The 288,358-nt window shown below is 35.5% G+C and overlaps 1 protein-coding gene and 1 long non-coding RNA gene across 4 annotated transcripts; one reads left to right on the top strand and one right to left on the bottom strand.

The window, feature by feature from the left end:
- Positions 1-54,169: 54,169 nt before the first annotated feature.
- Positions 54,170-58,926, bottom strand: LOC132485129 (N-alpha-acetyltransferase 10-like). 2 transcript variants are annotated; one of them, XM_060091605.1, is made up of 8 exons: positions 58,738-58,926; positions 58,189-58,287; positions 57,681-57,739; positions 57,238-57,283; positions 57,037-57,152; positions 56,645-56,689; positions 55,286-55,370; positions 54,170-54,652 (listed from the first exon to the last, which is right to left on the bottom strand). In XM_060091605.1, the coding sequence occupies exons 1-8, from the start codon at positions 58,756-58,758 to the stop codon at positions 54,416-54,418; spliced, it is 708 nt and encodes a 235-aa protein (XP_059947588.1). In that variant the 5' UTR covers positions 58,759-58,926; the 3' UTR covers positions 54,170-54,415. The 2 variants fall into 2 exon arrangements, with proteins under 2 accessions (XP_059947588.1, XP_059947587.1); XM_060091604.1 differs by having other exon boundaries at positions 56,645-56,693; positions 57,038-57,152.
- LOC132485130 (uncharacterized) lies at positions 58,719-248,976 on the top strand. Of its 2 annotated transcripts, none has more exons than XR_009531392.1 (4): positions 58,719-58,959; positions 104,377-104,490; positions 194,270-194,442; positions 248,693-248,976. It is a non-coding gene; the product is annotated as an uncharacterized LOC132485130 (long non-coding RNA). The 2 variants fall into 2 exon arrangements; XR_009531393.1 differs by lacking the exon at positions 248,693-248,976 and adding an exon at positions 215,688-215,898.
- The last annotated feature ends 39,382 nt before the right edge of the window (positions 248,977-288,358 follow it).

The raw sequence follows: 288,358 nt of genomic DNA, 5'->3' as shown, positions 1-288,358 counted from the left end.
GCATTTCGTGAGCTATTAAAAGTTTTAAATCTGGCATATTCTTCAAATAGAAACCTCAGAAACAATGAACATGATCATGGTTCTAGTGTGAAAAACTTTAAAATACCTTAAGTATAAAGGATCCATAGGTGCTTTATTTTTAAAATCTTTCATGTTTAAAAATGCTCTCTTAAAATGTAACCCTCTTACACTGTTGGTTGGAATGTAAACCGGTGCAGCCATTATGGAAAACAATGTGGAGGTCCCTCAAAAAACTATAAATAGAGTTGCCATATGATCCAGCAATCCCAATCCTGGGCATACACCCAGACAAAACTATAATTTGGAAAGTACACACACCCCTATGTTCATAGCAGCACTATTTATGATAGCCAAGACATGGAAACAACCTAAATGTCCATCAACAGATGAATGACAAAGAAGATGTGGTGTATACATATACAATGGAATATTACTCAGCCATAACAAATAATGAAATAATGCCATTTGTAACAACATGGATGGATCTAGAGATTATCATACTAAAGTCAGAAAGAGAAAGACAAGTGCAATATGATATCACTTATATGTGGAATTTAAAATACAATGTAAATGAACATATCTATGAAACAGAAACAGACTCACAGTCATAGAGAACAGACTTATGGTTGCCAAGAGGAAGAGGCGTGGGGGAGGGAAGGATTGGGAGTTTGGGATAGGCAGATGTAAAGTAGTACATATAGGATGGGTAAACAACATTGCCCTACTGTATAGCACAGGGAACTATACTGACTATCGTGTGATAAACCAGAATGGAAAAGAATATATATATATATATATATATATATATATATATATATATATATATATATATATGTGTGTGTGTTTGTCACTTTGCTGTACAGTAGATACTAACACAACATTGTAAATCAACTATACTGCAATAAAAATTTTAAAAAAGAATGCTCTCTGTTTTACATGTTAAGAAAATGTACTATGGTTGCATACATTTAAGCTGTAATTCTTTTCTAAGAAAAATTTAGATGCTGCTCCATTGTTATATGGTGTTGGGTGTTGCTGGGGGAAAGCCTACAGATAAATAGCCTGTTGTTTTCTGCTGGTACAACAGGATTTTACTGACTTCATTGAGATACCCTAAATGTAAAGATGTCCAATCAAAATTCAATAGCATGGGATAAAAAATTCTGCTCTTCTTTTTAATAGTAAGTCTTTCAAAACTAGAGAAAAATATAGAGTAATAGAGTAAACACCAATACACACAGGACTAATATTTTACTTTGCAAATAAGTTTCCATATTTACTGCTAGAAAATGTTAAAAATCAATTATTTGTGTTGTTTTTGATGATAGCCATTCTGACAGGTGTGAAGTGATATCTCATTGTGGTTTTGATTTGCATTTCCCTGATGATTAGTGATGTTGAGCATCTTTTCATGTGCCTGTTGGTCATCTGCACTTCTTGTTTGGAAGAATGTCTATTCAGGTCTTCTTCTTATTTTTTAATTGGGTTTGTTTTTCTTTATGTTGAGCTGTATGAGCTGTTTCTATACTTTAGATATTAACCCCTATCAACCATGTGATTTGAAAACATCGTCTCCCATTCAGTACATTGTGTTTTCACTTTGTTGATGTTTCCTTTTGTGTGCAAAAAGTTTTAAGTTTAATTAGGTTCCAATTGTTTCTTTTTTTTTTTTGTTAGGACATGAATGCAAAAAAAAAATATTGCTGCAATTTATGTCAAACAAGGTTCTGCCTATGTTTTCCTCTAGGAGTTTTATAATATCAGTTCTTACATTTAGATCTTTAATCCATTTTTAGTTTATTTCTGTATATGGTGATAGAGAATGTTCTAATTTCATTTTTTTTACATGTAGCTGTCCAGTTTTCCCAGCACCACTTATTAAAGAGACTATATTTTCTCCATTGTATATTCTTGCCTCCTTTGTCATAGATTATTGACCATAAATGTGCAGATTTATTTCTGGTCTCTATTCTATTCCACTGATCTCTATATCTTTCCACTGATCTCTGTATCTGTTCCACTGATCTCTGTATCTGTTTTTGCACCACTATCATACTGTTTTAATTATTTATACCAAAATATTGTGGTATAAAAAGAAATCAACTAATATTAGAAGTCCAGTTGTTGGGCGGACTTTCAAATGGTGGAGGAGTAAGATGTGGAGATCACCTTCCTCCCCACATATACATCAGAAATATATCTCGGGCTTCCCTGGTGGCACAGCGGTTGAGAGTCCATCTGCTGATGCAGGGGATACGGGTTTGTGCCCCAGTCCAGGAAGATCCCATATGCCATGAAGTGGCTGGGCCTGTGAGCCATGGCCGCTGAGCCTGCGCATCTGGAGCCCGTGCTCCACAACGGGAGAGGCCATAACAGTGAGAGGCCCGCGTACCACACACACACACACACACACACACACAAATATATATATATATATATATATATATATATATATGTATCCATGTGGAACAGCACCTACAGAACACCTACTGAATGCTGATAGAAGACCTCAGACTTCCCACAAAGCAAGAAAATCCCCATGTACCTGGGTAGTGCAAAAGAAAAAACAGTGACAAAAGAATAGTGATGGGCCCTGCACCTCTGGGAGGGAGGTGTGAAGGAGGGAAAGTTTCCACACACTAGGAAGCCCCTTCACTGGTGGGGATGGGGGTGGGCAGGGGGCAAGATTTGGAGCCACGGAGGAGAATGCAGCAACACTTGTGCAGAGGGCAAAGCAGAGGTTTTCCCACACAGAGGATCTGTGCTGAGCAGCACTCACCAACCTGAGATGCTTGTCTGCTCACCCACTGGGGGGGGTGGGGGTTGGGAGATGAGGCTTGGGCATCAGAGGTTATATCCCAAGGAGAAGACTGGGGTTGGCTGCCTGAAGAGAGCCTGAAGGGGGCTAGTGCGCCACCACTAGCCGGGAGGGAGTTAGGGAAAAAGTCTGGACCTGAAAAACGGGCAAGAGACCACTGTTTTGGGGTGCATGAGGAGAGGGGATTCCTTCCCCGTGTGCCTGCACAAGGCAGAGCACCACCTAAATAAGCTGCAGGGATGGGCGTGAGACCTGACTATCAGCTCACACCCTAGAGATGGGCATGCAATGCTAATGCTGCTGCCACTACCACCAAGAATCCAGTGTGCAAGCACAGGTCACTACCCGCACCCACCCTGCCCCAGGAGCCTATGCAGCTCACCCCTGCCAGGGTCCTGAGATCGAGGAACAGCTTCCCATGGAGAACACATGGCGTGCCTCAGGCTGTTGCAATGTCATGCTGGCTTCTGCCACTGCAGTCTTTCCCTGAATTTCAATTATGACTCTCATACACCTCCCTCTCCCTGGGCTGAGCAAGCAAGAGACACCTAATCAGCAGCTCCTTTAACCCCCTCCTGTCTGGTTGGGGAACAGACTCCTAAGGGTGACCTACATGCAGAGGAGGGGCCAAAACCAAAGCTGAACCCCAGGAGCTCTGCAAACAAGAGAAATGGAAATTTCTCCCAGCAGCCTCAGGAGCAGAGGATTAAATCCCCACAATCAATTTGATGAACCCAGAATAAGTGGAATGCCTGAATAGACAATGAATGTTCCCAAAATTGAGGTGGTAGCCTCTGGGAGCAACTGTACAGTTGGGTTTGCTGTCTGGGACTGATATGTTTCTAATTTTTATGTTTATCTTAGTTTTTACTGCTTGTTATCATTTGTGAACTTATTTGTTTGGTTGCTCTCTTCTTTTTTTTTAATTTTATTTTGTTTTCCTTTCCTTTATTTTTCTTCCTTTTCTTCTGAGCTGTGTGGCTGACAGGGTCTTGGTATTCCAGCCAGATGTCAGGCCTGAGCCTCCAAGGTATGAGAGCCAAGTCCAGGACACTGGACCACCAGAGACCTCCTGGCCCCATGCAATATCAATCGGCAAGAGCTCTCCCAGAGATCTCTGTCTCAACACTAAGACTCAGCTCCACCCAATGGCCAGCAAGCTCCACGGCTGGTTGACCCATGCCAAACAACTAGCAAGAAAGGAAACAACCTCACCCATTATCAGAGAGTCTGCCTAAAATCATAGGCAGACAGATGAAGGAGCAAGGTAAAACACCATGAGACCAAACATATGAAGATGAAATAGGCAGTCAACCTGAAAAATAATTCAGAGTAATGATAGTAAAGATGATCCAAAATCTTGGAAATAGAACAGAGAAAATATAAGAAATGTTTAACAATGATGTAGAAGAACTAAACAGCAAACAAACAATGATGAACAACACAATAAATGAAATTAAAATTCTCTAGAAGGAATCAATAGCAGAATAACTGAGGCAAAAGAACGGATAAGTGACCTGGAAGATAAAATAGTGGATATAACTACCTCAGAGTAGAATAAAGAAAAAAGAATGAAAAGAATTGACATTCTCAGAGACCTCTGGGACAACATTAAACACATCAACATTCGAATTAGAGGGGTCCCAGAAGAAGAAGAGAAAAAGAAAGGGTTTGATAAAATATTTGAAGAGATTATAGTTGAAAACTTCCCTAACATATGAAAGGAAATAGTCAATCAAGTACAGGAAGAGCAAAGAGTCCCATACAGGATAAATCCAAGGAGAAACACGACAAAACACATATTAATCAAACTATCAAAACTTAAATTCAATGAAAAAAATATTAAAAACAGAATGGAAAAAGCAACAAATAACATACAAGGGAATCCCCATAAGGTTAACAGCTGATCTTTTAGCAGAAACTCCGCAAGCCAGAAGGGAGTGGCAGGACACATTTAAAGTGATGAAAGGGAAAATCTACAACCAAGCTTACTCTACCCAGCAAGGCTCTCATTCAGATTTGATGGAGAAATTAAACCCTTTACAGACAAGCAAAAGTTAAGAGAATTCAGCACTACCAAATCAGCTTTACAACAAATGCTATAGGAACTTCTCTAGTTAGGAAAAACAAGAGAAGGAAAAGATCTACAATAACTAACACAAAACAATTGAGAAAATGGTAATAGGAACATACATAGTGATAATTACATTAAATGTAAATGGATTAAATGCTCAAACCAAAAGACATAGACTGGCTGAATGGATACAACAAGACGCGTATATATGCTTTCTACAAGAGACCCACCCACTTCAGACCTAGCGACACATACAGACTTAAAGTGAGGGGATGGAAAAAGATATTCCATGTAAATGGAAATCAAAAGAAAGCTGGAGTACCAATTCTCATATCAGACAAAATAGACTTTAAAATAAAGACTATTACAGGAGACAAACAAGGATACTACATAATGATTAACAGATCAACCCAAGAAGAAGGTATAACAATTCTAAATATATATGCACCCAACATAGGAGCACCCCTATACAGAAGGCACATGCTAACAGCCATATAAGGAGAGATCAACAGTAACACAATAATACTAGGGGAATTTAACACGCCACTTTCACCAATGGAGGGATCATCCAAAATGAAAATAAATAAGGAAACACAAGCTTTAAATGACACATTAGACAAGATGGACTTAATTGATATTTATAGGACATTCCATCCAAAAACAACAAAATGCAGTTTCCTCTCAAGTGCTCATGGAACGTTCTTCAGGATAGATAATATCTTGGGTCACAAATCAAGCCTTGGTAAATTTAAGAAAATTGAAATTGTATCAAGTGTATTTTCCATCCACAATGCTATGAGACTAGATATCAATTACAGGAAAAAAAACTTAAAAGTACAAATCATGGAGGCTAAACAATACACTATTAATAATTAAGTGATCACTGAAGAAATCAAAGAGGAAATCAAAAAATACCAGCAACGAATGACAATGAAAACATGACGACCCAAAACCTATGGGATGCAGCAAAAGCAGTTCTAAGAGGAAATTTTATAACAATAAAATCCTACCTCAATAGACAAGAAACATCTCAAGTAAACAACCTAACCTTACACCTAAAGCAATTAGAGAAAGAAGAACAAAAAAACCCCAAAGTTAGCAGAAGGAAAGAAATCATAAAAATCAGATCAGAAATAAATGAAAAATAAATGAAGTAAACAGTAGCAAAGATCAATAAAACTAAACGTTTGTTCTTTGAGAAGATAAACAAAATTGATAAACCATTAGCCAGACTCATCAAGAAAAACAGGGAGAAGACTCAAATCAATAGAATTAGAAATTAAAAAGGAGAAGTAACAACTGACACTGTAGAAATACAAAGGATCATGAGAGATTACTGCAAGCAACTATATGCCAAAAATGGACAACCTGGAAGAAATGGACAAACTCTTAGAAAACTACAACCTTCTGAGATGGAACCAGGAAGAAATAGAAAATATAAACAGACCAATAACAACAAGTGAAATTGAGACTGGGATTAAAGATCTTCCAACAAACAAAAGCCCAGAACCAGATGGCTTCAGAGGTGAATTCTATCAAACATTTAGAGAAGAGCTAACACCTATCCTTCTCAAACTCTTCTAAAATAAAGCAGAGGGAGAAACACTCCCAAACTCATTCTACAAGGCCACCATCACCCTGATACCAAAACTAGATGAAGATATCACAAAAAAAGAAAACTACAGACCAATATCACTGATGAACATAGGTGCAAAAATCTTCAACAGAATACTAGAAACAGAATCCATCAACACAGTAAAAGGATCATACACCATGATCAGGTGAGGTTTAACCCAGGAATGTCATGATTCTTCAATATACACAAATCAATAGATGTGATACACCATATTAACAAACTGAAGAATAAAAACCATATCATAATCTCAGTAGATGCAGAAAAAGCTTTTGACAAAATTCGACAACGATTTATGATAAAAACTCTCCAGAAAGTAGGCATAGAGGGAACCTACCTCAACATAATAAAGGCCATATATGACAAACCCACAGTCAATATTGTTCTCAATGGTGAAAAACTGATACCATTTCCTCTAACATCAGGAACACGACAAGGTTGCCCACTCTCAGCACTATTATTGAACATAGTTTTGGAAGTTTTAGCCACAGCAATTAGAGAGGAAAAATAAATAAAAGGAATCCAAATTGGTAAGGAAGTAAAACTGTCACTGTTTGCAGATGACATGATACTCTACATAGAGAAGCCTAAAGATGTTACCAGAAAAATACTAGAGCTAACCAATGAATTTGGTATGGTAGCAGGATGCAAAATTAATGCACAGAAATCTCTTGCATTCCTAAACACTAACAATGAAATATCTGAAAGAGAAATTAAGGAAACATTCCCATTTACCATTGCAACAAAGTGAATAAAATACCTAGAAATAAAACTACCTAAGGAGTCAAAATACCTCTATGCAGAAAACTATAAGACACTGATGAAAGAAATTAAAGATGATACAAACAGATGGAGATATATACCATTTTCTTGGATTGGAAGAATCAACATTGTGAAAATAACTATACTACCGATAGCAGTCTACAGATTCAAAATACCAATGGCATTTTTCACAGAACCAGAACAAAAAATTTCACAATTTGTATGGAAACACAAAACACCCCGACTAGCCAAAACAATTTTGAGAAAGAAAAATACAGCTGGAAGAATCAGTCTCCCTGACTTGAGACTATACTACAAAGCTACAGTAATCAAGACAGTATGGTACTGGCACAGAAACAGAAATATAGATCAATGGAACAGTATAGGAAGCCCAGCAATAAACCCATGAACATATGGTCATCTTATCTTTGATAAAGGAGGCAAGAATATACAATGGAGAAAAGACAGCCTCTTCAATAAGTGGTGCTGGGAAAACTGGACAGCTACATGTAAAAGAATGAAATTAGAACACTCCCTCACAACATACACAAAAATAAATTCAAAATGGATTAGAGACCAAAGACCTAAATTAAAGCCAGACACTATAAAACTCTTAGAGGAAAACATAGGCAGAACACTCTATGACACAAATCACAGCAAGATTGTTTTTGACCCACCTCCTGGAGTAATGGAATTGAAAACAAAAATAAACAAATGGGATCTAATGAAACTTAAAAGCTTTAGCACAACAAAGGAAACCTTAAATAAGACATGAAGACAACCTTCAGAATGGGAGAAAATATTTGCAATGAAGCAATTGATATAGGATTAATCTTCAACATATACAAGCAGCTCATGCAGCTCAATATCAAAAATACAAACCACCCAATCCAAAAATGGATGGAATACCTAAATAGACATTTCTCCTTAGAAGATATACAGATTGCCAATAAACACATGAAAGGATGCTCAACATCACTAATCATTAGAAGAATGCAAATCAAAACCACAATGAGGTATCATCTCACACTGATCAGAGTGGCCATCAACAAAAAATCTACAAACAATAAATGCTGGAGAGGGTGTGGGGAAAACAGAACCCTCTTGCACTGTTGGTGGGAATGTATATTGATACAGCCACTATTGAGAACAGTATGCAGGTTCCTTAAAAAATATATGACCGGGCTTCCCTGGTGGCGCTGTTGTTGAGAGTCTGCCTGCCGATGCAGGGGACATGGGTTCGTGCCCTGGTCCAGGAAGATCCCACATGCCGCGGAGTGGCTGGGCCCATGAGCCATGGCCACTGAGCCTGCGCATCTGGAGCCTGTGCTCTGCAACGGGAGAGGCCCGTGTACCGCAAAATATACATATATATATATATATATATATATATATATATGACCCAGTGATTCCACTACTGGGCATATACCCTGAGAAATCCATAATTCAAAAAGAGACAGTTTGATCTATTAAAATAAAATGCAAAATGGAGTCCAGGCTTGAGAATCCCCTGAGCAGACAAAACCATTTAAACCATGTAAGAAAACTAAATCTAGCTTATTTCATGAACTTAAGAAAAAGTTAATGGGTTATTTCTTGTAAATGCTTCCAGTAATCATAAAAGAAATGTGTCATCTTTCAAAAAATGATATAAGATAGTCAGTTTTAACCAAGCATACACTATCTGGAAACCCCCATTGTAATAATAAGTCATTGTGAAAGTTAAAATTTCCTAATTTTTACTTTAATGTAAAAATGTAACGTTATTCCTCTGAGCTTCCCATCAGTTTTGGGTTTAAATGTCCCAGTTTGTGAACTGTTCTCCCATGCACAATAAACTCTTAATAAATACTATTTTATTGACCTAGTGGTTTTAATTTTGCTGTTTCTAGATTTTTGACTTTTTGTACTGGCATTTGTAACTCATTTATTTTCTTTAGTTTTATGTATTTAAAATAATCACCCTTTTGTCTTTATGTGTCAGGAGTTAGAACAGAGCAAACAGGGTGGGGAGCTTGTTGCTATTTCACAGTGTCTGGGGCCTTGGCTGGGAAGGCTCGAAGAAGTCATGCTCACATCTCCTGGAGGCTTCCTCATTCATATGTCTGGCAGTTGGACTGAATGGTCCAAAGCCTACTACACTCAGCTGGGACTGTCAAACAGAACCCTGGATAAATGTGGCATTTTCTTGTGTCTTTAGCCTCTCACTGTGCTGCAGCTGGGTTCTGAGTGTAGTATCACATAAAGGAGTGATCTTAGAGCAAATGTTCCAAGAGAGCCAGGGAGAAGCTTCACGACTTTTACTGACCAAGATGAAAAGTCACATGTCATCACATTCTCTTCGACATAGGCAATATGGCAAGTTTGGATCCAAGGGAATGAGATTAGGCTTTTTTTCTTAAGGGAAGGGTGACATGTTCTAGAAGAACATGTAAATAAGAGATACTGACATGGCCCTCACTGGAAACTACAACTTCACACAAGCTTTATTATTTTTTTTTTAAATTTATACCATTTAGGACCACCTGAATTGATATGTATTTATTGGTTATATGCTTAATTTATTCCTCTATACAATTAAAACATAAGCTTCATATAAGTAAGGAAGGGTCTGTTATACTAAGGAAAACAAGTAATACTCCTCATTGCTGGTGGTAACTAATTCAGGATCTTTGAGTACTGTACATATAACCAAAAAATCCTGAGTGCAGGAGCCTAATTCTCCACGTCTGTCATTCATTCCAGGCACACGGTGGAGAGGCTTAGCCTAATAAGAGGTTGATTAGTGTAGCTATCACAGGTGTACTTTAACATGTGCATATCAACTATCTGCTGAGTACAGTAACAGAGGAAATCCACGCATACATAAAAGTTTAGCTTTAGTTTTAATTTTGTCTTCATCATTCTTTTGAAAGTACTTTAACTATGATTTATATATACATATATGATATGTGTAATGATCTATATATTTATATGTATATGAATGTTTATACATATATTTGTATGTGGATGTATCAGTGATAGGCATTTTGCTACATGCTCTCTATACAATAGTGAAAAGACAGACTTTGTTGCTGCCAACTTGGAGATTATATTCAAGTGAAGAATATACATATTAAATAGATAATCACAAATATAGCGTTGGAGAAGAGGGCTACCTGGTGTTTTAAGTGAATATAGCAATAAGAAATTATCTATATACTGCTAATTCCATTGTCTTATCTTTAAATTTCACACTGGTCTTAGTAGTAACAACTGACTATAAGCTTTGTGAAACTGTTGAGTGTGTCTATCTTTTTTTTTTTTTTTTTTTTTTTTGCGGTACGCAGGCCTCTCACTGTTGTGGCCTCTCCCATTGCGGAGCACAGGCTCCAGACGCGCAGGCCCAGCAGCCATGGCTCACGGGCCCAGCCACTCCATGGCATGTGGGATCCTCCCGGACTGGGGCACGAACCCGTGTCCCCTGCATCGGCAGGCGAACTCTCAACCACTGTGCCACCAGGGAAGCCCTTGTGTGTCTATCTTATTCTTACTTTTTCTTCAGTAATTAGCATTGTGCCTGGTACACAGACACCTCTCCATTAGTATTTGTTAAATTAAGGACAATATGACTACTTTCTACTTCTCAAAACTCCCTTATTCCTAGGCCTATTTTTAAATTGATAAATTCTATTTTTAGGGTAGTTTTTAGGTAAAGTCTTTAGCAGGAGACAAAATTTCTTTTACAAAGTCTTCTGCAATTGAAATTTGTATATTCCAATGATGTTGAGGTATCCGAAAGGAAAGTAGTATGAAAGCAAAGTAAGATGTTTGTGGAATAAACAGACTGCTGGGCTTTTTTCCACGTTTCAAAAGCAAAAGTTATGTTTTATAATGATCTATCTTTATATTTTGAAATAGTGTAATCACAAAAATATAAAATGTAGAGTTTATGAAATAATAAAATATCAGTATGCTAAATATAATGAAAAATATTATATTATGTTATGTTATATTATATTATATTATGTGACATCTATATCTTAGGTGGACTTTGCCACATCCCCAGATATAGCACCACAAAGCAGTAACCAGTGTACTGAGTTAAGTATTAACTGTTTTTTTACATTTTGAAATAGCTTACTACCATCTATCTCTACATCCATAAGCTGTCAAATTGTGTATATTTGCCTATTAACATTTTAAAAGATATTTTATAAGAATGTATACTGAAACCTAAATACTAATATTCTAAATAATTTTATATAACCTTGTAAAATTAACCAGTGTTTTCAACTTAGATGTGTGATTGTTGAACAAAGATCCCCCTAAACAAACTATGCAGGTATGTTAACTTATATATTGCTGTTCACATTTTTCTCCATGCTTCCATGTAGCTTTATTTCTCTATAATAAAACTCATACTGTTTGACTTCTAGCTGCTTGAGTCCTTGTTGATTGATTCCTCAAAAATTGTCAGTTCCTTGAGCTGCAAAATCATGGTTTATGTAATATTTATATGCATGTAGTTAACAGTTATTAAGCTAATATTAATATGTGCCTAATGCTCTTTTCTATGCTTCATGCATTTTTAAAGCATTTCATTCTGGAGGAAAAAACAAAACAAAACAACCTCTGAGATACTTAATATTTTGTCCACATTTTTCAGGTAAGAAAACTGAGACAGAAAGATGTTATATAACTTGCCTGAGATCAGTTAAATTGGATTCCAACCCAAGGACACTGATCCAAACCCTATGTCACAAGCTCCAAAACTTTCTTGGTTCATAACACTTTTAGTGCACTGCTCCTTTGCTAAAGAAATATCTAAGAATTCCAATTTTTTAGCTCTTAAGTCCAAAAACCTTAACAAGTATTTATGTCTTAACAACTTAGCAGTCATTTGAAATAACAATATACATAACTTGAAAGAAAAAAAAGAATGTTTTCATTTCTGTCTTCAATAACCATCATTATTTACCAATGAGATGTGTGCATTTTAGGGGCACTATATAACTTGGAATCAGATCAGACTCCACCACCCTGATTTTCAGTTGTACCCTGATTTTCATTCAGTATTTGCTTTTTATCATGGCAACTATAAAAACCTAGCTTCACAAGCATGACATCATCGAAAGTGTGTAGCATATCAAATATTAAACTTCTAAACTCCCTCAAGCTATTATTTTGTGCAGTGGCTGACAGATGTTCAGTATCTCTTTGTTTCCCTTGAAACTTTAAAATATGCTGCAGGGCCCCTGTGAGTTGCCTACGGTGCTGTGTCCTGCCTCAGCACACAGCTTGGGAACTGCTACCCTGTGCTCTTCAGTCTGTCATCACCCTGGGCAGAGGCCTAGGACCTAATTCAGCACACATTTTATGAAATCATTCTCATGTGCATGTCAAAAATCTACCATTTCAATGATTCAAAACTGCCATTAATTGTTTAAAAATTCTTTTATCTTAATCTTTCATATTAAAATTAAATTTATTTTTATCTTAAAGAGAATATGAATTTAAACTTTTTTTTAAATTTAAGAACCATGTGGTTTTCAACAATGGCTTGAACTTCATTGAGCCAGTTATTTACACACGGGGGTAATAAGAGCTTTAGTGGATTAAATGAGTCCATGCACTTAAATTGCTTAACCCTCAGTAAAACATATCATAAGAGCACACGTGATATCTTTCTTCCTTTTCATAACTTTTCTCATTTTCCTCCCCCCGCCTTGCAGTTGGCCTAAGTGATTATGTGTAATTCAGGGTAAAATTTTGTCTGGAGATAAAAATCTAGGACCATTTAATAGGTTGAGGTATTCACAGTAAGAAATTTACGTTATGCGCAAGGGTGCTGACAGCTTTTTTCACACAGTAGGCTTCTTAATTGAAATGGGAAAGGAGAGCATGGGAAGAAGAGAGAAAAGCACAAAGAATGGGAACTGGGAGCTCTGGAAATTTACTTTCTTTCATTTGACAAGTATGCCTCAAAAGAGGTCATCGATTACTTATCAAAATACCTGTGCTTTCACACAGCACTTGTTACTAAGTGCTGCTTTTAAACACATTTTTAAGTTGTCCAAACTAAATTTTAGTTACATGGGGTTTAGTACATTGGATTCAAATAAATGCTTTGGTGGATGTAAAATCCCACTAGGAAAAATACATTTCCTTTTAAGTAGAACAAGACCTTGAGGGAAACTGCATAACCAAAGTGGATATTATCAGAACTTGCCTGCCTCCAAGTCTGAATGTTAACAAAAAGCCAATACTTGAACTTCAGTTGCCACCAGTTCAACCCTTTGCTGATCTAGTCAATTTATTTGGCTTTTGTTATGGTCAAGGGTGTAGCATGTAATCACATTGGGAATGGTCAGCATGCAAATATAAATCTAATCAATTATATAGACCCAGTTTTAGTGTATGACCTACACAGAGTACTCTTTTCTGTTCTACTTTTAAGTCTTCATTAGTTTCTTTACCCTGTCAGTGGTAGAATAAGGATTCTTATCTCTTTATTGATATAATATGATTTTAAATGAGATAAAAGACATACTTAGACTTCTAATTAAATTGTTCATTTTATTTATATTTTCAGATAATGTATTTAAATTTCAGTTATCAAAATCAATATTTAATTAATTTTATTTAATTTACTAATAAATTTATTTATTAAAATGCATTACATTTAGAAATTTTAACTTATAAGTTTTCCTTAATGGTACTATTGATTATTATTATTTGGTATAATAGAATCTAGAAATTGCCTTCAAGTGCACAAGTGATGTTATAAACAAGATATAAAAGCCGGTTTAAAATAAACTACTGTAAAATGTGTATGATACTATATGAAATACTAATTGCTGACCCGAGAGTATATCCATGTCTGTATAATGTATTGTAAAATAAACTGTTGAAATAAATTGTTGCCCTAGAAAGTGCTTTTGGATCTTACAAAATAGTTACATTATTGTGGTATTGCTTTAATCAAGAGATTAACAATTTGACTCCATTCGGAGCAAAATATCTTCTAAATAATCATAGTGGACTAAGAGTACTCATATCTCTTTTGATGGGAATTGAACATAACATTTTATTTGAGATTAAAATAATCCCAGAAATGATTGACTTCAGTGTTTTTTTATCAATATGATTTTCCTTTGAAGATTAATAGTTACTTTATAAAAACATAGGATAATTTTTCCCTTTTATGAGTTTGCATCTTATGGATTCTGATAATCTGTGCTAATATGCTCATGTGAATGGTGACTTCATATGTGGTATAGTTTTAACTAGAATTTGAAATTCAGAGAAAATATCAATGGAATGGGAACTTCATTGTCATTTGAGTTACATAAAATTGTATTCAAATACACAGTGAATCATGCTGTTGAATTACAGTCTCTTTATATATGAGTCTACAATAATAGAATATATTATGCCAGGTTGTTCTGTGAAGTAATTAATAACTTAAATAAGAGGTTGTTAAAGGTATTTGTTTCTTCCTATCTAAATGTAAGATATTTGACATTTTACAAATATAACAAAAGCTATACCTTAAACATTGTAAAATATATGTAAATAAAGTGTGGATAATATGTATTAATTACTTGAATTATAGCAACATCAATCTAATATGTCCTGAATTTAAAACTTTAAATTTTAAAATAAATGTAGAATTTCTGGGATTTGAAGACAACTGTACTTAGGACTAATCTCCATGTTTCCTCTAACAGTAATGCTGAGGGGAAAAGGAAACTACATAAAAATCATGGCTTCAGCATAACTTGAAGGCAGAGAGTGCCTGAACTTTAAAATAATGTAAGTAGAGACAGAAAAAAAGAACAAATCACAACATGGGATTTCTCCCAGTCCTGCACTAACCACACCCTACGACAGGGCAAGTGGCAAACAAGACTGACCTAGAAACACTGAATGAAAGAGAGAAGAGATCGAACAGTGGATCCTAAAAATGACCTCAGTTTGTCACCAGGAAGACTAAGTCCCCTGATGTTTCAGTCTGAAATGCAAATTGCATCTGGCAGTTCGATGCATGGACAAAATATGTCCCCAAGGAGGGACTAAGACATTCATATGATTTTAAATACACTTGTTGAAACTCATGGGGAAAAAAAGAAAAGAAAGGAAGGGAAAATGGTCTTTGGCTGTTAGATGCTGGAGGGGGAAGAAGCAAAAGAGAACATTTTAGGGCCTGCACATCCTAAGGGACCTGAAGTTTTAGAGGGCACATTAACTCCTGTCCCATCATCAAAGCAAACAAAACAAAAACAAAAACAAAACATACTAAATAACTGAACTTGCTATACTCAGAGGATAAGAAATCCCAAATTAAGGAGCCTATAAACATCACAATAACACAAACATAAACAAGCAACAAAAAATTAACATCTCTTGCAAAAATCAGAAAACAAAATTCAACACTTTTATACATTGAGTCGAATTTTCCCTAGAAGCACAAGCGTAAAGCAGAAGAAAACATGAAGACACCTCTCCTAGTGTGCTTAAGTATATTTGAGCAAATAATGTTTTAGACTTATAAAAAATTCAACTTAAGAGATTCAAAAACTAAGTATATAAACAGACAGAAAAAATAAGAATAAAGGGAATTCATTAAACTGAAACAAGAAGTGAAAGAATACATCATTTTTCTTAAAAGTAAAGAATATATAATGCAGGTACATAAGAGAAAATAAACTAAAAAATAAATAAAATACATTGAAGAAAGACAGGAAAACAACCAAGGGTGTGAAAACGAATTAGAGAAAGAAAATGGTTCAAGAGAAAGTAGGGGGAGGGGAAAACAGGCAAGAGGAATAACTTTGTGTTTTGGATTTTCTGAAGAAGAAAAATAAAACAGTAGAATATAATTAATATTTAAAATTATAATCTAAGAAGACTTTCAGGGGGAAAATCTGAATTTATATATTAATATGTCCCACTGGGTACCTGGGAAAATTAACCAAAACAATCAACTTCAAGATATAGCCTAATAAAACTATTACATTTTAAAGAAGAAAAAATCCTTAAGTCCCAAAGTGATAAAACTTCTTATAATGAGAAAATGATTGTGCTGTCCTCAGACTTTTCAAAACCCACATATGAACAAAATACATACAAATGTAGCATTTTTTGAAATTCAGTGAAAAAAAGTTGAACCAAATAGCAGTCCTCCCAGTATCTGCAGGGGACTGGTTCCAGGCACAGATAACAAAATCTGAGGATACTCAATTCCCTTATATAGAATGATGTAGTATTTGCATATAACGTCCTCCAGAGTACTTTAAATCATCTCTAGATGGCTTATAATACCTAATACAATGTAAATGTTATGTAATTTCCAGCATGTGACATATTCAAGTTTTGCTTTTTGGAACTTTCTGGAATTTTTTTGGGGGGCAATATTTTTCATTCATGGTTGGTTGAATCCATGGATGTGGAACCCATGAATATGGAGGGCCACCTGTATTTTATGACAAGTCCACCTATCCTTAAGAATCAAGGCTATAGAAAAATTATTTTCTATATATAAAAATGTAGGGAATTCTACTTCTATGCAGACATTTTGAGGAATCTAATATTTGATTTTGCAACTTCTCTTGTGCCTAAAATTATTTCAAAGTTAAACATTGAAAAATAAGAAAATCACTTCAGAAGGATATAATAATAGTTCTATGAACCAATAAACATGATTTGAATATAGAAATTTGTCCAGTGTTAATAATCATATATAAGATTGTTTATCATATAGTGGGAGTCAGATAAGGTGGAGAAGGTAGAAAAAAAGGTTATAAATGCCATGGAAATACTTTGTCATTATTTTATCTGAAAGTTTTGGAATATATCCAAATGCAAATAAAATGTATATTTCAAAGACTATTGTGAACAAACATTTTGGTGTTCTTTGCCTTACTTTAATCAGAAAAGATAATCAAAATTTGATCACACCTATAAGAGAAAATAGGAATAAATGGGATAGAGATATTAAACTGAGATTTATCATTCAGTTACAGCTCTAGAGATATGCACCTGTTTAGCACCTAAATATTAATCTATAGCTATATTTTCATTACCAATTGATAGATATTTCATGGTTATTATTTGTGTATGTAGGCAGATTTTCCTTTTATCCAGTGATACCTGGAGTTCATATAAACTCAAAATTTGATATTTAAGTAAATATGCAGAACATACTTTGCATTGTATTCTTAAATAAGTCTATAACCAACAGAATTACCAAAAATTATCCAGTTTTCAAACTAAAACCTTTTGTGAGCATCTCCCAGTATTACAGTTTTTAAGCCAGCCCTAGCAGCTGAATTTCTGAAATTGGCACTTCTCCAAGTAGCACGCTTCGTGCAAATGAACCCAGATGAAAAGAATTGAAAATAGTATGTCTGGTTAACATTTTTGTAACTGCATAAGCAAACAGCACATGAGATCTTTATCTTTCAAAACATAACTGGTAACTACTGTATCTTTACACAACAATATTAAGATGAGTATTTAGGGGTTACTCTTTAACAACAGAATTTTATTCATGATATTCAAATGATAAATTCATTATTAATCTATCATTAATATAAGAATATGTCAGCAATTTAGTTATTCTTACAACAAACACTTTAAAATCTGTGTTAATATTTAGATAACAGGAATAAAGGAAACAATATCAAGTGCTTGTTTAAAATCCCATCCTTTTGCAAGTTTATTCAGAAATAGTGCTTAGCTAATTACACATTATAACTGAAATAGCCAATGAATGGAATGTGTAATCAGAAAGCAGATTCAAGTTACTGAAAAATCAATTATTATCAAATTTACAAAATAAACTAGTTTTTGAATATGAAATAATATCATCCTTTACATACTAAAATTATGATGCCAAGTATGAATATACTCAATATGAAAATATTTTTTGATTTCATCATGTTACAAACAAAGCTTGCATAAACATGTGGGGAGAATATTACTTGAGGTTTATCCAGGAATGGCAGACATGCAATCTCCCCCTTAATGGAAACCTGTGAATACAGCATTGCATTCACCTCATAGCAATATCTGCTTGTAAATGGAAGAGTAACAAATTTAAAACTGAATTTCAACCATTCTTATTTAAGAACTGTGATGAGAAAAATAGTATGCTTCAGTATTAGTGATTTGTTCCCTTTCTCAGCTTTACTGCAGACAATCTCAGTGCACTGTGCTCAACTGCTTCATGACAAACCTCTCTCTTTATTGCAGCCAGTGTGCAAAAGGCCCTCTTTTGATTTATGCCAGATTCATCAGAATAACAAAGCTAAGGCATATATTTGTAAGTCTATAGCTGAACAGAGATCACCCAAACATTTTACATACTATATTCCCTTTAGATATTTATAACACAATAACATTAACCTTTGATGTAACAGGCTTATTTTCCTGAAACAAGAGTATAGTTCAATTTAATAGTAGAAAATTTACACATTTAGTTACCAAAGTGAAAGAAAACACCTTACCATAAGATACACATAGCTTCTAATTATTCTATATTCATCCTTTGTAAATTGTGTCTCCAAAGAGTTTGAGAACATAGAAAGTTTGTTCCTCAGAGATGGACTAATGCATCTTTTTTTTTTTTATTCTGTCAGCATTGGTGTTATTTATCATTGGACGTTTTTCAACATTTTTCTTAGTTACGATTGTAAAATGTGTACTATGGAAAATGCATGAATTTTCATGCCATGTAGAAATGTATTACCTCTTATTACCTATTTTTCCACAGGCTTGTATGCATATTCTGAGGGCACAAAAAGATTCTTAATATTAGAGTTCAATTATGACATGAATAACTTTGTAGATTTCACTGTGTTTTGTTACTTCAAAACAGTTATTGGTTATTGCTAAATCAACTCAACTGATGAATTGACTAAAAATGTTGGCAAGTTCTCAAACAGTGGTTGGGTATGTTAGGTGTGCTTTAGAATATTTCTAATTGTTTCCAGACTTTGAATTTGAAAAGTAACAGATATAGAGTGTCCTATTTTAATTCTGTCAATGATCAGTATTAAACGAACAACTACCAAAAGATCACTATGGTTTTATTAAGCAAAAAATGTTTTATTAACAAAAATTTAGGAAAAAAAGAATTATAAAGGATAATCATTTCAGTCAAATCACTTTCATATTTATGAAACATCTAAAATAATGTCTTTATTTTTCTCATCTTTCATCAGTGATGAAAATTATTTTTAATAAATAAGAATTATCTCTTCACTTTTTTAACCACTCCTCTAGACTGAACTAAAGTGTCTATACTTCCCAACATTTATTCAGTACCCCAAATTAAAGATTTCAACACTGAAACAGATTTTAGTAATATTTCACCTAGCATGAAAATATACTCAGTGATGAATGTGTTGGCATTTTGACAACATAGCACTTTAAACTTGTGCCTGGTGAAATTATTTTATCCAGTATTTAGACTATTTTCTTCAGCATCATCCTGGAGTACACATTGTCTTGCATAATTACATATTTTCATTATCTCTCTTCTTCTCATAGAATGTAAGCTCTAGTTGAGCAGTGACTGTCTTTTTCGTTGTTGTTTGATTCTACATCCTCAGGGTTGAGAAAAGTACTGGAATGTTGTTTGTATTCATAGATATAGAAATACAATTTTTAAGTGAGTGAGTACTTAAAAATTAGTCATGTCTCACATCATATATCATTTGTTCATTAATTTAAACTTTTAATCTTTATATATGTATTATTAAAAGTAAAGGAGGAATAATTATGAACCTAAAACTGCTCTAAAAGCAAAAAAGTCTTAAGACAAAGTGATGAAAAAAGAAAAACATTTCTGATATAATGTCTGCACATCATAGTTGATACATTTTTCATATCTTTTTATGTGCCAGGTATATTAGAGTACCCATGTGTATAGAACGAGTAGTCAAACAGATTTAACATAGTCCAACATTCAGTGAATGTGCAATCTTTAAACATTAGAAGCAACCCCAAGTAGCTGTCGCTAGAGATGAAATGCATTTATAGTACCCAGGAACTGTCCTGGATTCAATGTTTTTTATCCAACAGAGGGTACATTTCACATAAAATTGAGCGATGAATAAAATAAAACCAACATATATTTTATATCAGAGGGTTAAAGAGAGGTCACAGAATACAGAGGCAGAAGGCAAAAAGAAAAACAGAAAACGTTGATATCTGTATTGCAGTGAGCATTTTAGAGTGTAATTGAAGGAAACAGAGTTTCCTTTACAGTGCAGTTAGTTATGACCATGCACTTCAAGTGATTTGTCAGCCAATAAAAATGAGAGAAGAGTGACATCACGGAAATAGTGTTAAGATATCTGATAAGAAGATAGTCCCTGGTCAGTGACCAACATAGATCAAGCACAAAGTGAGATTCATATGCTAAGAGTAAGAGGAATTCCGTAATGAAAGAAAACAATTATAAAATGGAATTTTTTATTTGTAACTTTCAGAGTTCCCTGGGCAAAATTTGAAGCTAATCCCTCACCTTCAGAGCACAAGCAGAACACAATGAAAGAGGCAGACCACCCCAGATTGGTAGGAGGCAGTTTTAATAAGCCAGGAAACTTATTTATATACAAGCCTTGTTGACAGTAGCCTCAAGACAAGTAAATTTCCAATTTGTTCACCAGAACCTTATAAGTTTTCATAGAGGCCTTAATGGACCTTCAGTCACGTATACCACCCAGAAGGTGGCAACAACATGTTACTCTCTCAAGGCTGTGTCCTTGAAAACTGTTCCCACTGTGGAAATGGTAGACAGAATGTACATTTCAAGACAGGAGAGAGGTGACGACCCTCCTATTGCCCGAGTCCAGCTTAAGGGTCAACCAATGGTCACATCTCTCAGTGACGTCCTCCAACAGGAGCAGAAAGAAATGATTATTTTTCCTTAAAGATGTAAAACTTGTCATTGTCTTCAGTTACGAGAGGAAAAGAAAATCAATGTCAAAACTCTACTGCTGAGTATAAGTAGATAATTTATTAAATTATTTTAGAACAATAAATAAAATAAATAGTATTAGTTCTACATCATGTCCTCAAGGTTTTTTTCAAATAAGTCGGTTATCAATTGCTTGGTACCATGTTTTAAGAAGTAAGACATTTTGGGAATTTGTGTATAGAGTGGTATCTAGCTGGTTTTGTCCTTGCCATCCAGGCTACTCTGCCCTTCATCCGCAGTGTTGTCAGCACACCCCTACTGCACCCTGTGTTCTCACTCCCTTTCTGTTTCTGTGTGGATTTACTAATACATAATCCAAGCAAGACAATTAATAGAGACTTTTTACAGAATATCAGTTCTTATTTCTTTCCCCAAATTTTCTAAATCAGCTTCAAAAGTAACTGCTAAAGATGGTAGAAGATTACTAAAATGAAGTTGATTATAATCGTCAAGCCAAAATAATTGTTTCTATCATGGATACTTAAATGCATGACAGAACAAAATGCAACCTATTTTTGCCCAGAGAGGTTTCAGAATCAGATTAGTCCAAGAAAGGTGACTTTGTTTATTTCAATTATCTTAATTCAATTCTGGGTTTATTGTAATTTAACTCTACTAAGGTTTGATTCATTCTTTTAAACCTAAATAATTGGATTCAGTTTTCTGAATTAGCTAATATTCTCTCAGAATCATAATATTATGAAACTGGCAGATATAAAGAACACAATTTAAAAGATGCCTTAAACAATGCCAGGACACTTTAACCTGCATATATATAATATGTTTATAAATATTGTCAATATTGGCTTGTATCTTATATAAATATACAAAATAAAAGGCACTCTGAAAGAAGGACATAGACAGAGCAGTTACCTATGTTTAAGCACTTTAAATTCCAGTAAACAAAAATTGAAACATCACTAAGTGTCTTCCAATTTGTGTTAAAAGGTAGAAAGTGCAAGAATTACTTGTCCCATTCTAACAGAGTAGAAGTAATACAAATTATAAAATGCTATTTTATGTATATGTATATATATGGATGGATGTGTGTATGTATTATTTATCTTTTTATTTTTACCATCAGAATGCTGAGGACTCATCAAAGAAACCTGCCTAAATAAATATCAAGATGGAATGTGCAGATTCTAGGAAAGAATAGAGATATGGGAGCTTCCATCCCTGTGGCCACTGGACAAGTAAGGAGCAAACACACCACAGAGAAATGTAAGGAGTAAGTCAAACTTTAATGCCCTTCTAATAGATGCACGTGGCCTGCTATGAGGAGTGGGATTCTGAAACACAGCACATCCACATCCAAATGCCGGTTCTTTCCCAGGGCCTTTGGCAGTTGTATGGTTTCAGTGCCCCTCAAGACACTAGCAAGGCAGGAGGGCTTGAAGAAACACACGCCCAGGTGACCAGGCCTTTACCTCTGTGTGCAAGGTCACAGATTGTCCAAGGGTAAGGCAGGGCAGAAAGCTAAGAAAGTTCCCCTGCAGACATGCACCAAAAGCTCCAGGGCCCACAAGGGACTGGGGCAGGCCAGGAGGACAGAAGGGAACCAGTGGATGCTCAAGGGCTTCCCTCCAGGCAGAGGGGTGGAGGCGGAAGTACTGTTGTTTCAGCTGCTGTTTTCCCTAGCCTGTCTGTGTGGATTGTAACACCTAGGTTCTCTAAGCAGGCAAAAAACGAACTCAAAACACCCATCCACACCACTCATCCTCTTTCTCTCATCCTAAAAAAAGAATGTCATTGTAACTCAGAATCCTCCCTTCCGTTTATTATGGTTGACTGCAGTGGTTCTGTGAGTGAACACCCTTGAAACATACTGTAATTATTGCTAGACAGTTTTTATTGTCACTAATGAAGTCAAAGCATCATTTAATAAACATAATATGCCTTAGAGGATGATATCCAGCCCTAGTATAGCAACAAGGTTGGGGATTTTAATAGGCTTTATACAGGCTTCTACAAACCATCCCAAATTTCCTTTAACACAAGTAGTGGAACATAGCTAATTATATATGCAATCCTCAGATGAGTTAATTGGAAATGGGTTTTGATTATTAAGGTTTCACCTATTTTATCTTGTTTAATGAGACCAAAATTGACAACACTAAAACAGATAATTCAGCATCTACTTAAGTTGCTCACTGCACATTTTAAAAAGTCTGCTAGGATTTTGATTAGGATTGCATTAAATTTACAGATTAATGTAGAGAGTATTGACATCTTACATGTACTGATTCTTTTATTTCATGACCATGGTGTGTATATATTTTCATTAATATAGGTGTTCTTTAAATTCACTTAACAATTTTTATAAGAAAGGGTGTATATTTGCACATATACTGTTACATTTATCATTAACCATTTCATTTTCAGTTATTCCTCTAAATGGCATTGCTTTAATTTTATTTTCCAGTTTTTTCCCTATCATAGAGAAACATAGGTAATTTTTTTTTTTTTTTTTTTTTTTCGGTATGCGGGCCTCTCACTGTTGTGGCCTCCCCCGTTGCGGAGCACAGGCTCCGGACGCGCAGGCTCAGCGGCCATGGCTCACGGGCCCAGCCGCTCCGCGGCATATGGGATCCTCCCAGACCGGGGCACGAACCCGTATCCCCTGCATCGGCAGGCGGACTCTCAACCACTTGCGCCACCAGGGAGGCCCCATAGGTAATTTTGTATAATAATGTGGCAGCCTACAACTTTGCTACAATTATTTATTAATTCTGCTTTTTTTATTCTTTAGAATTTCCTACAAAGACAATTATATCATCTTTCTTTCAGATATGTGCATCTTTTGTTTATTTTATTTGCTTATCACACTAGCCAAGATCTTCAGTAAAATATAGAACATAAGTGATGATGGTGAACACTGTCTTTTGCCTGATCTTAGGCAGAATCAAATAATCTTTCAACATTAAGTTCAGTCCTAGCTAAATATATTGAGACTTATTTTATGGAATAACATATGGTCAATCTTGGTGTGATGGTTAATTTTATGTATGAGCATGATTGGCCGTGAGGTGTCCAGGTTACACATTATATCTGAATGTGTCTGCGGGTATTTCCAGGTGAGATTAGCATTTGAATTAGTGGACTCTGTAAAGTAGATTGTCCTCCCTAATGTGAGTGGGCATTAGTCAATCCATTGAGGGCATTAGTAGATTGTCCTCCCTAATGTGAGTAATAATAAAGTAATAAAGTAGATTAAATTAAAGTAACAATAGCACTGCATTTTTCCCACAAATGATGAATTTAAAGGTCTTCTATTTTATGTATTCCATATTAACAGAGAGAATTTGAAAGTAATCCCTATATAAAAAAAGTCTATGTATTTAAAGAAATATGAAGATATCTGCTGTCTCAAACAAAATTGAGGCTTTTATATTGATTTTACTATAATCAACATAAAGTCATTAATATTTAATTTCACTTACACTTTTGTATAAATAAATTAACAAAAAAACTCCTGATAATTCAAAAGTCCTACAAGATAAAATTATATCAGAATTCTCCAATAATTGCAAGTTTAGGGGTTTCATATCATCAAACTTGTTAGTAAGAGTGAAGTCACAACTTACAAATAAATAAAAGAAAAAGAGCATCACTGTCAATCCTAAAGTTATAAATATGCATTTAAATGTCATTATGAAATATCAGCACCCACTTTTTAGAAATTTAGATGGGGTGATAGAACTGTTAGACAAAGACAACTAACCAAAGTTTGTAAAAAATAATGGAAGACCTTGAAATTTCCATATTCATTAAGGAATTTGAATCTATATTTATACAACCTCCATTAAGTACTTCAGGAATCTTATATGATTTCCTGAATGCTTCCAAACGTCAAAGAAAGACAAAATAATCACATATAAATTATTGAAGAGAAGAGTATGAGGGAAAATATCCTAAATCATTTTATGAGGACTCCACATTCTTCATACCAAAGTCTAACTAAGATTTTCAAAGAAAATAAAATTGTTATCCTTATTCAAGAATATTTTAAAATTACAAGAAAATATTAGCAATCAAATTAGTGCTGTAATAGTGAAGCAGAATAGAGAGGCTGAAAATAATCTCACACACATAAAGAAGTTCAATTAATAATAAAAGTTAAAATACATGGCAATGTCTTTTCAATTAATGAGGCTGGAGCAATTGGTTATCTATAAGAAAAAATAAGTTTCCTGACCCCTAAATCATACTGCAGAAACAAAATTTTGTATGAATGTTCATTTGAAATATAAATAGTGAAAAATAAAGCATTTGACTATCTTGATTACTTGAAGTAGGGATAGAAGTCTTAAATAGGACACAAACCTCATAAAGTATTTTCACTACTGGAAGAGAGTGTTAATTTGAACTACTTGTGAATTAAGGAATTTTTGCATCAAAATTTATGATTAGAAGAGTAAAATAGCAAACACTTAGCAAGAATATGACTGTTATTTATATGTACTTGAACGTGTGTGCATGTGTGTATGATATAATAAGGTTTACATCATCTATCTGTTTATCTGAGGAAGAATGACTTACACCTAGTATTTATGAAGAATTCTTACAAACTCTGAGAAAATGACATCCATCAATCCTATAGAAAAAGGGTATGGTTTTTGAACAAGCATTTTGCCACAAAGAAAGATATCAACCCCAAATAACCAAAACAATCTTGGGAAAGAAGAACGGAGCTGGAGGAATCACGCTCCCTGACTTCAAACTATACTACAAGTGTAGAGTAATCAAAACAGTATGGTGCTGGCTCAAAAATAGACATATAGAACAATGGAACAGGATAAAAAGCCCAGAAATAAACCTATGCACTTATGTTCAATTAATCTACAACAAAAAAGGCAAGAATCAATGGAGAAAAGACAGTCCCTTCAATAAATGGTGCTGGGAAAACTGGACAGGTACATGTAAAAGAATGAAATTAGAACATTCTCTAACACCATATACAAAAATAGACTCAAATGGATTAAAGACCTAAATGTAAGACCAGATATTATAAAACTCCTAGACGAAAACATAGGAAGAACACTCTTTGACATAAACTGCAGCAAGATCTTTTCTGATCCACCTCTATAGTAATGAAAATAAAAACAAAATTAAGCAAATGGGACCTAATTAAACTTAAAAGATTTTGCGGGCCTCCCTGGTGGCGCAAGTGGTTGAGAGTCCGCCTGCCGATGCAGGGGATACGGGTTCGTGCCCTGGTCTGGGAGGATCCCATATGCCGCGGAGCGGCTGGGCCCGTGAGCCATGGCCGCTGAGCCTGCACGTCCGGAGCCTGTGCTCCGCAACAGGGGAGGCCACAACAGTGAGAGGCCCGCATACCGCAAAAAAAAAAAAAAAAAAAGATTTTGCACAGCAAAGGAAACCATAAACAATATGAAAAGACAACTTACGAATAGGGAGAAAATATTTGCAAATGATGCTGATGACGAGGGCTTAATTTCCAAAATATACAAACAGTTCATACAGCTCAATATGAAAACAAACAAACAAAAACAACAACAAACAACTCAATCAAAAAATGGGCAGAAAAGCTAAATTTAACAAAGTTGGTTTAAGAATAGCATACTTTAAATAGAAATAATAGGGCTTCCCTGGTGGCGCAGTGGTTGAGAGTCCGCCTGCTGATGCAGGGGACATGGGTTCATGCCCCGGTCTGGGAAGATCCCACATGCCATGGAGCAGCTAGGCCTGTGAGCCATGGCTGCTGAGCCTGCGCGTCCAGAGCCTGTGCTCCGCAACAGAGAGGCCACAACAGTGAGAGGCCCGCGTACCGCAAAAAAAAAAAAAAAAAGGATGTTATAGAGTAAAATAGTCATTGGAAATACTCCCCATACTGTTGTAAAATTCAAAGCAATCCGATAAATTAAAAAATATTGTAGAAAATAACCATAAATGATCATAATTTTAAAACAAATTCTGTAAAGTTACACATTTTTGTGTGTTCACTAAATATAATTAATTTGGAGACTAGTTTTTATTTGAAGAAAAGTTTAGAGGAGCATGACAAATGCTGAGGACCCTAGAACTTTGAAAACCATCAGATGAAATTTCAGGTAAATCTTCATGATTACTGAATTTCATTCATTGTATAATAAAGTTTATAATCAAAGCCTTTAGCACTAACCAAAGTCTTATTTTGATTCAGAGCCCTTTGAAAGCTCTTTATGGGAAATTCCGTGAATGTTGACATTTTTCAGAAAATTTTATTAATGGATCTTCAGGAGTATTGCAAAGAAGCTTTCATAAAGCACTTTGTAAATGGCTACAAGGAAATAGGTACCACTGAGTTTAGCCATGGGGGCCTGACCCCACACAGTCATGAAGTGTTGATCATTTGGCAGGTTGAAAGGTCTACCAATTGTTTGCCAGGTTATAATAACTTGCCCTCTAATTCTTAGATCCTCTGGTCAGAGGGCAAGACTCTTTTTTTTTTTTTCTTTTTACAATTGGGCATAGCATAAACCAAAAATTTCAAGCAGTTATGCTCAATGACATTGTGTAAAAAAATGCTTTTTAAAAGTACCACTTATGATGATCTGAAATATCTCTTCTAATCAGTGGACACTTGATTTTCATTAATCATCCTGTTCCTTCTTAGAGATGACATCTAAGAGAAATGACAGCAGTAGTGAAATCAAAGTAATGATCCAACACAAAGTTTTTAAACAAAACAATAATTCTCAATATGGTGTCTGAAGGATAAAGTAATTGAACAAAAACAAAATATCTGTGGTAATGTCCTCTTTACAGAAAGAGTTAGGTAGTTTTTTAATATATATTTAGACCTTCAGTTCACAACAGTACATTAATCATAATGCTTGGTCCATTACACAGTTTTATCAAGGAATTGTTCAATGTTTTACTTTTTATTTAACAATAAAATAATCAGCACACAAAAACCACCTCATTTTTTCTGGACTAAAAGATGGCCAGACTTATGATTCTATGCTGATTCTGGAATAGTTGCTAATGATTTGGCTGGAAGTTCAGTTTGTTGGAAAGAATAGGTTTGAAAGATTGGTTACAGGAAGATGTGGGAATGAGGTATGTGGGTGGACCTCTTAGAATAGGCTAAATGTTAATATATCCGTGTCCCTTGTAAATGACTAACCAAGGGCCTCATAGCACAGGAGACTGTCAACACTTAGGGGAATAAAGTGACTGATTCTGTGGGAAACTATAGCCTGTCTTCCCAGTTAGGCTGGCATTTCCTCAATATGCCTATGTAAAAAAAAAAAAAAAAAACAAACAAAAACAAAGAAGTAGCCATGGTGACAGAGATTCATGGGATCAAAAACATGTGCTTCTCTTCACCAAAGCTAACTGCCACAACATGTTTAATCTTCCAAAGCAAAGAAAAACACTGAGTGCCTACTCCCAAGGTGGTGGTGGGGGAGGGGGGCAAACAGTCATGTGATGCTTGTTTTATATATTGGAATCCACCTATCATGAAAGGTGCAGAGATTTGTCCTCCATGGAATAGGCATATATTCTGCAAATGGATTTACCTTCTTTGCCCATAATGCTTCTTTAAGGCCACCATCTGTGAATTTATGGGATGTGCTACCCTTCTCCTGGTATTCTAGACAACATTGTTCCCGATGGAATTTTATTTATTTTTACAACAAAATAAATGCTACAGTGGTCTCAGTCTTATGAGATTCACTCGCCTTAAGAAATATCCCATTACCCAGAAGTGGCTGGCCTACTGATGACTCAGTGACAGTACAAGTTGAAAGACAATACACTAAATGAATAGTGCATTATTTTACTAGATCTAATATATGCCTTAAGGAAGAAATTCTATGGTATTACCCCTTCTCCAGCTAGAACACATGACTCCAGGAATCAAGCGGTTGAAGCATGGCTCCTCTCACTAGTCTGTGTAGTACCCTACTTTTAGAAATTCTGCTTTCTCCCTCCACAACGTAAGCATCCCTGGTAAGGCTATATGTGTTCTAAGGGTATAGGGAGATGGCTGGGCTGTTTCTACCAGGGGGAAAAAAAAAAACAATTGCTCCATTAAATTGAAAGTTAAATTTCACACCAGGCCATTTTGAGCTCTTGAGTATATTTTGAACCCACAGTCAAACATATGGGTTGCTCTTGTCAGAAGTAATTTATATATATATATTCATAAAAAGAAACTGGATTGCTGCTACACTAAAGAAATAGGATGGACTATATCTGCAACTGGAGGATTCTCCATGGTTCAGCACCCTTAAATATCCAATAGTAAAAATAATATATAAGTAAACAAACAAACTACAACAATGATCAAAAAAGGCATTTTGACTCTTCAGGAATGAAGATTTAGACCACTTTATCAGAGGAAAAAGAATCCTGACCAGCTGAGGTCATTGCTTAGAAAAAAATGAATATAAAATATGTAGCATGTAGTGTAGAAGTTGTTAATCAAGTGGTACTACATCCTGAAATAACAAATAAGATATTAATTTCATCTGAAGATGTCCTACACTTCTAGGCCATTACCTCTTTTTAAGTTTATTTATTTATTTTTGGCTACATTGGGTCTTCATTGCTGCGTGTGGGCCTTCTCTAGTTGCGGCGAGCAGGGGCTACTCTTCCTTGTGGTGCACGGGCTTCTCATTGAAGTGACTTCTCTTGTTGTGGAGCACGGGCTCTAGGCGCACGGGCTTCAGTAGTTGTGGCTTGTGGGCTATTGAGCGCAGGCTTAGTAGTTGTGGTGCACGGGCTTAGTTGCTCCGTGGCATGTGGGATCTTCCCAGACCAGGTCTCGAACCCACATCCCCTGCATTGGCAAGTGGATTCTTAACCACTGTGCCACCAGGGAAGTCCTAGGCCATTACCTTTTTAGACCTAAAAATGCACCCTACTCCATGGTGCCTAAATCAAATAACCCTAGTATCTACATGTCCAGGCCTCTACTATGGCAATATTCAGAAATTTGTAGTGAAACCATAGTTTTATACCTATTGTTCTTGAATTAGTCCCCCTAAAATATTTCAAAAAATGAAGGAAGGAAGGAAGGCATTATAAATATCACCTATAGTTTCATGGCCAGCCACTGAATTGAGGATTACAATTACTAAGGCCTGTTAGCTACTATACACACACACATGAATCTGTATATTTTTTCTTCCTCCTCAAATATTATTATAATATTCAATTTACTATGTAGACTTTATGTAATAGGGTAACCAGATTGGAATGTGTCTGAATTGGAGGACATAACATAGCTCAGCAACAGACAGTGTGACTCTCACAGATACAGAATCAAGGTTAGGACTTTGTCGTCCTTCATTTAAGGGAGATAAATTTCAGATGTTTATGGAAAGGTGTATATGGATGCTGGGTAGCCAAAGATATGAATTATTTCAGCTATTAAGCTACTGTCTCTCTGATCCAAAATACACGAGTTTGTGCTAAGTTTTGTGATGCTGAGCTGGGATGATAACCACAACTCTGCTTTTTCAGCTCTCTCCTTGTGAGGTTCTGTCAATAAATCACTGGAGTAGGCTGCAGTTTGGATGATGAAGTCATGTTCTCCTGTTTGCTTCCTCTTGGATTCCTATCTATTTTCTGTTCTTCTGAGATTCACCTTCACAATACTTCTTCACCTTGGGAGCTAGTCATTTCCTGTAGCAACAGAGCTTTTTAACACTGGCTCCTTGGCATGCCCTCAATAGACTTGTTTTCCACAGAGGCTCACTGCAGTTAAATTTCACCAACACAACATTACTTTTTTGAGCTTCCAAAATGTTAATAATTCCAAGTTTTAATAATTCTTCTGTTTATTTTCTCTGCCCTTAGTTTGATAGCTGCTAGAAGCTTTGGGGATGCATCAGTGCTCTTTTTTTCTTTTATCAAATTAATAGCCTTAAATCCAGTTAAGCATTCTTTTTATTAAATTCCCTCTGTTAAAATATCTTGAGTGATTTCTATTTCCTAACTGAACTCTGTCCAATAACCATAGCATATCTTTTTTTATTCTTTTTTTTTATTGTTTCCTTTATCCTTGTATTTAAATGCATTTCTTTTAAGGAACTTAGAATTTGGTTTTGGTTATTTATTCAACTTAAAAATCACTTTTGTTTTGAAAATCAAATTTTATTGGAATTGATTTATAATTTTATTATGTTTCATGTCGTGACTGACATATTTTGGTTTAACATCAATTTTCTGGATAAATATTACATGAAAGGTAATGGAAATACAGATGCAGAGAATAGATAGATAAATGATAAATAAATGGATAGATAGATAATAGGGGTAGAGATATGAAAGCATTAGGTAATTATTGTATGAAAACAATTTATTTTATATAAATATATTGTGTTATTTTACCAGCTTGGAAAAAAATCTCAATTTGCTCAAACTTCAATTTCTTCATCAACTTAAGGTAACATTTACTTCAAATGTTGCTGTTTGATTTAAAAGAGATAATGTTTGTAAAGTATATAACAGTGTTCAGAACATACTAAGAAATTTGATAAATATTAGTCCTTTTTTCATTTTTCTATTTTCCCCTCCGTTTTAAATATCATGCATAAAATTACAATTACATGTAAAAAATTAAAAATACTTTTCTATAATCACTAAAAGGTAAACCTTATTCATTTCTTTATCGAGTGCAATAGCATACATCTACACAGGGTAAAAAACACAGATTTTTTTTTTAATCCATGATTTACCTCCCAGATAAACTCTTGTAAGGACATGTATTTATCTCTCTTTATCTGTATAAATAAATAATATTTCTCCATAAAATTTTAAAAATATCAGATGGTATTAAGTACTATAAAATCTATCCCAGAACATGGGAAAGAGAGAGTAAGACAATGGTTGGGACAGGTAGATACCATTTTAGATATTATTTTAAGTAATAAGTTCTAAGAAGTTCTCTCTGATGTAAAAGTTGAGAAGCCACTTGACTGAAGTAAAAAATTTCTCTCTGACTTGTAAACTAAGTGTGGAATATATGTTTGAAGCTGAAAGGAGACTTTTAATTATCCTGCAATACATGATAGGAACATTGACCAACATGGTAATGGTGGACAAAGTGACAAATAGACTGTGGGTTTAGTTTGAAGAGTCCTCAAATTTATTCATGGATTCAGAGACAAAGAGGATTCAAGGACACCTCCAAAGTCTGGTACTGATCAATCAGAAGAATAGAATTGCCATTTAGTGAAATATAGAAGGCAGTGAGAGGAGGAGGGTTAGGATTAAAAGTTAAGTGTGGACGTAATACATTAAAGATGGTTCTGTGAAAGCCAGGTTTGGAGTTATATACGTATATGATTCTGTTATTCAGAGGAGAGGGCTAGATTACTGGAGATATATAAACTTGGAAATTTAACTAATGTAAATGTCATTTAACAAAATGGAATTCAGGAACTGTGTGTAAACATCGAAGTAAAGAAAGGAGCAACAAATTGTATCAAATATCTCAAGTAAAATGAAGGAGAATTATAGACAATAGGTTTTGGAAACAGGGAGGTCAGCTCTGACTAAAGCCAAAGACAGTATTTTTATATGGATAGTAAAATCACCAAGAATCAACTACAAGTAGTGTTGGAGAAGGTGAATAATCCAGGCACCTGTGATATGGATTGAAAGACTATGTTTAAGAAGAAAAATTGCTGTTATTTTAGTAATGTATTTTACTTAAACATTTGTTAAATTCAGCAAGAGGCAGATTTTCAGCTAGAATAGAATTTTCTTACATAAATGTTGTTAATTTACTTTGACAATAGACTAATTCATTATTTTTCTATCTAACACAGTTTCCATTATAGTTGGTCTAAATACTAGTGAATGTTCACAACGTTCTGAAAAGCAGTTTTCTGTATTTGTAGAAGTTTGGAAAGTGAGGCATGTTGTAACCCCTATACTGGAAACATTAAAAAATTCTCTACAAAAAAAACTCACTTATGGTAACTTTAGCCATAATTCTTAAAATTCTCTACACAGTGAACTTCTTTTTTAGCAGACATTTAAAATATAATATAGAATACTGTCTGAAGAACATCTATGTATGAAATACTTCTCCAAAGATATAATCTTGCTGTAATAATAATCTTGGTTCATAGACAGAATAATTATGGCTAACACTAATTATTTCCTCTGGCACATGGAAGAAAGGCAGTGTGCAAATATTGTCTGTCATAGTACTGTTTTATTAGTCCTCCCCTCCATTACTGAGTTGTAATCTGAACTACAGTAGAGGAATTTAAGAAATACAGATTTACAGAGTGTTGGAATAACCTCTGTCAGGAAACTGCATGTGCCATCATAATTAGTTTGCCATTGTGAATTTATAGACCCTCATATAATATTGAAATTTCTCTTATTACCTTAAGAGCTATACTATCTTGAAATTAAACATGTCAAGCAAGAAATTCCCTCTCTAATATAAAGTAAAATTCAGTTTATACATTTTTATTGCATGAGAACTGTGAACACCATAAAGTTAAGATTTATGTATTTGACATAATTGCCCATTAAAGTGAGGTGGAGGCATATTGTTCGTTTTAAGTAAAGAAAAATCACAGAATCCAATTCTGAAATGTATGTTAAAGTGTAATCCATTCCAGTGTATTTCCTAGACATTCGAGCTAATAAAATTTACCCAACTAATCATCCCTTTTACAAAGTTAAAAATCTCTTAACATGGCTCTGCTGGGATTTTTGTTTGTCCTGACAATTATTTCAATATCCTTACGGATTTATTCAATTTGTTTAGAGTGTACTAGATTTAGTATCTATTCATGTTCACTAAGTACTCTTCTAAGTGTTCATATGTTAACTTTTTAATTCTCAGAACAATCCTTTAAGGTAGAGGTTACTCTCATTATGGTCCAGTCTGAAGAGTTGAGTAAACTGAGTCATAGAGCAGTTAAATAATTTATCCAACATAGAATAGTTAGGTCCAAAGCCTGAGTTTGCACCCAGTTGTCTAACTTCAAAACTTGGGCCCATAATGACTACACTAGTGCTGGTTTTATTTATACTTTAACCATAAATTCACAATTAGTCTGTGGTTAGTCATTCATAGATGGAGAAATAAAAATTCATGAAGATGACAGTACTAATTTCACAATAATCTCATGGACAAAATAAAATATATAGAAAGTATATTGAGATAAAAAGATTAAGTTTTTTTTCTAAATAATACTCTCAAAAGCAGGCTTGCATTTTAGCACAGAAAAAGATATTATTCAATAATATTTCTAAATTAACACCTTTACTTCAGTAGAAAGGAGGATTTTATGTATATCTATTTCTAGAGCTCTCTATCTACCTATAAGCCAAATTGCACCACACAATGTCACTGGTTTATAAGCTAAAGAGGTGAGAAATATTTGGAAGAGCTCAGAGAGGAGATTGGAAATAAACATTTTTACATTTCCAACTAGAACTGACTTTTTTTTTACATATTTATTGGAATATAATTGCTTTACAGTGGTGTGTCAGTTTCTGCTTTATAACAAAGTGAATCAGTTATGCAGATACATATATCCCCATATCTCTTCCCTCTTCTGTCTCCCTCCCGCCCACCCTCCCTATCCCACCCATCTCGGTGGTCACAAAACAACGAGATGATTTCCCTGTGCTATTCGGCTGCTTCCCACTAGCTATCTATTTTACATTTGGTACTGTATATATGTCCATGCCACTCTTTCACTTTGTCCCAGCTTACCCTTCCCCCTCTTATATCCTCAATTCCATTCTCTAGTAGGTCTGTGTCTTCATTCCCATCTTGCCCCTATGTTCTTCATGACTTTTTGTTTTTTAAATCATATATCTATCTATCTATATATATATATATGTGTGTGTGTATGTGTGTGTGTGTGTGTGTGTGTGTGTGTGTTAGCATACGGTATTTGTTTTTCTCTTTCTGACTTACTTCACTTTGTATTACAGACTCTAGGTCCATCCACCTCAGTACAAATAACTCAATTCCATTTCTTTTTATGGCTAAGTAATATTCCATTCTGTATATGGGCCACATCTTCTTTATCCATTCATCTGTTGATGGACACTTAGGTTGCTTCCATGTCCTGGCTATTGTAAATAGAGCAGCAATGAACATTGTGGTACATGACTCTTTTTGAATTATGGTTTTCTCAGGGTATATGCCCAGTAGTGGGATTGCTGGGTAATATGGTAGTTCTATTTTTAGTTTTTAAAGGAACCTCCATACTGTTCTCCATATTGGATGTATCAATTTACATTCCCACCAACAGTGAAAGAGGGTTCCCTTTTCTCCACACCCTCTCCAGCATTTATTGTTTGTAGATTTTTTTATGGTGGCCATTCTGACTGATATGAGATGATATCTCATTGTAGTTTTGATTTGCATTTCTCTAATGATTAGTGGTGTTGAGCATTCTTTCCTGTGTTTGTTGGCAACCTGTATATCTTCTTTGGAGAAATATCTATTTAGGCCTTCTGCCCATTTCTGCATTGAATAATTTGTTTCTTTGATATTGAGCTGCATGAGCTGCTTGTAAATTTTGGGGATTAATCCTTTGTCAGTTGCTTCATTTGCAAATATTTTCTCCCATTCTGAGGGTTGTCTTTTCATCTTATTTATGGTGTCCTTTGCTGTGAAAAAGCTTTGAAGTTTCATTAGGTCCCATTTGTTTATTTTAGTTTTTATTTCCATTTCTCTAGGAGATGGTTCAAAAAGGGTCTTGCTGTGATGTCACAGAGTGTTCTGCCTATATTTTCCTCTAAGAGTTTGATACTGTCTGGCCTTACATTTAGGTCTTTAATCGATTTTGAGTTTTTGTGTATCATGTTATGGGGTTTTCTAATTTCATTCTTTTACATGTAGCTGTCCAGTTTTCCCAGCACCACTTATTGAAGATTCTGTCTTTTCTCCACTGTGTATTCTTGCCTACTTTATCAAAGATAAGGTGACCAAATGTGCATGGGTTTATCTCAGGGCTTTCTATCCTGTTCCATTTATCTATATTTCTGTTTTTGTGACAGTACAATACTGTCTTGATTACTGTAGCTTTATAGTATAGTCTGAAGCCAGGGAGCCTGATTCCTCCAGCTCCATTTTTCTTTCTCAAGATTACTTTGGCTATTCGGGGTCTTTTGTGTTTCCATACAAATTATGAAATTCTTTGTTCTAGTTCTGTGAAAAATGGCAGTGGTAGTTTAATAGGGATTACATTGAATCTGTAGATTGCCTTGGGTAGAATAGTCGTTTTCACAATGTTGATTCTTCCAATCCAAGAACATGGTATATCTCCCCATATATTTCTATCATCTTTTTTTTTTTTTTTTTTTTTTTTTGTGGTACATGGGCCTATCACTGTTGTGGCCTCTCCCGTTGCAGAGCACAAGCTCCAGACACACAGGCTCAGCGGCCATGGCTCAGGGGCCCATCTGCTCCGTGGCATGTGAGATCTTCCCGGCCCGGGGCACGAACCAGTGTCCCCTGCATCGGCAGCCGGACTCTCAACCACTGCGCCACCAGGGATGCCCTCTATCATCTTTAATTTCTTCCATCAGTGCCTATAATTTTCTGCATACAGGTGTTTTGTCTCCTTAGGTAGATTTATTCCTAGATATTTTATTCTTTTTGTTGCAGTGGTAAATGGGAGGGTTTTCTTGATTTCACTTTCAGATTTTTCATCATTAGTGTATAGGAATGCAAGAGATTTCTGTACATTAATTTTGAATCCTACTACTTTACCAAATTCAGAGATTAGTTCTAGTAGTTTTCTGGTAGCATCTTTATGATTCTATATGTATAGTATAATGTCATCTGCAAACAGTGACAGGTTTACCTCTTCTTTTCCGATTTGGATTCCTTTTATTTCTTTTTCTTCTTTGATTACTGTGGCTAAAACTTCCAAAACTATGTTGAATAACAGTGCTGAGAGTGGACAACCTTGTATTGTTCCCGATCTTAGTGGAAATGGTTTCAGTTTTTCTCCATTGAGGACGATGTTGGCTGTGGGTTTGTCATATATGGCCCTTATTTTGTTGAGGTAAGTTCCCTCTATGCCTACATTCTGGAGAGTTTTTATCATAAATGGGTGTTGAATTTTGTTGAAAGCTTTCTCTGCATTGATTGAGATGATCATATGTTTTTTTTTTCCTTCAGTTTGTTAATGTGGTGTATCACATTGATTGAATTGTGTATATTGAAGAATCCTTGCATTCGTGGGATAAACCTCACTTGATCATGGTGTACGATTCTTTTAATGTGCTGTTGGATTCTGTTTGCTAGTATTATGTTGAGGATTTTTTCATCTATGTTCATCAGTGATATTGGCCTATCGTTTTCTTTCTTTGTGACATTTTTGTCTGGTTTTGGTATCAGGGTGATGGTGGCCTCATAGAATGAGTTTGGGAGTGTTCCTCCCTCTGCTATATTTTGGAAGAGTTTGAGAAGGATAGGTGTTAGCTCTTCTCTAAATGTTTGGTAGAATTCACTTGTAAAGCCAACTGGTCCTGGGCTTTTGTTTGTTGGAAGATTTTTAATCAAGTTTCTATTCAGTGCTTGTGATTTGTCTGTTCATATTTTCTATTTCTTCCTGGTTCAGTCTCGGAAGGTTGTGCATTTCTAATAATTTGTCCATTTCTTCCAGGTTGTCCATTTTATTGGCATAGAGTTGCTTGTAGTAATTTCTCATGATCTTTTGTATTTCTGCTGTGTCAGTTGTTACTTCTCCTTTTTCATTTCTAATTCTATTGATTTGAGTCTTCTCCCTTTTTTTCTTGATGACTCTGGCTAATTGTGTTTCAATTTTGTTTATCTTCTCAAAGAACCAGCTTTTAGTTTTATTGATCTTTGCTATAGTTTCCTTCATTTCTTTTTCATTTATTTCTGATCTGATCTTTATGATTTCTTTCCTTCTGCTAACTTTGGGGTTTTTTTGTGCTTCTTTCTCTAATTGCTTTAGGTGTAAGGTTAGGTTGTTTATTTGAGATGTTTCTTGTTTCTTGAGGTAGGATTGTATTGCTATTAACTTCCCTCTTAGAACTGCTTTTCCTGCATCCCATAGGCTTTGGGTCATCATGTTTTCATCGTCATTTGTTTCTAGGTATTTTTGATTTCCTCTTTGATTTCTTCAGTGCTCTCTTGGTTATTAAGTAGTGTATTGTTTAGCCTCCATGTGTTTGTATTTTTTACAGATTTTTTTCCTGTAATTGATATCTAGTCTCATAGCCTTGTGGTTGATACAATTTCAATTTTCTTAAATTTACCAAGGCTTGATTTGTGATCCAAGATATGATCTATCCTGGAGAATGTTCCATGAACCCTTGAGAAGAAGGTGTATTCTGTTGGTTTTTGATGGAATGTCCTATAAATATCAGTTAAGTCCATCTTGTTTAATGTATCATTTAAAGCTTGTGTTTCCTTATTTATTTTAATATGGATGATCTGTCAATTGGTGAAAGTGGGTGTTAAAATCCCCTACTATGATTGTTTTACTGTTGATTTCCCCTTTTATGGCTGTTAGTATTTGCCTTATGTATTGAGGTGCTCCTCTGTTGGGTGCATAAGTATTTACAATTGTTATATCTTCTTCTTGGATTGATCCATTGATCATTATGTAGTGTCCTTCTCTGACGCTTGTAATAGACTTTGTTTTAAAGTCTATTTTGTCTGATATGGGAATTGCCACTCCAGCTTCCTTTTGATTTCCATTTGCATGGAATATCTTTTTTCATCCCCTCACTTTCAGTCTGTATGTGTCCCTTGGTCTGAATTGGGTCTCTTGTAGACAGCTTGATAATCTTTCAGTCAATCCTAATTACAAATACATTTTAATAACATTTTTGTGAGAAAGAATATAAATGTAGGGATTGTTTAAAACTGTTAATTACAATATCTGCAAAATCTAAAACAGTGTATTCTGTAGGGTACTAATTTAAAAATTACTTTTACAACATTAATACAGGAAATATTATGTATAAAATTTCATGTCATATCAAAAATTTGGTAGTGTGGCACATGTTTAATCTTGTATTTTGCAGTTTTCCCACTTGGTCTAAACTTATTCTAGACCAAGCTGTTATTTATATGCTGCATCCTATCTCTTATATATTTATTTTTCTTTTAATAATGACGTTTGAAAGCTTACAATGTATTTGACACAAACAGACAAAACTTGGTTTGAATGAAATTACTGTTTGGACATGAATGCCAGGTTTACATTAGAAATAGTAATTATATTAATAATATTCTCGGGCCTCCCTGTTTGCGCAGTGGTTGAGAGTCCGCCTGCCGATGCAGGGGATACGGGTTCATGCCCCAGTCCGGGAGGATCCCATATGCCGCAGAGCGGCTGGGCCCGTGAGCCATGACCGCTGAGCCTGCGCATCCGTAGCCTGTGCTCCGCAACGGGAGAGGCCACAACAGTGAGAGGCCCGCATACCGCAAAAAAAAATAATAATAATAATATTCTCAGTAAATGATATTAATCTGAAATTTAAAATGCTTCAAATTGCATAGCAAGTAAATTAAAATATGATAACAATGGATTTAACTAAGTTTATAATAGCAGAGTGAATGAATTTTACTATGAAGAAGTAGAAATTTAGAAAAGCTTCAGTGACAATGTTTTGAAGAATGTAAATATTTATAATTTCAATCCTGAAAAGTCACTCAAAAAATTACAATGTTTGTGAGTAAATCATTTCTTCACATAGCTTAATTACCTGAAGAAAGGAAAATTATTTTGGTTAATTTATAAATGGGAATAAAAAATGCTTCAAAATTAAGGATAATAGCCTGTTTGTTTATTAACCTGGGGCTATAAATAGAAAGGTTCATTTTATTATAATCTATAATTTTAAACTTGATTATTAATATGCTATTAAAATACTTAATATTTAATGTTTTTTAATAACAAGTTTCTCAGGCCATTTCATTAAAAGTTTTTTTTTAATTATTAAAAAATTAGCCCATAAAAATTTGAAGAACAATGTCTTCCATTAATTCTGTCATTTCTGAAATAATCAATACTGTGTTTAAATTTGTGCTCCAGTTATGCTAGTAGAGAATCCTATGTAGTAGGAAAGCAGGCACCATGGGCTTGAACTGCTCAAATAGCCCTCAGTTACATTAAGATGGGAATGTTCAATGTAGAAAAAAAAAAAACCTTTTTCTTTATTTCTACTGACTTCTTGTGTAAATGGGACCTAAATTATATAGAAATGACATGCTTGCTAGTAGCGTCCTATTCCGGTTGTCATATTTTTAAAGGAAATGGAGAAAATAGTGATGATTCAATGAAAAAAAACCTAAATAATGTGGTACATAGAAGTTGGGCTGTGTGATACATGTTGAAAAAATTGTTCACTAAGGAGAGAAAAAAGTTTAGATGTGACAAGATTGTGATGATTTTCCATGAGAAAAATTTCAGTTGTTTCTCTTTAGAGATATAATTATCAGATATGAGAAAATGGTATTAATATGAGAAGAATTTAATGTGTAACATAAATCAATTAATTGACCAATATGATATAAAAAAATAAATTGACTACAAAGGATATTTTAGAAGCTTCAATTTTTCCTCCCAAGAGCTAAAAAAAAAAAAAAAAAATCCAAAAGAATTTAAGTGTGGAAGGTACTGTAGTGCTGCTAATGCTGGTGTTGCTCTTAATTTAGTTAATTATGGTGATCACTACAATTACTCCTTTCAAACTGACTCTAAAATTAGTGCTTTGTAATAATATATAAGGATGTAATAATAATAATATATGAGGATATATATCTGTTAATTATCTAATAGTGTAAGTCTTTTCTCTATTAAGCTTCAACATAAGTATCTAAATTTCCAAGTGAGTTAATTATGCAGGCAGCAGTGGACCATGGAAAAGAGCCTCAGCATATCTGGTGAACATTTTTAGTCATCCATTGAAGCCACACCCATTTATGCAGAGCCATTCTTCTGTTGAAGTTATGTGACTTCTCACAATTATAGGCATGGGAAGAAATATTAGAAAGTGTTCAGGGCCTCACAAGAGTTCATTCATTTCAATCAAATGATTACTGTTTTCCTTGGAACTACAGCCAATTTAAGTGCTCCTCTAAGCAAAATTGTAAACAACTGACAAATCCAAGTGTATTTGCAAGAAGAATTTTAACTCACAGAAATATTTTTAACTTCATATCAATTTATATTTCATCTTTCCCCTGGGAACACATGGATCTTTTTACTCCTCCTATCTCAGTTGGATTAAATATTTATTTCTCTTGTGAGGTAGCTAAGTTGCACAAAACTTTATTCATTAACATTTAAAATAGCATCTCATGTATTGATGAATTCCTCTTTCAAACATATGTCTGCAGAAACAGATGAAAGGTTGTGATTTATTATTGAACTAATGGTAACCACTGCTGCCCATTTCTAATCAAAGGTATCAGAAATGTATTTTAGATTCTGTGGAAGGATGCCATTTAAAATAAAGGTTATTACTATTAAGAATATTAATTTAAACATGAAAATGAATTATTATATTATTTCTAGTGTTTCCTCTCAACTCACTAACACTCATCACTACCAAAAGTATATTACCCTTCAAAATTCTTTAATAACGTTAGATCTTTTCAAGATATTAGTCCAAGCACAGAAAGTTGTTAGTTAGTTAATCAATGAGAGAGAAGTGAAAATATAAAAACATTGAAAACATGGTGAATATATAAGTCAAACAATAGATAAAATAGAGAAAAAATAGCTCATGTATCCCTTCAAAAAGTGAGATTTTACAACTAGAAGCAACACATGTTAAACCATCTGTATAAATAAGTTTTTTGTTGGGAAAAAGTAATAATCTACTGTAAAGTTTCAGTGTCTTCCTATAAAAATTTATTTTCATATGCACAGGCTTAAAGTTCACTTGTGTTTTGGTTGATCTTGGTGGGCTAGGTAGTTCTGATCAACTTTATAAGGCTCATTTTGGGATCTAGGCTGAAGGAGCACTGTTAGTGGCTATTTGGTGTATGTTGTTCTCACCTTGGATCAACAGAGTTCAGGAGCAAAAATCGATCATGTTAGTCTCCTCATACACACTCACATTCCATTGGCCACAATCAACTCTACTAATATGCCCAGTATCAATGGGACAGAGAATGATACTTTGTCCACAGTTGGAATCACTGAAAAATTTGCACCTCAAAGGAATGGGTGTAATACTGCAAAGAAGAAAAACAAAAGCAGTGATAATCGAATCTAGTACATCAATCCTATCACTATTTTGAAAAGATAGCTTAGAACTAAGCAATTTCTAATTTCTTTTTCATATATTCTTTCCTTAGTTTCAAAATTTATAAACTACATAATTCTGTCTTTTAAAGAAAATGCACTTTAACTAATATGAGACCTAGAAGTCAAATTAATGCCTGTTGTTTTCATTTTTTTTGTAACTTAATCCCCTATCCAGAATTCAACCTGTCAGGGTACTGTAGAATTTTATTTATTGGCTTTAATTAATATTGAATACAAATGTATCTTAAAACCATAGTCACCTTTATGGGAAAAAGTGATAGAAAGTTAAATTAGATTCACAGTAGAATAATCATAAATCTATCTTATACTGAATGTCACAAAAATACATAGTTACATCCACTTTCTATTGGTATTCTTATTCAGCCTGAGATTACCCTATGGAAGTGAAACTATTAAACTTACCACAAATAGAATTATGACTGATTGATTTAAATACAAGTAATATCTAAAATGCCTAATGAGTACCAATATAAATTAAGAACAATAGCTAAAATCCTAAATCGTCCTTGAAATTTTACTGGCAATCTTTAAAACATACATTTATATGTTCAGGAAATTTAGATAATGTAATTGAATGGCTTAAAAGTGAATGTGTATACAAATTCCTTAAATCTTTTAGACAGGTCACTACTGAAATGAAAATGTTTATTTTTTTTTAAGCAAGTGGAGCTAATGGAAAGAGAGCATTGCAAACGAAATTCTTTCCATTTGCAATGATTTACTGGACACAAGAAATTCAAAATCGGCCTTAGCTCTATTAGCTTATTAACTAACCATATAACATATTTCTTTGGAATGAGGAAATTGATCATTTCTGCTCACATATATATTGATCCTCACTGCGAAGAATTCCTCTCCATAATTTTTCAACTTTGTGTGAATAAAGATTTTATTTAAGTATATGCATTTAAATCCTTCTACAGTGAAAGAATGATTTATGTCTTGCTGAACCGTGTGCATAACTGTGGGTAGCTAAAGAAACTATAGGCATGGACAGGTGGGTGTTGTCATGGTTGAATGTCTTGCTCAATAGACTGTAAGAACAAATTAAAAGCTACATTTTACAATTTTAGTTATCACACTGATTTTTCAGGCTGGTAGCTGGCAACCCCCAGAGGAATCAGACACTCTCACATTCATTGTGTTTAAAAGAAAAGTTCCACTTTCAGTAATCCTGGCCCAAAATCCAATGTACCTTACATAAATGCGGTCAGGAAATTATCTGTTAATTTTAAGAATTGACATATAGTCTTTTGAAAACTTCTCAAAAACATTTAAGGCAATTTGTTTCACAATTCACAGTTAGAATGGTACCACTAGTCCTTGGCTATCCCACAAGGTAAAGGTAACCCACAGTCATCATGTACAGGATGAATCCATCACATTTAGAACATTTTCATAGTGGCTAAAATTCAATGTTTGTCATTTACACATATGATTTTCGGCCCCAGGTTATCCAATAAGTTATTAAGTAAAACTGGGAAGGTTATGTTACTTCTTTATCTTTCACTTTTAACTGAAACAGTCCCATTGATAGTAAGTAGAGCTGAGGATGAAGATTAAATATATTGAAATGTGTGAAGACTTTAACATGGTTTCTGGTACGAAGATCATTATTTATTTATTAGCTTAGTTTCACTATTGAGATGTTACTGAGAATTTATCACATACTAAGCTCTGCTCTAAGTTTTGAAAGGTGTATTCTTCAAAGATGTCTTTGCATTAGTTAAAATAATCATCACTGTTTTTCATATGAAATGTGAAGAGAAGTCAATTCCTAAATTCATATGTTGATGTAAAGACACACCACATATTGAACCCAGCAATCTACCTTTAACCCCTAACCTCCATGCCTTCTTGCCTAAAATAAAATATTATTCATTGAAAATATTCATTCAGCAACTATTACACGCTTATTGATATATACTTACCAATTTACCGGTTGAAGTTTATACTTAGATAACCTTCATCATTTGCATACAAGTGACCATTACGTATTTAGAGTAGGCAGTAAATTCTGCATGTTTTTGTGTATTGTTTTCAGTTATTCCAGAAGATATGGATTGGCTTAACATTATAAACTAATAAGATTTTCAATGTAGGTAACAGATTATATGTAGGTAAAGTAAGCAGAAACATACAGAGTGCACTGCTGACAGGAACTCTTTAATCTGACATAGCACCTGCTTTTCCAAATTTTGAAATCTATTATTCTGAATTAAGATTTGTTCAACATTTTTGAAAGAATAATATATCCTTATTTGATTTCACAAAGATTCATTTTTTTAATTTTTAATTCAATGTGTTATAATCCATTAAGATTATTATTCTTTTTGATGTTCAAATTGTCCCAAATTTGGCCAATGTAAGTCCTTTCCAGTTGGTGCCATAGTTCCTCTGTCATGTTCCCATCTGGTATTTTCAAAATATTAACAGGCTAAATTTAAAACTCCATGAAGAAAAATATGATATTTTCCAACATGTTTAATACAGAAAAAAAATTGCCATACGTAGAAAGCAAAACTTAAAAGTAATTGCCCTAGTCGCTACAGATTCTTAATATTGCTGCAATATTGTGAAAACATTATCGATGATGACAATTAGAATAACACAACTTCAAGTTAAGGTTACTCTTGTATTTCACTTTTCTATCGAAAAATATTATTTCCAACAGAGAATCTTGAAATACTCAAGAAATAATATTTCAATATAAGATCTATTTACTTTTCAAAATCACCTAGGCCCACATATGCAGCTGCATTTAGCTGGTGGATATTATGGAGCTGGAGGGTCTAAGGTGACCTCACCCATAAGTATCTTATACCATAAAATATGAAATGTCAGGGATCCAATTTGTTACATCCTCTGTAAGTTCCAGGTCTCCCAGTTTCCTGCAAAACTTGTGGCAATCTGGACAGGTCTTACAAAGGATCTGAGTAATCCCCTATGGTATTTTGTCTTCTACTAGACTCATTCTGTTGCATTTATGCTTTACTGTATTATGTTCTAGTCCAGTCTATTCTATTTTTTTGGGGGGGGGGGTACGCAGGCCTTTCACTGTTGTGGCCTCTCCTGTTGTGGAGCACAGGCTCCGGACGTGCAGGCTCAGCAGCCATGGCTCATGGGCCCAGCTGCTCCACAGCATGTGGGATCTTCCCGGACCAGGGCACGAACCCGTGTCCCCTGCATCGGCAGGTGGACTCTCAACCACTGCGCCACCAAGGAAGCCCTATTCTTTATTAAAAAAAAAATTCTGATGTGCAATCCAGTAACTTGGATGCCAGCCTCACTAACAGGCAACAAAAATCTGTTTAACAAACAGTAATATGAAGGAGGTATTCATCTTTCATATTCTTCTTTAATGAGGTATATACCCTCATTAAAGTTATATGCTACTTTTTAAAAGGCCTGGAGGCGTATGTTTTATAGAAGCACTGAAGGAAAGAACAAAATGAACTAATATCAGGCAATGGTATACTAATTTAACATCATCCTATTTTCACAAGTTCAAGTCGATATTGTAGGAGACATGAAAAAATTGAAGTACTCTTACAGGAGCATTGACTATTCTATTTCATTATGAAACCCCTATGCAAGTCATTATATGATACCTGTACATTATACAGACCTTTTGTTAATACCTTAACATATTGATGACTCTTTTTTTTCCTCCTTGTTGAGAGCCCAACGTTGTACGACCCTGCTCAGATTTCCTCCTAATACCTCCTTACTGAGCATGAATCCCACCATGGGATGCCTTATTGCTCTCCTTCCTTTCATGTAATAACCAGGCTTCTATATTAGAATGTTATTGTGATATGTGGAGAAACTTTGGGTCTGAGGTAACATTTTCTTGGTGCTTTCTTAGTTCTTTGATAATCACCCTTAATGCCTGTTTGTTTGACTCCAAGTGTGTGAAAACCATATTATGTATGCTTTGGAAGACAAGATTTTCCAAAATTATAGATGCTTGCTAATCTAACTCATACGTTTATTCCTCTGCTTGCTTAATTTATTTGTTCATTTTATTGTACATTTTCACACCTCATGTATGACTGCGTATTATAAGAAACATGATTAAGCTACTTATATATATTTTTTTACTCCCTATTGAATAATAGCTACGCATTTTTAAAGGATAATCTACATCTAAAGCAAAGAATATAAGCTGAATAAAATACCAAAGCCTATTACATAAGACTTTTGTGATAGATGGTATCATTTTTGTGGTAGATGTTAAGGGGATTTACTGAGTGAAGGACTTTGAGATAACCATTGATAATATCACCAAAAATAGGAAGAAGCATCAATGTATAAGCAGTGGGAGAAAAAAATTACATAACATTTGTCTTTATATACTTTACATATCTACCTGAAAATATATTTAAAACTGTATGAATTATAAACTTTTATTAATAAGAATCTGTTTAGCTTTTCATAGAAAAAGAGGAGTTCTGAGTCAGCCTACATAGAAAGAAATACTGGAGTGTTGTCTTTCTGGCCTCATTTTCTCCTTAACTACCTTGCTCATACACATGGTGGGAGGTGGCTAGTATAGTGGGTAGGCCTGCTAACAAATTCACATCAATTCTGCTATTAAGCTGGGCCAGTAATGAGGGAAATGTGGGATCTAATTGTCCCTTATTATGCTCATGGGTATGCAAAGAAGTTTGCATGCACACACACATTCATTCTTTGGATGGAGTAAATATATTCATATTTCCTGCAGATTTAACAAAAATTAAGATTTAACTTTCCCACACAGGCTAAAAAGTCTGAATTTGGAGGAAGAATGGACAGAGAAAGAGGAAATATGATATATGAGTGCCATTCTTTGAAATATACTCAAAACTCCTGGATTTTGGATTTTTGGAAACTTATCTCTATTCAGTTGTTTAGAAATCAGAAGGGAAAGAAGGCAGTATTAGCATCCCAAAATTTCAAACTCTGTATTCGGTCTCAAATTACTCTAAGAAAGAAAATTGAAATTGTTGCTTTTGTTTTAGTTTTAGAATTTTATAGTATAAAATTATATATTTATTTTATAAATTATATATTATATAATTATAAATATATAAGTTATATAAATATATATTTATAGTATAGTATAGTAAATACCAATTTTATTGATAGGAAAAAATATTAAAAAGTTTTTACCTCAAATAAAATATATCATCTATCTCTGTGAGTACTAGAAATACCTATGAAACTTATTTTGGTGGGTGGGCTTAAAATTGTATTTAGCATATTATAACTGTAAACTCAGTAAGGAAGTAGACAGCAGTAATTTGCAATTCATCTCTGTGAACAATACAGATGTACAAATTTTAATTATTATAACCTGAATTAATTTAGAACTGAACATGGGTATATCTTATTGCTATAAAGTAATTCATAGAGAAAATTTTATCTGCTATAAAAATAATGGATTGATCTTGTACTTACCACTTGCTTTGCTTTTCCTTTTATAGAAATCAAAGTACATTTGTATGGTGATATTTAATAGTGTTACTTAATTAGTACTTTCACAGTCTGAGAATGCATGAAATTTATTTGATAGCACTGGAGTTGAGAGGACAAGGCTTACTTTGAAAGCAAAAGTGATGTTTAATTTATTTCCCTCCAATATCCTTAGCAGAGTGAATTATAAGATTCACAAGGAAATGAACAACCCAGTTGTTCTTCAAGGACTGGGCAACAAGAAAGAAGGAATAAAATTTCTGCTAATGATACTGTTGACATCATTTTTATATTGTTTGAATAGACATGCACAAATGAATAGATTTACAAATCAACACACATATCTGTACTGCCTTACATTAGGCAGCCAATTCTTTGTGGGTTCACGCACATACACACACACACACACACACACACACACACACGAATCTCCCCATGGATACTGATGAGTAAAATATTCTCCCTTTGAAGTAAGCTTGGGCATATATGAAAAGTGGAACAAGACTACTTAATACACAATGATATAAAAATAGATAAATTAATAAAAATTATATGCATTTAGCAAAAATGAGAGTAAGAGAGAACAAAAAAATATATTTACAGACATAGGCCATACACTAATTATACTCATGACCTTACATTCTTGAACAAGCATGAAATGAGACTCTTAGATAATTGAATCTCTTTTTCCCTCAGTTGGCTTACGATATGCTATGATAATATATTACAGTACCGCTTCCATAATGGAAGCATATAATACTCTAAGCATTATATGCCACATTACATGGCTTCTAAACATAAACTATTTCATATAAATGGTCTGTTATGAATTTTTTTTTCTTTTTTTTTTTTGCGGTACACGGGCCTCTCACTGTTGTGGCCTCTCCCGTTGCGGAGCACAGGCTCCACACGTGCAGGCTCAGCAGCCATGGCTCATGGGCCCAGCTGCTCCACAGCATGTGGGATCCTCCCGGACCGGGACACGAACCCATGTCCCCTGAATCAGCAGGCGGACTCTCAACCACTGCGCCACCAGGAGAGCCCTGCTATGAATTTTTAAGCTGTAAGCAAAACTGTTGCTGGGCTTATTATGAGAGAAATTTTAGGTCTCATGCATGGAGATAATATATGAAACTTTCAAGAATAATTTTGACTTAGTGTGACTTTGGCCAACTAAATGCTGTGGAAACTACAACATGTATTCCATTTTCTCCTCCAAACGTGGAATTAAAAAAAATCAATCAGAAGGAAAGTGAAGATGGATATATATGTTGTGTGTGCATATATACACACACACACATATATACACACACACACCTATATATATGTATATACACATATACATCTATAGAAAATTTCCCAATAGCAAAAAAATAAGAAGAAATAAATTGATAATATAGTATTTGAAACAACGTAAATGAAAACCTCTATGTAACCATATAAAACCTTATGTTTCCTCAATAGTAAGTATGCATTTGGGCTTATTAAAAATTTAACATTGTAAAACTTTAAAAATTATTAATGAAATAGATAATAAATAAACAAATGTTAAAATTAAAGTGTATGTATTGGTAAATATAGAATAAAATAAATAGTAATGGGCATGATTCACAGATATATTTAATAAGGCAAATGTTTTAAGTTGTGAATATTATGCACGCATTATGTTTTCAATTTTGTATAAGTAGAAATAGAGAAACAGACAAAGAGAAATAGACATGATAAGAATCTTACAATGAAGGAAATGAGTGTAAATTTACTAAGAATTAGGAGTCCAGATAGGAGGAAAGAAAGAGAGATTTAGGATTTGCCTAATACAGTTAGCCAGTTGGAACTAGGGAGCTAGATATTGAAATTTTACATAGCAAAGCACAGCACATTATTTTCCAAAACATATACCAACGAGGCAAAAAAGAAAAATCCCACAAAGAACAATCATTGTATTCTCAGTTTATCATGCAATAAGACTAGTAAATAATGAGAAGAAAATGGATGGAGGGGTGTAGGGATACCATTCACTGGCATTTTAGGACAAGAAAAGGAAAAAAAAAAACAGAAAAGGAAAGATTGTGTTCTTGAGCTTCATAACAGGTGTTTTTTCTTTTGTCATTCGCTCTGAGAACCTGGAACAAATCTATTCTAGGAAATGAGCCTTAAGGGACAGTTAATACAAGGTGCAGCAGTAGAAAACATTTCTTCTCATCTTAAACCCTCTCACTTTTTTTTTTTTTTTTTTTTTTTGCAGTACACGAGCCTCTCACTGTTGTGGACTCTCCTGTTGCGGAGCACAGGCTCCGGATGCGCAGGCTCAGGGGCCATGGCTCACGGGCCTAGCTGCTCCGCGGCATGTGGGATCTTCCTGGACCGGGGCACGAACCCGCGTCCCCTGCATTGGCAGGTGGACTCTTAACCACTGCGCCACCAGGGAAGCCCAGAATTTCTACAAATTTTTAACACTGCAAATTTATTAACAGTCTACAAATTTATTAACACATTATGAATTTATTAATGCTTATTTATTTTCTTATTCATAACATTTTTATATAGACTTAACAATATCTGTGAATCATAATATTTGCTGGGCCTATGCACAATGCCGTGTGAGCTTTTAGGTTTGTTTCCCACTTAAAATAAAAATAAACTCTCAAGAGTCTTCCAGTTCATGTGGCACACATGATTACATGAGTTTATCTACTTTCCAACCTGAATTAATTAAAAATAGATACTAAAAAGAAAATCAAATAAGAGGGGGGAATGGCAATGTGCCATAAGTAGGCAAAATATTGGAAGATTTCTTGGAAATAGAAAAAGAATGGAAACTAATTGGTGATAATTAAGCATAAAAAGTTTCAACTTAACAAGTTTAGGAGTTGACTGTAAATGAACAGAACTCTTCTGAAAACTGTAAGAACAGTAAGCTTCACAATGTTGAGAGAGAGTTATAAAATTAGGTCATTGGGCACTTTCCAAAACCATGAGGGTTAGCTAGAGTGGCCATCCAGTCATTTTTTCTCATGAATTTAAAGCCACTTGCTGTAAAAATTCACTTGAGGAGAGAAATGAGAAACAAAAACAAAAACCAGTGACATCTACTTGGTCCCCAGCTCTAACGCCAGCTCCCAAACAAAACATGTTTAAAATAAATCTATGTCCTGCTGACTCAGAGGTCCTTGTATTCATTCTTCCAGTTATTTATTAGTACATATATATATAGAGAGAGAGAGAGAAAGAGAGAGCACTTACTATGTTCAGGGTATTCTTCTAAGATCTTGTATATATCAGCAAGCAAAACAACAACTTTTGCCTTCCTGGAGCTTACATTTAGCATGGAACAACCACAATGAACAAAAAGAAAAACATTCAAATTTACTGTGTGTTAGAAGGTTTTGAGTGGCAAGGACAGAAGAAAAAGCAGTTTTTTAGAAGAGGTTTTGGTGTGAAATAATTGATGGTAGGATGCAATATTAAATGAGGTGGTCAGGTTAGGACTTACGGAGAATTTGAAATATAGAAAAAACATGACGATGACGGAGAGAGCCACACAGATGTGATGGTTATACAATGTTGTGAATGTATTTAATGCTAGTATATTGTATACTTACAAATGGTTAAAGTGAGATTATGTTAGCTATATTTTACAATAGTTTAAAAAATGAGCTATCAAACCACAAAGAGGTCATGGATAAATCTTACATGTATATTGCTAAATTATAGAAACTGGTGTGAAAATGTTACATACTCCATGATCCCAGTAACATGGCATTCTGGAAAAGGCAAAGTATAAAGATGATAAAAAGATCAGTGGTTACTAGGGGTTTGGGGTAGGGAAGAAGAGGGGATTAAACAGATGAACTCAGGGGATTATTTTCAAGGGTGGTGAAACTATTATATATGATACTTTAATTGTAGATACATAAAACTGCATTTTTCCAAAACACTTTACTGTACAAAGAGTGAAACTTAATATATAATTTTTTAAGGTCATTTGGGAGGTTGAGAAAATCCCAGGATGGAACCCAGAATGTGATTTTTAAAAATGTTACAAATGTATAAAACAACCTCAATGAAGTGGGTGGGGAGAAAAGTTGCTGACCTAAGTGATTTTGCAAAGAAGTGGACATTAACGACCAAACAAACTGTACATAAGCAATAAAGTTATATCATAAAGGGTATGTGTTTGAAATGCTGATACTCTATAATGTATGCTGGAATTAAACAATTGAGGGAATGGATGGTGGGTGGTGGGAGCCAAGTTTTTCACAGCTTGAGTGAGAGTTCACAGATAAGCAAGTAGGGGAGGAGAGAGTGGGATGAACTCGTGTCTAACTTAGAACAGATACAGGTGAGTACATGTAGAAATATTTACGGATATATGTGAATGATAAAGTTAGTAAACACCCGTATATTTACTTTATCTGTCAGCCAAGAGGGCCTGGAACAAAAGCATCCCAGTAGCAGTAAGCAAACTTAACTTCAGTTCTTGATGTGTAATATCATTCTGCAATAAAAGGAAGCAGGACTCCATGGACACCTTACTGATTCTAGCACTGGGACAGGAAATATAAAAGATGGGTCTGGGGGCCTCCCTGGTGGCTCAGTGGTTGAGAGTCTGCCTGCCAATGCAGGGGACACGGGTTCGAGCCCTGGTCTGGGAAGATCCCACATACCGCGGAGCAACTAGCCCCGTGAGCCACCATTACTGAGCCTGCGCATCTGGAGCCTGTGCTCCGCAATAAGAGAGGCCGCGATAGTGAGAGGCCCGCGCACCGTGATGAGGAGTGGCCCCCACTTGCCGCAACTAGAGAAAGCCCTCGCACAGAAGCGAAGAGCCAACACAGTCATAAATAAATAAATAAATAAATTAATAAATTAAATTAAAAAAAAAGAAAGAGGGGTCTGGAACATCTTTTAGTACCAGAGTAAGAAATTGCTCTGAAACAAGCAAACAGTCTCAAAGGAACACAGGAGCCAAATGAATGAACTCCCAAAATTCAAAGCTAGAATGACTTGAACAAATAAAGTAGTATTGATTTATAAGCCAAGGTATAAAATAAACATCCGTAAATCTGTAATAAATGATCTAATAAATATATGAAGAGACAAATCTTCCATGCAGAACAATGCCACAGAATTATTATTCATACTCTGCCCTCTGTCTGAAATTAATATAGCTACACTTGTTTTCATGTTCCAACTTTTGTCTCCATTCTTTTTCTGCCTTTTGTGCTTTTAACTGAGCATTTAACATGATTTCATTTTATCTTTGTTTTTAGCGTATGTTGTACTCCTTTCCTAATGTTTTAGGTGTTGCCTTCGAGTTTACAGCGCACATTGAAAACTAATCCAAGTCCACTTTAAAATAACACTATTCTAATTCACAGGTAATGCTAGTACCCTATAATGATAAAAGAATCTTAATTTCACCCTCCCAGCCCTTGTATCCTTGCTGTCATTCATTTCACTTCTACACACACACACACACACATACACACACACAGACGGCATACATAATCAAATACATTGTTGTTATAATTTGAACAAACTGTTATCTATTAGGTCAATTAATTTAAGGAAAATAGAAGTTTTTATATTTTACTATCACTATTCCTTCTCTGATGCTCTTCCTTTTCTTTATGTAGATCAAAGTTCCTAACCTGTATCATTTTTTTCCTTTTGTTAAAAAACTTTTAATGTTTCTCACAAAGCAGTTCTACTGTTCTGTTTAGATATTAGAATTGGAAGATATCAGATCGTATATGGATTTTCAAGTGTGGAGGTGGAATTAACAATCAACCAAGTAGCAACTAACTTATACCATCTGATACCTAATAATTTTCTGCACAAATTTGTTATTTTATTTTGTGACAATATAAAAACTGAAAAATATTATATGTAATATTTGTTTTATATAGTATACCACGTGGCAATTATGCCACACATCAATGATAATAATTATAATTAACATTATTCATTTTAACAGTCAGATAATGCATACAATTCAAAGGATAATGAAGGCAAATCAAACTTTTAAATATTCAGAGTTCTTTGTAAAAACAAAATTGAAAGTGAAGTTATGAACAAAAGTTAAAACAATATTAAGCACAAAGCACTGTTCCCAATGATAGAAACTAGATACTGTTTTTATTGTTGTTGTTTATAAAGAACTAAACAGTACAACGCATTTAGAAGAAGTACTGCATTCATAATACATAATGTCAGTTTTAAGTAAATAAATGCAAAATATTTGCTTTACCCAGAAAGACTTGAAGAATTTAAACAGGTATGGTGTTTTTTTTTTTTTTTTTTTAATTCCCCAAGGCCACTGGGTGAGGTTTACTGTGAAACCTCTCAAGGTGAGGATGGGATGGGCAGGCCAGGGCGGGGAGGGGAGCATGTGCAGGCTCTAGGAGGCTGAGTCAGAGGCCTCTGAGCTGTCCTTGACATCGGTGTTCTCTGTGGTCTCGCTGACCTCACTGAGGTCTTTGCTGTCTCCACCGGTACCCTCCGCAGCCAGGCCCTTTTCCTCACGACAGGCCTCTCCCAAGCTCGGAAGCGAGTTGTCCTTGCCCTCCACCTTGTTCTCGATGGAGCCCAGCACCACGTGCCTGGCCTTCTCCTTCAGCTCCAGGTGCCGCCTCAGCTGCCACCAGGAGCCCGGGGAGAAACGGGAGTAAGGAGACGGCACCTAAGTCTCTAGAGCACGAAGGCCCTCTCCTGCCGCCCGTGCCTTGTCCCTTGCTGGCGGCGGGGGGCAAGATGAGAGGCAGCAGAGCCAGGGCAGGAAAGAGGACTGAGTCCGACTCCCGGGGGGGAGCCCTGGCACTGTCCCCTCTGGGCCTGTTCCCTCTCCTGTAAAGTGGAGGTGCCCACGGCTCCCTCACGAGACTGCTGTGGAGCCCTCTGAATGGCCCTGGCCCCCGAGGAGCCTTGGGCAGAACCCTGACTTCTCTTCAGCCCGGTTTTGTCTGGCCCCTGAGCCCTGGAGCCAGCTGCAGCCGTCCCCAGGCCCCGCGTCTCTCAGCACGTCCAGGGGCCTCCTCCCTCTCCTCTCACAGCAGCCTCTGGGCAGGACGGGCTTCTTCCTCCTCGGAGAATGGAATCTTGGGCCTATGGCCTTCGTTAAAGCCCTGCCAAGGTCCGGCTCTCCGCCTGCCAGCAACGGAAGCTGAGGTGAAGAGGGCCAGGACTTCCGGCGACACAGCCTCCCACTGTCCCAGGCCGCCCCTGCTCGCCTTGCCTGGGGACTGCGGCCCTGGCCCCGCAGGACTCTTACCTCATCGGCCATCTGGGTGAGATCCCGTTTCATCGCATATGCGTCTTCCCCGTCTGCATAGTATTTGGGCTCCACTTCGCTGATCCTGGGGGCAGCAGGTGGAGAGAAGAGGGCAACCCAAATCGGGGGCAATTCTCCTCAGCCTTCTGGCATCATCTGCCAGTGGGGCAGGGTGTCATTGCCCCCCCAAGGGCTCTTTGGGAGACATTTCCAACATGGTCTTCCCTCTGCTTTCTCCAGCAGTAAGTAGCACCCAGCTCCTTTATTTCCCCCCAGCCCTGGCATCCTTCCACTGCCCCTCGTCCCTAACCTGGCCACCAAGGATCTGTATCTGTGGTTTCCTGTGAACTGAAGCCCTGAATTTGGCAGTCCCCTCCCCTCCCCTCCCCGCCCTGCTCCCTGTCACTTCCTGGGCATGCAGGGCTGGCTCATATGCCTAACAATTGGAACCAGGGAGGGGTGCTGTGGCCTCTGTTCTTGGTGGTCGTTACCAGACAGCGTGGCCCCTAGCCCGAGCAGCTCAGAGGCCAAGCCTGTGCTGGGAGATGTGTGTGCAGCCCTGGGCACCCTGCCACTGAAAAGGGAGTCGGTCTGGATGGCCCAGAACGGCCCTGCCAGCCTTAAGACCCTAGAACTGTCCACCACCAGAGGCATTTGCATCCAGGCCAAAGATCCTGCCTCAAATACCCAGCCCGGAGGCCACTTCCCTCCCCAACAGTCCCTCCTCATCCCCCACCAAGCTGAAGCTGACGCTGTCTCAGTGGGCCCTCCACGGACAGCCCACCTCAGCCTCACTTTCCAGCGGCTTTCACCACAATGTACTGGGCAAAGCAGTTCCCTGCTAGGCTCTCTCTGTCCTGTGCTGGGCACACAGAGACTGCCACGTCCCTGAGTGGACCCACCCTCATCCACTAGGACACCCAGGGCTCTAGATCCCTCCGATACCCTTGCCACTGGCCCTTCCTGCGCGGACGTGCTCAGGTTTATCCTTTCTTCTGGTCCCGCTTAGATGCTTCTGGGTGCCTGGTCACTCGGTTCTGCTCCTTGGCTTCTGTTCCTGTCCTGCACCCTTGTCTCTGCTTCCGAACCTCTTCACCGTGATGCCCTTCCAGCATAGCCGCCACCAGCATCAAGCAAGAAACACCAAGCATCCTCCGGAAGCACGACATGCCTCAAGCGGACTGCGGCAGGCGGGTGCTCTTGCCCCCAACAGTGCTGTCCATGGCCCGCTCCCCATCTCAGCTAACCCTAGCCACCCTCACGCCCCTGCCTAGAAGGTAGTTCAGCCCATCTCAGCCACCTGGATAAGCCAGACCTGGGGACCATCCCACTCCATGAGAAAAATCTAGATCTACTCACTGAAAGTTGAGGGTGTTGGAATAGAGGTGCAGGGCGGCCCGGTTACTGCAAGGGAATAAGGCACTGCTGAGCTGTACAGACTAGGCCAGGCAGGGACAGCACGTCCAGGTCCTGTCCCTCCTCCCGGTCCCCCTCCCCACTAAGCCACTTCCCGATCTTCTCCAAAAGCCAAGGCAGCTCAGGATCCACATCGAGGCGGTATCCCCGCTGGTGGTGGTGGGATGAACTGGGAGATGGGGATTGACATACATACACAAATATGTATAAAATAGATAACTGATAAGAACCTGCTGTATAAAAATAAATAGAATAAAATTCAAAAATTCGAAAAACAACCAACAAAACAGACAGTATCCCCCTACCCACCCCCTTCCCTCGGCCCTGGCTTCCACCTCTTCCTGACATGCAGGGAGACGTATTTGGCATTGAAGTTCTCGATCATGGCTCGGGAGGCCTGGTCCATCAGCTTCTGAGCCAGGCCAAGGCGCCGGTGGGAACGCTTCACTGCCTGGTGGGAGAAAGGTGGGACCTCGGGGCGGCTCCAACTAACTTCCGCCCCCGCCCCCACCAGAGCCTGGGTGGGCCCTACGCACCAGCGAGGTGATGTGTCCATGGGGCACGTCGTCCGGGTCCTCTTCCCTAGAGCAAGAAGAAAGGAGAGGGGCTAGGCGTGAACCCCAAAATGTGTCCAGTCCCGGGACGGGGGAGAGCCAGGACTCTCCAAACCCCAGGCAGCAGCCAAAAGACACGTGCAGCGTCAATGGAATACTGTTCAGTGCTAAACAGAAAGGAGCTCTCAAGCCATGAAAAGACATGGGGGGAGACTTCAATGCATATGACTAAGTGAAAGGTGGTCTGAAATGGCTAATGTGAGAGGAAACTGAACTAAAGGAACAGTCTATTAATTAACAAAACAAAACAAAAAAACCCAACCCAACCCAGGCAGCATCCATCAGACGCGTGCGGTGTCGGTGTCCCTCCTCCCCCCACCCCCAGATCAGGCACCAGGCTTGTCCCTGCGTCCCTGGTGACTCACATTTTAGCCAGGACATACCCCACAATCTTCCCATTCTCATCCTCAGCGATGTAAGACAGCTGGGTGACAGGGAGGAAAGAGAAGGCACAAAACAAGTTCCTGTCAGACCTGGAGGCGCCCTTACCGGACACCTGGCCCCAGCGCCTGCCTGTCGCTGTGTGCGTGACAGACAGAAGCCGATCGGGCAGCGAGTTCAGTGACAGCTCCTGACCTCCAGGCCAAGTGGCTTGGTTTTCCCACATCACCCCGTGCCCCCTGTCCTTAACCCAGAAGTGGACAGACGCAGGTGGGAATACTGCCCCTACCTTGGCCCTGTTCTTCGCCCCTTTCAAGGCGCCTCCTATCCATCTCCTGCCACCCCAGCCGGAAACACTCAGGGCCTCATTGACCCATGCGCCCCCCAGACTCTTCACGACCTCGCGCGACCTCGCCGGCTCGTCCCAAGCCATCCCAGGGTGGAATTTCCTTGGCCTGGTTTCCCTCATCCCCAAATTCAACAGCTGCCCACCTGGGGCCAGGAAAGGCCATGGTAGAAATAGTATTTCATCTGGTAGTTCTCGGGCAGGCACAGGAGGTTGCAGTGCTGCATGTTCATCAGGTCCTCCGGCTGCGGGAAAGGAGGGCAGTGGAATGCAGTCAGGCGGGGGGCTGCGCTGACTAAGTATGCCTCGGTCGTGTTAGAACCCTGCTCTGTCTCCTCAGCGACCCCCGCCCCCCAACAGGGCTGCACAGGCCTGGCCCACAGCCGCTGTGCAAAAACTGACTGTTCCAGGAATGAACGTTGAGCTCCAGAAAGCTCCCCGACACCATCCACCGCCAACCCGACATCCGGAAAGAAGGGGTTCGTAGCCCCAGCCCTGAGCCCCTGGCTTCCCCGGCCTCCTCTTCCGGTAGATCCAGCCCCACAGGGACGTAGCCCTCACTTTTCCGCGCCGGGCGGCCGAGGGCGCGCAGGGCGGCTGGCCCGGTGCTCGGCAGGGCCCCTCGGGAGCATGCGCACGCGGCCACGGGCCCCGCTCCCACGCAGCGCGGACAGCCTCCGGCCCCGGCCCCTCACCCTCGCATTGCGGATGTTCATAATGGCGGCGGGGCTTGCGGCTCCCAGCCGGTCGTGAACGCGCAGTCAGCAGCCACCGCACTCTGACGTGCTCTGAAGCGACGCCGGGGCTGCCAGGCCAGGGCTGGGGCTGGGGCTGGAGCGGGAGCGGGGGCTGGGGCTGGAGCTGGAGCTGGGTCCGGAATCGCGGGGACGGCAGCGGAAGAGGCGGCGCGCCAACAGGTATGGGTTTTATGTCTGAGTCATAACTATATAAGAAATCATTTAAATCTGTGGGATAATTAAATTAATACATTGAGAAGTATAGATATACTAAGTCAGCACCAAACACAATCTTATATCTCAGAGTTACAGAAAAGCAATTAGTTTTGCATTTCTTTAGATATAGTCTTACATGACAATGTAGCCAAGGAGAATAACCAAGACACATCAAGGATTATGTTAGATAATCATAATACACAGGCCGCAGAGAAAGTTTTTTTTTCAAATGAAAATAAGTAAGGTATTATACACATAGTTGAAACATGATTCACAGCTACAGAAACTAAATAATTTACCTGAATATATTATCTTTGTCTTTCTCACCAAGTTCAACAACAAATGAGTGAAACACCTCTGGAAAAGTTTTTGTCATGGAACTACTTCTCTAGTGTTAACATGTGAATCAAAAGGAAGTCATTTTTTAAATCTCTATGGAAATGTGTTTTTTTCCCCCAAATGAAAACTATTCATTTTGTCAAGTGATTCACACACACACATATATATATATATATATATATATATATATATATATATATATATATATATATATAAAATGTAGAATAGATTATTGTCAAACTAACCCACAATATGGCAATGAGGATAGTCTTTAATAGTTACAGATAATTTAACATTTGCCTCCTTTATTACCTAAGAAATGCTAGTTCTGTGCATGAGTAGCATTGGCCATATGTGTCTATAATTAATTACAAATTACCTACTCAATTGATGATACCTAGCACAGCTGTTTTTTTTTTTCCTGAAACTAATGTTTAAGCACTGAAATATTCAATTAATTTCTATAGCCGTATGTACATTCCTATTTATGTAATGCACTGTTTAATTACAAATTGAAAATTTATTCCTTGTTAATCATCATAAACATTAATGTTTAATCAATGAAACTTGAAATTTTACACATAAATGCTACAATATCTGTTGTTTACTATAATAGTAGGAAGATTTCATACCTCTTGTTTCTCTTCTTCTAGGGCTTGTAGACTTGTTAGGTACATTAATCAGAGAATGCAGTGAAAACAGAACCAACTTTGAGATCCAATATTTGCCTTGATATACTTCATTATTTTCATTCCCTGAAAAATATGACACTGTGCAGTAGATACGGTTCTGTGAAGCATTTCACAAAAAATAAAACTTCTCTGATTATTATTAACAGAACAACTGAAAAATGTTTTTTGAAAGAAAAGAGGGAGAGAGAGATTGATTGATAGATTCAGTAAGGTTGAATTAGATCCAAGATGGAAAACAGGTACATGCAGAAGGATAGCACTAGAAACACCTAGAAGAAATACTTTACAAATCAATATGGTGAGCTTCTAGTAGAACCCCCAAAGAAACAAATAGGAACATCTTCCCCTGCCAACAGTATGTGGGCTTTCAAAGTGGAAGGCAAGTATGTACTGACAAAAAAAGTACATATTTCTTAATAGACATATTTTATATCAATATATTTTATATCTTCCAGAAAATGTACACCAATGAGTCCAACACATATCACTTCAAGTAATTAAAGTGCTTTTTGTCTTAAACATGATATACAATTTCATAATACAGGGCAAATTGTATTTTATACACTTTTACTACAAATCAAATATGTAGAAAAAAATATTTTTATTGGTATATTTAGATTTTTAAGGAATTAAACTAGTACTTACAATTAAATTACACACACATATATATACATACATATAGGCACATATAAATATATGTGGATCAAGTAACTAATCAATACTGTGAGAACTAAATATATCCTGACTAATCAGTACCATGAGAACTAAATATATCATGACAGCATATATGATCGCATGCTATAATGGTATATTATAGAAACTCTTCTTGACTAAGGAAACTATTATTCAAAAATGTGATCTGGGGCTTCCCTGGTGGTGCAGTGTTTGAGTGTCCGCCTGCCGATGCAGGGGACACGGGTTCATGCCCCGGTCCGGGAAGATCGCACATGCCGCGGAGTGGCTGGGCCCGTGAGCCATGGCCGCTGAGCCTGCGCATCTGGAGCCTGTGCTCCACAACGGGAGAGGCCACAAAAGTGAGAGGCCCGCGTACCACAAAAAAAAAAAAAAAAAAAAAAATGTGATCTGATATCTAAATGTCCAAAATATAGAGATTTTTTATAAATCATTAGATCTGAATCAGTGGTCCTTATTGTATGTATTTGAATATAAAATACAGAAACAAAATTCTATGTATCATTTTACATTTTATTGATTTTTCTTTATAATACTTGATTATGGCATGAATGGGTTCATCTCATATTGCAGAATTAGAAGAGTCACTTTTATAATGAAAAGTCACATTGTACAGATAATACTGCATATAGAAATGAATTTATAAGCATAAAATACCCAATATATTGCTATAAATTTTAAATGGCTTCCAGATAATATCTCGGATTTAGATTAAATTTATTTCATAAATGCTCAACAGTAATCACTTCAAACCTAATTATTTCATAAAATGAATGAAGTCTCTTGAAATAAATTTATTTGGGTAAATGGGGGAATTTCAAAAGAAAGAAGTTGAGCAATTAAAGCACAGAAATGTAGTTGCATGAATAACCTCTCTTTAAAAAAATTAAAAATCAGCATTCATATAATATGTCATCTTTTAAAATTCAGTGTTTATGTACTTTCACTGTTAGATGTACATATTTAGAATAAAATAAATACTAAGACAGTGATTATTTTAAATGATTTATAGGTATCATTATATTACATACACTTGTTTTAATTTTATCATCTTATAGAATGTTTTATTATCTAATTACTCAGATGAGAAACAGATGCTCAGTGATATTATGAGTTGGCTAATTTAGTAAACAGCAGATATCAAAATAAGAACAAAAGTCTTAAACCAAAACTTTTGTCTTATTTTCTCCTTTAAACTGTTTCTTGTGTTAGAGATTTATGGCTCAAATTTCTCTTAAAATGACAAGCTCACTACAAAAATAAATTCTATCATTATTTTAGTAGGGATTTTTAAATTTTGTTTATATGAAGAACTAGACATCACACAGTTATTTGGACAGGAGAATAAAATAAGTATCAAAAGAAATAGAGAACCAATAAGGAACAGACACTATCAAAGATGATAAGGGAAGGGGAAAATAATTTGACAGACATAGAATGATAAATATAATACAGTACAGAGTGGTAAAATATGTGAACACAAAGAAATTAGCAACACATAGATTATTACCAATTTTGAAAGAGCAGTTCAAAATGTGAAAATGGAGGCCAGAATACTGTGGGTTGAAAATCAAATAGTGATAAATTAAACTAAATCTACAGGTATACCTACAAGTTTCCTAAGGTACCAGGTAAATCTAAGAGAAAGGGAAAGAGGCATGACAAAAGAGTGATTAATACTGTGCCTGTGAAATTAAATTTGCTTTTGCTTGAGGGACAGAGAGACAAATTAAAAGAAAAAACAAAGATAAAATACTCAAAGTATATAAGGTTTCAATAAATGAAGAAATACATTAGAGGGGAAAAAAGAAATTTCAGAAAAGAGAAATTTGAAAACCAAGAGAGAAAATATTAAAAATAGCTGAAATAATGTGGTTCTAAGTAATGACAATAAACTTGAGTCATTTTTAGAACTGAAATATGAAGAGAATACTGAGGTATAAAGGTAAGAATATTGGAAATGACCTTGTTAAGGATACATGAGGGGTTATCATTATCATAAAGTCATTTTTTTAAACTTAGGATCCATACCTGGTAAACGCAGGACATAAAATAGCAAACAACAATAAATCATGTGGATTGGGGGGACCTTCAAATGGTGGAGAAGTAAGATGTGGTGATCACCTTCCTCCCCACAAACACATCAAAAATACATCTACGTGTGGAACTACTACAGAACACCTACTGAACGCTGGCAGAAGACCTCAGATTTCCCAAAAGGACCAGAAGCCTGAAGGCAACCTACACACAGAGGTGGGGCCAAAACCAGAGCTGAACCCCAGGAGCTGTGTGAACAAAGAAGAGAAAGGGAAATTTCTCTGTGCAATCTCAGGAGCAGCAGATTAAATTCCCACAGTCACCTTGAGGTATGCTGCATCTGTGGAATACATGAACAGACAATGAATCAACCCAATATTAAGGCAGTGGATGTTGAGAGCAACTGTAGACTGTGGTTTCTTGTCTGTGACTGACTTCTTTCTGATTTTTATGTTTATCGTAGGAGAGATTTTAGCACTTGTTATCACTGGTAGATCTGTTTACTGGTTTGGTTGCTCTTTTCTTTTTTTTCAATTACTTTTAAACTTTCTTATTTTAATAATTAAAAAAATATTCTAATTATTTTATGTTTTATATTTAATTTTTTTTCTTTCTTTTTTCTCCCTTTCCTTCTGAGTCATGTGGCTGACAGGGTCTTGGTGCTCCACCTGGTGCCAGGCATAAGCCTCTGAGGTGGGAAAGGCAAATTCAGGACATTGGACCACCAGAGACCTCCTGGCCCCACATAATATCAGTCGGCAAGAGCTCTCCCAGAGATCTCCATCTCAGTGCTAAGACCCAGCTCCACCCAATGGCCAGCAAGTCCAGTGCTGGAGGCCCCATGCCAAACAACTAGCAAGACAGGAACACAACCCCACCCATTAGCAGAGAGGCTGCCTAAAATCATACTAAGTTCACAAACACCCCAAAACATACCACCAGATGCAGTCCTGCCCACCAGAAAGACAAGATCCAGACTCATCCACCAGAACACAGGCACCATTCCTCTCCATCAGGAAGCCTACACAACCCACTGAACAAACATTAGCCACTGGGGGCAGACAACAAAAACAAAGGGAACTACGAACCTGCAGCCTGTGAAAAGGAGACCCCAAAAGCAGTAAGTTAAGCAAAATGAGAAGACCGAGAAACACACAGAAGATGAAAGAGCAAGGTAAAAATGTACCAGACCAAACAAATGAAGAGGAAATAAGGAGTCTTCCTGAAAAAGAATTCAGAGAAATGATAATAAAGATAATACAAAATCTTGTAACTAGAATGGAGAAAACACAAGAAACGTTTAACAAAGACCTAGAAGAAGTAAAGAACAAACAGACAATGATGAACAACACAATAAATGAAATTTAAAATTCTCTAGAAAGAATCAATAGCAGAATAACTGAGGCAGAAGAACGGATAAGTGACCTGGAAGATAAAATAGTGGAAATAACTACCACAGAACAGAATAAAAAAGAAAGAATGAAAAAAATGGAGGACAGTCTCAGAGACCTCCGAGACAGTATTAAGTGCACCAACATTCGATTTATAGGGGTCCCAGAAGGACAAGAGAAAAAGAAAGGGTGTGAGAAAATATTAGAAGCGATTATAGTTGAAAACTTCCTTAACATGGGAAAGGAAATAGTCAGTAAGGTCCAGGAAGCACAAAGAGTCCCATACAGGATAAATCCAAGGAGAAACACACCAAGACACATATTAATCTAACTATGAAAAATTAAAAGCAAAGAAAAAATATTAAAAGCATCAAGGGAAAAACAAAATATAACATACAAGGGAATCCCCAGAAGTTTAACAACTGATCTTTCAGCAGAAACTTTGCAAGCCAGAAGGGAGTGGCTGGACATATTTAAAGTTCTGACAGGGAAGAACCTACAACCAGCATTACCTACCCAGCAATGATCTCATTTAGATTCGATGGAGAAATTAAAACCTTTACAGACAAGCAAAATTAAAGAGAATTCAGTACTACCAAACCAGCCAAGAAATGCTAAAGGAACTTCTCTAGGCAGGAAACACGAGAAGGAAAAGACCTACAAAAACAAACACAAAACAATTAAGAAAATGGTAATAGGAACATACATATTAATAATTACCTTAAATATATATTGATTAAATGCTCCAACCAAAAGACAGACTGGCTGAATGGATACAAAAACAAGACCTGTATATATGCTGTCTACAAGAGACCATTTCAGACCTAGGGACACATGCAGGCTAAAAGTGAGGGGATAGAAAAAGATATTCCATGCTAATGGAATTCAAAACAAAGCTGGAGTAACAGTTCTCATGTCATAAAAAATAGACTTTAAAATGCAGACTATTACAAGAGTCAGAGAAGGAAACTGCATAATGATCAAGGGTTCAATCCTAGAAGAAGATATAACAATTGTAAATATTTATGCACCCAACATAGGAGCACCTCAATACATAAGGCAAATGCTAACAGCCATAAAAGGGGAAATTGACAGTTACACAGTCATAGTAGGGGACTTTTAACACCCCAATTTCACCAATAGACAGGTCATCCAAAATGAAAATAAATAAGGAAAAACAAGCTTTAAATGATACATTAAACAAGATGAAACTAATTGATATTTACTTACATTCCATTGATATTTACATTCCATTCCAAAACAACAGAATACACTTTCTTCTCAAGTGCTCATGGAACATTCTCCAGGATAGATCATATCATGGCTCACAAATTAGGTCTTGGTGAACTTAATAAAACTGAAATCCTATCAAGTGTCTCTTGCAATCACAACGCTATGAGACTAGATATCAATTACAGGAAAAAAACTGTAAAAAATACAAACACATGGAGGCTAAACAATATGCTAATAAATAACCAAGAGATCACTAAAGAAATCAGAGGATATCAAAAAAATACCTAGAAAGAAATGACAATGTAAACACGACGACCCAAAACCTATGGGATGCAGCAAAAACAGCTCTAAGTGGGAAGTTTATAGCAATAGAATCCTATCTCAAGAAACAAGAGAAATCTCAAGTAAACAACCTAACCGTACACCTAAAGCAATTAGACAAATAGAACAAAAAAATCCCAAAGTTAGCAGAAGGAAAGAAATCATAAAGATCAGATTATAAATAAATGAAAAAGAAATGAAGAAAACTGTAGGAAAGATCAATGAAACTAAAAGCTGGTTCTGTGAGAAGATAAATAGAATTGATAAACCACTAGGGAGACTCATCAAGGAAAAAAGGGAGAGGACTCAAATCAACAGAATTAGAAATGAAAAAGGAGAAGTAACAACTGACACTGCAGAAATACAAAGGATCATGAGAGATTACTACAAGCAACTATATGCCAATAAAAGGGACAACCTGGAAGAAATGGACAAATTCTTATAAAAGCACAACCTTCCGAGACTGAACCAGGAAGAAATAGAAAATATGAACAGACCAATCACAAGCACTGAAAATGTAACTGTGATTAAAAATCTTCCAACAAACAAAAGCCCAGTACCAGATGGCTTCACAGGTGACTTCTATCAAAGATATAGAGAAGAGCTAACATCTATCCTCTCAAACTCTTCTAAAAGAGCAGAGTGAGGAACACTCCCAAGCTCATTCTACAAGCCGCCATCACCCTGATACCAAAACCACACAAAGATGTCACAAAAAATGAAAACTACAGACCAATACCACTGATGAACATAGCTGAAGAAATCCACAACAAAATAGTAGCAAACAGAATCCAGCAGCACATTAAAAGGATCCTACAACATGGTTTACTGGAGTTTATCCCAGGAATGCAAGGATCCTTCAATATATGCAAATCAATCAATGTGATACACCATATTAACAAACTGAAGGATAAGAACCATGTGATAATCTCAATAGATGCAGAGAAAGCTTTCAACAAAATTCAACACCTATTTATGATAAAAAACACTTCAGAAAGTAGGCATAGAGGGAACTAACCTAATTATAATAAAGGCCATATATGACAAACCCACTGCCAACATCATTCTCAATGGGGAAAAACTGAAACCATTTCCTCTAAGATCAGGAACAAGATAAGGAAGCCCACTCTCACCACTATTATTCAACATAGTTTTGGAAGATTTAGCCACAACAATCAGAGAAGAAAAAGAAATAAGAGGAATCCAAATCAGAAAAGAAAAAGTAAAGTTGTCACTGTTTGCAGATGACATGATACTATATATAGAGAATCCTAAAGATGCTACCAGAAAAAAACTAGAGCTAATCAAGGAATTTGGTAAAGTAGCAGGATACAAAATTAATTCACAGAAATCTCTTGCATTCCTATACACTAACGATGAAAAATTTGAAAGAGAAATTAAGGAAACACTCCTGTTTACCATTGCAGTAAACCTACCTAAGGAGACAAAAGACCCATATGCAGAAAACTATAAGACACTGATGAAAGGAATTAAAGATGATACAAACAGTTGGAGAGATATACTATGTTCTTAGACTGTAAGAATCAACATTGTGAAAATGACTCTACTACCCAAAGCAATCTACAGATTCAGTGCAATCCCTTTCAAACCAGCAATGGCATTTTTCACAAAACCAGAAGAAAACATTTCACAAATTGTATGGAAACACAAAACACCCCGAATAGCCAAAGCAATCTTGAGAAAGAAAAACGGAGCTGGATGAATCATGTTCCCTGACTTCAGACTATACTAAAAAGCTACAGGAATCAAGACAGTATGGTAATGGCACAAAAACAGAAATATAGGTCAATGGAACAGAATAGAAAGCCCAGAGAAAAACCCATGCACATATGGTCACCTAATCTTTGATAAATGAGGCAAGAATATACAATGGAGAAAAGACAGTCTCTTCAATAAGTGCTTCTGGGAAAACTGGACAGCTACATATAAAAGAATGAAATTAGAACACTCCCTAGCACCATACACAAAAATAAACTCAAAATGGAGTAAAGACCTAAATATAAGGCCAGTCACTATAAAACTCTTAGAGGAAAACATAGGAAGAACACTGTTTGACATAAATCACAGCAAGATCCTTTTTGACCCACCTCCTAGAGAAATGGAAATAAAAACAAAAATAAACAAATAGGACCTAATGAAACTTAAAAGCTTTTGCACAACAAAGGAAACCATTAGCAAGATCAAAAGACAGCCCTCAGATTGTGGGAAAATATTTGAAAATGTAGCCACTGACAAAAGATTAATATCCAAATTATTCAAGCAGCTCATTCAGCTCAACACCAAAAAAACAAACAATCCAACCCAAAAATGGGCAGAAGATCTATATAAACATGTCTCAAAAAAATATATACAAAATGCCAACAAACACATGACAGGATGCCCAACATCACTAATCATTAGAGAAATGCAAATCAAAACTATAATGAGGTATCACCTCACCCTGGTCAGAATGGCCATCATTAAAAGAATGCTGGAGAGGTTGTGGAGAAAAGGGAACCCTCTTGCACTGTTGGTGGCAATGTAAATTGATACAATCACTATGGAGAACAGTATGGAGGTTCCTTAAAATACTAAAAATAGAACTACCATATGACCCAGAAATCCCACTACTGGGCATATACCCTGAGGAAACCATAATTCAAAAAGAATCATGTACCACGATGTTCATTGCAGCACTATTTATCATAGCCAGGACATGGAAAAAACCTAGGTTCCATCAACAGATGAATGGATAAAGAAGATGTGGCACATATATAAAATGGAATATTACTCAGCCATAAAAAAACGAAATTGAATTATTTGTAGCGAGGTGGATGGACCTACAGTCTGTCCTACAGAGTGAACTAAGTCAGAAAGAGAAAAACAAATATTGTATGCTAACACCTATATATGGAATCTAAAAGTCAAACAAAAAATGGTCATGAAGAACCTAGGGGCAAGATGGGAATAAAGATGCAGACCTACTAGAAAATGGACTTGAAGATATGAGGAGGGGGAAGGGTAAGCTGGGACAAAGTGAGAGAGTGTCATGGACATATATACACTACCAAATGTAAAATAGATAGCTAGTGGGAAGTAGCCGCATAGCACAGGGAGATCAGCTCGGTGCTTTGTGACCACATAGAGGGGTAGGATAGGGAGGGTGGGAGGGAGGGAGACGCAAGAGGGAGGAGATATGGGGACACATGTATATGTATATGATTCACTTTGTTATAAAGCAGAAACTAACACACCATTGTAAAGCAATTATACTCCAATAAAAATGTTAAAAAAGAAAAGATTATACTGCACAACACAGGGAATATAGCCAGTATTCTATAACAACTAGAAATGGAGTACAAGCAATACAAATTGTGAATCACTCTATTATACACCTGGAACTTATATAATAGTACAGTGAGAAAATCAATTATGTTAATAGAAATAATTTGAAAAAAATAACAGTAAATCATGTGGTATTGAAATAATAGATTTTTGACATTGAGGTAATAAAATGACAGTGATACAGGATGCTATACCACATATAATTCTGAGAAGCAAGTATTTTATGTACATGTAGAGATACAATAGTCTGCAATCCATGGAATACAGGTAGATTAGCCTTAATTCTGTCTTCTTCAGAGATGTGTTAGCTGTTTTAAAATTAGCACCTTTCCTCTCACAGGCCTATAAAAACCTCAAGTATCATTTTAGACAAGAAAAACATACCATTCAATTAAGGTGCTGAAATTACCTCTAGCATTATAGAGCACAAAATGTAAAAAGAATGGATGGAAATATGAAATGAAGGTTGGATGGGGGAAATAAAGCATATATCAGGGCTTCCTTGGTGGTGCAGTGGTTGAGCATCCGCCTGCTCATGCAGGGGACACGGGTTCATGCTCCGGTCCAGGAATATCCCACATGCCACAGATTGGCTGGGCCCATGAGCCATGGCCTCTGTGCCTGCACGTCCAGAGCCTGTGCTCCACAACGGGAGGCCACAGTGTTGAGAGGCCCACGTACTGCAAAATAAAATAAAATAAAATAAATCCTATATCAAAAAGAGATTAAAATATGGAAAATATTTGGCAAGAAATGAGGTTCTATTGAGGTGATGATGGAGAATTGTAGAAATGTGAGCAATGGTGCTTTTACCTGGTTTGATTTAGTGATGATTCCCGTAATGAAAGTAAATGGTACACAGTCTTATTTTTAGGTACTTCTTTAATCCATTCTGAGTTTATTTTTATATATGGTGTTAGAGAATGCTCTAATTTCATTATTTTACATGTAGCCATCCAGTTTTCCTAGCACCACTTATTGAAGTGACTGTCTTTTCTCCATTGTATATTCTTGCCTCCTTTGTTGTAGATTAATTGACCATAGGTGTGTGGGTTTATCTCTGGGCTTTCTATCCTGTTCCATTGATCTATATTTCTGTTTTTGTGCCAGTACAATACTGTTTTGATTACTGTAGCTTTGTAGTATAGTCTGAAGTCAGGGAACCTGATTCCTTCAGCTCCATTTTTTTTTTCTCAAGATTGCTTTGGTTATTCATGGGCTTTTGTGTTTCCATACCAATTTAAATATTTTTGTTCTAGTTCTGTGAAAAATGCCATTGGTAATTTGATAGGGATTGCACTGAATCTGTAGATTGCCTTGGGTAGTATAGTCATTTTGACAATATAGATTCTTCCAATCCAAGAACATGATATATCTTTCCATCTGTTTGTGTCATCTTCAGTTTCTTTCATCAGTTTCTTATAGTTTTTGGAGTATAAGTCTTTTGCCTCCTTAGGTAGATTTATTCCTAGGTATTTTATTCTTTTTGATGCTATGGTAAATGCGATTAATTTCTCTTTCTGATCTTTAGTTGTTAGTGAAAACATAAGAGCACTCTTTCACATAAATCACAGCAATATCTTTATGGACCTGTCTTGGGGAGGAATGAATGGAAATAAAAACAAAAATAAACAAATGGGACCTAATTAAACTTAAAAGCTTTTGCACAGCAAAGGAAACCATAAATAAAATGAAAAGACCACCTACAGAACAGGAGAAAATATTTGCAAATGATGCGACCAACAGGGGATCAATCTCCAAAATACACAGACAGCTCATACAGCTCAATAGCAAAAACACAAACAACCCAATAAAAAAATGAGCAGAAGGGCCTCCCTGGTGGCGCAAGTGGTTGGGAGTCCGCCTGCCGATGCAGGGGATGCGGGTTCGTGCCCCGGTCTGGGAGGATCCCGTGTGCCGCGGAGCGGCTGGGCCCATGAGCCATGGCCGCTGGGCCTGCGCGTCCGGAGCCTGCGCGTCCGGAGCCTGTGCTCCGCGGCAGGGGAGGCCACAGCAGTGAGAGGCCCGCATACCGAAAAAAAAAAAAAAAAAAAAAAAAAATGAGCAGAAGATCTAAAATAGACCTTTCTCCCAAGAAGACATACAGATGGCCAAAAGGCACTTGAAAAAATGCTCAACATCACTAATTATTAGAAAAACATAAAACTACAATGAGATATCACCTCACACCAGTCAGAATGGACATCATTAAAAAAGTCTACAAGTAATAAATGCTGGAGAGGGTGTGGATAAAAGGGAATCCTCCTAACTCTGTTGGTGGGAATGCAAATTTGTACAGCCATTATGGAGTTCAGAATGGAGGTTCCTTAAAAAACAAAAAATAAAGCTACCACATGGTCCTGCAATCTCACTCCTGGGCATATACCAGGAAAAAAAAATCATAATTTGAAAAGATACATGCACCCTAATATTCAATGCAACACTATTTACAAAAGCCAAGACATGAAAGCAACCTAAGTGGCCATCGATAGAGGAATGTATAAAGAAGATGTGGTATATTTATACAATGGAATATTGCAATGGAGTATTATCCATAAAAAAATAATGAAATAATGCCATTTGCAGCAGTATGGATGGACCTAGAGATTATCATGCTAAGTGAAGTTAGCCAGACAGAGAAAGATATATATGATATGATATCGCTTATATGTGGAAATGAAAAAAATATGATACAAATGAACTTATATACAAAACAGAAATAGACCCACAGATATAGATAACAAGCTTATGGTTACCAAAAGGGAAAGGGGGGGATAAATTAGTAGTTTGGTATTAACATATACACACTACTATTTATAAAGTAGATAACCAAGAAGGACCTATTGTATAGCACAGAAACTATATTTAGTATTTTGTAATAAACTATAAGGGAAAATAATCTGAAAATAATAGATAAGTATATATGTATAACTGAATCACTTTGTGATATACCTGAAATTAACACAACATTGTAAATCAACTATACTTCAGTAAAGGAAGGAAGGAAAGAAAGAAAGAAAGAAAGAAAGAAAGAAAGAAAGAAAGAAAGAGAAAGAGAGAAAAGGAAGGAAGGAAGGAAGAAACTAAATGGTATATGGAGTACTGACTGTGATCACTAATGTGTTAATGCTGATTGGTTGCACATCTAAGAAGCTTAGAGGGGGTTAAGAGGTTTCAGCATAGGTCCATATAACTATAAGAGAAATTGAATTCTGTGTCAAACATCTACAGTCATTGAAAACTTTAGTGACTGAGATTAAAAAAATTAAAAGAGAGAAAGCTACTCCAGGCAGAATTAATATCAAATATGGCAGAATGCACTTTGCAGAACAAAAGAGTTGTTAAGTCAAAGACATAATATTAGAAACTGTCAAACCTGAAATACAAAAAAAAGGAGAATTTAATGAAAGGAGGAGGAGGAGACAGAGACATAATTGAGCTATGAGACAAATTCAAGTGAACTAATATATGTTATTTGAGATAGTGAAGGAGAAGAGAGAAATGAGAGAATAGGAAAAAATACATTTGAAGAAGAAAATGGCTGAATTTTGTCCACATATACTGAACGCTATAAATTCATTATTTCAAAAAGCTCATTGAATTTCAAGCACAAGAAGTATAAAGAAAATAATAAATTATAATCAAATTGATCAAAACCAGGGGCAAACAAAAATTTTAAAAGCAGATAGAGGAAAAAAGACATATTGAGTAGAAAGAGAGGTAAGAATAAGAGCAGATTTTATTTTAGAAAAAAATAAAAGAAGACAGTGAAACAATATTTAAAGTTCTAGGGGAAAAAAAATCAAACTAGGATTATGGACCCAGTGAAAATTTCTTTCAAAAATTCAGCTGAAATATAGACAATTTCGAACATAAAAAGCTAAAATAATTCATCACTAGCAGATATGCACTACATGAAAAACTAAAGAAAGTTCTTCATGTAAAAGTAATAATTACAGCAGATGTATCAAATGTAAATATGGATCAAATTGATGAAATTAGAGCACAAAAATGATAATTACATGAAAAAAATATAAGATTTTTTCTGATTAAAATTTCAATTTTATAACTCAGATAATAATGCCTAAACAAAATAATAATGATGTACTTTGAAGTTTATAACACATGAAAAAGTAAAATATATGACAACAATAGAACAAAATAACAGGTTGGAAAAATAGAAGTATATTATTGTGAGTTTTTTTGTAATATCCAGGAAGCTATATAATACCACATGAAGGAGAACGTAGTGAGTTAAGTTTGCATACTATAAATCCTAAAATCATCACTAAAATAAACAGTACAAGAGTTATAGAATTATAATAGCCAAAGCAAGGAGACAGAATGGAATCATAAAAAAAATAATAAATAAAAGCTAATTTAGTTCAGAAGAAGGCATAAAATGTAAAAGAAACTTCATGGCTTACCAGAGCAAACACAGACTAGTAGAAGTCACTGCAGCTACTGATAGGAGGGGAAAACCTTAACTGTAATTGACAACTTGATGAAGATTCACTGTGGACAACTGTGAGTGTTAAAAAAAAAATGCCAGACGGACCCAGTCATATGGCAACCTCTCACAACATTGTGAGATTTACCTCCAAGAGCTCAACCATGTCCTCAGAGTCAACATTAGAGAAAAATCCCCTTGTGCTTCTAGCACATGAAGGGGGAAATAAAGCTTTTTCAGTAGGCCAGAGTACTCTGTTCTTAACAAGGTCTGCCCTAGGAGAAACTAATTAACCAGAGATTAATTTACTGGAATACTATAGGAGCCTATCTCACCTGGGAAAAGGAAGATACCCAACTCTAGTCAGCTCTAGCCATCCTCTTCTACCTAAGTGGAGAAAAAATGAGAAACATGGAAATTTCACAGTCCAGAGGCATAGGCTCACTGCAAGCAGACTTAATCATATGCTTCCTCTCACCCCACACCACATAACTAAAGGTCTATGTACAACAGCTATTTTTACCCAGTACATCATGTCTGGCTAATTTACAAAGAATAGTTTACAAAGAATAATTTACAAGAATTATTTACAAGAATAATTTACAAAGTGTACTAAAAGACAAAACCAACCAACCAACCAAACAAACAAAAAATATGTGTGCAATTTGAAGAGACACAGCACACATCAGAACCAGACATAGGAGGAATGTTGGCATTATCAGATCAGGAATTTAATACAACTGTGATTAATATGCTATGTGTCCTAATAGATAAAGTAGACAGCATGCAAGACAGACAAGGAATGCAAGCATGGAGAAGGAATCCTGGGAAAGTTCCAAAGAGAAATACTAGAAATAAAAAACACTAGAACAGAAATAATTACTTTGATGGGCATATTAGCACACTAAACACAGCTGAAAAATAATCTCTGAGCTTATGGATGTTTCAATGGAAAACTCTAAAACTGAAAAGCAAACAGACCAAAGCCTGAAAAAATGTGGGGGAGAACAGATTATCCAAGGAATGTGGGATAATTACAGAAGTTCTAACAAATGCATAATGGGAATACCAGAGGAGAAGAAAAGGCAAAAGGAACAGAAAAAATATTTGAAGCAATAATGAATGAGAATTTTCTGAAATTAATGTCAGACACCAAACTACAAATCCATGAAGCTCAGAGAACACCAAGCTGGATAAAGGTAAAAAGAAAAATAAAAATTGAAAAATACACCTAGGCATATCATTTTCAAAATACAGAAAATCAAAAATAAAGAAATAATTCTGAAAGAATCCAGAGTGAAGAAAAAAACGAAACAAAACGAAAAATGAAGCAGCTTATCTATAGATGAGCAACAATAAGAATCACTTCTGACTTCTTGGAAACCATGCAAGACTAATGTGAGTGAAGTGAAATATTTGAAATATTGATAAAACAAGCAAAAAACTATCAACCTAGAACTCTGTATCCTGCAAAATTATCTTTGAGGGGAAACACTTTCCCAGACAAACACAAATTGAGGGAATTTTTGGCCAGTAAACCTGTTTAGCAAGAAATGTTAAAAGAAGTTCTTTAGAGAGAAGGAAAATGAGCTAGGTCAGAAACTCAGCCAAACATAAAGAAATGAAGAGCATAGAAAATATGAGTGAAGGTAAAAAGAAAACTTTTTTTCTTAATTTAATAGATAAGTGTAATTAATTTCTTAGGTAAGTTTGTTCAAAATAATAATAGCAACAATACAACTGATTATGTATGCTTATTAATAGATGAGATATATATCCTTATGTATAAGTGAAATGAATGGCAGTAATGATAAAATGGATGAGAGGAAGGACTTAGGATTTATACTGTTATTGAAAGGTACTTACAGTACTCATGAAGAGGTATAGTGTTATTCTAAAGTAGCCTTGGGTTAGTTGTAAACATATATTGCAAATCCTAAAATAACCACTAAAAAAGTAAAAAAAAAATTAAAAAGTATAACTAATATACTAAGAAAGGAAAGAAAGGGAAGTCATATAATAAACTCAATTAAAAACAAAATAGGCAGAAAAAGAAAGTTTACAAAAATAGGAACAAAGAAGAAGGGCAACCTTGTAACAGATATAGTAAATATTCAACCAACTCTATCAATAATCACTGTGAATATCAATGATTTAAGTGCATGAAATAAAGAGAGATTGCCACAGTGAATCAAAAAAGATCCACCTACCTGTTGTCTACAAGAAACCCACTTTAAATATAAAGACAAATAGGTTATGGGTATTAAGATAGAGAAATATGTACCATGTTAACACTAATTAAAAGAACTTAGAAGTAGCTATATTAATTTCAGAGCAGACTTCAATGTAAAGAAGGTTATCATGGATAAAGAAGAACATTACATAACAGTAAAGGGTTAATTCTCTAAGAAGACATAATGATTCTTGATGTGTATGAGCCTAAGAATGGAGCATCAAAATACGTGAGGCAAAATCTGATAGAATTGCAAGGAAACATAGATCACTCTACTATTTTTTTTTTTTTGTGGTACGCGGGCCTCTCACCATCGCGGCCTCTCCTGCTGCGGAGCACAGGCTCCAGACACGCAGGCTCAGCGGCCATGGTTCATGGGCCCAGCCTCTCCACGGCATGTGGGATCTTCCCAGACCGGGGCACGAACCCGTGTCCCCTGCATTGGCAGGCAGACTCTCAACCACTGCGCCACCAGGGAAGCCCCACTCTACTATTTATAGTTGGAGATTTCAACCTCCCTCTGTCAGAAAGGTTCAGATCCAGCAGGCAGAAAATCAGTAAGGACACATTTGAACTCAACACCACCACCAATCAACTGGATAGAATTGTCATCTATAGACAGCAGCCGAATAAACATTCTTCTCAAGCTCACATGGAATATTCACCAAGATAGACCACTTGGGACTTCCCTGGTGGAGCAGTGGTTAAGAATCCCCCTACCAACGCAGGGGACACAGATTTGATCCCTGGTCCAGGAAGATCCCACATGCTGTGGAGCAACCAATCCCATGCACCACAACTACTGAGCCTGGGCTCTGAAGCCTGTGAGCCACAACTACTGAAGCCCACATGCTACAACTACTGAAGCCCATGTGCCTAGAGCCTGTGCTCCCCAACAGGAGAAGCCACCACAATGAGAAGCCCACACACTGCAACGAAGAGTAGCCCCACTTGCCACAGCTAGAGAAAGTCCATGTGCAGCAACAAAGACTCGATACAGCCAAAAATAAATAAATAAATAAAATATTTTTTGAAAATTTAAAAATTAAAAAAAAAAGAAAAAAGACCATTTTCCAGACCAATGTTACTGAATTCAGCTTTGGCTGCTCACTGCTGGAAAGCCAATAGCCAATAGTTGAGATACAAATGTTGATTGGAAGGGAAAACTTGCTTTATTAAGGAGGTCAGCAAACTGGGGAGAAGCTGGACTCATGTCTAAAAACCAACTCCAAAGATTCTACTTGACCATGAAAGTTTTTAAAGGGAAAATCATTTGGGGAGGGGTTCAGGGTCTTCATTATCTTCTAATGTGTGCAGACTTTCTTCTGATTGATTGATAATGAGGTAACAGGGCAGCATTCCAGCAATCTTGTGCTTAGCCTGAAGTTACCAGTCTCCACCTAGGGGGGGGCCTTAGCTCCTACAGAAGAACTCAGAGATACTGTTATATGTGTGTGTGTGTGTGTGTGTGTGTGTGTATTTCCTTGAGGAGGAACCAGGACCCCGCACCATTGCTGCACTATTGTTTCTTCACTGGTCCTTTGTTTCTGCATTCCCTCCCTTCCCTGATAAGCAACTGTTTGATTCTGCCCTTTGGAACTCAGGTAAGGTCAAGGAAGCTGAATGAAGCCTATTTCCTACAAGCAAGAAGGCACACAAAGAGGATTTGTACCTGGGAGGGGGCCCCACAGAGTCCTGCTCCACTGCAACAAATTAACAAATTTAAATGATAGATAGCATACAATGCCTTTCTCAGACCACAATGGAATTAAACTAGAAATCAATAACAGAAAGATAAGTAGAAAATCCCCAAATACTTGGAGATTAAACAACACACTTCTAAGTATGGGTCAAAGAAGAAATGGGTCAAAGAAGATATCTCAAGAGAAATTTAAAAAATATTTAGAAATATGTGGAAGTGAAAGCACAACTTTTTCAAAATTAGTGTAATACAGTGAAAGCAGTGCCTAGAGAGACATTTATACCATTGAATGCATATATTAGAAAAGAAGAAATATCTAAGATCAATAATCAAGTTTCCATGTTAGGAAACTAGGAAATGAAAAGTATATTGAATCTAAAGTAAGCAGAATAAATGAAATAATAATTAGAACAGAAATCAATGAAATTGAAAACAGGAAATTAATAGAGAAAAAACTGTCACTACTCCACATGTGGCTATTTTTTATCAAGGGGATTCCCTCTGCAAATTAAGGGGAAGAAAACAACAAGACTATAACACATCTTATTATACCATACATTCAGATGTGGAAGCTACACAACAGTTCATTCAATTGGCTCAAATGGACTCACACAAAATCTCACATAAGTTTTTCCTTCTCTCTGTGAACCATGTCCAAACTCAATGAATGGAATCTTAGATCCCCACTCTCTCCTCCACAGGACAGTTTAGAATGGTGACTTGATTGCTTATATCCAATGGAGCTATAAAAGCTTGATTACCACCCTTCCCTGAGTTTCCTCAGCATATTGTAATTGATGTATATGACCTTAGGTCTGTTTTGAGGATGGGGAAACTTTAGCCACATCTCTTACCATCTTTTATCTTTCTCCTTAAAGCATGCACAGTCAATGTGAAAAGGAAGGGAGCTAAGCAATACAGGCTTCACCTACTAGTAAGCAAAGCTTTGGGTTTACAGTCTCTGGAGGTTAGCAACATGGATCAACAAATGAACTTCTAATGTTTTTTGTCCTTACAAAACTCTGTTTACCCATTGTGGGCACAATTTATTTGCAAGTTGGGTACTCCTTGGCAAAGCACTATGGACACGTTGCATTTCTACTAACATCTTACCCTCTTCTCATCTGAAAAAAAGATGGAACAACAACCAAAGCACCAATCAATCCAACCTCTAATCATAAGCCTCTAAAAACCCATTAATAGTAGGAAAGTAGGAGACCCTTATCCCCACAGCCCCAGCCAACACTTAGGCAAACATATGCCCTACTTGTACTGGTACTACAGGACAAAAGCCCGTCCTTTATATCCTCTCAACTGGTCCATGTGGGGCTTGTCCATTCCATTTCTGAAAGTTATGTCTCAGCATGCTATCCTCATCATCAAAATCTATCAAAACTGTGAGGGATTTTTACCCTTTTTGTAAACTATGAAGTCATCTAGTCACAGTTTTATACATATTGGCAGAAGACAGGAGACCACTATGTCACAGACAAAAGATATTATTACAACACAACAAGCAAAATGAGCTTCATGTTCACATAGGTGTTCCTTGAAAGAGTGTTGCACATGTGGTTTGTGTCACAGATGATGAACCTCACACTTAAGGAACTTGAATCTTTTTATTCAGCTGTAAGCAAACCTGCTTAACCTTCACTCTGGAGACTGACATTATTATTTTGGACATGAAAAGAAATCTGTTCTCTACCTGAGAGGAAGTCAAAACCTCTGTATTTCAAGGATGTTAACTATACAAACATCCATGACAAGAGAGTCTGGAACAAAAGGTTTCTCAAACCAGAAACTTCTATAGTCTATACAAGATGAAAATCTATGATGTTTACATCTGTGTACACTTCTGTATAGGTTATCAAGTTTATTGTTTTAATTATAAAATACTATTTTGATTTTATTATCTAAAATTTAATTCATTTCTGTATAAGTTGTAGTCACGCACATAAATATATACATATATACACATACTATTTATATTTTATATGTGTGTGTATATATATATAGATATAGATATAGATATAGATATAGATATAGATAGGGTTGGCCAAAAAGTTCACTCGGGTTTCTTAGTTATGGACAAACCTGAACGAAATTTTTGGCCAGCCTATATATATATATATATATATATATATATATATATATATATATATAAATATAATATATATATAATGATATGAACCAACTATTTTTTCTGTGAATATAGGTGTTCTGCATATTTTTGTGATGTTCAAAATTAATTACAACTAAATAAATATAGAAATAAATGTTTTACAAATAGTCTGTTTTATTTTTTTCTTTAAAAGCTCCACTATCCTTTTTACATTACACCTATATAAAACTGGGCTAGTAATTTTAGATAGCAGTTGGGTAATTTATTCATTTACACACTCTGGCTCTATAAACAAATATTCCACTCCAGGGATTATTGATTATTAAAAATCCTATAGGAGAATTACCTTGTAAAATAATTATAATATTTAAGGAAAAATAACATCATCAGCTACATTTGATATTATATATTGTTATGTTTGAAAATTTAGACACAAGAAATTTAAGAAATAATATGTTTTAAAGTAGTATATTATATGCTCAATTTGTTGAGTGACAGCATATCATACCTGAATTTCAACTTTTCCTTAAAGTTTCTATTATATTGTGACATATAATTTTACCTGAGTTTTTAAATCATCATGGTTGGAGTTATTGTGAAAGATAATGAAAAGATTTAAAGGACACGAGTTGCACCTTCACTTACGGAACTCAAAAAATCAATTATGAAGGAAAATATACAGTAGTACCCCCTTATCTGCAGCTTTGCTTTCCATGATTTCAGTTACCTGTGGTCAACCATGGTCCAAAAATATTAAATGGAAAATTCCAGAAACAACCAATTTTTAAGTTTTAAACTGTGTTCACCTTTCTAAGAAGCATGATGAAATCTTGCATTGTCCCACTCTGTTCTCCCTGGGACATGAATCGTCCCTTTGTCCTGTGTATCCTGCCCATTAGTCACTTAGCAGCTGACTTGGTTATCAGATCAGCTGTCATGGTGTCACAGCGCCTGGGTTCATGTAACCCTTATTTTACTTAATGACCCCAAATGCAAGAGTAGTGATGCTGGCTAGTGCTTAGTTAAGATGAAAAAGCATTAAATTTGCACAGTAAGATCTTTTGAGAGAGAGAGAGACCACATTCACATAACTTTTATTACATTATATTGCTATAATTGATCTATTTTATTATTAGTTATTACACTGTTGCTAGTCTCTTACTGGGCCTAATTTATAAATTAAACTTTATCATGAGTATGTATGTATAGGAAAAAGCAATAGTATAGATAGGGTTCAGTACTATCCCTGGTTTTAGGCATCCGCTTGGAACATATTTCCTGCAAATAAGGGGGGGACCACTGTACGTAAATAATTAACAATTATGAGAAGCAGAAAGTCAGGTGTTTTATGAGTGCCTTTGTGTGTGCTGTGTGGCTCAAATGAGAAAATAATCATTCAGCATTGTCTTTCTATTATCTTTTGCATTTTTTCCTTAAATATTCCTCCTATTTTTACCCTAAATTTATTTTAAAGACATTTTACTAAAGTTGTTGAACTTGATGAAGAAAATATGTACAAGGTGTATCCCCCTGCTCATATGGTTTTAAGCAATTTTCCTTTTTCTTAAACAGAAATGCTGCAAGCATTTTAAAATTTACATAAAATTGACATCTGGTAAAAATAAAAGTCCTTTTATTTCGACTAACAGCTGTTCAAATATATACTTCAAATTCAGTCATAAATGTATTCAAGGTATAGTAATATGTGTTAAAATGGCATTATGAGTCTGCAATACATCCTAATTCAAAAGGTTCTTATTTAAGTGTTCATTTTTATAAAGAGAAACATGACAGACTGAATCAAATATCTAACTATAGCCTTTATATCCAGTAGGTGGCTTTCTACATGATAAAAAAAACATTTTAAAAAGGGAATCAAACATGTTATTAGGTCTAAGATACTTGGAGGCTTGAAGAACATTAATACTATGAAATATTCATTTTCCTTTATCCGTCCTTCAAAAGTTCAGGCCTCTTTTTCCTTTAATTCTATAGTAAGTGTGTTGTGCCTTTATCTGAGCCCTCATCACACAGTACTGGGACACTTTGTCACCACTATGTTATGTATTCATAGAGGATATGCTTACACTCCATATGCACTGTCTTATTTTTTTCTTTGTACTCTAGTGCTAAGCACTTTGATGCAACAATGATATAGTGTTGTTTATTCTTCCTTTTATTTTTTCTAATCTACTTCTATTGAGTTAAGCAAGCAGAAGTTTCAAGTCTTGCTGAAGCTTCAAAAAGTTAAAGATTGGGTCCTTTGTAAAAATCTAGTTTATTTGAAGGTTGTAAAACTGTCTTATTTTTTCTTTTAGAAGAAATATATAGTGGGTTTTTTATATATCTAAAATCTACCTGCTATTATTATCTTGTATGGTAGGGATTGTGAGAAAAGGGTGTGATTAATTTTCTTTTATTCATATATTTTTCATATGTTTTTCCGTTCCATTTGATTAAAGACTTTTTCTTCTCTTTCCCATAGAATTGCCTTGGCACCTATTGTTGAAAATCAGTTTATGTCATTCTATTTCCAAACTTGGGTGTTCATCTTTCTGTATTCTTTCTTCTGTATGAATGATCGTTTTGTCTATATTTATGTCAATTCAGCACTGTATTAATTATTGTAGCCTTTCAAGACCATTTTACAGTCAGTTAGTGTGAATCCATTACTTTTGTTCTTTTTCACTTTTGTTTTGACAATTGTAAGCCCTCTGCATCACCATATAATACAAGAATCAACTTGCCGATACCTTTTTTTAAAATATCTGCTGAGATTTTGATTGGGTTTGCATTAAAACTCTATAACAATGTAATATGGAGAATATATTAACTATTGTTCTAAGTCTCTGAGGTTTTGGGTTGTCATTATGACAACATACATTAGATTAAACTGAAAAATATAAATCTTAACACAAAGAGTTTCCTTCAAATATGACTTCTTGTAATACAATTTAAAATAGAAGTCCCAGTCATTTTCCACTTCAGAACTCTTTACAAATTTTAGCACATACCATTAGTTAAAAATATCTTAAAATATATTTTCATGTAAACTATATATCTCCATACTAGAATATAAGTGACATGGGAACAGCTTGTTATTGGGTGTACACCAGTTTCTAGAATACAGCCTAATGAAAATAGACACTCAAATATTTGTTCACATAACAACCAGTGGCATCCTAAACTCATTCTTAGTTTGGATAGATTGAGTAATCAATTATATTAAAGCCTTGGGGGAATGAATAATAGGAAAGAAAGCACTCTCTCTTTAACTGGAGATCAATGGTATATACATCTGTAATCTTTTTTTAAAATCATTAATTTATTTTTATTGGAGTAGAGTTGATTTACAATGTTGTGTTAGTTTCAGGTGTACAGCAAAGTGATTCAGTTATACATACATGTATATCTATTTTTTTCAGATTTTTTCCCTTATAGGTTATTACAAAATATTGAGTATAGTTTCCTGTGCTGTGCTGTAGGTCCTTGTTGGTTATCTATTTTATATACAGTAGTATGTAATCATTTAAATGAGAGAAAGAGAGAGAAATGTATGCCAACTGAGCATTAATTCATCAAATATTTTGTTACCAACATGTGCAATTTATTAAATAAAAATTGATTACATGCCCAACAAATTTACTTACAATCAAATACAGAAATAAGTGATTCATATATATATGTATGATAATACTATAAATCAGAATGGCAAGTGTCATAGAAATAATTCCAAGTAAAATCAGAGCTGAAATAAAAGTCAACAATGTTTAATATAACCTCCCATCCCCAGCTGAGCCTTGAGACAACTACAATCCCACCTGACACTTAGATAATACCCTCCTTGGAGATTCTGAACCTCAAATACCCAGCATAGCCACCCCTGGATTCCTGACTCAGAAACCGTGAGATAGTAAATGTTTGTTGTTTTAAGCCACTAAAGTTGGGGTGACGTGTTGTGTAGCAATTGAAAACCAATATAATAATTGTATAGAGAAGTTTAAAATTATACAATAATAGAGTTTTTTGCTGATTAATGGCTTTATGGATGATATTTTCTTCACTTAGTTGTTCTTGTTTTTCCCTAAAATTAAACTAATTATCTGAATAATAGAAATTATGTTAAAAATAAAATTGTTTTGTTATTATAATCAAACATAAACACATTTTGCAATATTATTGTAATTCCAATGAAATTTTTTCTTCATGCCATCTTCACTTTTGAAAGTCTATGCTCTCAATGAACAAGACATGTAAACAACAGAAAATAAATTACAAAATATAAATATGAAGCCTATTAATATAACTGCCTTACCCTTCAAAATAACGAGGTACTAAGACCCTTTGGCAGAAATATAAATGATATGAATCCCGGAAATTGTTGTTATATATTTAATACATTAAATTTATATATTTGAAAGTTATTAAACATTACTGTATTACTGAAAAATTACTTATGAACTTACTTGAGAAAAAACAATCTGCTTTACCAGTAATCAAGAATGACTTCTCATTCTTGATATATAACAGTGTGATAACCTTACACTAGCAGAAAAGAGTGACAATGGTAGATATATATATTAAAAAATAATTATAAAAATATTTTCTTTGGCACATTGTCAGCTAATACTATCTGTCTACTCTGTCTAATTTATAGATTTAACTTTTTTCTGTAGTTTCCTTTTTGTGTGGTAATATGAGAAAAATACACAGAAATACTCACATTAAATGTTCTTGTATTGGTATTATAAATGTATTCATGAAAGGTTTTTTTTTTTAAACCATTGTGATACCGTATTCTTCAACATAACACCATTTTATTTTATTAGACAACATACACATTCTGAATAACTTTTTTTTTCTTTATGAAACATTTATGTTGTCTTCCTTGATTTTCATCTTACAGTCACTTGTTCCATATACTGGAATTTGCTATTGCCTCTTCAGTTGTTCTTTGAGCAACACTTGTGACCAGTTTGATCACTTTCCCAAAGGTTTTTCACCCTATCACAGAACCTCCATTCTGTTGTCAGTGACTCTGGGAAAGGACACATTTTATTCCAGTATGACCCTACGCTTATTGCAGCCTTTAGTAACAATAATTACTTTGAGAGTATATACATTACAAAATAAGAGTTTCAGATTCAAAATCTCAATCCCATCCCATTGTTTTTCTCACCTCTCAACAAAATATCATCTAAATTTCTGTAGAAAATATTTGCTCTTTTAAATTGCATCTGTGATTTGAACCGATGCAATTTTAATGAACTTTGATATTATAATAAACCGCTGGTCAGTATAAATTTAAAAGTGTGCCTAATCACAGTCAGCCTGAAATAGAATGGCTGAAAAGTATTCTACAGTACATGTGAACATTAAAAAATCAATTTGAAACAAGAGGAGAGGGAAAATATAAATGATAAATGAGGATTCTGTACATTACCATGTGGCTAAATGAAGAGATTTCATACTTGGTTGTTACCACTATAAATATGAAAATGCCATTTTGGAGGGATATATCCTACCACTTTAAGAGAAAGTGATATACCATGAGATAGTCTGGGTTAATGCAAAGGTTAGATAACATGAAGGACTTTGCTATTGGAGATAAAAATATTGGGGAAAGTGAGCTGCACTATTAATATGAAGGTACTCTATGATTTAAAGGAATAAAAATAGCAAGTCTACTTATATGCAGTGATAGTAACTATAGGGTCATCATCAAATACATTTTAATGGAAAATTATTTGCTTTATTTATTTGTCACAACTTTTTAAGAAAAAGAAGAAAATAATTTTCCATGACTAAGTATAAACTGACACCAGGTCCCCTGTAACCTTCATGTTGAATGAGGCAGAAACACAGCAGCACAGCACTTAAATGGTTCACTGAGGAGATGCATTCTATTTATCACTGTTATTTCTCTAAAATAACCTAACTTACTCACTGCAGAGAAAATCCCTAATCAATTTATAACTGCCTTGTTGTAGAAGAGTACTTGCTACATGAGCAGCAGGTATAGAAATAAAAGGAAAAAAATATAATTCTTATAATACTTTACAGGAAAGAATATGCAACATGTAACACTCTTTATGTTGCATTCATAGTTGTGAAAAATTACTCTTTCAATTTGTTTGTGATAATCAGAGTGTGTCTACATATGATAGAACTAATACATTTAGAATTCTTTGTGATTTGATGACATGATTCTAGTTATCTAACTAGCTCTCTCCTGCACACCCATTGATAAGTTTTTAAAAAGATAAAATTAAATTTTAAATCAGTTTTAGTACTATAAAGTGATATTTTATATTAGATGTAAGTTAGTTCATGATATATATTATATATTATATAATAATTTAGTTTGGACCATATTAGAAGAAATCAACAACTTTCACTTTGAAACGACTTTTCTAAATGTAGCTGAACAGAGGAAAATCCGGCGTTAAATTGTGGAAAAATTTGAGAGGCTATTAATTGAACTTCCTTTTGACTTTTTTTTTTTTTTTTCTTGCGGTACGCGGACCTCTCACTGCTGTGGCCTCTCCCGTTGCGGAGCACAGATTCCGGACGTGCAGGCTCAGCAGCCATGGCTCACGGGCCCAGCCGCTCCGTGGCATGTGGGATCTTCCCAGACCGGGGCACGAACCCGTGTCCCCTGCATCGGCAGGTGGACTCTCAACCACTGTGCCACCAGGGAAGCCCCCTTTTGACTTTTAAATAAATGAAATACATGAAATTTAGAACTCTGGGTTTCGACACCTATAGATGAAAGCTTTTAGAGTAGCTGAAAATCTGTGTAGCCAATATTATTATTTAAGAAGAATAAACACAGATTTAACCAGTTTCTTTCATGAGTTACAATAAATAAATTATGTTTATTATCAGAATTAAACAGTAATTTTAACTTATTCCTAAGTAGTAAGTGTTCAAACTGAATTTATTTTCTGAAATTAAAAAGTAGTTTCTGCTTTGGTAATTATTTGAAGCTTTGAAATTTTATTACATAATATAAACTATAACCTATAAAAATTTAAAATTAAGAGCAGTGTTACTCAAAAAGGACAAACAATATATTTAAAAATGAGATGGGTTTAAAATAATTCACCTGAACCAATAAATTCTCTATTTTTCATGGATTGCATTTCAACAGTTTCAACAGTATTTAAAACTGTACTAAAACTACAGTATGTGACAAAGTTATGACCCATAAGATGCTTAAGCTCAGACTTTAATTATTTAAAACACACAAAAAGAGACCGAATATCCAAATAAGTTTCATATACGCACCTATAAACTGTGAGTAATTCATAAAGTGTGTTGTAATAATTATATTAATGCAGGGCATACTAACCATGATATAAAATAATATAACTTATGAAGCACAGTGATTCATGATGCTAGAAGTAAATTTTATATATATTTATATATCAGATTTTAGCCAGCCTAATAACCTACATTGCATTTTGCAGATGCTATTTACCAACATCTCTGAATGTAACACAATGCTACATGTTTAGTATTCTAAAGATAAAAGTTAGGTTTACAAAATAAGTAATAATCCCAAATTATATTAGTGATACCTGAAATACAGCTTGAATTTAAAAATGAGTTATGATATATAATATTTAAATTCATTTTATTTTCTTTTAAAAAGATAGAAATATATTCTGAGCATACATATCCTCTTCATTAATTAAATACCAGTATTGAGTATCTTTCTGTTTTGTAAACTCTAATAAATTCTTGCTTTTATTTACTTGCCACAAGTTGTTCAGAGATACCCCAAACATAGTAACATGCAACTTAAGACACTCTAAGACAACCTTTTTCTGAGACAATATTCTTATCTTTGTTTATTCTGTATTCTTTAGATTTTACAGGAGTTTACATTTCTAAAAGAGCAGTTTATTGTCTCATTAGGGAAAGCATAATAGCTTTCTAATGGTTCCTCCTGTTTTTCGCTTTTGTCATCCTACAATCATTTCTGAAATGTGACTACTTCAGTGAGGTCCACACTCCTCGGGGAGGCACACATACACAGATTCCTCATTACCCTCCACACACTTGCTCACAATGCTCTAGTAACATTCACTCAGCTTGCATTCCTTCAACAGGGGCTGTTTGTACTCCCTGTTGCATCTGCATGAAACAGTCTTTCCGAAATCTTCACAAGGGTGCTTGCTTCTCCGCACTTGATCTCAACTCGTATGATCACAGGAGAGGCCTCTCCTGACTCCCATTTGAAAGTAGGCCCCTCAACTCAGACTCCTCATTACCCTTTTTCACATTAGTGTGACTAACTTTTCCTCATAGAATTTGTCACTACGTGAAATAATTGATTTAAGGATGAGTTCTCTACCTCCCTCAGAATAGAAGAATAATGAACAAGTGAATTGTTTACTGTGTGTCCCCACAAGTGACTGTCCCTGGCATATAGAAAGCACTCAGTAAATATTTTTGACCAAGTGAAGGAAAATGAATATGAGAAAGGAGAATTAGACTTGGAATTCATTCTGTGTACATATTAGCTCTGTGAATAAGAAGCCAAAGAAAATAATTTAGTCTTGCTTGATTTCCCTTTGCTCCCTTTTAAAATGAGAGTGGTTTTAAGTTAAGTAAACTTGAAAATCCCTTTTATAAAATTGTCAATTGATAAGCCATGTATGTGTATTCCTCTAAAAGTTTAATACTAGACAGACAATTTTGGGTGAGTAAGAATGCTATTAGTCAAAGTAGAGACATACGTCATTCTTTCTGTAGAAGGTGGTTAGATGACATAAAAGGAGTATAAAATATTATTATGAAAAAGGCAAATGATTATATCATATCTAAGGCAGGTATGCAGTGCTCACTCTGACAGTTTTTTAACAAAAATGTACTACTTGAGAAATGTTTCATAGATAATTGTTTTAAGTAATAGACACTAAATAATCTATAGTGTTCCTTTACAGATGTGAGGTTTTAATTTAAATAAGTGAACTTACTGAACAGGTCGATTAAAATCATCCTTTAGTTGTATTAACTATCTCTACCCCTTTCACCCATCATTCAGTCAAATCTTCATTCATTTTTGGTTGAATTAGAAAGAAAATTTGTACTTTTAGGACATCTTTTAAAGGGTCATAGGTATGATTTTAAACAGAAAGAGTAAAGCATTATTAGAACATGTAAAAGAGAGCAAGGGAGTTCTCCAAAGTTTTCCTCTTTAAAAACTTGATTACAAATGATGAGTTTATACCCTCATGGACATTCCAAGTTTACAGCTTCTGACATTTATAATCTGTGGTTATGCGTATTACTCTCTTCATCAAAAGAACAAGTTGTAATACAACTGGGTGAGACTGGGGCCAACATATACACACATGGTGTAGCCTTCCTTGCTTGTCTATTTTTGTCTCTTTCTATATCACCCCTCATTTTGGGCCTTCTTTTAATTTCTCAGCTGAACCCTATTTTATTTTTTCTAGGCACAGATAATTACAACTGTCCTCTCTTTTGGAAGGCTTTGTACCTCCTGCTCTCCCTCCCCACAAGGCATTTACACCCAGTAAGCTATTGTCCTCATCCAAGTACTGGTTCAAATGTTTCACTTCTTCTGGAAAGTCTTCCTGTACTCTTGCCCCCTCCACACTAGCTCAGGTTACTTCAGTCATGAACTTCAGTGCAGTGTACACTCTCCCTTCATAGCGTTTCACACAAATTTCTCAAGGTGATGAGTTGATTATTATTGGTCTCCTTGAGTAGGGTACAAACAATGTAAATAGAAGAGAGCCTGTGACACAGTTTTTCACTTATTCCCCAAATGAAATTATGTGGCTGGTACATAGTAGGCATGCGATAAATATTTAGGAAATGTTTGACTAAATTAATAAATATGTAAATGACATCAGTCGCCCTCTATGTGCAACTATTTTCTAAGCATTATATACAAGTCTTTTAAACAAATTCTGTTTGCATACCTTCTCCTTTCTAAAATTCTGTTTCTACAAAAATATTGTCTAAGTGATTAACCAGGATGGAACTATAAATTGTACTTGATTACATTTTCTCCCTTAATTTTCACAGCTAATTGGTATCCAAATTCTGCTAATTCCTCTACTTCATGTGGTTTGATATTACTACCCAATTTCATCCTTATTTACACATACTTTAGTTCCTTCATACATACCTTAGTTAGGGCAGTAATAATTTATTTCCTCAATTTATTCAACATGCTCCACAATATGGCATTTGCAATTTAATCCTTTTGATATTTAGGTCTGGGAGCAACATTTTTTCTCTTCTTTAAAATCAAGTTCCAGCTTTGGCTGAGAAAGAGAGGTTTAGATGGTAGTGACTTGAAGAATATTTAATATCTTTATATAATCTTTGGTCATCTGAGTCCACTGTTAGGAAATAGATGAAAAGAATGGTCTTGAATTTCTCTTCCCTGACTTGTCCATCCCCCCTCTCCCAGTGGAGTATGCTAAGGGCATTAATCTGCCTTCATTTTGCAAGAGGAATAGTCCTAGGACACAGAGAAAGTGGAGATGAGGAAAACCAGATGTTTAAGTCAACTCATTGAGTACTTCCAGTAGGTTACAGGAGAACTGAGCCAGCAGAAGCCTACTCTTGTATAAAACAAAATTACATAAAAGCAATATGCAAAGTAAGTTTGCCACATCATTATTGCACAAAGTCCTTAAAATTGCAGCAAGATACTTACAAAATTTACTGAAATTTGAGTTAAAAATCTTTGAATCTTTAGAACTTGAACCTCATGTATAAGGTAGTAGCAATTATAAGAGTAAAATCCTGCTTACTATTCATTCGACAAACAATAAGATTTAATTACTGTTTAATTAATTATATTATTTATTCTACTAAATAATATGTTAATAAAGAAAATGTTTCCTTTGTTTTTTGTTTCACCAACACTCCTTAAAATGACACCTTATATACAGGTTCTCACTAAAATGGCATAGAGTTTGCATTTAGAGTAAGATTGAATTTGAATCCACTCTACTCTAAAACTCTTTTTAACTTCTTGGAAAATTTATGGATTATGACTTGCTGCAGATATTACTCATCTCACAATTGGCAACTAAGACTTTAAAGTATGATCTATAATTATAGATATGTATATTCCCCTATTGACACGCCCAAAGATAAAAATATTTTTTTATAAATACACACACATACATGCAGCAAAATAATATAAAGGCATTTCTTTTATGCTTAATTTGTAAATATTTTATATGTAAAGTTCATTTGTTTGTCTAATTAACATGATGGTTAATCCTTTACTCCAAATCAACCAGCATATCTTCAGTGGAGGGTGGTGCCTTTCTGACAGCTGGGTCATAACTTAGGGCACAGGTCTTTGGCCCTTCTCTACCACATCCATTTTTTTTTCTCATGGAAGCTTATTTATTTATAAAATATTACCACACCTACATCTCTACACCAGTATACTTTTCTGATTGAAAAATCAAACGTAGAAGAAAATTAATTATTGAAGCCAAGGATACAGGTGCTTTTCTCACATCCTCATAGCCCATTTAAAGGTTGCAACTGAAGAATATTGTGAATTATCACACTCCAGGAATCCTAAAGCTACTTGCAAGTTAGAGAAACATTCCTTAATTTCTCTAAGACCATGCCATAAATACTTTGAATTAGTGCATTTTTTATAAAATTAATTAAAGACTGACTTAGATTTTGTATTCTGAGTTCAATAGAATGAAGGTATTTCATATTAATAACTTTATAATTTGTATCATAATACTTTTATGTGAAAATATCTACTCAAAAATGCAGTTTTTAATGTCTTTGCAGCATGTATTTTCCCAGTAGATTTTTTTTATTCACTTCAGATTTCAGTAGTCAAATGGAATGCTTGTTATGTTTCTTGTGTCGTCTTGTAGCTTTTAATTCTTTATTTATAAGCGGTCCATGGAAAGTAGAAAGCCACTCATTAAAATTAAGGGTCATTACTCTCCATTGAATTTTGTCAGGTGCATGATGTGTCAGTGAGAATGATTTCTGTTTCTTGTCAATGCAAATTTGAAAAGCTGAACTATAAATGGGGAAAAAAGAGAATATCTCTTGGATAAAAATCAAAAAGAGCAATTCTTCTTTTATTTAGATTAATGAAGAATGACAACAAATAACACACATAGGTAGTCACTAAACCCAGCCTCCCAACACATTTCATCATATTGAATAACTAGTTTGAAGGTGGCGTCTTTTATTTTAACCAACACTGTAATAAGAGATAGAAAAAATATTAACAAATATTTATAGAAAAGTTGTCATGAGCAAGAAGAAACCATAAATTAATTATAATAAACACTTGGTTCCAAAAGACCTTCCTTCTCCTCATTTCTTTAGCATTGTGCCCAAAACATTTAGAGCGATACTTGGCTCATAGCATAGCACAATAAATATGTATCATTGTTGTTTAACTACCTGTTTATTATGAGTGACTTTCTGAAATATAAAATATGTTTTCCTGAATACAAACATAATTTATATTACAACATGAAAAGGAGAATAAACAAAGTTATTTCCCTGCCGTCTCCACTTCCTCTTCTTTTCTTCCCACTCACTCTCATGTATTTGATATTTATTATTTTCTTTATTTTTTCTCAAATATTACAAGCATCTACCTTTTAAAAATATTAGTCCACTATATATAATATTCATAATCTGATCATTCTGTTTATTAATGTATTTTGGTGAGTGTTTCTTATAAAAGAGATTCAGGATAATCTCCTCATAGTCTGTAAAGATCTTTTCCTTTATAAGGTAACATTTACAGATTCCAGTGGTTATGAACTAATATCTTCAAGTGGCCATTCATAAACTCACTACATACAGTTTAATCATGAATAAAACAGAAAAATCCCAATTCGGGAACAGTTTAATCATGAGTAAAACAGACAAATCCCAATTCGGGAACATTGTACCAGTAATCTACTAGTCTTCCAGGTTATCAAAAACAAGAAAAGTCTGAGAATTTTCACAAACAAGAGGAGACTAAGAACACATGACTATTAAATATTATGAGATGTGGTATCCTGATTGGGATCCTAGAGCAACAACAACGGAAAGAAAAAGAAAACAACGAAGGAAAGGGCCTCCCTGGTGACGCAGTGGTTGAGAGTCTGCCTGCCGATGCAGGGTACATGGGTTTGTGCCCCGGTCCAGGAAGATCCCACATGCCGCGGAGCGGCTGGGCCCGTGAGCCATGGCTGCTGAGCCTGCGCATCTGGAGCCTGTGCTCCGCAATGGGAGAGGCCACAGTGGTGAGAGGTCCACGTACGGCAAAAAACAAAAAAAACAAAAAACAAAAAATCAAAAAAGAAAACGAAGGAAAAGCGGAGGAAAGTATAGACTTTAGTTAATAGTAATGTAGCAATATTGTTTCATTAATTATGGGTATTTACCATAATTTAAATAATTATAAGGTGCAAACTGGGTGTTGGTTATGCAGGAATTATCCATACTATCTTTGCAATAATTCCATAAATCTAAACCTGTGCCAAAAAGTTATATTAAAATAAAGTTTTAAAAAAAGTAAGTATCCTCGTTAGCAAGTATCTTGTCAATTGCTTGCAGGCAGGACTGCTACTAAACAGTGTGGAACACTAGCATGTTTTAGATGCCCTGTTTCCCTCTTGCCTTCTGCCCACTGCAACTGCCCCTCAGGTATGACAGCAGGAATTGTGACTATTACAGTCTCACATAGCCTTGTACCCAGAGGTGAAGCATAATGATTAATGACATAGAAAAGAAAAGAAAGTAGCTTAGAGGACAAGTTTTCTCCAATTGAATTACTGGACAATGAAAAATGGAGATATAAGTGCATTTGTCTTTTGCCATCAATATAGGTTGCATGATCCTTGTAATATAGAAGTTATAAATATGATACATAGAATAAAATCAACACATTTAAATGTAAAACTCTTGGTTGCATAATAGTGATGATGTATTGCACATATGTCATAAACTAGGAATGGGTATTGTAGTTTATTTTTCTTAATGTTATTATGGAAGTAGACATCCTAAGTAAAATTTTTTCAAGGGTTATGAAGGATTGAGATATTTTTCCCTACCCACAACCTAGCAAGTTAGCTTTCTACAATACCATGAATGCTGACAGAAGACATGGGACTCTTAGGTCAGAAACAGATGACTTTATTATTCACTGTCATAGCAGTAGATGCAGTGTCAGCATTCCTACTAGTTCCTCAGGCTCCATTTCTCTGAAGGAGACATGAAAAGTATCAAATGATACCTGTACACATGGTGAAGAGAATTTCAGGAGAGAAATACCGAGTTTAGGGAACATGAATATTTTATAATGAACTGTGTATTCTTCAGGATTCTCTGGAGAAACATAACCAATAAGAGATTACATACACACACATATGTATGGAGAGAGAGAGAGAGGGAGAGAGAGAGAGGAGAGAGGTTTATGATTTATTATAATGAATTGGATCACGTGATTATGGAGTTAAGCTAGAGAACCAGGAGAGCCGATGGTGCAGTTCCAGTCTGCAAGCAGGCAGGCTCAAGATCCAAGAAGAGCCAAGGTTTCAGTTCAAGTCTAAAGACAGGAAAACACCGATGTCCCAGTTTGAAGGCTTCCAAACCAGAGGAATTCACTCTTAATTTTAGAAGTTAGTCTTTTTGCTCTAATCAGGCCTTCAACTGATTGGATGAGGGTAGTTGACATTAAGGAGGGCAATCAGCTGATTGAAATGTTGATCTCACCCACAAACATACTCACAGACACATCCAGAATAATTTTGACCAAATAAATACCTTGGCACCCTGTGGCCCAGTCAAGTTGACACATAAAATTAACCATCCATAGGCTGTTAGCCTGTCTGAATTTTGCTCCTAAAGAAACATTATGTTTATTTGTTTTGACAGTAAACAAACCTGCTACTTGCTCTATTGGGAGACATTATATCTATCTTTCAAGGCTGTTCACTGTGAAAACATCTTTGAAATGACAGTTCAGACCAAAGGTGGACACTGATTCTGCTCACAAGACATGCAGAAGCACAAAAGACCATGGAGAATTGTTTACCAACAATTTGAGGGCCTTTTGTCTCCATACCTAACATGGAATATTTTTTTTAAATGTGTTTTCACATCTTTAATGGACTGCTTTTAGAGTTTGACATGATGAGCCTTGAATTACAAACTTATATAGCTAGGAAAGATAGTGTAAAACGCTACCCAAATTACATAGGCAAGTAATAATGAAAGTTGCAAAAGTTTGAAAACTTGTCAGTAATTCTGTATATAAATGACTATGGCACCATAGAGAAGTGATTTGCTAGATCATTGCAGAACTTAATTTTGCAACCCAATTTTAAGTAAAATGTTTCCATAGTGCACTATAAATATACTTCATCTTCTCTATTTGTATATGGCTTCAAAAGAGTATCCAGTTAATGTTACATAAATGTTCCATGTCTCACTTGCATCATATAAAAAAGAAATTATGTCATGAAATTCCATGTGGATGAATATGGCCATTTCTCCAAGTTACCTGAAAAATAAAAACAGAATAAAGTGATATGCCTCCTTCTGATGATGCCCAAATTAAAAATATTGAAGACCATCTTTTAAGGAATACAGGTTTTGCTACCCTCTCTCAATAGCTATTAAAAGGTCTGATAGCACATTCACATTAGAGGAAAATACTTGTTTGGGTTTATATGAAGGCTTAATTTAGGGAAAATGGAATATAAATTCTGATTTTCAACTTCATATTTAATTTTCATATCTACAATATGGTGTCCTGCCCAACCATTAAGATGTTTTATTTCCATATAAATATATTCTCCAATATTATTGGAAATAAAACTAAATATGCTAACTATAATGAAGCATACTTTTTATTACCCATTCTCAATATTTTTAAAAACTCACACAGTTAAGATGTAGAATATTATCAACACGTTTGAAGTGTTCTATGCAGACATCTCCAATTTTATTTCTTCCCATACATTGATTAACCACTACCACTTGCTTTCTTTTTTAATATAAATGTTCTATATTGCATGAAATCATAGTAAAATATGGTTTGTACATTTAAAACATTCTATGATGAGCCTAATACTATATGTAGACAAAAAATATACAAAGCAAGTATATTGCAACTTATATTCTTAGGCCACCATTATATTTTAGATATTTTTTTGTTAGTGTAAAAAGCTGTAGTATTTACATTCATTCTTATTGTTACATAGTAATCTACTTTAAACATACAACTCAACATATGAATTCATTCTTCCATTAATGGACATTTGATCAGGTTCTATTATTTGTCATAATAAACAGTACCCCAAGAACACTCTTTATGCATATTAATGCACATTAGCAGTTATTTCTCTAGGGCTTATGCCAAAGATACACATTACAGGAATTATTTACATGTGTCTTCAATTTTACAAGATAATTTAAAATTGTTCTCCAGGATGGTTATAACAATTTCCTGTCAGGGAATACTTTCCATGTTTCCACATTCTTTCTAATATCTAGAATTATCTGGTGACTTTTTATCTTTAGCCAATCTGTTAAATGTCATCTTTTCTTATTTGTCATTCAGTTTTAGTCTTCTTCATCCAAAAAAGTGTTAGCCTATTAGAATGGCCAAAATCCAAAACACTGAAAATACCAAATGATGGTGGAAGTATGGAACAACAACTCTCATACATTGCTGGTGGGAATACAAAATGGTACAGCCATCCTGGAAGATAGTTTGGCAGTTTCTGACAAAACTAAACATACTCTTACTATAGGGCCCATCAATCATGCTTCTTGTTATTTACCCAAAATGAGATGGAAGCATATATCCATGTAAAAACCTGTACATGGATGTTTATAGCAGCTTTATTCATAATTGCCAAAACTCGGAATCCACCAAGATGTCCTTCAGTAGGCGAATGGATAAACTGTGGTACATCAAGACAATGAATAATATCCAGTGCTAAAAAGAAATGAGCTACCAAGCCATAAAAAGGCATGGGAGAACCTTAAATGCATATTACTAAGTGAAGGAAATCAATCTGAAACTGCTACATACAGTATGATTTCAACTATATGACATTTTAGAAAGTGCAAAACTATGAAGACAGTAAAAAGATCAGTGATTGTCAGGTGTCAGGAAGGGGGAGAGATAACAGGCAGAGCACAGAGGATTTTTTAAGTAGTGAAAATATTCTGTATAATATTTTAATGATGGATATATATGTAATTATACATTTGTCCAAACCCACAGAATGTACAACAACAAGAGTGAACTCTAAAGTAAACATGGACTTTGGTGATTATGATGTGTAAGTGTAGGTTCATCATTTGTAAAAAAATGCACCTTTCTGGTGAGTGACATTTATAATGGGGAGGCTATGCAAGTATGGGGCAGAAGGTATATGGGAAATCTCTATACCTCCATCTCAGTTCTGTTGTAAATCTAAAAGTGTTCTAAAACAATGTGTTAGTTTAAAAAATAATAATTGTTAGTTATTTCTTTTTTTAAAATTAGTTTCTGCTTTATAACAAAGTGAATCAGTCATACATATACATCTGTTCCCACATCCCTTCCCTCATGCATCTCCCTCCCTCCCACCCTCCCCATCCCACCCCTCCAGGTGGTCACAAAGCACTGAGCTGATCTCCCTGTGCTCTGCGGCTGCTTCCCACTAGCTATCTACCTTACGTTTGGTAGTGTATATATGTCCATGCCTCTCTTTCGCTTTGTCACAGCTTACCCTTCCCCCTCCCCATATCCTCAAGTAAATTCTCAAGTAGGTCTGTGTCTTTATTCCCGTTTTACCCCTAGGTTCTTCATGACATTTTTTTTTAATTCCATATATATGTGTTAGCATACGGTATTTGTCTTTCTCTTTCTGACTTACTTCACTCTGTATGACAGAATCTAGGTCTATCCACCTCATTACAAATAGCTCAGTTTCGTTTCTTTTTATGGCTGAGTAATATTCCATTGTATATATGTGCCACATCTTCTTTATCCATTCATCCGATGATGGACACTTAGGTTGTTTCCATCTCCGGGCTATTGTGAATAGAGCTGCAATGAACATTTTGGTACATGTCTCTTTTTGAATTATGGTTTTCTCAGGGTATATGCCTAGTAGTGGGATTGTTGGGTCATATGGTAGTTCTATTTTCAAAATGGATTAAAGACCTAAATGTAAGGCCAGAAACTATCAAACTCTTAGAGGAAAACATAGAACACTCTATGACATAAATCACAGCAAGATCCTTTTGGACCCACCTCCTAGAGAAATGGAAATAAAAACAAAGATAAGCAAATGGGACCTAATGAAACTTCAAAGCTTTTGCACAGCAAAGGAAACCATAAACAAGACCAAAAGACAACCCTCAGAATGGGAGATAATATTTGCAAATGAAGCAACTGACAAAGGATTAATCTCCAAAATTTATAAGCAGCTCATGCAGCTCAATAGCAAAAAAACAAACAACCCAACCCAAAAATGGGCAGAAGACTTAAATTGGCATTTCTCTAAAGAAGATATACAGACTGCCAACAAACACATGAAAGAATGCTTAACATCATTAATCATTAGAGAAATGCAAATCAAAACTACAATGAGATATCATCTCACACCAGTCTGAATGGCCATCATCAAGAAATCTAGAAACAATAAATGCTGGAGAGGGTGTGGAGAAAAGGGAACACTCTTGCACTGCTGGTGGGAATGTGAATTGGTATAGCCACTATGGAGAACAGTATGGAGGTTCCTTAAAAAATTAAAAATGTTAGTTATTTCTTAAACAACTCTCTGAGGCGTATATGATGTTTCTATTATAACAGGAGGTCTTTCCTTCCTTAGAATGCTGTATGAAGATTTTAAACATTTATTTATTAAACATATGATACTAGTATTATAGATGCATCAATGTATATGTATTTCAGTCACTTTCATTCAGAGTAATTACTCCATTCCTCATGATTTAGATTTAAATCTTATAACTGTAACTCATAAAAATTACATAACAAATTCAAATGCACCTCTCTTACCTGATTATTTTCTCATATACCATTCCAATGTTTTCCACTCATAGTCTACTCTTGTCACTAGTCTATACAAGGTCTCCCTCTTGTTTTATTTTTCATCTTCAATCCTATTCTTACTCTTATCCTCCCAATATTCACTCAACTTTTCTGATATCTTTTGAATTTGACAGTATCCTTGTAAAATATATATTTAAAAAGTTAACATTATATTCTAATATTGAGTCTACTAGCTAATCATCTGTTTCTAAATATTCTCTCAATCCTACATTGTTTTCTTTTCTTTTTTTGTGACCCACCTCTGTGATTTGCTAAATCCTTTAGCAAAATGTGCTGCAATAAAATAATCTTAAATTTAACCTCATGAGAATTTCTCTCAGGTATATACTAGGGGTTAATATATCTGGATCAAATGGTAAAAACATACTTTGTCCTATTAGCATGAATGAAGCATCAACAAACCTTCTCTTTATACAATAAATATTCATGGAGTGCCTTACTATGTTCCAAGCATGGTTCCTGGTGCTAGGAATACTTTTGGAACAAATATTATTATTTTTTAAAAGTAGATTCTAAAAAACAAAATGAACGAATATAACAAAAGAGAAATAGACTCACAGATATAGAGAACAAAATACTGGTTACCAATGGGGAGAGGGGATGGGGGAGGGGCAAGACTGTGGTACAGGTACAAACTACTATGTATAAAATAAATAAGTTACAAAGATATAGTGAACAGTACAGGTATATAGCCAATAAAAAGAAAAACAAAGAAACAGAAACCTACCTTAGAATGGCCACATATTATTTAGTGCATATAAACATTAATCATAACTAAGATTCAGTGTTGATTATAACGTTTATGAGCTATAGAAAGTAAAAAAGAATGTTTGGAAATTCCGTAATACTAGAAGGGTGGTCAGGTGACCTTTCATATGGTTTTAGGAAAGAATTTCATGCAGATATCTGGAGGAGGAACAGTCCTGGCAGATGGAACAGACATTTCAAAAGCCCTGTGTTGGAAGGATCACTATATGTTCAAAGGACAGTAGAAGGTCAATATAGCTGGAGCAGAGTGAGCCAGTGTAGAGCAGTGAGAGGTGAAATAGGAAAATATCAGAGAAGGTGGCAGAATGTGTAGTGCCTCACAGTCTTTTACCCTCAAAGAAATGGAGAGTCACTAGAGGATTCTGAACTGAGAAGTTACATAATCTGATTTATGAGTTAGCAGCTTCAATATGGCTGCTCTGTTGAGAATGTGATGTAAAATGGGAAGACTGGAAATAGGAGAGCACATCATGAGGCCAATTCAGTAATACAAGGATAAACTGATTGTAGTCTGAGCAAGGGTGGTATTAGTGGATGATGCAAATAACTGTATTCTTGAATGTGTTTTGAAATTTGATCTGAGAATCTCAACAGATGTAATGTGGGGTGTCAAAAAAATATTACTCCAATATTTTTGGCCACAACAACTGGATAGCAGTAGTTGATATGGGGGAAGACCAAGGAGAGTGCATATTTGGTCTGGGGAAGTGTGAGGGTTGAAGAAGAGAAGTTAACTGTTGGATGTGTTAATTTTGAGATACCTATTAGTCGTGCGCATCAAGATCTAAAATTATAAGTTGAGTATATGTATCCTAATTTCAGGAAAAAGATCTTTGCAGAAGATATAAATTTATGAGTCCACAGCACAGAGAGAGTATTTAAAGTCAAAGTACTGGTCCAATGATTGAGCACTGAGGTAATATCAAATGAAGAACATGTTGAGTTTACCAGCAAACAGGATAGCCAGTGAGATAGTGAGATCAAAAGAAAACCAAGAGTGTGAGTTGTCCAAAGACAAGTAAAGGTAGTTTATCCAGAAGAAAGAAATGAAAAAATGTTATAAAGACTGCTGACAGCATAAAAAATATGCTAAGAATTTTCCCCTGGAATAAGCAATGTGCAGATCAGCAGAGCATATGGATTTTCATTGCCCCAAATGCAAACATATCTTGGACAATCTGATCTCTCAAAATTAGCTTATGTTGTTTATAACCACAATCTCACATTATTAATGAGTTTGATAATTTCTTCATAACTTTGTAAGATATTTTCCCTTTTTGTAAGTATGAGGCTGAACTTACATAGAGCTGACCACTGTAGATATAGCTGGAATCAGTGTTAAGCCAAATGGATGTGACTATAGTGTGCCAAAAGAAACAGCTATGGTCCCCTTCTGCTATATTTACCCCCCTTTAAATTCACATTGTCACTGGGTCCTTAAGAAATTAGTTAGCTGGAATCTCTAGAAATAACTTCATAAAAGAAGTTTACTGGAACAAAGTTTTTGCCTCATAAAAGTTAGATGGATATGGGCAGGTAATAATCAAGTACATATGTATATAATATTTCAACCTGGTGGTAGATGAGAATAAGTATTCTGATGAACAAGCAACAAGTATAGGGATTAAAAAAATACTGGTGGTATTTGTGTGGATGGTGGCAAGGTTTTGTAATTCTAGCCCTTTAATTAAACTGATCTATTTAATGCTAGAGATTTGACTTACTATTCTCTCAGTCCCCAGGTCTAGAACATTACTTATGGAAATTTTAATAATTGTGTATCACATAAAAGTTTATAATGAAATTTGGGATTATGGAAAAAACAAGTCATCAGTACTTTTTTTTTTTTTTTTAAACCTTGTTTATTTATTTATTTATTTTTATTTTACAAATTTAATCAGTTATACATATACATATGTTCCCATATCCCCTCCCTTTTGCGTCTCCCTCCCACCCTCCCTATCCCACCCCTCCAGGCGGTCACAAAGAACCGAGCTGATCTCCCTGTGCTATGCGGCTGCTTCCCACTAGATATCTACCTTACGTTTGGTAGTGTATATATGTCCATGCCGCTCTTTCACTTTGTCACAGCTTACCCTTCCCCCTCCCCATATCCTCAAGTCCATGCTCTAGTAGGTCTGTGTCTTTATTCCTGTCTTACCCCTATGTTCTTGATGACATTTTTTCTTAAATTCCATATATATGTGTCAGCATACAGTATTTGTCTTTCTCTTTCTGACTTACTTCACTCTGTATGACAGACTCTACGTCCATCCACCTCATTACAAATAGCTCAATTTCATTTCTTTTTATGGCTGAGTAATATTCCATTGTATATATGTGCCACATCTTCTTTATCCGTTCATCCGATGATGGACACTTAGGTTGTTTCCATCTCCGGGCTATTGTGAATAGAGCTGCAATGAACATTTTGGTACATGTCTCTTTTTGAATTATGGTTTTCTCAGGGTATATGCCTAGTAGTGGGATTGTTGGGTCATATGGTAGTTCTATTTTCAAAATGGATTAAAGACCTAAATGTAAGGCCAGAAACTATCAAACTCTTAGAGGAAAACATAGAACACTCTATGACATAAATCACAGCAAGATCCTTTTGGACCCACCTCCTAGAGAAATGGAAATAAAAACAAAGATAAGCAAATGGGACCTAATGAAACTTCAAAGCTTTTGCACAGCAAAGGAAACCATAAACAAGACCAAAAGACAACCCTCAGAATGGGAGAAAATATTTGCAAATGAAGCAACTGACAAAGGATTAATCTCCAAAATTTATAAGCAGCTCATGCAGCTCAATAGCAAAAAAACAAACAACCCAATCCAAAAATGGGCAGAAGACCTAAATAGACATTTCTCCACAAAAGATATACAGACAGCCAACAAACACATGAAAGGATGCTCAACATCTTTACTTATTAGAGAAATGCAAATCAAAACTACAATGAGATATCATCTCACACCAGTCAGAATGGCCATCATCAAAAAATCTAGAAACAATAAATGCTGGAGAGGGTGTGGAAAAAAGGGAACATCAGTACTTTTTGAAGGAGGTGTATTTAAATTCTGCAAATGAGTAGAGACATTTTCATTTTTAGTTTAGAAAATTTATGTATATAATTTTTGCAAGGAAAAGAAGCAGAAAATGCACTATATTTACACTTGATCATATGTTAGCATAGCTGAAAATATGTAAATAGAATGAGTTGACTGCATATATTAGTACTCAACCTCTTCTTTTGATTCCACTTTCATTTCATCATAAAACAGAGGAGCTTTTGAGAAGTGAAAGATCTCTGCTTGCTCTTGGTTACATACTTGCATCATTGATGAGGCACTTAGTATTACAAAGCACCTGCATATTTGTGAAATGTTTTGCTGTACAGTTTGAGATAGACTATAAGAATATGTGCACGTGTTTATGGCCACAGATAACAAGATGCAATAATGATAAAAAGTACAATTCAGTGAATTAATATTAGTGATCCGCCAGCAGGATTTCATATAGATGATATCAGGCATCCTGCCAATACAGATGACAGCATCTAGAAATCAGCTACAGAACAATGATTAACAGTTTATTTAATACCTGAAGTGTTTTCAGTAGCACTTTGGGAGGGTACTGTTGCCGGGGAACAATAAGGCAGCTATCATCTAGATAACCTTGGGGAAATAATGGCTTGCACTACATATGTAAATCTCTCTCACATCGATGAGTTGTTTTTAGCACAGCTAAGGTACTGTCACTTTTTAAAGAAATGAAGGATTTTCTCTTATCAATTTTATAAGGGAAATCACTCCCCTGCAATAAATAATAATTTACCTTTAGTGACTGATAAAGAAGCAAAATTTCAGTTTTGTCATTTATGTCAAAGTCAAATAAAATAACAAAAAACGCAAAGCCCAGGTATAGCACCAAAGCTAAGCAGTAGATGAAGTATGGCAGTCTGAGCAGTAGATCATACAGTACATGTGTGCATACACACTGGCTTCAGCTCATCAGTTAACAGACAGCATCATTGATTATTCTGACTAACGGAAGTAGGTTAAACTATAGTTGACCAATTCCCATGGAGAAATATGTAGTATATGAGCACAAGCAGAGGACTGAAGCAAACCTAAGGTTAAAAAATAAAAAATCAGTCCCTGTGATCTGCCTCAAAATTCACTTATCTGCCTTATCTCATACAACCATTTTGCACGGCTAGCCCCTAGTATTTGCAAATTATTCTCTGCATTTTAACTTTGACACCACTTTGGATGCTGATATTAATTTTGAATAATGATCTTTTATAGCAAATTATGTTTTTGCTTTTTAGAGTGTTTCCACCTTTCATCTTCTCTGGTTTATTATTACAAATGATTAGACTACCAAAATCCGAAATTAGATATACAGGAATCCCTCATTTGGGGGGCTTGCTTTATGCCACTTTGCTTTTACAAAAGACCTGCATTAATAACTGTTTTCGCTAACAAAAGCAATCCAAAGAGGATTTTCGCTCTTATGAGAAAAGGCAAAAAGTGAAAATTGTGTTCAGGGTTCGCAGAGAACAGTTATAGAGGCAGTGCTAACCCCGAGCTGTGAGAGTGGCACCAGCAAACTCCTTTCTGGGGAACTATACTCAGCATCTCAGTGTTAAGACACCATAAATTTGAACTGTGTCTGTGGGCATCTGTGCTTTATCTCAGTTTCTTTTGGGGAACCATTAGCAAGACGTGTCCTAAGGTAATTCTTTGCTTTAAGCCATTTCAGCTTACAAAAGGTTTTCATAGAAATATTTTCAATTAATGAGGGAAACCTATATTTACTTTTCATATAAAAAACTATATATGCATTTATGTATTTTATACTATATGTTTATATATTGAACTTCTATGAATTAGTCTTTTCTCCTTTTGCTCTCGCAATGCTAGCTTTTGCGGAAACAGGCTCCACATATGAAGTGTGACTAACCTCAGACCACCAAGCTGTGAGAAGTCCAGGCCCCATGAAGAGGTCATGAAATATGACTCCCCATGGATAGAGAGGTGAGTCAGGGGGACACCAAGGTTCCAGCAGGTGAGTGAAGAAGCCACTTTGGATGTGGAATCTGTAGCTCCAACCACCCCAGAAGATGACAGGTAAATCAGAAATGAATGACCCCAAATCCCTTCCTAAGTTCCTGATATATTGTGAACAAAATTAAATGGTCATTTTAATCTACTGTTTTTGGAAGGTTTATTATGCAGCAACAGATAAATAAAACATTTTTCATCTGATATAATGATCACACACTTCAGTCTGTCGAAGGTTTCCCTGTGTTCACTTTCTATTTTACTCAAGGACTGAGGTCACTTTCTTTCACAGTGTCTCATCAAAATTTAAGCCCTAGATATGTACAAAGATGCTGACAAGTCTTGGGCCTGTAATAAAAATAAAAAAATAACATCTTTTGATCCCACTCAACACATATAATAGAGACTGAATTAAATGCTTTACTCTCCAGGCATTTAAATTAAGAGGCCAATCTATAAGGGTGTGGTAGCCATAAACCTATATATTCTCCCTTTACCCTCCTACTCATCTTCACTCAAACCATAGGTCCCAACTTTGGCTGCTCTGGAGACCCTGGCATTGTTAGAGGCCTTAAATCATTCAATCTTAAACCCTTTCCTGGGGAACTACTAAGTAAATTGTTGACAGACTACGTACTGTATGTAAAAGTTTTGAAAAGCTCTGACTCAAATGGTCCAAAGACACCTCTCTTCAGCATGTTCTAAACTGCAAAGACCACCTTTTTTTTCTAAATCTGCTTACAATTTTCTGATTTTTGTCATATCTATAAACTAAGTAAGCTAGGAATTACTCCTTTACCTCCTGTTGTCTTGTCTTTATTATTCTGTAACTATCACATTTATCATCAATTTCTGTCTGTTTTTCTCCTTACTACTTCCTTAATGCATTTTTTTCTTCTCCATTTCCACCGTCACTGAATTTATTCTAGTACACATCTTTTTAAATACAGATCATTAAATTAGATTTATATCTGTTCTTCAATAATTTTATATCATTGCCTAGATACTTGCAGCTATATTAATAATACAATGTATTATGTTGTATGTAGGTTTATAAGCCACTAATATTTCTCCCTAATGTAGAGAGTTCAGACTTCATTAAAACAAATAAACAACATATGCTAGAATAACATCTAAAAATATTACTATTGTTTATGGTAACACCTACATTCCTTAAAATAATTTACTAGGCCTTTTATAATATTTTCTTAGGTTTTTTTTTTTTTTTTACCCTGTCTCACATGTAATCACTCTTCCGTTTGAGTTGTTTCCTCAAATCAAAGGGAATAGTGAGTTCTTTCTTTTACCAAGTTCATTCACAACTTCAGACCTTTGCATATTAACTTCTCTTGGCCTGAAGAACCCCTCATTCTCTCCAAGGCCAGTTTTGATTTTGTAAGATTTCTTCACTCTCAATTTAGCTCTCATTTTATCAAGAAAACTGATTCTGGTTCTCTGCATTTGTTTGGTGCTCATCCAATGTATTATCCACTCTAAGTAATCACAAAAAATATGGAGTGACTGCTTATTTTTTAGTGTATCTATGGCATCTAGCTTGTGTGATAAATATTCAAGAAATATTTGCTAAAGCACATAATGATTAAGTTAATTTACTACCATCTTGGTTAATAAAATGATTAATGTTCCAATACATTAATTAATTAATCTACTAATCAATACTTGGAAAGTGTCTGACTTCCTTAAACATGGCAATATATTTTTTTTTTGGTAACTCTTAGAGTACAGGATAAATCTTTAAAATTTAAGGGATTTGGATACTTTTATTGTAAAAACACTCCTTTAGGGCTGGAGAAATTAAATCACTTGCCTAAGGCCAGATAGCCAGTTAAAAGCAAACTGTATCACATTCCAGGGAGATTTCTCCACTCAATAACATTAGTATTTCTGCTTATAGAAAGTGCATTACTTTTGTCTTGTTGCATAACAAATTACTACAACCTTAATATCTTAAAGCAGTATATAGGTATTATCAAACAATTTCCGTGATCCTCTGCTCTGGATCTAACAGGGCTGTATTCAAGATGTCAGTTGTGCTTGGGTATCATCTTAGGTTAGAGATCTTCTTTCAAGATCACATAGTTGGCAGAATTCAGTACCTTGCAGCTGTGGAACTCCTGGTGACTTGTCCTTCAAGGACAGCAGGAGATCATCTCTGTGGCTTCCAGTCTCTCCGTTTTAAAGAGCTCAACTGATTAGGTCATGGCTACTAGGTCTGATATCCCTGTTGTACTTAACTTGTACTTAACTGATTAGGGACCTTAATTTTATCTTCAAAATTCCTTTGCCATATAAGATAACATAATCATGGAAGTGATTGCCCGTCATGTTCTCAAGACCTATCTATACTCCAGGGGATTATACTAGGGCATGGATCCTCAGGGTCATTTTAGAATCTTCCCTACCATAAAGAGATATTGTTTCCTTTTGCACATTTTGCATAAACATTTTGTTAATATTATCAATTTTATTTAAATGAAAAAAATAGAATCTTGATGTTAAAATTGACTAACTTTTGAGTTACCTATTCCCAGTGGCATTTCCCTCCTCTTACGCTGACAACCACTGTCATAAATTTGATAAGTATACACAACAAATTTATTTATGAAAAAATAATATGTAATAATATTGTGTAGAATTAACTTGAAAAGTATGCAAAAATTATCATTTACTCTGTTGCTTTTCAAATAGCCTTTTAAAAAATGTTTTGGGACAGACTCTGTTTTATCTAAAGTTTAAAAATTACATATGAAACACTCAATTTCATTATTTGCAGTATAAGAGTCTTCCATACTATTAGTTATATTTAACTGCTTAATCTCTAATATCTGAGAAAAATGATAAAATTTCTCTGACATATCTGAAAATTTGTATCCTCATGATATTTTGCTGAGTTTTTCTTACTTTATATTGAGGCTTTGGCATTTAGTATGAGGTGTACATATATTCATGATTTCTACATTTTAAAAAAGTATTTTTTCTTTTTTTTTTCTTTCTTTTTTTTTTTTTTTTGCGGTATGCGGGCCTCTCACTGTTGTGGCCTCTCCCGTTGCGGAGCACAGGCTCCGGATGCGCAGGCCCAGCGGCCATGGCTCACGGGCCCAGCCGCTCCGCGGCATATGGGATCCTCCCAGACCGGGGCACGAACCCGTATCCCCTGCATCGGCAGGCGGACTCTCAACCACTGCGCCACCAGGGAGGCCCAAAAAAGTATTTTTTAATAAATATGAAATATGTATTTTATAAATGTCCAGTTGATACTCATTATTCATGGATTCTGTAATTACAAGTTTCTCTACATGTGAAAGTGTATTTGTAAACCCGAAGTGAATACTCATGGCACTTTTGTAGTTATTCACAGACATGCATGAGAATAGTGAAAATTTGAGTTACCTGACCTCCACATTCCCAACTGAGGATGAAAAAGATGATGCTTTGGATTCTTGTTTCAGCCTCATACAGAGATAACCAGGGAATAGAGGTGGTGGGAGACAGGCAATGGAGTGCAAGAAGCTCCATCTCTGGGGCAAGTTGGACTGGGTTTAAATCTTAAGTCTGTCACCTTTTATTGGGAAGGCCTCAGGCAAGTGACTTAACACTTGTGAACATCATTTTCTCTTTCATAAAATAAAGAAAATAGAAAATACCAAGATTTTTTTTTTAAGTTGTAAGATTACAGTCTAAGTGAGATTGGTACATATATATACATGTATGAATATTTACACACAATATTCACCTACCTTAGGACAAATGACTCAGTATAACTTAATTCAGTCTTCCTGGCAACTTTATATAACTACTGAGAATAACAAAAATCAACTGTATATTCTTATCTATTGCTTTTATGATACTATCATATTTTTCTTTAATATTAATTTTGCTCCACTGATCTTTTTTGCTTAATGTTTTCCTATTATCACTAAATGAGAAAAGATCAATGTAAGGGATGGCTTTATTTCAATAATTCTCATCTTCTCACAGTACATAAAAAAGGCTCTGGGGCTTCCCTGGTGGCGCAGTGGTTGGGAGTCTGCCTGCTGATGCAGGGGACATGGGTTCGTGCCCCGGTCCAGGAGGATCCCACGTGCCGTGGAGCGGCTGGACCCGTGAGCCATGGCCACTGAGCCTGCGGATACAGAGCCTGTGCTCCGCAACGGGAGAGGCCTCAACAGTGAGAGGCCCGTGTATCGCAAAAAAAAAAAAAAAAAAAAAAAAGGCTCTGAAAGGAGCCGATAGGAGACATGATTCTTCATTCAGGCAAATATAAGTTTTCTATATTTACTTGAACAAACCATTGTAATCTTTCAGAAGGTCTATGCACAACATGTGATTAACAAGAACAGTAATTTTTGCAGGTAGCTTTTTCAAACAAGGGAAAATTAAATTTTTTCAACCATCTTCCATATAGCTCCAGGAGAAAAGCTACCACACAAGTCCTGTGGGCCAGTTTTAAGGAATTTTCTTAGACTAAGAATGAAAATAGTATCATTTCTTTTATCCACAACGCACTCTGAAAGTAGCTCTAAGCATTTAATATGTGCAAAAAATTGGGGGTTAAATCATACTTCAGATCTTTCCTTAAGGTTTGTTAAACACCTTTCTTGAATAACTGTTCTGTTTTTGTAATAATATGTTTCTTGTAAACAACACATAGATGCATTTATCATTTTAAGGTCAAAATACATGCATTTATATTTATTGTGATTGCTGATTTTTTGAATAATTTCTCCATGATTTTTTTTGACAATGGTTAATATTTTCTACTTCTTTATTTTGTTTTAATTTTTGTGTTTGTCCTATCTTGGTGAAAGTTTTCTGGCCTTTTTCTGCTTCTATCAAGTTCAAAATTGTATTACACTCCTACTTTAAAAAAATGCTACTATATTTTTTAATGTTTATGAATTTAATAAATTAGCTTGCATTTTCTCCCATGGGGAGTGGTGTGGAAGTGTGCAAGATGGATTTAATAGTATGTTTTGTATTTTTCACAAGTAATGTAATATTATTTATACTTCATAAAAAATATTAAACATATAAAATATGAAAACTTGTAATGACAATGACACCAAGAAAATGGATAAAAAGACTAGATTTACCTTTTTCCCTGGATGACATATTATAAATTGAAGCAGCCCTAAATTTTACAAGTGACAGAGATGAAGAGTGTGATTTAGTTTCTTATCACTTCAGTGCCTTTAATGATAGTCTACAAGTATTGATGTCTTTCCATTGACTTGTACAGACATTAACAATTGCTTTCAGAGTCAGAAACTGGTTGGAACTTATTGGGTTGTTTTTTCATCTTGTAGTGCTATTTTCAGTTTTAGTAGCTTATGCAGTTATTTGTGTCAACTCTTAACAGTTTTTTTTTTCTGATCTTGTTCATAACAGAATTTTATGTCTCTCCAATAAATCACTAAAGTTATTGAATCTTGAATTATATGGAATGATTTATAGGGAAGTGACACAATGCAGAAATTTCATCATTTATTTTATTAAGTAAATCTGAATATAGTTCAATATAATTCTTATTAAAAAGGGTAAAGCCAATTATTTGGGGAAAATAGGTTGTTAGTAGTACAAGATTGTAAAATAAGAAAAATATTTTCAACTTTCTACAATTGTTCTAAGCCCTATTCCCTAAATAACTCTCCAGTAGCTTCTAATTTGGGGATTTAACTGGGTTAAAATATTGAAAATCATATGCTCTACAGTTATCTTTATGAAAAATCTACTTATAAGTATGTAAATTCTGTAATATAAATTTTGGAGGGTAATTTTTAAATGTTTTATTTAAAATTCAACGTTTTACTCTTCTTGGCATGCTTTTGTATAAAAACTAAGCAGTCTCCCATTCTTACCCATGCATTATTTGAACCTGAAATCACTTTCATATATTTCATTGGTCACTACTGTGCCACAATTTAAATAATTTGTAGCTTCAGATAACCTTAAATTTAACAATTATATTAGGAATTATTTATTTTCTTGCCTCTTGAAAACTTTAATTTGCATATGGTATTCATTATAGTAATGGAAATGCAACATACAATGATTACGCTTGACTGATCTCTTAGTGAAATGTTAAACTTTTGTCCTTAATATTCTTATCCTAATAAAATATTCTCTGTGTTTCAATGAGATATATTGATAAAAAATATCATTATGTCTTTGTAATCTAGAAGAGCCCCCTATTACTTCTCCCATCTCCTGTTATCAGGAATAAAATGATCTCAGCCAAGTCTTCTCACTTGCCAGCCTTAAATGTAAATACTTATATTTCATAAAAGTTGCTTTTAATCAAGTCATGTTTATTTGAATAGGGTTCAAATTAAATATTAATTTGTGATATGTCAAAAATATTTGAAAATTAATGTGAATACATGAGTGTCATGCCACTATTAGCAAAGCATTTATTAAGTACCTAATGTTGTGCTATGCTTCATCCCAATGCTTAATATGGAGAATATTCTGTAACAACTTATGGTATTTCCATGAATTATCATATTATTCTGTTTTCCTGTTATTTTCCCAATATGCACATGCAATTTCTAATGTGATTATTTCTACAACTGAATAAGTAACAGATGATTATTTACTCTAGTCTTTGAGGAAGATATTTGACCATGCCATATCATTTGGCATTAGTTTTGTTAAACAGCAATTAGCATCAAGCTGCAAAGAGCAAAAAGCTTTATTTGGGGTATTAGGAGTTATAATTAGGGAGACACAGGTTCTGATAAAACTGAAAGTGTTCAGGTAAGAGAAAGGATCGGGGCTTATAAAGGCAAAAGCCACAGGGTTGTTAAAGTTTTCTTGTAAGAATGATGATTGACTCTGATGCAAAAAGAGAAATATTTGTCCTTAAGGAATAGACTGTCATGAATTATTTAGGGTAAGGGTACAAAAATATCTTGAGTTTCTGGAACATTGTGCAGATGTTCTGGATGACTATGTTAAGATAATAAGTGGTCAGAAGTTCAGATTCTGTCTGGGCTGAGATGTGCATGAGTCCCACTTCCTCAATGGCCTCCCAGGCCCATTTTAGAGGGCGCTCTTAGCAACACTGATTCCATTTTTTTTTTACACTAACTCCATTTTGATTTTCATTTCCCAGTTTAACAAGTGTGAACACTACAAAACCATTATAAACTCTTCTAACATGATTAACTTGATAAATCAGGCTGCTTTAGAAGATGTTCTTCAAAATATATGTTATTAAAAACTCAAAACCAGTGAGACCACTATTACTTCAGATAGTGTTTCAGAGTGGTAAGGGATTGAATTTAAATTATGAAACTAGAAGTCTTTTTAATATATATGCAGTCTTGTGATGTCTTTTTTGTTCATATTTCTCTTGGCTTGATATGTCTCCAACTGAGTTACTACACAGTACACCAATAAAGTGATTAGATTTTATGAGGATGATGGTATATTACTCCAAAGATAAAGGAAAAAATTAGAGCCTTTCACTTAAAACAGGAAACATCTATCCAAACTGTAGAGCATTACTCCAGCCTCTCCTTCCACGACATTGATTCACTGTCATGTTGTTCTTCCATTCAACACAACTGGAGAAGAGATCAGTGTGTTTGAAATTAGGTTGTCACAGGTGGTAGGATTAATCCTAATCTCAGCTATGGTTAAGAATCAAATTTTGATCTTTAAAATTTCTATACGAGACTTGTTTTTTAGCTGTTTAAAATTATGTTAAAAAGCATAACATAAAATTTATCCTCTTACCCAGTTTTTAAGTGTATAATTTACTAGTCTTAGCTACTATATTCACATTGTTATGCAACAGAGCTTGCAAAACCAAAACTCTATACACATTGAACAACAACTTCCCTCCTCCCTCCCCCAGGCCCTGGAAACCACAGTTCTACTTTTTATTTGTATGGCTTTGATTACTTTAGATATATTGCAGCATTATGCACAATATCCAAGAGATGGAAGCAACCCAAATATCCCTAGAAGATGAATGGTGCTGGGAAGGAAGGAGTTTTTCTCTACCCTTTTAGGTTCTTCTGGCTGGTCTATGAATTAAGTTGACATGAGACACAAAAGCAGAAGAAAATCAAACAAAAGTTTAATAATATATATATATATATATGTATATATATATATATATATATATATATATATACATATATATATATATGGGAGAGACCCAGGAAACTGAGTAACTCAACAAAATGGCTGAAAACTTCACTTTAAACATCATCTTCAGCTAAAGACAAAAGAAAATGTTGGGGGTAACAGTTTGGGACTTCATAGGGGGAAGAAGGCAATTCACATGAAGATGGAAAAACAAATGCCAAACAATTATTTTTTAAACTGTACTTTCTATTTCTATTTAGTATTGAGAAAAATAAACCTATTATGTTTTTCCTTGAAAAGTCTCTTATGAAACAATAAAAATAAGCAAATCAGCAAATGTTTAGGAGCTTAGCTCCTAGACCTTTAACCCAGTGCTGCAGCTGTTATAAAGAGATGGAAAAGAATAAGAAACAGAAACCTCAATTAAATAGAAGTGGGAGACCAGAAGGGGGAGTGCTCATGCCCTGTGAGGGTAGCAGAGCCCATGAGAAAGAAGAAATACTCTTCTTTCCTTGCAACGGCTCAGCCAGTGAAAAACCATGGACTCTATTTATTATGGTCCTCCCAACTTCCTTTTCCTCTCATAAAAAATGTTTTCTTTCCCTTGCCATGTGGGAACTGACACATGGCTCACCACAGTTGCAGTCCCTGAATTACAATTCTCTGCTGATCCCAGATAAACCCATCTTTGCTGAAAAAATACCTAGCAGTATATTTCTTTCATGTCAACAGAGGCATTCTAAGAAAAGCAGACACTTGGAATTCTTTTACATTCTTAAATTCTTCCACTTAAAACCTATAGACATGTTTCTCTCTTTAGATACAAACTCCAAGCAGGTACCCACGCAAACACCACTACCTCTGAAACTCCGACACAAAGAGGCACACCAAAAGCAAACAATCCCTTGGACATCAGTTTGTCTTCAACATTCTCCTCTGCCATTATTTGATTTGTCTTTCAGCTATCCTATTTCAAAACTTTGAGCTCCAATTTTGCCAACATTATTGACCATAAGGACAACCTATGTGAATCAAAACCGCTTCATGGGCTTCCCTGGTGGTGCTAGTGGTTAAGAATCCACCTGCCAATGCAGGGGACACAGGTTCAAGCCCTGGTCCGGGAAGATCCCACATGCCACGGAGCAACTAAGCCCATGCGTCACAACTGCTGACGCCCGCGTGCCTAGAGACCATGCTCTGCAACAAGAGAAGCCACCGCCATGAGAAACCACCGTACCACAACAAAAAGTAGCCCCCGCTCGCCACAACTAAAGAAAGCCCATACTCAGCTACAAAGATCCAACACAGCCAAAAATAAATAAATTTTAAAAATAAAATAAATAAATTAAAAACAACAACAAAAAACCCCATTTCATGTCTGTAGTATGCCCAGAAAAGCAGTATACCTACTGTGGGCTATTACTGTTCACAATTAAAACATAAACATAAAAGAACAGTGAGTCATTCATGAGTTTGAACTTTTGCTGACAGCAGTAGTCTCCATGTCAGTGTGCTGAATGCATCCTCAAAATACTTTATAGAGGTATCATTTATAATTTTAGACAAGCTTCCCAAACTGACTTTGCCCCCTCTACCAAGACATGATCCTCGCATTTACATCAGAGATATTCTATTCCTTAACACAGATAGATTGATAAGAATTCTTTTTTCCTGTTAATGAAACTATAACTATGATGACAGTAAATGTAATTTTAAATAGGTCACTGGACAAACAAAGATAAACTGCTTATAATTAATATTCATTTTGGAATTAAGCTGAAAAAAGTAAAACAAGTGATATAAAGAGATAATTGTTTAATTCCATAGAAATAGTCATATTTTTGTGAGAGCACACAAATACATTTGTGTGGTGAGAGCACACAAATACAACCTTTCCCAGCAGCCTCAGAAAATTCACTGTCCTACAAAATGTCTTCTCCTTGGAGGCATGTTAAATAAAAGAAAGCATGATTAACAGGATTAGAATATTTACTTTGTAAATTACTGAGATATTAATAATCTGTAGAACATGTTGCTATGAAGAATGCAGTTATACAATTAGAGCTTTCTTTCCAAATTTTAATGATTGTCCTATTAATTACTGCATAGATGCTGGAATGCTAGGTACAACATTTAATTTTGGTTCAGCACCATTTTATGAGGGCCAAAGAAAAGGGTATCATTTTTGTAGTTTTTTTTTTTTTTTTGGGGGGGGTACGCGGGCCTCTCACTGTTGTGGCCTCTCCCGTTGCGGAGCACAGGCTCCGGACGTGCAGGCTCAGCGGCCATGTCTCACGGGCCCAGCCGCTCCGCGGCATGTGGGATCTTCCCGGACCAGGGTATGAACCCGTGTCCCCTGAATCGGCAGGCGGACTCTCAACCACTGCGCAACCAGGGAAGCCCGTTTGTAGGGTTTTAATGTAAATATAAATCACCTTATTTAATGTGGTTTATCCTGTGTAGTTCCCAGAAGAAGATAATTTCCAAGTTCAAAAGCAACATAAGCCTGGTAAGCCTCACACAATGTCTGCACCTTCAGTTTCTGAAATATAGTTTCACTCAAAATATTTTAGAATTAATATTACTATTATTTATACTTTTAGTCCTGTAGAAAGTAGTATTAATAACTATTCATGCAACCTTGATTCTTGTAATGGAGTGATAGTTATCCCTCAGTATTCTACATATCCTTACTTCCTAAATTTATCCAAACCTGGAGTTTTAGGTGGTCACACGTTGCCCAGAATAAACAGTACATTTTCCAACCTCCTTTGAAGCCAAGCATTCCTAAGTGTCCCATTTCTATCCACTAGATATAAAATGAAGTGTCATATGGCAGCTTCCAGGAATATTTCTTAAGAGACAACCAATCATATGTGCCTCACACTTCTTTTTCATGCTGAGACTTGGAATGCATATACAGCTGCAGCCTCATCCTGAATTATATGACAAAGACCACCTAGAAAAAGCAGAAACCTGGGGACATTTCAGTCCTTCAGGACTATGGAGCAGAACTGCCATAACAGCCCTAGAGATCTTGCCTCTGTTTCTCTACACACACACACACACAAAAGCAATTTTCAGGTATAAAAAAAAATCCTGTTACTTTGATATCTGCTTCTCATGGGCCAGCCTAATTCCAAATGATGAAGTTATTTAAATGCTTCTGATCTAGCTTAAACATTTAAAAAATGTACTTATTTCTTCACATGGAAGATAGTACAAGGAAGATAATGCATGAAAAAGTGTGCAGCAAAATGTACAAATTAATTTAAAAAATCAGGAGTTTATATAATGGCATAGAATCTTTCATAGACCCTTTTTAAAACTAAGAGTGCTTTCATTGTCTAGAGAGTGATGCTGAATGGAACCAACGTATATTTATTAGTAAAGACATTTGTGTGGAACGTCGTATAGGAAGCAACAGAATTCAGTTATCAGTACACTGGCTTTCCTGCTAGAATACAGAGCAAGTACTTGATTTTCCCAATGGAGGAAATTATATAATAAGCAAGCTTGTGAGGGAAGTTACCGGCATTATCCCTTGATATACAGTAACTTCTCCAATGTATTGATACAAATACGTGTTGATTTCACAGCTACATCTGGGCTGGTGAACCTTGTTTAAAGAAAAGGAAAAAATAAAAGACATTCAACTGTGGATATTTGTGTGACAGCAAACGATCTTCAGCTTCAATTGAACACAAGATTCCTCTCTGCTTCCCTAGTGGTCTGAATACCATACCTAAGTCCACTTAGAAGAATGAGTTTACCATTAGTCCTTCTTTGACAAGAGTTCCTCTTCCCCTAGGCTTGAATTCCAAGCAGCATCCCAAGGTTGGTTACTGACCAGATGAAGAGGAACAAATGAACCGTGGGGTCCAGAAAATCACAAGGTGGTCTGGAATAAATTGGTCCATTTAAGAAGTATGACGGTAGTTGGTTCAGTTAACAAAATTAACTTGCTCTTTAATTAGGAAGGAAGATAAATTGCCTGTTTGAAATAAATGAATGAGATAATAAACTTGTCTAGAGATGCTAAGTGACAGATAAAGAAATATCAGGTAATTTCTAGAGTTTGTTAGATAGCTGAGTCTTGTACTCATATATATATGAGTAAACTTTCTGCTTATTCTCCAAACCAAACTGCAGAATAATAACTGATTTTTACAAGAAAATTTACAAGTGAGGTTTGGAAGACTTCCATAACAAATAATAAATATATACTTTGATTCATATAGGGTCGTTCCTTATGTCATAGAATCATCTCTAGGAATTCATGAAGCAGTGAAGGAAAGTGATTTGTGAGAACCCATGGTTTCTTGGCTTTATTGGTGTCAAATAGCACCAAAAGTTCATCACAATTTTTAATCTATTGTATAGGCTTATGAATCAGAGGGACTGTGATGACGGTTGGAATTGGGTTTTTTTTTGGCCATACTGCACTGCATGTGGGATCTTAGTTCCCCAACCAGGTATTGAACCTGGGCCCTTGGCAGTGAGAGCGTGGGGTCCTAACCACTGGACCTCCAGGGAATTCCCTGGAATTTTAAAAATAGACTCAATGCAAAGAAGAGAGAAGGAGCCTATTTTTAACTGAGATGGAGACTTCTTCCCTGTTTTGTTTTAACCTTCTCAGATAACTTGAATTTCTGGTGCAACATACTTCTTGTGAACTTCAGAGAGAAAAATTTTCCTAGAACCCGGAAAACCTCACCTCAGACTTTTTTTTATTCCTTACAAGTTTGGAAATAGAATAGTAAAATTAAAAAGTGTCTGAGGAAATTTTTAACCTTTAGGTAGTTAGTAGCTACAAAAATGCCTCCCTACCTGTTTCCTTAGTTTTGAACAAAATTTGGCTTATTTTGTTCCTTAATCTGACTTTCATTTGGGCTCCAGGAAACGATAAGCTTCTGCAGATACAGTCAGGTCAGGGAGAGGAGAAAAATAAATGTATTGTTAATGTGTATCTACGGTTAACTTGCTGTGGTGAAGATTAATTAATACTCAGAGAATCAAAAGCAAAGGGGAAGCAAGATTTTGTCAAGAAACATATGGCAAAAAGCATGTGAAATCCATGGAGTCTCAAAAGATAGCATCCTGGGAATTATCCTCAGCAACAGAGTCGAGCTAAAGAAAGCTTCATTGTTTCACTAAACATGCATTTAGTAAAAGGCATATTTTTAAAGTCAGGGTTTCTCAACCTTGGTGTCACTGACATTTGAGTCAAATATATGTATATATTTTTGTAGGGGCTGCTGTGTGCATTGTAGGATTTTTAGCCACATTGCTGGTCTCTACCTGCCAGATACCAGTATCCCCCGCCCCCATCCCCTTGTGGTAGAGAGAAGGAAAAAAATGACTTTAGACATTTCCAAATGTCCCTTTGGAGGTTAAATCTCCCCGGATAAGAACAACTGGTAAAAATAATATTTATTTATTATTATTATTAAAAATAAATTAATTTATTTATTTTTGGCAGCTTTGGGTCTTCGTGCTGCACGCGGGCTTTTCTCTAGTTGCATCGAGCGGGGGCTACTCTTCGTTGTGGTGCACGGGCTTCTCATTGCAGTGGCTTCTCTTGTTGTGGAGCACGGGCTCTAGGTGTGCGGGCTTCAGTAGTTGTGGTGCCCGAGGCATGTGGGATCTTCCCAGACCAGGGCTCGAACCCGTGTCCCCTGCATTGGCAGGCGGATGCTTAACCACTGCACCACCAGGGAAGTCCCAATATCTATTATTTTTTAATTGGGCTTCTTCATGTATAGAGTAATAATTGGTTAGCCTTGGGTTTCTGAAAGTATGGAAAAAAGCACTTTGTAGCACAATTGATCAAACTTTTTAACTTTTAACCTTTTATGGAAATATAATATGCATACAGAAAAGAGTACATATCCTTAATGTACAGTTCTGATGATTTTTAACACACTGAACGTATCCCCAACACTGGCATCAAAATCAAGGAACAGACATAACAAACAACAAAGACTTGCCTCTTGCCTCTTTCCACACACTACCTTACAAAGGTAAACCCCTTCCTGCCTTCTAACAGCCCAGATTGATTTTGCCTGCCTTGGTACTTTGTATAAATGAAATCACATGGTCAGTAGTCTTTCACATCTGTTTTTTTTTTTTTTCCTCAATATTGTTATTATGAGATTCATCCACATTGTTTCAGGTGGTTGTAGATTATTTTCATTAAGGTTTGTGTCACATTCAGACAATAAAGCTTGACTCATCTATGCACTGTAAATAAACATTTAAGTAGTGTTATTTATTTATTTAATTTATTTATTAAGAATAAAGTTTCTGTAGATAATTTGGTACAGTGTGTGTGTGTGTGTGTGTGTGTGTGTGTGTACCTGTGTGAAAAAATATATATATATACTTTTTTTTTTTTTCTGTACAGTATATGTATGCCCAGGAATAGGATTGCTGGGGGTTGGGGGTGGAGGGTAGGACAGCAACTTGTTTTTCCATATCTATATCTAATCTACCCAATACCATATATTAAAAGACCTTCCTTTCCCTACTGTAATAGAATTTTTTTTTGTTATAAGTTGGGTAACCATGCATATATTGATCTATTTATGAACTTTAATTCAGTTTGATGTTTGATATTTTAGTCCTTGTGCTTTGTTTTTCTTTAAGACTGCTTTGTCTATTTTTTACTGCTTAAAATACCAAAGGAGTTTTAGAATCAGCTTGTCATTTTGTGAAAGCTAAGTCATTTAATTTTGGCCTTTTCTTCTAATGCAAGCATTTATGGCTATACATTAACATCTTTAGTTTTAGTTCATAAATTTTTCCATAAATATCTTCACTATCATTGGCTTCAAAAATATTTTCTAATTATTATTTTAATCTTTCAGCCCATGGTTTATTTTAAAATGTGTATTTTTGAATACAGGCATTGTGCCAGCAACCCTGGAAAATTCACTTATAGATTCTAACTTTTGTCTTTTAGAGTCTTTTGCATTACACAGTCATACAGTCTGTGAATAATGACAGTTACTCTTTTCCAGTTCTTACACCTTTCTTTCTTTTTTTCTTTTCTTTTTTTTTTTTTTTTTGTGCTTATCACAATGACAAGACCTTGATTCTCTTAGGCAGCAATAGGGTCTGATCATCTCAATCCTATCAGGTATGAAGCTGGTTTCGAACGGGTTGCATCCTTAGTAAAAATCTGTTGCTGAACCGAAACTTGGGTCTGGTTGCCCACACTCAGTAAAGCCGGTCTACTGACACCGGGTTGTGGTGAAGGAATGTGCAGCGTTTACTGTAAGGTGCCCTACAATGAGTCTGGGACAGCTGATGCTCAAAAAGCCCAAACTCCCTGATGGTTTTCAGCAAAGCATTTTCAAAGGCAAGGCAAGGGAGGGGAGTCCTGGGGTATGTGATCAGCTTGTGCACAATTCTCTGATTGGTTGATGGTGAGGTAAAGTAAAAAGGCGATAAGTTGTTGCAAATATTTCCTGCTTCCCAACAGACTCTGGAGGAATGCGTTAATTTCTTTCCTTTGGTGGAGGTTTTAGCATCTGCAAAACAACCTGGAAATCTGCATCAAATACTATCAATATTATCTAGGTACTCAGAGAGGAACTAAAGCAGAGGAAATGGGGAGGGGTCTGTCACAGGCAGGATCTTGTCCGGTAACAAATCCAGCTACTCTGGTTTGCTCTGTTCTCGCCAGGATGCCACCTTCCAAGACTTTTTACTGATTACAAATTATCCTTCACCTGAAGTGAAGGGAGATCCAGCTCTACCCTTTAGAATTCCCAAGCCATGCCCATTCCCATTTATCCACTTCCTACCACACGCCGCTGTAAAATCTAAATATCTGACATGAGACCCAGCAATGAGCTTGCAGTAAAGCACCGCTCTTCAGAAAGTCTTTGTGTTCTCAACACCTAATGACTGTGGGAAATTTTATTCTTCCCTTTTGAAGCACTCGCCCCTCTTCAGCATCCTCTGAGCTCCAGAACTCAGGAAATTACCATTGGTAATCCTGGCTGTAGGTATGAAAGTCCTCCAATTTTTAGTTTTCTTCCAGCCCTGCTGAACACTTAACAGATTTGTTGGTTTCTCTCTCCCCTGCCAATGGACTTCTGCCTTAGTTCAGCCTTATCTTCAGCTTCTGCCCAGATTTGACCAATGTCCCCAGTTCGGGAAAAACTAGCTAGCAACAGTCAGGTCTATCCAGAAAAGTTTGTGGTTTTAGTTCAGCTAGTCCCCATTACTTCTAAGGACCTTTGTTAAGTCCCAAAATATATTGCTTGTAAAGTGTATGACATTTTTTCCCTAGTTTTTTCAATAAATCATCGGTTTCCAACTACCTACTGTATCCTACTTAGTAGTAGAGATCTCCCAATAATTTTTTTATTAATCATTTTTAATTAAAGAGAAAGTCACATAAAATAAAATTAACCTTTATAAAGGATACAATTCAGTGGTATTTGGTATATTCAGAATGTAGGGCAACACCTCTATCAAGTTCCAAAATATTTTTATCACCCTAAAAGAAAACCCCCTACTCCTTAAGTCAATCCTACTTTTCCCCTCCACACTGCCTCTGGTAACTACCAGTCTACTCTCTGTCTTTATGGATTTACCCATTCTGTATATTTGATTTAAATAAGATCCTACAATAAGTGACCCTTTGTGTCTGGCTGATCTCACTTAGCACAAAGCTTTCAAGGTGTATTCATCTTATAACACGTATTAGAGCTTCATTCCTTATGGATGCTGAATTCCATTTTATGTATCTGTCACATTTTGTTTATCCATTCTTCTGTTGATGGACGTTTAGGATGTTACCACCTTTTGGCTAATGTAAATTGTGCTGCTATAAACATTTGTGTATGAGTATTTGTTTGAAGACTTGTTTTCAATTCTTTTGTGTTTATATCTAGGAGTGGAGTGGCTGGGTCACATGAAAATCCTTTGTTTAACTTTGTGGAGTTGACAAATTTTTGTTTGACATTTAAAGGAGATAGTTGATTTAAGGTCTTTGTCTAGTAAGTCTATTGTCTATGCTTCCTTAAGGAAAATTTCTGTTCATTTCTAATGTTAATGAGCCATAATTTTTGTTTCTTCACATGTTTTCTATATAGTTTGTTGTTGAAAAGTATACATTTAAATATTATAGTGTGCTAACACTAGAAATCAGATTCTTTCCCCTCTTCAGTGTTTTGTTTTGATTTGGTTTTTCGCTTGCTTGCTTGCTTGCTCTGGGATGTAGCTGTTTGATTGTTTAGTAACTTTTATTAACAATTTTTAAAGACCGTATTATTTGTCAGATATGTTCTCTGAAGTCTGTTCCTTTAGATTATGATCAACTAGTGTTTGGATAGAGATTTTCTTGAATGTATGGAACAAAAAATAAAAATGGATAAATATAAGCTCTCAGTCTTTGCAGTCTGGCTCTGTTTTGGGCACTTTCTCAATACTTAGACAAGGCATCTACAAATCTGCCTCAGCTTTTATTTCCTGTTGCTATCAGCCTAAAGATCACCCGTAGGTTAAAAATAAAGAAAGAATCGGGGTCTTCTTTCTCAGTTCTTGGTTTGTTTTTGTCTGTTTTTGTTTGCTGTTTTATTATTTGAACATTCATCCTTTCCTGGGCTGTGTAAGCCTTTCTGTGTTCCTAGTATACAGGGGTGCCCTGTAATGCCCTTAATTCTCCAAAAATTCTCTTTTCCCAGGTTTTCCTCACAGGCTGTCAGCATATTTATTGTTTGCCTCAGTTGTAATCTTTGCCCCAGGCAGCAGCAAATTATTCTTTGGCCTTTCTCTTTTTTGAAGAATGCCCTGTACATAGCTACTTTTCTACCCTGAGAGACTTCCATGTTAGGGGAAACAAATGCAAGCTCCTTGCTTCAGCCCTTTAGGCAGTACCCAGACTGGACAAAATAGGCAGATTCAGTTCTCAGAGAGCATGGTCTTCTCTGCTCCCTCCAGAACCAGAGGACCAGGTCCCACACAGGAAAACACAGGCTGCTGTCTTCAAGATTGCTACTGAACCAGGGAGTAAGATGGAAACAAAAGTAAAAATGCTGCAAAGCTTTTCTATGATTTTTAAATCAACTGATTCTTGATTCAATGCTTGTTTGGTTACTATACATCTTTGACTATTTTCCAAAGTTAGTTCTGATAACATTTGCTCTTTTTTAAAATTTGTTTTTGTTTTTGTTTGGTGGGGGTATCTTACCTGTGGTGGAGAAAACTCTTGGAGCTACCACTCTGCCATTTTCACTAACATCACTAAAACACTCCCTACTCTTTTTCCCCAAAGTTAAAAGCCTTTACCTTGGAGAGCTCCCATTAACTTCTCTTGAAATACTGCCCATAGCTGACATGCAGCACCAGAAATACTCTAGCTCTCTCTCTTATTCTTTTCAGAATTCTCTTACAAGTTTTAAATGGTTAGTATATCTCCTCTCAATCACCTTGGATACACTGGTTGTGTATACTGGACTGAATGACTTAGACTCTGAAATTATATGGAATTATATATTTGGAAATGTGTATTCACACATATATAGTCACACACATATATACATACATGGAAATTATATATATATATATATATATATATATATATGTATATATGTAACTGTCAAGAGCAAAGAGATATGGAACAAGCTCTATTACCAACTATGTTTTGAAACTTTTTCAAATGCTATTTTTAGTTGTCCTATTTACTATTTGGAACTTCAGAAAACTGGGACATAAGAAGGTTTAATTTATAGCATCTTCAGCAGTTCCATCCAACTTTCTGTAGTATGTGAGTTCTTGAAGGAACTTTGAATGTCAAAGCTATAGTAGCCAAAGAAGGAATCGAGAGTCACTCCTTCTTTCTTCCTTCAGGGGAAGTGACTGAGTTCACTCTGCTGAGTCTAGGAAGAAACAAAATTAAAGATGTAAAATTTTGTATTTCAGTTTATTTTGGATTTGACCAAAATGGAAGAAAATTTCACATTGACTTAGATATCTCTATGAGAAGTTTAACAAAGAGGAAATTTACATTTAATCTGGGATGTAGTTCAATGTATTATCTGGGCTTTGCTATGATACAGGGGTCTCTACAAATCTTTCTTAATATGTTCTACTATGAGTGGGTAGATTGTTCAATGTGCCAGTGTATAAGTAAAGAAAGAGAAGAAAACTTCTCGCATTATCAATAGACACCAAATTCAGTGTATGCATGTCTATTATAGTGATATCTGCCCCAAAACTCTTGTATAAACCAACTTTTTAGAAAAGAAAGAATGTAAAAAATATCTGTAATTAAATTAGTAGTTTTTTTCATGGTATACAAATGCAAACCTAAAATTTTAGAAAAAATAATGAATTATCATTACAAGTTCAGTATTCAAAAGGTAGCAGTTATATTTTAGAGCTTAATGTTGGAGTGTGAAAAAATAAATTACTTCAGGTATGTCAGCTTCTAGATTGCTCTGTGGTCACTATAATGCAAATATACCATAATAAATGGAAATTTACTTTCACCTGATTTAGTGGATAAGAAAACAAAATTTGTCTAGCTTTGCCCACACAGAGCCACTAATTCATAAGCTTCATTTTCTTTCTAATAATAATCAAGATTTAAAGACCTAAATCTTCTTCAGCTTTTGACTTATACTGATCATAATGCTGAGAATGTGCCTTGAAGCAATCCCACAGCCTGTGTTCAAAGCAGATAAATATACCTCCCAAATTTTTCAGAAGCAGATTTAAGATTGTTGCAATCATACTGTAGAAATATAAAAATATGGCCTTAAAGTTCTTTGACACTCTTCATTTTGTGAAGAGTGAGTAATTTATGTCCTTTATCATGAGTCTAAGCCTCTATGACTACTTGGCTAATATTTGCTAAAATTCACCAGTGAAACCATCTGGGCTGGCCTTATGTTTTTGTTGTTCTTTTCTTGGGAGAGGGAGCACTTATGTTTGGGGGAACATTTTAATTTCAAATTAACTTTCTTTCCTTGATGTAAGTCTATTTAGACTTTCTTTTTTTTTTCTTGAATTAGCTTTAGTAATTTCTGTCTTTCTCAGATTTTGGGTTGATCAGAGAGTATTTGATTGTAAGCCAATAAAAGCCTGCTCCTGCTTCATTAGAGCTTCACTCAGGGGTGGACCTGAAAGTTAAAGGAGAGAAGAAATTCTCTAAATAAGCAAAACTTTAGTCATTCATTTTATGTGGAAAGAAGCAGACCAATAAAAGAATATATACAGAATCATGTACTGTTGTAAATGGCTTAGCAAGTTTGTCAAGGATATCTGAGGAATACACATGTCAGTGGATCTATGGGAATGGGTATTCTATATGATCTTTGTAGTATATCATAATGCCCAACAAAAGGCATGCACCATTGACAATGGACTGAACAACAACATGGACAGAAAGACATCAGACTTTTGACATCAGACAGCCTCTGTCATTTGCCACTCTAGTGCTGGAATAATGGGTGCATAATTGGAGTACCCAGTATGGCAGAATGGAGACTATGAATAGACCCAAAGACATAGTCTCCAACTAACCAAGGCAGACCTCATTGCTTCTGCAAGCACAAAATTTCAATACAGAACCCTTGATATGGCACCATGCATAAAGAGTCCACCTGGCCTCTTGGTGACAAGTTAATTACAATGGGGTCCTCTCACATTAGAAGAGGAAGCAATTCTTCTTGACTAAAATATAACCTTATTCCAGGTATATTTCCTGCCTGTAGGGCCTCAGTCAGCACCATTATTGGAGGATTTACAGACTGATATGAGATTAGCATTGCCTCAGAACCCACTTTAGAGCAAAGCAGTGTATCAGTGTGCTGTTTACTATGGAATCTATTGGTCTCGTTTCACACAGACACACACACAACACTCAGAAACTGGTGAAAGAGAGAAATGTAAATGTAACAGCTAATGGAAGATATAACTAATGTGCCAATTTGGAGATGATACCCTGCCAGGGTAGAGCACTATCCTCCAGGAGGCAATTATTCCATAAATCAACAACCCTTATATGATACTGTGGTACCCAAAACTAAAATTATGAATTTGAGAATGGAGGGTCGGAAGTAGCATTGAACCTGCTTACTCTTACTTTCAGTGACCAAATTAGGGGATTTTGGCTGATTTCTCTTTTTTAGCTTTAGAAATCTGTGTTTCCTAAGGAAGAAGCCTTTCTCCACATTACGCAGCGAGTCCCTTTAAACTTTAAACTAAAATCAAGTAAAGGTGTTACTATCTCAGCAGGAGTAGTTGATCTTGATCATGAGAAAAAGGTTGGAATGCTGTTATGACATGAGGAAAGAAAACAGCATGCTTGACACCCATGCCTGGCACCACCTGTGTACCTCCTCTGGGTATCCCTTACCCAATTTTGATGTCAAAGGCACAAATACAGGAGGTTGAAAGGGGCATGATGACTAGCATCTTGGATTCCACAGGGAAATGCTTTTGGGTCAACACACCCCTTAAGTCCCTAAAACAATGAAGATGCTTGTTAAAAGTGAGGGAAATCTAGAATTGGTGAAAAATAGAAGAAAATTGATTTGATGTGCAGCTTCAAGACCAGCTACACATGTGGGCTTAAAGTTTATCCCACAAAATTTATTGTTGCAATTTATCCCAGAAAACATGACCAACACAAATCTTAGGAGAAGAGTTTCCAGTTTATTATACAAAGTATGTGGAGCTGAAAAGAGCAAAAGGTGGATTGTAATGACTGTCCACCCTAGTGTGTTATCAAAATTTACCCTTTAGTCCTAAAATCTCATTCACTTAGGCACTAAGTGTTTTTGTGACAGACAACATTCTACTGAGTCTCATTCTATGAAGTTGTCCTCAGCTGCCTTACCCCTCTCCCCCAAAAACCCACTTCTTCCCCGAGGCACTCAGCATCAAATGACTTGGTGTGAAGGTGGAAATGCCTGATCTCCTACCTCAAAGCAGGAATATTCTGAAGGGTCATCCAAACAGAACTACCTGTGGGATTGGCCAAGGCCTCCATTGAGACCACATCACAGTTCAAATCTTCCCTTTGCCCAATCCACTTTCTTCATATATCTCTTTAGGTGTCAGTGCTCAACCAAATTCTTAGGTTCACACTTCTGACTCCAAGTCTGTTTCCTAGGAAATTCTATGTAATATATGGACAAGATGAGTTTGCACCTAGAAAAAAAAACTTACCCAAATATGACCCTGTTCCAAGCAATTCAGCAGGAGATAGCAATTGACCATTTTCTCTAATTTTGTACCAGATAGAGCATTGGTATATTCCAATGAAAATAATCAATTTAGGCATCATAATATGAGAAACTATAGGGTTAATTATTTCAAAATAAGAGGTTCAATAACTGTGAGTCCATTACCTTTATTCTAGTTTGAAGTGTAACTCAATGATGATGTTGGTCACATGAGGAAACTGGGAAAGAGTAATTAGAAGGTGCTCATTTTCACTGCCACTACTAGAAGAAAATAGGAAAAGTCATATATTAGTGGTTTCTGCCTTATGGAAAAGTGACACACATTTCTGAGGGGAATCTAAGTGCAAAAACTGTGAAAATAATTTAAGAAAAAGAAACACTTTTGGAAGTATGAGTTACCAAAAATATTTTAAAACACAGTACAAAAAATATGCATTTCTTTCAACTTATTAAATAGCACCTTACTGTCTTATAAAGTGCACTAGGCTTCTCCATCTATCTAATGCTTTTAGGTGGCCCATTTCTTGCAAAAAGAAAAAAATAAAAATAAATTAGAGCATCCAATTCAAGTTTTCTTACTTAAAATAATTCTCCCCGTCAATTTTAAGGGATTATTATAGTCAGAAAATATTAATCAAAAATTGTTAACTTGCTAAAATTATAGACAACTATATCTCTCTTTTAGTCTTGTTTGATAACTAAGTATAAAAGTTCTGAAAACCATTTGCTAGTTGTGGCTTAATGCTATTGTTTTCCTTAACTGCAAAGTTTACAGATTGTGCTTTATTTTTAAAAACTACACAATATTGACAATATACTTACTGAATTCATGAATATTGGAACCCAAAGCATTCAGTTAGCTTTTAGTGAAAAATAGGTTCCACAGATGTGATACAGAAAATGCAACTCCAGTTTCCCGGTGGAAAAAACCTTGAGATAATTAGGGTTGGATTATGGAGGCCTGAGATAATGATGGTGGAACTGGCATTGCAGGAGATGATGCCTGAACCTCACGTCCCTTGGCTGCAGAGCACAGATTGGATGCCTGCTGGCCAGAGTCCAGGAGGTCAGAATCAGCCAGCTGTGTCTTTAGCCAGCCGTGTTGAGTGGTATCCATTTCCCCAAGCACAAAGGACAACGAAAGGTTAGGAAGTCTTATCTTTTCAACTGAAATACATGTGGACATTTCCCCAGTAGACTCTGCCTTCCTCTAGATGTTAAAGCTTAGGGCAAGCAGATGGCGATTCTATTAAATAGCTTGCTTTAGAGAATCCATTCTTTTGCAAAAAATCACAAACTAAAATCTTAGAAATAGACAACATGTTCTAGGTTACTGTTATTTTATTTTTTTTATTTTTATTTTTTTGTTTGTTTGTTTTTTTTGCGGTACGCGGGCCTCTCACTGCTGTGGCCTCTCCCGTTGCGGAGCACAGGCTCCGGACGCGCAGGCCCAGCGGCCATGGCTCACGGGCCCAGCCGCTCCGCGGCATGTGGGATCCTCCCGGACCGGGGCGCGAACCCGTGTCCCCTGCATCGGCAGGCGGACTCTCAACCACTGCGCCACCAGGGAAGCCCTACTGTTATTTTAAATGATGCATAACTTGGGCATGTTTTGTGTCAAAACATTTTTTTAAAAATAAAACCATATATTATGCAGTCTTCTTGAAAATAATTTAGAAGCACTATTTCTGATGAGTATGATAATTGAATAAGAACAACTAAATTAGCAGATTGCATTGAAATAGATTTCCTTTCAGGCAGGTATCCTAAGATGGTCAGAGAGAAGCCCTAGTTTATTATTTAATGGTTATTAAAACATTTAATGGGTCACGGAAATAGTAGCCAAAGGTTCTTAACACCTATAGTCCTAGAGTATAGTAAAAGTAGTAGATTTAGTGAGAGAGGGTGTTGGACTGCAAAGCAGTAATGTATTTGCATCCAAGGCTGCAGCTGATCACAGGGACTCTAGAATATGGATGGTCCTTCAGAATCATCCTGCTTGGAGGCAAATGTGCTGAGCCTCTATAGCTTCTCATCCTTCAGTCACTGGATATGGACAGTTGCCTAGAAATGAGCAAGATGTTGGACAGGGCAGCTCTCTGGTGCTGAGCAAGTTTCCTAGAGAGGATTTCATCTGAGAACTGTCAGTTATCAATATTCCCAATATGAAGTTCTAGTAATTTCCTTTATACAACCCAGCATCCACCTTGCCAGCTTCAACAAAATTTAAAATACAAAATAAAAGATTAAGTACCATTTGCCTTTTTAGACATGCATCATAAAAAGTTTGAAACAACCATTAGAAATTTTATAATTTAAAAAACTACTTGCTGTTTGATTTTTGTTGTTGTTGTTGTTGTTTAATTTGCTATGAGAATTCATTTAATATAATGGGTGAGAACAAAATAATTGCCCATTTTTTGATGCATTTTCTTCAATACTAAAAGTCTACTTACTGTTACATTGTAGAATATGATAATCTAGTTACTCATCTGTTTGTAATTTACAGATATATTGACTTTTCAACAACTCTAAATTCTCTAGGGTGAATGGAGTATAACCCCAACTTAGAGTAGAGGCTAGGAAATTAGATAAGAAAATTTCTTGAACAATTTAAATATATAGGTAATTAACTCATGATGTCATTTCTAATATTAGTAATAAAAGATATATATTCAGGAGATTTTTTTGGATAGAATTGACTGGAAGGTGTAAGAAAGGAAAAAAAACTACATTTGAAATTTTTGGCGTGGGTGCCTGGGTATGTTGCGATTTTTCTAACTGAAACATACTGGGGGAAAAGAGAAGGGTTTGGGCATTTCAGCTGGAATAGTATGGCAGGCTAGGGACTTCCTTGGAGGTCCAGTGGTTAAGACTCTATACTTCCAATGCATGGGGCCAGGTTCAGTCCCTGGTTGGGGAACTAAGATCCCACATACTGCGTGGCTGAAAAAAAACATATAGAAGTCTCTTTGAAATACAAGCAGAAGAGTATATAACAAGATGGAAATCGGTATTAGAAATATATCTTGAGGTATAATAGTGGAATCTATGAGAGCAAATACTCAACAAGGAGAAAATACACTATGTGAAAAGATTGCTCTCCAGAGGCGTGTTTGACATTTCATGGCTGGTGAAAGAAAAGATAAACAATTTAAAAATGCACATGAGAAGTAATAACAAAGAAAATTGGACCGATATGCAGTCAGAGAGTTACAATTAGATTGGAAATAGTTTTGGGAAAACCAAGAGAGTAGGAATTTATATAAGGTAGAGTTTATCAGTGGTATCAAATAATATGGTAAACTCAAGAAGAATCTTTACCAGAAAAAAAAAAGGGTTTGAATGTTCAGATTACAAATACAGTCATCCCAACTATGCAGGTTCATTCTGAAAGTGGTAGTGCTGATCTGATGAAAAAAGTTAAAGTGAAATATGTCTAAAGCATATTTTAATATCTCCTACAAGGTAGGCAGAATTCAAAAAGTGCCCCCCCAAAATTTTTCACCATAATTCCTGAGAATGATAATTTAATGAATATCATATTCATGAATATGTTACTTTGCATGACCACAGGGACTTGGCAAATGTAATAAAGTTTATAGTCAGTTGACCTTACAATTGGAGTAATTACTCAGGCCCAATGTAATCACATTAGCTTTTTAAAAGTAGAGTATTTTCTCCAGCAGGTAGCAGAAGAGGAATGAGAGATTTAAAGTGTGAGACAGACTAAACACACAGATGCTGGCTTTGGAGATAGAGTGGGAGATGTGAGAAGCACTGTGGGAATCCTCTGTTGGCTGATGTCCAAAAGGAAAAGTGGAACCTCAGACCAACAGCTAAGTAGAACTGGATTCTGCTATCGACCTGAATGAGCCTGGGAGTGGATTCCATTTCAGACCCTCTTGATAAAAGTTTAGGCTGCTCAAACCTTGATTTTGGCTTTATGATGCCCTGAATATAGAGCCTAGTTGAGCCCACCTAGACTTCAGACTTACAGAAACTAGCTAATAAATTGGTACTTTTTAAAGCATCGAATTTGTGATAATTTGTTTTGCAATGGAAAATTAATACACCCTGCAAACTTATAGAACAAAACTATCCTAAATTTGTGAATAGCATCCCAACCAAAACAAAACATTATTTCTCCAGACATAGACATAGGTGATTCTCAGCCATGAATAATGAACTTGTTCCTGATGAGACCCAGATATGTATTTATTAAAGTCAGCACAGGCGTAATTTAGGGTTAGAATGTATCACATTTAGAACTATTGCTTCAGATGAGCATTTGTATTTATATGGGCTTATACTCATCTACATTCAAAGTCTAAATTCTCATACATTTCTCATATTCAAGACTGGTGTAATCCTTACTCCTGGAACTTAATCTGCATTTACTTCTGATCCTTGTTATTTTCTGTTATATATTATACCAACTCATTTAAGTGGAATTCTGAATTTGAATTTAAATTCCAGTTTCAACAGTGTTAACCATATATACTTGAAGTTAGTGTTTGGTATCCTCACTGCATATCAGTTTGCTTTTATTTAATGAAGAAAATAGTGTATGATGCAAATGGTTGTTGATTCAAATAAATGTGGCAATATATCTGCGATCACTCAACCTAGCATCTAACACTTAAAGTATGTGAAAATTATTAGTGAAATCTGAATCTTGCCAAAGATAACTGTGTTGATTTAGTCATTTCTGATTCCTCCACAGCAGTCACCAGACTTTGTTGTTCAAATTTAAGTTCAAGGATTTTTTTTAAAGTTTTTTTTCTCTCAACATGTTTGATAAAAATAATGTTCTTATAAAATCTTCATATAACAGAAAGTAGCCTAGTATATAAAAATGCAAAATTTTAAAGATATATCCACTTAATAATTTCTTACATATTTTAAAATATAAGCTGTTTGAAATTTGTGGAAAGAAAGTCAACAACAAAACATGTTTGGATTCTGGATGAAGAAAAATAACTATAAATGACTTTTGTGATAAATCATTGAAATTTGAACATGGAGCACAAACTGGATAACAGTACTTTACATTGTATTTCCTCATTTTAATAGCAATAACATAGATATGTCAGAGAATAATATTGTTCTTAAGTTGAGCACCATGACGTATTTAGGGATAAAGAGGCATGATATCTCCAACTTAATCTCAAATGGTTCAAGAAAAAAAAGTTGCACACTAACACACATAACTGGATAAACAGAGAGAAAAACAAAAAGAAGGAAAGAGGGAGAGAGAATGAGAAAGAGAGTGGAAGGTAAATCAGGTGGGACAAAATATAAACAATTAGTGTATTTAGGAAAAGGGTCTCTAGGAGATTCGTACTAATCTTGCAACTTTTCTGTTGGAATCATACTAAAATATTATAAAAAAAAAGAATGAAATAATGCCATTTGCAACAAAATTGTTGGACCTAGAGATTATCATACTTAGTGAAGTAAGCCAGACAAAGACAAATATTTTATGATATATATTTGGAACCAAAAAAAAAAAACTAATGCAAATGAATTTATATACAAAACAGAAACAGACGCACAGACATAGAAAACAAACATCGTTACTAAAGGGGAAAGGGGGGAGAGAGATAAATTAGGAGTTTGAGATTAACATATACACACTCCTATATATAAAATAGATAATCAACAAGGACCTAGTGTATAGGACAGGGAACTATACTCAACATTTTATAATAACCTATAAGGGAAAAGAATCTGAAAAAAAAGGTATATATGGATGTATAACTGAATCACTTTACTGTACACCTGAAACTAACACAACATTGTAAATCAACTATACTTCAATAAATAAATTATTTTAATTAGTTTAAAAAAGAAATATAAAAGAATGAGACATTTCATGAAAAAATATGGTAGTATGCAACAGATACATAACTTACTAATATATAATGAATGATATGAAATTCTAAAAGTCATTATCATAAACATTTAAGTAGTAAAATGTTATGCATATGATGATTAATACAAAATATAAAAAGTTCAAATACCAAAGACATCTGTTACAATATACAATTATGTGATAATAAAATATACTTTTATGTGAAAATGTAATAAGACTCAAAATCTCATAGTGTTTTATTCATGCCTTACAATTCGCCATCATTTGGGATGTATAATTACTTGATGGGATAACTAATAAACTAGAAGGCAACATGGGATCCTCTTCTCTACTAGTCACTTTGGAGAAGCCATTTTAATGGTTCTGGGACCTGAGTCAGCCAGCAAATAGAGTCTTCAGGTCACTAATGTAATAGAAAACTAGTCAGCTAAGTTACTTTACATGAAATTCATGTGCCACTTAACAATATTTGTCATATTTGGTTATTATAGACCTATAGCCTTAATTCTCAACACAGAGTTTTCAATACTGTATGTATTTGCAAAGAATATAACTTAGAACTGTCTACTGTCAACTATTGTAAAGTTTCTAGGGATTGAGAATTGAGAAAGAGGAAGATGAGAATTACTTGCAAAATATGAATTATATTTCTTTTGAAGATATTTTATTTTATAATTGGATTACATCAAAATAGAAGTACACCATTACACATCTCTTTGGACACCCGCTCATCAGCATGTGCTTTCAATTTGCATTGTTATAGCTATATGAAAATGGTCTTGGACATTAGGGCATTTTAGTGTTTTTAGGAAGCCTTTTGCATGGAAATATACTAATCAAAATTTGTAAATAACAGGTTTATTTTTTATTTTTTTATTTTTTTGCGGTACACGGGCCTCTCACTGCTGTGACCTCTCCCATTGCGGAGCACAGGCTCCGGACGCACAGGCTCAGCGACCATGGCTCATGGTCCCAGCCGCTCCACGGCATGTGGGATCCTCCCGGACTGGGGCACGAACCCGTGTCCACTGCATCGGCAGGCGGTCTCTAAACCACTGCGCCACCAGGGAAGCCCACAGTTTTATTTTTTATTATTTCTTTGGTTAGTCACCAGACTGTTCAGTTTTAATTTTACCACATGCTTTCATTAAGAGGGTAGAAGGGGCTTCCCTAGTGGAGCAGTGGTTGGGAATCCTCCTGCCAATGCAGGGGACAAGGGTTCAAACCCTGCTCCAGGATGATACCACATGCTGTGGAGCAACTGAGCCTGTGTGCTACAACTACTGAGCCTGCGCTGTAGAGCCTGTGAGCCACGACTACTGAGCCCACGTGCCACAACTATGGAAGCCTGCGTGCCTAGAGCCTGTGCTCCACAACAAGAGAAGCCACCACAATGAGAAGCCCACGCACCACCATGAAGAGTAACCCCTGCTCACTACAACTAGAGAAAACCGCGTGCATCAACAAAGACCCAATGCAGCCGAAAATAAATTAAAATTTTTAAAAAAGAGGGTAGAAATTTTAAATGTTTATTGCTATATGCAAGTGAATGTCTGTTTTCTTTTCACTCATTTAAAAATTTTCCTTCCTTTTTTCTATTTTATACTACATTGACTTCATGTATTTTTGTAAGTTGTTTAAACTCCATTTTATAAAGAGATAGAGTGTAACAGAAATAAAGTCTACCACTACTTGTCTCAGTATACACCAAAAAGCCAGATTGCCATATTTCATCAGCAGTACACCTTTTCAGAATGAATATATGTCCTTAAAGATCACGCAGCCACCTCCCTTATGGAAGCATCGAGTTTTCTTAAATCCTGTTTCTGTACACATAATACCTGTTATCATTTAGCTCTGGACAGCAGAAGTTAGGGTATGAGTATTAAACATAACCTAAAACATTTATGGACAAATAGCACATCACTGCATAATCACTTTTTATTGTAATCTTTGTCTCTTTCGAATCTACAATCAAATACATTTCATATTACTCACCTACTTACAGTTGGGAACTGCCTCCTTTTCTCAGGAGCCAAAATGCATGCTAACTTTAAATTTCATCATCCTCCCCAGCAGAAAGGAAAACATAGGTGTATAAAAGCACTGTTACATGCTTCTTAGTGGAATAGCAATAGGTCAAACAAGAATGAGTTCTAGCTCTCTGAAACTAGTGGAAGACTCATTTGGTCCTATGTTTGAAGAGGTTTGTTGTAATCATAAGTAGGTGTGACTCTAATTGTCTTTGTATTTAGAGCACTGATATGAAGCAAAACATTAGCCCCATTTTCTATGCCAAGATTCTTGATAAACTGGCTATAAAATGTTTTTATTTCATGATAAATACGTGTTTTATGTTGAAAGTATTGACCTAGAGATGGTTGTCTAGAATGGATTCCATTAGTTGTGGGATAGAATACTAGGTTCCAGTCTATTTTTTCTGAACTCCGTGGGACTTTAAAATTTTATAAAAGTATAAGTACTTTAATATCATAAATTAAATTACTGTCTACAATTCTGCCAATTTGTCTCAAAATTAAACAACTTTAGTATATCTACCATGCCATTACTGTCCTTTAATGCACAATTTTATATCATATAATACAACAATAAAACAAAAACGTGTTCTGGTTAAGATTTTAAACACCATTAGAATCCTCATTCTTTAGAACAAGATGAATGTTTAGCAGCACGCTTGTTTCCTTCTTGAGAGAGTGGAGTTGTGTTACTGCTCTTCATTTTAAGTGACAGGCACTTTATAGGATGTAACACCATTTTGAGAACGCTGTTGTCATTTTACTCTGCACATTCAGGTTGCATAACTGCTAACTTTAATGATGCAGTATTTCCTTTGTAAAATTGTCTTTTATACTAGATGGACTGGTCATTAATTTCACTGTAAAGACATAACTTGCACATTTAAATGTATTTTTCAACTAACCTATTTGTGTGAGCATAACAGATGGTAGCTCCTGAAAGAAGGCAAGATAGTAAAAACCCTACCCGAGTTCCATAATTTCTTTGATTACTCTCCCTTACATAAAATCCAGGTTTAAAGTGTTATTTCATTGTTATGCCAGTATTGTAGTTATTTTGTATACAAATACATCCATGGCATATGAAGGTTACATTGGTGAAGCAATTACACCAGATTGCACAGTAATTTGTTAACGCTCTATTACTTTTGCATGCAAATAGCTAAAATGAAGAGCCTGAAATTCAGTCATTTTAGCTGTAAATCTCCAATTTAATTTACTCTTTTAAAAGTTTGCTCTTCTACATTTTACTACAAATATTTCTAAGTTTCTTTTATTTCTCTATCTCAGTTTCAATTCAGTATTCCTGAACACACTGGTTCATGAGTGTACAATAAAAGACATTGTTTTATGTTTCCCAGCAAGCCCAAAAGGTTGAAAATATCCTTGTGTTTTCTGCAAATGCTACACATGCATGTATTTAAATGAAATCTTCAATATATACTGGAGCAAAAATTTAAAAATAGCAAATGCATGATAAAGATCTAACAAGTATAAGTTAACCAAATGTAATATCTACCAAAGAAAGTATATTCTGGGGAAAATAAATTTGAATTGTAAGATTCAAGGAGTTTACTATAAGAGTACCATCCATTTTTCTCGTGTGTATTTCCTTTACAAGCAAAGTGAATGGGGAGCATGTTATTTACTTAACACTGTTTGGAAACAATTGATCCTCATTATAAGTTCAATATTTATTTAGATGCCTTTCAACACATTGGAAAAACATATAACCAAAATAGTCCCCATCAAGTCAAGGGGAAAAGAACATACCTATATTTTCATCAGAGAAATGCTTATCGGCAATTTCAAGGATGCACATTTAACAGCAGTTTAATCATGCTGAGTACTTAGTTTCTTAACTCACTGGATCATATCAAATTGCATTGCCAAGGAACATATCTGAACACAAAGTAGTAATACTAAAGAAACAGTGATCCTTTCTTATGGATCAAGAAAAAGATATTTTAGTTATTAAGAAAGAACTTGTATGATTATTCCTTTTAAGTAAAGCCCTTGGTAATGTAAATGTATTTCTGAGAAGTGGAAAGGCAGAGTTTGAAACATAGTGATGAAACATAATCATCATACCCTTTGTTGCCCTTGGCTCTTGGCTTTCTGCCCCCACCTGATAAAATAATAAGTAGGCTATTTATTTTTAAGTAAGCATCCTACTTATTATTTTATTGTGGTTTCCCTAAGCTATGGATGACTGGAAGCCGACTGATGTTGCTAAGAATTATCTCAACATTGCATGAAGCAGAGTTCTAGTTAAATCATGGAACCCAAGCAGACATTGACTCTACCACCAGCACAAAGTGGGAAATACAGCATTCATCACCACAATAAAGTATATATTTATCCAGAAATACTATCAGTCATGGCAGGTGGTACAGAGATACAGAGTGCTTAGGTAGAGAAGGGAAGCCATGTTGTCCTCATAGCAGAGTGAAAACACACAGAAGTAGATGTCCAGAATATGGAACAAAAGAAATGTGGTTTGGATACACATAAAGACTTCTTTTACTTATGCTCTCTCTAACTTATCACCAGTTTCTTACCAGCCTCTTTGTAAAATGTAGTTTATTGCAAGAACCCATGTTTCACAATTTTTAACTATTTAGAGAAAATGTATTTTTAAGTTTTTGTTTTCCTTTTTTCAAAAATTCCGAGGTACTCTCATTAATTCATCCAGTTAAGAAGAAAGATTTTGAACACCCCAGTCCTCCACACTTTTGGCCTCATATCCATAACAACCACCAAAAAGAAAGAATGTAAAAGTAAATGACCTACTAGTACACAACCTATCTAATGGTGGATATGAAACGTGGCAAAAGCAGGCTCCTTCTTGCCTCAACTGAGCAGTTTTGAAATGACACCAGCTCTGGAATTTCCCCCTGGATGAATGTTTCTAGCAAATAGGAATTGGACACTGTAAGAGAAGAAATAGGTAGCTATGGATGCTGACTGTGTTAATTGGGCAGAGATGAAACTCAGGGTCTTGCTTCTGGCTACAGTTAAGGCTTTGCTCTTCAATCTCTTCACATGCCTAGATTCCCAAAAGAACGTTTAATCTATGCATCTTTTTTGCTATTTTAAGGCATCATTTTCCATTTAAAAACATCCTTAAATGCCACCATACTGTTACAGACCATTTAATGAAAGCCTCTCAGCTTTCACCAACTTGATCAAAGTTCTTCCAGCTTCCACTCACTCTCTAGTTCTAATGCCAGCCTTACATGTGGAGTTTTTCTTACATAATGATACTCTCATTCCTAAAATCTGTCTTAGTTATTGCTGCATGAAAAATTACCCCAACATTTGGAAGCTTAGAAAATAAATACTGATTCCTCCCAGTTTCTATGAATCAGAAATTCAGGAGTGGCTTAGCAGGATGGTTCTGACTTAGGGTCTCACAAAGTTGCAGCCAAGATGTCAACCAGGGCTGCAGGTGTCTGAAGGCTCGACTGCAGCTGAAGAAACTGCTTCTAAGATGATTCACACACATCACGATTGGCTGGGGGCCACAGTCCTTTGTTGGCTGTTTGTAGGAGGACTCACTTTCTCACCTCATGGGGCTGCCCATTGGACTGCTTGAGTGTCCTCATGATATAGCAGCTGACTTTTTTCCAGAAAGAGTTGTCTGAGAGACAGAGAGAATGAGAGAGCGAGCTAGAAAATACTCTTTATGACTTGGCCTCAGCAGTGATATGCTATCACTTCTGTGCTCTGTTGGTCACACAGACTGACCCAGATACAATATGTGAGGAGATTACACAAGGCATGAAGACCGAGAGGTGGGAATTATACAGGGCCATCTTGCAGGTTTGCTGCCAAAAGCTCCTTAATGTTTTATCCCCTAGGAAAAAGTGTGGACCTTTATGGATTCTTGCTTTTTCTATAATACTAGTACTTTCTTTTTTATTGAACTATAGTTGATCTACAATGTTGCATTATTTTCAGGTGTACAGCAAAGTGATTCAGTTATACATACATATATATCTATTTTTTTCAGATTCTTTTCCCTTATACGTTATTACAAAATATTGAGTATAGTTCCCCGTGCTATACAGTAGGTCCTTGTTGGTTATCTATTTTATATATAGCAGTGTGTATCTGTTAATCAAACGTATGATACTGCATACTTTTAGTTAGTTAATATATTACTATAAAGTTCTTCTTCCTTTCCCTTATTAAATGTCATTAAGTCTCCAATTCCTAATTATTTTCTGCAGATCAAAAAATAATTCTTGGAGAGGAAGGGGCTTTCTTAAGATTTAATCATATAAATAAAAGTCTGGATTTATTACATTTCAGAACTGATTGGTTACTCAGCTACTGGCTGGATTTACCCACTTTTTCCTTACTGAAATGTAGTCCTTAGAAACTATGAAAATTTTTTGTGTTGTTGTTGTTTAGACTCTTGGTCTTACTTCCTTCCATATTATAGCTAGTCATGTTCTCCCTTTCTCAGAACTGTCTCTAGAATCTATTACTCATTGCCTCTCCCTACTGCTGTAGTCAAACAACATCATTTACCACCTAGACTATGCCAATAGCCTTCTATCTAATCTCCCATATCTACACTTTATTCTTCTTCCTGTGGTCAGGTTATTTTTGATGTTGTTTTGATGTTGTTTTGTTTTCTTTTAACATGTTGTATAATATTGCTTCTCTGATCATTATCCCACAGGCTTTCCTTATGATGATTTTTGATGGCTTAACTGTCCATACATGATTCTCCTCCACACACACACACACACACACACACACACACACACACACACACACACCATGTTACATTCTTTTTTCATGGAGCATTTTCTACTTCATCATTTTGCTCCAGCTATCCCAGCCTTTATGTTATTTCTCTACACCCTTAAAGTACTCCTGATTTGGGGTTCTCTAGCTACTACTGCTGCCTGGACTCATTTCCACCTGAATGTGTCACTCCATCCTATATTTATGTCTGTGTCCAACATGACATTAACGGAGTGGCCTCCCCTAACCATGCTATCTTAAGTAGCACTGAATCTTCTCATCATCTCCACCTACCCAGAATTATTATTCTTCCTAATCCATTTGGCTACCAGACACATTGTATACTTATTTTCTGATTAAGTTACTTTGGTTCCTTAATAGAAGCTATGCTCTGTAAAAGCAGGGACAGTTGTGGACTTTCTATTCTCAGCAGCAGGAATAGTGCCTATAATACCCAAGTCTCGGCTTAGCCTCCAATGAAGCGTCCATCATTATTATCCAATGTCAGTGATAGTTTTCATTCAAATTGAAAATAAAGTGAAGGGAAAGTCTGAAGTCAGGGTGTACTTTTCTGAACCATACATGTTACTCCACACCCCAGTTATTTAAAAGGTAAATAAAACCAAATACATGAAAAGAACAGAAAACAATCTGCTATTAGGAATGGATTTCTATTTAAATATGTGTTATACTATGTAGCACCATGTGTAGTTTGGCACCTGCAATACATTTTATTTATTAAGGCTCTAAAGCCAACCGTAAATAGTTAGATTATTTTTTTGACATCTTATTGGAGTATAATTGCTTTACAATTGTGTGTTAGTTTCTGCCGTATAACAAATTGAATCAGCTATACATATACCTATATCTCCATACCCCTTCCCTCTTGCATCTCCCTCCCACCCTCCCTATCCCACCCCTCTAGTTGGTCACAAACCACTGAGTTGATCTCCCTGTGCTATGCGGCTGCTTCCCACTAGCTATCTATTTTACATTTCGTAGGGTATATATGTCCATGCCACTCTCTCACTTCAGTCCAGCTTACCCTTCCCTCTTCTCATGTCCTCAAATCAATTCTCTATGCCTGCGTCTGTATTCCTGTCCTGCTCCTAGGCTCTTCAGAATCTTTTTTTTTTCTTTTTAGATTCCATATATATGTGTTAGCATATGGTATTTGTTTTTTTTTCTTTCTGATTACTTCACGCTGTATAACAGACTCTAGATCCATCTACCTCACTACAAATAACTCAATTTAATTTACTTTTATGACTAATATTGCATTGTATATATGTGCCACATCTTCTTTATCCATTCATCTGTCAATGGACACTTACGTTGCTTCCATGTCCTGGCTATTGTAAATAGTGCTGAAGTGAGTATTGTGGTACATGACTCTTTTTAAATTATGGCTTTCTCAGGGTATATGCCCAGTAGTGGGATTGCTGGGTGGTATGGTAGTTCTATTTTTACTTTTTTAAGGAACATCCATACTGTTCTCCATAGTGGCTGTATCAATTTATATTGGCACCAACAGTGCAAGAGGGTTCCCTTTTCTCCACACCCTCTCCAGCATTTGTTATTTGTAGATTTTTTGATGATGGCCATTTTGAGAGGTGTGAGGTGATACCTCATTGTACTTTTGATTTGCATTTCCCTAATGATTAGTGATCTTGAGCATCCTTTCATGTGTTTGTTGGCAATCTGTATATCTTCTTTGTAGATATGTCTACTTAGGTTATCTGCCCAATTTTGGATTGGGTTGTTTGTTTTTTTAATATTGACCTGCTAGTGAATTTTGAAGATTAATCCTTTGTCAGTTGCTTCACTTGCAAATCTTTTCTCCCATTTTGAGGGTTGTCTTTTCATCTTGTTTATGGTTACCTTTGCTGTGCAAAAGCTTTTTTTTTTTTTTTTGCATTACGCGGGCCTCTCACTGTTGTGGCCTCTCCCGTTGTGGAGCACAGGCTCCGGACGCACAGGCTCAGCGGCCATGGCTCACGGGCCCAGCTGCTCCGCAGCATGTGGGATCCTCCCAGACTGGGGCACGAACCCGTGCCCCCTGCATCGGTAGGCAGACTCTCAACCACTGCGCCACCAGGGAAGCCCTGTGCAAAAGCTTTTAAGGTTCATTAGGTCCATTTGTTTATTTTAGTTTTTCTTTCCATTTCTCTAGGAGGTGGGTCAAAAAGCATCTTGCTGTAATTTATGTCTTGCTGTGTTCTGCCTATGTATTCCTCTAAGAGTTGGATAGTGTCTGGCCTTACATTTAGGTCTTTAATCCATTTTGAGTTTATTTTTGTGTATGGTGTTAGGGAGTGCTCTAATTTCATCCATGTAGCTGTCCAGTTTTCCCAGCAGGACTTATTGAAGAGGCTGTCTTTTCTCCATTGTATATTCTTGCCTCCTTTATCAAAAATATGGTGACCATATGAACGTGGGTTTATCTCTGGGTTTTCTATCCTGTTCCATTGATCTCTATTTCTGTTTTTGTGCCAGTACCATACTGTCTTGATTACTGTAGCTTTGTAGTATAGTCTGAAGTCAGGCAGACTAATTCTTCCAGCTCCGTTTTTCTTTCTCAAGATTGCTTTGGCTATTCGGGGTCTTTTGTGTTTCCATACAAATTGTGCAATTTTTTGTTCTAGTCCTGTGAAAAAAGCCATTGGTAGTTTGATAGGGAATGCATTGAATCTGTAGATTCCTTTGGGTAGTATAGTCATTTTCACTATGTTGATTCTTCTTATCCAAGAACATGGTATATCTCTCCAACTCTTTGTATCATCTTCAATTTCTTTCATCAGTGTCTAATAGTTTTGTGCATACTGGTCTTTTGTCTCCTTAGGTAGGTTTATTCTTAGTTATTTTATTCTTTTTGTTGCAATGGTAAATGGGAGTGTTTCTTTAATTTCTCTTTCAGATTTTTCATCATTAGTGTATAGGAATGCAAAAGATTTTGTGCATTAATTTTGTATCCTGCTACTTTACCAAATGCATTGATTAGCTCTAGTAGTTTCTGGTAGTATCTTTAGGATTCTCTATGTATAGTATCATGTCATCTGAAAACAGTGACAGCTTTACTTCTTCTTTTCTGATTTGGATTCCTTTTATTTATTCTTCTTCTCTGACTGCTGTGGCTAAAACTTCCAACACTATGGTGAATAATAGTGGTGAGAGTGGACAACCTTGTCTTGTTCCTGATCTTAGAGGAAATTGTTTCAGTTTTTCACCATTGAGAATGATGTTGGCTGTGGGTTTGTCATATATGGCCTTTATTTTGTTGAGGTTAGCTCCCTCTATGCCTACTTTCTGGAGGGTTTTTATCATAAATATGTGTGGAATGTTGTCACAAGCTTTTCTGCATCTGTTGAGGTTATCATATGATTTTTCTCCTTCAATATGTTAATATGGTTTATCACATTGATTGATTTGTGTATATTGAAGAATCCTTGAATTCCTGGGATAAACCCCACTTGATCATGGTGTATGATCCTTTTAATGTGCTTTTGGATTCTGTTTGCTAGTATTTTGTTGAGGATTTTTGCATCTATGTTCAACAGTGATATTGGCTTGTAGTTTTCTATCTTTGTTACATCTTCATCTGGTTTTGGTATCAGGGTGATGGTGGCCTCGTGGAATGACTTTGGGAGTGTTCCTCCCTCTGCTATATTTTGTAAGACTTTGAAAAGGATAGGTGTTAGCTCTTCTCTCAATGTTTGATAGAATTCACCTGTGAAGCCATCTGGTCCTGGGCTTTTGTTTGTAGGAAGGTTTTTAACTATGGTCTCAACTTCAGTGCTTGTGATTGGTCTGTTTTTATTTTTTATTGTTTCCTGTTTCAGTCTCAGGAGGTTGTGCTTTTCTAAGAATTTGTCTGTTTCTTCCAGGTTGTCCATTTTATTGGCATATATTTTCTTGTAATAATCTCTCAAGATCCTTTGTATTTCTGCAGTATCAGTTGTTACTTCTTCTTTTTCATTTCTAATTCTACACTTTTGAGTCTTCTCCCCTTTTTCCTTGATGAGTCTGGCTAATGGTTTATCAATTTTGTTTATCTTCTCAAAGAACCAACTTTTAGTTTTATTGATCTTTGCTATTGTTTTCTTCATTTCTTTTTCATTTATTTCTGATCTGATCTATATGATTTCTTTCCTTCTATTAACTTAGGGGATTTTTGTTCTTCATTCTCTAATTGCTTTAGGTGTAAAGTTAGGCTGTTTATTTGAGATGTTTCTTGTTTCTTGAGGTAGGATTGTATTGCTATATATTTCCCTCTTAGGACTGCTTTTGCTGCATCCCATAGGTTTTGGGTCATCATGTTTTCATTGTCATTTGTTTCTAGGCAATTTTTGATTTCCTCTCTGATCTCTTCAGTGACCTCTTCTTTATTTAGTAGCATATTATTTTGCCTCCATGTGTTTGTATTTTTTATGGATATTTTCTTGTAATTGATATGTAGTCTCATAGCATTGTGGTCAAAAAATACTTGATACAATTTCAATTTTCTTAAATTAACCAAGGCTTGATTTGTTATCCAAGATATGATCTATCCTGGAGAATATTCCTTGAGCACTTGAGAAGAAAGTGTATTCTGTTGTTTTTGGATGGAATGTCGTATAAATATCAATTAAGTCCATCTATCATTTAAAGCTGGTGTTTGCTTATTTATTTATAATTTGGATGATCTGTCCATTGGTGATAGTGGGGTGTTAAATTCCTCTACAATGATTGTGTTGCTGTTGATTTCCCCTTTTATGTCTGTTAACATTTGCCTTATGTATTGACATGCTCCTATGTTGGGTGCATAAATGTTTACAATTATTATACCTTCGTCTTCGATTAATCACTTCGATTAATGTAGTGTCCTTCTTTGTCTCTTATAATAGTCTTTATTTTAAAGCCTCTCTTGTCTGATATGAAAATTGCTACTCCAGCTTTCTTTTGATTTCCATTTGCATGGAATATCTTTTTCTATCCCCTCACTTTCAGTCTGTATGTGTCCCTAAGCCTGAACTGTGTCTCTTGCAGATAACATATATACAGGTCTTGTTTTTGTATCCATTCAGCCAGTCTATGTCTTTTGGTTGGAGCATTTAATCCATTTACATTTAAGGTAGTTATCAATATGTATGTTCCTATTACCATTTTCCTAATTGTTATATGTTTGTTATTGTAGGTGTTTTCCTTCTTTTCTGTGTCCTGCCTAGAGAATTTCCTTTAGCATTTGTTGTAAAGCTGGTTTGGTGGTGCTGATTTCTCTTACCTTTTGCTTGTCTGTAAGGGTTTAATTTCTCTGTTGAATCTAAATGAGATCCTTTCTGGGTAGAGTAATCTTTGTTGTAGTTTCTTCCCTTTCATGACATTCAATATGTCCTGCCACTCCCTTCTGGCTTGCAGGGTTTCTGCTGAAAGATCAGCTCTTAACCTTATGGGGATTCCTTTTTATGTTATTTGTTGTTTATCCCTTGATGTTTTCAATATTTTTTCTTTGTATTTAATTTTTAATAGTTTGATTAAAATGTGTCTTGGCATGTTTCTCCTTGGATTCATCCTGTATGGGACTCTCTGCGCTTCCTGTACTTGATTGACTATTTTCTTTCCCATATTAAGGAAGTTTTCAACTATGATCTCTTCAAATGTTTTCTCAGTCCCTTCCTTTTTCTCTTCCTCTTCTGGGGCCCCCATATTTCAAATGTTGGTGAATTTGATGTTGTCCCAGAGGTCTCTGAGACTGTCCTCAATTCTTTTCATTCTTCTTTATTCTGCTCTGTGTTAGTTATTTCCACTATTTTATCTTTCAGGTCTCTTATCTGTTCTTTTGCCTCAGTTATTCTCCTACTGATTCCTTCTAGAGATTTCTAATTTCATTTATTTTGTGGTTCATCATTGTTTGTTTGCTCTTTAGTTCTTCTAGTTCCTTGTTAAACATTTCTTGTATTTTCTCCATTCTATTTCCAAGATTTTGTATCATCTTTACTATCATTACTCTGAATTCTTTTCCAATTTCCTCTTCATTTGTTTAGTCTGGTGGGTTTTTACTTTGTTCCTTCATCTGCTGTGTTTCTCTGTCTTTTCATTTTGCTTAACTTACTGTGTTTGGCATCTCCTTTTCACAGGCTGCATGCTTGTAGTTCCCACTGTTTTTGGTGTCTGACCCTAGTGGGTAAGGTTGTTTAGTGGGTTGTTTAGGCTTCCTGGTGGAGGCGACTAGTGCCTGTGTTCTGGTGGATGAGGATGGACCTTATCTTTCTGGTGGGCAGAACCACGTCTGGTGGTGTGTTTTGGGGTGCCTGTGACCTTGTTATGATTTTAGGCAGGCTCTCTGCTAATGGGTGGGGTTGTATTCCTGTCTTTCTACTTGTTTACATACGGTGTCCAGCACTGTAGCTTGCTGGTCATTGAGTGGAGCGGGATCTTTGATTTGAGGAGGAGATCTCTGGGAGAGCTTTCGCCATTTGATATTACATGGAGCTGGGGGGTCTCTCGTGGACCAATGCCCTGAATTTGGCTTTTCCACCTCAGAGACACAGGCCTGACACCTGCCCAGAGCATGAAGACCCTGTCAACCACATGGCTCAGAAGAAAAGGGAGAAAAACAGAAAGAAAGAAAGAGAAAATAAATTAAAATAAAATAAAATAGTTATTAAAATTAAAAAAAAATATTAAAAATTAAAAAGTAATAAAAAATGAAAGAAGAGAGCAACCAAACCAAAAAACAAATCCACTAGTTATAACAAGCACTAAAATCTATACAAAACAAAAACCAAAAAACAGACAGAATGCTAGGACAAACAGTAAAACAAAGTTATACAGACAAAATCACACAAAGAATCACACACATACATACTCACAAAAAGAGAAAAAGGAAAAATAATATATATACATAAAAAAGGAAGAAAGCAACCAAATCAATAAACAAACCTACCAATGATAATAAAATGTAAATAGTAAACTAAGATAAACATAAAACCAGAAATAAATTAGATGCAGAAAGCAAACTCCAAGTCTACAGTTGCTCCCAAAGTCCATCACTTAATCTTTGAGATGATTCATTGTCTATTCAGGTATTCCAGAGATGCAGGGTACATTAAGTTGATTGTGGAGATTCAATCCTCTGCTCCTGAGGCTGCTGGGAGAGATTTCCCTTTCTCTTCTTCGTTCTCACAGCTCCTGGGGTTCAGCTTTGGATTTGGCCCCGCCTCTGTGTGTAGGTCACCTGAGGGCATCTGTTCTTCACTCAGATGGGACAGGGTTAAAGTAGCAGCTGATTAGGGGGCTCTGGCTCACTCAGGCTGGGTGGGGGGAGGTAAGGGTATGGAATGTGGGGCAAGCCTGCGGTGGCAGAGGCCAAGAAGTCATTGCAACAGCCTGAGGTGTGCCGTTTGTTCTTCCAGGGAAGTTATCCCTGGATCATGGGACCCTGGCAGTGGCAGACTGAACAAGATCCCAGGAGGGGAAGTGTGGATAGTGACCTGTGTTTGCACACAAGCTTCTTGGTGGCTGCAACAGCAGCCTTAGCATTGCATGCCCATCTCTGGTGTCCATGCTGAGAACCGTGGCTCGTGCCCATCTCTGAAGCTCGTTTAGATGGTGCTCTGAATCCCCTCTCCTAGAGCACCCTGAAACAATGGTCTCTTGCCTCTTAGGCAGGTGCAGACATTTTTCCGGACACCCTCCTGTCTAGTTGTGGTGCATTAACCCCCTTCAGGCTGCGTTCACACAGCCAACCCCAGTCTTTCCCCAGGCGTCTGAACTTGGAAACCTGAGCCTCAGCTCCCAGACCCCACCTGCCTCAGCGGGTGAGCAAACAAGGTTCTCAGGCTGGTGAGTGCTGGTCGGCACCAATCCTTTGTGCGGGAATCTCTCCGCTGTTCCCTCTGCACCCCTGTTGCTGTGCTCTCCTCTTTGGCTCCGAAGATCCCCCCCTGCCCACCCACCATCTCCAGCAGTGAAGGGGCTTCCTAGTGTGTGGAAACTTTTCTTCCTTCACAGGTACCTCCCAGAGATGCATGTCCCATCCTTATTCTTTTTTCTGTGTTTTTCTTTTTCTCTTTTGCCCTGCCCAGGTATGTGGGGAGTTTCGTGCCTTTTGGGAAGTCTGAGGTCCTCTGCCAGCATTCAGTAAATGTTCTATAGGAGTTGTTCCACATGTAGATGTATTTCTGATGTATATGTGGGGAGGAAGTTGATCTACACATCTTACTCCTCTGCCATCTTGAAGGTCTCCATTTGTAGATTTTTTCTTGATGGCCATTCTGAGCAGTGTGAGGTGATACCTCATTGTAATTTTGATTTGTATTTCTCTAATGATTAGTGATGTTGAGAATCCATTCATGTGTTTGTTGGCAATCTGTATATCTTCTTTGCAGAAGTGTCTATTTAGGTCTTCAGCCTATTTTTGGATTGGATTGTTTGTTTTTTTGATATTGAGCTGCATGAGCTGCTTGTAAATTTTGGAGATTAATCCCTTGTCAGTTGCTTCATTTGCAAGTATTTTCTCCCATTCTGAGGGTTGTCTTTTCATCTTGTTTATGTTTTCCTTTGTTCTGCAAAAGCTTTTAAGTTTCATTCAGTCTGATTTTTTTTATTTTAGTTTTTATTTCCATTTCTCTAAGAGGTGGGTCAAAAGGGATCTTGCTGTGATTTGTGTCATAGAGTGTTCTGCCTATGTTTTCCTCTAAGAGTTTTATAGTGTTTGACCTTACATTTAGGTCTTTAATCCATTTTGAGTTTATTTTTCTGTATGGTGTTAGGGAGTGTTCTAATTTCATTCTTTTACATGTAGCTGTCCAGTTTTCCCAGCAGAACTTATTGAAGAGGCTGTCTTTTCTCCATTGTATATTCTTGTCTCCTTTATCAAAAATAAGGTGTCCAAGGCTCCCCTGGTGGTGCAGTAGTTGATAGTCCACCTGCCAATACAGGGGACATGGGTTTGTGCCCTGGTATCTGAAGATCCCATATGCCACGGAGTGGCTGGGTCCATGAGCCAGGGCCGCTGAGCCTTCACATCCTGAGCCTGTGCTCCGCAGTGGGAGAGGCCACAACAGTGAGAATGATGTTGGCTCTGGGTTTGTCATATATATATGGCCTTTATTATGTTGTGGTAAGTTCCCTCTATGCCTAGTTTTTTTTTGGGGGGTGGTTATCATAAATGCCCGTTGAATTTTGTCAAAAGCTTTTTCTGCATCTATTGAGATGATCATATGGTTTTTCTCCTTCAATTTGTTAATATGGTTTATCACATTGATTGATTTGCATATGTTGATGCATTCTTGCATTAGAAATGAGTCAGATATAATGTTAAATTTCACAAAGAATCTTTTGTCCAAGTGTTTGTCTCTGACAAATTCTATTATATCTCCCCTTTTTTCTGAAGTTGGACTTTTTTGTGGTTGAATTTTTTAACTTAATTTTGCATTTATGTCACTTACCCATGTAATATTTGGTTCCTATAAATACAAAATCTGGTAACCATGTAACATCCTGCTCTAGGCTGAAATAGACAAGAGACTTCTGAGAACTACTAGCTGTAATTTTATATCTTTCTACTTTAACTTTTGATTTATGTTTAATGTGCTTCTAAATATTTCAACGTGTTCTTCTCCCTAGAGTTCTGTTTGATCAGCTAAACATTTAGATTCAGTCAAATCCTCATGACAAGGGCCTACCTAGACAGGCATCCCTATTATCTCCAGTTAAATATTTAACCATTGAAGCAATCTTTATTTCTCAACATTTATTATTTATGAGTCTTTGTTTTCATGAGTTCTACTCTCATAGAACATGCTTGCATTGAAGGTAAGACTGAGTCAGAATCATCTCAATCAAAAATGTACATGGCACATGAAAAACTCTGAGTAAATATTTGATGTCAGTGTATTCAATGGGTTAATGAGGAATAGCTCTTGACTTTAATTGGTTTACTGGCCAGTAGGATATATAAACATATGCAATAATTTCATTTAAATATTTATGTAATATTTATGGCAAAATATAAAAATCCTCTAATAGCGATGTCTGCCAGATCCCTAGCACTCATCAGAGATTATGTCTCGTTTTCAAGAACAGATTGTAGTTAGTAGCTGAGAAAATACATAATATACATAATAGAATATGAAATATAGCATTTATTTTCAGGCAACTATGAATAGATAACCTCTCAAGACTTTTTTAACTCAATAAATAATTCATTTATTAAATGATATTATCCAGCACTTAACAGGTACTGACTGATGGAAAAAATCAGTGATCATTTAAGCCTGATTGTATTTCCTTGGTTACCAATAAGTTGGAATATGTATTGGGAGAAAGTGTCATAGTACACGCAAGATGCTAGATTAACATAGTAATCATGACAATAATAATAACAATAACGTGAAGCTGAGAATTTCAAGTTTCTGCAAAGATGTTGAATTGCCAGCCTGCAGTCTCCCTCAAGTAAGATCAACTCTTAAACACAGAGCATCCAGGATTCTGGGAGACAACTACAAAAACTGTTAGAAAACAGTGCTGGGAACTTGTGTGCTTTGCTGACCAGGGAGGTGGTTGATTCTAGCTGGAGCAGAAGGCAGCAAGAAGAATTCTTAGAAGTCAAATTAGAATAAAAGAAACCATCTCCCTGGGAAAATTAGTGTCTACCCCCTGATTGCATAAGTCAGAAGCATCAGCAAAATCTCTTATTCCAGATAAGTAAGTTAGAAATCTTGGTCTGTTCAAGAGTTGCAGAAAACAGTTGAGTCATCGACTGAATATCCTCCAGTATTACACCCCATGCACTTTCCCTTTCCAATCCAAAAGAATAATTTGGGAGCTTACTGCCCAAACCTACTTCTCCTGGGGAAATGAAAGAATGGTCTGACTTTGTGGAGTATTTGCTGGAATTTTAACAAACAAAACTGAGTTAATGTTTCTTCATCCTTCACACAGTCATGTATTAAAATAAGACATCTGAGGAGGGAAACTAATTTAAAATGAACTTACAAAAAAGACAGCAAGAATAACAAAAAGTAAAAGGGAAAACCTTGATTGCAAATGCCACTAGATGTAGAAGTGTTAGAACAGAGGGGTTGATAATGAAATAAAGAAAATATTTTACGAATGTGACACAAGAAAAGGAAATACTTTTACAAGTGGACTTATTTAGATATGAAAATACAACCATTGAATTTTTATAAAGATAACACAAATAGTAAAACATACATCTGAAGAATAAATTATGAGTTGTGTTATGGGCTGAATTGTGCCCCACACCCACAAAATCATTTATTAAATGATCATTTATTAAACGATATTGAAGGCCTAACCCCTGGTACCTCAGAATATGACTGCATTTGGAGATTGAACCTTTAAAGAGGTGATTAAGTTAAAATGAGGTCTTTTGGTGAGACATAATCCAATCTGACTTATGTCACTATTAGAAGAGGAAATTTAGTCACACAAAGAGATGCAAAGTGTGCACCCACAGAGGAAAGACCATGTGGGGATATTGAGAGAAAGCAGCCATCTGCAAGCCAGGGACAAACAAACAAAACTTGGGGGCACTTTGTCTTGACTTCTAAGCTCCAGAACTATGAGAAATAAATTTCTGTTGATTAAGCTCTCCTGTCTGTGGTATTTGTTATGGCAGCCCCAGAAAACTGATACAGGTTGGAAGAACAAATGTTAGCACTTTAAAGAGGATGCACAAAAGGATCAATAAATTTAAAAACTAGACAAATAAATATCATTTTAATTAGAATAGACACAGAAAGATCAATAACTGCATAAAAAATAATCAGACTTAAAGAAAAATAATAGTGAAGTGGAAAATTTTAAAGAAACAATAGAGATTAATTTCCTAGAAATAAACAAGGACCCATAGAATTCCAAAATTGGGAAAGAAGGGAAAGTTCTGACCAAGAAGTATTTTAGTGAAATATAAGACTATCAAAGACAATGAGAAAATTCTAAAAGCTACCAAGAGAAGCTCTCATGACTTAGAAGTGGGAATATCAACATCATTACACATCAGTAAAAACTGAAGACAAAGCAATGCATATACTTTTTTAAGAATTGTGTATGCTGAGGAGAAAAATAAGGTTGAGAGACTGTATCTAGCACATATTTTGACTTCTTATATATTTTCATAATTCAAATATTTTTGTATTGGTACAATAAAGACTTCAAAAGCAGAAGTTGAATATATGAAATCTTGGTTAATATATGAGAGGTCAGTGGAAAATAAATAGACCTTTTAAACTAATGATGCTGGAGAAGTTGGTTATACACTTTCAAAAAATAAGAATAGATTTTTAAAATTCACCCCTTCTCACATACACAAATTAAAGATTAAAATGCATTTGTCAACATTAAAACTCTTCAATTGCAAAAGAAAAATTTCATCACCCAGTTTTAAATGTGTTTCTTTTAAAAAAACACAAAAAATTATAATAATACATTTGATCATGTTAACATTTTATAAAAACATGCCCTGAAAAGACAAGTCCCAGAATGAGTGAAAATAAGTGTAAATTGGCATATATCTACATTGGAATTGATTTTGTCTTGTTTATTCAAGTTGAATATATGTAAGGCTGAATCATATAAGCTTCTAAATGTTGTAGGTTAATAAATGGTCAAATATTGTCAGTTTCCCAAGTTTTAAACATATGTGTTTTATGTTATGAAGTTTTCTTCCCCAGGTACTTGCCATTGAAGAATCTTTATATGTGTGTACCCACTAGAATCCATGCACAAAAATTTTAAATAGTATTCTTTTTAAATAAAAAGCTAGTAATAACGCAAGTATGCATCAAAAATATAATAGAAAAATGCACTGTGATGCATTCATTCAATGAAGGACATAAATCAAGAAAATAGGTGAACTACAATTTCTTATAATGAATGAATTGCAAAAATATGGTATTTAATGAAAAAAAAAATATCCACTGGAGAATATAAACATATGACTCTACTGGGGACAATACTAGACAAAATAGACAAACTTAAGCAACACATTTTTACAGGTTTGCAATTTTGTTGTAAGAATATAAAGATATGCAAGAGAATTGTTAACATGAAAGTGATTTTCTGTAGGAAACAGGGTATAGCCAGGGATACAAACTAGGAAGAATTTTCAAAGGACTTTAGTGGTTCTATTTTAAGCTGAGTAGTAGGAAAATAATGCACTCTCTTTTGTGTATGTGTATATCACATTTAAAAATATTTAAATAAACATGGTTAGCAAGAATTGTTTGTTATTTCAGGAAGAAGAAACAGTGCTTTTGGAAGCCATGGATTTTTTAATGACATGAAACAAGTCAATTGAGAAGGTATTAAATCATATAAGACCTTCTGGACAAAAATACAGAGCTTACAGAACTTAGATTTTAGCCGAATCATAGAGGAGAGCAAGAAGCCAATTTAGAAGTTTTGTTTGTTTTTTAAATATTTTAGATGTCACTCTGGCTGCTGTGTGGAAAAATACTTTTTTTTTTTTTTTTGCCAGTGTAAATAGTGGAGAAGGAAAGACCAATGTGGAAACTCTTACAGTAATCCATATGACAGATGTTGGCTTAGACTCATGTGATTGTCACAAAGCTGGAGAGAGATAGACAGCTTTGAGATATATGTAAGAGTTATAATTCATAGGAATTTATGATTAATTGGATTTAGTGGTTTAATAGAGGTTAGTGTTAAATGATGTTTCTATGTCTTCAGATTGAGTGACTGGAGGAAGGATAATTTATTAATGTAGAGAACATAATAGGACAAATTGAATTGTGGATGGGATGAGATCACTGTTTCGTTTTGGACATGTTATTTTGGGCATATTATGTCATGTATGGTTACTGGCATGTTGTGTTCTGTGAACCAGCTAAATGGAAGAGTTAAGTAATCAGTTTGAAATATGTATCTGGAGAGCAGAAGAGAAAGTATAGCCTATAACAGTGAACCATCAACAAGAAGGGGTGCGTGAAATACTGGGAATGAATGAGACCACCTAGAGAGATGATATAGAAGCAAGAAAGAGGCCAAAGTCTGAGACCCTAATACTTAGGTAAGAGGTAGTAGAGGAGTTCTAAACTCCTTTAAAGAGAATGAGAAGGAAAGACCTAAGACATAAAAGAAAAAATACGAAATCAAAGTATCAGAGAAGCCAGGAGAAAAGTTGTTTATTATTTTTTAAAGCAAAATCTTCTCTGACAAATGCTATAGTAAAGTTGAGGAAGATGGTGACTAATAAGTATCTATTAAATTTAGCAAATTAAGATTACAGGATATAAGGAAATTTTCAACTTAGTGATGCAGTCATTGTGGAGAGTACTAAAGAATGAAAGATAATGAGGGAGAGTTGATGGTGTGTGAAGTTAGCCCTAGAAGACCTTTGGGTATTGAAACCCAGCTGGAAATCTTGGCAACTTCTTATCCAGATGTAAAATAGAAACTTAGGTTTTCTTTTCATTTTTGAATAGTTTTTCTCCTAAATCCGAACTTTTCAGGATAACATGGAGCCAAGGATCGTTAAAATTGATGTTTCCTCTGATTTATTTAGGTAGCTTATTTCCTTAAATAAAAGAATACCTAAAATATCCTCCTCCTCCTCATGTTCCTCTCCAAGATGGCAAGTGAAAATAAGGTTTCAGGAATTCTCTGGTGGTCCAGTGGTTAGGACCCTGTGCTTTCACTGCTGAGGATGTGGGTTCAATCACTGGTTGGGGAACTAAGATCCCACAAGCCACATGACGTGACCAAAATTTTTTTTTAATTAAAAAAAAGAAAGAAAATAAGGGCTTGTGTGACAGTGGGGTAGTGGTGATGGTTGCATGTTCTTCTGGTTGTGGAAAAAGGAACCCTGGATCACTGTGGGCATCATTTTTCTATCCTCTGGGTCCATCTTGATGATGTCACATGACAGCCTGGATTCTCGACACTGTTAACATTTCTATCTGAAGTCTGCAGCTGGGAACTCACAATTGAACTCTGATCAATGAAGTATGAGACAAGCATGTCAGCTATGGATGACAGAATTGGGACAAACGTAGTAAAATTTGTGGATGCTGGATAATTAATAAAATAATCACGGAAATTAGAGATTAATTAATTTTCTGCCAACACTTGATTCATGGTTTGAAAAGCCAAACAAAACTCAAGGTTTCTCCATACAAGCCCATCATTTGGTCAGTTTCTCTGTCAATAGGGACAAATGCCACTACATTTTCTCATGTGATGATAATGTTTACTGAGTCTCATTACACACAAATGTAATATGCTTATCTTTTACATATTCATTCATTTATCCTTCTGCACATTTACTAAAAGATTTTGGATTTCTAATATTGCTGAGCCCCATACTAACAATTTATGTTTGAGAAATGAATGACAGTATCCCTCTTCTAAAAAAAGTAACTGTAAGAACAAAACCCAAAGATCCTACATGATTAAAAATTGAATTGAATGGTAATTAAGAGAACGATTTTGTTTTTATTTTACACTTTGCTAATAGAATAAACAAAAAATGCTCTGGAAATAACTAATACTATATGTCACTACCTGACACTCTCTGATACTACCTGATAATTTAATGGCTTAGGAATTTGAAGCATTATGGATTGGTGCATATTTAATTAATCTGTTCATTTACCCTCCACCTGGGAAAGTAAATAGTACTTAGTCAGTCACAGGAAGTCACTGCTAAACCAACTGATAGACAAAGATCCACATAGACACACACATATACTGCTTCCCAAAGCTTGGCATCTGTTAAAAACTCATTTGGAATAAGTAATTTCACCTTGCAGGGGCTCATAATCTCCAATTCTAAGAAGCAGTTTCTGCCTATTTAGCCAAATATATGGAGGAAAAAAGTACTAGAGGGGGATGAAGCACTACTTCTAATGTTTTAGCATATCTAATCCCACCTTATTAAACAAGATCCATCAATCCCTTATTAGATTACTACTGCTGCTGTAACTAAGTACCACAAGCTGAATGGCTCAATGCAGCAGAAAGTTATTGTTCCACAGTTCTGGAGGCAAAAAGTACAAAATCAAGGTATCAATAGGCATGCTTCCTGTAAACTCTGTAGGGGAGAATGCTTCTTTGCTACTTCCTAGTTGATAGTGGTTCCCAGGCAATCTTTGGCACTCCTTGACTTGTTAGCTATAGAACTTCAACCTGAGCATCTATTGTCACATGACATTTCCCCTGTCTTCCTATGTGTTTTCCTCTTTCTGTAAGGACACCAATCATATTGGGTAAGGGCCCACCCTAATGACCACACTTAAACTTGATTACTTCTGTGAAGACCCTATTTTCAAATAAGGTAACATTTTGAGGTGTTAGGGGTTAGAATATCAACATATCTTTTTGAGTAACGCAATTCAGCCTGTAACAATGCTTCTCTCCTTAGACGTGAAAGGAACTAAGGGGAGTGATTGAGAGGCTAAAGATGGGAATAGATCTGTTATCTCTTCCTGAGGGACAGACTTGTAGCTGGAGAGAAAAGTCCTTTACTCACTGGTAATTTCTCTTCCTCTCATTAATCATTGAAGACTGAAAGGCATGAAACATATATAGTGAGAGGCATATATGTGTATAAAGGTAAACATATATATTATAGATATATATATATAAGATATATATTATTATATATTACATATAATATAATGTATAATATACAGGCATACCTCAAAGATAATGTGGGTTCAGTTCCAGAACATTGCAATGAAATATCTCAATAAAACAATCCCAACAATTTTTTTGATTTCCCAGTGCATATAAAAATTATGTTCACACTATACTGTAGTCTATTAAGTGTGCAGTAGCATATGTCTAAAAAATCCAAAGTACACACTTTAATTAAAATTTACTTTATCGCTAAAAGAACACTAAACATCTCTGTGCTTTCAGAGTCATAGTAGTAACATCAAGAAACACTGATCACAGGTCACCATAGCAAATATAATAAAAGTGAAAAAGTTTGAAATATTGTGAGAATTACCAAAATGTGATACATAGGCATGAAATGAGCAAATGCTGTTGGAAAAATGGCACCAATAGACTTGCTTGATGCAGAGTTGCCACAAGCCTTCAATTTGTGAAAACACAATATCTATGAAGCACAATAAAGTAAAGCATAACAAAACAATGTATGCCTATATAATGAATAATATAATATATTTAAATTATTATTATGTAGAAGTTATATAATAGGTTTATACAAAATTTATACATATGTATATATAATATATAAAAGTTATATGAGGTATATTTAAAAGTTGTATGAGGTATATATAACACAATATGTGTATATATATATATCATATATATGTGTATATGTACTATATGAAAAAAGGCAGTGTTTGAGTCAAACAATGTTTCTAGATATAGAAACTTTTCAAATCTGGAAGTCACTTTTCTATTTTTCCACTTGGAAATTATCTCTATCTTACCACATCATTAGCCATGGAACCAACACTTCAATCGAAAGATAATCGTTTTTAAAATAAAACATGTGGTATTTTTACCTCCCTAGGTCTGGGGAAAATGGCCATGGTCAGTGCCTTGGGGACTTAGCTACAAAACCTTATTACTTTTTCTCTCTGATCAAAAGAGGGAGCCATCAATTCTTCTAAAACTGTTTCTGTCAGTAGCTGGCTTTAAGGATGTTTATTACTTAATCTAGAGGTTTGTAGTTATCAAATAGGAATACTTGCAGAGATACAGTAGCTAGGAAATCATTGGAATATATAACTAAGTTAACTGGCCTTATAAATTACTTTTCTAAATACTTGAATTCTTTAATTTACAGAAGAAATTGACGTTTAGCTGCAGGGTGTCATGTCAGCTTCCATGACATTTTCTCCACCTGTATTTGAAAATAACCAGCAAAATGTGAAACTTTTTTTTAAAGATTTCAGTGAATAAGTTTAAAACATCTTGTAATAAAAGTTTATGCAAGTCATGTAGTATATTAACTTATTATAATAAAATGTGAAATATATTTCAGAGATAGTACCATTAAAAATTATAGTTATATTTATCTTTGAATGCAATGCAAATGAAAGAAATTAGTCCCGTTTTTTTTTAGTTGAAAATATATGTGAAACCTCTAAAATTCCTAGCTTGATTTTCTTGGTCCAGAGAAGCTCCTTATACTCTGACACAAGGGAGGACATATTAAAAAGATCCTTTCTTGGAAGCCTTACTATATACAGGACTATTCTTGCTATAGATATGCTACAAGGTACTAAGTTTGCTGGCTTCTGGAAAAGTGAAAACATGAAACACTTTGTATGATACCATTCTATTTGCTTCTTTAATAACGTAAAACATACAGTATTTATAGCTAGACATTCTATTTGTGGTTATCAAGTCAACTCTCCAATTTTACAGATGAGTCAACTGAAAAAGATGTTTACTTTTTTTCTCTAAGTGGATTGTAAAATGCATAAACCAAAGGATACACTTTAGATGTTTGATAGAATGATTGTTGAACTAGAAATTAAGTATAATAAAAAATACATTATACAGTAAACTATGAGAGTTTTACACTTTCATTTCACTGTGAGATCCCCAAAGGACATTCTTATTCACTTCTAATTTCCAGACTCACTGCAGTATCATTTCTGAGATTTCTTCCATTGTTTATGAAGTGATTGATTAAACTGTCAGAAGACCTTCCAGACCTTCTATAAGCACAGGTTCATACATAAATTAGGTAAAATCATTTTGCAATCATTTCAGATTTGAAGTGTGACAATAGTAGTAAGAGTGTCCATATTTACCCCATACATGCTTTTCCCTATTATTAACATCTTACGTTAGCATGGTACACTTGTCACAATTAATGAACGACTACAGATATTGTATTATTAACTGAAGTCTGTGCTTTATTCAGGTTTCCCACCTAATGTTTCTTTTTCTTCCAGTATCCTATCCAGGATACCATATTACATTTAGTCTTTATTAGGCTCCTCTTAGCTGTCACAGTTTCTCAGGCTTTCCTTGTTTATTATAATGTTGATACTTTTGAGGAGTACTGTATTAGTCTGCTAAGGTCGTCATAACAAAATACCATATATTAGATAGTTTAAATAACAGAAAGTTATTTTCCCACAGTTTCAGAAGCTGAAAATATGAGGTCAGGGTGCCAACATGTTCAGATCCTGATGAGGGCTTGTAGACAGCTGCCTTCTCACTGTGTCCTCACATGCTGGGGGAGAGAATATCTTCCTCTTCTTCTAAGGCCACAATCCTATGAGACCAGGGCCCCATCCTTATGACCTCATTTACCTTAGTTACCTCTCAAAAACCCTATCTCCAGAAAAAAATCACATTTGTGGTTAGGGCTTCAAAATATGAATGTTGGCAGAACACAATTCAGTCTATAGCAAGTAATGATAAGTTATTCTGTATAATGTCTCTCAATTGGGATTTATTTGGTGTTTTCCTCATTATTAGATTGGGGTATGTGTTTTGGGACAAAGAACACAAGGTGAAGGGCTGCTTTTGTTACATTTGTCAGTGGTACCTGCTATGGACATATTTACCAATGTTGATAGTACCTTGTCACCTGGCTGAGGTAGTGTTTGTCAAGTTTCTTCACTGTAAACTTACTCATTTTTTACCATTTCTATACTCCCCCCTTTGAAAGGAAATCATTATAAGTAGCCCACACTTAAGGTGTGGGGAGTTATGTTCCATCTCCTTAAAGGTAAAGTATCCACAAAAATTATTTGTAATTCTTCTGTGTGGAAGGTTAGTCAGTTCTTCTCTATTTATTTATTCAATCATTTACTTATCTCAGTATGGATTCATATATATTTATTTCATAACGGGTTATAATTCAATACCACTTTATCATAAATTGTTGCTCAAATTATTACAGTTTTAGCTCCAGTGTCTCTTGACAGATCCCTGTAGTTTATGTGTGTGTGTTTGCACTTGAGCATTTTCTTATTTTCTGGCACTACAGGACGCTCTAGGCTCATTCTGTATTTTCATTGCCCTAGTACTAGAACCCACCATTTCCCCAAGGAGACCTGATTCCTTTTATTAAAGAATGATATTAAAAATCAAGATCTGGATATGAGTTGAGTCTCTTAAATTTTAATGTGAACTTTACAAATTAGAATTGTTAGCTCAGTTGATCATATTGTGTGTTGAAAGAATTTTTTAAACTCATTTAGTTTAAATAACTACTTTGTCACATTTTAATATTTTATTAAAAAATATTTCCTTCTCAGTTTACTTCAAACCAATATTTGCTCTACATAAGAAAAAAGCTATCAGAATAGAATATGCATATCTTTGAAAACACTTAGTTTGAAAGCCTACCATTTGATATAAAGCATTTGGAAAAAAATTATCAGAAGCTTTCCGTTTCAGTTTCAAAATACAAAGACTTGGAAGCTGTCACTCCTATTCTTACAATAAGAAAAAAGCTAGAGAAAGTTAAACTTAACAACTATTTTTGGACCCAACAGAGAACTGAGGTTATAGGTCAAACTGCCACCCCAAAATCTGGAGACAGGTGCATCCAGGGAGTCACACCAAGATCTGCTTACCTGAGGCATCAGCCACTGGAACCATAAGCTGGTAGGACTACTTAAAAGAGTGATTTGGGCAATTAACTGATAATTTTGATAAATTACTTGAGGATGAGTGTAGACTTATAAAAATGGGAAACCCGTGAGAGACTCAGGCTTTTCCTCCAGGAATCCCACCAGATTCTCTCAGTGAGGAAGCAAAGATCCCGGAACTACCTACTCCTTCACATCTTACAGGGGGAGGAAAAGAGCGATCTTTTTGAAACATATCTAGAGCATTTTCTATGACAAAAAACCTACAGTTAAAAGGAAAAGAAACTACCAGAGCCTTATCCCAACTTGGAGGAGGATGTTCCCCCCACCCCCACAAGCATCCTCCAGGCTTCCTGTCTCACCCAACAGGGAAAAAAGGTCAACAGGAGTCAGAATTTCAAAAAAATACTTTTGGAACACTGGCAAAACATTGTGAAGGTCACAGGCCCGAGGCACAAGCCCAGTTTCCTTTCCCAAATCCCTTCATGTTACTGTAATCGACTCATCTTCTTAATAATACTACTCATTCAGTAAGGAGTGTTTATCTCCCTCAGTCATCATTCCCATCTTTAAACCTGTTATCAGTTCTGCCTCACAATTTCATGTCTTTTCAAGCTTCCCAATGCATGATCATAGCTTGGATCAGAAACAGAACTACATCCAAAATCATAGATAAAAATGATATATTCTTTAACAACAAATAGTCATTTTTATTTCTTGCTTTCACAAGAATTCAGCAACTCAACAATTATTCCAATGGAGACAACAGCTTCCTTCATTTTCTGTGACATTTTAACAACTTTATTTTGAAATACAATGCATTTAAAGAAAGGTGTTTATAAGAACAAAATGCAGAATAACAAATTTGTACAAAATAAATCACCCCCAGGCCAAGAAGTATAAGATATCTAATATCCCCAAAGACCCTGCACGTCTCTTCCTATTCACAAAGAATTCTTTCTCTCTGCTCTCCCATTCTCTCTCTTTCTCTAAGTATATATACTTTCCCTAAATTATATATATATATTGCATACACTTTCTCTATATATCAGTATTGTATCCACCTTTGCTATTACTATTTACTCCTCTACTTTCTCTCTGTTGAATGTCTTTTTCTCTTTACATTCCCTGTGATGTGCAATTTTACATGTCAACTTGACTGGGCCACCAGGTGCCCAGATATTTGGTCAAACATTATTCTGGTTGTGTCTGTATCTGTGAGGATGTTTCTGGATGAGATTAACATTTGAATTAGTAGACTGAGTAAAACAGATTGCCCTCCCTAGTGTGGATGGCCCTCATCCAATCAACTGAAGCCCTGAGTAGAACAAAAATGCTGATCCTTCCCCAAGTATGAGGGAACGCCTTCTGCCCTATTGGCTTGAGCTGGGCCATTGGCCTTTTTCTTCCTTCGCAGTTGAACTGAAGCATCTGCACTTGTTGGGTCATACGTGAGCCTTCTGGCTTTAGGACGGGAACTTAAACCATCAGCTCTCCTGAGTCTCCAGCTTGCCAACTGCAGATCTTGGGACTGCTCATCCCTCATAATCAGGAATAAGAACAAATTCCCTGTAATAAAGCTATCATTGATGCTGTATAATCATCTTATACCAGATGTCAAATCAAAAAGGCAAGCACAGCTATGTAAACGTAGGTTTATAACTGTTTTGTTTTGCATCCACTAACATTTCATTGGCCAAAGCAATCACTTGGCTAAATCCAAAGTCTAGGTCATGCCAAGGGGGTGTGGATGTTAAGTATTAATATGGTGAAGTGAAAAATTAGAAAAACAATTCAATCAACATCTGTATGTGTACATATAAACAGGGAAACTCCATACTAGAAAGTTAGCCAGTTATGTCAGAAGTGTGCAAATTGGAGGAGAATATAGGGATACCATTCTCTCATTAATCAATTTCATCTTGACATCCTCTCCTTTCCAATTGAAAATACTCTTTTCAAAGAAAATTATCTCAGTGTTTTAATATTCAAAGAATTCCTTTCAATTAGTATCTTCTTTGATCTATCTGCAGAATTTCATATAATTTCAAACATTCTTCCTTGAAACTCTCAGAAAATATTTTTCCTCCTGATTTTTTCACTTATTTGTCTCATCTCTCCTGAAATGGTTTCACTTTTTTTTCTGATATTTAAATAAATGTAGAGTACCTTAAGTTGCAACCCTAGTGCAATAATTTTCATCCATACATTTTCCTTGAATTATTTCATTTATTATTGAATGTAATTATTACAAATAGCCAACTATTACAGTGCAGTTCAGACCTCACTTATCAGATCTAGATATGTATTTAACCAATCATATAGTCCAAAGGTGGATATAATCATCCTTGTCTCTTCAGTTTTACTACTTGTGGTTCTTTCTTTTGCTCATATAAGCACCAAACATACTAGTCTTCTTTAAGTTGTTTCAAAACACCAAGACCTGTCCAACTACAGTCTTTGTGTATGTGTTGTTTTCACTACCAAGGGTGTCTTTACCTACAATCTTGACATATTTATCTTGTTCTTATTCTTCCAGTCTACACTAAAATTTCAACCCATTAATAAAACTTCTTTCACCACCAAATCAAAAGAGAAATTCCTCAACCCTCCACTACTAGTTTTACCTTGTCTAATATTCTGTTTCTTTGGTTTCTTAGCACTCTTCCCACAATGAAATTATACATCCATTTGTTCCTTTATTTATTTATACCCTTTCTCTTCCAGTAGCTGAAAGTTCCATGAAGAAGTTGTCCTCATAGACATAACTGACTGTTGCACCAATCAATGCATGATAGTTAGGGAATTATCTAAAATCTTAAAAACTATCAATATTTGCTGAATGCATTCATCAGTATTGTTATTTTACCTTCAGTATTTTTATGGTTATGTAAAATATCAGAAGTTAAAAAATCTAATCATTTTAAAATTGAAATCATACTAATAGTGGATTTCCAAATGTTAAAGGAAGCACTCTCAGTGCAATTCATTTGTTTTGTGATTGAAATAAGCACAGTTATTGAACCTACCCAAGTATTATAAATATAGTTTCCTAATTCAACAAAAAACAGAGATTTTAGTTGCCTTACATACCATTTGTATAGTATAGATATCTTTGATCTAAGGTGCTAATAAAAAAATAAAGGATCTTTATAATGGCTAGATTACTCAGAATATTTTTATTTATGTAATCATCTAGAGATAATGGGCAAGAGTTATGTAGTATCAAAAATATGGCACTCAAAACATTCTAATCTGCATTTAAACACAAGCACCATCAGTTCCTACCTCTATAAACTTGAACAAGTTACCTAAAGATTTTGATCCTAGTTCATGCAAGCATCAGAATCAAAATGGTAATAAAATATATAAACATTGAAAAGAAATAGTGAGAATTGTAGCTACATTTCTTGATAAACATAGAGCCTGATGTATAACAGGGTTTATTTGTTTTGCTTTGCTTTGTTTTATTTTCATTTTTTAACATTTTACTTTTCTATTACTATGAACATTACTCTTCTCATTTTCAATTCTAAACAGCAATCTTTTGTGTTAGTTTTATCATTAAGCAAGTGAAACAGAAAATAAGTGTAATAAGTTTTACACATAATTAGCTAAAGTCTTATTAATTAAATTTTGATTTTTTTTATGCCTGGTAATAGTACTTATTAGATATCACTGTTACTTATTTTTAAATGAGTTTAATGTTTACTGTTAAGGTACTTAAGATTAGTTGAGTGTTTCAATTCATTACTGCCATTTTGTTTTGCACACTGAAAGAAATACTTAGCAAAGCTGAGCACACTACTCACTTTTATAATTTAGTAACTGCACATAATATAATGCATTTAATACTAATGATCTAGACACTATATATTTTTAAATATCAAGGATTCATGGACATATACTTCAATATATAAGTTGTATTATCATCTACCTATCTGAATAGGCAATTCACTAATGTGAGCATTGTGAATATTCTTTGGAACTGTGTCTTATATAATTTGAAATCTCAAATATTTGGAGTACCTATTTGGCAGACAGTATCAGATGTATTAGATTGACAGAGAACCAAAACTAACGCAAATTACTAATGAAGTTGATTTACTTATTCTTCTTCATTCTGAACTCCTTAAATATACAGACTTAGACATTCTGTTACAGGCAGCTTTAGAAATCCATGGGCTCTCCAAATAAAGGGCTACTCTGATGAAACTCAGGTGGAGAGGAGGAAGCCAGAATATGTATTATCTATAGCAGATGGCTCTAGAATAGTGAGAAGAATGAAAATGCCAAGCCATTCGACTAAGACTCACCAACTGGGAATTCATTCCTCCTTGGGAAGGACTAAGAGATGGGAAAGAGACCGGAGAAATTTTTTTTCTTAACATCTTTATTGGAGTATAATTGCTTTACAATGGTGTGTTAGTTTCTGCTTTATAACAAAGTGAATCAGTTATACACATACTTATATCCCCATATCTCTTCCCTCTTGCATCTCCTTCCTTCCCAACCTCCCTATCCCACCCCTCTAGGTGGTCACAAAGCACCAAGCTGATCTCCCTGTGCTATGCGGCTGCTTCCTACTAGCGATCTATTTTACATTTGGTAGTGTATATAAGTCCATGCCACTCTCTCACTTCATCCCAGCTTACCCTTCCCCCTCCCCGTGATCTCAAGTCCATTCTCTAGTATGTCTGCATCTTTATTCCCATTTTGCCCCTAGGTTCTTCATGACCATTTCTTTTCTTTTTTTTCTTTTTAGATTACATATATATGTGTTAACGTACGGTATTTGTTTTTCTCTTTCTGACTTACTTCACTCTATATGACAGACTCTAGGTCCATCCACCTCACTACAAATAACTCATTTCGTTTCTTTTTATGGCTGAGTAATATTCCATTGTGTATAAGTGCCACATCTTCTTTATCCATTCATCTGTCGATGGACATATATGTTGCCTCAATGTCCTGGCTATTGTAAACACAGCTGCAATGAACATTGTGGTGCATGACTCTTTTTGAATTATGGTTTTCTCAGGGTATATGCCCAGGAGTGGGATTGCTGGGTCCTATGGTAGTTCTATTTTTAGTTTTTTAAGGAACCTCCATACTGTTCTCCATAGTGGCTGTATCAATTTACCTTCCCACCAACAGTGCAAGAGGGTTCCCTTTCTCCACACCCTCTCCAGTATTTATTGTTTGTAGATTTTTTGATGATGGCCATTCTGACGGGTATGAGATGATATCTCATTGTAGTTTTGATTTGCATTTCTCTAATGATTAATGATGTTGAGCATTCTTTCATGTGTTGGTTGGCAATCTGTATCTCTTCTTTGGAGAAATGTCTATTTAGGTCTTCTGCCCATTTTTAGATTGGGTTATTTGTTTTTGATATTGAGCTGCATGAGCTGCTTGTAAATTTTGGAGATTAATCCTTTGTCAGTTGTTTCATTGGCAAATATTTTCTACCATTCTGAGGGTTGTCTTTTTGTCTTGTATATGGTTTCATTTGCTGTGCAAAAGCCTTTAAGTTTCATTAGGTGCCATTTGTTTATTTTTGTTTATATTTCCATTTCTCTAAGTGGTGCGTCAAAAAGGATCTTGCTGTGATTTATGTCATGGACTGTTCTGCCTATGTTTTCCTCGAAGAGTTTAATAGTTTCTGACCTTACATTTCGGTCTTTAATCCATTTTGAGTTTATTTTTGTGTATGGTGTTAGGGAGTGTTCTAATTTCATTCTTTTACAAGTAGCTGTCCAGTTTTGCCAGCACCACTTATTGAAAAGGCTGTCTTTTCTCCACTGTATATTCTTGCATCCATTATCAAAGATAAGGTGACCATATGTGCATGGGTTAATCTCTGGGCTTTCTAGGCTGTTCCATTGATCTTTATTTCTGTCTTTGTGCCAGTACCATACTGTTTTGATTACTGTAGCTTTGTAGTATCATCTGAAGTCAGGGAGCCTGATTCCTCAATCTCCGTTTTTCTTTCTCAAGATTGCTTTCACTATTCGGGATCTTTTGTGTTACCATACAACTTGTGAAATTTTTTGTTCTAGTTCTGTGAAAAATGACATTGGTAGTTTGAAAGGGATTGCAATGAATCTGTAGATTGCTTTGGGTAGTAGAGTTATTTTCACAATGTTGATGCTTCCAATCCAAGGACGTGGTATATATCTCCATCTATTTGTATCATCTTTAATTTCTTTCATCAGTGTCATAATTTTCTACATACAGGTCTTTTGTCTCCTTAGGTAGGTTTATTCCTAGATATTTTATTCTTTTTGTTGCAATGGTAAATGGGAGTGTTTTCTTAATTTCTCTTTCAGATTCTTCATCATTCGTGTATAAGAATGCAAGAGATTTCTGTGCATTAATTTTGTATCCTGCTACTTTACCAAATTCATTGATTAGCTCTAACGGTTTTCTGGTAGCATCTTTAGGATTCTCTATGTACTGTATCATGTCATCTGCAAACAGTGACAGCTTTCCCTCTTCTTTTCCGGTTTGGATTCCTTTTATTTCTTTTCCTTCTCTGATTGCTGTGGATGAAACTTCCAAAACTATGTTGAATAAGAGTGGTGATAGTGGGCAACCTTGTCTTGTTCCTGATTTAGTGCAAATGGTTTCAGTTTTTCACCATTGAGAACGATGTTGGCTGTGGGTTTCTCATATATGGCATTTATTATGTTGAAGTAAGTTTGCTCTATGCCTACTTTCTGGAGAGTTTTATCATAAATTGGTGTTGAATTTTGTCGAAAGCTTTCTCTGCATCTATTGAGTTGATCATATGGTTTTTCTTCAATTTGTTAATATAGTGTATCACATTGATTGATTTGCATATATTGAAGAATCCTTGCATTCCTGGGATAAACCCCATTTGATTATGGTGTATGATCCTTTTAATATGTTGTTGGATTCTGTTTGCTAGTATTTTGTTGAGGATTTTTGTATCTGTGTTCCTCAGTGACATTGGCCTGTAGTTTTCTTTCTTTGTGGCATCTTGTCTGGTTTTGGTATCAGGGTAATTGTGGCCTCGTAGAATGAGTTTGGCAGTGTTCCTCGCTCTGCTGTATTTTGTAAGTGTTTGAGAAGGATAGGTGTTAGCTCTTCTCTAAATGTTTGATCAAATTCACCTGTGAAGCCTCTGGTCCTGGGCTTTTGTTTGTTGGAAGATTTTTCATCACAGTTTCAATTTCAGTGCTTGTGATTTGTCTTTTCATATTTTCTATGTCTTCCTGGTTCAGTCTCGGAAGGTTGTGCATTTCTAAGAATTTGTCCATTTCTTCCACGTTGTCCATTTTATTGGCATGTAGTTGTTTTAGTAATCGCTCATGATCTTTTGTATTTCTGCAGTGTCAGGTTTTACTTTTTCGTTTTCATTTCTAATTCTATTGATTTGAGTCTTCTCCATTGTTTTCTTGCTGAGTTTGGCTAATGGTTTATCAATTTCATTTATTTTCTCAAAGAAGCATTATTTTCATTTTGGAGGATCTGTCCATTGGTGAAAGTGGGGTGTTAAAGTCCTCTACTATGTTTGTGTTACTGTTGATTTCCCCTTTTATGGCTGTTAGTATTTGCCTTATGTATTGGGGTTCTCTTGTGTTGGGTGCATAAATATTTACAATTGTTATATGTTCTTCTTGGATTGATTCCTTGATCATTAGGTCGTGTCCTTCTTTGTCTCTTGTAATAGTCTTTGTTTTAATGTCTGTTTTTCCTGATATGAGAATTGCTACTCCAGCTTTCTTTTGATTTCCTTTTGCATGTAATATCTTTTTCCATCCCCTCACTTTCAGTCTGTATGTGTCCTGAGGTCTGAAGTGTGTCTCTTATAGACAGCATATACATGGGTCTTGTTTTTGTATCCATTCAGGCAGTCTATGTTTTTTGATTAGAACATTTAATCCACTTACATTTAAGGTAATTATCAATATGTATGTTCCTATTACAATTTACTCAGTTTTTTTGGGTTTGTTATTGTAGGTCTTTTCCTTCTCTTGTGTTTTCTGCCTAGAGAAGTCCCTTTAGCATTTGTTGTAAAGCTGGTTTTGTGATGCTGAGTTCTCTTAGCTTTTGCTCGTCTGTAAAGGTTTTAATTTCTGCATCTAATCTGAATGAGATTCTTGCTGGGTAGAGTAATCTTGGTTGTAGGTTTTCCCCCTTCATTACTTTAAATATGTCCTGCCACTCCCTTATGGCTTGCAGAGGTTCTGCTGAAAGATCAGCTGTTAACCTCATGGGGATTCCCTTATGTCTTAGTTGTTGTTTTTCCCTTGCTGCTTTTAATATTTTTTCTCTGTATTTAATTTTTGATTGTTTGATTAATATGTGCCTTGGAGTGTTTCTCCTTGGATTTATCCTGAAGAAAAATCTATCCTGGGACTCTCTGTGCTTCCGGGACTTGATTGATTATTTCCTTTCCCATATTCAGGAAGTTTTCAACTATAATCTCTTCAAATATTTTCTCAGTCCCTTTCTTTTTCTCTTTTTCTGGGACCCCTATAATTCGAATGTTGGTGCATTTAATGTTGTACCAGAGGTCTCTGAGAGTGTCCTCAATTCTTTTCATTTTTATTCTTTATTCTGCTCTGCAGTAGTTATTTCCATTATTTTATCTTCCAGGTCACTTATCCTCTTTTTTTGCCTCAGTTATTCTGCTATTGATCCCTTCTATAGAATTTTAAATTTCATTTATTGTGTTTTTCATCACTGTTTGTTTGCTCTTTAGTTCCTCTAAGTCCTTGTTAAACGTTTTATATATTTTCTCCATTCTATTTCTAAGATTTTGGATCATCTTTACTACCATTATTCTGAATTGTTTTTCAGGTAGACTGCCTATTTCCTCTTAATTTGTTAAGTCTGGTGGGTTTTTACCTTGTTCCTTCATCTGCTGTGTGTTTCTTTGTCTTCTCATTTTGCTTAACTTCTTCTGTTTGGGGGTCTCCTTTTTGCAGGCTGCATGTTTGTAGTTCTCACTATTTTTGGTGTCTGCCCCCAGTGGCTAAAGTTGCTTCAGAGGGTTGTGTAGGCTTCCTGGTGGAGGGGACTAGTGCCTGTGATCTGGTGGATGAGGCTGGATCTTTTCTTTCTCTTGGGCAGGTCCATGTCTGGTGGTGTGTTTTGGGGTGTCTGTGACCTTATTATGATCTTAGGCAGCCTCTCTGCTAATGGGAGGGGTTGTGTTCCTGTCTTGCTGGTTGTTTGGTAAAGGTGTCCAGCACTGGATCTTGCTGGTCGTTGAGTGAAGCTGGGTCTTGGCATTGAGATGGATATCTCTGGGAGATTTTCACCATTTGATATTATGTGGAGCTGGGAGTTCTCTTGTGGACCAGTGTCCTGAACTTGGTTCTCCCACCTCAGAAGCTCAGTCCTGATGCCTGGAGCACCAAGAGCCTGTCATCACATGGCTTAGAATAAAAGGGAGGAAAAAAGAAAGAAAGAAGAAGGTAAAATAAAATAAATTTATTAAAATAAAAAAGAATTATTAAAAATAAATTTTAAAAAAGTAATAAAAAAGAAAGTAAGAATGAAGAGCACAACCAAACCAAAAAACAAATCTACCTGTGACAATAAGTGCTAAAAACTATACTAAAAAAACAAAACAAAACAAAACAAAAAACGGACAGACAAAACCCTAGGATAAATGGTAAAAACAAAGTTATACCAACAAAATCACACACAGGAACATATACATACACACTCACAAAAAAAAAAAAGGGAAAAAAATATGTATATCGTTGCTCCCAAAGTCCACCTCCTCAATTTGGGATGATTTGTTGCCTCTTCAGGTATTCTACAGATGCAGGGTACATCAAGCTGATTGTGGAGGTTTTATCCTCTGATCCTGAGGCGGCTGTTTGAGATTTCCCTTTCTCTTCTTTGTTCTCACAGCTCCTGGAGACAAGCCTCTCAGGCTGGTGACTGCTGGTCGGCACCCGTCCTTCTTGCGGTAATCTTTCTGCTTTGACCTCCGCACCCCTGTTCTTGCACTCTCCTCCACAGCTCTGAAGCTTCCCCCCTCCACCACCCACAGTCTCCGCCTATGAATGGGCTTCTAGTGTGTGGAAACCTTTCGTCCTTCACAGCTCCCTCCCACTGGTGCAGGTCCTGTCCCTATCCTTTTTTCTCTGTTTATTCTTTTTTCTTTTTCCCTACCCAGGTACGTGGGGGAGTTTCTTGCCTTTTGCGAGGTCTGAGGTCTTCTGCCAGCATTCAGTAGGTGTTCTGTAGGAGTTGTTCCACATGTAGATGTATTTCTGATGTATCTGTGGGGAGGAAGGTGATCTCCACATCCTACTCTTCCCCCATCTTGAAGCTCCTCGAGACCAGAAACTTTTAAAGACAAACCTCTGTATAGAAATCAGAAAACTGTATTTTTTAAAATGTCCCTCTCTCATCTCCAAAGCAATTATTACTGTACTCTGCAATGTGTCAGGTAATTTATGCTGTGTTCATTTCATATACTATGAACAACAAATTAAAAAGGTAAGAGAACTTGCTCAAAGTTTTACAACAAAGAGAGAATCAAGACACAGATAAACAAGCAGGAAAATACTGGTTTGAGTGGAAGATTCACATACAGCCTTGTATCCAGACTATCCTGACTAATAAAACACAAATACTTAAGCCCTGGCTACTTGGAAGATGGCCCAATTTATATAAATCTCTACAAAGGTATCAATGATTCCTCCCATCAGGGAATGAAACAAAATTTTGCTTTTTGGAATTGCTATTATAATATAAGTATGTGTGGGTGTGCTTGCATATATAATAGGTCCAATTTACTAGTTATATCTAGTATGCCCAATTTGCTAGATTAGGAATACATGGCTATATCAATATGTAAATTTTTCTGTGACTGGTACAAAAAGTGAAACTCATATGCGACTTGTCCCTTTACAGTTCCTAGCAATTCTACATCTTCTACTGCATAACTATACAGTGGGATGCTAAATGAGGTTTGCTCTATTAGTAAAATGTTGAAGCTTAGCAAATAAGCTTTCTCGGGATTTCACAATCCTACAGCTTGTTAAATTAATGATGTTAAATTAGTGAAAAAGCATATTTGTTGCAGATAACCTACTATCTTGGGAAAAGAACACATACCAGGTTTTACAAATTGGAATCTGATTTTTAAAAAATAAGAATATCCTCCTAAGGAACTTATCTTGACTTATTCATTAAGTATTTGTTGGAAAATAGATTCAAATATTCTTACAATCTTCAGATTTTGTCAGTCAACAGATGTTCACAATATTTTCCCTTACTTACTAACACAGGTGAGCAGACATGGTCCAAGACGTCCCACACAGAGTCTTAGCAGTCATAATTTTGATTTTCTTTAAGAGCCCTGCTTTCCCAGAGACTAGTTTTCATGCTAAGCCTAATTTGCATGGTTTTATAAATAAAAAAAATTCTTGCTTTATTAAAAAAGGTCTTATTAAAGAGGGAGGAAACATCTCCACACATAAAACTAAAACAGAAGTATTTAGCACAATAAGAAATAGTACTCATATTCAGTTATTAACTATTTTGCTAGTGTATTCTAGGCAAAAGCATCCTCTGTGGAACCAGTTGTTTTACATCTTGTACAAAATACCTCTTTCTTGTTATCTATTATTTTTAATACTTATGAACAAACTAGCCTCCATAATCTAGAGGTGTGTAGAGAAATACATTGTCCTCAGTTGTTCAGATTTGTCTCTGTTTATCAACCTCAAAACAATATACATAATTGTGTCTTCTGGAGTACTTCTGAAAATTTATTTGGAGCTTTTAATGATTTCTGCAGAGTGACTTTATTATAACATTGTAATATTTCTTTTTAAAATGCTCATAATTTAGACTTTTGTTTGACCCAAACTATATTGTTTTAAGAAAAGAAACAATGCTTGAAAAACAAAATTCTTTCCATATGTTTAATGTAAGATTAGTTGGTCTTTAATGTTAAAAATGTAAAAAGACCCATACATACAATATTAAATATGAATACTTTAGTACATAATCACTTGAGGCATATTTGGAGTATATTAACCACAACACTAAAAAAAAAACAAAAACAAAAAAATTTGAAACATGTAGTAAACTTTGAATGAAAAATGTAATTGAGACTCATGTTGGTCATAACAAAATTAAGATATTTAATTACTATTATTACTATTTTTTTTTGCTGTACACAGGCCTCTCACTGTTGTGGCCTCTCCCGTTGTGGAGCACAGGCTCCGGACGCACAGGCTCAGAAGCCATGGCTCACGGGCCCAGCTGCTCTGTGGCATGTGGGATCTTCCCAGACCGGGGCACGAACCCGTGTCCCCTGCATCGGCAGGCGGACTCTCAACCACTGCGCCACCAGGGATGCCCATATTTAATTCTTAATATGAAAAATATTTTACTTTTTAAGGCAGGTTAAATTGGTTAGAATATCATTTAGTACTTGGGGAACTAGAAATAAAAACATTTATATTTTAGCAGACTAGAAACTTTTTTTTCAAAAATTGTTGAAGTGCCAACATTAAAATAGTGATTAATTAATAGCTCCTTGAACTATCTCTTTACCCTTAATATATATTAGCTTATGGCAGTGAGCTTTTAGATAAGGACCACGTGAAGGTCTTAAGAACTTTTGAAAAGAAAACAATCATTAAAATTTCCCAGAGGCTTTCAATGTAAGCAAAATATCATTTTTGACGATTCCTAATGATGAATATATTAGTCCACTTTGGTTTGTTTTTATATTGGTGGTGGTGGTTGTGGTGTTGAGTCAGAAATAATTATCATAGGATTTATTACAATATAAATATAATAAATATTTCAGTTATTAACTAGTTCTTCTCACTGCTAGTCTGTCCCTCAATTTATAACTCACATAAATTTGATTGGAATACTATTCACAATTTTGTATAATCTGAAAAAATAAATTTAATTCAGATTTCTGGAGACATTTTGTTTTCTATTCTTTAGATTTATAAACATAACATATCAATTTTGAGGCTTATTTCCTTAACTTTATTTATGGGTGGATCCATTATATAGTGATAAAAAATAATAATGCTTACTCACAAAATACTCATTATCTAGGGAAATACATAGATTACTAAAATTACAATTTTTAAAAGTGGTAAGCTGTAAAGAGAAGACTTTGAGTACAGATGTTGCAGCTATTCTGAGGGCCTTCGTGTTCTGTACTGCACATAATTATAAATGTGTCAAATCAAAGCTCAGAAATTTCCTAATGCAAAGTTCAGTTCCTTTTCTTATCTCTGCTATTTCAAAAATAGGGGCAGATACATTGTTGTACTCTGTTTTGTCTGCACCCTTAAATTCCTGTTGTTAGTCACTTTAATGACACACACTTAGCATTAAGTGTATTTAAATATTTGTTTCTATTAATTTAATGCAAACGCTCAATGGCCTAAAGATCTTAGGGATTTTATATTTAACCTTAAAGAATTTTTAAAATATTATTTTTACTGTAAAACCAATTCATTTCATATAATCTGCTTAAAAACCTTAAAAATTTAAAGTATAAAATGTTCTTTGGTCATTCTTTTTTTTAAGAATATAGGCATTATCAATTTTGGTGTAATTTAAATAAGAATATTTGTTATCTTTTCCCAGTGAGAATGATTTTGAATTACAATTATTTGCAAATTTCTATACATATTTTACTCAAATCTAATAATATACACATACACACACAAACATGACGGGAAAGCTCGCAGTTTGGAAGCATACTCCATCTCATGGAAAACATTACATACAATTTCCACCTTTACCTAAGAATTCTAATTTTCATTTTAGGAACAAGATAAAGCTTATGGCCCCTAAGTCTTTTATCTGCAAAGTGCACTATCTAAACATTTTAATTTTTAATTATTTTATTTAGTTTTAATTTCAGAGCTTTTCAGCTAACAGTTGAGCTCCGATTTATATCTTAGTTCCAAGCCCTAGGCTTCCAGCTAAGCCAAATCTATTTATGCTAATGATCTCCAACAGCTGCTCTCTGCATTATCTGAGGCTTCTGGGAGGTCTTCCAAGGGAACTCCAAATAGAGCATATTGCAGTGATCTCGTCTGGAGTGCTGAAAATAATGTCCCACCTGCAATGATTTCTGTGCCACAGAAGACTTGCCATAGCTGTACAGTACTCTAAATCGAGAGAGGGAGAGAATTCTCTTTGTTTCCAAAAGTTTATTCATCCTATTCTTCCTCCCTTTGTGTATTCCTCAGTTTATTAATGATAATGCAAACTTGTTGTCTGTTAATGCAACAACCCCAGCGCCACCACCAGGGGTCCCATTCCCTTTCCATATTCTACCTTCTGCCTTTTATTACCTCCTGTGATGTGAGCAGTAGCCCACGGAAAGAACTGGAGTGAACCATACAATATCTTTGCTATTAATGAGCTTAAAAAGCACAGCCCATGGAAATACACTAGTTCTGCAGGAGAAAAAAGAGTGGAGACTTTAACACCCATCATTCAAATGATGGATGGACATTCTGAGCTCTATCTGTGAGACACATGAACAGTCAGAGCTGAAGAGGGTTGTTGGGAGGGGCTGCATCAATGAAACCACCACTCATGACTAATGGCTGCGGTGCCATCCTTTATCGGTATTAACGGTGCTTAAAATGCATTCTTGAGCATACACATATGCTTACACTTTAAAGGGAGATGAAAGCATTCACCGTCCCTAGATATTTTTTAACCAAAGGATTAGTGCAAGTGACTTTGGTAGTTCAGCTTCATAACTTTTCTAATAAAAACTGAAAAAAAGTTTTGTTACAGTTTGACAAATGATTCTATCTGCAGAAAACCCTTGGAACCATGACCATTTTTTACATAGAGATGTGCCAAAATACTTGAAAATAATTTAGGCAGCTGACAGACTATTTTATTTGCTAGTTTAAGACATGGCCTTTAGCCATTTGCTTCCCCTTCATCCATTTGAATGATGTAGCCAGGAAATTACTGTTACAATGATACAGAATTCCATCTAAAGGGTATTTAAAAAAAAACAAAACAAAAACAAAAAGAAAGGTCATGGTGACTTATTCAGTACATAATCTGAAGGATGCGAGACATATCCTTTAGACAGCTTAATATTTTCAAAATACATTTATTTGATGAGAGTTTTTCAGGTTTGAATTGATTTTCAGTATATTTTTGAAGACCAGTTTTAGAAAGCTGAGTTTTTTTACAGGATAAAAGCCAACAGACCAGTATCTCTGTGGTTTATATGAGTAAATGACAGCTTATGAAGGAAATAAAGTGGGTAAAATGTTAATATATGTACCAGAGTTCGGCTCTACCAGTGTTTTCAAAATGGACCTACAAGGATGATCTTAAATTCACATGCAGGTAGGCTTTTAACCAGTTTTACAGTTCTCAATATCCATTTCTATTTATTCTGCATGTTGCATTTTGAAGAAAGCAATATTATTTGCTTAGTGATAAATTCTCTGAACTGTATAAAATGCCTTGACTTGTTACAATAGGGACTTAGAAAAGTGTGGCATAGGGTTTTTATACAACTATAAGCATGATGTCAAGGTTTTGAACACGTGAGTCAGGAAGATAAGTCCTCAGCTTCATTAAGTTGATAACATTTGGGAAGGGCAAGGGAGAGCCCAAGATAATAAGCAGCTACAAATGTAGAGCAGATTAGTTCTTACACTCGAACTTAAACTTTTGATAATCCCATCTTGACAAGCCACAGGGATGTGTCAAAAAATAATCAAACATTCCACAAGGTGTTTCTGGACATGAATGTAAATATAAAGAGGTGGACATGATTTTAAACTTTAAACCATGTCTTTATAGGATTAGTCATAATTGTTAAATGTATTTGACATCTGACTTTCTCACTGTTGTGGCCTCTCCCTTTGCGGAACACAGGCTCATTGGCCATGGCTCATGGGCCTAGCCGCTCTGCGGCATGTGGGATCTTCCCGGACCGGGGCACAAACCCGTGTCCCCTGCATCAGCAGTCAGACTCTTAACCACTGCGCCACCAGGGAAGCCCGACATCTGACTTTTATACTCTTAGTTCTGCCTACCAGTCTTCTACAAAGCACTTAATGTCCAAATTGTCAGTTCCATGGTCTTTTATAATCTCATCTCTATCACTCCCCTTTATTACTGGTCCACATTCTTCCTTGATTTATTTCTGAATCTCCTTCTATCTTTTTAAAAATTATTTATTTATTTATTTATTTGGTTGCACCAGGTCTTTGTTGTGGCAGGCAGGCTTATTAGTTGCGGCACACGGGCTCCTTAGTTGTGTCATACATACTCTTAGTTGTGGAATGCATGTGGGATTCAGTTCCCCAACCAGATATTGAACCCAGGCCCCCTGCACTGGGAGCGTGGAGTCTCATCCACTGCACCACCAGGGAAGTGCCTGAGTCTCCTTCTATCTTTATGGTTACTTTTAGTTGGCTTATCTAACTTTATACTCACTAATCCAGGCTGGCTCTCATTCTCTGCTACCTTCTGAGTGTGCAAATATACTCCCACAGTTGCAGCTAACAAAAATCTATAGGGTGTGACTCCATTGAAGACTTTCTCCTGGACACCAGGTATGTTATTTTCAGTTGTGGACAACTCATCCGATTGGGAACATCCAAAAAAAAAAAGTTCTCACCAACTCATAAATACAATGTACAGTATTTATAAAGGAGTTCTTTAAAGACACCGTTTCATGATAATATCTGTCTTTTTGAGTAGATGGTAAATTCTTTGAAAAGACAGAGATTATGTCTCTTTTGCTCACCATTTTTTTTCTTCATTTTAGCACGCTCCTCTACTGGGTCACAACTTTGCAGCACCCCTTCTTTCATTCCAGCAAATGACAAAGCCACCCCTTCACAGAGGTCTGGGTCCTTAAATGTCCTTCTATGCTTCTAGGGTCTCTAAGCCCTTATCTCATCCATTGTGGCCCAAGCCACAGGGGAGGTTGTTGATGCTTCCAGGAATAACAACAAGTGTCATACCTCCATATCCTCACTTCCTTTTTGCTCAGGCCTCCAGAACCTTTTTTTTTTTTTAACCAAATTCCTAGCATTAAATTGCCTCTTCAAGAATAATTGTAGTTCTAGTTTTCAGACTTGACCCTGGGGTGCTACAAATGTGTTACCAGTATAATTTCTCACTGTGTGCCTTCCTATTACAATACATTCTCTTAGTAGAGACTTTGATATAGCAAAGTTTTTAATCATAATGCAGACAGTTTATCTATTCTTTCAATAATAGTAGGATTTTTGTGCATATTTAAGAAAGCTTTTCTGACCCCAAAGCCCAAAGTCAGAGATATAATCTCCGGCATTGACTCTAGATAATATATTTCCTTAACATCTAATTTTTACGTGCAATTCAACTGATTTTATTTGGGGAGGAAGGCTTTTTTTTCACAACATGAATACAATGATTCAGAACAATTTTTTGAAAATACTCTTCTTTCCCCATTGTCTTTTAAGGCAACTCTGTCATAAGGAACTATTTCTAGAGGCATGGTTTGTTTCTGAAGTCTTCATTATGTTCCCTTAGTCACTGTTTCCATCCTTGTGCTAAAGCCTTACTGTCTCAGTTAGTGTAGTTGCATCCAGTAACATGCTCTCACCCTATTTTGCAGAAAGGCAATGATGAGCCATGATCTTTTTGTATAAATACGAAAGTATTTCAGTTTATCTAAAAATGATGCTGGGATTACATTGACTTTATAGATCAATTTTGAGAAACTTGACATTTTTATGGTATGTAAAGAAATGAATTTTGATCTTCTGGTGTTTGAACCACCAGTCTTTTGTTTCATTGATTTCCCTTTGTTTTCCTATCTTCAATTCCACAGATTGTTTTTGTTTTATTAGTTTCTGCTTTATAACAAAGTGAATCAGTCATACATATACATCTGTTCCCACATCCCTTCCCTCATGCATCTCCCTCCCTCCCACCCTCCCCATCCCACCCCTCCAGGCGGTCACAAAGCACGGAGCTGATCTCCCTGTGCTCTGTGGCTGCTTCCCACTATCTATCTACCTTAAAATTGGTAGTGTATATATGTCCATGCCTCTCTTTTGCTTTGTCACAGCTTACCCTTCCCCCTCCCCATATCCTCAAGTCCATTCTCAAGTAGGTCTGTGTCTTTATTCCCGTTTTACACCTAGGTTCTTCATGACATTTTTTTAATTCCATATATATGTGTTAGCATACAGTATTTGTCTTTCTCTTTCTGACTTACTTCATTCTGTATGACAGACTCTAGGTCTATCCACCTCATTACAAATAGCTCAGTTTCATTTCTTTTTATGGCTGAGTAATATTCCATTGTATATATGTGCCACATCTTCTTTATCCATTCATCCGATGATGGACACTTAGGTTGTATTCATCTCCGGGCCACTGTGAATAGAGCTGCAATGAATATTTTGGTACATGTCTCTTTTTGAATTATGGTTTTCTCAGGGTATATGCCTAGTAGTGGGATTGCTGGGTCATATGGTAGTTCTATTTATAGTTTTTTAAAGAACCTCCATACTGTTCTCCATAGTGGCTATACCAATTCACATTCCCACCAGCAGTGCAAGAGTGTTCCCTTTTCTCCACACCCTCTCCAGCATTTATTGTTTCTAGATTTCTTGATGATGGCCATTCTGACTGGTGTGAGATGATATCTCATTGTAGTTTTGATTTGCATTTCTCTAATGATTAATGATGTTGAGCATTCTTTCATGTGTTTGTTGACAGTCTGTATATCTTATTTGCAGAAATGCCTATTTTAGTCTTCTGCCCATTTTTGGATTGGGTTGTTTGTTTTTTTGCTATTGAGTTGCATGAGCTGTTTATAAATTTTGGAGATTAATCCTTTGTCAGTTACTTCATTTGCAAATATTTTCTCACATTCTGAGGGTTGTCTTTTGGTCTTGTTTATGGTTTCCTTTGCTGTAATAAAAGTTTTGTAATAAAAGTTTCATTAGGTCCCATTTGTTTATTTTTGTTTTTCTTTCCATTTCTCTAGGAGGTGGGTCCAAAAGGATCTTGCTGTGATTTATGTCCTAGAGTTTTCTGCCTATGTTTTCCTCTAAGAGTTTGATAGTTTCTGGCCTTACATTTCGGTCTTTAATCCATTTTGAGCTTATTTTTGTGTATGGTGTTAGGGAATGATCTAATCTCATACTTTTACATGTCCCTGTCCAGTTTTCCCAGCACCACTTATTGAAGAGGCTGTCCTTTCTCCATTGTACATTCCTGCCTCCTTTGTCAAAGATAAGTTGACCATATGTGCGTGGGTTTATCTCTGGGCTTTCTATCCTGTTCCATTGATCTATCTTTCTGTTTTTGTGCCAGTACCACACTGTCTTGATTACTGTAGCTTTGTAGTATAGTATAGTCTGAAGTCAGGGAGCCTGATTCCTCCAGCTCCATTTTTCGTTCTCAAGATTGCTTTGGCTATTCAGGGTCTTTTGTTTTTCCAAACAAATTTTGAAATTTTTTGTTCTAGTTCTGTGAAAAATGCCAGTGGTAGTTTGATAGGGATTGCATTGAATCTGTAGATTGCTTTGGGTAGTAGAGTCATTTTCACAATATTGATTCTTCCAATCCAGGAGCATGGTATATCTCTCCATCTCTTTGTATCCTCTTTAATTTCTTTCATCAGTGTCTTGTAATTTTTTGCATACAGGTCTTTTGTCTCCTTAGGTAGGTTTATTCCTAGATATTTTATTCTTTTTGTTGCAATGGTAAATGGGAGTGTTTTCTTGATTTCATTTTCAGATTTTTCATCATTAGTGTACAGGAATGCCAGAGATTTCTGTTCATTAATTTTGCACCCTGCTACTTTACCAAATTCATTGATTAGCTCTAGTAGTTTTCTGGTAGCATCTTTAGGATTCTCTATGTATTGTATCATATCATCTACAAACAGTGACAGCTTTACTTCTTCTTTTCCAATTTGGATTCCTTTTATTTCCTTTTCTTCTCTGATTGCTGTGGCTAAACCTTCCAAAACTAGGTTGAATAAGAGTGGTAAGAGTGGGCAAACTTGTCTTGTTCCTGATCTTAGTGGAAATGGTTTCAGTTTTTCACCATTGAGGACAATGTTGGCTGTGGCTTTGTCATATACTGCCTTTATTATGTTGAGGAAAGTTCTGTCTATGCCTACTTTCTGCAGGGTTTTTATCATAAATGGGTGTTTAATTTTGTCAAAAGCTTTCTCTGCATCTATTGAGATGATCACATGGTTTTTCTCCTTCAACTTGTTAATATGGTGTATCACATTGATTGATTTGCATATATTGAAGAATCCTTGCATTCCTGGAATAAACCCCACTTGATCATGGTGTATGATCCTTTTAATGTGCTGTTGGATTCTGTTTGCTAGTATTTTGTTGAGGATTTTTGCATCTATGTTCATCAGTGATATTGGCCTGTAGTTTTCTTTCTTTGTGACACCCTTGCCTGGTTTTGGTATCAAGGTGATGGTGGCCTCATGGAATGAATTTGGGAATGTTCCTACCTCTGGTATATTTTGGAAGAGCTTGAGAAGCATAGGTGTTAGCTCTTCTCTAAATGTTTTATAGAACTCGCCTGTGGTGCCATTTGGTCCTGGGCTTTTGTTTGTCAGAAGATTTTTAATCACAGTTTCAATTTCAGTGCTTGTGATTGGTCTATTCATATTTTCTCTTTCCTCCTGATTCAGACTTGGCAGGTTGTGCATTTCTAAGAATTTGTCCATTTCTTCCAGGTTGTCCATTTTATTGGCATAGAGTTGCTTGTAGTAATCTCTCATGATCTTTTGTATTTCTGCAATGTCATTTGTTACTTCTCCTTTTTCATTACTAATTCTATTGATTTGAGTCTTCTCCCTTTTTTTCTTGATGAGTCTGACGAATGGTTTGTCAATTATTTTTATCTTCTCAAAGAACCAGCTTTTAGTTTTATTGATCTTTGCTATCATTTCCTTTATTTCTTTTTAATTTATTTCTGATCTGATCTTTATGGTTTCTTTCCTTCTGCTAACTTTGGGGGTTTTTTGTTTTTCTTTCTCTAATTGCTTTAGGTTCAGGGTCAGGTTGTTTACTCGAGATGTTTCCTGTTTCTTAAGTTGGATTGTATTGCTATAAACTTCCCCCTTAGAACTGCTTTCGCTGCGTCCCATAGGTTTTGGGTCGTCGTGTCTCCATTGTCATTTGTTTCTAGGTATTTTTTTATTTCCTCTTTGATTTCTTCAGTGATCACTTCGTTATTGAGTAGTGTATTGGTTAGCCTCCATGTGTTTGTATTTTTTACAGATCTTTTCCTGTAATTGATGTCTAGTCTCATAGCATTGTGGTCAGAAAAGATACTTGATACAATTTCAATTTTCTTAAATTTACCAAGGCTTGATTTGTGACCCAAGATATGATCTATCCTGGAGAATGTTCCATGAGCACTTGAGAAAAATGTGTATTCTGTTGTTTTTGGATGGAATGTCCTATAAATATCAATTAAGTCCATCTTGTTTAATGTATCATTTAAAGCTTGTGTTTCCTTATTTATTTACATTTTGGATGATCTGTCCATTGGTGAAAGTGGGGTGTTAAAGTCCCCTACTATGAATGTGTTACTGTTGATTTCCCCTTTTATGGCTGTTAGTATTTGCCTTATGTATTGAGGTGCTCCTATGTTGGGTGCATAAATATTTACAATTGTTATATCTTCTTCTTGGATCAATCCCTTTATCATTATGTAGTGCTCTTTTTGTCTCTTCTAATAGTCTTTATTTTAAAGTCTATTTTGTCTGATATAAGAATTGCTACTTCAGCTTTCTTTTGATTTCCATTTGCATGGAATATCTTTTTCCATCCCCTTCCTTTCAGTCTGTATGTGTCTCTAGGTCTGAAGTGGGTCTCTTGTAGACAGCATATTTATGGGTCTTGTTTTTGTATCCATTCAGCCACTCTGTGTCTTTTGGTGGGAGCATTTAGTCCATTTACATTTAAGGTAATTATTGATATGTATGTTCCTATTCCCATTTCCTTAATTGCTTTGGGTTCATTATTGTAGGTATATTTCTTCTGTTGTGTTTCTTGCCTAGAGAAGTTCCTTTAGTATTTTTTGTTAAGCTGGTTTGGTGGTGCTGAACTCTCTCAGCTTTTGCTTGTCTGTAAAGGTTTTAAATTCTCCATCAAATCTGAATGAGATGCTTGCTGGGTAGAGTAATCTTGGTTGCAGGTTTCTCTCCTTCATCACTTTAATTATGTCCTGCCACTCCCTTCTGGCTTGTAGAGTTTCTGCTGAGAGATCAGCTGTTAACCTGATGGGGATTCCCTTGTGTGTTATTTGTTATTTTTCCCTTGCTGCTTTTAATATGATTTCTTTGTGTTTAAATTTTGACAGTTTGATTAATATGTGTCTTGGCGTATTTCTCCTTTCATTTATTCTGTATGCAAATCTCTGTGCCTCCTGGACTTGATTAACTATTTCCTTTCCCATATTAGGGAAGTTTTCAACTATAATCTCTTCAAATATTTTCTCAGTCCCTTTCTTTTTCTCTTCTTCTTCTGGAACCCCTAAAATTCGAATGTTGGTGCATTTAATGTTGTCCCAGAGGTCTCTGAGACTGTCCTCTGTTCTTTTCATTCTTTTTTCTTTATTTTGCTCTGCAGCAGTTATTTCCACTATTTTATCTTCCACCTCACTTATCCGTTTTTCTGCCTCAGTTATTCTGCTATTGATCCCATCTAGAGCATTTTTCATTTCATTTATTGTGTTTTTAATCGATGCTTGATTCATCTTTAGTTCTTCTAGGTCCTTGTTAACTGTTTCTTGCATTTTGTCTATTCTTTTTCCAAGATTTTGATTCTTGGAAATAGAATCTTGGATCATCTTTACTATCATTATTCTGAATTCTTTTTCAGGTAGACTGCCTATTACCTCTTCATTTGTTAGGTCTGGTAGGTTTTTATCTTGCTCCTTCACCTGCTGTGTGTTTTTCTGTCTTCTCATTTTGCTTATGTTACTGTGTTTGGGGTCTGCTTTTTGCAGGCTGCAGATTCGTAGTTCCCGTTGTTTTTGATGTCTGTCCCCAGTGGCTAAGGTTGTTTCAGTAGGTTGTGTAGGCTTCCTGGTGGGGGGGACTAGTGCCTGTGTTCTGGTGGTTGAGGCTCGATCTTGTCTTTCTGGTGGACAGGTCCACGTCTGGTGGTGTGTTTTGGGGTGCCTGTGGCCTTATTATATTTTTAGGCAGCCTCTCTGCTAATGGGTGGGGTTGTGTTCCTGCCTTGCTAGTTGCTTGGCATAGGGTGACCAGCACTGTAGCTTGCTGGTCGTTGACTGAAGCTGGGTGCTGGTGTTGAGATGGAGATCTCTGGGAGATTTTCACTGCTTGATATTATGTGGAGCTGGGAGGTCTCTTGTGGACCCGTGTCCTGAAGTTGGCTCTCCCACTTCAGAGGCACAGCACTGACTCCTGGCTGCAGCACCAAGAGCCTTTCATCTACCCGGCTCAGAATAAAAGTGAGAAAAAGTAGAAAGAAATAATTAGTAGAAGAAAGAAAGAGAGAGAGAAAGAAAGGAAGAAGGAAAGGAAGGAAGGGATGACGGAAGGAGGAAAGAAAGAAAGGAGGGAGGGAGGGAGGAAGGATGGAAAGAAAGAAAGGAGGGAGGAAGGGAGGGAGGAAAGAAAAAGAAAGAGTGAATGGAAGAAGGGAGGGAGGGAGGGAGGAAGGAAAGAAAGAAAGAAAGACAGGAGGGAGGGAGGAAGGAAAGAAAAAGAAAGAGTGAAAGGAAGAAGGGTGGGAGGGAGGGAGGAAGGAAAGAAAGAGAGAAAGAAGGAAAGGAGGGGCGGAGGGAGGGAGGGAGGAAGGGAAGGGAGGAAAAAAAGAAAGAGCAGGTAAAGTAAAATGGAATAAAGTATAAAATATAGTAGCGTTATTAAAATTAAAAAGTAATTATTGAAAAAAAACGGACAGACAGAACCCTGGGACATATGGTGGAAGCAAAGCTATACAGAGAAAATCTCACACAGAAGCATACACATACACATTCACAGAAAGAGAGCAGGGGGAAAAATCGAAAATCTTGCTCTCAAAGACCACCTCCTCAATTTGGGATAATTCGTTGTAAAAAGAGGAAAAGGGGGAAAAGCCTGAAATCTTGTCCTCAAAATCCACTTCCTCAATTTGGGATGATTCGCTGTCCATTCATGCACTCCACAGACACAGGGCACATCAAGTGGACTGTGGAGCTTTAATCCGCTGCCTCCGAGGCTGCACAGAGAGATTTCCCTGTCTCTTCTCTGCTCTCACAGCTCCCGGGTCTCAGCCTTGGACCTGGCCCCGCCTCTGCGCGTAGGTCGCCGGAGGGCGTCCGTTCTTCGCTCAGACAGGACAGGTTTGAAGGAGCCGCTGATTCGGGGGCTCTGGCTCACTCAGGCAGAGGGGAGGGAGGGGCGCGCAGTGTGGGGCGGGCCTGCGGCGGCAGAGGCCGGCGTGATGTTGCACCAGTCTGAGGCGCTCCGTGCGCTTTCCCGGGAAAGCTGTTCCTGGGTCCCGGGACCCCGGCAGTGGCGGGGTGCACAGGCTCCCTGGAAGGCGGGGTGGACAGTGACCTGCGCTCGCACACAGGCCTTGTGGCGGCGGCAGCAGCAGCCCCAGCGTCTCACGCCCGTCTCCGGGGTCCGCGGCGCGCCCGTCTCTGGTGTTTCTTTAAGCAGCTCTCTTAATGCCCTCTCCTCGCGCACCAGGAAACAAAAAGGAAGAAAAAGTCCCTTGCCTCTTCGGCAGCTCCAGACTTTTTCCCTGGACTCCCTCCGGGCTAGCCGTGGTGCACTAACCCCTTCAGGCTCTCTTCCTGCCGCCAGCCCCAGTCCTCTCCCTGCGCTCCAACTGAAAGCCGATACCCGAGCCTCAGCTCCCAGCCCCGCCCGCCCCCGCGGCCGAGCAGACAAGCCTCTCGGGCTGGTGTGTGCCTGAGGGCACCGATCCTCTGTGCCGGAATCTCTCAGCTTTGCCCTCCACACCCCTGTTGCTGTGCTCTCCTCAGCTACTCCGAAGCTTTCCCCCTCCGCCACCTGCTGTCTCCGCCCGTGAAGGGGCTTCCACTGATTGTTGTTTTAATTTTTTTCTTCTTTTTTTCTTCTTGCTTTTGGTTTAAATTATGCTTCCTTCACTAATCGCTGAATTTGGAAGCTTAGTTTACTGATTATGGACCTTTATTCTTCTTAAATGTATGCATTTAGTGGCATAAAATTTCCTCTAGGCAGTTTTTGCTGCATCCCTAAAATTTTAAGAAGCTTTATTTTTACTTTAATTTTGTTCAAAATACATTTTAATATTCCTTAAATATATTGTTAACTCATGGGCTACTACTTAGAAGTATGTCTTGTGATTTTAAATATTTTCAAACTTTCTATCTTTATATTATTACTATACAGTTTGATTCCATGTGGTCCAAGAATGTTATGGGTTACATTGGGTCTCCCTCCCAAAAAGTATGTTAAAGATCTAACCCTCAGTAACTCAGGAAATGGGTTGTATTTAATGTTTTTGTACTTATATCTACCAGCAACTTCAAGCTCTGTAGCATCCTTGTATTTTGTCTCCTCTTTTGATTTGGAGACTTCCTATGTATTCCTCCTCAGTGAGTTTGCTGCTGGAGATAAAGACATGTGGATTTTAAACCTGTGTGAATAACCTTAAAGGCATTGGAAACAATGATTTTTATGATTATATTTGCGTTTTAAAAAGATCACTGATGTAAAAAATAACTCAACTAGGGTAGATTTATCTTATACTGGGGCTTAAAAATTGGAAGCATTTGCTAGAACAATACATTTTTAAAGGCAAATCCAATATTCACTGGCCTGCTTCACCTCAAAATATAAACCCACAAGGCAAATTTTTGGAGAAGTGTAAAGGAAAAAAAAATGTGATGGGGAAGAAAAATAAACCTCAGTATTAGACCAAGACCATAAACCTGCATTTATGTCAGGAAGAAAAGGAACAAGGTAAGCTTTTATGACATTAACAATTCTCATGGACCCACAATGAGTAGGCAAAAAATCAGAGTGAAATTAAAAATCTAAACCCAGTCTAGAATTCAATGTAGTGAAAAACATTATTTCTGAAGTTGCTGAAAGATAATTGCTTAAGGACTTGGAGATTTAAAACTGAAGCTTATTTATCTTTACTGGACCCCTGAAAACTTTGAATTTGGGAGCAACAATAAGGGGTTGCTCAAGGTCAGAAATTGATTAAGAGAGATCCTCCCATTGGGAGGAATTAGTCACAAATAATCATAACAGCAAAATCTGTAATCCGGCAAGGAATGTAGAAAATCAAGATGAATAGGTGGAAGAATGGTATTGTGGATGATGCCCACCACAAACATTGCTTGGAGAGTTTATCATTTCAAATGTGGAGCATATAATTTGAAAGTGTGAGAAGAGAGGTTGTCCTTAGGCAGCACAGTCTTAATTCAACCTTGAACATCTAGAAAGGCAATGGTACCAAGAGAATGGGCACCAAGTTTACATTATATCTAGTAGATATCAAGAGAGGCTTTTTCTTTAGCACCAGGATGCAGGATTTAACTCCCAGCTATTAGAAAGGTGATTTGCTTAAGTTAATTTCTCATTGCCTTAGTTTATTCATACGCATAATATTGGGGAAAATAATACTGAACTCAACAAGATTGTCTTGAAGATGAATTTACTTACTATGATAACATCTCATACAATGTAAGTGTTCAATAAATGCCACCAATCACTATAATGTGAGAAGCACAGAGAAGCAAAGATGGGCAAGTATTCGCCAACATTAGTGCTTCCCTTTCCCAGTTAGGCTCTGTCACTAAGAAAAAGTTGCCCACCTACAGAGTAGAAAATATTTTCCGGCCTTTCATGGCATCTAGAAGGGGGCATATGAGTACAAATGGTAAAAACAGGTAAAAAGTGAATGCTCCTTCTACACCATCATATTTGGTTTTTGCTTATGATGCTGAGGTTCCATGTTGTGGTAGAGCTACAAGATATAAGGAAGGAGTCTTATTCCCCAAATCACTATGCAGAAAGTCACCTGTGAATTAGAAACCACCATGCTGGACTATAATTTGATGAAAAATAACCCTCTATTGAATTAATTCACTGAAATGTTGGGTTGGTTACAGCAACCAGTGTTACCCTAATTAGTTGAAAAGGTCCTCTTATTTACTTTATAAAGGACTTTTGCCTGAGGAATTTTAAAAGCGCAAGTTGAGAAAAAAAATAATAGAGTGGCCTAACTCCTCACAAAGTTGTAAAAAATCCTCACCCTTGTGCTCCTTTTGCTGTATTTGTTTTATTTTTATTAGTCTATTTCCTTTCCTTGAACAATATTGTCTGTATGCTCTAGTGAAAGTTGAGCAAAAGCAATGTGGATCTAAGTTACAACATGTGTGACATTCTAGAGGGTACAGCTTTATCTTGTGAAATGATATTGATAAAGGGCATTGTTACCTTGGTTTTAAAGTACCATGGTGGTAGTTCTGGGATTTGTTTGTTCTTTCTAAATGTTATGACTATCAGGCTTGTCTGTGATATTCTTGTTTATCCTATCAACAGTCCAAAAATGTGGAAACAGTATTACATATGAGAGATTTGAGTTGATATATATGAGATCGTATAGGTATGAAGGAAATTCATCAGTTCCTGGGCAGAATTAGAAGTGAAGGAGAGGACTGTTTTTTTTTTAAAATTTCTCTTTTGTAACTTTAATATATCTGAAACCAAGAGGGGGATTTCATTCTTTGTTTTGTTTTTCTTTTCTTTAGGAAACAGTTTTTATTAGAGGGATTTTTAATTCCTTCCCAAGACTTTACTTTCCTTCAAGGAATGAAATACTGAAAAAGAGAGCAGTTCCATATTGTTGTATTTCATATTTTGTGGAATTTTATGTTTCTAGAATTGCATTGTTCTCATTAAACTATTTTCTATATCTGTGACTACATATATAGGCAGGCATCAGAGTTAAACCAAAAGCCAAACTTTATTTGGGACCCAGAGTGGAACTGGGAAGGAGAGTTGTCTCTTATTGCTTTATAATAAATTTCTCTGAAACATAGAAGCTTAAACAACATATTATTTCACATAATCATTAAACATTAGGAATGCTGGTGTACTTACATGGGGGTTCTGTCTTAAGTCTCTCTTGAGACTTATCTACAAAGTGACACACTGACCATCAGACAAGGGTGTGAATACCAGAAGCCAGGAATAATTGGAGGCACTCTTTTTTTTTTTAATTGAAGTATAGTTGATGTACAATATTGTATCATTTTCTGGTGTACAGCAAAATGATTCAGTTATATATATATATATATTTTTTCATATTCTTTTACATTATAGTTTATTACAGTATATTGAATATAGTTCCCTGTGCTATACAGTAGGACCTTATTGTTTATCTATTTTATATATAGAAGTTTGTATCACTTAATCCGAAACTCCTAATTTATCTCTCCCCCAACCTCCCTTTTCCTTTGGTAACCATAAGTTTGTTTTCGATGTCTGTGAGTCTGTTTCTGTTTCATAAATAAGTTCATTGGTGTCATATTTTAGATTCCAACATATAAGCAATATCATATGGTATTTGACTTTTTATGTCTGTGAATCTGTTTCTGTTTCATAAATAAGTTCATTCGTGTCATATTTTAGATTCCACATATAAGCAATATCATATGGTACTTGTCTTTCTCTTTCTGACTTACTTCACTTAGTATGATAATCTCTGTGGTCTATCCATGTTGCTGCAAATGGCATTATTTGGTCTCTTGTGAACTTTTAATTAAGATGTCACTCAGGGCTACAGATAGCTGAATGTTTGACAGGGAGGGAGATTCTGCTTTCAAAGTCACTCACATGATTGTTGACAAAATGCCTTAATTCTTCACCACACAAGGGACTTAATGGGATTACTCATTCCATGGATGCTGGCTTCAACACAAGGAGAGGGATTATGGAGAGAAAGAGGGAGAAAGTGAGAAAGGGGGAGAAAGAGAAAGACAGAGAGAGAGAGAGAGAATGAAGCTGCAGTTTGTTGTGTAATTTAATTTTAGAAGGGACATACAATTATTCCTATTGTATTCTATTGATTCAATGGACTACACCTAGTACAATTTGGTAAGGCCATACAGAAGGGTGTAAATACCAGAAAACAGGACCCATTGAGGGGATTTTGGAGGTTGACTTCTACAGGTAGACACTCTGATTTGTATGGGAAACATTTTTCAAGACAGTTTAATTAATATCTTACCTACTCACATTTCAGAAACTTCTGAATATAACATGGAATAATTATTTTAAAGAAATAATGTTGGGAGCATTTTACCCATATCATGTCCCGAAGTTATTTAGAAACACAGTTGACCCTTGACAGCTTGGGGGTTTGGACCACCAACCCTCCACACAGTCAAAAATCCAAGTATAACTTATAGTCCACTCATTGTATCCTCGGTTCCTCTTCACGCGAGGTTCCTCTGTATCCCCAGGCCCACTTCTGCATATCGTGTAGTACTTTGTATTTACAAATTAAAAAAAAAATCTGTGGATAAGTGAACCCTCGAAGTTCAAACGCATGTTTTTCAAGGGTCAACTGCACTGGGTCAATTGCAATAAAATAAAATAAAATATTCTAGGGTTACCTAAGCAGGAGAGAGAGATAGAAATCCTTTCTTTCCATGCATATACCCCTCTAACTCATCCCACTTTTTTCCAGGAAAGAGAATCACATAATTTTTTAAAATAATTTTATTGTGTTAAAAAACTTACAATTTTAACCATTTTAAGTGTAGAGTTCAGTAGGTTCAGTATAGTTACCTTGTTGTGAAAGATCTTCTAAACTTTACATCTGGAAAAACTGAAACTCTACAACCATTAAACAACTATCCCCTTTTTTCCCTCCCTCCTATACCTCGGTAACAATTGTTCCATTTTCTATGTCTATGAATTTGACTACTCTAGATATCTCATATAAGTGAAATCACATAGTATTTGTTCTTTGGTGACTTTCTTTTTTCACTTAGAATAATGTCCCCAAGGTTGACATCTTTTAGAATGAGACAAGTTTTCCTTCCTTTTTAAGGCTGCTTGATATTCCATTGTGTGTATACCACATTCTGTTTATCCATTTACTTGTTAATGAACATTTAAGTTGCTTCTGTCTCTTGGCTGTTGTGAATAATACTTCCATGAACATGGATGTTGATTTTTTTTTTTTTTTTTTTTTTTTTGCGGTATGCGGGCCTCTCACTGTTGGGGCCTCTCCCGTTGCGGAACACAGGCTCCGGATGCGCAGGCTCAGCGGCCATGACTCACGGGCCAAGCCGCTCCACGGCATGTGGGATCTTCCCGGACCAGGGCACGAACCCGTGTCCCCTGCATCGGCAGGCAGACGTTCAACCACTGCGCCATCACGGAAGCCTGGATGTTGATATTTTTAAAGTCAGGTTAAGTTTTAGTGTGCTTCTTTTTCCTTAATAAATAATCAAAATTTCAGTAACTCTCAAGGAAATATTATATATAATTCATTCATTTAAGTTTCTTGATTTTTCTCTTGTTTTGGCAAATTATTGACTTTATTCCAGAAATGTAGCCCTTATGGATATTTACTTAGAAGTTATTTTCCTTCAGATACAGTAAAACTCAATTTTAACTTCTAGATATGACATATTTGTTTAACTATCTATTTGATTTCAGAGTAAAACCTAAATCCTTGTTAGTTACACTTTAATTGGAATTCTTGGAAGTCAGACTTCCTAATATCTTACTAACAGACTAAGATATATATGAGAGCTTGTCAGAATTTCATTAAGACCTTTGCTTTCTAAGATGTCAGTCACTAAATAATGTTCGTGATAAGTAAATTGACATCATCTTTTTTTGGCTATTCAGTTCATTATACTTCCTGAAACACCATTTCCACTTGGCCTTTTTGACAATACACTCTTCCAATCTTCTTTCTACTTTGAGACTATCTTTTTGAGTATTAAACATCCTTCTATTTTCCAACAAATGCTGAGATTCAAAGGGTTTCTTCTTAGATTTTCCCATATCATCACTGTGTGTGTGTTTTATTCCTTGTTATATTATTTCCGCCTACTGCCTCAATATCTACCAAAAGAAACTTCACAAACTTATATATTTCACCTTGATAACCCCAACTTCCTCTCTGGGCTCCAAATGTATGGCTTCAGTTTTCTTTATCTGTGGTATTTCAAAGGAGAATAAGCCAAAACATTAGAGCTCACAAATGTGGCTGAGTAACAGAAAAAATTCAGTGCCTGGTAGAATAGATATTTAATGAGCTGCAACATACATGTATACAAAATATGTAGTGAGCACACAAGTCTGTGTTCCTATATCTGTCAGATATCTCACTTCATGGGGATGCCAATATTACTAAACTTCAAGAAGTAACCATAGTCCCCCACTTGAATATATTATGTCTTATACTTTGTACTGTTTTTTAAGTTCTTTGAGAGTAAACATAAGTAAAGGCATCTTAGAAAAGTATTTAAGTCCTCTCACCTATCTTAGCTTAGCACTACTGAGGAGCATGGGAAGTTAAGGGTAAGACGAACAGAGAAAATAATACAAAAATTGACTAGGGCAAGGATTATTTAAAATATCCACTGCAGCTTAAGCCAGGGAAAGCTATATGGCATTTAAGAGTGTATATAGAATTATTTCCTACTCAGTTAAGACTTTTTATAACATAATTTAGTGGTCACAGCTAGGGATATTAATTAAAGGTAAATGGTGAGTTAAAAAACATTAACCTAAGAGTCAAAAGAATGATGTTTAAATAATTGTTCAATTAATTGAACAAGACAGGACTGTGCACAGGTAGATAGATAACTTAATCTCTCTGAAGCTCACTTTCATTATCATGAAATTTGAAATAAAATTCAATAAGTTGGATTCAGAGGATTATATGTTATTAAGTGTATAAATTAACAGACATGCTTTAATTATATGCATATAAGTTAATCACTGTTTCAGAACATTTGGCATATTGCTAAAGAAAAAATTAAACATTCATCTGTGACTTGACATCATTTTGGTTGCTTGCACATAAATAAAGATACCCCTATTTTTTTATCAAAAATGGGAGAAATTTGGTATTAAATATCAATTTTATTTTCTCAAAACATTTCTTCTAATTTGGAAATAAAAATTATTTTAGAGGAACAATCTTCTTTCTCTTAATGTATTTTATCACTATTTATGAATTATGCTTTCTAGCTCTAAAACAATAAAAACATATTGAGGATTTTGTAAAATAGTTAATGTAATTTATGTTAAATTTTTTTAAACTCTAGTAACAGTGTTTTCTTTATTTAATTATAAATTGTTTAATCCTTATATTTCTTCTAAAAGTTAGGTAATGGGGAAAATCAAATAGTATTCTTTTGTCACTTCTATTTTTTAAGCTTACATGCAGGTATTTTATATTTTTATTAGATCTTTGCCAAAATTTTAGATTACACACAGTAATCAGAGACTGATTGACTCTTTAAAGCTGAATTAGCTTCCAAAAGAAAATCTAAATTGGTCCAATATTTAGATTGATTTTACTATTTCTGACTGATTGTGACTTTTTTGACCAACTGCATTAAATGATTAATTGCATATATTAAAAAACCCTGGACTGAGTATAACCCTGGGTATTTTTCTGGTAATTTCTTCTTTGACTCTTATGCCTCTGAAAAAGTGGAAAATATAAAGCAATCTTCTTTTTCTGTTCTCTCAAGGATATTTAATTCTTATGAATTTTTATATTCTATTTTTAAATTTTTATTTTATTTATTTTTTATACAGTAGGTTCTCATTAGTTATCTATTTTATACATATTAGTGTATATATGTCAACCCCAATATCCCAATTCATCACACCACCACCACCACCACTCCCCGCTTTCCCCCCTTGGTGTCTATACATTTGTTCTCTACATCCGTGTCTCTATTTCTGCCTTGCAAACCGGTTCATAAAGGGTATTTATTTCATATACAACTTGCCTTTTGAAAAGTAATTATGTTAACATAATTTCTTCATGGGTTACATTCTTGTTTGACAGGTGACTTTTTTGAAAAGTTATCCATACCCAACATTGTCAACTCACATTATTTTATTCCTTTGAATGTGCACAATGAGTTATGAACACAATGGTATTTGTTCTGGTGAGAGGGAATAAATTATGTACTCAACTGTATACCATACAGGTACATATTTCCTTTGAATTTAGCTAGACTTGGGCAGGTGGGTAAAGAGACTAATGCTCTTCTCTTAGTGTGACATTTATCAACCACCACAGTGGCTCAAACCAATTTTGTTCTCTCTTCATGTCCCAGGGGTCCCAATATAGATTTTCATTTTGCCAGCTGGAAGGAGTCTGAAAACTCTACCTGATGCTGGTCTTGATCAGCTGCTTCTCTTCATTGACTGAACAAGTAGTCATTTTACTGCCACGAATATAGAGAGCCGACCTATCTTAAGTGTGACCCTGTAATTCATTTACTCTTTGTGTTACACTAAGCTGTCCTGTTGAAGGACAACAGAAGGTGCCTGGGTTAAATGGTGAGACATCTGGGCCACTGGCCACAATTTCAAATGAAATCCACAGTTTGTGCATGAAGATAAAATATATATGGGGTTTCTCTTAAGCAGAGTCTGCAGCAGATCACACATACACACACATACACAAAATTTTTAGAATTCTGGTATATATTTTATACCTACCCCAAGCTGTGGCTTCCATTTGAAAGTGTGACCAGTTACCCACACCTCTCATTATTTAACACAGGCCATTTCTGATTTCTCTCAACCAGATAGCTTAATGTAAAACAAGGAGCAAATTATTACAGGATCACTCTTAGGATAGGTTGCCTCTTCACCTTAGTGGAGAGTGAGTGAGTGAGTGTGTGTGAGTGTGTGTGTATAGTTGTCTTCAGAATTCTACTTAAGAGTAGTCCAATATATATTTAGTGGTTAGCATTAAGGTATAGAATTATGTGTGTGTTTATTGCTTTCTTGCTTATTTGTTTTTTAAAGTCATTTATTACTATTTATTTAAAGTAAGACTATGTCCAGTTAATTACCTGATGGACATAAGTCCCTTTTGGTAAACTTATCACTACTTTATTATTATTATTATTTTTTGTGGCACACAGGCCTCTCACTGTTGTGGCCTTTCCCATTGCGGAGCACAGGCTTCAGACACACAGGCTCAGTGGCCATGGCTTATGGACCCAGCCGCTCCGCGGCATGTGGGATCTTCCTGGACCGGGGCGCGAACCCGTGTCCCCTGCATCGGCAGGCGGACTCTCAACCACTACACCACCAGGTAAGCCCTATCACTACTTTAAATGTAAGTATATTCAACTAATGCTATCAAACAAATACTTTCTTAGGAACCATTTTGTTCCTATTAACATGCCAGATCATGAGAATACAAAGATGCATAAAAACACCATGCTTATTTGAAAAAAGAATCTAAATTGCTCTTTAAACAACACTGAAGGCACAGATGTGCTGAGCAATAGGGAGAAATCAAGGCAATTATACTTATTTTGGTGATCACTTTACATTTTTAAATTAAAATAATTTATTTCAAAATGTAAAGGGCCACCATTTAAAACTTCACTCCTGTAAAGATGTCTCTATTTAATATTTTCCTAAAATATATATATATTTTTAGTTATATATCACTACATAGTAAACATGCCCAAAACTTGATGGCGTACAACAGGAATCATTTTAATGTGTTCACAAACTCGGACAGGAATTCAGAAAGGACCTTAGGAGATGGCTTTCCTGGGTTCCATGACATCTGGGACTTCAAGTGGGAAAAGAGAAAGATGTAGAGGGCAGGAGGTGTTGGAGCTGGTGAATCCATGTCCATCTTGACTTCTCCCATTCATTTGTCAGGTTTCTGGATTTGACACATCTGTGTTTATGTTCCACTGAAGCACATAAATATGACAAAGCCAGGAGGTTCGGGTTATAACAGGATGACTGTATCCCATGAGGGAATGAAGTAAAGACATCTCTGAGGGGGAGCATTCCATGAGACTGGGTCAGAAGCTGCTTGGGCTTCCATGGCATAGCCTCAGAAGGCACATAGCATCACTTATGCCATATTTTATTAATGGGGCACTCATAAGCCATTCACTCTCTGTAGGATACATATTAAATAATTTGGTATTGGATTTAAAACCACTCAAGGACTAAATTTGACAATGCCTTTGCATATGGAAGCATATTTCACTTCACTTTATTTATTAAGGTGTGCTGTCATTTGAATGATATATATTCATTATAGGCTTCAAGGTAGATAATATATTGCCAGTGAATAAGGTAAAGAGAAAAATGTATTAACCAAACCATCAAAATAAAACAGTTTTTAAAGTGTGTAGAAAAAATTGTAATGATTTAAAGCATGTTTAACTTTGACTGACACCTATGAGTTCTGTTACAATTCTATGTTAATAGATTAACTCATTGAATTCTTAAAGTACATTTTAGAAAAATGAAGGCTGCAATTTTTAATATGTCATAAATGGTATAACTAGGTAAATTCTCAACCTCCTTGTCAGAGTCTGATATAGTATTTCCCAACATGTGTCTCTTTCTTGTGGGGATGAGTCACAATAAATGTATTCCATTAACAGCTCCTTTTAAAATCATATATTCTTAACTTCTTAATCTGCTATCCCTGCCCACTGTGGAAAATCACTCGGTGTATTAGAAGAGTAAAAATTAATTTAGAAAATATTTAGGCTGAAAGTGACAGAAGAATATGACCACCCTGAAGGAAAACAATAAGCTTTGTTTTTCTGTTTCATATTATAGCAGGTGCAGAGGTATAGCAGGTGCAGGCATATCTGGGTTACTGATATCAGTTCAGAATCAACAAAGTCAGGACACTGTGTGGCTATGTCTCTGATTTTCTCAGTTTCCCACTGAGTTCAAAACATGCTTACATAACTGCAAGTGTCCTGCTTTCCTAGGAGAGTTAAAGGCAGGATGCAGGAGCCAATGAAGGTGAACCTTAGTCTTACATTCCGTTCTTATCAGAAGAGTCTAATCTTTCTTAAAGCCAGTTTTTATGTGCTCTGTATTGACTAGAAGAGGGTCACACTGTCACCCCTATGTGCAAAGGTCAGGCAAAGGGATATTTGGCTTTTCTGGCCTCTGTAATAGAAGATAAGGTGCAATAGTGTGTTATAATCGTAGTGGGCAGGACAATGTGCTCCCCCACCAAGTTGCCAATGTCCTAATCCCCAGAATCTATGAACATGGCAAAAAGGCACTATAGATGTGATAAGGATTTTCTGATGGAAGATTATCCTGCAATAGCTGAGTAGTCACATCGCTCCTTATAAGTGAAAGAGTCAGGAAAGAAAATTAATGTCAGAGGAATGTGATGAGATGGACTCAACTGACCGTTGTTGGCTTTGAAGATGGAGGGAGGGGCCAGGTGCCAAGGAATGCAGTTGGCCTGTGTCAGTGGAAAAGGCAAGGGAATGGATTCTCCCCTAGAGCCCCCAGAAAGAAAGCAGTGCTGCCTACACCTTGACTTTAGCCCAGTGAAACTCACTTTGGACTTCTGACCTCCAGCACTGTAAAATAATCAGTTTGGGTTGTTTTAAGCCACTACATTTACAGTAATTTTTTTACATCATCAATAGAAAATTAATACAATAATTCTATAGTAAGAGAATAGATTGACCCTCTGTTTCACAATCTTATTTTACTGTATGACATATTTTATACCTAAATTTATTAAACTCTTTTATTAAGACCTTTTCTCTAGAATATATATTTTCATAAAGTTGGTGATGATAGTTACAAATTGGTAATAAAATACCACCAATGCATAAATATCACTTTGCTTCACAGTTTCAAATTTTCTCACAAAATAATAATATACCAAGACAGTTGTAGGTTTTAATTTAAGATTTTTTTCATTATTTCCTTTAAAATATTATATGATTTTTTTACCATGTGAATGTATTAGTTTGTTTTATTTTACTGAGGTATAGTTTATTTACAATATTATATGTTTCAGGTATACAACTATCAGGTTAAACATACTTTTAACTTTAGATATACAGTATCAGGTATATAGTGATTCACCATTTTTAAAGGTTATAATCCATTATATTTATTATGAAACAGTTGTTACTTCAAGTTTTTCTAAAATGAGAAACCATAAGTGAATGAATAAAATATAAAAATAAGAATAATTAACCATAAAATTCTAGCATAATCATCATAGCAATGAGCTATCATTAGGTATAAAGGTGATGCTACTACACCAACACCATTTATTACATATTTTGAACGATTTTTAATAATGGCATTTAGTAGGGTTTGAACAGAATACTACATAGTCACTTATTCATCTCTCATCTTTATAATTAATAAGAAATAGGCAAAGAAATCAGTTCAAAATATCAGTTTTATTATGACAAAATCGGATTCCAGGGAGTGACCATGATGATCCTCTTTGAATTCCCTCAATATATATATATTTTTTAGCTTTTCAGTTTATCTTAAACAATAAAATTACACTTCCAAATGTCAACAGTTATTGTGATGGCAACATTTTACAACATTTTACTGTATTATCACAGTCAATAATTTGCAAAACCAAACAAAAAAATAGAACAAGACTCTCCAAAATTTCAATATGGCTTTTATACTAGCACTAAAACACTGTATTTGTGGCTAAAACACTACAACTAAATAGAATAGAGAGACTATGTCATGTTATTATAATAACTATTTCAACATGAAAGAATAAAACACAATGAAGAATACACCCTTGTTTGGTGCTAGTGACATAACAATTTTCAGTCTTAAAGATAAAATAAAATGCATAATTTGAACCAGATGTTGAAATGGTTCAGGGTTAGCATCTAAGGGCAAGTACTTCAGAAAATACATAGAAAGGTAACCATGCATTTGCTACAGGGAGTACTCTATGCAAGGGTCTTTACATTGCACTTTACTTGATGACTCAAAATGAAAATGTGTTCTGCTCCCCATCATGTATTTTTTTTTTTAAATCTCACAGGAGAAACAACTCATCAGAGTTCTATAGTCAGATTTCTGGCATTATCATTACTGGCTATGGGATCTTGGGAAACATAACTCTCAGAACCTTGGAGTACCCATGTGTAAAATGAGAATGAAAATAGTTAAATTTATCGCATAGGTTTATTGTCTTTTACTTATTTTTTTTATTGGAGTAAAGTTGCTTTACAAGTTGTGTTAGTTTCTGCTGTACAGTGAAGTGAATCAGCTATACATATACCTATATCCACTTCCTCTTGGACCTCCCTCCCACCCCACTCCAACCCCACTCATCTAGGTCATCACAGAGCACTGAGCTAAGCTCCCTGTGCTATACAGCAGGTTCCCACTAGCTGTCTATTTTACACATGGTATTTATGTCAAACCCAATCTCCCAATTAGTCTCACCCTCCTCTTACTCCCCTGCATCCACATGTCTGTTTTCTAAGTCTACGTCCCTATTCCTGCCCTACAAATAGGTTCATCTGTACCATTTTTCTAGATTGCACATATATGCGTTAATATACAATATTTGTTTTTCTATTTCTGGCTTACTTCACGCTGTATGACAGACTCTAGGTCCATACACATCTCTACAAATGACCCAATTTTCTTTCCTTTCTATGGCTGAGTAACATTCCATTGTATATATGTACCACGTCTTCTTTTTCCATTCATCTATCATTGGACATTTAGGTTGTTTCTATGTCCTGGCTATTGTAAATAGTACTGCAATAAACATTGGAGCACATGTGTCCTTTGAATTATGGTTTTCTCTGGGTATATGCCCAGTAGTGCGATTGCTGGGTCGTATGGTAGTTCTATTTTTAGCTTTATAAGGAACCTCCATACTGTTCTCCATAGAGGCTGTATCAATTTACATTCTCACCTACAATGCAAGAGGGTTCCCCTTTCTCCACACCCTCTCCAGCATTTATTGTTTGTAGATTTTTTGAAGAGGGCCATTCTGACCGGTGTGAGGTGATACCGCATTGTAGTTTTGATTTGCATTTCTCTAATGATTAGTGATGTTGAGCATCTTTTCATGTGCCTCTTGGCCATCTGTATGTCTTCTTTGGTGAAATGTCTGTTTAGGTCTTCTGCCCATTTTTTATTTTTTAATATCTCAATCTCAATGGAACAAATTCACATTTTCAAAACACATGTTATAGCAGAAGTGATTCTATAATCTATTCCCTGCCACAGGAGTCAGGCAGTGTCCCAGGTCCAACCTGACTTTTTTTTTTTTTTTTTTTTTCCGATACGCGGGCCTCTCACTGTTGTGGCCTCTCCCGTTGTGGAGCACAGGCTCCGGATGCGCAGGCTCAGCAGCCATGGCTCACGGGCCCAGCCGCTCCGCGGCATGTGGGATCTTCCTGGACCGGGACACGAACCTGTGTCCCCTGCATTGGCAGGCGGACTCCCAACCACCGCGCCACCAGGGAAGCCCCTGCCCATTTTTTTAATTGGGTTGTTTGTTTTTTTGATATTGAGCTCCATGAGCTGTTTTTATGTTTTGGAGATTAATCCTTTGTCCATTGCTTCATTTGCAAACATTTTCTCCCATTCTGAGGGTTGCCTTTTCATCTTGCTTATGGTTTGCTGTGCAAAATGTACTCCCTCAATATTAAACTTGCTTACTTAGTCACACAGAGAGAGAGAAATCATAGACCTCCTCAGTCTAGTAAAGTGACAAAGTGGTGGTGAGCAAACCAGAAGTCTCCACCTTGTGAACAAACACTAGAGATGGAGCAAGAGAATCTCAGCCAGGGATGCTTGGTTCCTTCTCCCCAATGCAGAAATGATTAAGGCTCACAAAGCGGTTGGAATTTAGCAGTTTACAGAAATAGGAATAACTATCATATTCTAGGATTTAGATAATGATTTGAATACACTATCATCCTAAAGTTTAGAAACATCATAACTTCTATAGTTGAAGTAAAAGGATTATACATTGAATGGTTACCTCTTATTGAGGGTTAAATCATATCATAAAAGTTATACTAGATGAAGGCAATTAGGGGAAAAAAGGAAAAAGTTATAAGGGACTAAGGAAGATCTTTACTGGAATAAAGGCCAAAAGCAAACCTGAAAATAAATTAAACATTTTTTGTGGCATTAAATGGTGGTGCTTGCCCAGGTTAATCCAAAAGAGGAACGCTATTTAAATAACCTTGCAATATAAGCAGACTCTACCTTTTATTACTTCACATTTCAAAAGTTTTATTTTGCTATTTTGTTTATTAGAATCTTCCAGTTTTTCATCTATATCCTTGTATGTATCACAAATGTCTGAGGGAAGGAAAGCACCAGTACGTTTGAATTTCATCTTATAAAGACTCTTTAAGACATAATTTCTAGGGTTGCATTAGATGCATTGGACATTTGTCAATGCTGAAAAAGCCTATGAATGGTAATATTACCCTTTTCATATTCTGCTCATATGTATTGTGATAAAATTGTCATGATTTAAAAAAGTGCATGCAAAAATAATACAGAGAAGGGATCATGGCTACAGTAGGGATGTTTATTACAGTTTTTTTTCCCCCGTTATGTTCTCTACCCTGTTTTCTCCCTTACTTAATCATTTAAAAACAAACAAAAACTTTAAAAGTGTATAACAGACAATTTTGGAGTTCATTGAGACTTTATTAAAGTTACTGGCAGACCTTAGTCTGAGACAATTTGAAAAGAAATACACTCAAAGCTATATATAGTACTTAAGAAAAGCACAGAAAGTCCTTCAAAATATTTTACTGAATTTAACTCCAAATCAGTACGTACTAACTAAAGGTCTAAATAGGCATTCAGAATTATTCTGGACTTTCTTCATAAAGATCTTCAATTTTATGCTGACTTCCAGCTATTAAATTTCATTTCATTTTTCTACTCAGAATTCTAAAATTAATAAAATCATAAGTGAAACATTTATACAGTGTTACATCCAAACTTTGATCATACAGTTTAGTATAATTAAATTTTTCCTTGAAAAGATAAATTAAAAATCATTGATAACTTGAAGTTGTTTGATCACCTCAGATATTAAAACAAATATATACTAACTTTGGTAGTGTTTTAGGCAAGGTGATAAAAGGAAAATAAATGGACGAGGGTGTATTCTCACTTTACTGCCTGCAAATACAACATGGAAAATTACACATAAAGTGTACATACCACTTGTTTCTATATTGAAATTTTATCTTATTTTCGTAGGTAGTAGAATTATTTTACTTGAAAAAAAGAAGCTACAGAGGCACACACACGTGCACACATACATAAACGTATGCATTTATATAATGTGAACAGTTAGAGGATATTAAGGCATAATGACATCTGGTTTCATCAGTCATTTTGTAAACATGATGCAAAATATGTTGAGATAGAATGAAGCTATATTATTTATCTGGGATTTTTTTTTCCTTGCAGATACAAACACACAATAAAAACAGCACTGCTCAATTAGCATAAAAGCACATTGAATTTTTTTCTGTTTGTTTTGCTTGAGGGGGCAAAACAACAGAGAGTTGTTTTCTTCTTCCTGCTGTATTTCTATCAAACACATTTTTAATTCTCGTAAGTCAGAAATAATTTACAATGACAGCTCTCTGTGCTCCCTTAAGGAAATATATTAGCCACCACATAGTGGTTTAAGTGTACAATTAGTCTTTTTCTCACCCTTTCCATGTTATACTTCCCGGTGGGTGGTCTTTAAACATGCAAGTAGTCATTTCAAGGACACTGAATGCACCCAAGTTTGGCTCTTCTACTGGAGTCAAAGATTCATTATTTTCAGTCGTGTTTGGCTTTAGATGAGGTGGTTTGAAATCAGTCTGAAAGTTTTAATTTTTCAGTGAATCACTCTCCACAGAATGACAAAGTCTGATAAATGATAAACTACTTGGAAGAAAGGATGCTGCTAAATTAACATTCTAATCACTCAGAAGAAGCAGCAGGACAGTAACAGAGATTTTCTTTTTCTTAATTCTATCAGATTAGATAATGGAAAAAAAATTAAAAGACATAAATTTACTTTAATATAAAAATAAAGCCTGGTTACTTTTTAATAGCAAGTGATGCACTTTATCTGATTACTCCTGCAATATAATAAGGTTACTGGGGAAATACTGTATTATTGTAATAAGCCACAATACTGATTAATTATAGTGTGTAGACCTAAAACAAATAGATTGCCAGTTATTTCTCCAGCAAAGATGGGTTTATTTGGGATAAATATTTGCAATTTGGGGTCTGCAATCATGGAGAGCTACGTGCAAGTCCTTGAAGGCCGGGGAAGGAGAATGCTTTTATAGAGGGGAAAAGGAAGTTGAGAGGACTATAGTAAACAAACAATCCATGGCTTTTCATTGGCTGAATTGTTGCCAGGAGCAAGAAGGGTCTTTCTTCTTCCTGTTGGACTCTGTTATGGCCTCAGGGCATGAGAGCTCCCCATCTGGTCTCCCAGCTCTATTTAATTGATGTTTCTGCTTATTAATTTTTTTACAAGTGAAAAGAAAAAAAAAGACTGTATCTATTACATCCAGGGCTATTTTAGTACTTAATTAACACCCACAATTATAAGACAATGATTCAAGTACTGGAATTGAAGCCCTCTATGTTAAAGCCTTTCTCAATTCTTAGGTTATTCAGTTCTCAGTCCCAGGTGTCTCCAAATCCAAGTGGCCCATGGAGGTGCTGACCCAAAGTGAGTATCAGCATCAATTCAACAAAAGCAAGCTGTCTTTAGGAAAATTCTGCTTAAGAAAAATTGAAATTGTCCCATGTCATGTGTGCAATTCTTCTCAGAAGTTATTGACTCCTCTCTTTACACATCTAAGAGTATTTAGTGTTTAAGCTACATATAAACAAGAAAGATATGAAAGCAATGAGTCCAATCTCATTCTCCCTTCTCCTCAAAAAACTTTATTAAATCATACCCAACTAAAGGAAAAATTCTTTATTATCATTAAGGATGAGAATTAATTACAAGTACAGGTATCAACGGTAGCACAAGGGAAAGGTTAAAGCAATCCATCTCCCCAAAATAACTATATCAATAAGAAGATGATTCAGAAAATACTTTAAAAGGGCAAAAAGTGTCAGCTTTTTTTGCTAAGTTGATATTTGTTGACTATAACTGTGGTGTTACTTTTGCCTTCAGCCATGTTCCAGTAATAACTATATATATACATATATATATATTTTTTTGCTGATTTACAAACAAATTTACTATTGTGTGAATATTAATTTAATAGCGTTTACACATATTATTTGGTACTTTGGCATTAATATATTACATAGCAAATCGAGAATACTATAAATATAATTTTCAACCTAAAATTATATCTTTCAAACTAATTACTATGAAATTAATAAAAAAGTTTGTTCTGTTGATTAAATGAATTAGATTTTTTTTTGTCATTTGACATGCTGTTTTGCATTGAGCCATAATGTAATACAATTTTTTAAAATATTTAAGCATTGCCAAAAAATCCGGCTGTACTACTTATAACTTCTGTTTCTCTTTTCACATGATTACCCAATAATGTGGCTTTTTACTCTCATCGTGCCTCATTTTATTCATCTATAATGTGGGGATATTAATGATAACTGCTTCACAAGATAGGCACATTGAATTTGTAATTTTTCTTGCATTAAATGTTTTGCTTTTTACATAGTAAGAATTTAAGTACTCTTAATATTAGTGTTAGTATCAGCAAAAATCTGGTTCATCTATTTAACACTGGACTTACTTGATTTTGCGTAGCCATGGAAGATGCTTCTGGAGCTCAACAGAATCTTCTCAGTTTCCAATTGGCCATGCAGGATTTTATATACTTGACAATCTTCTCTGACCAAGGCATGTCAGAGACAGGTTCTTTCCAAGCCATAACATCAAGTGCATTCCATATACATCCACATACAACATAGTTCTTCATACGTTTTAGCTTTCCCATATTGTTCTAAAAATGCCCAGTTTCTATGAGAATTCAAATCTGGGAATATGCATTAAGACCTCTGTTGTGAACCCTAAATAGAATTCAGGGGGTTAGCTACTTTCTGAAACTTTTGACAGCTTTGCTTTTAATATTATTGTTATTTTATTTCTGGCTAACTTACAAAAATTAAATGCAGAAATTACCACAAATGGCTCAATACTTATAGAGTGAACACACCATTGTAACTACAGAGTGCATCAAAAATTAGACTAGTATTGGGATCTCAGAAAGCAACATTCATTCTCTTCCCAAATTTCTACATCTAACTCCACCCCAAAGATAACCAGTGTGCTGAACTTCAAACGCATACATTAGTTTTCCACTGTTTTAACCACGTACAAGTGAAATTGCACCATATGCATTGCTTAGTGTCTGCTTTCTTTCACTTTGTTTTATGTGTGTGAAAGTTATTGGTATTGTTGTGAGTAGTAATAGTGAGTTCATTTTCATTGCTGCATAGAATTTTGTTTTATGCATATACCATATTTATTCTACATTTGATGGAAATGTTATTGTTCCAGTTTTGACGATTGTGAATAATTATGCTATGAACAATCATATGTGTATCTGTTTGTGACATATATATATACATATATTTTGGGGAATACATCTAAGATGAAATTGCTTGATCATTGGATATGCATATGTTGAACTTTAGCAGGTACTTTTAAATATTTTTCTAAGGTGGTTCTTGAATTTTCACTTCTAATAACAGTTCATCCTTGCCAAACTGGTATTAAGTCTTTTTTCTTCTCCTTCATTAAAAAAAAATTCTACTAGGTTTATTGTAATACATTTTCATAGATTTATTGGCCATCTGGACATCTTTTGAAAGATACTTGTTGGAGTTTTTGCTATTTCTTCTATTATTTATCCAAATTTTTCTTAGTGATTTGCAGGATATCTTTATATAGTTGAGATAAGACCCCCTTTGTCTGTTTTATCTATTCATGTTCTACTTCTTTATGACAACAGAAGTTGACTTTACTTGCAAATATTTAGTTGAGGATGACTCCATATTCAAGGCTACTTTAATCCAAACCAGTATTGAAAGGATTTGAACCCTGGGCTTCAGAGACAGTCAGGTTGTTCTAGTTGTGCTTCACCCTTTCCCAAATGTATAATCTTTTTTTTATTTCCCACAGAAAGTCTGGGGTTCTTACCAAAGCCCTTCCAGCAGTATAAAAGTTGGGGGAGAGTGAGATAGAAAGAGGAAAAACCAACAACACATTTACTATTTAACTAAGAGGAGACCATCCTTACCTGGGAGCATGCATTCTCTCAGTCTTTCTGAAGTGTAGGGAAAAGGAGGTGAGGATGAAGATAGTGTCAGAAATCATTTTTAGTTGATTTTTGAGGTCTTTACAACATTCAGCACCAGATGCTTGTATTCTTTTACTCCTCTTTACTACCAGCCCTTTGTTCAGGGGCCTTTATGATAAAAGACAAAACATAGGCTGCAGATGACCCCAAGAGTCAAAATCATATCACAGGTAAGTTTCAAGGGACAGAAGTTAGTTGCTGGAGTCAGCTGATTGGATAAGAAAAAAATAGCACTGCAACCTGAAACAGTATCCACATTGAAAATTACCACTGGGCGTCTAGAGAGGAGGGCAAAAAGTCCCACAGTGTGAGAGAATAATTCCTCATGTGATGTGTCATCCTCTGTGGCAAGGCGCTTCACCTGAGTCACAAGTCTGGTGTACGGTGGTGGAGTCTGCATCGGAAACAGAGTCCTTGCTATGATGGATGTGTTTCTCTGTCCTCCAGGATGATAGATCTAGTCATCAAGAGTGACATCTGGGTAGATAGGTCAGGTTCCAAGAGCAACTTGATCCTAGTCAGTTTTATTTCAGAAAGGACCTTTTGGTAGGCATCTACATGAATGACACAGACTGTTCAATCAATAGCAACAATTTGTTTCCAGTCTGCAGCTCTTAAGAGGGGAATGTTTAATTGGTCAATCTATAGTTTTCCAAATGATAGAATAACAGGGAACTTGGGTGATACCCAAGTGTAAGTGGAACTATAACAAGTTTTGCCAAATGGCGCAGCATTGACCAGGACTAGGAGAATGACCTTAAGTTCTGCTGACTGAACAGTGCACCTAAATCAATTGTTGGCTCTGTATAGCTGGTGTTGAAGTTGAATAGTGCAACAGTCTCACAGATAACCTTGGGTTTCAGCTAAGTTAAACCACCAGTGAACCAGGCCCAGGCATTTAAGGGAACCTCTGTAAATCAAGAGCTTTAATGAACCGGTGGTTTTTATTCATGTAGTGCAGTGAAGATAAAAGTTTCTCCCAAAGAGATAGCTGCCACTTTTTCATGTAAATGTAAATATCCACTGAGGAAACTTTTTTTTAAAGGGGCAGTGTAGGAGTTAGTGGCTATGTCCAATAGGTGGCCTGTTGCACTGGGGAGGGTCTCTCAGTACTCCAGCAGCCATTAGGAAGTTAAATAGAGCTGTGATTCATCTCTCTTTTCCTGGGTTACTTACTACATTGTTCCCATCTGACCACTGGGGAGGGAACAGGTTGAAGGTGGTGGGGAGCTAGTGTGGTATTTCACTCGCACCTCTCTAATAGCGGCAGACCCTGAATGGGAGCATCTTCTCTAATTCTTATGTCATAAGGATGTACAGATACACAGCACATCAATGCTACTGGTGTATTCAGCAGAGGACATCAGAACAGCAATATATTGAATTTGCTCTAGGTCCCCCCACCCACAAAGTCACTTTCTTTTCCCTTCTCCACTGTGCCCTTAACCTAATTTCCCTCAGTTGAATTTGAGTGTCCTCTTCCCTCCTGAAACCTGCTTGGATGGTGACTTTGGTACTTGTACCCAAGAAAGCTATAACAATTTCCGTTTTTCCTCTTGAAGTTCACCAGCATACCTGGATGGCCTTCCATCTCTTTTTGGAGCAAGGAGAGCTCGTTCACACTCCAATCATCTTTCTCCTTGAAGCAACTGAGATTGGGTTAGGGAAGAATGGAGGGCTCAGGGCATGCAGAGTCAGAGAGGGGATCCACGCTAACAGGCATGGCACACTTCCTGTCAGGTTTTATTGGCGTGTATACCACTTACATCTTAACCAAATGAACTTCTAAAGTTTTTGATTGACTCAAAGCTCTTTATTGAATACTAATAGCTTTCAATATTTATTTTAATTTTGGAGACTCCTGGGTCAGCAACCACAGTTATCTTGCCTTTTGGTTTGGGTCACTGAGCTTGCTAACCCAGTGTCACAATATCAAGCTTTCCTCTGTCTACACAGAGAACAGTACACGAAACCACAGACACCATCTGGGCCACACATTTAAATCACATCTCTCACTGCTAAGTCCCTCCACATCAATTCAACTCTTATTCATTAATAGGTATCACAGTGGGTAACCCAACCTCCTCCTCAACCCCTACACCTTCCACTGAATGGAGAGCATCCACGAACAGAGCTCAGAAAACATCTCATAGCCCTGAGCCCACTCCTTAGGGCTGTCGTACATCTCTTACTGGAAGCCACGCCTCTGTCACAATCCCATCCTCACTGACAAAGTCAATGTCATAGATCTGAGATCTTTCCTGTCTTCAAGCTAACGGTTTAGCCTGACACAGCTTCATGGACGCTGGCATGAGTCTCAAGAAGTTAAGGACAGAGGCAAAGACCTTTATCACTCATGGCACACCAAGCATCATGAAACTGAGGCGTATTGGCCTCAGTTTCCCTTGCTCCCCCCCAAACCCCGAGTCCCATGGTAGAGATCCAGATAGGCCCGTGTAAATGCCTGCGTACACACTGGGTTGCAGTCAATGAGAGAAACCCAGAGTCTTAGGCAGTCTGAATTCTTTTTTAATTTTTAAGTATTTTTCATGGAAGTATAATTGAGAACAACATTATATTAGTTTCTGGTGTACAACGTAATGATTTGACATTTGTATACATTGCCAAATGGTCACCACAATAATTCTAGCTACCACCTGTCACCATACAGAGTTACAAAAATTTTTTTTCTGTGATGAGAAATTTTAAGATTTGCTTTCTTAACAACTTTCACATTTTCAATACAATGTTACTGACTATAGTCACCACTTTGTACATTACATCCCCATAACTTATTTATTTTATAACTGGAAGTTTGTACCTCTTGATTCAATCCCTTTACTCATTTTGTCCACCTCCCCAACGCCCCTCCCATCTAGCAACCATCAATCTGAATCTACTAGTTCTGTTTTGTTTACTTGTTTGAATCCTTTATAATGGGTAGTAAGTGTACCTGTTCTTTGCTCCAGGTAGAGACCTAACCTTTACCATAATGGACAGTAAACACACCTGCCCTTTGCTCCAAAGGGAGTCATTAGCTTTGTCTTCCAAAACTGATTGCTCTAAAAACAACCTTGAAAAAAGTAGTTTAGAGCGAAGGTAAGACTCTGCTCACACAACATACAAAAATGCAAGACATTTAATAGACATTCGTCTCCCGAAGACCAATATAGAGAAGTATCAACATATAGTCAGGAATAAAAGGAAAAATAGTCTTATCCAAAATGCTAATTTTTCTGGTATTAAAAATTGTTCATTAATAGGAGTACTACATGTCTTGTAATAGTATATGTAGATGTTTCTTTTTAACTTTCAAGTTTTCTATATTGGTGTTTTGTTGTTGTTGTTGTTGTTATTTTTGTGGTATGCGGGCCTCTCACCATTGAAGCCTCTCCCATTGTGGAGCACACGCTCCGGACACGCAGGCTCAGAGGCCATGGCTCACGGGCCCAGCCGCTCCGTGGCATGTGGGATCTTCCTGGACCGGGGCACAAACCCGCATCCCCTGCATCAGCAGGCGGACTCTCAACCACTGCGCCACCAGGGAAGCCCTATACTGGTGTTTTTATTCTATGGTAGATTTGATCTATATTTTATAGATGGACATTTTTTTAATTCTATGTATTCTTTATCTATTTTTACTTGTATCAAAAATGCATATGTATGTATATATATACATATATGAGTTTTTAAAGTACTTCTATTTTAAAGTATGGGTACATTTTTGGCAAAAATATACACTTTAAAAGTGTATAATTCAGAATATATTTGAGTTATTTGTTTATTGTGCTATAGACTTGCTTTGAAGTTTCATTTTAAAAATACAGGAAGTGGGAAGCAGCCGCATAACACAGGAAGATTAGCTCAGTGCTGTGTGACCACCTAGAGGGGTGGGATAGGGAGGGAGGAAGACGCAAGAGGGAAGAGATATGGGAACATATGTATATGTATAACTCATTCACTTTGTTCTAAAGCAGAAACTAACACACCTTTGTAAAGCAATTATACTCCAATAAAGATGTTAAAAAAATGCAAAAAAAAATACAGGAAGTCATTTGTTAGTGACATAGATACATAAAATTTATTTGTATTTTTTAAAAAAGGTAAATATTGGTAAAGAAAATGTGGTGTATAACTATGTGCTTTCTCCATGTAGATTTGACATCTGTAAAATTTAAACTAAAATTTTATATTAGCCATGTGACAAAAAATTCAGTTATAAGTGCATTTTAGCACCTTGGTTTGATAAAATAGGTATGGAAACACATGGAAATAGGCTCAATATTAAAGAAAATAATTTACCAACCATAAAGTTTGTGTTTAAAAACTTTACGGCTTTGTGTTTATATTTCCAAAAATATAGTATTGGACAGCTAGTAAACTGTATATCTCCCTTTCAGGAGTTACATACTTAATCTGGCTCAGAGAAAGTTCTACTTTTGGCCATCTTTGACCATCTGGTACAAGATATTCTTATTTGCCATTTCAACAGTTTAATGTATGAAAATGGCTTATTCATCAAATACTTTTTCTCTTAATTACAAATATGCTATACAGTTTATAGGGAAATGAAAAAGCAAGGCTTATAAATGAATGAGTCAGTTTGTGTAATAAAATAACAAATTCATAATAAAGTAAATATTATAGAGATTGTTGACTGAATGAGATCTAGGTGTAACTACACTCACTTCCCACTAGTGTCACACCTGCTTAGAGAATAAATTGCATTATTTTATGCTACATTAAAATGGCATTTTCTAGATGATATTTTACATTTCTGATAGGCAGTAGTGAATGCCTTGGTGCACTCAGCAACATTCTGTTTTCTGCGGTGAACATTTCTATTAGTGACAATTCATCCATAATTTCATTTCAACAAAAAGGCAATGCCATCCAGGACACGGGTGTATACACCCTCTTTTTCTAAACCAGAGTAATAAGGCATTTTAGCATTGTTAATAACTTCTAAATTCAGGCAGATGGAACTTCAATTTAACGCTTCATCTGAATGTCACCGCCTACAAACATTATTACTGAATAAAATCTGTGTTTTGAAGAAAGAGCACAATTTTCTATCTTATAATTTTAAATTACATTATTTAAAAAAAAATGAGGTTATTGGCATCTTCTATTATGTTTATTTCTGTTAGAAAGATATTGATCCCATATATTTCTTTTTTTTTTTTTTTTTTTTTTTTTTTTGCAGTATGCGGGCCTCTCACTGTTGTGGCCTCCCCCGTTGCGGAGCACAGGCTCCGGACGCGCAGGCTCAGCGGCCATGGCTCACGGGCCCAGCCGCTCCGCGGCATATGGGATCCTCCCAGACCGGGGCACGAACCCGTATCCCCTGCATCGGCAGGCGGACTCTCAACCACTTGCGCCACCAGGGAGGCCCCGATCCCATATATTTCTTATGTGGTAATTTTTCCTTTCCTATTTTATTAATGACTGAATATTAGTATTTTTTAGATAATAATATTTTTAGATAATAATATTAGAATATTATTCACATCCTTGGAATTATAACTACCTAATGGTTTCATTAGATATAATTTGTCAGATTTTTAGCATAAGTAATTTATGTGAGTATCATATTTTCTTATTAAAAATTATGCTTATTATTTCTGGGGAAAAAGTCTGTAGCACTCATTAAAAATGCTTGCCCAGGGGACTTCCTTGGAGGTCCAGTAGTTAAGACTTCATCTTCCAATGTAGGGGGTACTGATTCCATCTCTGGTCAGGGAGCTAAGATTCCACATGCCTCGTGGCCAAAAGACCAAAACATAAAAAACAAAAGCAATGTTGTAACAAATGCAACAAAGTCTTTAAAAATGGTCCACATTAAAAAAATCTTAACAACAACAACAAAAAAGAATGCTATGCCCAGATCCAGAAATGGATAACACGACTCTTCCTTGTTCACATAGTTCTTGGCTCATTTTAAATCTTCCATAAAAGTTTTATTAACAAATATATGAGTATATACATTTTTATTGGAGATTCAAAATTTTGATAAAAATTGGCATTAAAAAAATACATCAGGCTTCCCTGGTGGCACAGTGGTTGAGAGTCCGCCTGCCAATGCAAGGGACACGGGTTCGTGCCCCAGTTGGGGAAGATCCCACATGCCGCGGAGTGGCTGGGCCCGTGAGCCATGCCCACTGAGGCTGCACGTCCGGAGGCTGTGCTCTTCAATGGGAGAGGCCACGACAGTGAGAGGCCTGCATACGGCAAAAAAAAAAAAAAAAAAAAAAAAAAAAAAAATCAATTTTAAGAAATTCGTATAGTTTGTAAAAACATAAAATTATGGGTTATTATTTTTAAAATGACTTATCTACATAGAAAAGGAAGAAGGAAGAGGGTAAAATTAAAAGAACATGAATCTGAATCAGTGCAAAGAAGCCCCTTATAATATTTAGGATAGCCCTCACTTTTTTCCTCATTTAGCATATTTTAATGAACCAATAAAATGTTTAGAAAAGTGATTCATTCAATTAGCAAAACCATTTATTGGTTAGCAGGGATTTAATTTCTGCCCTAGTTGGGGAATGTATTTGAAGCATAGTTATTGGTAAATCAGATTATTTTCAAGGCTTCCCATTCCTTTTTAAAGTAATGACAGTGTGATATTATTGAAGTAATATGTCCAGCCAATTAAATATTTCAGTGAGAAAATAATGCTACAATAACAAAGTGATTTATTTAAGAAAATATGCTACTAACAGGAGCAAACAAATTGCATTAATATGCACCAAGGCATGTAGAACACTGCTGGGTAGCAAATTAAATGAAGAAATCAAGTGCCTCAGTAAGACCAATTCTTATTTGGAAAGTTGAATACACACCACTCAGCTTTATCTATGCTGTTTTTAAACACATCTTTAGGAAGCTTGTCTATTGAATTGAGTATTTAACTTTGAGGAATAACAAATTTATTATTGCATTAGATGTAAAACTCCTTATTTAAAAGACTCAATCTATTAACTATCTTAATCTTCGATAAGGAATGAAATATATAATGTCAATAATTTCAAAGTTTTAAGTTCTATTTCACATTCAGTCTCACATACAAAACTGCTTCTCATGTTAAACATGCAAGCAAATGAAACTAGGATCCATTCTCTAATTTCGCCCCACCCACTCACCATAGTACTTAAGTTGTGCTAATTAAAACTAAATTGAACAAAACACAACAGAACTAAACAGAAGCTTGGCTAGGAAAATCTGCATAGAATTTGGATGTATTTAACCATGAAGACAGGTCTCAGCAGTTCAAGTGAACTAAGATATCCGTCGCTGGGTAAGTCATGCCTACCAGTATTTATTCTAATAAGAGATGACATATTAAGCAATATGAATCAAAGGCTAAGGAAATGAAATAAATACTGTAGTATTCTCCAGGACTCTATAAACATAAAAATAATCCTGGTTAATAATAATAAAAAAAATAGGCCCTGAGATGGCTGGATTTCTAGGTTCTCTTCTCAGTTAGTATCAGTTTAGGAATACAAAATCGAGCAAAAATATATCCACTATCAGTGTATTCAGTCTTTAGATATTGGGACCCTACTTTAGGAAGAACTGACAGAAGGAAATTTGCATGATGCAAGAGCAGTTCTTGTCCATTCTATTTCTAAAATGTGTTTCTAATTTATCCATGTTTCTACTATACTCACTACAGTTAACATGAACCAAGCTCTGATTATCACTCATTGAATTGATTTCTAAACAGATGTCACTATTTAGACTCTTGTCCTTCTCCCGTCCCTTCTGACATAGCAGTAAGGGGGATTGCTGTAAAATGTAAACATGATCCTGTCATAGTCCCCAGTTAAAATCCTCCATCGAGTTCTAATTAGATATAAAATCATGCTGAAAATTTTTACCATTATTTTCATATGCTGCAAAAATGAAAGTTAACCTACAGAAATGATAATATCAATTTGTTAATTTTAAGAAAATTTAATATTTTTTGATAGCACTCAGCTTGGGTTAAGTCATGCTGAAGTAACAATGGCTGCAAAATTCTCAGTGGTTTATAACCATGCATTTCACTTTCTAACAGACATCACATGTTCGTTATAAATTGAATTCAGGTCTTTTTCAATTCTGGGATCCAGCTAAAGAGGCATTTTTATCTGTACTCATATAATGGCACTGGGTGCAAATGGCATTGAAATCTACTATTTGAAATCACCTAAATACTAATCTTTATATTTAAAAATAATACTTCTTAGGTATACACTTATCTTTAGATTACACAGCTTGAAGTGCCCTCAACTAATTCTATTTTATTCAGAAATCTATAAGCTGAATTATTATGTACAGGGGAGTAGGGACAATCTTATCCACAGTTGTATGTTCAGCGCATAAATGTGTTTTATCCATAGTGGGTCATTTATAAATATTTGTTGAATGAATAATCATATTTGAATTAATCTAAATGTTACCTTAAGATTTTGATGTCCATCTCTGTCTGTCTTGCTTCACTGAGTATGAAAATCTCTACGTCCATCCATGTTGCTGCAAATGGCATTATTTTATTGTTTTTTTATGGCTGAGTCATATTCCATTGTATATATGTACCACATCTTCCTTATCTATTCCTCTGTGGATGGACATTTAGGTTGCTTCCATGTACTGGCTATTGTAAATAGTGCTGCAATGAACACTGGGGCTCATGCATCTTTTCAAATTATGGTTTTCTTCAGATATATGCCCAGGAGTGGGGTTGCTGGATGATATGGTAGCTCTGTTTTTTTTTTTTTTTTTAAGGAACCTGCATACTGTTCTCCATAGTGGCTGTACCAATTTACATTCCCACAGTTCTGACAGGTGTGAGGTGATACCTCATTGTAGTTTTGATTTGCATTTCTCTAATAATTAGTGATATTGATCATCTTTTCATATGCTTTTGGCCATCTGTATGTCTTCTTTAGAGAAATGTCTATTTAGATCTTCTGCCCATTTTTTGATTGGATTGTTTGGTTTTTCTTGATATTGAGCTGCATGAGCTCTTTCTAGATTTTGGAGATTAATCCCTTGTCAGTTGTTTCGTTTGCAAATATTTTCTCCCATTCTGAGGGTCGGCTTTTTATTTTGTTTATGGTTTCCTTTGCTGTGCAAAAGCTTATATATGAAATCTAAAAAATATGGTACAAATGAACTTATCTACAAAACAGAAATAGGGTTACAGATGTGGAAAATAAATGTACGGTTATGAGGGTAAGGGGGGAAGGGATAAATTGGAAGATTGGGATTGACATATATGCACTACTATTTATAAAATAGATAACTAATAAGGACCTACTGTATAGCACAGGGAACTCTTCTAAATACTCTGTAATGACCTATATGGGAAATGAATCTTAAAATGATCAGATATATGTATATGTGTAACAGATTCATTTTGCTGTACACCTGAAACTAGCATAATATTGTAAATCAACTATACTCTAATTAAAAATTTAAAAAAAAATTAAATATTTTTTGATGTCCAGATAAGGCAGACCAGATAAACCATCTTACTATAAGCAATTTTAACTCATTGCTCTCTGATTTTCTTGCATGGTTTTGGGAGAATCTGCTATGTGGCTCTTTATCATTTGGGAGAGCTTACAAATTACAAAATTTAGTTGAATATTCATAATGGAATCTTCTTCAACAGAGATCTTCTAATATTTTGTGAACATGTATACAATTATAGAAATAACCATATTTACTTTCTATATACATTTTTGTTTATAAATCATACACATGGAATAATAAACCAATCAATGATGTAAATTTTATATCACACAAAATATAATATAAAATAGTGAAATAATAAGAATAGAAATGTGCCCTAACAGTTTCTCCCAACTGGAAACATCTGTCCCATCATATCAGGAGATTCTGGGAGATGCTGGAAAGTCTAATGCTCCAGAACATGAGAGGAGAATAAACCACGTTGTTTAGAGTCAACATTGAGAATCTCAATTTAGGACAATTTTTATTACTTTCTTTAGGATAAGATTCACAGTATGTTAAGCCAATGCGAACAAATAAGATTGATTTGTCCTTAGATTTGTCAAGTATTTTAAAACCTTCACTTTCATCTCCATCAATCTCATTCCTTAGTATATGATTCATGTTTTACAGATATTCATTCAAAAATGTGAAAACGTTAATCTCTCCTTATGTTTTTCAGTGAGTTACAAGGATGTCCTCTGATGACTGAGTGAAATGACACAGAAAAAAACCCAGTCAGTGTTACTATGTGCTCTCATTAGAATTCATGGATCTCTTTCCCACTATAAGTTTTTCTTCTGGCTATACACATAGGATATGCTATTTTGTAATGCACTATGTAGGATATTTTCTTACTGGAAAATTTTTGAAAGGTTACATTCTGGTGACTCACTGAGTGGAAAAGTGTTATTTGTTTTGCTCAGTCTGGATTTTGTACAGGAAATAATACTTCCCTATTTTCTTACTCAAGACACATAAAGTTGTTACATTGGATTTTTACCTACAAAGTGTTGTGATGGCTCTATTATTGTTTATATAGAAAAGATGACTTTTACAGATGAATACATATTATTTTTATGTTTTATTCTATCTAGCACCCAGGATAAGTGTATTATATAAACTCAGAGTATAGTTGAATGTCACATTGTATATTCTATAGGATGGCAAATGCCCATTGAAATTTAGATGTCTAGTGCCAACATAAATCCTCAGTCATTAGGGGAATGAATTTTTGGCAATAAATCTTAGAATTTGGTGCAAACTGTGTATATGACAGGGGAGTTTTGAAGAGTGAACAGGGAAAAGTGAGTTGGAACAGAGTGATTGGTGTGAATTCAGTAGGATTTGGCATCATACAAGCATTGCTTACTTCATGTTCTGGAGAAGGGCAGGTGGGGTCTGAAATAAAAAGAGAGAGCTAAGCAAATAAAGACAAAAGTATTGACAACACAAAGGTCACTGCTTAATAGTAGCTACTTATCCAAAAACTTTTGCACTGAATAAAGAATTATTTATCAAAACCATATTGTGTTTCAGGCTATTTGGATACAGTAATTAAAAAAATAAAATATGATCCTTTCTTTAAGGGATTTACACTGTAATGCCAGGTACAGAAAAGTTAACTGGTGATCTTCCTCCATGTTAGATGCATTTTCAGAGTGTTATATGATAAGAGGCCCTCTAACCAACCTGGAGAAGATGCCATACAACTGAGTCCTGAAACCCAAGCCAAAGCTAGCTCAAGGAAGAGCTGGCAAGAGCATTTTCAGGCAGTGGGAGGACAGTGCATAAAGGCTGAGATTCAGGAGAAACTGGGCTATAGTGTTTTAATGTTGAGGGTTACACACTCTAGTGATAAAACAATACAGTTGTAAAAAGTATAAAGTAAGAAAATGCAAAGTAAAAAAGTCTGAATAGTGATTACTCTTGGAGAGAGAAAAGAATTGTGATTGCAAAGAGGCATTTGAAGGCATCTGGCTTGGTTGTCAAGGATCTATCTTCAGACTAGATTTTTAAATTTTATACTGCATTATTAATAAGCTATTAATTTGTTTTATGTGGTTGTCTTATTGGTATTAAAATTATAAAAAAATAAAGAAAATAAATAATTCAGGAATTCTACTTCTGCCTATGATAGAATAATATGTGCTGGTCTTATGTCTCTCTGTAAATTCCTACAGAATTGAAAGAAATATATAAAATTACTGTTTTCAGATATTGGGATATAGGCATCATGAGACTGTAATTCCTGAGAGAAGGAAGACAACAAGTTTAGCTCTAGATTGCTTCAGGTTTCTGCATGAAAGTAGTTTCCAGACCATTAAGAAGGAAGAAGAAGCACAAGTAGAACAGCAATCTTGCTGAGCTGAGGAGAATAATATGTGAGTTTGCTAAGGTTCAGGTAGCTAGAATATGAGGACTAGAATATCAGAGAACAGTAAGTTGAGTAAGAATGACATCCAGAAATTTGCTGACTACTAAACAGGGCTCAGAAATATTTGTTGAAACCAGAGTGATTAAGATAAGATCCCAGGAGAGTCATATCTTATCTGTAGTGCTAAATTTAGCTCTAGGAAAAAAAGTTACTTTAGAACTGCCCTAAAAATGCTTAAAAGCAATCCTTGAAAGAATTAGGCTCATCTATAATTATCTTAAATACTTGCCAAAAAAAATTTCAACACTTCTTTAAGGAAAAGAAACAAAATTCACTCTCAACAATATAACCTCTTTGTTTTCAGCATATAATAAAAAAATTAAGACATGCAAAGACCAAAATAATAAATAAATAAAAATAACTAAATAAAAACTGGAAACATAATCATGAGAATATCATTAATATGAAGGAACAACAGCACAAAGAATAAGGAAATTAAAATATTTTTAAAATATTTCTTATAGGTGAAGTGTTAAAATCTGATTTGTAAGGAGACTATGATAAATTAAAAATACATATCATAAAGCCCAAGTAACTGTTATAAAAGACCCAAGGAGTATATATCAAAAGCCAACATAGGAGATACAATGGCTCAATTCATTTTAAAAAAAAGTATAAATAAATAAAATTGATAAACCTATAATAGACCAAGCAAGGAAGAAATGAACATAGGTCATAACTATAGGTCCTAAAAACATTGAAAAGACAAAAGATATTATGGGCAAATTTATGCCAACATAATGTACAGACATGTTAATGACACAGGTCACCCAAACTGACACAAAAAGAAATAAAAAATCTGAGTATACCCATATTTATCAAATAATTGAATATGCATGCCCTGATGTCTTTTCTGGTGAAGTCTATGAAGTATTCTAAGAACCAATAAACACTTATTCTTTACAAATTCTTTCATAAAAATATATTCGATATATATATATATATATATATATATATATATATATATATATATATATATATGCAATTCTGGGGATAGCATAACACTGCAGTAAAAATTAGAGAGGTTTTTTTTTAAAGCAAAACCACAGATAAACATCACTGATTACTACAGATGTAAAAGTCTTAAAATACTAGATAAATTAAATCCAGCATATATGTATATGTTTCTGGATTTTATATATTATAATAATATAATATTGTATATATATGAGATATTAAATATTCATGATATTAGCATGCAAGATATCTATTGAGGAAAACAGCCCACCAGGGCTACAAAAGAAGGGAAAACGGGTAGGCAGACAAATTCTCAAGACAGTGGGCAGTCTATTAAAAATGAGACAGAGGGGAGAATTGGATAGGAAGAACTTCAGACTACGGTACAGTTCTTACAAACTCTTAATGAAGTTGGTAGGAATTTCCAGAGCAAGAGTTGTACGTGAAATGAAGGCTACATCTTGTAGTAACAGTCGCCTTCTGTGCTAATTAATGAGCTTGTAGCAGCCCAGGGTAAGCATGGCATCAGCATTCAAGGAAGGGCCAGCTGAGACTGTTAATTGACCAAGCTCTCTGAGGCAGTTCTTCTTGAAGGAGATTTGAGTAGTGTATTTCCAAGTTTGCCAAAATAAACAACTGTGGTTTATCCTAAGAAGATAAAGTTGGCTGAACATTTAAAAATTATTTAATGAATTTCATTGTATTAACTGAAGAAAGAAGAAAATCCATATTATTCCCTCAAAATAAGTCTTAAATTTTTAAATAAAATTAACCATTAAATTAAAAAATGACTCTCGGAAACCTAGGAATAGAAGATAAATTTCTAAAAATGGATGAATGGTATCTATCTCTAAGGCCATATTTAACAGTAAAAAAAGAATATTTTTCACCTAAAATCAACAGCAGTGCAAAGATACCCTCATCGCTTTAAACAATATTACCTAGGTCTTAGCAAGTGCAAGAAAGCAACACATAGAAAAAAATACGTTAGAAATGAAATAATAAATTTTCTGTCTTCACATAATTGTACATATAAAACATAGGAAATCTAAAAAAGGTACTAGAACACACAATTTTATTTAACAAGTCCACAAAATAACAGGTCAATATACCAAAATCTACTGTAGTTTGTAAACAATAGCCATGAACAAATAGAAAATAAAAGTAAAAATCAATGTCATTGACAGTCATCCAGAAACATGAACTATAAGGAATAATGTTAACAAAATTTATGCAAGTACTGTATACAGAAAACTAAGAAGCATTACTGAGAGAAATTAAAGATGACCTAAAGAAGTGGAGAGATATACATTTTTGAGGATTACAAGCCTTAATAATGTTAAGATATCAATTTTTTTCAAATCTATTTACATAGATTCAATGCAATTTTAAGCAAAACTTCAGCAGAGTTTTTCATTGAAGAAATTGACACTGATTCCAAAATTTATAGTTAAATGTAAAGGATATAAGATACCTAAACAATTTTCAAAAAGAACAAATTTGGAAGACTTACATGCTTGAGATTAAAACTTTCTGTTATGCTACAGTAATCTAAACAAAGTAGTATTTCTGTAAGAATAGACATAAAGATCAATGGTGTGGAATACAGAGACCATAAATGTAGACATATTGAAAAAATCATTGGAAAAAATGAGAAAGGTCTCCATGTAAAAGCAAATTAGAAAAAACTTTATGACCTCTGGTTAGGAAAATCTTTTCTAGCTAGGACACAAAAGCATTAAGCATTCAAAAATATGATACGATTTATCTAATCTTATTACTCCTTTGTTGTAAGGCACCTTCTAAAGAAAAGAAGAGTAAGCCTCAAATGGAGACAAAATAGTTGGCATACATTATTAGACAAAGGACTTGGGTAAACGATTTATAAGACTTCCTCAACTTCGATGAATGTCAACACTCAAATAATTAAAAAGGACAAATATTTGAACACATATTTCCCCCCATAAAGATATATGGATGTTCCATAATCACATGAAAAGACACAACATTAATAATCATAGGGAAAATGCAAATTAAAACCACAATGAAATACCATACATAAATCAACTACTAAGATGGCTAAAATCAGGACTTGCCAAATATTGGTGAGAATCTGCAGCACCATAATCTCTCAGACATTGCTGGTCAGAATGTAAATTTTTTTGCCAGTTTCATATAAACTTAAATAAGCATTGCCCATAAGATGAAGTAATTTAACTTCTAGGTACTTAACCAAGAGAAAATTAAACTGATAAACAGAGAATGACTTATACATATGTTTAATGTTCATAGTAATTTTATTTATAAAACATTCAAAACCAGAAAAAGTACAATTATCTGTCAAGTTATTGAATAAACATTGTGATATATACATATGAATACTACTTGGTAATGTGAAAGATTGAGCTGCTAATAAGCATGACAGCAAAGATGAATCTCAAAAATAGCCTCCTGAGTAAAACAAGGCAGTATAACCCTAAGATTTTACTTATATGAAATTTTAGAACAAGCAGGACTAATCTTTAATCAGAGAAAGCAGAGCAGTGTTTGCATTAAGGCTGAAGTATAGAATATGAGGGATGAGGATAATTGGAAAGAAAACTTTATGGGGCTATAGATATGCTTTATAATCATTATTAACATGGTATTTCCAAGGTTATATGTTTTTATACTTCACCAAAGTGTACACCTAAAATGTGGGTATTTTATACGGAAATTATACCAAATAGTATTTTTTAATTAAAAATACAAGGTAATAGAATTTTATTTTTTGTGGTCTAATCTTGCAAATGTAAAATCAGAAGTTTGTTGTGTTGTGTTTTGGACTTGTGTACACAGTAATGCATTAGTTTGTATACTATTAAAACTGAAAAATATTAAAAAAAAATCTATCTCTAAAATTCATTATGAAGCCCTAACTTCAATATAAAGTTAAGTAAATAAACCAAGTTCTCATTTCATTTCAGTAGGTAATATTCTATTACTGTTACATAGATAAAATAGGATTTTCTCTAAAGTAACTTGAGCTTATTAAGTAAAGATAAAATATGTTGTAATATTTATAAAAATATTCATGATGTATTAACTGGTTAATAATTTTTTTTAGTTTTCTGCTCTATTTCTTGGTTCGATAAAACATTAACTCTTTAAATAAAATTATTATATTTATCAATGAGTAGTATTGTAAATAATATTATCAAGTTGAAACAATAGAAATACCAAAATACAAATTAAAATTAAAACAGCTTCTGTGAGTGTCATGTTAATTCATCCATTTGGAATTCAAAATCTATTTAGACAAATAATTTACATGCTTCTGTGAATAAACAACAATTTAACTAGGTCATCTATCAGAAAAGAGAGAAAACATTTGTATTTGCACAGCAAAAGGAACACTAGATTTCATCTCAAGTTCAGTGAAGCTGTATGAAAATCTCAGTTGAATGGTAAAAAACATAATAAGAAATGCTTATAGGCTCAAACAACAGTTATCAGAAAAATGAAACAAAAACAAACTCCACAATTTTAATGTGGCAAGAATCGGGAAAGCCTACAAAGTAAAAAAACTATTTTGTAGTGAGAATAAAAATGTGAAGGTGATTTTGAAATATCCAATTGTAATAAAAGCACATGAACAATAATTAACTGGATTGGGGATGAGGACAAGATAGTTCTTTGGATAAATAGTATTGGATTAACAATCCAAAGAGAGATTTTCTTTATAGATGATATCTTAATACTAAGTTTTAAAGTTCTCTCTCTCGCTCTCTTTTTATTGTGGTAAAAACCACATAATATGAAATCTACCCTCTTAACAAATCCTAAGTGGACATTACAGTATTGTTAACTCTAAGCACAGCGTTTTACGGCTGATCTCTATTTATCCATCTTGCATGAATAAAGCATATACGCATTTTGTAACAACTCCACATTTCTCCCTCCCCACACCCTTGGTAACGACCATTCCACTTTTGAGTTTGACCACTTTGAATATCTCATAGATGTGGAATCATGCAGTATCTTTCTGTGATTGTCTTATTTCACTTAACTATTTCCCCAAATTTCATCCATGTTGTAGCACATGACAGGATTTCCTTCTCTTTATGGCTGAATAATATTGCACTGTATATACCACATTTTCTTTATCATTTATACATCCATGGACATTCAGGTTGATTCCACCTCTTACTTACTGTGAATAATGCTGCAATAAACATGGGAGTGCAAATACCCTCTTCAAGATTCTGATTTCAGTTATTTTAGATAAACACAGAGAAATAGGATTGCTGGGTCATATGGTACCTGTATTTTTAATATTTTAGGAACCTTCATACTGTTTTCCATCATGGCTGTACCAGTTGACATTTCCACCAACAGGGTACAATAGTTCCAATTAATCCATATCCTCACCAATACCTTATGTCTTTTGTTTTTTGATAAGGGCCCTCTTAACAGGCATGAAGAGATATCTTGTGTTTTACATTTGCATTTCCCTGATGACTAGTGATGTGGGGCATCTTTTCATCTATCTTTTGGTCATTTTTATACAGTCTTTGGAGAAATGTCTATTCAAGTCCTTTGCCCATATTTGATTTTTTTTAAAGCTCTACAATAATTCTGTTCAACTTCCAACAGCATTTAACAATTTTATAAAAGACAAGACTTTGTTTAGCATGTGGGGAACACAATAAAACACATTGGAATATTATAATAAATTTAACAGCAGTCTACAACTGTAAATCAGCATATTAGTGATGAACTAATAATGTTTTAAAACATTAAACTTACTAACTAATCCATCAAGAATTGTCCATTCTATGTATCTATTAACCTCCAAATATGTCATTGAGTTATATTTCCTTTCACAACTCTCTAATTCTGATTAAGTAAATAATATTATTGTAAAAGAAATATAATTTGTCATCTTTCATCTTCAGCAATGTCAAGAATAGAATTTATTAAATTACAGAGAAAATAAATAAAACTAATAATTTCTTACTATAAAGTTAAGGTCAATTGATCCTAACTATGAAAGATTCATCTATGATTTATTTCTGCCTTAGAGATATTTTGTAGAAAAAGTTTTAGGTATATCATATGAAATAATGTAACCTGATAGTAAATAGATAGATCCTAGATACTTAATTATATTTGTATTAAATTTCAGCTTATATTTTTTCTAAAAAATCAGTTTGGTCCCTTTTGTAATTTTGAAAAATCTAAATTAATTTCAACAAATACACTATATCTTAAAGGACCCTAAATTTCACCAAAGGAAACTGCTCTATTTTAGTATATTTCTTTCCAATCATTTGTGTATACTTTATACACAATTATTCACAGTTTTCAATCCTGATTTTGGAATATAACTTTATATAGTGAATATTTGCTTTATGAAAAATATTTTATAAGTAGTCTGAATGTTTTTCCAGTTTGCTATATATTTTGTTGTAAGGCTTCACTGTAATGTCACATTTCTCTTACCATTAAGATTTAATTAATTCATGTTTTGTTTTTGATATTGATGTTATATGTAAAACAAATATTAGAAACATATTTTTTAATGTATGCTTATTTTCCTTGGAAAAATCCTAAAATTAAATATTAAACAAAATAATCATACTAATTTTAAACATGATATAGATTGAAATACATATAACCAAAAAGATCATATCAATTACTCTCTCATAACTATGTGATCGTACTTTATTTCTCTCTATGCATGTATCTATCTAGTGATATATATCTAGTATTATAAACTAGTATTATATAAATTACTATATAATCGTGTAGTATTTCACATATTGATATCAGTATGTAGTGTTTTACTACCTTACTAATTTAATATTATACTAAGCATTGCTCACATATTATTCTTTGTATTAAATAATAATATATAGTTACTGCAAGGTTCATTATTATATAGTTGCAGACTTTGTATTTACCTAATATCCAACTATAGGGTATTTAGGCTAATTGTTTGAACCTTGGAATTTTACTTTAATGAAACTACTGACTCAACTCTGTGTATTTCTCATTTCCTTAATAATGAATGGCATTGATTGCTCAGTTGATATGATCATTTTAATCTAAAGATTTAATACAGCTTTTCATAATATGCTTTATATATTTTCACTTTTTCCTCTAGGAAGAGTGACTGTTTCTGCATATATAAACATATTTAGTATTGCATTAAAATGTGTTACCAGTTTACCAATTTGATGGAAAAATGCATAAATTGGGTGAATGTGCTTTTTTCTTTGCATACTAGTCTTCTTAATATTTCTCTGTTCAGAAATTATTACAAATACTTTTTATTCTTTCTAAATACTCAGTTGTTCTGTTCCTTATTTTTATTTTTTGCCTATTAAACTTTGTTGAATTTCTCCTCCAGTATAATTTCTGGTTTTATTTGTTCCAAGTGATTGTTGATATACAGTTGTGTATAATTTTTACTAAGTTAAATGAATTGACCATTTCTCTTGTCATCTATTTTGTTTTGCATGCTAAGCTCAATCTTATCCATCCCACATTTAATTTATTTTGGACCCTTGTCAGTGCTTCTCAATATTTTCAGCTGATATATTGGTAATAATGTAAGAAACTAAGTGTTTTCTCTGGGAACTCTGGGAATGGAGATTCTAGAAGTACTAGTAAATGGCTGGCATCTGAAAGAATATTTTATTAAAGTTTCTTTACCCCTTAAAAAATATGCGTGCATCTGGCATGGTGCTCCATCCTTGATTCTTACTTTTTAAATTTAAATTATTATTCAAGTGCCTTTTTAAAGAGTGAATTGGCAGTTCTTTTCCAGATTCTTCATGATTGCAGGTAGTTATATTACATGGCTAAAGAAATTACAGAATTAGTGCAAGCTCTTTTTCATTATTTTTGTCAACATTTCCTGGGCTTTTTATAAAAACATTTATTCCAAGTGAAGTTAATTTGATTGGCAGTTTCAAAAATTAATTTTTAACATGATTTTTGTTCAAATTTGTTAAAAGATATTGATTGGGGAGAACTTACATGTTTTATTTTGGGTTTTCCATATAAGAACCTGAAATATGCTTACATTTTATTTTATTTTATATGTTTTTATTATTTTATTCATAGAAGTCCTACACATTTCTTTTTAGATTAATCCCATAAACCTATAAAAATATAGCTCTTTCCTTCTGTTGTTTTGTTTCTATTGTTAAAAAAAAAGCTAATTTTTAACCTATTATATATATATATATATTTTTTCTTTTTCTTTTTCTTTTTTTTTCGGTACGCTGGCCCCTCACTGTTGTGGCCTCTCCCATTGCAGAGCACAGGCTCCGGATGTGCAGGCCCAGCGGCCATGGCTCATGGGCCCAGCCGCTCCATGGCATGTGGGATCTTCCCGGACCGGGGCACGAACCCGTGTCCCCTGCATCGGCAGGCGAACTCTCAACCACTGCGCCACCAGGGAAGCCCCTATTTTATATTTTAATATTATAATTACCAGCTTTAGTAATTTATTCAGATCTGTATCATTTTCCCCCTGATACCTTACTTTTATTTATTTTGGAGACAGTGACTTTGAGATTTTATATTGATGATTTTACTACTTGAATTTTTTAAACTATTTAAAACTTTTTTAACATCTTTAAGCATTTTATCAAGCACCTATTTCCTTGATTGGTAATATGTTGGTTTAACTAAACATTCTGTCATTATATCTTTTTTGTTTATTTTTCTGTCTATCTTTTTGTAAGTGATGCATTTACCTTTTATAAGATTAAAAGAAATTTTTCTCCCTTTATGGGCTGAATTATCATCACCTCTGACCCTGTCCTTTTTATTCTCCTCTTTCTTCTCTTAACTTCTCAGTTCCTTGGGAGGAAAAAAGCAATAAAGTAGTTCACACAACCAAAACCAAATTAGTCTTCAGAGTAGATCCAATATAAACACATCAAACACATCTTTATCAGAAGGGCACATGCGATAGAAAAACAAATGCACATTTCCTGCATGTGAATGATAGAATGTTCTACCCAGGATTGACCCACTATCCCATGGGAAGGTTACAGGAATATTATCTCAAATATGGAATCATGAGCGAGATGGATAGAGATCTGGCATGCACTGAGGCAGAGGAAGATAAGGTATAGAGGTCTCCAGCTTTTCACTGGATTTGGAAACTAAGAGCAGAATCTCTGCTTTGCTTTAAGTCTGAAGAATGTGGCAACCTCTGGTCATTGACTAGGGAAGCTCAGCTACCAGTTTCAAGGATGATAAATAAAGAGACTTTCCAAATTCCACTGGATTAAACCGACTGAATTCCATACCACCCATGTGGAGTATTGCTTTCATCCCCCCACCTCAGCACCCTCATTGCTTGAAATTTCTAAGATGATGATAACAACATCCTTTGCCAGAGACAAAACTTTCCAAGATCCAGTCCGTGAATTCTCAGTTAAAAAAAGACTTGAAAGCAAGTTTTAGAATCAAGGGTTGAACCAGTGTTAGCAGGGAAGGTGAGTCTCATTCAAGGTGGCTCATTCCTTCTTGGTGTATTCCAGGACTCAGAAGGGAACTCCAGAGGCACTTCTGGAGTCATGTCCTTCTTGTAAGATGCATAGTATGGCAGGAGCATAGATAATAGAAATGTTGTCTTTGTTTTCCAAAGTCCTGTAAGAAAAAGAAGCTTTGAGGTCAAGCTGATCTGTCATCCCCTTGTCATGCACGTTTGCATTCTTCGCATGGCACCCATGGAAATAAAGGTCTCAAATGGAATGGATTTTTTCCTGTTATTGGTGATTAAGAAGATGCCCAAAATGTGATGACGTACCGCAGCCAAGCGTGCGAATGTCTTCCCCATGAAGTTTACTTTTGTTTTCCCTGTGAAGTCCAGGTGAACTCTTGCCTTGCTGTGATAGAAACAGTTGCCGATAGGATGTGGTCTACTTTAGCAATCAAAGAGTAGTGTATCTGTGAGGCTTGACTGAAAAACAATTTTTTGTCCATGTTTCTGGCACTTGTGTTGCGGCCTTGGTTCTTTGACCAACATAATGGTTTATTATAAAGTATATAACTCAGGAACAGCCAAATGGAAGGGGTGCATAAGGGTAGGCACTGGAGAAAGGACCGGAGTTCAGTGTCCTCTGCAGGCACACTGCCTGCCTGCCCAGCACCTTGAGGTGTTCATCAACCCAGAAACTCTCCTTATTGAACCTTTTAGATCTGACTTTAATGCTCTCTGGTGTTTTGTGTTAAATATTTACTTAGTTTTCAGTAATTTATTCAATTTATTTCTCCTTGGTCTTCTGTCTTCCTCTTCTTATATAATGTGATTAAATCATTTTTATTCATTTTATGGGCAAAATCTGAGAGAGGTTTCCACTTTCTACAATTTCCAATTGTTAAGTTTAGTCTCATTTTCTACTTTATATCCAATGTCAGTTCTTCCCATATATTTAATTTTTCTATAAAACTGTAACTTTTCTATTTTCATTAGATTTTAATTTTAAAAAAGTCATATAGAACATTCAGTATTATCCTCTGAATAATCACATTGTAGCTAATCACTGTGTAATTGATTGGTTAAGTTATTCTAGGCACTGAAATAAGCACATTCTGAAATCTCAGTGGGTTCACCAAGTAAAGATTTTATTTCTTACTCTGTTACAGTCCAGTGCAGGTCAGTAGTAGAAGAAGTAAGAAAATTACTGCTCAGCGTAATAATTCAGGAGCCTAAAATTCTTCCATCCGAAGGCCTTGCTATGTTCTAGGGCACCATTTCCCACTACAAGATATTGGCTGATGAGCAAGAACAGGAGGGAAAAGATACACCTGCTTCTTAACTCCCTTGAACTTGAATAACCCATGTTACTCCTACAGATATTTTAATGGTGTGAACACTTCACATGTCACCACCCAGATACAAGGGAGTTGAAACATGTTTTCTAGTCAAGTCCGAGCAAATAGAGAAAAAATGATTTTGTAAGAATTCTCTCTCCATTACATACTGCTGCATGTTAATATTTGTGTTGTTTGTCTCTCTGCCAATAATGCTATTTTACCTGTTCTCAGTATGTGAGAATATAAAAAGAATAGATGCACTTTTTAGGTAACTGAAGTATTTATGCCAATGTACTCTTTGTGAACAATTCTTATTAGTTTCAATGATGAAATTAACAGATAAATCACCACACTCTATATGGTAGTAAAGGTATAATGGATGCAAAGTTACTGTTGGATAGCAGACAGAAATATCCTAATATTGGAATTTTTTAAAATTACAGTAAATAATTATCACTCACATTATAATAATGTCTGTAATTAGTTATCAGTACTAGTTTTGTTTAATTTTACTTTTTTTTGCATTTTCTAAAATGTCAATTCTGTAGTAGCATATGTTCAATTGCAACTTCCAGACACTTGTGAGTTACACACACTTGAGGAAATTCCTTTCCTGACCAGTTAATCACTACAATAGAGCTGTTGGAAAGAGCTGTACTTAGTAACATTAGCCAATGTCACAAACAGCAAAGTGTTTAATGGTTAAGACAAAGAAATTTATTTTTCTGGCACATAATGTTTAAAATAGTTTTACTATCCTCCTAGTGGTGATTCAGAAATTAAGGATCTTTTTATTCTGGGGCTCTGCCATCTTCAACACATATCTTGGAAATTCACTATCCACATCTACTAAACTGACAGAAGGGTATATAGTAAAGTAATTAATTCAGGAAGGTTTGATGGCCAAGGCCTGCAAGTTATGCATGTATTTTCTATACATTTGTGATTGACTGTATCAGACACATGGCTATATTTAATGTCAAGTATGGGAAATGTATTGCATAATGTATCATTGAGAAAAAATAAAACTGGCTTTGGTGAGCAACTAACAATATCTCTTTCCAGATTTTAAATCCATCTATCCTTAAAGAAAAATTTTACCTATAAATGGACTTTAATTGAGTATAAGTTCTAGAATAAAACAATACCAAAAACAATAGAGGAAAATGCTAAACTACAAGACATACATGCAGATTATGTATGATGGATTAACAAATAGCAGATTTGTAATCCAGAGGAATAAATGGTAGAGACCAATAAAATGATGTATTGGGTTGGCCCTAAAGTCATTCGGGTTTTCCCATTACATCTTAACGGAAAAACCTGAATGAAATTTTTGACCAAACCAGTATTTAAAGATAGGAAGGTAAAGGCTTGTCCAACAGGAAATCTAAAGACAACTAAGCTCAAATTCTCAAGTAAAGGTGAAATAAAGATATTTAAGATATATTAAAGACAAAAGCAAAGATATTTTATGGCCTTCAGTTCCTCCCAGACAGAATGATTAAACATGTACTTCACCAAAAGGAAAAATACGAGAAAGAAATGTGAGTAAATGATTTAGTAAGTCCAAATGGTAATTAACTGCCAAAATAGTTGAATAAGTGATGCATGTATTTTGAGACTTTATAAGTCCTATGCTTGTTTAATTTAAGGAGAAATTACAACAAATATAAGTTAACTCAAACTAATATGTAAAATAATTTTCCCTATATTATTTGATTTTGACAAATACTGCCTATATTTTTATTTGGTTTTACACATACAGATTTTCTTCCTAGTCAGTACATAATAACTGAGGATGCTGAGAAATTGTAGAAGTATATTCCTTAGAACATATAGTATGCTGTATACTCTACATACATTTTGAAAATATTAGTTGCAAATTCCATTTCCAAACATATCTGTTATAGTTTAAGAGTGCAGGTATATCTTTACTCCAGCATTATTGTACCAAAACAGGTGAGAATATTCCAAATGAACTTCAACTTACATTCTCCATATGGATAGATGTCCCTCAACTAATTTCTTCAGCCTCCTAAATATATAGTATACTGAAGAAAAAAAAAATCTTGACAGTTACTGCTGAAGGTTTTGTCAATCATATTTAAAAATTCACACTAACAAAATCCTCTCTTCATGACAAAATAAAATAAAATAATTCTCAGAAATTGTTTTTTTAACAGATGATTATCTGACTTAACATTCATCTTGGATTGAAGAAAACCTAACCTAAATTCCAATAACTTTGCTGTCTATATTTTAAATAGATACATTATTGCCTTTATCAGTTACCATAGACTTGGCCTTTATATGTCATTTTGGCAATTTACATTGAAATAATTAAAACCTCCATCGAAGGCCACATACACGACAGTAAAAAAAAAAAAAAAATCGGGCCATATCTACAACATTTTGCTTGGAATTCTCCTTAGCTATGTATCCAAGTTCATTGCTTACAAGTTCTGCTTTCCACCCAACAGTAGAAACCAATTCAGCCTAGTTGTTTGTCACTTTTTAATAAGGATCTCCTTTCCTCAAGTTTCCAATAATATGTTTCTCATTTTCTTCTGAGATCTCAGCAGAAGCACACTTAATTTTCCACCAACATTCTGTTCATGGTGATATATATTTTTTTCTCTAAGGTAACAGTAGCATTTTCTACCATGTTCCTCATAACACATAAGCCCTCGACAATATCACCTTTAGCATCCATATTTCTACCAACTGACTTTTCAAAGCAATCTAGTCTATTTATATCAAATGCCTCCAAGTTTGTCCAGCCTCTATTCATTGCTCAATTACAAAGTTATTTCCACATTTTGAGGCATTTGTTACAGCAGCACCACACATTCAGTACCAAATTCTGCCTCAGGTTCCTAGGACTGCTATAACAAAATACCACAATCTGTGTGACCTAAAATAAAATGAATTTATTCACTCACATTTCTGGAGGCTGTAAGTCCAAAATTAAGATCTTAGCCATTCCATGCTCCTTCTCAAGAATCTAGGGAAGAATCTTTGCTGGTCCTAGCTTCTGGTCACTCCTGGCGTTCCTTGGCTTGTGGTAACATAGCTCCAATCTCTGTCCCCTTCTTCAAATTGTCTTCTCTATGTGTCATTTTTTGTACTTTTATCTTCTTGTGAGGACACCAGTCATTGGATTTAGGGTCCATCTTAAATCCAAGCTGATTTTGTCTCAAAATCCTTAACTAATTACATCTGCAAAGAATTCATTTCCAAGTAAAGTCACATTCTGAAGTTCTGGGTGAACATGAATTTGGCGGGAGCACTATTCAACCTACTATAAAATTATGGAAATTTATTTCATGGAAACAATCTGGGAAATTACTTGTTTCAAAATGTCATATTAAATTTAAAGCAACATAATTAATTTTCCATCCTCACTCATATGAATTTTCTCCAGTAAGTGTGGCTAATCTTACTCTAACCAATCTTAATTCTGATCCATATCAAACTTATTTTTAGTCTTTTTTCTATGACATTAACTTTCTTACAGAATAGATGACCTTGCTTTACAACACTAAATATTAAGACCTAACCCTTCACAGAGAAAGCACTGCCAGGAATGTGTCCACCTTTCTACGTGGACAAAGCAGGCATTAAACTGCAATGAAACACACTTATCAAAAAAGTATGTCCCTCATGTTTCTCTATGCTGTTGCTTCAGCCCATTAACCTGAAATGAGATGCCAAGAGTTCTTTGGGCTTGAAAACAAAGATATAAATAATTTGTAAAAGCCAGGCACTGCCTGTACACTGCTTGCAATGTATCCTCCTTTACTTTTCTAGACTTGAGTAGTTTAGGAAATGACCCCATTTAATTTCCTCAAGTTTTGCGTAAAAGGAAAAAAACATGGATCATATTTCCAGTGATCACAAAGAAGACAAGGGCATCTTAACTTCCTTAGTTGCTTTCAATAAGATGGAACATGAGGGCTTCGCTGGTGGCACAGTGGTTGAGAGTCCGCCTACCAATGCAGGGGACACGGGTTCGTGCCCCGGTCTGGGAAGATCCCACATGCCGTGGAGCAGCTGAGCCCATGAGCCATGGCCGCTGGGCCTGCACGTCTGGAGCCTGTGCTCTGCAACGGGAGAGGCCACAACAGTGAGAGGCCTGTGTACCGCCAAAAAAAAAAAAAAAAAAAAAAAAAAGGAACATGAATGAAAAATTAATGATAATTAAAATGATTGAAGTGTATGCTGGCATGCCTTTTCACAACTATCAGGAATGTGAAAATTTGCAATTAGAATTGCTCTCTAGAAGGATGTCATTATTACTGAGGGCATACATGTATGGGGTAATTTTCAGCTGCTCTGTTAAGTTTGTTATGTTGGCATCTGTCTTTAATGTGTAATTATAACTCCAGATTGGAAGATTTCAGATCAACTTAAAAACCTTTTTGTTTCCTAATATTGCTGTACTATATGCAAAATTTGGCATCTTTTTATTTGCTAAATTTTTATATTCATTATTAGAAAAAATTTCCTGCAATAAAAACTTCTGAATATCTTATTTTCCATAGGCATTTCCAAATAATTTTTCTCTTTATAGGGTGATTTGGTTTTGTCAATGTTCCATGGGGCAGTAGAAATAATATAGTAAGCTATTATTTTTTCTTTCATATCATATGGGTACTAACCTTCAATATTCTTTCTCATCAAGACTTTATTGTCTGTTTTAAGCAGGTTCTCAAAGTGTCCCTAAAAGCCATGCTCTTTGTAGTTTTCTAAAACCATAAGCCATGTCTTTTATCTCATTCATCTTTGACATATTGGTCTAGTCTATTGAATTTATTATCAAATAATACAAATGTACAGGGATAAACATCCCAACATATTCAAGCAGAGTAAAGTGATAGTTTGATTATTAGAAGTGGTCCAGTGAATAAAGATAAATTACTATTTTGTTTAATTAAAAAAGAAAAAAAACAATGTAAGATCAAAGGTCTCCAAAATTAGTTATCAAAAGTATGACAAAAATGAGTATGCTTGTATACTCTCAAAGGTTCTTGCCATATGATACTTATTGATTATAAAGAGAAAAACATAACTTTACAGTTGCAAAACCTGTCCTACATCAACTTAACCAAGCATACAAAGTAAACATAACTAGTAATGACTCATATTGACATCATCTCTCTGTTGAAATGGTTTATCAAAAAAGGGTACACCATTATTTCTGCTGTATTCTTACTAAAAATACATAACATAACCAGGAGAAAACATTTTGCAAAATACTTGACCAATACTCTTCAAAAGACATAAGGTTATGAAAAGCAAAGAAACAATAAGGGACTGTGTTGGAAGTCTCTAAGGAGACGTAACTAAATGCTTTATTTGATCCTGAAGCAGATACTGAGGGAGAAAAGGAAATTCACTGGAGAGTTAAATTAATATTGGTAGATTAGCTATTAGTATTGTATTAATTTAATTTCCAAGTGTTGATAATTGGTTGTATAACATGTTAAACTTGGAAGAAATTGGATAAAGAATATATGGAAATTCTTTGTAATATTTTTGCCTCTTTTGTAAATCTGAATTTATTTCAAAATAAAAATTTAAACAAATAAATGAGGATTGATGACATGAAAACTAGTGACAGACGTTAGACTATTTAAATACAACTGATGATACTGGCAAAAACAAAATTATAGTCCATTTTCCTTGCTAAAACCATTATTTAAAAATGCAAAACCAGTTTCTCATTTTCCATGGGGGATTATGGCACCCACAGTAAAGTAGTAATAAGGATTAGCCCAACAATTTAAGAAATCTGAAGTGCAGTTTTAAAATGCATCTGTAATATTTATGTATCTTTCTGGTTGTACTGAATGAGATGCTGGAACAAGTAAACAATAAAACATGTCTGATGAGAGCTTTGAAGAAAATCAAGATTCAGTTAAAAAAAAAGAAAGAAAGAATATGGTGACTAAGCTAAAGTAACAAGATCTGCCAGAATTAGTATGACTATTATTCAAAATAAAAATGAAAAGAATAAACAAGAATATGTGATTCCTCTCAGAGATGTAAAGACAATCTTAGCTTCAAAATCCACCCAGCAAAAGACAGATGCCAGAGGGAAGTGACAGGACAGTTTGGCTTGTGTGAACAGATGACATCAAAATCTGATGCTGACTGAAAGTGATCCGGAAGTTCCAGAAGCAGACTTAGAAATGAAGGTGTGATTGCAATGACCAATGAAAGCAACAGCACTAGAAAAGAATAAACTAAATTTTGCATAATTTCTAAATGAAGATGTAACTTATGAGGAGAGATGTTGGAAATGGTCTCCTGGTTAAAATATTTTTTTAAAATTATGTTCAGATGTTCAGTTATTTGATTTAACAAAATTATTCTATTCTCCCTCATATAAATATATATTTATATATATGTAAGAGAAAGAATGTTTATATAATATTAGTTTATATTATATATAATATATAAAGGATATATATATATTTTGCAGTCAAGTAAATGTATTAATATAATAACTTTTATATTAAAGATAAGGAAAAAACTACACAGTTCATCTTAAAGAACTAATTTTATTTCTGAAAGGCATTCCAACAAGAAGCAGGAATTAAGTTTTCTCCTCTAAAACAGGGAAACAATTATCTGGGGAGTGGTGGGGAACTCTTTTATCAAAGGTCTATAAAATATCCACATTTGTATTCTGGCTATGTATTTTGCTTGGCTTCAAATTAAGAAATCCTGTGACAATTTGTTTTTTTATAAATAAATATTTTACAATAAATTATATTTTTAGTGATATAGGAAGTTTAAACAAAGTCAACCTTAAAATATTGGAAGGTCAGTCTATCAAACAAAATAATTTAATTATTTTACTTAAATACAAAGTGTATAGCTTCTTTGAACTAGTGAAAGCTAATCTGGCCAACATTTTGCTTTTTTTTCGCTTTCAATTTCTATTTTCCTTTCAAATGTTATTATATAAAGTAACTGAAAATATGTTTGAAAATATGTATATATTTATGCATATGGTTTATTTTATTCAATAACTGTATGTGCAACTCAAATGTAATCTTTAACTTATTTTAAACTTTCTTCTGATCCCAAGAGATTCATAGGCTACTATCTGACCTAAACAAGGTTTATATATATATTTTCTCTAAGTTAGTGGATATTTAGTGTTTTAAATTTAAGTTCTATTGCTTGACGTGAAGCTTTAAACTCTGAAACAACTCTCTTTTAAAGAAAATATTCTCTCATTTATTAATCAAATCTACTTATTCTTCTCCTTTTTGTTTTTCCTTGTACTTGAAATAACTTTTCTTTTCTAAACATCTACATAGTTATATGAGCCACACAGACAATCGCTATGCAAAACTTTTTCATGTTGTAAGTGGAGAAGCAGAAGAAACAAGCAATGTGATAATTCATTTTATTATAGTCCATATAATCTGATATGCATTTTAAAAAATTTCTCTCTGGGCTTCACTGATGGCACAGTGGTTGAGAGTCCACCTGCCAATGCAGGAGACATGTGTTCATGCCCCGGTCCGGGAAGATCCCACATGCCACAGAGTGGCTGGGCCCGTTAGCCGTGGCCACTGAGCCTGCATGTCCAGAGCCTGTGCTCTGCAATGGGAGAGGCCACAACAGGGAGAGGCCACAACAGTCAGAGGCCTGTGTATCGCAAAAAAAAAAAAAAAAAAATTCTCTCCACAGTTTCTAAAATTTATAAATTATAGTAGAATAATAAATTAAAATATACCATATAAATATTAAAACTATAATTTTTTATAATGCATAAAATAATAATTAAATTAAAAAATCTGTGCCTCAGCACATTTTACTCCTGAATTTTATGGCCAGAGACAACCACAGATAATAATTAGCTACATAAACTTCTACTTGATTTTTTCATGTATCAATAAATCTATCTGCAAACAAGTAACACTACACACACATAAACATACATACATACAGAATTATAATAATAACATAATCATATTCTTCATATGGTTCTGAGGCTTTATATCCCACTGAGCAGTATATGATGGTTACATTTCAGAACCCTAAACATATATACACCTAATGCTTTCAAACTTTTTCATATTGTAACAAATAATTATTCTGCATTTTACTCAACCATTACACTACTAATATGAATTTTAGTTTTTTTCCAAGTGTTTACAGTTATAAACAAAACTGATGTATTCCAGATGTGTCTATTTTTTTTATTTACATAGAATGTATATCTAAAATATGTTTGTTAAGTGAGAGAATATGTGCTTATTTGATATGAAATGATATTGTTATATTCTACTCCAAAAGTTTTTAAACTCCTCCCCCCAATCAGCTATTTATGAGAGTGGCTGTTTATCATCCATGTCATCAAGGTCTAGCAATTATCAGACTTTATGATGTTTGCAATTCTGATAGAACAATACTATCTTAATTTATATTTCTCTGATTATGGTAACTTAGAGCATCCTTCTTATAAGTTTATTTGCCATGTGTGTTTCTTCTATTGCAAACTGGCTTTTCATAATCTATCTTGGACTTTTCTTGCTAATATTTATTAGCTCTTTATATAGTCAAGTTCATTAATTTTGTCTTCAAAATTATTCTCAATTTTTTCTCACAGACACTAGTATTTCATTTTGAAAAATGTCTTTCATTATACAGTAGATTATAAAACAAGTTTTTAAATGTTTTATGTTATCAAAAATGTCGACTTTATTGCCCACTATCTTAATCCAACACACAAACAAAAGAATTATTATGCTTTTGAAAATGACTTTGGGATATTGTCTTCCTCTTTGTTTCAAAATATCATCCTTTTCTTACAAAAAGTACATGGAGAAAGTTGAAGTGCAAAAAAAGGTCTAAATGTGGCCATGCTAACAGGCGATATACATGCTATAAACATATTTGGTTAGAGGCAACAAACTGTATCTTCAAAATTCCTGCCACATACATAATCGTGTAATATGCACATATTCTCTCACCTAAAATAATTTAAAAATATATATTCTATATAAATAACGAAAAATTAAATGCATATGGAATACAGTAAAATTTTGTTTACAACTGTAAACAACTAAAATGGGTGTAAATCTTGTAGATTTATTTGTTTACAAGATAAAAATGAAAATTTACAAGTCAGTTGAAAGAGAATCATTATCTACATCTTTCCACTGACCAAGATAATAAACCAGGCAAGGTTTATAAACACCCCTTCTCCCAGGCTGGAAATTCTTGTGGAGTGGTACTTTCCTGTCAATATTTTTATATTCATCTTTTTAGGACTTTTAGTTTAATTGGTCTGTTTTTTCAATACCTTTTCTTTTATTTCATGAATTCCTCTTTGATTCAATTTTCACATTTTATTTTATTTTTCTGGAGTTTGTCCTATAACAGTTCTTTCAGAGATTCATATTTGGTAAATTTGAATCCTTATTTCTCTCTACATATATTATCTTTTTATTCACAGGTTATAGTTACCTTTATTACATGAGATGTTCAGCTATTACCAAAAGGGGTCAGCAGGATACTATTACCTACAATGGGCCTCCTTGTCTTCAGTTAACCTATAGTTCCTGCATAACAAAGGGATTAATAGATATATGACAAACTTAATTGCTGATGGAAATGAATTAAACATTATTACTGCATTAAAATTAAGACATCTACCCCAAAGGTTTTTTTTTACTAGGTCTTTACCTGAAAATAAATTTCAGAAAATACATTTTCATGTCAAACATACACTATATTCATCACAGAGAAGATATCAATTTGTGTGGGAGGCCACGGCAGGAGTGCCCCCCAGGAAAACTCTTGTCAAAAATAAGAGAAAGCAAAAAAAAAAAAAAATCTTTAGGGCTTCCCTGGTGGTGCAGTGGTTGAGAGTCCGCCTGCTGATGCAGGGGACACGAGTTCTTGCCCCGGTCCAGGAAGAGCCCGCATGCCACGGAGCGGCTGGGCCCATGAGCCATGGCCACTGAGCCTGTGTGTCCAGAGCCTGTGCTCCGCAACGGGAGGGGCCACAACAGTGAGAGGCCCGCATACCAAAAAATAAAAATAAATTAAAAAAATAAGAGAAAGTCCCTGATATCTTCTGGCACATTCTGCAGTGACCAAATGCCCATTATGTGAAGAGTAATGGTGAAAAGAATTACATAGAGACAGAGGTATTTTTCTAGGCTAATTGGGAAGTGACAGTGATTTAGTGGACGACTCATCCTCACTGTGGAATTTCAGAGACTTCACCTGAGACTTTCCCAGATCTAGGGAAATAAGTTATTTCAGGAGAATGGTACTGGCTCTACTTAACTGTATCCATGGCAAATGAAGTATTTTCCAGATACATGTTGGGGGAAGATTTTGTGGGTGGCTGTTGCTGTGCAATTATCAAAATTTCATTACACAGTCTCCAGGACTGCACCCACAAAGGCTCCCACAAGGGAAAACACACCCCTCTTCACCCTCCTACTTTCTAGCTCTCCTCCTGTGCATTCTCTCCATCTGTTGATTCCATGTGTTACTCTTTTGGCTCTAGCATAATTTGGCCAAACATCACAATATTGGTTCCTCATCTTGTCTCTGAGAACATTCTACCTGTCAGTTTATATACTTCCTTTTTTGTTTTTTCCTCTTTGATCCTGGCAATCATTTCTAGTGTGTTATTTCTAATTAGTTATCTTTCTTACAACCTGTTGCACCTTCATGGATGCAGTGCTCTTTAGTATGCTTCTAAAGATATAATTTATTAAAGACAAGCACACAGTTGATGTTTCCTTTAATCTTAGTTCTGTTGGAGCATGAAGGGAGAATTACTGCTTCTCTTTTAAGGTGATTGCTTACTTACAGATTTGTGGTTTTATATTTATCACCGAGTTTGACATTGCTCAACTTAGTGTCTGTTTTCTGTAGAGGTTTGCCATGTGCACATGAGGAATATGAGCATGACAAATTGTTCTTTTGAAGCAGGTAGACTATTTTTCTTGCTAGTTTCCAGCCATTTAAAGCCCCAGACTCCCTCTTTATCTCAAAATTTTATATTGGTTTCTCAAGAATAGGGCATGTATTTTGTGGTTTCTGGGGATCTAGCAATAATAATAGGGTCTAAAATGAGAGCAAATAGTACATGACATATACACACTACAATATATAAAATAGATAACTAATAAGGACCTACTGTATAGCACAGGGAACTCAATGCTCTGTAATGACCTATATGGGGAAAGAATCTAAAAAAGAGTGGATATATGTATATGTATAACTCATTCACTTTGCTATACAACAGAAACTAACACAACATTGTAAATCAACTGTACTCCAATAAAGATTTAAAATAAATAAAATAAAATAAAAGGCCAAGTAACCTTGATGCTCCATGTTCAATGGCCCAGATAAATACTGACAGTTGCCTGTGGACACCCTCCTCATCCTATATCCACTATTCTGAAGCTGTGTGCATTCTGGACCTGACCCTTCCTTTCTCTCTTTCCTCTGCTGTACATGATGTACAGAGTGGTTTCCTCCACAGATCTGACTGTATTGTTTTCTAATGCTCTACAAGTTGCCATATACTGAGCAATTTTAGGGGCTTAAAAAATATCCATTTATCATCTCTCAATTCTCTAGTTCAGAAGTCTCCGTAGGTTTGACTGGGTGCTCAGTTTAAGGTCTCACAGGGCTAAAGCAATGTGTTGGCTAGGTCATGTTCTTTCTAAAGGCTCTGGGTAAGAATCAGCTTCCAAACTCATTCAGGTGGTTGGCAGAATGAGTTTCTGTGAGATTTAGGACTGAGGCTCCCATTGCCTCATAGGAGATCAGTAGTGGTCAGCTTTGAGAGATCACCCATATTCATTGAATTGACCCTGTCCATCTTCAAATCCAGCAGTGGTACTTGGAAACTCTCTTGTGCTTCAAATCTCTCTGACATTGTCTTCTGCCCCCATCTGGAGAAAATTATTGTTTTTAAGGGCTCAGGTTATTACAATGAGCCTACCTAGAATATCTTCCTACTTTATGACTGGCTATGCCATATAACATAAAAACATAATCATGGGAATAATATCACATACACAGGTTCTGGGGATTAGGATGGGAAATCTCCGAGTGACCAATTTAGCAATTTGACCTACCACGTTAACCCACTGTGTTTTCTGACTTCCAAAGATTCTTTATATACTGATTTACCCACAGAAGCAATTTACGATTTTTGGCATTGATATGGATACATTTCTGGACAAACCTATCTGTATGTGTATCTACTTATTGATTGAGCAATCAATAGATATATGTGGGTGTGCTTATAAATATTTATATTATGATGATTTCTAAATATTTGAGGTAGGAAGGAAAATCTAAATAATCATTCATTTATTCAAAATCTTTTTAAATACTACATTATTGAAGGGTCCAGGGATATGAGGGTCAAGGAGACAGGTGGAGTGTTTTTGTTTTTGTTTTTGTTTTTAATGGATCTTAACTTTTTTCTTTTTTTTTTCGTGTGGGCCTCTCACTGTTGTGACCTCTCCCATTGTGGAGCACAGGCTCTGGACGAGCAGGCTCAGCAGCCATGGCTCACGGGTCTAGCTGCTCCACAGCATGGGGGATCTTCCCAGGCCAGGGCACAAACCCATGTCCCCGCATCGGCAGGCGGAGTCTGAACCACTGCTCCACCAGGGAAGCCCTGGATCTTAACTTTTATAGGGATAGACATATAGTACACAAATAAGTGCAAAAATTGTTTTTTTCTTCATCCCATTAGTGTGGGAGGGATTCTCACCATATGGTTATGGGGATGGCCAAAGACTAGGTAGATGAGAAGGAACCACAGCCGTTTGTTAGTCACAGGTACAACCACATAATACCACTTGCTACTTACAGAAAACCACAGAGGCTGTGCTCAGGAACAGAGTGAGCAACAGATCACTGCAAGCTGGATTGGTAGTATAATGAAGGTGGTATGCCCCCTGGTTTCTGGGAGGATGTGATTGACTTTTTTGTATAATTCTGCAGTCTGGTGGGGAAGTAAAACCCACTACTCAGTCTTCAGCAAACACGGTTCCTGGTATCCTAGACAACAAGTGTTGTCCTTGGAAGCAGAATGGGGAAAAGAACTTGCAGTTAGGTCATTCAAAGCCCTCCTGGTTTTACCAGATGTGAAAGCAGCACATATATTGAACCTTAATTTCATGCCTTACACCACAACAATTCATGGTACACCCTTTTGGTTTTTTTTTTTTTTTTGGCTACATGGGATCTTAGTTCCCTGACCAGGGATCAAACCCAGGCCCCCTGAATTGGAAATATGGAGTCCTAACCACTGGACCACCAGGGATTTCCTTTTTTTTTTTTTTAAAATTCTTAGCAGTTAGTTTAAATCATTAGATGGGCTACTACTCAACTAGGAAGTTACAGGCAATAGATGGTAAGGGAAGGCTTCATTGCTGAGAGGACATATAAGCTGAGATCTGAATGATAAGGAGCAGAGATAGTGACGTGAAGGTCAGGTCAGGGAAGGTACATTTTAAGGAAAAAGTAGATCTAACGTGGAAATGGAAGCTGTAAGGCAGAATCAAAACCACAACGAGGGGCTTCCCTGGTGGCGCAGTGGTTGGGAGTCCGCCTGCAGACGCAGGGGACACAGGTCCGTGTCCTGGTCAGGGAAGATCCCACATGCCCCGGAGTGGCTGGGCCCGTGAGCCATGGCCGCTGAGCCTGCGCATCCAGAGCCTGTGCTCCACAACAGGAGAGGCCACAACAGTGAGAAGCCCACGTACCGCAAAACAAAAACAAACAAACAAAAAAAAAAACCCACAATGAGATATCACCTCACACTGGTCAGAATGACCATCATCAAAAATTCTACAAACAATAAATGCTGGAGAGGGTGTGGAGGGAAGAGAACTCTGTTGCACTGTTGGTAGGAATGTAAATTCATACAGCCACCATGGAGAACAGTATGGAGGTTCCATAAAAACTAAAAATAGAACTACCATATGATCCAGCAATCTCACTACTGGGCATATACCCTGAGAAAATCATAATTCAAAAAGAGACATGTACCCTAATGTTCATTGCAACACTATTTATAATAGCCAGGACATGGAAGCAACCTAAGTGTCCATCGGCAGATGAATGGAAAAGAAGATATGGCACATATATACAATGGAATATTACTCAGCCATAAAAAGAAATGAAATTGAGTTATTTGTAGTGAGGTGGATGGACCTAGAGTCTGTCATATGGAGTGAAGTAAGTCAGAAAGAGAAAAACAAATACTGTATACTAACACATATATATGGAATCTAAAAAAAATCATTCTGATGAAATAAGGGGCAGGACAGGAATAAAGATGCAGATGTAGAGAATGGACTTGAGGACACAGGGGTTAGGAGGAAAGGTAAGCTGGGACGACATGAGAGAGTGGAATGGACATATATACACTATGAAATGTAAAACAGATAGCTAGTGGGAAGCAGCCACATCACACAGGGAGATCAGCTTGATGCTCTGTGATCACCTAGAGGGGTGGGATAGGGAGGGTGGGAGGGAGATGCAAGAGGGAGGGGGTATAGGGACATATGTATGTATATGTATATAGCTGATTCACTTTGTTATACAGCAGAAACTAACACACCATTGTAAAGCAATTTTACTCCAATAAAGATGTAAAAAAAAGAAAAAACTAAGAAAGTTCTCTTGAGAAGGAATAGGATGAATTTCAGTGAGACTGTAATATCACAATGACTGAGGGAGTGAGGAAAGGTGAACTAGAGAAGTAAATGATTTTTACGTTCATGCGGGAATTTTTAAACAGAGACAAGGAGCCATTGGCTTGTTATTCAGTGCGTGTTTGGAAATTATTAGAGTTTTAAACAAAGGAGTGCTATCTGGATGATTAAAATTAGAAGTGGATGAGAAGGGCCAGAAACAGTGTAGTTAGAGAAGAGAAGGCACTTAATACCAAGTCTAACGAAGGCATTCTAGCCAAGGAGGGACCAGCAAAGCAAAATGTGCCCCACCTGCCACAGAGACACAAACTTTAAATGACTTTTTTTGGCATTCAAATATGAAATATCATATGGTATTATTTATATCATATGCTCAGTAACAAAATTATTATATTGGCTGAAAAGAGGATACCAATACTGAATAACTTTAAAATTCATAGAAATTTAATATACTTATTGTCAATGCTGAAAAATTGGATACTTTTAAATATTTTAATACATCTTTTTTTTTTTTTTTTGCGGCATGTGGGATCTTCCCGGACCGGGGCATGAACCCGTGTCCCCTGCATCGGCAGGCGGACTCTCAACCACTGCGCTACCAGGGAAGCCCTAAATACATTTTTAATGGGTAGAATCTTTGTATATTTTTGTTAGTTATTGTCATAACATTTTGTTACAACCTTCCAAAACTTTAGAAGATATGTACAAATAATTAACACACACACACACACACACACACACACAAGTACCATAGAGCTGATGTTTACCTATTATTTCACAATTTCCCCTGCTCTTTTTACAGGCTATTTTAAGCAATTATTTTCTAAATATTGCATCTTCTCTGCTATGATTCTGATAGGCTATTTAGGAATTGCATTTATAAAGTAGTATAATACTAATATAAGGCTACTGTCCTCTTCCTTTTCTTTAAAAAAACAATAAATATAATCAAACTAATTTGATCATGGATTTAAAAAAGTGCAACAGTAAATCTACTTTATTGAAAAGTTACCAAAAGCCACATAGCTGATAAGTAATTGAAGCCATATTTGAAAAGCTATTTGAAATTCTTGCCACCTTAGTAAAATAAGAATATTATGAAAATTGAGGAAGGCCAGGAAATAGCAATCTGCTTGAAAATATTATCTCTTCAAAATGTTGAGGTAATTATGTTTATAGTCCTAGTAATAGCAAATTATGTGAATACCTCAGTGAATGTGGCAGAATGGCAAGACGAATAATCAATAAAAGTTTGTGAATATAACTTTGAAAGAATAAAAAGCATATTATAACAATTTAAATTCAAAACTTAAGACAATTGTCTCACACTTCAGTGTGCACAGGGATTTTTTTTTTAAAGAGTTTTCTTTTTTAAAAAAAAAGATTATTTATTTATTTTTGGCTGTGTTGGGTCTTCGTTTCTGTGCGAGGGCTTTCTCCAGTTGCAGTGAGCGGAGGCCACTCTTCATCGCGGTGCACGGGCCTCTCACTGTCACGGCCTCTCCCGTTGTGGACCACAGGCTCCAGACACGCAGGCTCAGTAGTTGTGGCTCACGGGCTTAGTTGCTCCGCGGCATGTGGGATCTTCCCAGACCAGGGCTCGAACCTGTGTTCCCTGCATTGGCAGGCAGATTCTTAACCACTGCGCCACCAGGGAAGCCCTGCACTGGGATTTTTAAGGATGGTGCTTTATATATTTTGGAGATTAATCCTTTGTCAGTTGCTTCATTTGCAAATATTTTCTCCCATTCTGAGGGTTGTCTTTTGGTCTTGTTTATGGTTTCCTTTGCTGTGCAAAAGCTTTTCAGTTTCATTAGGTCCCATTTGTTTATCTTTATTTTTATTTCCATTTCTCTAGGAGGTGGGTCCAAAAGGATCTTGCTGTGATTTATGTCATAGAGTGTTCTACCTATGTTTTCCTCTAAGAGTTTGATAGTTTCTGGCCTTACATTTAAGTCTTTAATCCATTTTGAGCTTATTTTTGTGTATGGTGTTAGGGAATGATCTAATCTCATACTTTTACATGTCCCTGTCCAGTTTTCCCAGCACCACTTATTGAAGAGGCTGTCCTTTCTCCACTGTACATTCCTGCCTCCTTTATCAAAGATAAGTTGGCGATATGTGCGTGGGTTTATCTCTGGGCTTTCTATCCTGATCCACTGATCTATCTTTCTGTTTTTATGCCAGTACCACACTGTCTTAATTACTGTAGCTTTGTAGTATAGTCTGAAGTCAGGGAGCCTGATTCCTCCAGCTCCTTTTTTCGTTCTCAAGATTGCTTTGGCTATTCGGGGTCTTTTGTTTTTCCAAACAAATTTTGAAATTTTTTGTTCTAGTTCTGTGAAAAATGCCAGTGGTAGTTTGATAGGGATTGCATTGAATCTGTAGATTGCTTTGGGTAGTAGAGTCATTTTCACAATATTGATTCTTCCAATCCAGGAGCATGGTATATCTCTCCATCTGTTTGTATCATCTTTAATTTCTTTCATCAGTGTCTTATAATTTTCTGCATACAGGTCTTTTGACTCCTTAGGTAGGTTTATTCCTAGATATTTTATTCTTTTTGTTGCAATGGTAAATGGGAGTGTTTTCTTGATTTCATTTTCAGATTTTTCATCATTAGTGTACAGGAATGCCTGAGCTATTTGTAATGAGGTGGATAGACCTAGAGTCTGTCATACAGAGTGAAGTAAGTCAGAAAGAGAAAGACAAATACCGTATGCTAACACATATATATGGAATATAAGAAAAAAAATGTCATGAAGAACCTAGGGGTAAAACGGGAATAAAGACACAGACCTACTTGAGAATGGACTTGAGGATATGGGGAGGGGGAAGGGTAAGCTTTGACAAAGCGAAAGAGAGGCATGGACATATATACACTACCAAACGTAGGCTAGATAGACAGTGGGAAGCAGCTGCAGAGCACAGGGAGATCAGCTCGGTGCTTTGTGACTGCCTGGAGGGGAGGGATAGGGAGGGTGGGAGGGAGGGAGATGCATGAGGGAGGGGATGTGGGAACAGATGTATATGTATGACTGATTCACTTTGTTATAAAGCAGAAACTAATAAAAAATAAAATAATAAAAAAAAAGGATGGTGCTTTAAAATGCAGCAAAAGAAAATGCATTCTTCAAAGATTCTGATTTATACGTTCTAGAATGGGGTCCAAGAAACCTTATTATAAAATTACGTGTCTCACATAAACAGTAGAGGCTTCTGATCAATGATTTATAAAGCTAGTAGGAAGGTTAAAAAAAAAACACTCTAGAAGAGAGCACCATGGACCACTTTTGTTAAACACTGACCTAAGATATTCAAAGAAAATATCCTTATATTGAATACGGTTCAAATACAAACAAAACTAAAACATTTCCAAATCCTCACTAGCAAAAGTGGAAATCTGCTAATTATTATATTATTGACCATGAATAGATATGATAGTAGTGCTATTAGTTATGTATGAAAATATAAGGATTTATAGATTATTAAACATTTTTCCTCTGCAAAAAAAAAAAAAAAAAGGAAAGGAAATTGTAGAGAGAGGATGGTAAGTCTCATACATGAATTATAAATTACCTATTAGAGAAATAATAGTTCAGTTGATAAAGGACAGAGGATATCGAAGTCTTGGGAGAGAGAGAGAGAGATTAGAATTGCAAAGCACACGCAGAGAAACACACTCATTTTCAAGGGAACTAGGAACTACTCAGTTGGTGGCAAGAAGGATAAATGAAGATAAAATACTCAGCTATACATTCACCACAGCTGCATACTGCCAACTTCAGTTGGAGGACATCTGCTTATAATGCATTTTAAAACTTTTTGTAGCTTATATCATGAAATTATTGAAACCACATTGTTGTTGTTTGTTGCTGCTGGTGGTGGTGGTGACTGTGATGATATTACGGTTATATTATCATTTTGACCAAAGTGTCTGAAGGAAAGTACATTATCCTATTTAGAATTATACTCTTCTGGAAAGATCCCATCCTCATTTCTAGTTTTTTTTTTTTTCCCCACCACATATTACCTATATGTGGATTCACATATTTTTCTTTTTATATGAATAAATTGTTCAGATTATCTGACAAAAGTATATAATACTGATTAGCCAACATAACTTGATTGAGTTGTAGTTCTCACCATACTTCCTACTGATTGTTGAACAACACACTGTACAGACAGTAGGCTCTTTGTATTCTTCACTGCCTTTCACCTCTCATGCAATGCAGGACTGAGAACTATTCTTAATGTCATTTGTGTGGTTTTCCTGAGGGTCTTAATACAGCTAACTTATACAAGCTTATTCACAGACAATGCTTCAACTTGATATAAATAGTGCCTACATAGATCAATTTGCTTTGTCTCATTATTATGTTTTATGTATCCATGTTCATATAAAGAGCTTTTGTTTACTCCTTTGAATGGCTTTATGTCACCTTTGTATTAAAAAAATCATAACATATGGTTCAATTCTGTAGGTGATGAATTTAAGTTGTTTCCATGTTTTAGTTATTGTAGAAATTGATACATGGACATTCTGTGTAACAGAAAGCTCTGTTTATATGCATATATATGGATTTGCTATATAAAAAATCTGTGCACAAATTCATCTTTACTACATATTGATGATAGGTCACCAAACTTGTACATATTTATGCTTCCATCTGTATATGACAGTTCACATTGCTACAGGCTTACAAAGATTTTCTTTTGGCTAATTTAAATTTTTGTGTGTCTGATGTGGAATGATATCTCATTTTTAAGGTTATTTTGCTGATACTGATGAACTCGGGTATTTATTTATGTGTTAATTAAAAATTCAGGTTTCCATGAGTATAAACTTTCTTTTTACATTTCTTCCCCATTTTTTGTTAGATAGTTTTTACTGTTCTAATCAATTTGAGGAGTTATTTATAAATTGTGAAAGCTCAGCTTTCACTGGTTACATGTGTTAAAAATATCTGTTGGCTCTTGTGCAGACCTGTTTTCTGTCATTATGATGTCAAGTTCAGGGCTATTCTGATTGGTCAGCCAGGGACCTCATTACCACTGGACTGGAAAATGAAGGACCACACCACTGACAGCTGCAACAAAAATGCATATAGTAAAAATTCAAAAATATATAAAAATATTTTTATGAAATGAAAATATGTACAGAAGATATGTGTAACAGTTTTTATTATATTAATTCCTTGAATGAGGGGATATATGCATACATATAGCTGATTCATTTCATTTTACAGCAGAAACTAATACATTGTAAAGTAATTATACTCCAATAAAATTTTTTTAAACTAAAATAAAATTGATTTGACACATGAGTATTCAATATGTAGTTTCATGAATTTTTAAAATTCATGTTGAAATAAGTCCCCACATTTAACCATCTCTTAAATATGTATTGAGTCCCTGCTATGCCCCTTTCTCAGTGCTAGTCATTAAGGATGCACCAAGCATAACTATTGTCTGCCCTAATGAAACTGAGAATCTAAAGGAGAGCCTAATAGATAGCATAAGAGTTAGATATTAATTATTAATCTCAGAAGTATATAAATATAAACTGAAGGGTCTATACATACCTATAGGTAATATGATATCTAGTTTGTTTATATTCACCATGTTTTCAAGGCAATCATTAAATTTAAATGTTATTCACATATAAAGAAATAAATTATCAAAAGGTGACACAAACTTTTCTTTCTTTTTCTTTTTTTTTTTTTGCAGTACACAGGCCTCTCACTGTTGTGACCTCTCCTGTTGCAGAGCACAGGCTCCAGACGCGCAGACTCAGTGGCCATGGCTCAAGGGCCCAGCCGCTCCACAGCGTGTGGGATCTTCCCGGACCGGGGCACGAACCCATGTCCCCTGCATCAGTAGGCAGACTCTCAACCACTGCACCAACAGGGAAGCCCCACAAACTTTTCTTTTTAAAGCCTATAGATCTTTGTGAGAAATAATCAATTGTGATATCTATGTATCTGTATCTATCTATCTATCTATCTATATACTCTCTGGGTCAAATAATAATGACAAGAGAATAAAATAAGCTAAAAAATAAACAAAACATTTTAAGTAAAAAAGTGCCATGTACAACATTCGATTATTGTGGCAAATATGGTTTTATTTCCTAAGAATTTCATTCCTTTTCTCAATCAAGTAAAAAAATTCTGAGTGTATAGATATACTAGAGCTATTCTATAAGATTGCAAAAATTTTTCAAAACTTTTATTTTTCTAATAGTGTACATGTCAATTTTATTACTTTATATTGTTAGTCTTCTCATGGGAAGTTTTAGAATTTTATTTGAAATTCAGGGAAATTATATCTACATAATAGTGCACTATACTTTTCTCCAGATGTTCCTATAACTATGAAAAGTATAATGAGATAATTCATTCTAAGAAAATCCATATCTTCCCAATTTTGGATATTATATTCATTATTTTATATGTTTGGATTGCCTGCTTAGACTTTCAGTGTTTTACCATAAATTCAGGAAATCAAATATAGCTTATAGTATAGATATTTCTAAGTTAAGAAAAGGAAAATGTTATAGTAGAGTGAGGGTTTCTACAGATGTCTGTAAAAATTCAACTAATTTTTTTAAATATATGCAATTTACACAAATTTATATATAAATTACACACACATATACATATGTTCAGAGCTTGTCCCGAACAAGCATATATTAATGGGCAAGAAAAACAATAAAACAGCTGTGTTAAAATGGTACATGGTTTTAATAGAGGATAAAATGCTACACTGCTTGAATATATTGCATTATAGTACCTAGACTGTGGAATCTGTATGATTCCTCAAGAAAGTAACAATGAATCAAGTGTATATATGAGTTGGAACTGTATGATGTATTGGATTATTGTCCCAACTCCTCACTCCCTTCTTTTAATAACACTATACATCTGCATCCTTTGCCGTAGGGCTTTAAAGTGCCTCCAGAAGACAATGCAGACCTTAAAGCCACACCACATTTTTGAGGGACTGGCCATATGACTACTGTGGCCAATAATAAGATGTTAGGAGACATGACATGAACCTCTGCTCACAGTGTGCTTTTGTAGCTCTAATTTTATGCTTTTAGCTTTCTACCATCTACATTGAAAAGAGGGTACCCCAGGTTGCTGTGAATCTCAGAATGAGTGACTTGTGGGGCACAACTAATCCACTACATACCCATAAGTAAGAAAAATAAATGCTTGTTGCTGTAAGTCATTGAAACTTGGTGTTTCTTGTGAAACATATCATTGTAGAATCTAAAAATAATGTCAACTATTACATCAATGTCAGGTAATTCTAGAATGAGAATATTCTGGAATAAGCAATGTAGGAAAAAAATGAACTTTGTAAAGGGTAGAGAAATACAAAGAAATCCAGATAATAAAATCTCAGGATCTACCATGAGATACAATAAAATAGGTGTTAAACTAGAGTTATTAATTGTTTTATTTTAATCGATTATTCACCTAAAATTTATGTCACCTTGACTCATTAAGCATAAAATGAAATTAGAACATTTCCACGCTGAAGACAATGTAAGGATCTTAGGATTCTTAGAATGATTTTTACCCAATTAGTTCCCCATGTCTTTCATTTTATTGTGTATACACCTTAATCTCTCTCTCAATACATACATATATATATACATGTATTTAATGTATTAGATGCATAAATATTATACATAAAGCTCCACAAGACATGATTATTTCTTTAGTTAAATTTCATTTGATCCACCCTCAAATTTACTATGACATTTCTCCTCTATCGCCATGGTTCTGTCTGTCCAATGCCAGAAAATATTCCTGTAGCATTGCCTTTAATCACAACCTTACACAGCTGACTTCTCCCAATTCTTCTCTTTCTGAAAATTTACTTTGTCTTCAATTATGAATGATATTTTCACAGGGTATTGAATTCTAGGTCGGCATTTCAAAGATATCAGTCCATTGTCTGCTGGCTTCTATTGTTTCTTTGGGGAATCTTTCTTTGAAGGCAATGTGCCTTTTTTCTGGCTTCTTTTATATTATTTTCTGGCTGCTTTTATAATTTTCTGCTTTGTTTTTGTCTTTGGCAGTTTTACTATGATATTTCTGTTTCTGTTTTTTTCTCCCTTTTGGTTTGCTTTTAGTTATTTTCTTGTTGCATGCCTGATTATTTTTGCATAAGACCCAGAAATTATGTGTGAAGCATTGCATGACAATTTAAAACTCTAATTTTTTTTTCTCCAAAAAAGATTGCTCTGAGAGTCAATTAAGCAGTAGTGGATAACCTGAACCAAGACTACCTTGATCTGAAGCCGAGTTCAAATAACTGAGTGCTGGCCTATTTCCCATTCAGGGTCCCACCTGCCATTATGGTGTGTAGTCTGGGACCCTCCTCCCAGGTTGGCCTTGAATTCCAGTTTGTGTCCTCTCATCAACCCTATGCAACTGTCTAAAACTCTGGTAATTTTGTCAGTCTCTCAACTTCAGGTTATTGCTCAGCTTCTCAGATTCCCATCCTCCTTAGAGCAAATCCTTGAATGGAAAAGTGGTGCCAGGTGGCTGCCTCACAGTCTCTTCCCCTAGAAGAGTGGATCTGTAGGACTTCAGGGAGAGGGAAGCACCCCAATAAACTCAAAGTCAGGTTTGTTTAACTGTGCATGCTATTTTTTAGTTGGTCCCACTTAGAGGTCTGTCCCATTGCTTCAAGGGGAACTGACTTCCCTTTAGCTTGGACCATGCAAAACAACAAAGTCAAAATGTATATAATTATAACATAGAGATAAGAAAATAATAGATATATGGTATCTATATTTTGGTGAGGTGTACACTATATAGTGTTATGGAAGACACGTTCTTTTCCATAAAACATTAAATTCATACTATACTAAAGGATTTACAGTATGGTTTTCACATAAGCTACATTTAAAATTCTGGACTATACAATAGATATTTAGCAAATGCCTGTTGAAATAATGTATTTTTAAACTGAAAACATATAAATCCATACCTGGATAAACTAACTTCATAGTCATTTATCTCCAGAATATCACTTAATGCTAAGTATCTGTTCCATAAATAGAGTGCTTTGTCACAAAAGTATAGGTTAAATATAGAACTGGCACAAAATAGGGGCTTAGTAGTTGTTTGTTAACCTAATTAATTTATGTTGATTGGTTAATGCAGTTTCTCCTAATTTAAGCTTCTTTCATTTTAGTCTCATGTCTTGCATTCAATTTATGGGTTTAAGCTTAGTTTCTATTTTATAGTTTTGCCTACATGAGTGTTTAATAAATGTTAATTAAAGGAATTTGAGGAAAATTTAAGTGAAAACAATAAAATTGTGTCCTGTGGTATGTTGTATCAGTAGAATATTTTGGATTTAAGTAACAGAAAATATGGTTTCCAGAAAAGAAAAGAAAATAGTGGAATGATAAAGAATAGGAAAGCCTTCAAAGAATATAGATGGATTTTATTATATACACCATTCAGAGAGGATGTAAAAACCCTGTGGGAAAGGAATTAGTGTCTGCATTCCTCTAAGTACTGACTCATCTTTAACTGTTTCCCATTCATGTTCAGCTCAACTCAAAATTCCCAGGAGAAAAAGACAGATTATGACTGAACTGAGTTGAGTCATGTGATTTAACTATAAATAATGCAAAGCTCTCATGTGTATTGAACTGAAACTCAGTAATAGGTTATTGTGGGAGAAGTCTATCTGAGTATACATAGACTCATCTTTGTCGATTCTGGCTGCTGTAGCAAAGTAACATAGTCTGGGTGACTTAAAAACAACAGAAGTTTATTTCTTATAATTCTGGAGACTGAAAGTGCAAGATCAGGATACCAGCATGGTCGATGCTCCTCTTCTTGTGAATGCCCCCTTTCAGGTTACATACTGCCATCTTCTTATTGCATCCTCACACAGGAGAAGTGGTGACAAAGCTCTCTGGGGTGTCTTTTACAAGGGCACTAATCCCATTCCTGAGGTCTCCATCCTCATGACCTAATTACCTCCCAAGGGCTCCACCTCCTAATACCATCACCTTGGACATTAATATTTCAATATATGAATTTTGGAAGACTCATTCAGACCATTAGTGTGATCTGTAAATATAAATATAGGTATAAAGATGATTGCTAAACATGTGGGTTCTGTAGAGTATATGTGAAACCTAGACTGTCTAGGAGGTTCTGACATTCCATAAGTGGTCTAAATTTTTCATTATACAATATTTATGAGTCAAATGTGTCAAAAAAATCACAAAATAGAACTATAATGTGTTAGAGACCCAATAAGTGTGGAAGAACTTATAAACATCCCTGTGAATGCATTTGTCCTTCACAACCAGGGTAGTTTGAAACATTTCTTTTCTACCTTAACTTAATGTTCTGCTATTCATATTGAGGTATAGTATTTCCCCAACTATATACTGTTTAAATCCAAACTTTTTTCTATATAATAATTTATTACTGAGTTTTATTCCAATATAAAAATAGCCTTAAACTTTTTATATTTAAGTCACATGGAGTGTTTTTTGGGTTTTGTTTTTTTGTTTCTTTTAAAGATACATGCTATAGAAGTCTGTCTGGTAACTAATAAAATAGATAAATATGATTAGATCTTAATAAGGTGTTCTGAGAAGTATTGCAAACAGTGTCAATCTGTTCTAGAAGTAACACAGTGCAACTGGAATCCTGAAACCACAATTTATCAGATATGTGACTACTGGAAGGTTACTTAATTTTTAAACCTTATTCTCCTATTGGTAACAGTAATAAAACCTACACTGTAGAATTGTGTGAAGAATTAAATGAGATAAAGTTTTTAAGCTGTATAATGCCTAGCATGTAGTAAGGGAATATTGAATTGCTATAGCTATGTTAAATATTTCATTAAATATATAATTTAATTGCCATATAATTCAAATGACTTATTTGATATTTAAATATAAATACACAAATTAATATTTATCACTAGTGTTTGGTTAACTCACAAGTACTGACAATTGCTCAGGTCAATGAGTGAGGTAATTGAACTCTTTTCTAATGGAAGCTGGAGCCTCCCAAATACAATTTTACATTAAAAATTTCATGTTCACACATTAACACTCTGTGGTTTTGGACAGAGGTGGAATTCTGCAGGACAGACCCATCAAGCAGAGGTATTTGAATCTCTAATCAACATGCACAGAACTCACATATGAAATCATGTTTTCTAATTTCTCTTACTGGACAGTGCCATCACATGCTTATTATCATGAGCCATTACTAGACATTTGTACTTTATGGGGTTTTTAAAGGATGTATAGCCCTCACAAGGCAAATTTAGCTCATATTACTGGTGAAATTTGTAGAAATAAATTATCTATTAAATATCAAGATTAGTTGCTTCTATGATGTTCAATGCAGAGAAGAAATTTAAAAAGACACCAACGTTAAGTACAAGACTAGTATTGAACTCACAGTGAAGGTTCTAAATGCCAGTAACTCATTGAATCAGGTGAACCATTTGATATGTGACAACTTTAAGTTGGTGTTAAACCACAGGAAATTGAAACATTAAACTTTCTGGTAGTTACAAGCCATGATGGCCCTAACAAATAACACAGGGTATTTCAAATGACATATTACAGCTCATAATCCATATACCTGAAAATAGAAGGAGCTGAGACTTTTGTTGCTGCTGCTTGTGTTTTATGGTCTGAATGTTTTGTCTTCCTTTTACACTTGTACATAGAAGTATATGCAGCCATAATGTGCTCACTGCATGAGGAAGGCAATTTCGAGAAATTAATACTCTGGAAGCCAAATTTGTTTTGTAATGCTGGTGTTCTTAGATAAAAACTTATGCTTAAGAAGATTTCTGTTCTTACTCCTTCTGGTGGACCTAGTATAAGTTTGGTGTCTTCTAAAATCTACTCAATAACAAACATTGTATTTCTTAAAAGTAGGTACACAGATTTATAAATAAATGTCTCAGAAAACAATTTCCTTACATTGAAGAGTCGTCTTAAGAAAAGAGAAGAATGTTTTATGCATCATCTTCCTCTCCCACAGATTTTCCTCCATCTGAATACTTTATTATTATTTTTAACATTAATATTGTCTTATACAAGTAAAGCTTTATAACCAATGAAATCTGATATATTTTCATTTATATTGTACAGTTTCATTTTATATTTTACAAGAAAGAATGATTATGTACTAAATCTCATAATCTATTGTTATGGAATTTCAGTAACTGTGATTAGATTCCAATGCAGTTCATGCTTAAAACTTAAAGACACTGGGCTTCCCTGGTGGCACAGTGGTTGAGAGTCCACCTGCCGATGCAGGAGACACGGTTCGTGCCCCGGTCTGGGAAGATCCCACACGCCCCGGAACGGCAGGGCCCATGAGCCATGGCTGCTGAGCCTGTGCGTCCGGAGCCTGTGCTCCCAAACGGGAGAGGCCACAACAGTGAGAGACCTGCGTACCACCAAAAAAAAAAAAAAAAAAAACCCAAAATACCTAAAAGACACTTTTCAGCTCAAATTATGTTATATCCATTTTAAACTCTTTTAAGAGGTTTTTCTTCCTTTCGTAATGTTTCTTTCATACAACACTTTGGGAATAATGACTAAAGCATTATGTATGTGTGTGTATGTATGTATGTATGTATAATTGGCCCAGGATCAGCATAGTCAGAGAAAAAACACGTTATTTAGGAGGCTTAGCGTTTCAGAACACTGATAATGTTGGGTAATTGACACTCATTCTATTTTTCTGGGATTTATTTTGCAGTTTACCAAAAAGAGAGGTAGAAACAGGCTACTTTCAGAAAATGCTTTGAAAAGTAAAAGGAAATAGCAATAAGTTAATTTCAGAGAGTATTATTTTTTTATGTTTGAAAGTTGGAAAAAGACTTCCCATCATAAACAATGTTTACATGATGGTGAGAAAATACCTATTTAAGATAGCTAGTGGGAAGCAGCTGCATAGCACAGGGAGATCAGCTTAGTGCTTTGTGACCACTTAGAGGGGTGGGAGGGAGGGGTGGGAGGGAGATGCAGAGGGAGGGGATATGGGGATATATGTATATGTATGGCTGATTCACTTTGTTATACAGCAGGAATTAATACACCATTGTAAAACAACTTTACTCCAATAAAGATGTTAAAAAAAAGGAAAATACCTATTTAACTTCAAGACTATTATTTGCTACATATTCACGTCTTATAACAGAGAAGATTTTAGACAATTTTTATTTTCACACCTTTAAAACCAAAAATGCTGTATATATTTTTGCAAGACAGAATGAAAAACATTGCCTCACAGGCTGCAATATGTCTTTGAATATTAATTTTAAGGCTGGATCTTTTAAATATAAGGAAAAGCAAAAAAAAAATATTTAGGAGCAATGGGTAATAATTTTTGGAGAAGAAAATGCCACAATATTTTTGCCCAACAGAGCAAAGTACCATTACTAAAAATAAAAAAATTTAAAAGCAGATTGCCCTAATTAATATTTATCAGCACACAATGAAGTTTTTATTCAATAAAAATAGCTTTATGCCAATGCGTATGAAATTTTTCAATTTTGCCAATAATTGTATTTCAGAATACTTTAAAGCCAGTCAAGGGACATTCTGCAAAATTGTATTGTTGTATATTTTCAGTTACTACCAACTATTTTTACAATCACTGAATATGTACTTAATGCTTCTTGAATATAAATATTCATATTAATATAAATAGAGTGGTTCATTTTAAAGAAGGGGACACTTTAGAATAGTTCCATATCCAGTTCATGGGTGTAAGAATTCTATTGTCACAAGAAATCCATTTAAATCGCACAGCCCTGGAGCAAGCCGCCTTTAGTGGCTCTGTTAAAAAAAAATAATTTAATCATCTCTGGTAGCTGAGTCCACTAGGCATTTGGGAAGAATGTGCAGAACTGTCAAAGAAGAGGAAAACTAATTGGTGGAAAAGATATCAGGGAGATTTAACTGCAAAGAAAGACTGGGATAGTAGCAAGACGGTCCCAACCAAATAAAAAATACAATCTTTATTCAAAGTAACAATGACCAGATTGCTTAAATTGGTACATTTATAAGAAGTCTATTCATGATGAAAAAAACAAAGTTCACATTATTATCATATCTGCCTAAGTGGTTACATATCTTTGGAGATCAACATTACAAAAGTCAGAGTAAAGCTGGTTTACAAAGTCTAACTTAGAAGACTCCAAGTTGCATTGATTGAAAGACTACATATAACTAGACAGGGGGACCTTGTATTTTGTTTGTTTAAGGGTACGAATTTGGGTTTGCTGACTCTGAGATATTATGTGTACACTTAATCATCCATAAAGGCAGCAGAGGAAGTTTCTGTTTTGCTTTTCCTCAGTCCTTTTCCCTGGCCTCCTTGGAGCTTTCACAGCAGAGGGCCATTAGCTCTGTCTTGAACCACTGTGTTTTCTTCAGTTTCTATGACAACAATACTCTTCAATTTGTCTCTTACTTCTCTAGCCACTTTTCTTTCTTGTTTTTCTGCCTCTCCTGGACCCATGAATGTTTTTAGTTTCTGTTTTGTTTGTTTGTAATTTTGTTTTGCTGTTTATAAATTTTTGGATTTTGAGCTCTCTACTTTTATCTCTCCAATATCTTTCCTAGATTATCTCATCAAGGCCATGTTTTTTAATACTGTGTATAATTCCTAATATATATATCTCTAAACTCAATCTTTTTTTTCTGCATGTTCTATGTATATAACCAACTTCATATTTGACATCTCATTTAGATGTCTGACAAGAATTCACAATTCTTTAGATAGGCGCTGGTTATAACTACAATTGTTTTTTATTAAATTTTTGACTGCCACATCTGTCCCTTTCTTAGTCTTCCATTATCAGATATTTTCTCAAGCCATCAACTTATGATTCATCAAACCTCTATCTTGTCACTAATTTTCATTCATTTAGTCTCCCCCAAAATATCTCAAACATACATATGTTTGAGAATATATTGAGAGCGTGCATATTTTCTCAATCCACACTACCAAAGTCAATGACACCAATTGCTGTTGGCTACACAGCTGCAATGTTTCCTGATTTATTCTCCATGATCTGTCTGCACTTGTCCACTTACATCTATTCTCCATACAGCGTTCTGAGATATCTTCTAAAAACGTCAGTGTATATATCATTAGCTTTCTTAAAATCTTAAAGATCTTACAGACAAATCACTCTTTAATGAGACCTAAATTGCTTTCCTGCTTCGCCCTTGAACCATCTCTCATGTAACTGTCCTCTAGTTGATTTTCTTCTCTTGTCACACATATAAAGTATTTTTATCCAGATATTCACTCCCCACTCCCATCATACTCTTTGCATGCCAACGAATTATTAACTTTCAAACTGTAACTTATATGATACTTTTTAGAAAAATTTACCTGCTAATGTACCAACACATTTTGCCTCTGTCATCTCTCTTAACTTACCAGGTTTTGCTTTGTTAACACTAACCTGAATTTTTGTCTACTTCTGCTGTTGTCAGATAAGCGCCATTTTTTTTCTGTGAGGGTCTAAGTAAAGACCAAGTTGTAGCAAACTGTCAGCCTTTATATCCTGTGACTGATGCTATGTCTGCCCATTATATGTCAGAACTATTTAAGTTGAATAGACAAATAGAGAGAAGGGAGTAAAATGAGACCCACAGTATTTAAGAGAACTTTCCATTTGAAAGATGAACAAAGATTTTTTAAGAGAGCATTTCATTTGAAAAATGAAGAGGCTGCTTATTATAAATGTGATCAATACATCTAAAATGCAGTTAGAACATTTTATTATTTATGAATGCCCCTTATTAACAGAGTACACCCTACTTATTTTAAAAATATTCTTAAAGTACAATATGCATACATAAAATATACATATTATAAGTGTATGGTTAAAAATAAACATTCCTGCATGACCAACACCCATATCAAAAAGCAAATTATCACTTCTTACACTTCCTTTTATTCATTACCAAGTTCCATGGATAACCACTGTCCATACTTTTAAGAGCACAGAGTTTGTTTGTTTGCTTGTTTGAATCCAAAACTTTTATTTTCCTGTTTATAAAAGTAATACATCTTTGTGCTGTAAAAAACTGAGACAATACAAGTAAGCGATCAACAGAAATAAAAGTCACTCCCTAGAAAAATCTTTTGGTGTAAATTTTTCTTTTTCAGCTGTATACATATAATTTGTAAAACAAAACAGTGGTTGTGCAACACATAGTTTGTTTAAATTTAACAGTATTTCTTTGTTATTCATAATGAACATTTGGTAGTTAAGTCTTAGCATACTTGCTTGACTATTTTCTTTTTTTAAAATTATTTTATTGCTGTAAAGTATTATAGATATATGTATATATATATGACATAACATACGTATATATGACATGAAATATGCTATTTTAACTATATTAAAGTGTATAATTCAGTGGTGCTACTAACATTCATAGTGTTGTGCAACCATCACCCATACCCATTTCCAAAAATTTTACCCCCGCCCAAATAGAACTCTGTACCATTAAGCAAATACTTTTCTGTCTCCATCACTCCCCCCACCCACCCCAGCCTCTGGTAAATTCTAATCTACTCTCTATCTCTATGTATTTGCCTAGTCTATATATTTCATATAGGTACAGTCATACCTCATCTGTCCCTTTGTGCCTGGCTTATTACACTTAATCTAACATTTTCAGGGCTTATTCATATTGCAGCATGTGTCAGAATTTCATACCTTTTTATGGCTGAATACTGTTCCATTGTATGTGTATATAAATTTTGTTCTTTACATAAATGATATCATTCTAATTTTCTCTTTTGTGTCTTGTTCTTTTGTTCAATATTATATTTGGGATATCCACCTATACTTCTGCAACAGTAATAGAAATTATTTTGATTGCTGTACAGTATTCCATTGTGGGAATAATATATTTGCCTATTTCACTGTTGGGCTTTGGGGCAAATTACAAATTTTGGCTACTGTGTCTATTACTGCTATGGAGTATGTCTTATGATAAATATTTTTTTCTGGAGCATATAGACCTCAGTGTGAAATTTCTGATCATATATTCTGCTTTAGTAGGTACAGCTAATGAGCTTTCCAATGTATTTATATCAATGTACACTCCCACCATCACAGTAAGAGAAATCCAGCTGTCCTACATCCTCACCAAGCTTGGCGTTGCCTTTCTTTTTCACTTTTGCCATTCTGTTGAGTGGGTCATAGTGTATCATTGTGTTTTCAATTTGTCTTTTCTCCATAACTTTGTTAACCCCTTGTCTTTTGTCCAAGTCCACACTGGACTTTCTGTCTTTGTCACACTCATATCTTGAAATTCTTTGTATAGTCTAAACATACTTTGTTGAAAATATGCACAATGTCATTATCTCTAATATCGTGCTTTGCTTTGCACTCTTTTAATTACGTCTTTTCATATATAGAAGTTTTTAATCTTAATGCAGTCCAAGTTATCAATTTCTTTTTCTCTTTAAGTTAGAGCTTTTTTGTTTTCTGTTTAAGAAAACTTTGTCTACTCCAAGGCCACAAAAATATTCTATTTTCCTCTAAGTTATTATAGTTTACATTTCATATCTAGATCTGAATCCATCTTGAATTAATTTTTTATATATAGTATAAAGTAGTGGCCAAGATAGATTCCCTCCCCCCCATGGATATCCAATTGACTCCCCACTGAAAACCTCATCTTTTCCTTTCTGTACTATGTTATCACCTTAATAATTAATCAGGACTTATGTATACACTCCTCTTCTTTAGACTTGGGGAATGTTGATTTAAGAGCTCACATTTGATTATGTTACAGACTACAGACTGGAGGGCAGACCTGATTGAGAAAACACACCAGTAGGGGTTATCCCCATAGAGTACATAACATAATGGTAATTGGAATGGAAGGGAGAGGAAAGATGGATGATATTTATTTAAACCATAATTTCAATCAGATTTAAGAACTGCCTGGGTATAGGACATGACCAAGAAAGTGCAATAAAAAATTAACAATGGATAACTTTGATTGGCATAGCAAAAGAAGAAAATTGCTTTCAAAACAATTTTAATAAACATGATATTATAAGTTTATCCATATTGTATAAAGTTTCTGGTGAGCAATACAAGTGGATTGTCCACTCACAATCAGAAAAAATACCCTGAGCTCAGACAAATGGTCATTTTCATAGAGGTGATCATTGAAGTTTTGAAATTCTGAAAGTAGCAAATAGCTACAGCAAAACAAGAATATTAATATAGCTATCTTCCTTGTATCCATCCATTTTTCACAAATAGTAATTAATATAGCCAAATCTTATGATCATGAGGATGGTTATAGATTACCTATTAATCAAAAATAAATTAGGTACGGTTTTCTTTTTCTTTTTTTAAAAATTTATTTATTTATTTATTTATTTTTGGCTGCATTGGTTCTTCGTTGCTGCGCACTGGCTTTCTCTAGTTGCGGAGAGCAGGAGCTACTCTTCATTGTGGTGCATGAGCTTCTCGTTGTGGTGGCTTCTCTCATTGTGGAGCACGGGCTCTAGGTGCATGGGCTTCAGTACTTGCAGCACGCAGGCTCAGTAGTTGTGGCTCATGGGCTCTAGAGCACGGGCTCAGTAGTTGTGGCCCACGGTCTTAGTTGCTCCGTGACATGTGGGATCTTCCCATGCCAGGGCTTGAACCTGTGTCCCCTGTACTGGCAGGAGGATTCTTAACCACTGTGCCACCAGGGAAGCCGGTATGGTTTTATTTTTCATTTAATATATGCCGCATAAACCGTTATGCATATATTATTATGCATGACTATAAAAGTAGGGATTCTATTTACAAATCGACCATAACTTTTAAATTCCCAATCTAATTCTATTTATTAAAACCTTGATGATAGTGAAAAAAATACCATCACCAAAATGATGAAAAGCATTTTGTTTACTATCATTCTTAAAAGAAACTGAACTGAAAATATCCCCATTCCTTACCCAACTTGTAACATGTGGGATAGATTTTTGTATTATTAGAGTAGGCAGCAGCTCTATTAATGTGATTTAAGGGACTCTAAGAAAGTTTCCCCTGAATAAATTAAGTCCCAGTTGGATCTTTCTAAATATTCCGCATTAGTGCTTTTCCCTGTGGACTTTTTAGAGATATATAGAGATATATAGAGAGTTAACCATTACATTTCCTTGGAGAGGTAACATATTATCTAGTTAATGAATTAACAGGGAACAATTGGTTGCATTTACTACCACAATTGATATTTGTACCGTAGATCGCTGGATTCTGAAGGGAACAGGAAAGTTAAAAAAAATGTGCATCATCAGCAACAGAAAGGAGGAAAGTCAGAAAGTAAAAGGCAGAATTTTTCATCTGGATTTTGGAGTTAAAGCAAGAAGGACCACATGAAGAGAAGTGAAGCTGTGTGTAAGCATGTGTGTGTATATGCACACATACATGCACACATATATATTTGTTTATAATACTTGCATATTGCATGTACTATAATAAAATTGGATTTATTCTCCCAACATATTATAAACATTTATGATATTAATAGTTACCTAAAACTTTGTAGTATCTGAGTACCATAAACAAGTACAATTTTCAAGTATTTAAAAGTTATACACTATATTGTAATCTAAAATATTAATCATGATTACAAGCAACTACAAAAACAAATTTTACCTTATAAAATTTCTCTTGATTTGCTCTATTTTTTTGTTATATTTTTAAAATTCAAATTTAGTGAAGCTTTTCAGCTCTGGTCAAATGCACCTCCACATACTTTTTCTACAGTTCATCTAACTTCCGTTCAGAGGAAGTGGATAGCAATTAATCTTTTAGAGGCGTAGCACTTTTACTTACAGGAGAATTATGACAAATTTAAAATTTTACAACTACTGGAAAATACCTTATTTTGCTGAATGTGGAAGGAATTTTTCTCTTCATTGTACATTCTAGTACAGCCATTCTGAGGAAATAAAACAAACAAACAGAATAACACTTCTCCACACCAGATTTTTCTTCTTTTCCAATGAGCATTTATTATAACTTATTTTTTTCTATTTCATTTTTCTCTGATAGAACTAATAATTTTGAAGGATTAGGATTGAGGTTTGGTTTACTACCCTTCTCCATCTATACTTTCTTCCTACAAGGTCTCATAAAGGCGAATAGCCTTAAAGAGATCTCTATTAGTCATAGCTCCCAAATTTATATGCCTATTCTTCAATCCTCTCTTGAGCTCTAAACTTCTATCTCTGCCTAATTGAAATATCCATTTAGGTGCCAAAATTGAGGACTTCAGGAAGCTGTCCGTATTTTCCACACCTTCAACTCTGTTCTTCCAGTTTTCCCCATTATTGTAATTAGTAACTATCTTCCAAAGTGCCAAAGAAAAACCTGATCATTACTTTTAACACCTCTCTTTCCTTTTCCTACAATCTAACTAATTAACAAATCCTGTTGGAAAGTTTTCACATGGCATTGTCTTATCATTTCCACTGTTCTTTCTTTAATCCAAACATCCATTGTGTCCAGGGTATACTATCACCATGTCTTATTACCTGTTTATATCTGTTTCACCTTTTTGTATGCAGTGGCATGATGTCAGAAAACAATGTTTAATTGGCTGTATAGATGAATGTCCAGCAGCAAGGATAATAGTAATTGAGTCTAGAAGAATGGTAATCCTGCCATGGTGAAGTATTCGCTTATATTTTTGCCTGCTTTAAATTGGAAGGCAAATAATGACTCTTAAACTAAGAAGAACTTGTAGCTTTGGGGTAAAGGGTAGAAAAGCAGAATTTTAGCACCATTGGCAACTTCAGTCAGTTTATACAATATGGTGCAATAAAAAAGGGGGACTCTCAGGATAAGAGAATACCAGTTTGGTAAAAGACATGGTAGGAAGGAAGTAGAGAAGCCTAGACACACAGGATTGAAAAAGGAGACCAATTCTTATCCCAATCAGTAGAAAATCCAGCTGAGAATGTCTTTGAGCCCTGTGACTAAGCCTTGTGACAGGATCCAAAAATCATGTAGCCATTATACACATTGATAACGTTAATGAATGGAATGATTTTTTTTCTAGTAAATCCTATCAGTTAAGCACAACGCTTATGGAAAAGAAACGAAAGTTGTGGTATTCCAAAATAAACACAACAGACTGGGTGAAAAATATTAAACAGAGAGAGAGTGAATAGCCACACATACACTCATTGTGTCTCTTTTTAATAGAGCTGACTAAACATAGCGGACTAAATCCTTGAGTCAGATGTAATGTGAAAGAAACAATCTGGAACAAAGGACATTTGGGACCATGGAGAGGACTCGTCCTAGCCCAAACCCCCTTGTCATTACTGCTCTAATAGACACCACCCATCTTTCAATTACCAGCACCTCCTTTGAGGTCTACACCAGCTGTGGAACCACTCAGTCCCCATGTGAGTCAGGCCAGACATGGGGGAATCAACATTCTCTGGGAAGGGCCCACAGGTAACAATATATAGTGGCTCATGCACAAATACTCCATCTTTATTGCTTCTCAGGGTAATAACTCTGAGAATCATGTTCTATACCATTCCACAGGTTTCCTCAGTGGGGTTAACTCCAGTTTAACTTTCTCCACTAGATAAACTTGTATTTGCTCCCTGCCTTACATAGCTCACTTCTCATTCCCTGTTAGTGTTTCCTAAAAACACCTCTCTAATGAACTACTTCAATCTTTTTGTCAAGTTCTGAGTCTGGGAAAATCTAGACCATGGCAATTAGTACAAGAAGTGGTCCTAGAGAGAAGAATGTCATGATGGGATTTTGGAATTGTATGTCTTGCTGGCCACCTAGCAACAAGGGCCGTATTGCTGCTAGTGAGGGACGTGGTAAGTTCTACAGCATTACACTTACTAAAACTCTCCCATGTGGTGAATTTAAGAGTAACGTGAGTCAATCGGGTTGTGATTTACACAGATGGGAATGCACTGCCTCATGTAATGTGTAGCATTTGAGAAAATGGCAGCAGTGTTAATAACATGAACATATTGATTTTTAATCAAAATCTCAAATGTGGAAAAAGATAGAGCAATATTGAGACTCTGGTGATGGTATCTTCCTCCACAAAATTTTTTATTTGTCTTTGATTCTGCCAGGAAGTTTAGGATAAAAGTCAAGATAGGCTAAGGGTAGACCAAATACATCTAATGAGCAAGTGATTTAACTCAGATTTGGGTTTCAGTCTTCATGCGAGCTTGTCTAGTTCTAATTTACCTAGCTTGCCTACCTTTCATTAGCAGTTGTTTACCAGGCACATTATTCTTGAAGAATCTTGAAATTTAACTTTTGATTTCATAGCCTATGTGGCCCTGAAAGCTCTGTTCATCTTCTTAGCCTTTCAGGGCATTTTGTAGATCGGTGAAATCCTCCAGGGGAAACAGAGATTGAATTTATCTTTCACTTTCTCTCTTTTGATGATCTTGCTGCCTAGCGTCTTCTGTGAGACAAATATCTTGGAAGCTCCCTGATGAGTTCAAAGAGAAATTTCATATATTTTAAACAGGGTCTCCAGCTGTTCATGTTTGAATGGGTGATATGCTAAAAGCTACTCTTCTAGGAGAGAGAAGAAGTGTATATAAATATATATCTAAATATACAATTTTAAATAAATATCATCAATTTATATAGACTTAACACCTTACTAAAGAATGATAAAATACATTTTATCTTTCCTCGGGAACTGAACAATTACTTGCATTAACTGTTTTCACATTAATTTACAATACTTTATAAATATCTGCTTAAATTAGTAATTCTTACTAGAAGTATATACCAGGATAATGTCTTAATAAGGATGTAAGCTCTTTAGTTATACCTCTTGAGTTCAAATCCAAGCTCTAAATTTTACTAGCTCTGTTACCTAGAGCAAATGAATAAATTTTCCATCTATTTTATCACATTCCTCATTTATAAAATGAGGATAATAAAAGTCCTATCAACTTGATGGCTCTTGAACAAGAATTAAATAACAACACAGGAACATTACTTTGAACAGTGCCTGACACATGGTAAAATCACACTAACTGCAAGCTGCTAGTAATCGTATATGTATATTGTCTGCTATAAATACAAAACTTTTCTAAGTTGCAACATTTTAAAATATTATATTTATTTGATGAATATAAATACCTTTATCAAATCTCATCTTTTTTTTTTTTCTTTTCTTTTTTTCGGTACGTGGGCCGCTCACTCTTGCGGCCTCTCCCGTTGCAGAGCACAGTCTCTGGACGCGCAGGCTCAGCGGCCATGGCTCATGGGCCTAGCCGCTCTGTGGCATGTGGGATCTTCCCGGACCGGGGCATGAACCCGTGTCCCCTGCATTGGCAAGCGGACTTTCAACCACTGTGCCAGGGAAGCCCCCAATTTTCTGTTTTTAAACTAGGGCATTTCTGGTATTTAAAAAAACAGAATTATGAGTTAGACATTAACTAATACACAACAAAATTTTAAAACTCATTGAACTATTGAAGTGATGGATGTGTATGATATTTATCAAATAGAACATATGATCTTTTTAAAAATAATTCCTTTTGGGGCTTCCCTGGTGGCACAGTGGTTGAGAGTCCACCTGCCCATGAAGGGGACACGGGTTCGTGCCCCGGTCCGGGAGGATCCCACATGCCACAGAGCAGCTGGGCCCCGTGAGCCATGGCCGCTGACCCTGCGCGTCGGGAGCCTGTGTTCCACAACGGGAGAGGCCACAGTGGTGAGAGGCCTGCATATCGCAAAAAAAAAAAAAAAAAAAAAGGAAAATAAAAGCCTTTTCTGGTGTTAATACTCATCAAACTATTGTAACAAATGTAAATCTAAACAACCAGGGATATCTGGTATTATACATCCTGCAGTTAATGATACTGAGATTTATATTTTTATGTCACTTTGGTTTTGAGTGACTCCCTCCCCATTACTGCTGAAATATTTTCCCTGTAAAAAAGAAAACTATTTCAATGAGATCAGATTTCTTAGAGTGCTACAAACTACACTGATAATATTTTTTTATTTGCATGAATGTATGTTTAATGAATTTGCCTTTATTTTTGACACAGCTTAAAACACAATTAAAAAAAATAACTTGGGCTTCATAAATGAGTCCGTCCTAAATAACCTAATTCTGTAACTGCCTATGGTGAATTTTCCCCATTTTCCTTATTAAAGTGACAGAACTAGGAAGATTCTGTGATTGTTCTTGTATCTTGTCTTGTCACCTTAGACAAAATTCCAATCTCTTCTGAATTTACAAGCCTAGCAATTGTCCTTAAGAGTTTCTTTTTTTCCCTTGAGAAGCAAATTCTTAGATATACATTGTACTCTTAAAAGCATTTAAGAAGCAGGATGTTTTGTGCAAACTCATTGTTACAAATAATGAAATACAAAGTAAAAAATAACCAAAACATTTATATGCTATTCCTTTTTGGAACATGTTAATAATATCTTAAAACAGAAAAATTAACAAAATTTACTTTTTAGCAACCTACGTTCATTATTTATATTGCCTATAAAAACAAATATGAAGAATTCCATGATAGTATATTTTTAGAAATAAAGTGTTCATAAATTCCTTTTTACTACTACTGATTAATATTTAGAATAAATGTCTGAATTTAAAAATTTTATCTTAATAATGTTGTTGCAAATTATTCCAGTGGATTTGATTATATAATCACTGTGTATCTAGTCATACAATTTTTTCCTACTGGAATCTCATAGGTCAATTTTAGAGAAAAGTTATGAAAAACATATTTAAATTCTCTATTATCTCCATTATCTCTACATACCTTTGAAATTAATCAAAGATACATACATTTTACTGGTAATTTCTGATTATCTATGCTAATGAAGAGAAACATTAGTGGGAATCATAACTACTGAGGGGTAAGCTTTCACTGAAATTCTTTCACTGCTAAACAGCTTTCAGCTGATATTCTAAGATATAGGAATAGGGAAAATAAAAAACAGCAAGATATTGATGGAATTATGAATATTAAATTATATAATGTTGACTTTTCATTTCCAAAAGAAACTTTTTCTTATTTCTAATCTGTACAAACTATTTGAAGAAACACTTCTCGGTCCTTTACAAAAGCCTATCATAATTAACTACTAGTGGGAGTGTAAATTCTGTATTTTTTTGAGGGGCAATTATGAAATCTATATTTTTTTAAATATTCAAATTTAATGTTTAGGTATTTAATATATAGGCATAATCAGAAATGATCATAAAGAATTTTGTCTAGTAATTTTGTAGGGTTAATGCATAACCTCTTGAAACTAATTGTTACAACAAATATTGCTCTATCCATAGGATTCATGTTAATTTTCGGGGGTTGCCATTACAAATTATCACAAACTGCGTGCTTAAAACAACAGAACTTTATTCTCTCTTCTGGAACCCAGAAAATCGTGGCACTGGCAAGAACGTTTCCTCCCAATGGCTGAGAAAACCTGTTCCATGCCTCTCTCCTAGCTTCTGGTGGAAGCTGCAACCCTCAGTGTTCCTTGGTTTATAGATGCATGGCTCCAATCTCAGCCTTGGTCTCCATAATGCCTCTTCTCCTGTGTGTCTTTGTGTCTTCTTTTCCTCCTTCTCCTGAGACATGTATCTTTGCATTTAAGGCCCATCCACTTAATTCATGATGATCTCATCTCAAGATTCTTGACTAAATTACATATGTAAAGACTCTTTTTCCAAATAATGTCACATTCACAGGACATATATTTGGGGGGCTATTAGTCAATAAACCACAGAATATAATATAATACAGGCTTTAAGCTTTTTGAGTAATATTTAATAATAAGTGAAAATGTTTACTGTAAAATATTCCACTAAAAACAGATATAGACTATAAATACATTGTTTTTTTACATACTTATGTGTGTGTAATATGTTATTCAGTACCTTATATATATATACATTATTGGAAAGCAATACAAAGAAATTATGCCAACATAATATGTTATAGTGGGTGATCTTAAGGTGGTGGGGATTATAGGTGTATTTTTTCCTTTGTGTCTCCCGAATGTTCTCAAATGACTGTGACTTACTTTTATAATAATATGTTAAACGTTAATAAACTGATGTATATTTTCAGGATCATTCACTCTACTCATTTTATTAATTTTCTTAGTTTCAAAAATAAAGCCAACATAGATAACATAATATGCTTAATTTTGGTCACAAGCACAGTCACAGTCACAAGAAAAGGCTAGAATCAGTTTTCATTTTCCTTGTGACCACTCTGTGAAATATATTCTTCCCTACAACCTCATTCTCTTTAAAAGTATCGTGATTTCTTTAGGTCCTGTTTGAAAATTAGAGACCTTGTGGCTATTTGTAATCCATTTGTTAGTTCAATAAAAATACTGTATAGGGAGAGTCCAATATTACACACATTAAAGCTACTTTTTGGATTTTGGATGATACTTGTAAATCTGACTATTTTTCTGAATGAAGCATTTGCATATGAAGTTCACCTTTACTTGAATGATTTATATGGTTTTATTGCTCTAAAAACCTCTTTGAAAATCAGCCAGGAGTAGAAGATGTAGGCTCAAGTCCAGTCCTTATGGAATATAGGAGATATGACCTTGGGTAACTCATTTCTTCATTAATAAAACAAGAATAATGTTTGTTGAAGTTTTTAGGGATCAGTATGTAACATTACTTCATTCTTTCCTAGTTTAACTTCAAAAAAGAAATATGAGAAGAGGCAAATGTTGATGAAATGTAATTCATAATAGTGATAAATCTAATTGAATAAAATGGCTTCAGAAACTGTCAAATGGATGTGCTAGCAATTTCTCCTGAATTAAAATCAACTCCATCACATCACAGTTCTCCCTAATGCAAAGCCTGATCCAACAAGTTTACGTTGGCAGCCATAAAAGAAAGAAGCTGCAAAGTACGTGCCTAGAGAATGGAGTCTTTCTCCCAGTTGGTCTGCTGTATCAAATAAGCCACTCCTTTTCTTCTAGGGAGGTCAGTGATGGAGTATGCAGAAGTGGGAAGTATAACTCCCACACTTTCCTTTATTTCTCTTCCTTTACTCCCTTCCCATTGAAATGTAAAACATGAGCCCTAAGAATTCTCCCTCAGATAGGATTTGCCATTCCTTCCTCTTAGGTAATGTGAGGATTCAATGAGATGTTAGTTTTGACCTTCTCACCTTTCATCGCCTCTGGCACAGAATCTGCAACAGGAATCTAGCAAAAATATGTTCCTAAAATAGACATTACCCTGCAGTAATTTTATGGTTTTGCTCATATTATTCTCCCATTACTCCACTTTGGTATTGCTCTTCTCTTTCTCTTACAGCTTCCTCAAGTTTCTCTACATCATACAAATAAACAATTCTTTCCGTTTGTTTTCAGAAAATTCTCTTACATCTTTGTAGTAACATGCAGCCAATTAATATTTGAATTCTAATTGATGATGAGCATTTATTCTGCTTGGGCAGCACCCACTAGTTGTTAAATATTTTAAATATTTCTCCTATTTATTTCATTACATTATGATAGTTTAATGGTTATTCAATGGTTAATTAGCTCAATGAGGAGTGCCTTAAAGCCTGGGCTTTCACTTACTCATTTTTATGTTGTATTTGTGCGTGTGTGTTTATGTTTATTACTATGCATACTTTGCATGTGTTACATAATGTAAACTATAAAGTGATATATAATTTTAATGCATTTAAATTCACTTGAAATTAAATATTACTGATTATTTCAAAGACAAAGAATTCCAAATGATACATAAGGGGTTTAAAACATTCTCAGACCTGGGCTTATGGAGTATGCATATTGTATTTTTTATACACTTTCCACAAATGGTTTTTAAATTGATGAAAAAAATATAAACATACTTAGGCTAATGAGGTCCAATGGAAGAAGCAGAACACATTACTGATCTCTTGCTCCCTCCCCCCTCTAACTGCTTCGTCTAACAAATACTGGGAGACCCACTGCAATAGGTAAGCAGATAGAGTTTGCTTCTTTTTGTTTCCCCATCTCACCCCACATGGGGAGGTTTTTGCTTAGTGCTTTTTAATGCCTTCTGAACTTATTTCTCTTTATAACTTTTTATATTATGGATTCAGGCTCTATTTTGCCCTTTATCTCTTTCCTAGGCCCCTCTCTACTATGTTCTCTGTGAGCTGAAATTCTCCCTTCTAAATATCATAAGTTTTTATCAGTTTTACTGCCAATGTTAATTTTCAAGAACCTTTGTACAGAAAAACAATCTTGCTTTCAGAAATCTTGAGCAAGAAAGGTAGCAATGAGTACCAGGAAAGAGATAAATGGAGGAATAGGTAGTATCTAAAGGTTTTTGTACAGCTAGGATTTTATATAAGCTAGTTGTTTTGCCTAAAGAGCCACATCACATAGCATTCCTCAAGAGGTGACCCACTGGCCACATGCATCAGAATTATCTGGGATGACTGTGAAGCATGAGGATTCCTGGACCCTATTGGAAAACAGAATCTTTGGGACTGGATCCTGGGAATCTGCATTTCTTAAATGCCCTGCTTTATAGTTTTGCTTAAAGCCACCAATAGACAGGTACTTTACCCATCTCTTTCTCAAGGTTTCTCAAAGTTTAGCCCATCAGGCCATATTGAAATCAACTCTTTGCCATTTATTAATTGGATGAATTCTATATTCTGCTGAAGATGCTGGCTTTCCATTTAATCTTAGTATGACTTGTTTTTGACAGGGATGAAACTGTTAAAGTCTAAAAACGATTAATAAGACATTTTCAAAATTAGACACTTAAGATCTCATTCAGTAATCCATTAGCTCTGTCTGGAACTGGACACTCCCTGAGCCTTCCAAAGGGATTTCCATTCCTGGGTCTATCAACACTTTTTTATAAGTGTGTTGTGCTTAGGTAGGAGATTTCTGAGAAGGCTTTCAACAGTATTATGCTAATGTACATCTTGGCCTACACAGAGGGATTCTATCATTCTGTCCCCAGTTGTCTTCTTTAGATCTTTCAAGTAATAACATTACAATTGCTAGAACAAATGGCACTCACTGTGATTCAGGAGTCCTGTACCCATCTTTCAACATGATTATGTTACTGGGTTTGCTGCGTTGTGTCAAATGGCTTCAACTGAGGAGGACAAGAGAAGACCTGGACCAACAATCTCGGTCCCGTGATAGCAAGCAAAGAACTGCAGACTACCACTTCGGCCTTAAGTGCAAAGTAAAGTTTATTTAAAGCATAGTTACACTCTCAGAGAGAGAGAGAGCGGGCTGTTTCTGAGAAGTGAAACCAGCATTCCTGTACAGGCTTAAGGGTGTTTTTAAGGAGCATTCTCCAGGGAGATGGGGTGAGTGACAGGGGATCACTATTGGATTGACAGTCCCGAGCTCTGTAACACGTTCACTATTGTGATTGCTCTAAGAAACGTCCACCAGGGCAGGGGAACCACATTTAGATTTTATTATAATGATAGTATAATGAGTTTGGGTTTACTATAGGTTATATGCCTGTCTGCTCTGGGCATGCGCAGCCCAGAGAACTACTCTCATGTTACTGTGCCCCCTCTTTATCAGGATAAGTTTGTCCAACACATGACTATAGTTTCGCCTGGTCTGGGTGGGGTCAAGGGACGGTCCCCAGATGGTTGTGGTGTGACTCAATTGCTCCCTCTTGTCTTTTTGCCCCAGTCACCTCCTTGCTGCTATGTCAGTGTCCCCAGATGATTGGGGTGTGACTTGATTATTCCTCTTTTGTCTTTTCGCCTCTGTCACCTTTTTGCCGCTAATGTCTGACTAACTTCCTAACAATTACAAATAGTACATTATTTGGAAACTTAATTTGTCTTTAATCCAGTTTTAATGTCATCCATCATATGAAGACTTCATGCAGACAATACTTTTAGCCCTGTAACTCTAGTATAAAAAAGTTTCCTTCAATATATAGAAGAGTTCCTATTGGATATAACTGTATTAAAAAATATGGCAACCCAAGTATTTGACAATATACTATAATAAATGAAGTGCTAAATATGTCTTAAAATTATTCACATTTTTGTCTAAAAACAATAATCTAAAGTATGTGTAATTTTTTAAATGAATGGCTTATGTGTCTACATATATCTCTGTAATGTACAGTTAGGAAGCAATAATAAGCATACTAAAATTGATGCTTCATTTAAAACAAAAACACTGTATTAAAATGGTCAATGGGTTATAATTCAATTATATTGGATACAGTTACTTATACAAAAAGAACACAAAAATCGTTGCTAAATATTATGTTCCCTTTGCCAGTGTTTATCTATTCTGCAACACATTGCATAATGAAATTATAAATTATTATAGAATAAGTTGTCATTTATCTCTCTCAGCAGTTCTTCTTTTAATGCTGTTTTTCTTTGTGAGAACATTGCTGTTAATCTTGCTCACTAGCATTTGTATGGTGCTTCTCACAAAAGTCATTCTGGAAGGAAAAAGCTTTAATGCATTATTGGTCCTTATGTAACAATGGTGACTGCTCTTGAATAAAAAGGTAATTTGGGATCATCCTAAAGATGTTTTCTTCTTTTTTTTTTTTCTTTTTTTGAATTCCAGCTACTGTCCCGGGCACAATAGACTGTATTTTATGGTCCCTTTAATGTACAAATGGTATAGGCCACTTCCTGGAAATGATGTTCTCATTTTATTATTTGTGGGTGATAAAACATTAAGTTTTTAAAAATAATATATATCGTCTTCATGTTTCTTTCCTTTATCTGTTGAATAAATGTCAACTTTCAAGACAATTGGCTATATTTAAACCTATGAATTTGGTTGACATCTGAATTTGATTTATTAAGTGATACATTGACTGTTTTACTTTTTCCTTAAGACAAATTTACAAATTCTCTTGCTTTTTCAGTCATGGCAACAGTGAATTCTTAACCTGAAAATTGTCCTTAAAATGAAATAATGTTTACATTAAAAAAACTCTTAATTATCTAATAAACATAGCTGTATTATATGTCTGCCTCATATATTACAAATTTGAACTTTTATATAAAGAGATTTTTGTACATAATCATAATATAAATAACATTGAAAAGAATATTTACAAAAAGAGACCACTCAAACTATCTTTGGGAATTACTGCTATTATAGAAAACCCATTTAATATTATAACAATAAAATATAATACATAAAGTATCTGACCCCAGTTCCATAACTATTAGGCAATAGAACATTTCTTAGAAGTTGGATGAAATAGGTGTGCATATTGTGGACAAAAAAATGTTGCCTGCTATATCAATAAACAAAGGATATTTCAGTTCTTAAGCCATCAGCCACTGCAACCACCTTCAACGGTGCACCCTGAAGGGAATGAAGGATGGAAATAAACAGGATACTGGCCCCAGGTAGCTGAGGTGCATATCAAAGGAATGAGTTTATCAAGCACAGACTCTTGCATCTTCCCATACCTCGAAAATGGCAAAATTCATTAACTTGAGATGGTTATCTTTCTTTGATTAACAGTAATCTGTTGATGTTCCAACTACTTGGGGTTTTGTTTTGCAAAAACTCCTATATTTCCTGGCTTCTCCCTTACCTCTTGGAACAGGTCCCCCTCAGAACTGTCTGAGAGGCTGCCTCCCCAATTTAAGTCCTCAGCAAGTCTGCCAAATAAAACATAATTCTCAACTTTCAGATTGTGCATTTTTTCAGTTGACAATATAATAAGCAGTTAAGTATAAAAAGTAAGATTGTTGGATTAATGAAAGACAAAGTTTTTTGTTTTTGTTTTTTAATTTGGACCACATAATATGCTTACTTTGACAGCATATATATATATATATATATATATATAATGCATTTTAACCTCTCCACAACAATTCCAGCCAACTGTCCATCAGCTTTTCTGCTTTAACATATTACTTTAAATAGTTCATTGAATATCTATGTTGCTGGCCCTAAAACTACTTGAAGCATGCTTATTTTTCACACCTACAGTCATTAATGAGATTTTACCTTTTTTCAATTCCAAGTTTTTTAATGCCTCTGGGTACCCTGCATTACCACAAATCCAAATGATAGAAAATAAGTGATTTACTGAGTATGAAACTAAATATGTTTACTTCATTTAAAAAGATGCAGATTTAGAATGATGAGATAAAACATTTGCTATAGCAGTGAAATCATGTAGGAGACAAATATGATATTAATCTGACATGTGATCCATAGTCCCTGCAGAAGGTACCTAAGGAAGTAGCAGTGATGCTACACCAGGATTCTGGGTGACAACTGCAGATAAGAGCCTGTAGGTACTTTTCAGGAGAGCTGATGCAGTCATAAAACCTTTTGTTACCAAATGCAAGTTCCTGTGCCTGTTCATTGCACAGTGAAGCCAAACAAACCAAAACGTTGGGGTTTAGACAGAGAAAGTTTTTATTGCAGGGCCAAGCAAGGGCAATGGGTAGCTTGTGCTCAAAAACTGAAAACTCAGAGCACTCTCTCTCTTACAGCCATGTGAGGACTCAACAAGAAAGCAGCTGTCTACAAGCCAGGAAGAAAGTTCTCATCAGGAAGCAAATCTGCCAGCACATTGACTTTGGACTATTAGCTTCCAGAACCATGAGAAACAAATGTCTGAAATTTAAGCCACTCAATCTATGGTATTTTGTTATAGGAGCCCAAGCTGACTAAGAGAGGTATTGGCATCCTTATAATGTGCCCACTATTCCATGAGAGGGAGAAAAAAAGTTTCATTGTATTTTAAAAGATTGGAGTAAGGCACCTAGGAGACTTCTGGGGAAGATGGCGGAAGAGTAAGATGCAGAGATCACCTTCCTCCCCACAGATACACCAGAAACACAGCTACACGTGGAACAACTCCTACAGAACACCTACTGAACGCTGGCAGAAGACCTCAGGCCTCCCAAAAGGCAAGAAACTCCCCATGTACCTGGGTAGGGAAAAAGAAAAAAAGAATAAACAGAGACAAAACGATAGGGAGAGGGCCAGCACCAGTGGGAGGGAGCCATAAAGGAGGAAATGTTTCCACACATTAGGAAGCCCCTTCGCGGGCGGAGACTGAGGGTGGTGGAGGGGGGAGCTTCGGAGCTGTGGAGGAGAGCACAGCCACATGGGTGCAGAGGGCAAAGCGGAGATATTCCCGCAGAGAGGATTGGTGCCGACCGGCACTCACCAGCCCGAGAAGCTTCTCTGCTCGGTTGCCGGGACAGGAGGGGACTGAGAGCTGAGGCTCATGCTTTGGTTGAAGCACAGAAGAGGACTGGGGCTGGCAGCAAGAATGCACCCTGAAGGGGCTAATGCACAATGGCTAGCCAGGAGGGAGTCCGGGAAAAAGTCTGGACCGGCCGAAGAGGCAAGAGACTTTTTCTTCCCTCTTTGTTTCCTGGTGCACAAGGAGAGGGGATTAAGAGCACTGCTTAAAGGAGCTCCAGAGATGGGCGTGAGCTGCGGCTGAAAGCACAGACCCAGAGACGAGCATGGGACACTGGGGCTGCTGCTGCTACCTCCAAGGGGCCTGTGTGCGAGCTCAGGTCTCTGTCCATGACCTGCTACCAGAGAGCCTGTGCAGCCCATTACTGCCGGGGTCCTGGCACCCAGGGATGGCTTCCCTGGGAGAGCACATGGCGCCTCTCGGGCTGATGCAACATCACGCCGGTCTCTGCTACCGCAGGCTCACACCGCACTCCATGCCCCTCCCTACGCCCCGGCTTGAGTGAGCCAGAGTCCCTGAAGTGGCTGCTCCTTTAACCCAGTCCTGTCTGAGTAAAGTACAGATGCCCTCCAGCGACCTACATGTAGAGGCGGGGCCAAATCCAAAGCTGAGACCTGGGCACTGTGAGAACAAAGAAGATAAAGGGAAATCTCTCCCAGCAGCCTCAGAAGCAGCGGATTAAAGCTCCACAATCAACTTGATGTACCCTGCATCTGTGGAATACATGAATAGACAATGAATCATCCCAAATTGAGGAGGTTCCTGGTGCTACAGCCAGGAGTCAGTGCTGTGCCTCTGAGGTGGGAGAGCTAACTACAGGACACTGGTCCACAAGAGACCTCCCAGCTCCACATAATATCAAATGGTGAAAATCTCCCAGAGATCTCCATCTCAACACCAACACCCAGCTTCACTCAATAACCAGCAAGCTACAGTGCTGGACACCATATACCAAACAACTAGCAAGACAGGAACAAAATGCCACCCATTAACAGAGAGGCTGTCTAAAATCATAAAAAGTCCACAGACACTCCAAAACACACCACCAGACGTGGACCTGCCCACCAGAAAGAAAAGATCCAGCCTCATCCACCAGAAAACAGACACTAGTCCCCTCCACCAGGAAGCCTACACAATCTACTGAACCAACCTTAGCCACTGGGGACAGACAGCAAAAACAATGGGAACTACGAACCTGCAGCCTTCAAAAAGGAGACCCCAAACACAGTAAGATAAGCAAAATGAGAAGACAGAAAATCACAGAGCAGGAGAAGGAGCAAGATAAAAATGCACCAGACCTAACAAACAAAGAGGAAATAGGCAGTCTACCTGAAAAAGAATTCATAGTAATGATAGTAAAGATGATCCAAACTCTTGGAAATAGAATAGAAAACATGCAAGAAACAGTTAACAAGGACCTAGAAGAACTAAAGATGAAACAAGCAACAATTAGAAACACAATAAATGAAATGAAAAATACTCTAGATGGGATCAATAGCAGAATAACTGAGGCAGAAGAACGGATAAGTGAGGTGGAAGATAAAATAGTGGAAATAACTGATGCAGAGCAAAATAAAGAAAAAAGAATGAAAAGAACAGAGGACAGTCTCAGAGACCTCTGGGACAACATTAAATGCACCAACATTCGAATTATAGGGGTTCCAGAAGAAGAAGAGAAAAAGAAAGGGACTGAGAAAATATTTGAAGAGATTATAGTTGAAAACTTCCCTAATATGAGAAACGAGATATCTAATCAAGTCCAGGAGGCACAGAGAGTCCCACACAGGATAAATCCAAGGAGAAATACGCCAAGACACATATTAATGAAACTGTCAAAAATTAAATACAAAGGAAATATATTAAAAGCAGCAAGGGAAAAACAACAAATAACACACAAGGGAATCCCCATAAGGTGAAAAACTGATCTTTCAGCAGAAACTCTGCAAACCAGAAGGGACATAATTAAAGTGATGAAGGAGAAAAACCTGCAACCAAGATCACTCTACCCAACAAGGATCTCATTCAGATTTGATGGAGAAATTAAAACCTTTACAGACAAGCGAAAGTTGAGAGAGTTCAGCACCACCAAACCAGCTTTACAACAAATGCTAAAGGAACTTCTCTAGGCAAGAAACACAACAGAAGGAATATACCTACAATAACGAACCCAAAGCAATTAAGGAAATGGGAATAGGAACATACATATCAATAATTACCTTAAATGAAAATGGACTAAATGCTCCCACCAAAAGACACAGATTGGCTGAATGGATACAAAAACAAGACCCATATATATGCTGTCTACAAGAGACCCACTTCAGACCTAGAGACACATACAGACTGAAAGTAAGGGGATGGAAAAATATATTCCATGCAAATGGAAACCAAAAGAAAGATGGAGTACCAATTCTCATATCAGACAAAATAGACTTTAAAATAAAGACTACTAGAAGAGACAAAGAAGGACACTACATAATGATCAAGGAATTGATCCAAGAAGAAGATATAACAATTGTAAATATTTATAGACCCAACATAGGAGCACCTGAATTCATAAGGCAAATACTAACAGCCATAAAAGGGGAAGTCGACAGTAAAACATTCATAGTAGGGGATTTTAACACCCCAGTTTCACCAATGGACGGATCATCCAAAATGAAAATAAATAAGGAAACACAAGCTTTAAAAGATACATTAAACAAGATGGACTTAATTGATATTTATAGGACATTCCATCCAAAAACAACAGAATACACATTTTTCTCAAGTGCTCATGGAACATTCTCCAGGATAGATCATATCTTGGGTCACAAATCAAGCCTTGGTAAATTTAAGAAAATTGAAATTGTATCAAGTGTCTTTTCCAACCACAATGCTATGAGACTAGATATCAATTACAGGAAAAGATCTGTAAAAAATACAAACACATGGAGGCTAAACAATACACTACTTAATAACGAAGAGGTCACTGAAGGAATCAAAGGGGAAATTAAAAAATACCTAGAAACAAATGACAATGGAGACACGACGATCAAAACCTATGAGATGGAGCAAAAGCAGTTTTAAGGGGGAAGTTTATAGCAATACAATCCCACCTTAAGCAACAGGAAACATTTCGAGTAAACAACCTGACCCTGCACCTAAAGCAATTAGAGAAAGAAGAACAAAAAACCCCCAAAGCTAGCAGAAGGAAAGAAATCATAAAGATCAGATCAGAAATAAATGAAAAAGAAATGAAGGAAACAATAGCAAAGATCAACCAAACTAAAAGCTGGTTCTTTGAGAAGATAAACAAAATTGACAAACCATTAGCCAGACTCATCAAGAAAAGAAGGGAGAAGACTCAAATCAATAGAATTAGAAATGAAAAAGGAGAAGTAACAACTGACACTGCAGAAATACAAAAGATCATGAGAGATTACTATAAGCAACTCTATGCCAATAAAAAGGACAACCTGGAAGAAATGGACAAATTCTTAGAAATGCACAACCTGCCAAGACTGACTCAGGAAGAAATAGAAAATATGAATAGACCAATCACAAGCACTGAAATTTAAACTGTGATTAAAAATCTTCCATCAAACAAAAGCCCAGGACCATATGGGTTCAGAGGTGAATTCTATCAAACATTTAGAGAAGAGCTAACACCTATCTTTCTCAAAATCTTCCAAAATATAGCAGAGGGAGGAACACTCCCAAACTCATTCTACGAGGCCACCATCGCCTTGCTACCAAAACCAGACAAGGATGTCACACAGAAAGAAAAGTACAGGCCAATATCACTGATGAACATAGATGCAAAAATCCTCAACAAAATACTAGCAAACAGAATCCAACAGCACATTAAAAGGATCATACACCATGATCAAGTGGGGTTTATTCCAGGAATGCAAGGATTCTTCAATATATGCAAATCAGTCAATGTGATACACCGTATTAACAAATTGAAGGAGAAAAACCATATGATCATCCCAATAGATGCAGAGAAAACTTTCAACAAAATTCAACACCCATTTATGATAAAAATCCTCCAGAAAGTATGCATAGAGTCAAATTTTCTCAACATAATAAAGGCCATATATGACAAACCCACAGCCAACATTTTCAAAATTTTCAAAATTTGTTTGGAAAAACAAAAGACCCCGAATAGCCAAAGCAATCTTGAGAACGAAAAAAGGAGCTGGAGGAATCAGGCTCCCTGACTTCAGACTATACTACAAAGCTACAGTAATTAAGACAGTGTGGTACTGGCATAAAAACAGAAAGATAGATCAATGGAACAGGATAGAAAGCCCAGAGATAAACCCACCCACATATGGTCACCTTATCTTTGATAAATGAGGCAGGAATATACAGTGGAGAAAGGACAACCTCTTCCATACGTGGTACTGGGAAAACTGGACAGGGACATGTAAAAGTATGAGATTAGATCACTCCCTAACACCATATACAAAAATAAGCTCAAAATAGATTAAAGACCTAAATGTAAGGCCAGAAACTATCAAACTCTTAGAGGAAAACATAGGCAGAACACTCTATGACATAAATCACAGCAAGATCCTTTTTGACCCACCTCCTAGAGAAATGGAAATAAAGACAAAAATAAACACATGGTACCTAATGAAACTCAAAAACTTTTACACAGCAAAGGAAACCATAAACAAGACCAAAAGACAACCCTTAGAATGGGAGAAAATATTTGCCAATGTAGTAACTGACAAAGGATTAATCTCCAAAATTTATAAGCAGCTCATACAGCTCAATAACAAAAAAACAAACAACTCAATCCAAAAATGGGCAGAAGACCTAAATAGACATTTCTCCAGAGAAGATATACAGATTGCCATCAAACACATGAAAGGATGCTCGACATCACTAATCATTAGAGAAATGCCAATCAAAACTACATGAGGTATCACATCACACCAGTCAGAATGGTCATTATTAAAGAATCTACAAATAATAAATACTGGAGAGGGTGTGGAGAAAAGGGAACACTCTTGCACTGCTGGTGGGAATGTGAATTGGTACAGCCACTATGGAAAACAGTATGGGGGTTCCTTAAAAAACTACATATAGAACTACCATATGACCCAGCAATCCCACTACTGGGCATATACCCTGAGAAAACCATAATTCAAAAAGAGACATGTACGAAAATATTCATTGCAGCTCTATTCACAATAGTCCGGAGATGGAAACAACCTAAGTGTCCATCATCAAATGAATGGATAAAGAAGATGTGGCACATATATACAATGGAATATTACTCAGCCATAAAAAGAAACGAAGTTGAGTTATTTGTAATGAGGAGGATAGACCTAGAGTCTGTCATACAGAGTGAAGTAAGTCAGAAAGAGAAAGACAAATACCATATCCTAACACATATATATGGAATTTAAGAAGAAAAACATGTCATGAAGAACCTAGGGGTAAGACAGGAATAAGGACGCAGACCTACTGAAGAATGGACTTGAGGATATGGGGAGGGGGAGGGGTAAGCTGTGACAAAGTGAGAGAGGCATGGACATATGTACACTACCAAACGTAAGGTAGATGGCTGGTGTGGGGCATCCGCAGAGCTCAGGGAGATCAGCTCGGTGCTTTGTGACCGCCTGGAGGGGTGGGATAGGGAGGGTGGGAGGGAGACTCAAGAGGGAGGGGATGTGGGAGCATGTGTATATGTGTGGCTGATTCATTTTGTTGTAAAGCAGAAACTAACACACCATTGTTAAGCAGTTGTTCTCCAATAAAGATGTAAAAAAAAAAAACAAAACTGCAAACTCTCTGCTGGGTTTCAGCAAAGCATTTTTAAAGGCAAGCTGAGGGAGGGGCATTCTAAGGTTTGTGATCAGCTCATGCACAATTCTCTGGTTGGTTAATGATGATCAATCCTTAAGTGCTAGAAGGTCCTGGAGCTACATGCTCATGATCATCAAGTAGTTAAATTTCTTCCATTTGGTGGTGGTTTCAGCATCTGAAAAACTAAGGAAATATGCATCAGATACTGTTATCTAAGCACTTCAGAGAGGAGCTAAAGCAGAACATATGCGGGAGGAGTGGCCCCACAGGGTCCTGCTCAGTTACACTTTCACAAGATAACCCTTCAGATCCCAAGTTGATCATGATACTGGATGGTCAGAACGCATGTTATATCAAGATGAGAACAAGTGCTTAGAAGGAATGACCCCAGTATATCAAACTGCAACTTCAGAAATGGGCCTTGAAAGTCTCCTCCACACACAGAGATTGCATTTGAGAAGAGGCAGCTGATGACCCAGATTTTCCAAATGGGAGATGAGAGAACTGAATGTGGCACAGGCCAGAAAACGTGCTTGCAGTCTGCACCTGCAGGCCTGCCTGTAAAAATGACACCCTGCAAAGACCTTCCCAGTTCTAAATTTGTTCATACATGTTTATGTATTCATCCAAGTCATAAATATGATGAGAAATGCAGTAAATCAGATTGTCCCTATGAGGCAGGAGATAGATGGGCCCTGGGCTGAGTAGCTGGAGTTTGTCCCCTGTAGACAGATACTCCAAAATAGCAGGAGTGAAAGAAGAGCTGAGCCCTGCCCACATAAAAGATAGAAACCACATATTTCTCATTCTCGAGGTCAAGGAGACCTTCCTGACTACATATGCACAGAAAGGCTCCTGAGAGGTCAAAAAATGAGTGACGTCAACGTACCCATAAGCCTCTTCACTAGAATCCACCTTGGCTAAGAGATGCACTCACACACATGAGAGGACCCTGAGATAAACCAAATACGGACTCAGAATCAGGCAAAGCAAGATAATTGGCCAAAGGAAATCTGGAAGAAATGCCCCATGTAAGTGATTCAATCTACCGCGAGTACTCAACTCTCTCTCTGAACTCGCCCATATGTGCCTATTTACACATACTCTATTTTTCCTCCTAATAAACACTTTACTTGTTCCACTTCTTTCCGTCTCTCTGTGGAAACTCATTTCTGAACAGCTGGCAGGCCAGGTCTTTGTCACTGGCCACTGGTCCCTGGTGGTCTAGTGGCTAGGATTCAGCACTCTCACTGCCGCGGCCTGGCTTCAATCTTTGGCGGGGAACCAAAACCCTGCTTCAAGCCTCTGCAGGCCGAGGCCACCTGGGATCACTATCAAGAAGAATCCCAGTAATGTCTTTTAAATAGCAGCTAATCAAATTTCAATATATGTGTATCAAATCAATACCTGGTAAACCTTAAACTTACACAATTACACAATGTTATATATGTCAATTATATCACAATAAAAGCAGGAAAAAAAAGCAGCTATAACATCAGCTCCACATTCTAATGTCACCTCTGCCGTTTCTTGTCTGATCATAAAAAGTGAAATATTCCTTTTATCATCTAAACACTTAAGATTTAACAGTTTACAAATCCAGACTTTTCATTTTACCATCTGGAAATTACTATACTACCATAACATGCCTCAAAATCGATTCAGCCTCAAACCAGCATAAAACCCAGGCCTACCAAAATATCTTGCATATTCGAAGAATTTTTGTCTTCAGATAAAAGCTATTCCGTAGATCTTGTCCAATTATTGAACCTTGAGATATATTATTTTATGACAAAAATATTTATTTTCTCTCTGATATGCCTAATTTTTCAAATGGCTGAGTTTATTAAGTTGTCTTAACATAAGTTGTTGCTATTTTTTTTACTATGAAAGAAAATCAGTATAAGAAACATCAAATCTTTTTGTATTTTGAGGCAAAAAAAAAAAAAAAAAAGGAAATAAGAACCATGCAATTTTATCCCTCGGTTTTAACAATATTTGTATCCTTATAATTATGTCAGCATTACTTTTTTTTTTCTACCTTTGCCATAAATCTATGTGCAAATCTGGGAATATTTTTTTAGGATAGCAAAGCAAACCTCCAGTTCCCTATGTATTCATCAGAGGTGAATCACAGCATGTAATATACCTTCATTTTTCTCCAAGCACCAGAAAACACTACTTAATTAGACCACAGCCTCTCCTGACCCCTGCTGTCACTATGATGATGATGGCTTTTCCCACTATTCTTGCTTTTCTTTGGTTAGATTAGTTGCTTTCTGGGAGGATATACTGAGAACTTTGAATCCTCTCACTGCCCCATGAATAAGAATGTCTATATTTCAATAATTAAATACTTTTGGAGAGAATGCAGACAAATCCACCTTTTAACCTATTCCCCTTTATGCAGACAGTGGTCTTTATTAATAACGAAGAGCATAAGGAATACAAAATACAATCAAAGACACAGGCTCCACATAAAAGTAGTTCAACTTCTAACTGGGCTAAAGGATTAATAAACCTGTAAAGATATTTTAAAATATGAAGCAATAATTGGTCAAAGTAAAAACATGCATCAAAAATAACCCCCCTTAAGGTTTCAGAAAATGTTTGTAAGCCAGGTTAGAACTGGAAGAAACTGAGTATTGAGGAACTATTAGTTATCTTGTATATTGTGAAAAGGAAAATTGAAGTAATTATGATTTGTTCTATGACATCTATAGACATAAAAAGTCCTAAATTGTGTAATAATTCAATAGAACCATTATACACAACACACTAAGATTTTTTAAATAATTTGAAGGCTCAGGAAAGTGCCTCAAAAATAACAAAGATTACAAACAGTAGGATCACACCATTGGCTACCAATTACTATACAGTAGCAGTGGCTTGTCTTGATGTGACACAGCATGAATTTTTTTCCCAGTAGATAATAAAGGTGAATGTTTTCCTGCCTTTTATTGGTGGTTATACACAGTATTGTTAACTCAGGATCCTAGTCGTGGAACTGAAACATACTTTCATTGTTTCTAACTTCTCTGAGAGGTATTTCCATTTTATTTTATTTCAAAGATATTTAAATGCTTAAACTAAAAATCTAAATTGCTTTTTTCTAATTACTATTACTCAAGTGAAATTAATATTGATAGTAATTGAAAGTGTTTCTTTACCTGAATATAATTACATTCATTTTTATGAACCATTAAAAGAACTTAGTTGCTAGAATTAGCTAATTATAAAATGATAGAAAAACAACTATTACACAGATTTGTGGAGTATATTTGAGGAAACTCAAGTAACATTCTCAATTATATTAAATATAATGATCCTTATATTGTTTTTGTTCAGGAAAATAAAATTTAATGTTGGACATAAATTAGTAGCAAACCTTTAGATTAACAACCTAAATTGAGAATTTAGCCATTCATGTTAATGTTATTTCTATTTAGATAAGGAAAAAGAGGTTTGCCATAAAATAATAAGAATAAACAATGAGGAAATTTGTGTTATCTATGTCAGTGGTCTCAAATTTTATCACTGGATCAGAATCACCTGAAAGTCTTCCTTGGAAAATATTGTTAGACCCCATTCTCAGAGTTTCAGATTCAGCATGTCTGTGGTGGTTCCCAAGAATTTGCACTCCTAACAAGTTCCCAGGTGATGTTAGTACCATCCACACTTTGAAAACAGTTGGGGATGGACTATTAAAAAGATTATTTGCAAATAATAAACAAAGCAAAACAGAAGAGTGACAATGATAACAAACAATATAAAATGCTATTCCTTGCTCTATTTTTCTACTTTTGCAACAGCAATTCTAAACAATGTCAGTGTTAAATTAACTCTTCCAATGGAAGTTACATAGCTCCCTCCCACCCTCTTTGAGAGTGAGAAAGAGAAAAGAGAGGAGAGAAGAGGACAGGACAGGATAGGATGCGAGAGTAGGCAAAGGTAGATACACATATTCATCTTTGTAGATGAATAAATAGCAGGGACGTAGGCTTGCTGGCCATACATACTACTATTTCCAACAGTTTTCTGAGATATCTATATCTATTCTATATCTATATCTATATCTGTATCTGTATCTATGTCTATGTCTATATATATCTAGCTATAGCCAACTTGGCAACTCTCTTTACACCTTACATATGAGTTAGAACAATATTCCCAAGTGTAGAATAGACTGTTTTTAAAACCTAATGTGTCCCACAAGTCACTGTACTTTCTTTTATATGGTGAAAATGTGAGAAACAATGATTCATTCTTTACATTGGTCTGCATGGTCCAGACAGTTGGATTTCTATTCATGTGGAAGTACTGAAATTTATAAACGCTTTTGTAGCACATTTGTCCTACAAAGGCCTCCAATGCACTTGCCATGTTTTTCCTCATCCCACCTTATTTACATAAAGTCATCAATATAGTGGATCACTTTGAAATCTTGTGGGATGTAAGACAGTACAGTTATCTTTAGACAGAGAGGAGAGTTAGCATAGCCCTGGTGCAAGACTTTATATACACAGTTTTCCATCCTGTATAAATCTGAAATATTTCTGATCCTCCTTTCTGATAAGGATGAAAAAGATTGCATACAACAGGTAAATGGTCACACACCATGTATCTGAGGTTGGGATAATATTCTGTAGTGAAGATACCACATGTTTAGTATAGCACCTGCAATTAGGGGCACTATTTATTTGCAGGGTATATATATATATATATTGGTTTTATGACACACTTGTTTTTTGTTAATTTAAAAAAATTTTGTTGTAGTATAGTTGATTTACAATGTTGTGTTAGTTTCAGGTGTACAGCAAAGTGAATCAGTTATACATATATATACACATATATGTATATATATATGCATTATACATACTATATATATTATATATATATAATATATATAATATATATAAAATATATATTATATATATATATATAATATATATATATATATATCTGCTTTCTTTTTCAGATTCTTTCCCCATGTAAGTTATTACAGAATATTGAGTAATTTTTTTTTTTTTTTTGGTTTTAGGACACTTTTTTTTTTATTAGAGTATAGTTGATTTACAATGCAGAACACTATTTATTTGAATCTTAGGTAGTCTACTGTGACTCCCTTGAATCTGTGTGGCTTTGAAGCAGCATATCTGATAAGTTAAATCTAACTATATCAAATATCACTACATTTGAGCGAGACCTTCAAGATTGCAGAGGAGTAAGACGTGGAGATCACCTTCCTCCCCACAAATACATCAAAAGTACATCTACATGTGGAACAACTCCTACAGAACACGTACTGAAAGCTGACAGAAGACCTCAGACCTCCCAAAAGGCAAGAAACTCCCCACGTACCTGGGTAGGGCAAAAGCAAAAAGAAAAACAAAGAGACGTAAGAATAGGGATGGGACCTGCACCTCTGGGAGGAGCTGTGAAGGAAGAGAAGTTTCCACACACTAGGAAGCTCCTTCACTGGTGGAGATGGAGGCGTGGGGGTGGGCAGTGGGAAGCTTCAGAGCCATGAAGGAGAGTGCAGCAACAGGGGTGCAGAGGGCAAAGCAGAGAGATTCCCGCACAGAGTATCAGTGCCGACCAGCACTCAACAGCCTGAGAGGCCTGTCTGCTAACCCGCTGCGGTGGGTGGGGGCTGGGAGCTGAGGCTCGGGCTTCAGAGGTCGGATCACAGGGAGAGACCTGGGGTTGGCTGCGTGAACACAGCCTGAAGGGGGCTAGTGTGCCACAGCTAACCGGGAGGGAGACGGGGAAAAAGTCTGGACCTGCCTAAGAGGCAAGAGACCATTGTTTCAGGGTGCATGAGGAGAGGGGATTCCTTCCCCATGTGCCCACAGAAGGGAAAGCACCACCTAAGCAAGCTACAGAGATGGGCACAACCCACGGCTATCAGCTCGGACCACAGAGATGGGCATGAAATGCTAGCACTGCTGCTGCTGCCACCAAGAATCCTGTGTGCAAGCACAGGTCACTACCCACATACCCCCCAGGAGCCTGTGCAGCCCGCCACTGCCAGGTTCCCGAGATCCAGGGACAACTTCCCTGGGAGAACACATGGCATGCCTCAGGCTGTTGCAACCTCATGCCAGACTGTGCCACTGCAGGCTCACCCCGTATTCCAATTATGACTACTGTACCCCTCCCTCTCCGCAGCCCAAGTGAGAAAGAGCTCCCTAAACAGCTGATGCCTTAACTCACTTCTGTCAGGGCAGGCAACAGATGGCTGAGGGCAACCTACATGCAGAGGTGGGGCCAAAACCAAAGCTGAACCCCAA

This window comes from Mesoplodon densirostris, chromosome 3 (genome assembly GCF_025265405.1).
Source record: "Mesoplodon densirostris isolate mMesDen1 chromosome 3, mMesDen1 primary haplotype, whole genome shotgun sequence".
NCBI classification, from domain to species: domain Eukaryota; kingdom Metazoa; phylum Chordata; class Mammalia; order Artiodactyla; family Ziphiidae; genus Mesoplodon; species Mesoplodon densirostris.
The sequence above is the reverse complement of the archived record's forward strand: the minus strand, read 5'-3'. Positions and strand labels throughout refer to the sequence as shown.

Excerpts from the sequence above, each read along its gene's own strand:
- LOC132485129 (XM_060091604.1), bottom strand. The coding sequence starts at position 58,758 with ATGAACATCCGCAATGCGAGG. Across the intron at positions 58,288-58,737 it reads TGAACATCCGCAATGCGAGG|CCGGAGGACCTGATGAACAT; the intron begins GTGAGGGGCCGG and ends CCTTTCCCGCAG. Across the intron at positions 54,653-55,285 it reads TCACCCAGATGGCCGATGAG|CTGAGGCGGCACCTGGAGCT; the intron begins GTAAGAGTCCTG and ends TCCTGGTGGCAG.